Source organism: Pseudopodoces humilis, chromosome 5 (genome assembly GCF_049639895.1).
Source record: "Pseudopodoces humilis isolate 2021_Gansu_Grassland_sample_001 chromosome 5, ASM4963989v1, whole genome shotgun sequence".
Classification (NCBI taxonomy): domain Eukaryota; kingdom Metazoa; phylum Chordata; class Aves; order Passeriformes; family Paridae; genus Pseudopodoces; species Pseudopodoces humilis.
In genome coordinates, this window is record NC_142204.1 from 6,354,253 (window position 1) to 6,631,906 (window position 277,654).

At 40.6% G+C, this 277,654-nt stretch overlaps 2 protein-coding genes across 19 annotated transcripts; both read left to right on the forward strand.

Annotated features, from left to right (window-relative positions):
- Positions 1–4,714: 4,714 nt before the first annotated feature.
- C2CD5 (C2 calcium dependent domain containing 5) lies at positions 4,715–62,041 on the forward strand. 18 transcript variants are annotated; one of them, XM_088055107.1, is made up of 29 exons: positions 4,715–4,875; positions 8,180–8,266; positions 9,602–9,773; positions 11,786–11,881; positions 12,439–12,594; positions 14,770–14,968; positions 17,546–17,697; positions 20,413–20,607; positions 22,902–22,987; positions 28,427–28,535; positions 30,300–30,365; positions 40,707–40,821; positions 42,537–42,725; positions 44,395–44,586; positions 45,284–45,470; positions 46,454–46,618; positions 46,936–47,076; positions 48,731–48,794; positions 50,631–50,692; positions 51,150–51,248; positions 51,662–51,751; positions 51,982–52,069; positions 53,098–53,184; positions 54,782–54,832; positions 55,598–55,651; positions 55,844–55,945; positions 56,766–56,956; positions 59,750–59,896; positions 60,584–62,041. In XM_088055107.1, the coding sequence occupies exons 1-29, from the start codon at positions 4,786–4,788 to the stop codon at positions 60,713–60,715; spliced, it is 3,564 nt and encodes a 1,187-aa protein (XP_087911233.1). In that variant the 5' UTR covers positions 4,715–4,785; the 3' UTR covers positions 60,716–62,041. The 18 variants fall into 18 exon arrangements, with proteins under 18 accessions (XP_087911233.1, XP_087911222.1, XP_087911221.1 ...); XM_088055096.1 differs by lacking the exon at positions 55,844–55,945; XM_088055095.1 differs by lacking the exon at positions 55,598–55,651.
- Positions 62,042–91,144: 29,103 nt separating this feature from the next.
- ST8SIA1 (ST8 alpha-N-acetyl-neuraminide alpha-2,8-sialyltransferase 1) lies at positions 91,145–225,057 on the forward strand. The gene is made up of 5 exons (XM_005526989.3): positions 91,145–91,386; positions 121,840–121,984; positions 151,946–152,055; positions 155,943–156,035; positions 211,616–225,057. The coding sequence occupies exons 1-5, from the start codon at positions 91,145–91,147 to the stop codon at positions 212,100–212,102; spliced, it is 1,077 nt and encodes a 358-aa protein (XP_005527046.3). The 3' UTR covers positions 212,103–225,057.
- Positions 225,058–277,654: the final 52,597 nt, after the last annotated feature.

Consider the following 277,654-nt stretch of genomic DNA (forward strand, 5'->3'; position numbering starts at 1 on the left):
AAATATAAAGTACAGTATGACACACAAGCCCTTCCCAGATCTAGCCACGAATTCCCACTCAAAGGATAACGATCCTAGCCGGCGCCCATCAACAAAAGAATAGACAGGACGCGGCCCATCAAGCTGACAGAAAAAAAAAAACTCCTCAAACTGACAAGGACAGGCTCGGTGACCATCAACGGGGAAGAATAGGCAGGACACGAAACATCAAGCCAAAACGGAGAGGCACCGACGAGATATTCATCACCGGACCCGAACACCTCGCCTTGCGGGCTACCGTTGGGGGAAGCCATCAAGTAAACAAAAGGAAAAATCCAGCCGAAATATCCATCGGCTCCAACCCGGATCCAGCCATCCCATCCGGATGGCCTGAACCACAAGAGCCACTCAGAATTTCTTTACATATGAGGAGACTCGGTCCGGACGTCCATTCGACTCTATTCTCCAATGCCAGGAAATCAATTCATACGACAATCAAGGACTGTTGATGAATGGTGCCTGCCTGGAATTTGGCCTCAAGGCTAAAAATCCCTATAAAAACCCCGGACAGTTTACCCTCCTGCGTGGATTTGGGAACACCTATACCTTTGAGTATAGACCCCTGTCCACCCAGCGCTGCGCTGTTTGTTTTATTGTGGTTTTCCCTCATTGTTTATTTTTTTATAGAAATTGTTTTATAATAAATTGTTTTTATTTAACCCAAATCTACCTTTGTATTTATAACAGGGTTTAGGATTTTTCCTTTTGTTTCCTTTTCTCATGGAATTTTGTCCAACCTGTCGCTACGCTAAGAAACCATAACAATCGATATTTAAGAGAGACAAAAGAAGTTGCCACGGGAAGGGTGCGGCTGGCTGCTAACTGAGCTGGGGGTTTCTCTTGGAGGAGCAGGGATGCCGCTAGATTTGGGCTGGGGGAAAAGAGGTTGGGTGCAGGTCCCAGCTCTCTTCCTCCCTCGCCATTCCTGGGGGAAACAGGCTGAGGCCTCTATGGGGAGATTTCGCCACCACTGCTGGGTTCCGTGTCCTGCTGCCTTCTTCTACCGTGAGTGAAGCTTTTCTTGCGGGAGCGGCCGGTGCACTGGAACCTTATTAACACCCTGCCTCACTAAAAAAGGACCTTTTCACCTTCTGCTCGGGTACCTCAGGGAAAGCCCCGGGACCCCTTCCCCTTCCAGGGGAACCTCCCCGGCTGCGTTGGGGAACTGGGCCGCCACTGCCCAGACCCCCGCCGTTCCTTTGCCACGTATCCGTTTTTTTGCTACACTGTAACCACGCACCCCCAGCCTGCCGGGACACCCCGCGGCTCCTGCCGCAGCTGCCAAGATTCTGTCACCTCTTGCTGCCAGGGGTGAGCCGCTGCGAGGTTGGCGCCGCAGCCCTTTCCCGCTGCTCAGCCCGTTCCGCCATTGCCACAGGCGGGTGGTGCACAGCGCCCCCTGGAGCAGCCAGGGGAGCACAGCACCCGGGCCCGCCAGCGCCCCTGCCGGCTGCGGCCGGAACTGCGCCAAGGGGGAAAGAGCCTGCTTATGGGGCTTTCTGTTCTTGCTTCTTGTTGTTTCTTTGCCTCCTTACACATGAGCACACTAGGAAAAAACTGTTAATCCTTTTCTCACATCTTTTCTTGAAAGCCCCTTAATTTTAAAGTTATAATAATTCAGGGGGAAGAGGGTCATATTTTCCATTCCAAGGAAGGTTCCTGTTTTTCTTGGCAGACACCTGTCTTTCAAACCAAGATAATTGTGTTAGGAGTAATCTCAGAATCACAGAATCATTTAGGCTGAAAAAGACCCCCAAGACTGAGTCAAACCTTTGACCCACCACCTCCTTGTTAACTAGAGTACCGAGTGCCACATTATGAATGCTAAATATGAGCAAAAGCAGGGAGCACAGTGCCTGTGGAAAAGCAGGCCACATGACTTTCTCAGTCTCGCCTGAGAAAGTGGCCTGGGAAATCATAAAGAGGAATTAAAACAATCCTCAGAGACAGAAGACAGCCTTGCAAGTGCTGTTTGTCAGTTTCTTGTTTTCTTGCAAGAGAAGGTCGAGGGGTGGTGTACCCCACTGACCAATGATGGTGATGTGTTAGTTCACTAACCAATAAGAGTTTTACCTTTCTGTACTTTCGTGTATCGGTCTATAAAAGAAGATCTAAGGTAATAAACATTGCTCTCATGTTCAACTCACAAGAGAGTCTGTGTCGTGCTTCTTGCCCTTCGCAATAGTGTGACACCACATTCAGTCATTCCTTGAACACCTCCAGGGATGAGGACTCCGTCACTCCGGACAGCCCATTCCAGTGCTTGACAACACTTTCCATGAAGAAATTCTTGATGCCCAACCTGAACCTTCCTGGGCATAGTTTGAGGCCATTTCCTCTTGTCCTGTCCCTGGCTCCCTGGGAGCAGAGCCTGACCCCCACCTGGCTGCATCCTCCTGCCAGGGAATTGTGGAGAGTGACAAGGTACCCCCTGAGCCTCCTGTTCTCCAGGTTAAACACCCCCCAGCTCCCTCAGCTGCTCCTCATTGGACTTGTGCTCCAGACCCTTCCCAACCTGTTTCCTTCTCTGGAAACACTCCAGCCCCTCAATATCTTGTTCTGAGGGGCCCCAAACTGAATGCCAGGTTTATGGTGAGGCCTCACCATTGCCAGGCACAGGGGGACAATCACTGCTCTGGCCCAGCTGGCCACACTATTCCTGATCCAGATCAGTATGCCATTGGCCTTTTGCCCACATGGGAACAGCTGGCTCATGTTCAGCTGTTGTCAACGAGCACCTCCATGTTCCTTCCTGTTGTCTCATTACAGTATTCCATTTAAACATGCATGCATGAGTTAAAAACAAGCATTCAGCCTGTTTATAATTTACTTGGATATGATTAATATTAGCAAAAGTATGGATTCTTCCAAGGGTAACTTCCAAGCAAGCCCAAGAGACAAAGTGCTGTGTTGATGGGACTAACTGCACGTTAGGACAGCCAGCCAAAGATCCTCTATACCTTAATTCCCTACACCACACACTGCTGCATTTCAGTCATATGGTTTGTTTGGAGTATCACATTCCAGCCCATAATATTATTTAGTCTTTTTGTAAGATTAGAAAGAAGGGAAAATAATCCCAGCAGATCTACTATTTGGCTCAACACCTGGCAAGTACTTAACCAAAACACAAGGGTTCTTTTATTTTCCTGCTCCTGACCACACCAGCAGCACAGCCCACATCCCACAGGATCTCATACAATCCGGTTCCATAACCCCACATGTAGGATCACACCTGATCCAACTCCTGGCCCTGCTCCTTTGCTTTTTGCCAAGCTCCCACAGTGCTATTGCCTAAACAAAGACCTTTTTCAGGCATCAGAAAGTTAGAACCTGGCTGCAAGAACCATATCAAATCCTATTTCTGATAACTAAATTCCATTTAATCTATCCATAATCCTTCAAATACTGTAAATATTTGTCTTTCGACTAAGAAAACAAAGCCAAACCCACGGGGAGGGGGTGTTGGATTTAAACCCTTTACAGGACACTCCCGAGTGTCTGGGGATGCACGCGTGCTCCAGGCTCCCTGGTATTCATCGGAGCAACTCCCTCCTTGGGGAGGCAGAGCATCCTGAGGGTGCACCAGCTCTTTCCCCGGGAAAGCAGAGAATCCGGAGGCTACTCCAGCGGACACAAGCCGGGATACAGGATACGATCCCAGCCCATCCCACCGCAGCCAGGGCCGCAACTCCCGGGCATCGATGACTCGGCGCTCAGGCTGCGCTGGCAGCGCCCCATCGAGGAACCCATCGAGGAGTAGGAGCTCGACTTGTACCAGCAGCGTTCCGAGGACATGGGCGCCATCTTGCAGCCTGGCAGGGGCGCTACCGGGGAGCTTTAGTAAGGTCAGGTTTGGGGTCCGGACCTAAGGACGGACAACCCCAAATACCAGCACAGGTTGGGGGTGATCTGCTGGAGAGCAGTTCTGCGGGGAAGGACCTGAGAGTCCTGGTGGATGACGAGCTGATCATGAGAGGGTAATATGTCCTGGCAGCCAGAAGGAGCAGCGGTATCCTGGGGCGCATCGGGAAGTGTGGCCAGCAGGTCAAGGGAAATGATCCTGCCCCTCTACTCGGCCCCAGTGAGGCCAAATCTGGAGTGCTGTGTCTAGTTCCGAGCTCCTCAGGGCAATAAAAACAAGGAGATACTGGAGAGAGTCTTGCAGAGGGGAATAAAGATGATGAGAGGTCTGGAGCATCGCTGATGAGAAAGGACTGTGAGAGCTGGGCCTCTTTATTCTGGAGAAGACTGAGAGGGCATCTCATTAATAGATATAAATATCTCAAATCGGTGCCAAGAGGATGGTGCCAGACTTTTCAGTGGTGCCCAGTTTCAGGACAAGGAGCAGTGGCCATGAAGTAAAACACAAGGAGTTTAACGTCAACATGAAGAAGTACTTCTTTACACTGAAGGTGGCAGAGCCCTGGAACAGCTGCCCAGGGAGGGTGTGCAGTCTCCCTCTCTGGAGAAGGTCCAAACCCCCCTGAACACGTTCCTATGTCACCTGCTCTGGATGACCCTGTCTTGGCAGGATAATTGGACTGGGTGATCTCCAGAGATCACTTCCAGCCCAAACAATTCCCTCCTCCGGCAACTCCGTTCCCGCTCCCCGCGGGCCGAGGGCGGGGCTGCCGCCAGAGCCCCGCGCATGCGCAGCCGCCGCGCCCGCCGCTCCATGGCACAGGCGCGGTTGCGCTGTCCCTGCAGCCCGCGAGAGGAGGAGGAGGGGAGGGGAGGAAGAAGATGCCGGGCAAGCTGAAGGTCAAGATCGTGGCGGGGCGCCATTTGCCGGTGATGGACCGCGCCAGCGACCTAACCGACGCCTTCGTGGAGGTTGGTGGCGGGGGGAGCGGGATGGGCGCGCCGGGCCCGCGCGGCGGAGTCACCTGCCGGGCCCGTCCGGCGTCTCGCTGCTCCCGGGAACCGGCGGCAGGGTGAGGGGATAGCGCCCTGAGCTGCACCGGGCAGGATTAGGTGGGACATCAGCAGAAACTGTTTCACAGAAAGGGGGATCAGACACTGGAACGCCAGGGAGGCGGTGGAGTCGCCGTCCCTGGAGGTGTTTAAGACTGGATGTGTCTCTCAACCATAACAACCATGATGTGGTTGTTATGGTGGTGGTCGGTCGTAGCTTGGACTCAGTGATCTCAGAGGTAATTTTTAACCTAATTGGTTCTGTAATTAGACAGACGTAAAGAGAATGGTGAAGTAATAAAATCATCTTTAAATCAATCATTATATTGCTGAATATATGAGTGGTTGTACAGGCTTTACTTTTAAGGCTAATGTTCATCTTTCCTTTTAAAACATTTGAAGTACTAAAGTATTTTCAAAGGGGGCTTTTAGTCAACAAATAATAAATATTATTTGCGTGTTTAAATCACTTCATTGCACCCCGACTATCCAACTTCAACCTTATTTGTAGTCATGTAGTTAACAGGCAATATGTTCTTTCTCAAGAAGGGATTGTAAAATAAATTGCAGTGCAAAATCAGTGGAATTATTTAAGGTTGGTTGGGGCTTTGAGTAAAGTAATCCAATGGGTGACATCCCTGCCCATGGCAGAGGGGTTTGAATGAGATGGACTTTAAGGGCCCATCCAATCCAAGCCTTTTTATCATTTATGTTACACGATCCTTATGTTTTTTTGATTCGTTTTTTCCAGTATGGATGATTTAGAACATTTCAGAAACGCTCCATAGATTTAGGAATCATACTCTTAGAAAAATCAGAGCTATTAAAAAATAACGTGCTATGAAAATACCTGTCTTGTACCACAGATAGTGATTGAGGTGTATCACAAGTGAGTGGTTAAGGCTGGCACAATACTGGAATTAAGGTAAGAAGACAAAATGCCTTTCCAGACCTGTGCACACTGAAAAATACGATAATATTAATATAAAAGTAAATTTGGGGTGTGTAAGTCCTGATTTCATTTCGTGCTTAAAAATTTGGTGGACATTAAACTCCAAGGGCAGTGCTTAATGGGAGAGAAGCTGGTAGTAAAGGGAAGATGCTTTTCAGTGGAGCTGAAATAGTACATCATTCTATTTTATTACCTGAAACTTAGTATTTCACTGTTTTGTCAGCTGTTTCACTGGTCAGGTTTTAATTTTCAAAAGCTTCTCTTGTAGGCTGCCTGTTAATCCAGTTTAAGACTACAACAACTCTGATGCTTGCTACTAGGAGACAGGGAAAACAGGACTAGGAAATACAGTCCACTGGGTTTCATTTGGCCTGTTTTTGCTGTATTGGGAGGAACAACTCTCCTCTTCTGTGGGTTACTTGTTCCCAACCCTACTGTCAGTGTAGCAAAACAGATTTTTGAAATTCCTATAGTAAAATACTAGTGTAGCAAAAAAGGAAAATAAAAATTTTCATCAAGATCGGTTTTCTTAGCTGGGTTAACATGCAGTTCCATGAGTGTCTTGGTGCAAATAAGGGTATAGAAATACACAGATGGGGATTTTGCTTTTAGGATTGTTGCTTAGGATCAGTATGAAGTAACTTCCATTTCCATGTGCGTAGTAGGCAGTACAGCAGGTGAGATTTATTTCAAAATAAATCAAGCTTGAAACTATTGTTTTATTTTTCTCTGTGAGATTGCTGAAAAATTTTACAATATGTTTTTTCTTAAATAAAAATGAAAAGCAGATGTTGAGGTTCTACTTGTTTACTAACCTTAAATTTCCTTGTTAAATATTGCAATATAAATTTAGAACTAGGAAAGAAAATGAGAAGAGATTTAAGAGCTCTTACTTGGCTCAGGTTATGCAAAACTTGGGCTTCACTAGCATGAGCACAATGACCCTTGTCCCAGTTCAGAATATTTTGTTACAATTTATTCCATATAGTGCTTTTAACTTTGCACAGTGGACAACAGTGTGGTGTTTTATTATCTCTACAAGCTACCATGAACTAGCTGGAGCACTGGGGAAATTCAGTTACAAATGCCTGGGGCTCTGACGGAGCTGATTTACTCCCAAGATAACACGTTAGAATAAGTTGGGAGGAGCTCAGAGCTGTTGCATGCTGGCAACTTCTGGAGTCAGAACTGGTATTTAATTGGTAGCTTCCTTACAGCCAATGCTAACATCATTCTATTGTACTTAAGCAGGTGCAAAATCTCTTCAGAGTTGGGATATGCACCTGTACCAAATAACCACTCTATTATTGAAATGTACAAAGTGGTCACTTAATACTGTCTTGAGCAAGTGTTAAAATAATTACTACACAGTTTTCCAGGCCTAAATTTAGTTTCTAAAATGCATTTAGACTTTTAAAAGATAAAAGCTATCAAAATCTGCACACGTCTATCTCCAGCATTTCTTTTCTGTCAGCCTACTTATTATTTTCCTTAAGAATCTTGAATAAATTTAAAAACGTAGCTTTGAGTATTTATGAGTACTTGGTATGAGGTCAAGTGCTCATTTTTTTAAGAGACAACATTCAGAGGACTGCAAGTGTTTGCAAATGGTTTGGAATGAAAGCTGCAATGAAATAAAGGCTCTTACATGGTGCTGTGTGGCTTCCTAATGTATGGAGCATCACAGAATTTCAGTTTCACTTTAAAAAAGCAAACAAAAAACCCCCACAAAACCCAAATGGGCATCAAATAGATGCCTGTGGGGACCATATGGGTACTGCTGAACTGGGTTATTTTGTGGTTGAAGGTGCAGTAAGCAATAAAAGTATGGAAAATATTTAATTTTTAGTAGTCATCTCTCTATCTCAAATCCAGTTTGTTTTCATATTTATTTCATCAATTGTCTGTGAAGCTGACTGAGAAATTCTGGACAGAACATAAGCTACCAACATTTAGAATATCTTTCCTTATAGAAGGCAAAGAGAGTGTGCAAAGTGACTTTGAATAGCCAGTATAAGTGATATTTTTGCCTCTCAAATGATTGAGAAGGAAAATAAACAATTTTAGTAGTGTGATAGGATGAGAGAGAAATTGATTGGAAATGTCATTGATACATGGATACTGATATATGGAAATTGATTTTAAAAGCCACTCAATGAAAAGAAAATTATTTGTTGAAATATGTATTTGAAATTATTTGCATATGTCAAATGAGTTTCAAAATTTTTTTATTGATATATGTAATTGATAATTGAATGTTTGTATTTTTAGGTGAAATTTGGAAATACAACATTTAAGACAGATGTATATCCCAAATCACTTAATCCTCAGTGGAATTCTGAGTGGTTCAAATTTGAAGTAAGTATTTTTTAAGAGTTTGCCTGTAACTATATAGACACTCTGGTTTAGCTGCCCTTAATTAAATAATTGCATTTCAAGCAGAAAATGAATTTTGAGCACTGAAGTGTATTTGTGGTTAAATGCACGAAGCCTTTTCAGCAGACCCACCTTCAGTCAGACCTTGTTTGCTAAGGGCGTCTCATTGGCTTTTTAGGAGTGTTTGTGAAGATAAAAGCTTGCCAGGTTGAGTCCAACTTAAATGTTCTATTAGAAAAGAGAATACTGCAGTGAAGGTAGGGGAAATGTAGCAGGGGTGAGGCTTTTCCAGTACATTTATCCATAAAAATGTGTTATCAATAAATACATGTATATGAAAGTACAGATATTCTTTTGTTTTTTTTTAAAAATTTTGAGCTAGGAAAATTAATTGATGTTTGAAGTCCTACATTTGGTTGCAAAGATAATGCACTTGTCAAAGGAGAAAATGGAAAATTCCTATGTGAAGATTACAAAATGGAGAGCTTGGACAACAATTGTTGGACACTTTCTCTTCCCTTTTCCTTATGTAATAATGAGGGCACTCAGCATTTTCCTGTAATTGCTTGTTGCTTTCCAGGATCTAATTTGTTGATGTCTGATATTATGTCCTGAACAAGTGTTTACATGCTTCTTTTCTCTTACTACATTTCTTTACTACTTAAAAAATGAGGATTATGTTTAGATGAAATTAATTATCGAAACACTTGAATGTGTAGTTCTGGTTCATTTACCATGCTCTAAGGCAATATCACAGTTCTGCAAACTCTTGAGTCATCCCATTGCAGTTAGCAAACTTAATTCTTGGGTTGTGATATTGAACACAAAAAGTTGTGAAATGTCTGTTTTAGTCCTGAAACAAAATAGTTGTTATCTGTAGATGGATTATTGCATTTGTTTAGGAAATTGGATATGTAGAACTATTGAATTTTTACTGAAGGCTGTGTAAAATATCTTCTTTTAAGCCACTGACCAGATGAGAACACCATAATCTTAACATCAGAGTGTAATAGTCCTCTGAGGTATTTTGTCTTAAACTAACTTCCTTCCTGCTTTGTGGAATTTTAAAATTAATAATCATTGTAATCTTGCTTTTTGGTTCTTCTCCCAGTGATAGCTCTGTTTCCAGGATCTCACCAGTCTCTGAAGGATAAAATCAAATTGAGTGAATGTGTTGTTTAGCTTCAGGAAACTGAAATAACTGATTTATCTGTGTCAGGTCACTGTTCATAACTAACTCTCTTCTGCGTTTGTTTTTCAGCAGTGTTTCCCTGCACATTTAAATATTCAGATTCCGTGTTAATATTTGTTTTCCAGGTAGATGATGAAGAGCTCCAAGACGAGCCTCTCCAGATCACAGTTCTTGATCATGATACATACAGTGCCAATGATGCAATTGGCAAAGTGTACATAGATATTGATCCTCTGCTCTATAGTGAAGCAGCCACAGTTATTTCAGGATGGTTTCCAATTTATGATACCATTCATGGTAAGATTTGCTAATTTAAAACAGTCTTGTTTGAAATGTAATCTGCTTCTTATAATCTTGTAAGCTGTCTTCAGAAATTTGTAATAACTTTAGCTTTGGAGTTGGAAAACTACATTCCTGGCTTTTTTTTCTCTTATTTTCTGACATGAAAAAATTTCTGGCATAGGAGTAAAGGCCAGTGCTTGGCAGAACGCCTTCCATAGGACTTGTGACAAGTGGAAAAAAATCTTCACTACTTACTGCAAATTTCAGATTAAAAAAAAAAAAATACTCAGACATATTTGTCCAATTACCACGTGTTTGTTAAATAAGTGTAATTTTGCTGGAGTTAGTTGAAGTGTGCCTTCCTGGGATTTGGGATGAACTTTGATTGGGATGAAGGGACAGGATGTGAGATATCTTCAACAGGATGAAATTCCTTTTCAGTGCAGTAAGTGCTCTCAGTGCTAGGTGGATTTCATCAGAAAAGAAGGTCTCGAAGGTATGAGAAAATAAAGTTAATGATATTTTTGCTTTTGATTTTAATGAAACAGCTTTTGTCTCAGAGAGCCAATATCAACTTAGATAGAGCAACTGACTTGCTGCTTGAATACCTCAGAGCAGACCATCTCTGTGGCTGCCATCATCCCCCTTGTTCATTATTCAGGGTGAATTAAATGACCTAACAATGTTAAAAGCTAATTATAAATCAGTGTTATAAAATAATTGCTAGTGTTCACCTGGTGCTCATCATAACTGATGCCAAGTATTTTTTGCATTTAAACCAGTTATAGCAAACAGAAAATATTGAGAAATATTGCATATGTTTTATTAATTGCCTTTTTATCCCTATGCACATACTCCTATCACATTTTTTTCTGGAACTAAATTATGCAAACACTTGTTTCAGGTTGTGTACAACTGGTGGATTAGAGAGCATTAGATTTCTCTATATTTTCCAGATATGTTGGTATTTCACAGCTTTTTTCTATTTAAGTAAAATTTAATTTCTTATATTTTCATGCTCATAGCACTAGATTCCAATTGTCTTGACCCTTGGCAAACATTAATTGATGCTTCCTTAAAAAATAATAAATACAATGTTCAGAAGTTTGTATTAATTTTTTTTTCTTTCACCTCAACCTGATTTTTTGTGAAAATATGTTATTTGAAATGCCTGAGGCATTTTCTGTTATAATAACTGAAGGCTTCTTTCTGTTGGCATTTTGGAAGGGAGATGTGGCTGATTTTATTGCAGTAATATCTAAACTGAGCAACAAATCCAATGCTGCCATTTCATTGTCATAAACTGATGTGATAAAGGCTTCTGAAGATGCTAGAGATCAGACTCACCAAGAAGTTTAGTGCTCAATATGTCAGAACCTATAGTATGTGAAATGATTTTGTTACTGGGTGGAGAAAAAGAAGAAAAAGCTCAGAATAGGAAAGTATAGAAATCAAAAAGGAATGCTTATGTGTTAGAAAATATTCCATTTCTAGTAAGGTTTAATCATAGTTGAAAATTAAGCTTTGTCTAAAAGGTCTGTAATACCTTATTTTTTTATATATTTCTTGTCACAGTTAAAGTATTTTGGAAACACTTCCTGTGCCACTTTGTGGTTCTAGAAAGAACCATAAATCTTTCTACTTGGATTGAACTTCAGAGAGGGGCTTTACTGCAATTTTGAAATCGTTTCAGGGAGGAAATTCAGCAGAGAGAGCTCCCTGCAGCAGAGGCCACTGCAGCATCAAGAGGCTGATGGCTTCTCTTTCCTCAGTCCCATCTTTCTTATAAAGTTCCGTTTAGTGCAAATAGGCATTTGAGGAGTCATTGCTTCAGCCTCAAAGGCTTGGCAGAACTAGAAACTTCCTCTGAGTCAGTGTCTCTGCAACAGAACTGAGAGGCAAGGATATGGCTTCTTGCTCCTCTGGCATTAATAACTGATAATAGGAAATAATTTTTAGATCTGCTTTTGTATTGATACAGTTATGTTGTTAAAACTTCTGGTATTTCATGTTTTTTTTATCGATAGGTATACGTGGGGAGATCAACGTGGTGGTGAAAGTAGATCTCTTCAATGATTTAAACAGATTTAGGCAGTCATCCTGTGGAGTCAAATTTTTTTGCAGTAAGTAGAGGAAAAACGTTTACTTGAACAAAAAACTTTTTCCCTCCTTTCCTTTCTTTGCCTCTTCTGTTGGTCTCCCTTGTCTTACCAGCTCATTGCATAAAGCTAGTGGAGATAACGTTGACACAAATTGCTTTTCATTTTTGATACATTTTTACTGTTCATGTTTCAGAACAGTGTAAATAACTGATGGTATTTATAATGTCCATAAGCTGCATAGTGCATAAGTGCCTGTGCATACACATGTGGTGTTATTTTGGGTCCATATCCTTTTAAAGAGGCGCCAAATGAAAAGGTTTCATAGTGGTACGTGGTGTAACTGGTGTGCTGGACAGTTATCAGGGTTCCATGATCTCATGGGCAAAACCTCCTGGGTATTTTTTCATTTTCAATTTTTTCAATTTCATTTCAATTTCATTTTCAATTTCAATTTTCAATTTTCACTGAAAATTGTCTGGGAAACTTTCTGAAATCATTTTTATATGTAATTTTATGTTTTTATTGCTATCCTTGTATCCTAGACCTCTTACATCTTTTATGTATATATTTTTTAACAGCTACATCTATTCCTAAGTGTTACAGAGCAGTAATTATTCACGGATTTGTGGAGGAGCTTGTAGTTAATGAGGACCCAGAGTACCAGTGGATAGACAGGATCCGTACTCCCAGGGCATCGAATGAGGCTCGACAAAGACTCATTTCACTTATGTCAGGTATTACACATGTGGGCTGTAGTGGTTATTGCTACTTCTGAAAATGTTCAGGATTTAAATAAGTTCTTTAATAAGTTGCTTAAGATTGCATATGAGTTTTGTTGTTAATTATGTTGATTTTTTTCAGTTCACAGTGTCTTCTGTTTCTGAGGATTATGTATTACTAACTGATGGACAGTGTGACTGATTTTTTTTTTTCCACTTCTTGGTGAGGCCATGCTGCTGTGTAATTTTTTGGTTGCTTTTAAGGAAGGTCAAAGAAACCTCTGAAACTTTTTTGAAGATGTTCTTAACCCATTTAAGGAGTATCACTAGAATTTTGACTCAAATAATGAAAGTAATAAACTTCACCCTCTTGGAACTTTTTGAAGTATGTGAACAAATACACACAATTCCAGATACAATGTGCATAAATAATTATGTTCCTCATCCTGTTTCTTTGAAGTCAAGCTTCGTTCATTGTTTCTCAAGCATCTCCTGAGAGGAAGGAATTGGAGAATTGGGATTATTCAGCCTAGAGAAGAGAAGGCTTTGGAGTGACCTTGGTGGCCTTCCAGTGCCTGCAGTGCCTGAAAGGAGCTACAAGAAAGATGGAGAGGGACTATTTGCAAGGGCCTGGAGTGATAGGACAAGGGGAATGGCTTAAAACTGACAGAGAGTATATTTAGATTGAATATTGGGAAGAAATTCTTCCCTGTGAGGGTGGTGAGGCCCTGGCATAAGTTGCCCAGAAAAGCTGTGGTTGTCCTATCCCTAGAGGAATTCAAGGCCAGGGTGGATGGGGCTCTGAGCAACCTGGTCTAGTGGAAGGTGTCCTTGAGATTTTCAGTAAGTGAGGCAACATAAAAGACTGTGGAGATGTACATTAATTGGGAAGGCCAGCACACTGTGAGGGAAAAAGTGAAATAAACTGTTGTCATAACTAACATGAAGATTTTTTTAATGTGGTCCTCATACTAGTTTACAGAATACACATTTGCTTATTTCTTGCTGTGCATAAATAGTGCAGACAGAAAAAGTATTCTGCTGGATTTTATTCATGGCATGATAGGAGGATAAAAACCCAAAAGAACTCACAGCAATATGGTTTCATCTCATGTAATAAAATGTGTGATACTGCAATACTGTTGCAGGTGGTCACACATAAAGAATCTTGAAGAAATCTGTAACTTCTGAGAGTGAGCCAGGCTGTTTCAAAGATCCTTGTCATGTTAAAAAGAAGCTTTCATACTCTATTTCAACCTTAGAGTTTTTTCAAGACTGGTACAGACATGGTTGCAATTAAGAAGTTTGCAATAGTAACCTGTGCTGGTAATTTTAGAGTCAAACTTCAAGAAAACAGTAGAAACGAGAGCTGGGAGTTGGACTTAGATGATCCTTGTGGGTCCCTTCCAACTCAGGAAAGTCTGTGATTCTGGGACCATCTCGTTCTTCTTGATTTCTCAGCAGCATTAGGACTGTTAGGCCATCCTTGTGACAGTGAGGATTTTTCAGTTTGTTAACAGAGGATTTTGGAAATCTTTCATTTTCATAAGAAAAGAGATGATGTTTTCCACCTTAGTTATTACCAAAGCAATCCAGCTACATAGAACAATTAATTTTTTTATGATGCCCTCCTAAAAAAAGCATTGATGGCAGACCAGTTCTTACAGTCACAGTCTTTCAGTCCTTGTGTGCAGTTAATAGTAGTGTTTGGTTTGCAGTACAGGGGCAAAAAGTAGGAATGAAGTTGAAATTGGTAAATGAAGAAATTATAGATGCCTGTTCATATGGATTTCAAAGATGTTGCGTTGTTTTGAACTATATGAAGTATTTAGAAACTTAGGAGTTCCAGAACACATATTGACTTCTCTTTCTCTTTGAATAAGTAGAAAAAAGGAAAAAGAAAGCCTACTGAAAATAAAGACTGGTGGGGAAAAAACCCTCTGAAATGACATGTTTTGACAATCAGAATGGATTTGGAGAAAAAAACAAAAAGCTGTGTACGTCATTGGTCGACATCACACAATGTTATAGGAGACAGAAGTTGTGACTGGCTCCCTGGCCTAGCTTTGTAGGATTGGATTTATTACCTGTTCCTCTGGCACGGTTGGCGCTCCAAAACCAGAGGTCAAAGACCACAAAAGAGAATAGAAGTTCACAGCAACTATGAGCTCTTTCCCTTTTGTTTTGTAGGTGAATTGCAAAGGAAGATCGGCTTGAAGGTGCTTGAAATGAGAGGAAATGCTGTTGTTGGTTATTTGCAGTGTTTTGATTTGGAGGGAGAGTCTGGACTTGTAGTGAGAGCCATAGGAACAGCCTGCACGTTGGATAAATTAAGTAACACATCAGCATTTTTACCTGCATGTAACTCCCCATCCAAAGAAATGAAGGAGTAAGTATGAATTAGTAGCTTGTAGGGAAACAAGTTTCACCTCTATTCTTTTCATACTCATTCAGTTTTCCATAACTGGTGTGATTTCTTTTTTTCCCCAGAATTTGTTTTTCTTTTGTAGTTTTGTCTGCAACCCAGTTTTATATTCCACAATTCTGAAATGTTTTAGGTTGGATGACTTGTTATTTCAGTAGAAGCTGGAGTGATAATTCTTACTTAAGCTGACTTTCCTTGTATTTGTGTAGCAATAGTACTACATACCCTTGGTTTGTGACCCGCCAGTTCAACTATAATTAGTTCTGCTTTGATGCTGTGTTTGTGCAATGAACATTTTTGTGAGGACCTCCTGTGCAGGTCCTTTTGTGCTTTGATCAGATAGCTTTGGTTCAAATTTAAATTTTTATGAGCATATAAGAGAAGATTAATTTTGAATTATGATGGTTCTGTCAATGATTTAGACAATGACCCAAAAGAGGTCTCATCTTTTATTGTGTGCTTTGCTTTTTACTGTGGTAAAACAAGTAGGACCATGGCAAAACAGGTAGACAGTGAGCTTGCAGAGAAATCTTTTTACATTGAGAAGCAGAATTTTGTGATTTTTGTCATATGTACTGCAGCACCAAACAGTTTTAATGCAATATTTTTATATGCATACAAATTAATAGAAATATACTTTTAGTCTTCTTCCAACTGTTGCTACTCTTTTGTGTGGATAAATTAGTTATTTGTTGTTTGGTAGAGAAATCCAGGAAGGAAAAAACTGCACCAAGAAGTGTATTACATATCCTGTATTTCTAGATGTATTAATTGAAGTAGCCATTTTCATTAACTTCGAACTGTTGTGTCACTGCAATAGAGATGAGGCAATTTTGTTGTGTGGGCATCAATTGCTCTGCAGAATTTTGCAAAATATGAACTGACTTTTAAAAACTACTTGTGCCTATTTCATGGCATAGCTTGTTTGACTTGTCTGGGTTTTAAAAAATTGCCTTTAAAAGAATTTCTGGATACAGTGCAGCATAGGAAAAACAGCATGGTGTTTGCAAACAAAAAAGGTAGACCTAGTAAATATCAACTTAAAAAGCACCCCTAAATAAACCCGTGGCTTTCACTCTGAAGCAAAATGTGGAAATTCCACCTCCCAAATTATCCATGTTCAACTTGGTGATGGATATTGTCTCAGTTAAAAAAATGGGGATGTGTCTCTAAGGCAACAAAATCAACTAATTTGATTCTTCTTATTCTTGACTTTACTAACTTGACGGCCTTTTGCCAAAAATCAATTATGCAGTCACAAGCAAGTGCTTAAGCTGTTCCTTTCCCTCCTTTTATTTCATCTGGACTCTTGCATGCTAGGAATTGAAATTCTTAGAGTCTGCTTAGAGTAAGAGATCTCCTCTAGCTAAACTTCCCTAAAATCATTGATAACATAACTTTGCAACCTGTTTGTATATATTGTTTTCTTTTCTTCCGCCTTGGCTGCAAACTCTCTCAGGTCTCCGCTGGTTCATCCGCCAAGCCATGGATGCCGCTCGACTCACAACAGCCCAATTCACACTGCTACTGGCTCACGACTTACTCAGAACTTCTCTGTGTCTGTTCCCACTCTCATCTACACTGGTACGAGACTGCTCACACTCCAAAGTTGGGGAGAGGCAGCCCACAGGCACAGTGGTCCCAAATAGCAGGCAGGCAGGCAGTGTAGGCAGGTGCCACCCATCTCTCTTCCCTCATTTCCTCATGGACACACCTTCTGTTGTCAGGGAAGAAGCACCCAGGGTGCAACAGCTCAAACAAATGCAGAATAGTTCCTTGGAGATGCCTCGGAGTCTCTTCCACAAAGCCACGCTCTTCACTTTAACATACTCTTGCTTCCTGTGAAATTAAGTAAAAAAATAAGGTGATGTAACTGGGAAACATTGATTTGAGCTCATAATTGCTTTCAAGCGTAATTCAGATACAGTAGGTTTTAAAATGGTTCTAGGAAGGGTCTGTGCCATTTGTGGAAGAGATGGTTTTAGAGAGCAGGTAAGTCAAGCTGTGCATAAGTAAACTGTCAATAGAGTTGTTCCCATCAAGATTCTCCTCTTTGCTTTGTTTTTAGCTGTGGCATGCTGCTGATGCTATAGGATAAGGAAACATATCTTTTTTTTTTTACCTTAAAATGCATATGTGTGTATACATAAGTGTATAAATATGTATAAACACAACTATAATTTGAAATCATTTTTCTTTATTAAACTAACTCAAAGCATTGTGTATTTGACCAGATTTTTAAGCCATAAACTTTTCAATTTTTTTTTATTTTGCATATATATATATATATATATAATTTTTTTGTGACATCTCATGCCTTTCATTTGGCTTAATTGTTTCATTGTAGATGATGAGCATCTCTCTGTAGGATGCTGAGAGGGTAAAACAGCATTTCTTTGCCTCTGGCCTCATTCCCAGCCTCGTACCTAAGGAATAGCTGCTGGCCCTGCCCCAGTCCCATCCTGGTGTTTGGATCATGCTGCTGTCAGCCAGGTCCTTTGGCACAGGATTACTGAATATGTTTCCACCTTCTTCTGGCAGGATTCCTTTCAATGAAGATCCCAATCCCAATACATATTCATCAGGACCCTCCACCCCTCTGAAAAACCAAACCTATTCCTTTTCACCTTCCAAGTCCTACAGTCGACAGTCCTCTTCTTCTGACACAGATTTGAGTTTGACACCCAAAACTGGTAAGGCACTTCCACCCACTTTTTGTTTAAGTTGTGTTTCTCTTTTTGTATTTTCATTCAATCCCTTTTTGCATTTTGGCATTTAAGTTATCAAAATGATGTGAAAATTGGAGACCTCACACAGCACACCTCAAGCTCAAAAGGGTTTCTTCAAAATTTCAATCCTGCCTGTATTTCCACTGTTCTGGATAACATGAAAATTACTTTTGTACTGCAACTGTATTCAAATCAAAATAAAACATCTCAGAGCATTAAGGGAGTCCTAAGTAACTGCCTTTTTCTTATTTCCTCCATTTCATATCACAGATCATAGGAGTGTATTTCTCACCACAATATGTTAAGGATGGTGTTACTAAAACTATGTAGCCTTCAAGCCTACTGTGTTGTGCCCTAAGTTTACTGCATACATTTATCTAATTTTGAACTCCCTTTTGCAAATTCAAGACTAGAAATATAGCAACCCCTGTCTTTTTATTCTCTTCGTATATGGAAATAGCTTTACATACACAGTATATGTGTACAGTACTTTCAAAGTAACTTAAATTACATTAGAAGTAATCCAGGCATCTTCGAAAAGCATTTTTCTTTCTCCATTCAACTTGTTTTTTCCTCCCTCCTTATTTTTTAATCTGTGGTTAGAATCATGTCAGTAATAATGTCAGCACAACTTAAAGAATAATTGTATGTTTATTTTTCATTATATGACTAATGTGAATTTTGCTACCATAGGGCAAAGTATTTTGTAGAATTGTTTATCGAAGTTTGGTTAGTTTTTATGTGATGTTTTAAATTGTGGTATTTGAAGTTCAAAACATTCTTGGCTCCATCTAGTTAAACAATTTTTAAGCATATTAAAGTAGTTGATTCAGCTTTACTTAATAGCATCCCTTTCAAGAATTTTTCGTAGCAGATAAATTGAATATTGCATTCAAATGGAGTTGTATTAAATATTCCATGCAGTTTATTCCCTAGATGGCAATAATATTTTTATATATATTTTATATTTTAATATGTTAAAAATATTCCCAATTAGGAAGCTGGCTTTCTTAGTCCTGTCTTCTCTGTCCCATTTTTAAAACAAACAAACAAACAAAACCACACTTTATTTTTTTGTCCTTTTTAAAGGATGTTTGTCCTGTGGGTAACCTATGGTGGTCACTCATTTAAAGGGCCTACAGATATTACTTAGGAGCACCCCAAATTCATGTGTTTGTTATACTTAATATTTGAAAACCTGTGTCTTTTGATCAGATTTTCCATGGTAGAGATCATTTCAGGTAAAGGGTTTAAATGTAACATAGATGGCCGTCTTTATAGGTGTAAGTGTTGTGAATTTAGGCATGTGGCAACTTATATGTGTTAAGGTTTTAAAGCAGCAGCCTAATGTATTTCCTGGCAATATTAGGTAGGTGGATAAACCCTGTTGTCTTCAGTCAGTTGCTTCAGAACTGAAACAGATGATGTAATTGGTGCCTCTTATTTGTAGGAATTTTTCAAGTATGTATATTTTTTAGCTATCTTTCTACTATTAAAGCAAACTGTGGGCATAGTTTTGCTTATTAGCATTGTCTTTTTGGCATCTTTTAACTCTGCTGAAACTTGTCCAAAGAGGATTTGCTAAGTTAGATTTGAGAATTCAGTATGTTGTTCTGAACAATTACTGTATATGTTTAGACCTCTATTTTCATTTCCCAAGGCTGTTACCAAGTTCAGATATCTCAGTGTGTAAGTTAGTGATCTCAGTAGTTAAAGAAATGCAGACTTCTTATGTGACATATCAAACATCATCAAATTGGAGATGCTTATTACTCAGATTGGCTGATGTGAAAAAAAAAGTATTTTCTGCTACTTCTGCAGTATATCATATTCTCTATTTGTCAGTCAGGTAGGCAGTGTGCTGATATGTCTGAGATGGAGATTAACCTGGAGAAACAGTGCAGATAACAAAATTTCCCAGAATTAGTAACAAAACACTGGAGAGGTAGAAACTTGGATCTGCTTAAGCATCTAATTTTCAATAGCTCTAAATCTGGAGAATATTACCTTGATGTCTTCTGTGAAATGCAATTGTGCTTGTGTTATGCCTTCTGATCTATAAATACATTTGCTGAGTCTGGGTTTGAAGTTAGGATTCTGGGAGTAGGGATATATTTTATGCCACTGCAAATGAACAGAATCAGGCTGACAAAAAGCATGATGTCTTTTAATCAGATAATACATTCTGATTTGCCATAGCATATGTTTGGAGGAAATGGAGAAGGTGGGAACTCCTTTTCTTGGTGGGAACTTAAAATTCTACAAGATTTATTACTCTAGAAAATCATAAAACAGATCTATGACCTGTTTGGAAAATAACCTTTTCTACTGAGATAATGAAAGTAATCAGATTAAATGTGTGCAAAGCTTCTGTTGTTTGGGTTTTACTCCATATTATTTGCTATCAAATTTTGTTTGACATTTAAAATGTTAAATTACCATGTCTCTAAAAAATTAATTCCAAAATTACGTTAATCAAGTCATGATTTTTAAAAACATGCTTCTCATGCATGTTGTAGAGCTGTATTGTCATTCCATTTCTTTGTATGCCAAGAAATAATTTGCAGTAAGTGTTGATTCATTTAGAGAAAACAAAAATGCTTCATTTTGATTTCTTTTGTCCGTTTCTTTAGTCATCTTCTGAATCTACATCTTTGTCTCTATTACTTTCCTCCACAGCACCTTCCCCACAGGGACCTAGGATTTTCCTGTTTCCCAGCTCCCCTACACTCTCTTGTGATTCCCCACATCTTAAAAAGTCCTGTCTCCTCCTCTCGGGGTCTAGCATTAAACCTCTACACTCTAGCCATGTCAGCCCAGTTGTTCTGAGGAAAAGTGTTTCTTTCACTGAAGAGCTGCTTCTGGCTGCTTCTGGTAGGATCTATCTATTATGGCCTTCTAAACAACCTTTTAAGGAAATGTTGTTGTTTGATTAACACACAGATGCTTCTGTAACCCTGGTTTGCTCAGTTAGCCTCTGAAAACTGCTGGCTACATGACTACTCATTTCATCTCTCACCTCTGCCCCAGAAGCTTGAAACACCTTCAGAACTTCTTAGAGGATTTGAAACAATGTCATTTATGCTACAGAATTTCTTCTTTACCCTTGAAAAATATCCTTTCATAATTGGACTGAAATAATTTACTGTATTTGTAATCCCACACATTCTCTTCACTTTTCCTGCATTTTGCATGGAGCAGATGCAGATTGCACTTGCTCTTGAATTCATTCATAATTTGCTGAAATAATGGTTATCAGATGCTACCGACTCTGCTTTTTAATTTAAACTTCTAAACAAAGCCCATGTTTTTTATTTTTACTGCCCACTTTTTCATTTCACTGTCATGGATTATTTTCATAAATTTCAATTAAATAGTTGATGTAATTGTGCTTTTTTTGTAGAAACTCTTTTGGTTAGTTTGAGTTTTTTGAGTTTGTTTCATGTGTAGTACTTATGCTATGTTTGTCTGTATTTAATATTGTATAGTCCCTGACAGTGATGTGTAGAATCAATGCTAAATAGTAAAAGCAATTTAATCTTGTTTAATGGGACTATACAGATACTAATATTTTTGTTTCCTTATCCAAGAACAGCTAAAAATACTTGTTGAAAATTGTAGTGGTTTTACATCTAATTACATGGTAATGGTAGCTTAGTAACTCTTGAAAATGAATGAATGAATTTAGGAATGAATTTACATTTCTAGATCTCCTGGTCTACGGTTAAAACCAATAACTGCACTTTGATGTGTATTTACAGTCTTGTTCATCTTTATCAGATGCTTGATCAGAAGAAAAAGGAAAGTAGCAAGGAATTACTATGTTGAATTAGTTACAAATTCTGGAAAAGAAAATCTTGGCTTCATTTCTAACTGTTTGCGCTGTGGTGTTTGTACTTCATCTTGCTCCTGACACCTTTTTGTTCTGTATGCCCTGCTTTTCTCTACTACTTGGGGGGCTTATTTTTTTACTTTGTCATGTTAGCCCTGGTGGCTTTAGATGTAAGGAACAGCAATGATAATGTGCTTTTAGGCATGACATATCAAGAAAATCTGATTCGCTAGCATTGTGTTTACTTTAGGAAAAACACAATCTTGGTATGTGTTTACTTCAGTGGTTTTTAACCACAGAGCCCATCATTTACTGTCAGACACATAAACTGCATCTCAACACGCTCTATTAAGGGGACACGTCCTTGACAGCAAATAATTCAACAGCAAAGATATTAGTGAATCTGATAAACTTTCTTTGCACAAAATCTTCTGTGGTTAGGGGGTGAGGCTGGAGGTAAAAATATGAAAGAAGGAAAGAGAGAATTATCACATTACACAAAATTGGAGTTTATCTCATGTTTGTTTACAGTTAATCTGCAGTTTATGTGTGTGCAAATACAATAATCAAGTGTAGTTTTAAATGTTGAGCTGTACTAGCCCTTAGCTTATTTTAATAAATCAGATTAATATTTTTGTCATTTAAAATAATTTGTAATTTTTTTCAGAGTTTATATTTCAAATCAAAGGATATGCATTGCCTTTGTATTTTCTTGTTCCTAATCATGCATTATGTAACTGCTGCTGTAATTATGTGTAAAGTCTCCTACTAGTAGTTAGGAAGGTGGTTTAGTTACCTGAAACTCTGAAAACCAGATTTTTATTACTTTTGTTAAATAAAAATATGGAGTAATATTAGTGAGAGATACACAACTATAGTGTCATCTGACAGAGGAACTTTCAGATAAGGGCAGATAATCTGGTTATGTAAAAACTTTGTGAAAAGTAGATCTGTATTTAAATCATAGGCAAAAAGTCATAACAGGAAAATAAAAGTTATATATCATAGGAAAGAATTTTAAAGCCACATCTTTACGTTTTTATATTTTAAAGTTGATTTTAATTCAGATTGGCAGCAGGAAAAAAATCTTAGACTGGGGGGTTTGTCCAAATACTATAAAATCACAGCTAGTGAATTCACTATGTGAAAAGAAAAACCTAGAACAACTCTCAAATCAAAATTTCAATTTTTTTTTTTTTTTTAATCTTAAAAATTAAAATTATGGGGAAAATTTGGTTGTTTTCAATGACTAATTTTTATCTATTTTGAAATCACCCTTTGATTACAAATTATAATATATGTTTCTTTGGATGTCATTTGTACTGATACTCTTCAGGAATGGGCAGTGGGAGTGCTGGAAAAGAAGGGGGGCCATTTAAAACTCTTTTAAGACAACAGACTCAGTCAGCTCTGGAACAAAGGGTAAGGCATTTTATACTTCCATTTCTGGTCTACTGAAGTTTAAATTTATCTTGTAGTAAGTTAAATGTTTGCTGTTACTTTCTGTTTGAAAATGTGTAATTTTAGGTCTGAACTTACTACAAGTGTTGACTGTTTCATAGCTCTTTTATACACAAATTATTTAAATATTAATATATTACTAAAGCATTAGGAAAAGTGGAGCAATTAACTGTGCGCAGCACTAAAGTAATTCCGATGGTATTAAGAAGTTGTAGGAGAAATTACTGTTGTGTGGTCTCTGTAAGGTACTGATGCATGTTAAGTTAAATATTAAACGCATGATGATAAAGTTTTTACAGAAGCCACATTCAGAAACATTGGCAAAGCTTTAAACAAGTTGAAAATCCCCTTTGGAATGGGGAAGTTTCAGTTTTTGGGAATTGAATTCATACCTTGTACCCCATTTCATGGAGTAGAGGGTAGCATTTAATTGGGAATTTGAACCTGAACTGCTTGCCAAGCAGTAAAAGACATTTATAAATTTAAACTTTTCCTCTGTAGGACTAAAAATACCATCTTTCATTATACTGAATAGACTATATGATGAAAATAGTATTTTTAATTAATTGTTTACATTTGGAATGAGTTGCAAATAAATAAGATTGCAAATCTTTTTTATAAATTATATACTGTTTTGATCAAAATGTTGATAATGAGGTGTCTTGAAGGAAGAAATGTGAGTATATTCCTACTCAGAAATAAATTTAATTGCAATTTCTGACTACCTAAACTAGTCACATAGGAGCATATATTTCAGTCACAGGAACAAATTCACTTGCATCTGTGAAAAGTAAGTGCCCATCTGCTATTTTGAGTAAGTGGATGATTCTCTTTTCATTTCTTGTGTTATCCATGGCTAAGGGAGGATCGCCCCATAGGTTCTGTAGAAGGCGGGTATGTTGAAAAACACTGTGTGACTCTTTCTAGCCCTTTCTTCTTGTACTGGGGATTTCAAAAGCATTATCTGAAATATATATATTTTTTTGGTGAGGCTTTGCAAATTCCTTTGTAATTTTGTTCATGCAGAAATTTTTTTATTTGTTGTTTTAAGAGCATTTTTTTAGATGGGTGTATTTTGCATGTTGATATATTTCAGTTAAAATTTTAGTTTAGGTATGAATACAAAACCATGGCTTTTTGCTTTTAATTTTTTAATTTGGCTGAAGGAATGCTTTAAAACAAGCCTTTTTTCTGTTTAGCTTTGATTCTGCTAGCATTTCAGACATTCCATGGCTGATCTTTTTATTTCCTTAGGAAGCTTTTTAAAGACAGTAAAAATGTAAATTAAGAGTTCTTAATGTATTTTTAGAGCTTGAATTATTTGCACATTATTTTGATACGGTCTGTGTATTGTCTAGTAGAAAAAAAATTCTGTAAAATTGGATGGAGACACGTTGAGTCTGTTATTGATGACGATTATGATGTAGCAGCAAAGCATGTGGACAGTTAATCTATAAAAAATATGTTCTTTCTGTCCTCTAAAAATTTAATATTGGATGTATTTTTGTTCTGGTGTTACCTTTAAGTTGAGTTAACTGGAATGAATAACATCTATAAGTTATTTTGTGTGTTTTAATATTACACACATAAACAGTGCACTCATCTGGATTACTTAGGATAGCAAGTATTTGGGAAAACCAAGAATAAATTCACTATATATAATATAGTTTCACATGTATTAGATATATCTTAAAATCCCAGAATACTCTGAGTTTAAGGAACCTTAATGATCATCTTATTCCAGCCAGCCTGCCATAGGCAGGGACACATTCCACAAGAGCAGGTTGCTCAAATAGTTCTTTTGCGTCTTAGATTATTCAGGTACATGGTAATGCTAAGGTACCTTAGAATAATTTCATTTAGTTGCATGTCTCAACAGCTTTTTTTAACCAAATATGGTTTTGGTGTATAACTTAAATAGCCCTAACTACAAATTGAACAGAATTTGTTAGAAGGGAATATTCCTTAATTTCTTCCCTGAAAATAAATCTGTAGAAAGTACAGCTGTGGAAAACTCATCTACATGTTACATTGTTACATTGTACATTAATAACTGTTAGCAATTCCCTGGACATATGTAGATAGCAGGAGTAACTGTAGCACAGCTTTCTGTATATTTTTAACTAAAAAAATATGAGCTGTATTTCTATCAGTAGGAAAATTTGAGGTATCTTACTCCTAAAAAATTAGCCCGTGTTTTTGTAGAAATGGCCAAAAGCTGCTCTCAGTGGTATTTCATGTCTCTCACTTCCACTTGGACAAATTCTGTTTTCTTCCTGTTTTTGCATTCTGCAAGTGGTCAAGAGCTCTTTGCTGCTGCCTTTTTAGAATGGGGATCTGTTGGCCTTCACCTCTGAAGGGCATTGCAGGAAATCTGTTGTGTTAGAGTGCAGTTCTCTGGGAGATTTGTTTTGCTGAAATCCTCACTTAAGCATCTTTTCTTTCCAGTGACTTCTTATCCACCCATCCTCTCAGTTCAGATCAAGAAAAACTCTAAGGTTGTTTGGCTACCTCATGACATGGCACAGTAAATATGCTTAGAATAAAAATAATTAACCAGGAAATGAGCAATATCTTAATGTGGACCAGTTTCTTGCTCTGGTTTAGCCCCAAATGCTCTGTGAGCACACCTGAGCATTACCTGAGGGAGTGATTCAATGATGGGAATGAGAGAGGCTGGAAAGGAATCAGAGAACTGCTTCAGCTGGCACTTACAGGAAGGGGGTGTGTGTAGCCTTGTTCCATGTCCTGCTTCATTATTTTGTGTCTTTGAATGAAATGCACTTAAAAAAGACCACTAGCAATACATGTATGTGTATACACATTTTTAAACATTGTATTATTTGTGGATTTGATTGTAACCTTATCACACTTCCCCCAAACACCAACTATAAAATCTCAGTGTAGTGGTGAGTATTAAAGGGACAGTACTTTCATGGTCTATGCAATCAATGACTGTGAAGTGGAATTGTGAATTGGTCGAGGTAAAATGATTGACCATCTTCACTTGTAGCTTGGAAATCATCCTGGTTTGTCATGTACTGAAATATTTTGTGGTTGCACCAACTTGATGTAAAGGAGTCCTTTGCAAATTACAGTAATAGAGGGGATTAATAATAGAGGTGATTTATAATAAGGGAACTGCATCTGGTTTTCCCTGAAATTTCTGTTTTCCCTGAAATAACTGTAGATTTATAATTTTGAACTATTACAGTTGACAACATGTAATTGAGGGCTGGAAGTTGTATTTGAGTAATATAATAATAAAATTAAAAAAACCTCTAAATTAGATAAAAAAAAATAGTCCTCATATGAAATGATGGAGTTCCATCAGTGTCAGAATGAATGTCAGATTGTTAATAGAATTGTGTCAGAATGGTTCAGTGAGTCTGTTATGCAGATTTGTCTGTGGCTCTAGTTAACTGACAGAACACCTTATTTGATAATGTATCATAATACAGGCTTGGCAGTATTGATGTATTATATATATATTATACTCATAAATAATATATAATTATGTTCTATATAATCATACATTATTATATTTATTACAAGATGTTCTTATTTGAGGTTTTATTCCTGGTTTCTAGTGTAGGGAATCAGGCAAACTGGAAGTCTGAACATGTTAAAATTACTTGTAGTACACAGCCTTATGGAAAGGAACAGAAAGTAGAAAAACTTCTGAATTTCCATCTAGATTAAAAAACATTGGATTTGCTTAAGCTTTAGAGCCCAGAGTATTATTTACTTTGTTCACTCCATACTGCTTCAGCACAGTGTAAATGTGAGTGTGTGTATATATATATATATAAAATGTAAATGTAGTATAGGCTTAATGGAATTTCATATAGGTGACACATTCAAAAAACTTCTTTATTGATTTCTGCAGTCCTGGGAAAGTGAGTATTTTGACTGTTCTGATAACTTGCAAAGCACTTTGCAATCTGTTAGAACCTTCTGGGGGAATTTTTACTGTGTACCTCTCTAGAATCCATTGCTGCTCCTGAAGACTCATCAGTCAAACAGGTTTGCAGAATCCTGGGGTGAAATCTTCCTACTTTCTAATTGCATTAATGTAAAACTGGAGGGTTTGGGTTTTGGGATTGTTTTTCTTCTGGTTATTGATACTATGGTTGCTGATTTCGAAGTTTGCCTCTTAATTTTGAATGTAAAAGCCAAATGAAAATCCAGAAAACTTGAAGTTTGTAGGACCTTTTAAAAGTTTTAGGAATTCCTATAACAAGGGTGGTAAGAATCCTCAAGTATTAATTTTTAAATCTACATTGGGCTTTAGTTTAAGATGACTTTTCATGCCATGTATTGCTGGAAGAACCTGATCCTCACTGAATCTGCAGCATGTGTGCTGTTCAGGTAGAAGCTCAGTTGAATTGTGCTGTTTCCAAGTATGTGAGAAAGGAATCTATCCTGTACTTTCTCTCATATAAAAATATGGTGTTTATTTGTTCCATTTAATCAGTTACAATTATACAAAACATGATTGCATGATTTCTCTTTTTTTTTTTTTTTTTTGCTTTCTGCATTTAGAATTGCTGAACATGAGTTATTGCCTTTCCCCCATAAGTGTGTTATTATGTATATATTAGACATATTGCAGAACATCTCTGGAGAAACTAAAATCTGGTTTTGGGCTCAACTTCTTTGAATATTACTTTTATTTCATCATATGTGTCTTGAAAAATTACCATTATTACTTACTTTGCCTCTTTTATGAATTAAAAGCTGGAGTAGTTGCTGAAACTTAAACTCTTAATTTACTTACAAACTGGAAATTAATTACCTTAGTTAAAGAACTTCCAGTTGTGTTTCAAGACCTATGCTTTATTTTAAAAGATGGATATTTACTTGTCATATTTTATATAGAGCTTATGAGCAGAGCAGTCCTTTGATTTTTTTTGGTATGTTTTCCTGTATTAAGACACTCCTTATTCTTACAAGACTACAGTTTGTTTCACCCTGTGCTTCAGAATCAAACTGCAGTCTATTGTAACAAGAACACCTAAAAATGGAGAAAAACATTTGTTTTTTAATCAGCTAATGAAAGAATAATTCTGGTATTTAGCAGCCATGGTAAAAGTGGATCAGTAGGGGTTTTGTTAACCTCTAAATATGGAAAGATTTGATTATTTATCACTGTTGTGCTGAGAAAAAAACTCTGTGGGGGAAAAGTATTCTTTCACTGTGTAAAACCTCTGCTTTTCTGATACAATGGGTCCATGAGGACACGTGGTTCTGAAGTGCTCAGTGAGCCTGAAGGACACGTCTGGCCCAGTGTAACTGCTTTGCTTGTATTTCAGGGAGATGATCAGTTCATTGCATGTTAACAGGCACTCAGCAATGGTTGGTAAGCAGTCATTTAATGTTTGTTTTTAATCATAACAGGAATTCCCATTTTTTACCTTGACGACCTTCCCACCAGGCTTTCTAGTCCATGTTGGGGGTGTTGTCAGTGCTCGCTCAGTGAAGCTCCTGGATCGCATCCACAATCCTGGTATGTCATCATGGGAATGACTTCTTTGCACAAGGCCTGTCATCTAACTTTTATAACATATCAGTGCTTGAATAGATGCAGATCTAGTCTAACAATGTATGTCAAAAGCAATGTATTTCAGATAATCATTTAAGCTTGAAAAACAAGTTATGCAAAGGTTACGTTTTTAGTGAGAAACATTTCAGCTAATTAAAGTACTAATAAAAAATATTTTGAATCAGTAACTTTTACACTGAAAACTACCTTTGAATTATTGAAGGGTTAATTAATTTTTTTTACCACTTTTTGTGATTAAAACTTGATGCAAGTTTTCCATTCAAACAAAAACGAGATTAAATGCTTGGTCTTAACTCTGAATGTTTTCCCATTTTCAGCTCCTTGAAATCCTTAAGGACTAATGGCTACAGTTTAGCTCACAGCATGGTTTTTAACTTTACAGCTTTGTTTCTGTTCTTAAAAACTTCACTGAACAATACTTCAACACTTTTATATATTATTTTCCTTGGAACCCCAGTACGAGAACATGTGTGTTTTGCATGTCCTAGTTCTAATGTTAGAACTGAGTGACTTTTGACTCTGAAGACTTGGTTGGTTTAGTCACTGAGACCAGAGGAGGAATGCTTTGCAAAAAGTTGGAGTTGACAGTTCACTTAAAAATGCAGAGGAGAGTAAAAATAGCACCTGTAGTGGTTTTGCATGCACTAGTCAGGAGTAATAAAAGGAAATTTATGCAAATACATCCTTAAAAACAAGTACAAAAAACTTATCTGTTCATTTTCTTCCTATGGCCCAAGGCAAGCAATTCTCCAGGCAGGTAGATCAGATTGTTGCTGATCTAAAGATTCAGTAAACTAGCAACATAAAATTAAATCTAAGACTTAATTTGAATTAGATCCTCCTACTTTAAGGGATTTTTTTCAAGTATATTAGTACACAGTGTTAATCTTCTGTCTTCCTATTCTAAGATGTATTTACACAGTGAAGAGAATATTGAAAGAAATGCCAAAGTATAATTAATATGTGAATCTTTCTTTGCTACCAAGTTATTTTAGGATTCTGTATTTTCAGCAGATTTTTGATGCAGATCTCTTATATGCAAAATTTACTGTGTGATAATGTAAGACAGAATAGAAAAAAACCCACAATTTTTCTCTGAAGTTTTAAAAACTCATTTCTTGCATTATTTACTCCATTTTTACCAGCTGACTGGAAGCAATATAAGACATAAGGCAAGATAGAGATACATGTTTTCACAGCTGCAGTGTTTCTGTGAGACTTGCAGATTGCTCCTGACAAGTGAATGTAAAATGCATGATCCTTGGAACGCGTACTGCAAAATAGTGGGGACAAAAGGGGGAACAAGGTACATGGCTGTGGGAGGGAAGGTGGAGAAGTAGAAAAAAATTCTGATATAGTTATGATTGTGAAGCATTTGAGTCAAATAAGTCTGTAAAATATTAAAGGAAGCAAATAAACTGGTAAATTAATAAATCAGGAAAACATGGAAGAGGAGAGAACATTTGAAGGTGGATTAAGAACTTGCCAATAAGACAAAATTGCCATATACTGTCCACTTTGGTCACCGAGTGCTAGATTGCTATAGCATGCTCCTTTTTCCCTTTCTATTCCAGCCTCTTATTAACTCTGCTGTCTGTGTCTTTCCAGTTCCTGTGGAGTGGTGTTGTCAATTGTGTTCTTGTTGGTAGTTTTTTTTCACTATTCTGCTTCTATAACTGATCTACTAATTTGCTGTTTTGAACTCAGCCTTTGTCGGAATAATGGGTAACACAAGATCATACAAACTGCTAGACTGGAATAGTTTCAATTCAGGTATTTTATTAGTCATTCAGTACTACATATGCTGACAGAAATTATGGCAGCTCAGTGAAGTTATTAGAAATGCTCTAGGATATTTAGGTTAATGCTTCAAATTTAAATCTATTTAATCATCAAATGCCTAAATGTCATGCTTTCATGTTGTTAAAGACTTTCTTTAAAAATAAAACCCATTGTTTTAGTATAAAATAGTATTGCTAAGAATAATTTAATACCAATCTGGAAAGCTGAATGTTCAGACGTTTATTTAGCAGTCACTTTCAGCTCAGCATCCATGAAGGAAGTAATTTAGGGGAAGAGAATGGATTCTTCCTTACACGGTTGGGATCATGTTAGGTGTGATTTTTTTTTTTTGGTTGGTTTGGGGTTTTTTTATGTAAGGTATTTGTTGGGGTTCTTTTTGGCCTATTGGTTTGATTTTTGGGGGACTGTTAGTTTTGTTTTGCATGGGCTTGCACTTTATTCAACAAAGGCTTTCCTCCTGTTAATTTCAGGAAATGGATGAATGTGTTTGTTCTTAATAGTAGCTCTAAAATAACAGATGTATTATAGATACTAATAGATATAAATTGTCTAAGAAAAATAGAGAACTATTTGTGTAAAGAGAAGGATAGTATGTAGCCCAGGATTTGTTGGTTCATAAATCTTGTATTGTAAAAAGCAGCCAGTTTCAGGACTTAAAACAATTATTTGAACTTTTTAATCACATAATTACCTGGCTTGAAAAAAAAGCTCCAATATTCTTATTTTGTATGCAGTTTTAGTAATCAAAGTAACTTTCTTTTACAGCTGTAAAAGGAATAGATGAGTTGATGCAGTCTAGATAAAATAAAGACCTCTCTCACGTTTTCTCTCTGGAAAGATAACATGCTTAACATGGAAGAGAGGCAGGCATAACTTCTCTACATGTAACACCCAAGCCAGTAGACCATGTCAAACTTTGATATTTTTAAAGCTGGTGCAATAAAAAGGTACAAAGCTGACCTCTGAAGGCTTGTTTCCCCCAGAAGCCTTCCTTCTTGATAATTCCCTGTTGCCATGCAAGCATCTGTATGACTCTAAGAGTCAGTTTAAATGTACAGTTATTAAAAATCAGATATTTTTCATTTTTCAGATTGTTCAAAAGTAGGGAGAGCCTAAAACTCATTTTTATTGTTCCTTGTTAAAGTAAGCATCCTTTAATATTATGATTATGAATTTTTCTGATATTGTTCGTTTTCTTTGCTTGTTCTAAAATGATAATCTTTTAAAATTAACTTCCACTATGAAAAGAATATTATAAAATTCTCAGGTCTGTGACTGGTATGGCATAGTCTGATCCAAGGTGTTAAAAAATGTGTCGAAATTTTTATATATTGTGTACAACCTTGAAAAGTTGGAATTCATTGTTACTTCTTCCAGATTGTTCAGTAGGATGTTTTTATTGAAAGAATTTTATTAGAATAACAGAGTAAATGAGTTTATGTACAGACACTAAAAATGCCTTGAACTAGGCTAGAAAGTGATTCACAATGTAAGATTAGGAAGCTAAGTGGAAGTCAGGAATTCAGTTCTTGACAGAATATCCAAGACTGTTGTCTAAATTTTTTAGAGATTACAGGAAAATGAATGTGCATATATATGTATATAAAACATTTTACCCAGAGGTGCTTGTTACCTAAAATATTGGTTGCAATAGAGAGGTCTAAACCACACAGTAATTGTAAAGTTAATACCTCCCTGAGAACTGGGTGTGTTTCTGTAGCCTTGGTGTGTCAGTAGGTCTGTAGGAAGAGCTGGTTAATCATACTGGTTTGGGACTGAGCAGATTACCTTCATATTCCTGAAGTGTGGGGGTTTTGCAGTGCTAGATGTGCTGCTGGACAGAGAATGCAATCACAACCATAAGTAGGCTAAAATTATTTTCCTTTTGAAAAATGTTCAGGCTTCATTTCAGCTTGCTTAGTAACCTATGTAGTGCAGAGAGTTTTTTGGGTTTTTTTTCCTTTTTTTTTTTCTTACCAATTTAATTATGTGTAAGGTAAAACAGGAGCATCCATTGGTAGGGAAACATCAAAGATTTGAAGGTGCTTGAAAATCAAACATGGGAGTAAAAACTGACTATTTCATGAATGGAAAAGAAGCTGCTTGAATATCTGGGAATTGCATATTGTTTGATGAAGAATTGATTAAATGTTTGTAAAATACAAAAAGGTGGATATGAAGATGAGTTTGCAGAATAAAAGTAGGGCATTGAGCAAAAATTCATAGTAAAGAGGCCCATAATATAGTGGAAGATACCCTCTGGTGCACTCTCTGAGAAAGAATGAACTGTAAATGTAAAATCATGCAAGGAATCTTCAGTCCAGAAGACTGGATCTTTGTTAAAAGTTTGGCACTGAGGTTAAACACAGAGCAGAAAGATAGGCAGTGCAAGAACTTGTTCAACAGAGACTGCTTTTCCATATGGCTGTTTCATAACACCAAAATACTGTTTCTCACATAATTGAATTTTAAACTCCTCATTCAGGAAGCTACTCCAGCAGTGCATCTTCAGCTCCAGTAGTCAGAAACATGGAAAAATAAGATTGTTAAAAACTTCATAAACATCTCTTGAACTCCTTGTGCAATATCCAGTCTTGCTGTTGGAGTGTGAAATTCTCCAGTGTTAGTTTTGGATATGAGGAAATGCAAGAGGAAAACTTGGCTATGTTTTGTTTCTGTAACTGAATGTTTTTCTTCCACAGAAATACAAACAGAGAATGTGCAAATTTCATTTCAAGCTGCTTTATGGGGTGTAAGTGTGGCCCATTTGTAGGAACACAGTAGGAAATGTCAGAATGTTCCTGTTGGTGTCTGATGTGGTTATCCTTCAGAACAGGTAGTAAAAAAAACCCAAACATTTTAAGGTTGACCTCTTGCCTTTTCTTGGAGAATTTCCAGGTTGACTCACTGTCCATCAGTGTGTGTTGAATGAAAATGGGAGGTTAAGGCAGTTGTCAGAAGCTTTTTCTGAGAAGAGTGAGGGGTGTGGTGTTCTCCAGTAATAATTTACTCCAGTTTTCTGCAGCCTTTCCAAAGGAGTGAATGTTCCTAAGTCATTTCTATGGTTAATGTAAATGGTGTTTGAATATTATTTCTGGAAGCAGATACACCCTTATGTTAATGAAACAAATTTATTTGGGACTGTGCTTACTTTTTTTTTATTTTTATTTGTCTTTCTGGTTTTTTTTTTGAGAGAGAGAGTTAGTTCTAAGTAGATATTTATGTAACTGAAAAAAGGGTGGTCGCTGTCACTGAGCACAGAATATTATTCACATGTTCTGTCAGAGATTCATAAATAAACTTGGCATTTAAAATCTTTGTTTAGAATTTTTTGCCTACCTAAATAATGCTATGTAATCTGTTCATACTGTTTGAAAACCTCTCCCTAAATTCTGGGTAATGGTGTGACAGCCAGTATCAACTTTTCCTTGCACAAGTGCTCCAAAACAGCCATTGCTTATAGCACAACTACATTTCATTTTTGAACTGATAGTACACAAGAGAGAGAACCTGCAAAAATTGTATTTTTGCACATAACTCATCCTAATTTCAAAATATGGGGCTTGACTAAAACTACTTTTTTCATAAAATTTCCTTCATGGATTGCTTTGAGGTTTTTTAGCCTTCTAATACTTGCTTCTGTGGTTGCAAACATACAGCTGTAGAACTATTTGCCTGGCTCAAAATTTATCATTGTTAGAAGAAAACCAGAATGATTCTGGTTGAGTCAACACCTTCCTAATTGCTACATAATTACAGCTAAACATGGCCTTGTAAAATGTCTATAGAAGTTTTGTAGGAAAATATACAGACAGAGAACACAAGTTCTAACTGACTGTAACAGCATTATTGTAATAACTGATAAACGTCAATATGAGACACAATAATTTTTCTTTTTAAGTCTCCTTGGATGCAGAAGTTAAAAGAGGCTTCTCTGCCTAGTTTGTCTTAAACATTTGTGAGTGTATAGAAATGCTGGTTGCTGAACTTCTGCGTTCCTGAGGAGTGTAATCAAGGAATAGGAAAACGAGAGACACTGCCATTTCATACCAAATAATGTCATCCCTTTCCTGCAGCAATAAAATAGATGAAATGTGCTTTAGAAAGCCCTGTCTTGTTACAGTGTAGTGTCCCCAGCCCTGGGTAACAGCCTCTTTGTTGTAGTCATTTGAGGCTTTTCTTTGAAAATTGCTCATTTTTTTAAAATAGGTTGTATTTATTGTACTAAGGTGACAAAGCAACAGAGACACAGAATAAGTACTTTCTTTATTACCAGCTGAGTCACCATTCTAAGATGAATTAGTGTTTGAAATAATCACTGAAAGCTGGAGTAACAAAGGCACATATTTATGCATGGAACTAATTTTCCAGGGGCAAATTTATTTCCTATATTTAATGTTTTCTAACTTCTGGGCAGTATTTTTGAGCTTTTATAATTCTAAGTATTATATCTAAGTATTACAAATTTAAACATTCATTTTTAAATATTTTAAAGTGTTGTTTAATTTTTAATATATTTTTATTTTTTTTCTTCAAATGCCTTATATGTTGACATTATATTCTTCACTTTATTTTAGTTGTATCACATGGTGGTTTCTTTTCTTTTATCTCTACACTAAATTATTACTGCTGCTTTGATATTATTGCAAGATATTTCATTTTTTTAGACAATACTTTTTTCAGCTTGTAGTCTTCCTATTAGACTTTAATATACAATTAAAAGAAAAGGTTGTAGCCACTGTTGTGGCTGTATTAAGCCATAAGGGGAACAACCCTTCTGCTCCTCCGTCTTGGAGTATATTTTGGGATTAAAGCTAACACTCCTTAACAGTGAGCTGACAGTGAAAGGAATGATGTGTGGACTTTTCTATATGGTTTCTCTTGGAGTCTTGATGATCATGTAGTGATTTGGCCTGATTCACACAGCAGAAACTGCCCTGCACATGAAAGTGTTTGTATTTAATCAGCCAGCCAATATCTCATCCTGTAAATGCAATTTTAATCTGAAGTGTTCTTAAAATTGTCTTCTTAGTAATTGAAGAATTCCTTCAACTTTCAAGTCTTGTTTTACTCATTCAGCAGTTTGGGCTTAAGATGTGAGATATGTGCTGCTCTCTGACTTCATCTGGCAGAAAAACACTGGTAATCAATAACATTTTTGCAGGCTGGATATTTTATTTGGAGTTTAACTTTGTAAGAGTAAGTGTGCTTGTTCTCTTTGGGTGTGGTTGCATTGTTTCCTGCTAGTTTAGTGTATCCTGGTTTTCCTTTGATATATCCTTACAATCTTCTTCCTTCACTTTCTGTAACAAAGTTTTCATTTGTATATTTTTTAGTCTTAAAGATGAATGTAGGGAGTAGTATTTTTAAACAAGGATGGAGCGACTTGGAAACTTTTTTGAAAGTTCTAGGTTAGTTTGCTATAGGTTTAGGTATTTGCTACCCGAATTTTGTGTTAATCTTTACAGACCAGAGGATTTGTGTTTCTCTACATTTATTTAGTTGTTAAATATTTTAGGAAATTGATAATGTCAATGTTTGTGGGATAACCAGAAAGGATTAAATAAAACTTCAAGGTCCAAGGGAAGGTTCTTATAAACTTAAAGATGTCTGTTAAAAAAATGCAACCAGCCAAACCTACAGAAAAATACCACACTTCTTTCTGTATTAACTGTTACAGGTTTTTCATTAAGAAGATACAAAAATAAGGGAATATTGAATGTGTGGATAATGGCTTGGCCTAATGAAAGGTTCAAAGATTGAATCTGAAAGAATATTATTGGCCTCCATTGCCATTTTTGAAACAGAACAGTGAGTCATTTATACATCGTGAAAATTTTCCTCAGGTGATTGTCCTCCTGTCAGAGGATTGTGTTATACATGTAAATATTTACATGTAAAATTGGTTGAAATGAATCAGACAGTTCCTGCTTTGGAATCGCTTCCTCAGGATGTCTAAGGATTCAGCTTTATGGCTACAGCAGCTCTTGGGTATGACCTGTGACATCAAGAGGCCATTCTTCTTAATCTGTCTTCAGTTTTAAAAAATCTATAGGGACTAGCAAAATGCAGCTTCTGGCTAAATCTTGAAAGAACCTGTACAAGTGACCCTCTAGCAAATAACTTTGGAAAGGTGTTGCTTCTTATGAATCAGAAGGTGATAGTGTCCAGGTGAAAGATTTATGCAGGATATTTTCCCATGGATAGTACAGCTCAACCTTGTATTTTAGAGGAGATGGGTGACTTGGTGGTGGATAGAGCTAACTCGAAGAACATTCCAGGTACAGAAGTGCTGTTTGTGTCTTATAAAACAGCTGAATAAAGTCAGTTTGGAAAGTTTCAGTTGGAGGAGGTTTGAGTTGGCACAATTTTTATAGAACACTGTACTGTTAACAGCATTGTTTCTCAAGTCCTCAGCTATAGAAATAGTGTGCTTTGCTTCCAGTTGGCTATAAATATTCTGCCAATTTGGAAACATTAATAAAGTAAGTTTAATATTCAGCCTTTGATTTCCCACAAAGGAGGCATAATTAGCAGTGGAATCTCCTGCAAACTTTTCTGCTTAAAGTTGTAGAGAAACCTTGGTCCAAACTACTCGGTACATTTGCTAGAAAAGCTTGTGACTGAGTGCTCTGTATGCTTGCCTTTTTGCTTCCACCTAGAATCCAGGGCCATTACTTTCTGTAACCATTTCAGTGAGCTGCCATAGTTTTCAGTCTGTACTGTCACCTGATCCAAGCATGCGCCAAAATACCCACCGTTTCTGGCTCCTGTCTGCTGAATCTGCTTCGCAAACCCTTAGTTCTTAAGCTTTTGCCTTAGCAAAAAAACCAACAGGCACTCCTGGAGTGTGCTGGACACATGCCATCCTGCTTCCCTAACTCCTTTAATTGTTTATGTAAATCCTTAGCTTTACTAAACTTGTAAATGCTACGACAGCATCCCCATGTGAAATTGTGTGGCTCATGTGTCAAAAAAGGCTGCTTGTGAAAATATTTGTCAGAAGAATATGAATGCTACACATTGCACTGCATTTAGTGTTTTGTATCAACTTATTATTGCAATGTCATGGTGTTTGGTTTTAATTGTAGACAATTATTTTGTGTTTTAATATGCAAAGGTAAGTTCATGTAAACTGTGAATGTACAGTATTTATATATAGACATAATAGTTGTTATTTTTTGGCCTCTTTCTGGAACAAAAAATAATCAAATGTCTTAAGCAGAGGTCCCAGTCTTCTTTACAAACAGTTGTTTATGCATGACTCTTATGCAATAAGAAATTATTGGATTATTTTAAAGATATGGGGCCTGGTCCTGTTAACGCTGAAGAAAATGGCTGGAAAACACTTCTTAATTCTAATAAGAATGAAAATTATCCATACATTTCTGTAGTTAATAGTTTTGCTAGTGAGGATATTGAACAGATTCTTAGAATTAAGGGTTAAATGTTGTTTTAGCAAGACATAGTGTTGAGCAACTTCACAACAGTATGTGTTTGCCATAATGGTAGCCTGTTCTTGTAGATGTTAGGTAACAAAATTAAGTCTTTTAATAACTTCAATAGCTTAAACTATAAATTTTTGTGGAGGAAAGCTAAATGTTTGCATAGAATTTGGGACCCGTCACTATTTCTATCTTTTATGTTCACTTTAAGGATCCCTGTTTTCTTTCAACATCTCATTCCATTTCAGTTTTCACTCTGGCTACATTCCTTTTCAATGTCATTCTTGTCTTTATCAATCTTACTTTTATTTCACAGCACTTTCTGTATTCATCCTCAGTCACTTCACCTGTTGCTATCTCTCGACCTGTCATCATGACTTCACATTTTCTTGCATAGGAATGTCACTGGTGATAAGTAGAAGCAGTTTTTGCCACATGGAACCAAAAGGTGTAAAAAGTTACAGTTTGGAAAAATTGGCACCTTTTGTCTAGAAAAAAGGGCATTTCTTCTTTGCAGGTGTTTTCTGTGAAGTACAAGAATTTGTGTGGCTGTTTAGTCAAAGTTTATAACCAGCTGCCTGTGATCCAGTCTCATTGAGCAGGTGATTTTCTGCATGGTCAGAGAACCACTTGCATTGCTACTTAGACTTTTCGTCTATAAGGAGAAACACACTGCTTATCAAAACAATCTCTGGCTCATGACTGGAGGGGGAAAGAGGAATTACTCCCAAGATCCTTATCCATTTAACCAAAAAGAGAGAACTTTCACAGAATGTACTTGTGGTCTCACATCTTCCATGCACTCTGAATTTATGTCAGATGTTATAGCCTGGCCTTACAATCCATTTCCAAAGATTCTCCCTCAATTCAAGTGCCCATACTGCTGTTGCCTGATGGCAGCAGAAGCAGCCTCTGTCCAGAGGTATACATGCAAAGAGAAGACATTTCCCACTTTTTGTACCACAAATGGTTCTGAGAGCTGTGAAGCTGGGCAGCTCCAACCTTGTGTTGTGATGGATTATTTCTGTAGGAATCTCAGTTTCCAAAGCTGAGAAGAGCAGGTGCTCCAGGAATCTGAATGAGGATTGCTGAGTATCATCTTAAGCATTTATTTTCCTAGGCACTGAGAGGATTTAAACAGTGTTTTCGCACTGAGAGTGAAGTGCAGCACCTCAAGATTCTGCCAGTAATGCACTGAAACCCGCTAAAGTAAAGTTGGATATAAGAGAACATGATTGATACAGTTCATAGGAATCCCTTGTTTTGTGTCATAACACGTATATTTTTGTTGATTGCAGAGAACATTCCTAAGAACTCTCACTGTAAGGTTTTTTTTCTGTTCAGTGTTCATTTCTTAAAGCAAAGGTTGAATAAACTTCAGTCTGAACATCCAGGCTGCTGCTGGTCAGCATAATGCTGTGAGTTACACAAGCATTGTCAAATAAAGTTAGGTATAATTGAATATACAAACCTCTATGTTCTTCATTTTTAGTTAGAAAATGATCATTAGTTTAGAAAAATTAAAGCCTAGTTCTAAATGCAAAGTTGAGGTAAAGTCATGAATGAATACATCTTACTTTACAATATTTTTGTTTCAGTAACTTTTAAATTATGTGTATATTTGCATCTTGCATTTTTGTTTGTCATGTTTGTCAGAGAACCAAGTGTATGATAATGTGTTTATCATACACTGTTAATAAATATTCTTGGTAGTACAAAATTGGTTCCAAATAATGGTTTTGACCTTGGATACTTAAATTATGATTCAGCAAGGAGAACTCAGTGGCCAGAAGTTTGTATCTGGGCAAAGTTCAGTTAATTTCAGGGAGATTGTGTAAGAGTATCTCTACTCAGAATCCTTGGTAATATGATTGATTGTTACCAGTTTTCCCTTTTGTATCAACAATTTACACAGTTGCCAACTACATTCATTGAAACAGGTAAGTTTTGAGAGAAGAAACAGCTGACAACTTCTAGTTGTAAATTTAGTATTTGTTGGCTCCATGTTTAAAAAGCTTGCAAGACAGAGCTTTAGTTATGGGAACTAATTGCTGAGCAGGATTGCATGAACTTATTCTAGCAGCACACATATTTTGTAATTTTGTATCTTGTCGTTTTCAAGAAAAGCATATTTTTATATTTAACATATAACCTTGGGAACAATAAAGGTAATTCAGATCCATTCATGGGCATGGCGGGAAGGTGCAGTTTCCAGGATACTGAAGCAAAAAAGCACTGACAGCGTACATCCTATACTTCTTTGTGTTGTAAATGTAGAAGTAGTTTCAAATCCCTATGGGTTCTCACAGTTAGAAGTGCTACAGAATTGTTTGATTAGTGATACAGTTTTGAACAAATATTTTGAAATCCGGATAACAGAGAGAACTGCTTCCAGTAGGAAAAACTGTTGAGGTTATTTCAAAGATATCAAGTGTACAGCAAAGTAAAATATTAGTTTAATACTACAAATACCGTTTCATTACTGTTAGTTTTTCAACATTACAGAGTATCTGTGATGCTTTCTTGCAAGTTAAACACTGCTCTTGTGTTATTGGAAACCGAGAGTGTGGTTTGGAACTAAAAATGGGGAGAGATTGGAACATTATCTACAGTATTTTAGTGTTATGTGTCATATGGACAACAAGAATGTAGTAATTTGTGAGAATCTGCTTACATAGAGGAGAAACAAGATAATTAGTGAAAAAGTCCCATTAGTGTTTCCTTGAATTGTGATAAATAGGAAGGAAATAAAGTGTCCATATTCAAAACACTTGAATATGAAAACCTCAACTTTTCAGATTAATTGCATGAAGCTTTGTGTTGGCATAGTACAGAATAGTGAACTGATTTATACTTTGTCTTTCAGATGAACCAGAGACACGAGATGCCTGGTGGGCAGAAATCAGACAAGAAATAAAATCCCATGCCAAGGCATTGGGTTGTCATGCTGTAGTGGGCTACAGTGAATCAACCAGCATTTGGTAAATCATGATGATGATTTGATTTTCAAAATGCCACAGAAAATGTATTTCATCACCAGTGGATTAAAAATTAACTATTCCAGTATAGTTGTTGGTACTGTCTGTTCTGTAACTACTTTACAGAATTTTAGTGAGATTATGAACGTCCAGTATTAGGTGTTTTTAATATATGTTTAGGTCTGGGTTTTAAGTTTTTTCTAATGAATGTTACAATTTTTTCTTTTAAACTAAAGTCTACAATTTACTTTGTGGCAACAATATTAATTTATGCATGAAGTTTTCTAAATCTAATCTACTTAAATAATTAAGACTGTTCCTAAAAGTATATGTATTGAAGTTTCATTATTGAATAACAACTGGCAGACCAGAACTTAAATGGAAAACTTCACATTTCAGGCCCAGAAAAAGCTCGCCCTGGAGCCAGGTGTGTCTGATAATACTAAACTGAAAATTGCTCTAGTTCAATATTTTGAATAACATTTGGGAAGTAATGAGCAAATTCAATCATCTGAATTTATTTTCTTTCAGGTTGATTTTATGTAAATATTTTAAGGTAAAAGCACTAGATTTGCTTTTTTAAGGAGAGAAGTTGGGAAACTTTTGGTTTATCATATTTACCGAAATTACTCCATCACTGAGGGATGAACACACCAAAAGGAAGCATTTATTCCTTTGCTTGTCAGTCTCCTTGTAAAAAGCATGAATAGTTTGTATTATTTTTTCTGCCTTAACTATGGGGAAAGAATGTACTGTGCATAGACAGGCAATCAGTTAATGGGTTATTTGATGCTTGCCTTTCTCTAAAGGAATTTAATGTGGTAGTGTTTGATTATTGATAAAATATTTATTGGAATTCCCATACTTATGGCCAGTTCAGCTTTATTCCATGCTTAAAGCACAAGCCCATGTGTTTAAGTACTGGTCTGCCAGACATGTTATGAAAGAAAAATTTTGGAAAGAGAAACAACAAATAAAAAAAAGACATGTGTACCAGTCTAGAAAATGTGGGAAAGATTTTCTCTATTTTTTTTCAATATAGTATTTTATATTGAATACTAGAGGTGTGTTTCTTATTTAACAGCTTGAGAATTATTAAAAGCTCTGTGGTCATTCTGAGAGCTTTTAATTCTGCTAAATCCTAAGTATGGTTGGTTACTTTACATGCAACTAGTACCATTATTGTAGTTCTTCCTAATAAAATTTTTACTAGTTTGCCACTTTTTATTGTTCAAGAAGCACCCTTATCAGTGTTGGGTTTTAACTTCATTTTGAAAATTGAATCTTAATAAGATGCTGAGGCTCTCAACTTCCGTTTTACTTTGGTAAAAAAATATGGCTTGTTTTTTGTTGTTGGTTTGGTTTTTTTTAATATTTGGTTGGTTTGCTGTATTTCTTTGCATTGTTAACCATAGAACTGAAAACCATACTTAAACCTGGTTAGCCTTTCTGTTCTTACACTATTTGTAACATGAGACAAAACTCTTAAGTCTTTCTGTTCAATCCTTCTTCATCTTGTACTTGTGCAATGGTTATGGTTTAAATACCAGAAGAGGATTGTTTTTGAGTTTTAATGGATAGAATTGCACAAGTGCACAAAATTAGTGGTGATTTTGAACTTCATTGAGACTTGTACTAGCCCTTTTATCTGATAATTTTATATTAAAGCACCACTAAGTAGTAGGAATTCACTCTGTTGTTATTCTTTTCTCTTATAGTGAAGAGGTCTGTATTTTGTCTGCATCTGGCACAGCAGCTGTACTGAACCCTAGGTTCCTTCAGGATGGCACCATGGAAGGCTGTTTGGAACAAAGGTTGTCATGGCAGCCTGGCTTCTTTTCCATAGGGTCAGAGAAGGGAGAGGTTGATTTTTTTCCTCAGAGCCAAGATAGTTCTTCTCTATTAGGGTAGGTTACAGTGTTACAGTGCAGGATGCGGGACCAACCACTTTACTGCTTTTCACTAACAACAACCACCACAGGAGTAATGGAGCTCTGCACCAAATTAGATACTCTGTTTTTATTTCTAACAGTCTCAATAAGGTAACACGTTTGACTACTAACACAGATCATAACTCAGTTTTTTCCTTCGCTGCTCCTCAGGTCTCTTTTCTCAATTTTTTATCACACAATAAAAAAATGTCAGATGTTTGATAACTTACATAGGCCAAAAGTGGCTGTGTCTGTAATATGTGTATATATGTTCCATTAAATACTCTTTATATGTGGGAGATAAAATAGCTTGGTTATAGAACAGATATGATGCCAGATTTTTCCAAAATAGGTATGTGCTTATTGAAGTTGATGAACAAAATCATGAAACTGAAGGCCAAACATGAAGTTTCCCTTTGTTTCTGCTCTTGCGAATAAAATTTGAAGAATGAGTATTGCCACAAAGTTATTTTTGGAGAATATAAAGATTAATTAATACATATTGGTAATTTATTATGTATTCATCAAGATGGTAATCAAATATTTTAAGGGGTTATTATAGTTATAAACAAGGGTATTTATTACACTTTAGCAACTTTATTACACTTGCATTGCTTTTTCCATAATAAACCAATCAACATAGTATTATTTCTTATTCTTTTACTTTAGCAGAAGACTATTGTCTTCTGGGTTGGATAGCGTTTTAAAAACTGTAGCCACAAGTAAAATACTTCCTTTTGTAGTCACTATATGATGGAGAGAAAGAAATATCATGTTCATAATATAAAGAAAACAGCACTTTTATCAAAATATGTATTTTGGTGCTACTAAGAGTGTTGGCATAGATTAGAGATGCCAGAGGGAGGTAAAACAGGTAAACAGACAAAGCTCATGCTCAACACAAAATATATTTGCCATAGTGTTTTGGTAACTAATTATTCCAAATCTGTCAGATTTGCTTAATGACCCCTTCAAAATCACTGAGAAGAATTGTTTATGTGAAACAGAATAAATTTGCAGTGATGCAGTTGGCCTGTGCTTTCCCTGTTCATATTTTTATAGTGGTCATTCCTGGGTATTGCTCATGGGGGAGAGAGACTATGTGTTCTAAGCAAATAATGAGTTTTAACTGATACCTTATCTTAGGAAATAATCTTGCTCTTCTTCTCACAATGTTAATATATGTTGTGCTGCTTCTCAGAAGGCTGATTGTTTTGTTGTTTGTCTTCCACTCTTATGGGGTTTTGGACACAATGAATGTAAAAGAGATTTTTTTGGTTTGGTACAGTGAATTCTTTGTACAACTGTTGTATCATGGATATATTTAGAAGTTACACTGCTTAAAGCCAGTTCTGTAATGTTACAGCTTTATATGAATTGTTGGTCACTGAATGTCCTTTTTCTCAATCCCTGCATAAGAAATTTCAATGCAAGTTTTATTGATAGCATTTGGGCAAGTAGTGTGCAACCTTTTCTTCTTCTAATTTGTATATTGTAATACTTGTTACGTTGGTATAATGGAGCAGAGTTTAGTTGCAGTGTATGGTTTAAGTAGGTCTCTGTAGATTTTTATACACGTGCACTTTCTGATCATGGTTAACAAGATGCAGATGTTTTAAGTATTCTCTCCATAATGTATTTTTAGGATTGAAGAAGCTTCACCACCAGGTTGTGGATTTTGCCATATCCCATATGATGAATTGAACATGCCATTTCCTGCTCACCTCACTTACTGTTACAACTGCAGGAAGCAAAAAGTTCCTGATGTCCTTTTTACCACAATTGACCTTCCTGTAGAGGCAATAGTTGTTGGAAAGGGATGTCTTATTCAAGCCAGGTATCTGCCAAAATACTTCCTTAGTCTAGTAAAGTTTTGTAGATCTTTGAAATAATTCCTGTTGCTAAAATCTGATGTGTCATCAAACCTTATATTATAAAACATACAATTGGCATGTGTTTTTGAATAAAATTTCTCTCTGGAGATATCATTGCACTGGTGTGGGCTTTGAATTTCATCTTGTTGGACAAAACCCAAAGAGGGGCAGATGACTAATGTATAGTCAGAGGTGGGATTGCTATGCTCTTTGTTTTATTCTTTTCAGATAAATATGGTTAATGCTTTAGCTGCGAGGGCACTTGGGTTTGTTTTGTTTTTGGGGTTTTTTCCTTCCTTCCAATGTGTGTCTTGGATAACTGTATTAATAGGAATTTTAAAAGTTCTAGCGCTAGAAATTACAGTAGTAATTTTGTGTACTTGTACCTGAAATGTTTGAGGCTTGCAGCAAGAGGAATAGATGTTTGCATTGAGGTTCTTACTAGAAGAAAAGCTGAAAATAAAAGTTTTCAGATGACACTGTCTAAGGAGTTCTTGTGAAGAACTGGCATTTTATTTTACTGTTGCAGCAATCTAGAAGAATTGAAAAGAAGCTGTATTAGGTTATACAATGAGGAAAAAAAAAATCAAGATGCCCTGTGATCCCTTTCAAATCTTCACAAATCTGTTAAAGCTCTGTTGTGCTGATTTGTGTTGCCAGATTGTGCCGTCTGAAGAAGAAAGCTCAGGCTGAAGCAAATGCAACCTCTATCAGTAACCTCTTGCCATTCATGGAGTATGAAGTGCACACACAACTGATGAACAAACTGAAGCTGAGAGGAATGAATGCCCTCTTTGGGCTGAGAATTCAGATCACAGTGGGGGAAAATATGCTGATGGGCTTGGCAGTAAGTACAGTTGGAATCCTGAGATTCTTTTGCTTTCTTACAGTGTTTTTTCAGGAAGGCATGCAAGTGCTGTGGGATTCAGAGTGACCGGACTATTAAAACATCATTTTAAGAGCAAGGTATCTTAATTATTGTAAAATCAGGACAGACTTGTCTTTCATAACCAGCAGAAGAAGATTCAAATCTCTTGAAAATGGTAGAAGACAAAATGATTAGTAAGTGGATGAATGTAAAAGAAACTTTGAACAGTTTAATGGCACAAATTGTAGAAAAAATTATGGTATTCCTGTCAAAGAGATCCCTGCTCTTCAAATTGAATTGCAGTTCCATGAGAAATAAGGTCAGTTAAGTCTGTCAGTAAATATTTTGGTTATTTGGCAACAAGGGGAAGGTCTGTTTCCTCTTCTTTGATAGAACTGAAAAAATAAATGATGGATTTGAGAAAGTCAAGAAATGTTCATTAACAATATTTTCTAATCCCATTCTGCCATGCTAGGTTAGAATAGTGAAATATTCTGCTTCTTCCGGCATCAGAGGGTGCTTGGGTAATTCTGGTTGACATCTTCTTTTGTCTTTCATTATTTGTTTCCTGTAAATAGAAAAAGCGTTGTCACAACCTCACTGATTCTGTAAATGGTTTGTCCAAATTTTAGATCTTCTAAAACTTTAAGAAACTATTTACTTATGCAAATCATACTGCGGCAGAGTCTTCAATTTTTAGTTTGTTTGGAATTTTTAGGCAAGTTTAAGGGTTCCACCATGAAAAATGAAAAGGAGGGAGTTTTTTTAAAAGAATAATGAAGATTTTTTTATAAGTGAACAGAAGAGAGAGATCTGTTTAGTTATTTATTGCAACAGATACTGCTGTAATTTTGCTGTAATGCTACAGTGTAGTTTTACCATAAGCATTATGGAAAGCTTTATATGAAAATACTAGGAATTCATGCTTATATACTTGTCTTTTTCTTCGTGACTTTTAAAAGTCTGCAACAGGTGTGTATTTAGCAGCTTTGCCAACACCTGGAGGTATTCAGATTGCTGGGAAGACTCCAAATGATGGCACCTATGAGCAGCACATATCCCATATGCAAAAGAAAATAAATGATACGATAGCAAAAAACAAGGAACTTTATGAGATTAATCCTCCAGTAAGTAAAGCTTTAATTGAAAATAAAATATTCTGATTCAAATATGTACACTAGATATCTATTTTTTTCTTACTGAGTCATTCAAAATGTAAATTTATTTATGAATAGAGATACAGACTTTTTTCACTGTATTTTGGAGAGCTGCTGGAATTTTCAGATCTCTTTAGCCACACAGACAAATCAGTTTGGTATTATTTAGTTATATTTCTCAGTAGTGTAATGTTCAGAATTATATGATCCTTAGAATTGTTACCATATTGTGTAGAGTTGAATTATTTTTAAGCTGGGCAGAACATCTGTTCTTACATTCCTTTTAGGAGTTACCTGAAGAAAGTATTGGGTCTCCCATTCCAGAGCCAAGACAACGTTCCAGGCTATTGAGATCTCAGTCAGAAAGCTCTGATGAAGTTACAGAGCTTGACCTCTCACATGGGAAGAAAGATGCTTTTGTCTTGGAGGTGATAAACATTTTCACTACTTACGTTCATACTTTTCTTCTCCTGAAATATATATTTAAAAAAAAAAAAATCCTCCTAGTCTCCAAGAACAGTTTCTAAATTGTGTACTTTTTCCCTTTTGTATCAGTAGAAGTACTAGATTTTGCTTTGTCTCTCTATTTCTTACTCTATTTGCTTAAAGCACAGCTCTGTCTACAGACTACCTGAAGAAACATTGCCCTGCTGTTCATGGATATGTAGCCATCTCTAGAATAATAATTAAGAGCTGTTAAGAAATGTCCTTCTGTTTGCTTCAAGCAGCAGATCAGACTAATCAAAAACTTAAATTCTATTTTTATAAACACTGAGATTCTGTGTTGTCACACTTTCTATTTAGCAAATAAGATTGTATTTTCTTCCTGTTTCAAAACTCTTACCTTTGTAGTTGAACATTCAGAGTTATTAGTTTCCAGAATTCAAAGCATTCAAAAGACTGATTGTGCCAAGAGAGCACATAAAAGGAGCTTCTCTGAATTTCAGCTGTTGCTTTTCACAATTTAAGAATTCACAGCTTCTGACAATACCTTCCAGTTCTTTCTACAGCTGCAACTAGAAAGAACTACAGATAAATAAAGGACATAGATTTCTTTTACCTCTCTGTTCTCTAAAATTCAAGGATGTGATTGAACATTGTCCATTTTGAAGTCTTTAATACTCCAGCAAGTGTTAAAGGAGTTTTGATTATCCTGTAGATACAGGTAGTACAAATACCTGTCACTGACTAAAAAACACTTCAAAATACAGCCTCTAATTGCAGCCTAAGGTACATTTAAGGTTTTGTTAATCTTCACAAATCACCATCTTCAGAGAAGATAATCTGGAAGAAAGGTTGTAGATAGGAAGAATGAGGGAGCACTATTACAGCGGTTTGTTTGAAAACAGGTATGAAAGGAGAGTGAAAAAATAACAGGTTGGGAGAGTTTGGAATAATAGATTGTTTGGTGCTTTTACAAAAAAGGTTGAATACCTTTGTAAAAAACTGAGGATTTTGTAAGGCATTTATAGAAAAATATACTTTCTATCTGTGCAATCATTTATTACTGTTTTACTTGAGAAATTGGATATTTGTTGATGATTAATTGCATATCAGAAACAATATTCCAGATTTAGTTAAACTGCTGACTAAGCTTTCAAGAGTAAAATTACTAGTCACTGCAGCTATATAAGAAAAAGTAGTAAAAACTTCCTTGTGATGAGGATATGCTTAAAGAGGCTGAGAAGGCAGTTATAAGAGGTAAAGATATCTGGGTTGGTTTTGTTTAATTTTTGGGTTGTTTTTCGAAGAAAAAAATAAAGACACCCTTTAGCATGGAGAGTGAGAAGGAGGCCCATTACTTGACAAAACACTTCAATACTGGAGTTAAATTATAAACCATTTCTAAAACACTTGATAAGAAAATGCTGGGACTTAGAGGTAAATTTGGATTTCTTGCAGCTCAATAAGATAGGATGGGTGTAAAGACACAGCAGGAGTATTTATAGAAGGTAGCAGGGCTCTCAGTCTGATCTAAAATAAGAGTGTTAAAGGTTGAATGGAATAGAGGTTATTTTATTTCTTTCTGAAACTTTTTACTGGCACAGCAACGTTATTTTCTCAATTATTCCCTTTTTGCAGATTGATGACACAGATGCAATGGAAGATGTACATTCTTTACTGACAGATGTTCCACCACCTTCTGGTATAGTTACAACCATATTTTTGTAATTTATATTGTAGGCTGCAAAATGACAAAATATGACTAGATTTATTTAAAATTATTTTAAAAGTTCCAAGAGAACTGACAATATTACTGTTTCTGAAGATTTTTAGACTGAATTACCAATTTGTAGGTTCCAGGTTAATGAAAGTAGAATAGAGAACTAATTATTGCCTGGTATCAGCTGTCTTTATGCTATGTATTATTGTATATATAATATTACTTCCCCAGCAGAACCGTTGGATTTAGATTAGAGGCAAATATAGTTGTCCATTATATAGAAACTGCTCTGGACATTTGATTTGTCCTTGTCCTTCCTCTTGTCATAGTGAATTTCCCTGTGTTTATTCTGAGAAAGTCTTAGTTTCCTTCCTAATAACTGATATCAGTATTAATAATTTTGAGTCATGTCAAGCCCAGAACTATCCTTGTAGTTATCCATTCCTATTACCAAATCTTTTATTCCTCACTGATTATCCAGTTCTGCTGCAGTTGATTTTATTGCCCTAAATTAAGGCCATCAGCAATCATCTTACTTTATCCTCTTCTGCATGTAAGTTATTAATGTGTTTGAAGCACAAAATCCAAAATTACAGATGTCTTCATGGTGAAAATCAAGTATCTTTGTCTCTCTTTTCCTAGTCTTATATTTACATTTCATTTGATGATGCTTCATTCTTAGTTTGTTAAAAGAGACCTTGGTGAAAGAACTTTGTAAATGCTTCCTGATGTCCAAAGTAGATGGTATAAGTCAGGTGCTTCTTTCTGTGTGCTTGTTGAGAGCCTGTGAGCAGTGAGTGTTCCTTAGGAAATTGATATCAGCCCATCTACAGTCTTGTTTTTCCATCTGCTCCTTTCTTGCATGATCTCTCTTTTCTGGAAAAGTTGCTATGGATCAGTAATAGAGGTACCTGTACTAAGGAAATTAGTAGGACCAGCCACATTAGCACCTTAGTACTTGAAGTTTAAAGAATGTTCTTCTCTGGTAGTGGAGTAAGTTAAGAGTTCAGTGTTGATTAGCTGTTTGATCTTTTGTCCATTCTGTGGTTTATAAGAATCTTTCTTTTTCATTTGCCTTTTTGTTCCAATATCTCCTTCAGACACTTGTTCAAGACAAATAAACAAGGGACTGGTTTTCTGCTGTTGTGGAAAGCTCTACTACACTGCTGGAAAAAAAAAAGCATGTTTTCTGCTCTCATGTTACTATTTCTGCACATTCTTTCTAAATCTTATTTGATTTTCCAGCAGAATATCAGCTTTTGATGTTCTCAAAGACAGTCTTATTAATATTTATACCCTCTGCAAGCTGCTACACAATTTCTTTTCTAGCTCATTTTGTGTTTTTATATAGGCCCTACCAGATTGGCCTAATTTCTGCTTATTTAACTGTGTATTCAGGCTTTCAGAATCACTGATTTGCTGTTAATAACTTATTTTACTCTGCCATTTAGTCATTATACTTCTGTTTTTAATTTGCATTCAGTCACTATGGTAGTTCCTATACAGCCTTCTGTGCTCTCTGTTAAAGGTTGGCTTTTTAGCTTTTCATATCACACCTTTTTAAAGAAATTCCTCATTTGTGCATTGTTTATCTAATAGAAATAGGTGGAGCAGTTGTGGATTTGGGGTGTTTGCCCCTCCTACAACAATTTTGAATTTTTTTTTTGAATGTTGATCTCATTTCTGGTGTATTATTCAATATGCAAAACCACATGAGGGAAAATACTTGGAAAACCTTGTCATATATGTTTCCTTTACGAGTATTTTTATATTGCAGTGTATAAAATAGATTTTTTTCCCCAAATATTTTCTTCACAGGTTTTTACAGTTGCAACACAGAAATTATGCCTGGTATAAACAACTGGACACCAGAAATTCAAGTAAGATTATTCAAAATTGAAACTTCTTGCTAAATTGTATTGAAATGTATTGATGTAATCTAAATACATACTTTGAAAGATAAATTCAAAGGACATCCTTATGACAGAAATAGAAGTATTTTGGTAAGAGCAGTAAGGTATGAGAACCTTTTTTTTTTGTTGGTTTTTAAATGCTGTTATGTAACAAATAACCTAGTAGAGAAATATAAAAGAAATTACGGTAAATATGAGCTTCAAGGTTTTATTTTGGCTTTTTTGAAAGGTTTGGCTACGTTTGAAGCCCCTTAAAGTAAACAGATTACTGACTGTTGCTTAGCTAACATATTTTGTTATTTAGTTAACATATATGCTAACATATTTTACATTGTTTTACTTCTTTGTAAATTTGAATTTAAGACACTAGATAAAATATATTGGCATATGTTGACAAAAACCCCCATGTTTGTTTCTAATTCAGATGTTCACAGCAGTTAGAGTGTCCAGATTAAGCAACATTAACCCAACAAATCAAACACTCAATAAGAACTTTAATGATCTCTGTGAGAATCTGTTGAAGGTAAGGATCTTATTTCAAATACTTTTTTAAGTGTTCAAATGGAAGCCAAGTAAAATTCAGCTATACTGAAAATAACATGTGCCTCATAATTTTGAAAATAGACTGCAAAGTGTCCGTAATTATTTTGTGAGTTTTTGTGAAGATAGGTTCAGCCTTTTTTAGTATATTAGGGATTTCCAAAGCTTTTGGAATCTGAAGGAGTCCTTTGACTGGCAGTATACTCTAGAAATAGAAAGACAGCTCCATGGTAGATTGCATTCTGTCCTGACTTTTCACACATGTAATTCTTCAAGAAAAACTTATTATCATTAGATGACTTCTACTATTAAAAAAGTTTTGATCCTTAATTTCTCTGAAATAAATCACACTTTTTTTTTTCTGTGTAACACAAAATAATATCCTGTCTTCAACAGAGTTTGTATTTTAAACTCCGGTCTATGGTTCCCTGCTGTCTTTGCCATGTAAACTTCACAGTTGCTCTGCCAGAGGATGAATTAGTTCAGGTAAGTGAATTGCTGTTTTTAACTTTCAGCACATAGGCATGGCCCTAGTTAATATTTGCTGCTCAGGGTAAACTGGGCTAGGATTTGATTTACTGCTATGTCTGGTGAATTCTTAGAATTTTTTTTCCCCTATTATGTTTCTATGCAAAGAACTGCTTGTTTGCAAAATTATTTTTCAGATTGCGCAAGAGATCAACTTACCTTATATGCCAAATATTTCTGATTTGCAGATTGCAGTCACAGCTGTTGCCATTACATACGACAAACACCAAGCACTACAAGCCAACAAAGCACCTACAGAAAAATCACAGCAAAGAGGTAACTATTGTGAGGCATCTTTCCCTTTTTATCCCCAGTGCCTAATGAGTCTGGATTTTAATTTCAGTTACGTATACAGATGACAGACCACAGAATATTCTGAGTTGAAAGGGACCCAAAAAGATCATCAAGTTCAAATCTACATATTTTTCAGGGAGGTACTCTCAACACATAGAGGTGTTTTAGAATTTATGTACTTGACCTCCAGAAGGATGACTTACTTATCAGTTGGCCAATAAGTACTAGGTACTTATTTTACATAATCAACAAATTTATAGTACTTATTCTTTTTATGATACTACTTTGATTATTTTTCTCTAAAAGGTTGGTTTAACAGATGATGACATTTCTGTTGTATTTTGGAACACGTGGTGTAAATCATCAGAAAATACTTGTTCTTATAAGTAGAAATTTTGTCCATACTTTAAGAAGGCGGAAAGTAAATTATTCATAATACTTTTAAAAAACCCTAACCTTACGAAAATCCTTAAGCAGGTCAGTAATAGTTTTGGAACTCAGTGAAACAATGAAGGGAATGGAAGAGACTACTGTGTTCAGCATATGTCACCTTGCTAATGAAGTACCATCTTAAGCTAGAAATGTATGTGTGCAGTCTGGAAGTGAGAATTCAGAGAGAACACTGAGAATAGTCAATTCTATCATGTGTTTCTAAAACATAAGTTATATCTGACTTCTTCAGTTATAACAGTTTTCTTTCATGTGAAATGATTGCTAATTTTATTATAATAGCCGACTTGGATCCAGCTGCAGAATCAAAATAAAAATGCATGAATGGATTTCATTTTTTTCCTAAATACTTCAAATCCTTTTCAATGGAACAAAAGTTCTGTTCAATGTTGCAGCTGGATTTGTTGTCATACACCTGTTTCTGCAGAATTGCATTACTTTATGCACATGCTGAAAATACCTGTTCAAGTCAGACCTGACTAAATTGACTCTGCTTGTAATTACTGGCAAATCTTATTTTGGGGGTTAATTATCAGTTGGCCGTGTTTTCTTTCTTGAAGCATCTACAGACAATGAAGAACAGCTACAATTTCCCTTGGAACTTTGCTCTGATCCCCTTTCTTCTCAATCATTCTCTCCATCTAAAGGTCAGTTAAGGGGAAGAATGTTAAAGTGTTGTTTTTTATGGATTTTGAATTCTGCTTTTTCATAGTTGTAGAGGCTTTAAAATATCCGTACTTTCACAGGCTTTAAATGTGCTTCACTGCCTAAGCATAATGGGTATATTTACTCCTGTTGTCAGTTTTTTTGAGAGTTGCAGAAGATGGCTTGGCTGATCATTCTGTCTGTATTTCCTGTCTTTGCATTTAGAATATTGAAGGTGCTGCAAACCACTGGGTGTTGGGTGTCATTTGACATAATTAGGCTTGTCACACACTGTAAATGGCCCATATAAAGTACCTCCATGTTTTCTCAGCCTCACATAATTAATCTCATTGTTTTCATGATGTGAAGTACTCTATTTACCAAATACTGGTTGCATGCAAATTTCCTTTAAGTAAAAGGAGCCTAAACTTGTATAGTAAATAATCTGTACAGTGCAGCACATTGTAGCTGCTGTATTTTACCTGCAGTAGAGCTGCATTCCAAGAATGGTTGTCACAGTTATTCTATGACAGCATTAAAAATTCAATTCACTGAAATCAGCTGTCTTTAATTCCTTCTTCCTTGTTGGATTATCTACCCAAAATGGTTACTGAGAAGAAATTAAATATCTGGGAATTAGTGTAAATGTTTGAACTACCTTTTTTGCCATTACATCAATTGTGTGAAGACGGGTGTCTACCACATTTACTTGTATTTCCAGAGGCCAGAGAAAGATTCTTAATGATTTTTATTTTTTTTAATGCTTAACTTTTAATTTGCTACATTTTTTATTTTCAAAAAGAAGCTGTCCAGAAATTTCTGCTGATGTCTCTGTACTCATTACTGGACTGTGCTCCCTTGTATGCTGGGCAATGACAAGTGGAGGGCAACCTGTTCCTGTCTACCCCTTTTCCTGATGTTCTCCACATTCCATATCATGTTGTAGACAGAGCAGTTCAGCCAGAAAATTATTCCATCTGTCATCTCTTCACAATTTCATTGTACTTAGATATACTTAACAGGTTATTTAATATATTTTTACTTTTCTGTAGGATGGTTGTTTTAAAAATATTTAAAAATTGTACAGTAGTGACCTTTAATAAATTAACATATTAAAATTGCAAGGTAGATTCAGTAAAGTGAATTATTTGTACTAACTCTGTTATCAAAGTACACAGTATACTATATAGAGGGTGGAGCTTTTTCATACTTGACTCTGAAATCTTTTATAAGGGTCAGAGAATTGTGGAGTAATTTGGGTTGGATGGGACCTTAAAGATCATCTCATTCCAGCCCTCTGCTCTGGGCAGGGACACCTTCCACTAGATCAGGGTGCTCTGAGCCCATCTAACCTGGCCTTGAAGACTTCCATGGATGGGGCAGCCACAACTTCCCTGGGCAGCCTCCATCCTCACAGGGAAGAATTCCTTCCTAATATCTAATCTAAACATACTGTCAGTTTGAAGCCATTCCCCCTTGTCCTGTCACTCCAGGCCCTTGTAAATAGTCACTCCCATCTTTCTTGGAAGCTGTTGTCTACCTGTACTTCCTGACTCTGCTTTACAGATTATCTGAACAGAATTAATTTTGTTTTATTAGAAGTCCTGGAGGGTGCAAGTTCCCACACAGGTATTCCTGCTGCTCAGAGAGGTGAGTTTCCTTAACTTAGCCATCTGCCAGAACAGAATGAGCATTCTTGGGATATTGGTATACTCTTTTTGGATGTGCCTTAATCCAGGAAGTGTTTACTACTTAACTGAGAATGCATGCTCTGGTGTGGCTTAATGATACCCTAATATTTTGATACGATTTTTCATTATAAAAGTTAGGTTTGTTGATAATTACAGCCTTTCTGTCAGGTACATTGATACAACTTTTTATCTGACAGAAAATGAGTCCTTGGGAAGAGAGCTGTTTTGCCTGTGTTAGTTTGAAGTTAGCATGTGTTCCTCCCGTTTCTTCAGGATTATGAAGAAACGGTGTTTGCAACCCTCCCTTTTTTTTTAAAGATGTGCAAACACCCCTGCAACTAATACCGAAAGTCATAGCAGAAACAACTCTTATTTCTTATTGTAATCATAATGGGAGGGGTGTTGGAGGGAGGATGTTGGGGCAAGGAAGACTGTTCTGATGATTAATTTTTGTTTAAAACAGAGGTGTTGTTTCAGTTTGTGACTCTTACCCTCATCACCAAAGCTTTTTTTTTTTCCTGTCTGTAGGTTAGTTATTGATAAAGACAGTTGAGAAGTTTAAATCCTGATCAGCAGCTGTTTGTAAGGAAAAAAAAAATGAAAATGAAAATTAAAAAAGGCTTAAATAAAGTTTAGAAAGCCATAACTTACAACCTTAATTGAGATTTAAAAAAAAACTAATCTAGCATAAGTCCTTAATTACTGTATTTGCATGTTTTTTCAGTGCTGAAGTCCCACTCAGGCAGTTGGTTCAGAGCTGGGATATCACCAGAAATCGGTACTTTGGTTTGGACAAGTCCAGACCTATCCTGTAACTTTTCCTTTTAAACAGACCTGCAAACGGATGGTTGTTCTCTCTCAGACACAAATCATTGCTTCCTCAAAGAGGAGCATTGAGATGAGCAAGAGACATCATCCATATATTTTTTTTCTGTTTTTTTTTCTTTTGTTTTTTTGTCTGTGTTTCCAGCAACGGCAGTTGATTACAGTTCCTTTGCAGACAGATGCAACAGCTGGATAGAGCTCATTAAACTGAAAGCTCAGACCATAAGGCGCGGATCAATTAAGACAAGTAGGCGGCTGTTTCTACCACGTTCTGATAATCTGAGACATATCTCTGATTTCCCAGTGGTGACTTAGAGGAGTGCCCTGCCCAGCAGTAGCATTACAGATCACGTGTAGAATGAATTCCTGAATGTGAAAACTGCTGACATTGTTCTGTAACCTCACTTAGGGATGATGAACCAGTAGCATAAAAAGCAAAAGAAAGTCTTGATGTAATTAGTTCTCCATACATGTGTACGCCTACTAATTGTATAACATCCACTGCATGGATGTAGGTGTATGTATGATCTTGGAAAATTGGGGGTGAGAGAAAGAGGAAGCAATCACCAAGGGGACAGTCAAGGCAGTGGTCACTAAATTAGCAAGTGGTGAGTTGGTTTTCAGTAGTTCTTTGGCCGCAGGTCTGACTATCTTGCTTAAATTACCAGAGATTAATACCTGTTTTAATGGAAAATGCTGCACTGGGGAAACACAACAACTTTCACACTTCCTATAATTTGTTCTTCCAGCAGAATACATGTTTCAAAATGTTGGCACTTTTTTCTTTACCTTCACATTATAACTGATGGTTGTATGTGCAGCTGCTCGCCTCAATGTTTTCCTTTTGCAGGAATGCCACTCTTTCAAACAAAAGCCATTTCAGCTTCTTGTCTCCTTTTGCATGCTTTGCATGATGATTTCCTTTCTCACATATATGGCTGAGCATCACAGGCAGCTGAATGTTGTCACCAAGCTATTTGGAAAACCATAACGAAGAGTTTTTATGTTTTGAGGAACAGTGATGGATCTTGATAGTTATTTTCTCCTATTTTTTTTCCATTTTTCAGCTACTTCCCTTGAAAAAGCAAGTCCATTGGCTGAGGGATACTTACGGCACCGTTCTGTCCCGTCATGCACCAATTCCACTGTCTCAGTTGTTAAGATGACACCTCTTTCCTTTCTCCCTGGGGCAAAAATAACCAAATATCTTGGCATAATCAACATGTTTTTTATACGAGAAACCACTTCTTTGCGTGAGGTGAGCTGTGTGGCAGGGATTCATTTTGTGACAGGGAATAATTTTTTGTTAATTGTAAGAATCAGAGGTTTGAGTTGAGGTGTGGCACAGCCAGGGAGTAGAATTTGTGTCATTTGTGGGAAGATGCTGAGTGCAGAGCCAGTTCCATTGTACTGCTCTAGTCGTGGTGTACACAAAGCTGTTTTGTGTTTGGCACTGCTAGGAAGAGGTTAGTTAACAATTACCATTGCTACTGAATTAGACAGAACACTGAAACAGTGAGTTCTTAAACAGAAATATATGGAAAAAATGTCTTTGACCAACAGTGGTAGAAGTTTGGATAATTTGAACCCAAATTAAGTGCTAAAGAAAAAAATAAGTCATCTATTCTTCCCTGGTTTAGCAAGTTCAGTGATGAACTTTCACAGTGTATTTGGATTTTAAAATTATTTGGTTAATATAACATCGCCCATATCATAAATTATGCTAATTTTTAACATTACATTTTGTGCATTCTCTGTAACAAAGCTTTGTGTGATGAGTGTCAAAAATTAAACCATGAGTCCATGACCACACAAGGAACTTAGAGGTGATGTTCAAACCCTGATCTCCAGCCTGCATTGGGAAAACAAATAATCCTCTGAGCATGTGTCTAACCACTACAGCATGTCAAAATGCAAGCCATGTTCCTTATAATTTTCCTGTCCTTTTAGGAAGTAGCTGTATCTTTGCTTTTGGCCACAGAAATAGAGTGTACCTCTTGCCTGGTTTGTCTGAAGAGTTTGCTGTTTTCTCCTAATTACACATTGCTAAAATTACAGGGTAGATGTTAATAAAAATGATCAGGCTTCCTCAGAATGGGCTGTGAGCTCTCTAGAGAAACTTGGATCAGACAAACATTTTGTTTGGATCTTGCAAGTTAGTTTTAACTTTCCCGTTTAACTTGAGAAATCCATGTGTGAAAAGGACAGTCTTTTCAAAAGTATGTCAGCAGGGAAGTGGTTACAAGACATTCCTGTACTAAGTGCAGATTCTGTAGGTACAAATTCTCAACAGCTGATAAGCTTTGGTATCTGTGATAGCAGATCCCAACAAGGATAGGTCACTCAAGTGTTTGATTCAGTTCCTTCATGAAGCTGGAATGTTGCACAGTCCCTGGGATGCTGTGCTCTTTCCAGCACCTAGGGGAGCTAATTTATTTCAGCTACCCAGGCTGAGTCACAAACTACTCTTACTATAGGATTGCCTTGAGTTATAATGGAGTCAGAACAGAGCAGTCATTATCTCCAACTCCAGCAATGTGGTTCAGGTCCTACAAGAAAGTAATGACCAGCATTTTTGTTTATATTGCTTTATGTTTTGCTTGTGGCAGTGCTGAAGTATATACCAGAATAAAAAATTAATGATAATTTCAAGTCAGATTAATCCATTGTTCTTAGGCTTTGCTGTTTACAGTGGGGTGTTTACAATAGTTTGGTTACCTGTTGTCACCCAATGTTGTGTTAGTTTTATAATACATATTATTTTCCCCATCAGTTGCTGTACCTTTAAAAGACTTGGACAAAATCAAAATTGCATTTTGATTTCTTGCTGTAGTTGACTTCATTATGGCTTTATGCTGGATTTGATAAAATTATACCTGTCCCTTTTGTTTGTAAATTTTCATCCAAGATATGTTTTTTTAATGCCTTTATGAGTCTGTTCAGGGAACATTATAATTTTACGAATGAGCAAAACCCTTAGAAATTCAGCTTAGCTCAGTCTCTTCATCTACCTGCTTCTTCCATTTTTTCCAGTGGCGCGCACACACACACATACACACATACACACAGAGTCATGTGGAAAGTCTAGTGGTCTTGCCTTTCACTTGAATTTTGAAATTTTATATGTATTTTGAACCAACAGTGAGCTCTGTTTTGATCGGTTTCTTTTCTCAGCATTTTCTGTGGATTTTTATTTCTTTGATCGGTTGCCTGTTTTGTGTGCAGTAGATTTTTCCCCACAATGTAGTTGTTCATATTCTTTTATAAGGACTTTTTAGGAAAATCCATACTTGGTTGCTTTCCTTCTCCTTTGACATCTGTTTAAATTCTTCAGTTTTGCACCAAAGTAAAAATGCTCCATCAAGTCAAAAAAATGAATGAAATGAGATGGCTAGGAGTTCCTTTGTGCTTCAAGGGGGAAAGTAAAAAAAATTAATAGCTTGAATAGCTCAGGTCTCTTCTTTACTCTTTGCTTACTTTTTATTTTGAGGGGTCATTTGTTTAGTGAGAGAGCTAATGACAGTCATTAACATATGTGTAGTTGCAGTGATCAAAGGTAATGGTCACTCCTTACTGGGAATTTCCAAGAATTTTATGCAACCATAGAATGGTTTGGATTGGAAGGGACCTTAAAGACCCTCTTGTTCCACCTCCTTGCCATGGGCAGGGATACCTTCCACTATCCCAGGCTGCTCCAAGCCCCATCCAGCCTGGCCTTTGATGCTCCAGGGATACAGGGGCAGCCACAGTTCAGGGCAACCTGTGCCAGGGCCTCACCACTGTCACGGGGAACAATTTCTTCCCAATATCCAATCTATGCCTGTTAATCTGAAGCTATTCCGTCTTGTCCTGTCACTCCAGGCCCCTGTAAATGGTCTCTCTCTGATTTATAACTGTGACCCATTACACAGTGAATGGGTTTTAAGTTCTCCACACTTAAATGGAGATTAGGATTCAGTAAATTATTCAGCTGATAAATATGTAAGAGAAGTACTCAGCATCTTGTAGCTAGACATAATATAATTTGTAATGTATATTTTTTCCATTCTAGGAGGGTGGTGTCAGTGGTTTCCTCCATGCTTTTATTGCTGAAGTGTTTGCCATGGTGAGAGCTCATGTTGCAGCTCTGGGAGGGAATGCAGTTGTGTCATACATAATGAAGCAGTGTGTTTTCATGGAGAACCCAAACAAAAATCAGGTACATTAGTATGTGAAATAACAAGTGCTCTTGTGGTTAGTATGATACAGATATGCATTTTATGTCTTTAAAAACCACCAGTGCTGTAGAACCAAACCTGCACAACATTTCTTGATATCTTGGGATATGTTTGAAGAATCCAAGAGTGTTACTGTATTAACACAAAATTATGAGGATGCTTCATAAATACACAGATGGATAAAAGAACCAAGCTTGTTAGAATGAAGTAAATTGCAGGAAACAGTTGCACAGTAGTGCAGAACTTACTTGGTATTTATGATGTTGCAATGTAGGATTTCCATCCTAACTCCATGTAAAAATACCTGGAGTTGCTGATGTAAAATGCTACACTTTGTACATGAAAAGACAAACCTTAATTTGTAAAGACAATAACAGAATATTCAATAAATTAAATATGTTCAAAACAGTAATGAAAGCTAGTACAGATATCCAGATATTTCATCTGTGGGTGGTCTTCCAAGAATCCATCTGCATGTTTGGTAGCACATAAGTGAGCAGATAGAGAAGAAAATATAGCACAGGTTGCCTCACTAATAAATTCTAATAATTTGTCCTTCTCCCAGTCTCTGTTGATTTTTCTGTGTAGTTATATTTAGCAGATATAAGTAAACAAAAAATATATTATTGTTTAATGTTTGGTAACTGTGTATTGTCTTTTTTTTCCAGGCTCAGTGTTTGATAAATGTCAGTGGTGATGCTGTCATCTTTGTCCGTGAATCTGAGCTAGAAATGCTGCCAGTGCAGCCTTCTACAGCTGCTCCTCAGCCTGCAAGTTCTGCAGGAGATGTTACAACATGAAGGCAGAACAAGTGAAGTAGTCTCTGCAAAATGTAAAGATTATTTAAAATGTGGGACTGTTCAGGTTTGCATCTTCAAAGTCAGTATTTCTCCGTGACATTCACAGCCAAAATCCAAGACAATCACTCTTTTTTTGTTGTCATATAACTTACATAAGTCAGAGCAGTGAACTGGCAGGTGTGCTCTGGTTCTTCTATTGCTATTCCTGGCCTCTGTGAAACCAGGCAGCAGGTGAAGCACTGACAGGAGAACATGGATTACAATAGCAGGCATCACATGGAACTGTGGAAGGAAGGAAAAATTCTGTTGCTTTTTTGAGCTGTTCAGTGGGACCATCATAAGTTGTCATTCAGAACCATTTCTGAGTTTGAGTGTTGTCTGGGCTGATACTCAGCTTGGGTCAGGGTGGGAGGGAGGTGCCTGTGTGTTGGAGACCTTTGAGGAAGAAAGGAGAGATTTGTGTGCAGGCCAAGAAAACATAGGCTGGACTCTGAAATTCCTTTCCACCATAGAGTGTGAAGAGGAAAAAGCAGTACCAAAAAGTTAGGGTCTGAATTTCTGCACATTAAAAGTATTTTTTTCTTGTTTTGTTGTTGTTTTTATATTTGGGGGTGTTTTTTGTTTTTTTAATTGTTCTTTAAAAGCTGACAGACCACAATGCTGTGATCCTGAGCATCTCTGTGGTGGGACAAAAAAAAAAACCCAGAACACAACAAAAAGTTCCAGGGTGTGCCTGGTGCTATTATAAGATGTTCACTTCAGTATTCACAAAGCAGGTCTTTTTGTTATTTAAGACTTTGTGAAAGAATTGTCCTGAGGTTCATTTTCTTAAGGCAGGATCTGTTTCAAGGACAACATAAACAGTCCCTCAAAACTCAGTTGTGCAGAGGTTATTCTGCAGCCTCCTTTCTGTTTAAATGCCTGGCTAACTGGAGATTGATGTGTGTGTGTGACACTGGTTCCTGCAGGTTGCTTTTGTGTTTGGGGTTTTGTTTGGGATTTTTTTGTTCTTTTCCAGTGCTGTAGCTGGGAAATAAGGGTACTGCAAAGACAGGAAATTTGTCATTTCCAGTAAAAATCTGAAAGGTGATACTCTATTGTAAAAAAAAAAACAACCAAAAGAACACCAACTTTTATTTGAAGATGCATTCTTGCTTAATTCTGACAATATTGTACATGGAACTTGAACAAAGTTGTAAACTTGAATGTAAATATTCTGTTCAGTGTTGAAATTAAGCAATGGCATGATTATTTGTTAAAATTAATTATTTCATTGTAAATGAGCATGAAAAATCATTCTTGCACATTAAATCTCTTTATAAAATCCACTGTCTTAATATATGTGCATTAAGTAAATCTGTAAGATGGGTGTAGCAAGGATGTCCCACCCCCATTCTCCTCAGAGGAATATTTTTTTGTATAGCGTGTTACAACTTCATCTGTATCCTGGGCCGAAAATTGTATCCCAGGCTGCATCCAAAGCCCCATGGGCAGCAGGGGCAATCCTGCCCCACTCCGGTGAGACCTGGCCTGCAGAGCTGCATCCAGCCCAGGGGTTCCAGCACAGGAAGGACGTGGAGCTGTTGGAGTGAGTCCAGAGGAGGCACCTCTGCTGTGAGGAAAGGCAGGGAGAATTAGGATTGTTCAGCCTGGAGAAGAGGAGGCTGTGGGGTGACATCATGGTGGCCTTCCAGTGCCTGAAGAGAGCCTACAAGAAGGGTGGAGAGAAACTATTTACAAGGGCCTGGAGTGATAGGACAAGGGGGAATGGCTTCAAACTGACAAGAGAGTAAGTTTGGATTGGATATTAAGAAGAAATTACTCCCTGTGAGGGTAATGAGGCCCTGGCCCTGAGGTTGCCCAGGGAAATCGTAGCTGCCCCATCCCTGGAACATGAGGTTGGATAGGGCTCAAGCAACCTGGTCTAGTGGAAGGTGTCCACCCCCAGCATGCACCAAACAACCCCTGAACACCCTCCTCAACACCTCCTCTCTCCTGCCAAAAGATGAACTTTTGGAAGCTATTCCAATGCAGACCACTCTATGATCCTGTAATTCTAATATTTTGGGAGTTAATTATCCTTTATATTGTTTGAATTTGGCCCTTAACAGAACACATAACTAACACAGTTAATCATCTTACTAAATTCTGTAGCTGTTGCAACCAAAGCTGCCATGAATTAATTTGCCTGTAAATAGTCGCAGCTCTTTATTACTTGCAAGGCAAATCTTGTTTCCCTTTGAAGCTAATGGCAGAATGTGAATAACTTCAAAAGGTCTTGGATCTGGCACAAAAAGTTGTTTCCAGCAGAAGTATTCAGCATGAAATATCTGAAGTAGCACACTGAAGTAGCTGATTTTGATTATTTTTCCTTTTGAGGGGTGGTAGTTGCTTCTATGGAAGCATTAATGCCATCTTTTCATTTCTAGTTGTTTAAATGTCACAGCTTTTTCTAGTGTGTTTCTTTAGACATAGATAAGCCTTCTTATCTAGAAATTTTAATTCTTCTCCAATTATTATTCCAGAAGTGACAGGCACTGTTTGTACTGTTACTTAAATAGCGACTTAACTTTTCTTAATTGGTCCATCTGAATAAATATAACTTGTATTAGTATTAGAAAGGTATAAATTTCATTGATTGAATTTCAGTGATTGTAATTTTTTTTGCCTCCTGTATTTAAAAAATGCATTACTGTGTTGCAACTGGAGAACAAGGAAGAGCCTCTGCAGATGTTGCTGGTGCTGCTTGGTGGTTCTTTCCTCACCTTGCTCTAACCACCTCTATTTTAGGAGCTACCTGGTTTTTGCTAAGCTCAGAAGTGGGCAAGAATAAACTTGAAGGGAATTGTTGGTTTCATGTTGCAGTCCAACAAGTTCTGTGCTTTAGGAATGAATCTTCCCAAATAATCATTTACTCAACTAAAAGCTTGTTTTCACAGCTGGTTGGAAAGTCCTCTGTTGGGTTTTTTTCTATGTTAACCTTTGAGTTTGTGAATCCTGATGTGCACATGTGAAAGGTGCAAAGTGAGAGCACATCTCCCCTAGTGAATGGTGTGGGGTTGATTGTTCCCTTCTTCCCAAGTGGCATCAATTTTTTTTTCTTGATGTTCAGTTTGAATCAAAATTTCCTTGGAAATGAATCCTGAGGGTCTGGTTCACTTTTGTCAGACTGGAAGGCTGCCCTGCACCTAAAGACTTGCTGGGAGGTGGAGCCATGAAAAGAGGAGCAGGATGTATGCAGGGAATTACAAACAGTTGCAAAGAGTGAGGCATCACTGGCTGTGAGGTTTTTGGAGAGTTCTCAGTTCCCTTTAGGTGTTCATATAAGGATGGATGGAAGTTTTCATGACTGATCTGAGTAACAATTTATTTTATTTTTTTTTAATGCAAGGAACAGCTGTGCTGCTGTGGCATCTGCAGGTTCAGAGGTTTCCAGTAGCAGGAAAGGACTCTCAGGGACTTCCCAGGGCTCTCTTCCATGCACAGGCTGGCTTTCTTCCCAGGTTTTTGAGAAAGTCAGGTGCATAAACCCTGCATGGTAAGAGAGCAAGCCAGGCTCCTGCTCCTGCTTGTACAAACAACCCCACCAGCTAACACTTCCCATGAGTGACACCTCCAGTGTTCCACAGAATGGGTTAGTGGCATTTCTCCACTTTACAGCTACATTAACTGAGATAGACAGGGGAGAATCAGTGTGCCAAGGATGTTTTGACGGCTGGGGAAGAAGCTAGTCTTGCTCCATGCATCACCATCATCCTTGTGAGTAGTGTAACAAATGACAATCAGCCAAACACAGATCTGAGTGGTGCTGGGTCTGCTGTCACGAACACATCTGAAAAACAGTCTGCACCAATACAGCTGGTAATACAGAAATTATTTACTACTAATAATAATCTACTGTGTGCATCAGTCAATGGGCAAATTGCTGAGCAAAATGTGGAGTCTGATTTTTTTTGTTTAATTTTTGGAAACAGGAAAAATAATTAATTTGTACATTTTTAAGCATAAACATGCACACTCTCATAAAATGACACACATTTATTTTTATTGCAAAAACATTTCCATTAATGTGTACAGATATTTCTCCTTAAATTGTAGGAAGAGGAGCTGGAGTGATTCCAGTTTTGGCTTCATTTTCCTAAAATCAGATGTTTGTAACACTTCAATCAAGGTGAAGCTTTGCCTGGAAACCTTGTGATTTTTTGAAATGTCAGTGTGATTACAACCTTGTGAGCCGAATACTAACCCTTAAAGAGCTCTTAAATTTTGAGGGAGTGCAACAGAGAGCCTGGGAAGCTTTGCAGAGATGACATTATCTCCTGGCATGCACTGTAAAAGCCAAGGAGCAGGTGAAAGCACTTGGAGGCAGAAACCCTTCCTCTTCCTGCCTTCCCTTTCTGCCCAATCTATCCATGTCTGTCCTCTCCCTTCCAGGCACCTTCCTTTCCTGGGATTAGCCCTGGGCTGCACTTCCTCCTGTCTCTGGAGAGTTTGGGTAACCACAATTAGTCAACAACACATGCATTTACCTTCTGCTTTTGCTCAACACAGGGGAGAGGAACTTGTCACATTTCCATTGGGAAATGGTGGATTCTGTTCCAACCTCTTGTGGGATAGCAGAGTTCTCTTCATTGCCAAGCTGTAATTCAATTCCCAAAATTTTACTGAAATTGGTGATCTATTTATACTTGGGCCTCAGCTCAAGTGCAGTTCTCAGACCAGGTGCTCTTTGCATGAGGGGGAATGGCTGAGAGGAGCTAAAATTATGAGTTGCTTGTTATTAAATTGTCCTTCCTGTGTTCCCTGGTGCCCAGCTCCTGCCCTGGTGCTGTGAGCTGCTAGCCTCAGCACCAATTCACTCTGTCACTTGGAGCTCTGTGTGCAGAGTGATCAGAGCATGCTGCTCCAGAGGGATCCCTTTTTGTGTCAGAAACCTGCATAGAGTCACTAAATTGCTACTTGATGAGTGTCAGCTGTGCAACCCACTTGTGGAGTCTGGGGAGAGAGTGAAATCCTGCAATAATTGTCTGTGTCACAGTTTTGTGTGGCAATGTCAGAGCACTGTTAGTTGAAGGTGAAATGCTCTTGTGTGTCTGGTACCATGTTTGACTGGCTCTACAGCTATTAGCAGAGCACACCTGAGAGCCAGCAAACAGGTCAGAAGAGTTTGTTGTCTCCACACTATTTCCTCTGCAGAAGATAAAGAAGGGAAAGGCAGGAGATGGGCTAGATGAAAGAAGATGATATGGGCAGGAGGAACAAGAGAAGAGCACAACATGGTGCTGAGTGTCTACCAACAAAAAATGACAGGAAGGAAAATTGGTAACTGGAGACACAGATGCGTGATGGTTCCCCAACCAAAATAAGCAATACTGGAAGTAAAGTAGCAGTCCCAAGCTCCTTCTCACTCCTAGGGCTTCATCAATTTACATGGGTTTGATCAGTCTTCCCAAATACTGGGCTCTGGCCTGATCTGCTCCTCCTAACCCATGTTCTTGTGACTTCCTGGCAGGAAATAACAAACTTATATATAGGAAGACACAGTGTTTGGGTATAAAAGACAGGTGTCTTGCCAACTTGCCAAGGAAAGTGGGAACCTTCCTTGGATGGAAAATGTGACCCCCTTCTCTCCTAATTATTATAATTTTGAAATTACGGGGCTTTTAGGCAAACATATAAGAAAATTAACAACAGTTCTTTGCATACATATATAAAAAACAAGATGAAAAACAACAACAACGGCAGCAACAACACCAAAGCCACAAACCCAGTGCCAGCCCTCTCTCGGCCGCAGGCACTTTCCCTTTGGGTGCAGTTCCGGGCACGGCCGGCAGGGGCGCCGGTGGCTCCCGGCCGGGCAGGGCGGGTGCGATGATTCCCCCGCGGCTGCAGGGGGCGCTGTGGCGCGAGCTCAGCCGCCTTTCTGCACGCGGTAATGGCGGGCGGGATGGAAAAGGCGCTGCCTTTGCAAACCCACGGGGGCAGCCGGTCCCGGTGCCCCTCTGCATGGCGAGATGGGCTGTAGCAGGAACCTCGGAGCCACAGCTGGAACGGCAGCGATGACCGCACCCAGGATAGCAAACAAAGTGTAGCAAAACCCCCGGAGCGGTGGCAGGAGCCAGCGGGCATCAAGGTGGACATGGGGTATCAGGTTAAAGTGTAGCAGAAAATCTGAATCAGTGGCAGGAAACAGCAGGGCTGGGCACTGGTGGCTGGGCTCTCGCAAGCAGCCGGGAGGTGGGGGAATGGGTAGGGCTCTGGGCTTCCCTCAAGGCATCCAGGCAGATGGTGAGGGTCCTTCCCAGGGAGGTCAGATGTTGGAGAAGTCTCAGATCAGTCACCCTCGGTAAGGAGAAGCAGTGAAGAGCAGAACTCTGCAGTGGCAGTGAATCCTCTGGGCAGCAGCAGTCCGGCACCAAAACCATGAAACTGCTTCCAGTCTGATCCCAAGAGTGACAGAGGGCTGAGGCCAAGCCCTGACTCCCAGCCAAGTCTCACAGTATCTCTGCAGTTCCCAAGAGAAAACCCCTCCAGATACCAAACTCACTCCCCAGCTAAGAAACTACAGCCACAGGCACCCCTTCTCCCTCCTCCCCATCCTGGCCACATCTTTTATCTCTTAAGTGCCATCATTCCAATGTCTTAGGCAACAAATGGAGGAAAATTTCCCTGAAGGAAAAAAAAAAAAAAGGAAAAATCCTAACCTTCAACACATGGACATTGCTTTTTACAGTTACCTGTCCTACAAATAAACTGTCATTATTTTAATAATGTAATTAGAATAGCATCAAGTCCAATGGCATTGTTTACTTCCTTGGAAGAAAGGTTTATTATGATTTGTCTGAACTCATCATAGACTTTAGACTTTAAAAAAATCCAAGCAGGCCCTTCTGAAATAAAAGGGGTTTGTACTACAGCAATTAAATCACCATCTAAACTAAATGGGAATGTGAAAATAGCCTGGACAGAAATTTGCTCAGATCCCAGCACAAGCAATAACTTAAATTTAAACTGATCAATTTAATCTGATATTCTGCAACAAAACAGCTACATTGTCTCATTTAATTTAATGAACAACAAAGTTGTTTAGTTTCTGCAATTCAAAAGGTGTATGGGATAAGCAGCTGATCTCTCAATTACCCTGGATGTACTTTAGAGACAATTTGACAGGAAATGATGAGAGACTTCTCAAAGCAGTTGCCCAAGCCATTAGGAAATCTGACATGGGAGGCTGAGAGTGATTAAAGACTTCAGTGGGTTAAGCATAGATTTGTTTGAAAACAAATGGCTGCTCTGGGGAAGATGCAATTTCTTTGTGGCTCGTTCTAGCACAGAGTTGCACAGCCAACTGGTTTCAAATACCTTCTGCAAAGTGAGTAAGTGCTTGGTCCTCCCATTGTCTTGCCTGTTGGAGTTATCTTGCCTTGTACTACGAAATTCCTTTAAGCTTAAAACTTATTAGCAAGAGGAAAAGTACATACATAGCCAAAAAGTATTTAACATATAATATTCATCATAATACTTGCGATATTAGTGTAAGTGTGACCTCTTTGCTTCCTTTGAAGCCCTCAGTGAGTTTTTTGGACAGAATTTAAGAGCATGGTTCAAGCCCAGTCAATGAAACATCAACATAGAAACAATAGCACAATGTAGACCTTCTGAGGAAATGTGAGATGCCTTCCTGTGGCGGTGGAACACAAGAATGTTAAAGTTTAGGTAAAAAGGATATTGCAACTGAGCAATATCAATAACAAAAGGAAGTGTGTGGGTTTAGTGCCTTGTTTGGTTAGAAGTTTGTTCAAGATGAACAGTGTCAAATCTTCTGTAAGAGCTTTAAGGAAATCAGAGTAACTTTATGAGAAAGTTAAAAGATGATGCTTAAAAAGGAAAAGTGTTTGTGTGTTGTTCTTCCTTTGTGGAGTACTTGTCCATGGAATAACACAGGAAGCAGTTTTTTCCAGTGTCTTCCCAGGTTTCATCTGGTAAAGAGTTATCACTGGGATGGGCCCTGAGCAAGTGGCTCTGTGGTGCTCAGCTGCTGGCTGGGGTTAAACCACAACACTGTCTTGTGATGCTACTGGAGAAGGAAAAAAAAATACACTCCAATGACAACAATATCACAGATATTTTTGGCTGGCTAGACACAGATTTAATTCATATTATTTGTTTGAATGGTATAATTATGATATTAATTTTCGTCATGTTTCCTAAATACAAATGCAAGTGCAGAAAAAGAAAACTGAATTGGCAGCCAATGAACTGCAGTTAGTGCACAGGAAATACATCAGACTAAAGTAATTTGCAGATTATGAGAACAGATGGGAGTGAAACAGCAAGAGAAAAGGAAAATATGATATATGAAGATGACAAAAAATCAAATCACATACAAATTTTACTTCTATGTGTTTTACCAGCTATGCTTACTTTTCCCATAAGAATGTATTGTATTACATTAGCCTTGACTACCTTAATGACAGGAAATGAAAATATTTTTTGACTGTTCTCTGGTATCATGTCCAAAAAAATTCTTCAGTTGGTAAAATGAGGGGACTGAAGGTACCTGAAGTCTCAGAACAGTCAGAATTAGTGAAAAAGATGCAGTCAGGCAAAGAATGGAAATATGTATGGCTGGAATGAAGAGGGGAAGCACCCATGTGCTGATACAACTTCGAAGTAGTGGCATCTGAGCTCTTTAAATCTTCAAACATCTAGAACACACTGGAAAATTATGGTTTGTGGGATTAAGGAAACTTCTGAAAATTAACTCTTAGTCTTAGATGGATGAGGCAGTAAAATATTCACAAAATCTATTTTCTTCCTTAGTTTTCCAATTTATCAAGGGATAATCATGGTGCTGCTGGACCAAGTGCAGTGGAGGGACACCAAGGTGATCAGAGGGATGGAACAGCTCTGCTGTGAGAACTGGGATTACTCAGCCTGGAGAAGAGGCAGCCTTGGGATGACCCAATTGTGGCCTTCCAGTACCTGAAGGGAGCCTACAGGAAGAGAGAGACTATTCTCAAGGGCCTGGAGTGACAGGACAAGGGGGAGTGGATTCAAACTGAGAGTAGGTTTAGATTGGATATTGGGAAGAAATTTTTCATTGTGAGGGTGGTGAGGCCCTGGCACAGGTTATCCAGAGAAGCTGTGGATGTCCCATCCCTGGAAATGTTCAGAGCCAGGTTGGATGGAGCTTGGAGCAATTGGGATAGTGGAAGGTGTCCCTGCCCATGGCAGGGGTGGTGGAACCAGGTAATGTTAAAGGTCCCTTCCAGCCCAAGCCATTCTTTGATTCTATCAAATGTATTTGTGCTATTTCTGGATGTATATAATCACGAGCATAAATGTGCAGTGCAAACATATTTGTGCTGTGGGAATTCCTACCTAAACATGCAAACATGTGCATCTGATTTCATGGAGTTTTAACTGTTGAAAAATTTTAGTTAATGCTTGGATATTCCAGCAAAAAGCCAGAGGCACAACTGGGTGCCTTGCAGAGAAACAAGGACAAAACCTGCTGCTCCTGAAGACCAGGTTACAGAATTGAAGACATTGGAAATCAAACTCTGATCTGACAGAGGTAACACAGAAACCAATAAAACAGCAGGTAATCATGTTATTTTTGAAATATTTAAACTTATGCTTGGGTTAATTCCTATCCTATGTTAAGTGAATTGGTTAGGACACTGCTGTACAGTGCTCAAGTGCTCCTAAGTTAACTATCAGAGGAAAGAAAATCTTAACAGACACAATAAAAATCAACTTAAACTCTAAAAGTACCCTATTTTTTTCCACATTGTGACAAATGTTTCAGTTCCCTGTTAAATTAGATAATGCACTTGGTAGAAGTTGGTCTAAAAGATCCTTTATTTACTAGAAGGGATGATGGGTAGTTAGCTCAGAAATGTGTTGCTGAATTCCTCTAGGTTTAATATGATCTTCCTATGGTTTTATAGCAGTATTTTAGAGCTACTGGATCATTTAATTTGTGAGTATTTAATCCCTCTGGAAATCTGACACCTGAGGGCATTTCATGTTGAATAATCACAAAATGAATCACTGGCATTAGGCATGAGATTATCTTGAACTCATCACCCAAAAATGTGGAGGCACTGTTTTGACATACACTGACTGAAAACCCAAGGGAATCTGCTCCTGTAATCTGTGTCATGCAGGACAAAAAACAGGTTTTGAATTAATCTAAATGACACCCAAGGCAGAACAGCAAAGGCTATAGCTAATTCCTAGGGCTGAACTTTTGCCTGACTGTAGCTCTTATCCATGCTCCAAACCTAGCAATCACAAATCCTCTGACCCAGTGACAGAATACCCTTTGTTACATCAGTTCTGTGCTGATGAAAAGCATCACTTGCAGATTTAGCCAGCTGTCCTTCCACATTCATTTCCTCTTCAGCCTCCATTAACGAACTTATCCTTGTTAAATTACAAACAGATGCCAACAAATCTCCCAAATTTCCATCCGAGGAGTTATCTGCTTATTCAACATTTACAGCTTGGAAAATCTGTGGAAAGAAAAGAAATGCAAGTTGTTTGAAAGATGTTTGATGCTTGTAATTATTGTAACTGCAAAACATGGCACATTATTTGTTCCAGTAATAGGTCTCGGCAGCAACAGAGTGTTTTCCTTCTTCCAGGTCTCAGCTGTGGGAAGTATTTTGACAGCTCAATCCACAGTGTAGAACTACAGGTAGGCAGAGTTGTGTTTTCTTTTTGCTGCTGAAGAGAGACTTTCAAGTTTGCCACAAATCCTGGCCATGTGAGCACATTGCCTCCTTACACCCTCCCTTGCTTCCAAGGGAGGAAAGTTGATATCCACATTCTGTAGGATAGTATCACCCTCTGGAAATGCTTTCTCTGCTCCTGGTGGGACACCACAATGTCAATTATAACTTCCTGTCACAAAGCTGTGACAGCTGGGACTGTAAGATAAAGTTGGCTCTGAACCTGGAGCCTGTGAGCCTCCCTCACACCCTCCCATTGCTCAGGCCCCTTTGGATGCAGACACTGAGCTTGCCTTAGGCTTTTCCAGGGGCACATCCCACCCATTTCTGGCACCTAGCTGCTATAAATCATGACCCCTGGAATGGGGAGAGCACCCTAGCAGCCCATCATGTTGCAAAAAACTTCCCTGACAGACTTCTCCCCTCTTGTTTGGGAAGAGAAAGTAGGTGATGATGTAGGCTGACATCCCACACACCCAACCGTCACTGCAGGATGTGTGAGACCTCCTGTTTACACTCATGATCTAGAAACAGAAGCCAAATTTAAACACAGTTCAAACCTAGAAGAAGTTGAAGGCAAGCATCTGGAGAATCCGGGGTCAGCTTAGAGAAATCCACCCTCCACCTTGCAAATCATGGGCTCTCTGTTCACTTGGAGTGACAGGCTCCTTTTCTTTTATACTCTGCAGAGTCCAGGCAACTTCAGCTTGACTTCACAGATAAGATTTTAATTTCCATTTCCCTCTCTGAAGACAGCTCTAGAAAGAGATGTCTTTCTTTTTTTCTCAATTTTTGATTACAGTGACTAAAATAATAGCTTTTACCACAATTTAGAGCTTCCTCATGTTCTGACATGAAGGACCTTGGTAGTTTCATGTAATTTGGTTAAAAGCCTACATTTCAAAGCACTGCATGGCATTTCACTATGCATTTTTTCCCCAACATTTTTCAGGAATATCATGTCTGTTTGAATCTTCAAGTCTGCAAAAGTCATCATACTATGCAAGTAAGGACTTTATTTTAATAACTGGTTTCTGAATGGTGCTCAATAATGTGTTATCTCAATTCAGGCTGTACATTTTACACAGCAACTTATATTTTGACCCTTCCAGTTCAGCAGAAATCATGTTAATGATGGTAGAATTACACCTGCTACCAGGTGACTGATTATTTGTGCATCAAAGATTTTGTTCTTTGCTCCATTTGTGATACACTGGCAATTTTCTGTTACACGCTCAAAAAATTATTCTTTGTGCAGCAATGTAAAAATGTAATAAACTTATGATGTCATATTTCCCACAAAGTGAATAGGCAGGTTGAAAAATGTGTTGAGTCTCCAAATAAAAGGGCTTTGTTGATATTTATCTTCCCAGCCAGTTTATGTTATGTATTAGACTCTCTCCCACCAGCTGACTGAATTAATGACTTGTGAAACTTCCCTTCCAACATGACAGGCATCACAGTGTGTCTTTTGTAAGATAAAGCCATCCATCTCCTGTGTCTCTTCTCAACAGGGAAAACTGTTATTTCCTTGCCTTTCAAATGGTTTATAGGACTAATCTCAAAACAGAGTGAAAGCACAGCACCTCAAATCTTTTCAAAGGGATTCACATTTGGATAAGTAACTTGAGAAAAATAAGAATGATGAAGCTCCAGAACTGTGAAGTCCATGGTGAGATCACATTATTTGACAACTGTGAAGGAGCTGTTGTGGTCTGGGATGCAAAGTATGGCTGAAGTTCAGCAGAGGAATGTGCAGGTAGGTCCTGCATTTCTTGAGTTGTTAGTCATGGTGTTGATGTCATCTTTATGCAAATCCCTGTGGGATGTTTCCTTGTTTTTCCTGGGAAATCACACTCAGTCACAGGATATTTCCCTCTTCCTTCACTAGCAATTTGTATTGTCACCCAGCATGAAAAATAATGCTCCAGTTGTTTTCAATTTCATCTCTGACCTTTGGTGGACAATTTCTGTGCCGAGCCTTGCATTCATTTTAATTATATCTGTGAAGAGACAGAATAAATTTTCGCTCTTTTTTGCCCATTAAACAAAGTTTAAATTTTTGCCTGGGTCCCAATGAAGTGTTGCTGCTTAAATTTGGAGGCCATAAAAAAAAAAAAAATCATGATAATATTGAAGCACTTCACTAATATTAGCTGTTGGTGCAGTTTGAATCACAGCTGAATTTCTTTAGAATGTGTGTCCCACAGCACTGCACTGGGCTGGAAGAAGTCTCTGTTACAAATCTACCTCAGTCATCAGTTAAATATTTACAAGTCTCTGTCTCTGTTTTCTCTGTTAAATAGAGGTAAGTGTAATATTTTTTTTTTCCCAGAAAAATTTTGAATCACTTCTGAGGCCTACTTAAAAATGCAAGGAGATTCTTGTTCTGGTTCCAGTATACCAATGTTACTGTATGCATATTGCTGCTGCACACAAATCTATGTCAATCAATATATTTGGAAAGACTGTTATGAGGCCAATATGTAAATTTTGCCTTTGATGTATGGGTTAATGGAAAATCTGGCTAATGCAAACCTGACAATCAACCGGAGCTCTGCACAGAGCTCAATGCTCTTCACTGGTTCTGTGCCTGAAGTCTCCATCTGGCCAGGCTGTTTCATTTCCCATCACTGAAGCCTTGGCTTTTTGCTCAATTTTAAGTTAGATTTCCATTTTCACTGTGGATGCTGGAACTGGTTTTGCCCACGATCCTGCACCCTTCAGAGCAGTAGCTTATGCTCAGGGTCTGAGTGTTTGCCAGAGGGGGCCACCAACACCCAGAATGTTTTAAGGTTTCTTTTTAGACACTTGTCTGCCCAGGCTTTGAGGGTTTCAGCCACCCTTGGTGAAAGTTGTCTTTAAACAGATTTCTGCATCCTCTTTTTTTGCTTCATCCTTTTCTCTATCACCTTTTCCAGGATGGACAGTTGAACAAATCACATCATGTTAATTCTCAGCAGTGGAGAAGTCTCCTGATGCCTCACACAAATTCAAGTTTCTCCCTAGTCAGAACTAAGGATCATTTGTAATAAGAAGAAAAGATACAGCAACAACATTAACAAGCTTTTTCTTCTGTTCTGCTTTTCTTCTATCCACTTCCTTCTGGCCTAGAGGGATTACTTCTTGTGAAACCAAATTTATTATGTCCTCCTCTATATCAGACACAACCTTCTAATGAACAGGATTCTTAACCAACACTAAATTATGAATGATAGTTTCCTGACAGCAACTGCTCAAATTTAAACTTCAGCATGTCAGACATGAGGTCAGAATCTGTTTGAGTCCCCAGGGAAAAGGAATTGTGCTTACAAGGGAAGCCTGTTTGCTTCAGAGATGTGCTTGTAGTCTCTGTGCATGTGGGTTTGCATGTTATATTCTGTCTTTTATATGCATTTTATTTCCTCCATAAATTGTGCATTATACAATAGGAGCTTCCAGCCATAATATCTCTGTCATGTCAGTTCTAATACATAAAGTCATAGAGTAGTTTGGGTTGGAAAAGCCTAAAAGGTCATCCAGTTCCAACCCCCTGCTCTGGGCAGGGACACCTTCCACTAGACCAGGCTGCTGAGAGCCCCATCCAACCTGGCCTTGCAGTTCCAGGGATGGGGCATCCACAACTTCTCTGGGAAACCTGTGCCAGGGCCTCACCACCCACTTAGAAGAGAATTTCTTCTGTAAATCTAACTTTATTTCCCCCCTCTTTCAGACTGAACCCATTCCTTCTTTTCCCATCACTACAGTTCCTGATGAAGGGTCCCTCTTCAGCTTCCTTTTAGGCCTGCTAAGATATAGGAAGGCTGCCATGAGGTTCTTCATGCAACCTTCTCTTCTCTAAGCTGAGCAGAACTTCATTGTTACCAATCCAGCAAGACCCTTACCCTTCTGAGTAGCTGTTTTTGTAAACAAACTGATTAACTTCAGCACAGCTTGCTCCTGTTAACAGTGAGGACAAATTCACAGAGCTGCACAGGTAGGAATTTCACCCAGAATTTCAGTGTACTTGCTTATCTTCACCTTACTGGTGCTCCTGCCCATCTGTCCTGCCCATCCATGTCTTACATGAGCATTTTTACATGCACTAAAACACGCTGAAGAGGCATCTTGAAACCAGTGCTGTACAACAGAAGTCTAGAGTTTATGGCTTCCCTAGAGATACTGTAATAATGTACAGCAGCGATGACTGAGTCTTTGTTTGAAAAGACAGGTGTCTGCTAAGGAAGGTAGAAAATTCCCTTGAAATGAAAAAAAAAAAAAAGTAAACCACCTTGCCCCTCTGAATTATTATAATCTTGAAATCAAGGTGTTCTCAGGCAAAGATATGGGAATAGGAATAACAGCTCTTTACTAAAGAAATTAAAATAAAAATGCAGTAGTACAAAAAAACCCCCGAAAATCAAACTTAAAAAACAATGCACTGACAGAGTCAGAATACAACCTGACACCCTGTTGGTCAGGGTGTTGGTAGCAGTCTGGTGGCTGCAGTCCTGCTGGACTGACGGATGTGGTTCTGTTGAAGCAATGATCCCATAGAAAGGTGTAGTTTCCTGTTGGAGTCTGAGATACAGAGTGTGTGCCCTTGCTTTTAATACTTAGTTCTAGGATCCAGAAAAACACTGAATTTCATATAGCATGAAATTCATGAGCATGTTTTCATGGTGATACATGAAAACAAATGTTAAAGTTAGATAGAAAAAGTGTAAGTGTGTAGATTAGAAAGTTTCGTAAATCACTGGGTGAAAAAGTAGTTTAGAGAACAGGAGACAAGATGGAGGGTTTAGGGTGTTGTCTCTTGTCCTTCTTCTTTCTTCTTCATCTTCTTCTCCTAGAGGTTTTTGAGTGGTAGTAAGTGATTGGATAAAGAATGCCGCAGTGCAGCACACAGGTGTTGGGTCATTGGGTCACTAAGAAAAATAATTTAGTTGGCATCTGTTAATTGGGTAAATGGACATATAAAATACCTTGAAATGAATCTGTTAGCCATTTTACCCCTTTCTATCATAGTGCACATAGCTCCTTGTACCCTGTAATGCTGATAAGAAAAGAATAAACAACTGAGACCAAACAAGAGAAAATTGCCTCCCTCTCATCAATCTTCAGTTCAAAGGGAAAAAGAACCTAACCCAAAAGTCCTTAACAAGACAGTTTCCCACTGAAGGTCTGGTGGTGTAGAAGGGTCTGGTCTCTCCTCTGGGAATCCAATGGAGAAATCCACTGCCTGTGGTGTTCCAAGTCTCAGATTATATCCAGGTAGGAATGCTTGGCTCCTCTCCCTGGGTGCAGCATCTCCCAATGGGATGATGTAATTTTATCAGTCATGCAGTGAGACTTAGTGGCCCATTAATAGAAAATATCCCCCCCCCCCCAACCCTTATGAGGAATGAGTCATGAAAGAAATAAAGAACACTGCCCTAGATGGTAATAGAATGCATGTTTTTGGTTACATCTTGCATTGCAACCTAAGACAGGTTGCCAAAAATTGCTTGTGTTCCTCCATTTTATGAGAAAACCTTCTTTTCATTCAAAACCAAAAAGCAAAGTGCCTGTGGCTAATGCCTTGATACATTCCTTGTCACTTACTCCTGCATGTTTTCACTCATTCTTGTTCCACCTTTTTACCAGCCAACATCACTGTTTGCATTAAAAAATGTTTTGAAAGTCTATTCAACACTGCTTATAAAAGAGGTTCTCTGTTTTAGAGAATGAGCTTTGTCTTCCATCAGTAAATAATTTTCCCCCATTTTATGCTTCTTTCTAACTCCTCTCTGCAGCTGGAAGGATGACTGTAGGTGTTGTCACAGTAATGATACTATTACAGCATGACAGCTGAAGGGAAAAACAAGTGGCAAAACTGGTAATATTTTTTCAGAGGATAACTGGTACAAGCCAGGTAAAAACTGATTAGCTTTTGGACACCATGACTTTGCAGGAATTAATTTGACACTGTAGTTACAATTCTCTCCTTTAATAAGATTATACAAAACTGTCTGTCAAATTAGGGGCTTAAAATGCTTTATCAGTGAGAATATACATTTGTGGGTGGTTTTGACAGAGCTGTACAGTAAATTCTGATAGGGGGAGGCATTCTGGGAATTTGCCAACGGGGCAACTGTGCATCCATTCATACAGTTCACAGTGTTTGTGATGCTCTTACAGCGGGTGATTCAGATGCCAGTTTTTAGCTCTGTGTGAACAGAAGGAATTCAGAGAAATCAACTGTTCATAGGTGACACCTGAGTCATAAATTTTAAAAGAATTAAGAATTTTAGAAAAATTAAAGCTTTTAGCTAGAGATAGACTTTGCTGGAACTGATTAGAGTTAATGATTAGGATAGAAGCAGGATTTGAGATAATGAATCCCAGATTTAGATAACAAATTACTTGTCATTGCATGTTTGTTTAGCTCTGCTTATAATGAGAAACGGAGGAACTGATAAATAGGCCCAGGAAGAACACAGACCTCATAGCTAGAAACTTATTTAAAAGTCACAAAGGGAGGAAATGGTAATGTCATTTGTAATGTCAACCATTGTAAAAGTAGAAAGGTCAGAGTGAGGAAGAGTGGTTTTCCTTCATCTTTTACAACCACTCCTCACTAAAAATGATCACCCCCCCAATTCAGGGAACTGATCATGCAGGTGTAATGGCCTTTTAAACTCATTACCATGTATTTTAATATGAAGCAGGGAATGGGAGGTGTTAGTGCTCTGAATATGCATTAGTATTTTGGGTACTCAAGACTTTTGTAAATAAATGGACACTGGAATCTTTTGTGAGTTTGCAGTGCACCTTAGGGGACTACCCCACGCAATTGCCCGGTGCCGATTAAACATACACTTTCTAACTTTAAATTGTTAGAGAGTCTTTTATCTGTCAATGGACTGATATTGATACTAGATTAATATCAATATTTGGTAAATCATTTGGTGAGCCAGCCAGGAGATCTGCTGTTTGTAGCCAAGGGGCCGTCGGGGTCATGGACCCCTCCAGGGTGGTCCCCCAGAATTTTCCTGGGGAGAGGGCTCCGCTGCCCCTGATTGACCACCTGGGGATAGACCAGGACCTGCCGAAACTACAGACAAAAAGATATGTTTAAAATTGAAAACAAGGACCCCCGAAGGAGCTGTAAGGTGTATGCAGGATCAGGAGGCGGTTGGTAAGCCACGAGAGGCGTTTTACGCACAGCGAATGCCTGCGTGGTTTGGTTTGTAAGTTTCCATGGAAATCTGGTATCGGGAATTTGCTCTCCAAGCCGGGAGCAGTGGGAAGCGGCCACCAGCGGTGTCAGCCACCAGTGTCAGTCTGTGTTCCGAGCTGAGAGGTGGGCTGGGGCGCTGGGGCCGGGTTTTGTTTGCGGTCCGGCTGCGCAGTGTCAGCTGTGGATGCTGTTCGTGGTTTAGCAGCATCCCAAGCTGCAGAGGAAGTTTAATCAGTGCACACTTGGGATGTGTCTGTTTGATGGTGGACAGATCTGGTTTTGTGTGCTTGGGCTGTGTGAATTAGCGACACATTGTGTGTATTTTGGTTTGCAAGCCCTTGAGCTGTGTGTTGGTGATGCCCATGTGCACCTTGGGTTGCGTGTTTTTGGAGCATGTTGGCGGTGCACTGAGCGTGTTTTGATTTGTGTATGTTTAGGCTGTGGGGGAGAATTTTAAAGTACGCTTTTGGACCGGAGGAGGAATTTGCACTGTACCCCAGATACAGCCCGCCAGATTCCCGGCGCGACTTTGGAAAACCCTTGACTGGGTGCTTGTTTTGAATCGCAGGGGGCTCGCAGCCTTTTTCTTTTGTGTGGTTCTAAAATCGCTAGCGTTTGGAGCTGCGTTTGGTGGAAAGGGAGGTCGACCTGGCAGCCTCTGGCTGCACGAAGGGAGCAAGAGAGCCCGGGGGCTCATGTCCGGGCCGGTGGAGGGATCCGATCCGTGGTCCTGGGATGTGCCGCAGATATTGTCCACATGGTCCTCCACACAATTCCAGACCGGGTAGTGGCATCGGTTCGTGCAGTTTGGGGAAAAAACTTTTGCTTTGTTATTTTGTGTGAGTGTCCCGAGTGTGGAAGTGTGAATTTGAGACGTGCTGTTAGCACGGAGTGAGTGTGGTAGTTCAGGTTCCACATTTCCACCCCGGGTGACCCTGGGTGGCTGGAGAAGGACAAAGTGTCTGGGTGTGCTTGGCACATTGCGCGGACCCCTTTTAGATTTGAACAAAAAAAAAAAAAGGTGGGTTCCCCTCCTAGTGGTGTGGTGAGCATGTCTAAGGGAACACTCCCATCTTGTGTCAAACGCTGTAATTGCACAGGCCTCCTTGGTTTAACTTCAGAAAATTTGGGGACTAATGGGGTGAAATTTAGACTTTGTTAGATGAGGCATGGAGAATCTTTAGCAATCGGGAAGAGGGATATAAACAGGGGATGAGAAGATTGGTAGCCGTGGTAAGGGAGGAAGAAAAGGGAAAATGTGGGCAAGGCCCACTAAAACACTAAAACAAGGACCACCCCAAGTGGGAAAAGACCAATGTGCCCTCTGTAAGAAATTTGGATACTGGCAAAAACAGTGCCCAGACTGGAAAAGGGGTGATGAACAGAGAAGAGGTGATTGAAAAGGGGAAGGGGTGGTTGCTCGTGTAAAGGGCTGAGGAGGACCAGAGGGCCCTACCTTGGGGGACCCTCTGGTTATAATTAAACTAGGGAACAAAGAGAAAAAGAATTTTTAATAGACACAGGAGTGACTTATCCAGTGTTGAATAAGGCCTTGATATTATAACAAATGATTATGTTGTGGTAACAGGGGCAACTGGTCAATCTGAAAGAGCATACTTTTGTAAACCACTGAAATTTAAGTTGGGGAAACAGTGGGGAACTCATCGATTTTTGTACATGCCTAATGCTCCATGTGCACTTTTGGGCAGGGATCTGCTGGAGCAGTTGGAAGCAAAAAAAAAAATTTCCCCATATTTTAAAATGGGGAAATTAGTTTGGAGGTGAAAGACCAACAATATGTGGGATTATTAAGCTTAATGCTAATAACTAAAGAAATAGAAGCTGAAAATGAAGAGGAAAATAACAATAAAAAAATGGATCAGGTATTCCCTGGAGTGTGGGTTTCTAACACAGCAGGGAGAGCACAGAATGCACTGCCCATGCAAATCAGACTCAAAGAGGGAAAACAACCAGTCAGGGTTAAACAATAACCTTTGAAAAGAGAAGATAGAGAAGGGATCAGCCCAATTATGGAAAACTTTTTGCAGATAGGACTATTAAAAGAATGTCAATCTGATTTTAATACTCCTATTCTGCCCATAAAGAAGCTTGATGAGTCATGCAGGTACAAGATTTAAGGGGTGTTAATAAAATAACTGAGGACTTGTACGCAGTTGTTACCAACCCCTACACCTTGTTAACTGATTTAACACCTGAGATAACCTGGTTTACTGTCTTAGATTTAAAGGACACTTTCTTTTGCCTTCCTCTCCATGAGGCCAGCCAGAAAATTTTTGCATTTACATGGGAAAGTCCCAAAACTGGGCTCAAACTCAGCTCACCTGGTATGTCCATCCACAAGGCTACAAGAACTCGCCCACGATATTTGGGGAACAGCTTGAGTCCTGGGAACCCCCACCAGGTTTTTTTTTGTCCAATGGACAGAAGAATCAACATGAGCCTTTGACCAGCTGAAAAAGGCCCTCATGTCAGCTCCAGCCCTGGGACTCCCAGATGTGAGTAAATAATTTTTTGGTTTTCTCACAAAAAACAAGGGATTGCCCTGGGAATACTAGCACAGAACCCGGGCCCGTACTGGAGGGCAGTCACCTACCTCTCCAAGCAGCTGGACATAGCAGCTGAGGGGTGGCCAGGGTGTCTCAGAGTCACTGCAGCAGTAGCAGTGAATATCCAGGAGACCCATAAATTCACCCTAGGCCAGAAGATGGCAGTACTAATATCTGACACAGTGTCTGCAGTCCTGGAAGCAAAAGGTGGACGCTGGCTTTCCCCACAGAGATTCCTGAAGTATCAGGCCATACTGGTAGAACAAGATGATGTTGAGATTGTGGTAACTAACATTGAGAACCCAGCTTTTTTCCTCAGTGTGAGTATGGGAGAACTGGTGATCCACAATTGCCTGGAGACCATCGGAACCACCTACTCCAGTCACCTGGACCCGAAGGACACCCTGTGGCTGTTGGACACGAAGTAGAAGTGTGTATTCTATGCAGCACACACCAGAACGAGATGCTAAGGAAAGCTTTATTATCTGAACTTTTCAGCTTTTTATAGGGTAATACGCTACAGGTTTAACATGATTAGTAAAGGGAACATCACCTCTTGTCCCATTGGTGGGACAAGAGAAAACATACTAACTACAGCTGTACAGAACTGTTTTGAGAAAATGAGATTATTTACAATAATAGTCCTTGAGCGAGAGATCCTATCAAGAGACTTTCCCTTGGGAACAGATCAGCCACTGACAGGCTGTAATTCTCTCAGACTCAGAAAAATCAGGTCCACAGACACCCCTCTCGAGGATGCTGAGACCTGGTCCACTGATGGGAGCAGTTACGTCATCAGTGGAAAAAAACACACTGGGTATGTGGTTACCACAAGCAGAGAGGTAATAGAGTCTGGAGCATTGCCAACAAACACCTCTGCACAGAAGGCTGAAGTAATTGCCTTAACCCAGGCTTTAGAGCTGGCAAAAGGAAAAAAATAAATCAACATCTATATGGACTCAAGGTATGCATTTGAGGTGGTTCATGCACATGAAGCCATTTGGAAAGAAAGAGGACTGTCAAATTCACAAGGGAAGGATATCAAACGTGCACAAGAGATACTGAAACTGTTAGATGCAGTCCAGTTGCCTGAAAAAGTAGCCATTATGCACATCAAGGCACACCAAAAGGTGAGCTCTGAATTGGAAGAGGGAAACATGCTGGCAAACAGAGAGGCAAAAGACACAGCCAAAGGTGAGGTACCCAATGAGGCAGTTGAGGCAGCATTAATTCCATATGGAAAAATTTCTACTGAAAGTAAGCCAATATATAACAAAAAGGACAGGAAGCTTATTGTCCTGGTTTAAGGCAAATTTGGGAGAAAACCTCAGAATGGGGTCCCTCCAGAAAACAAATTCAAGTGGCCCCTCCCCCAGCTGGTTTGGGAAAAAGATTTCCTTGGAGAAAAGTGGAAAAAAACCTGTTTATTTAACAGAAATTGAATAATATTAAACAATAAAACCTCTTGCTGTTCAAAGAGATGGCAAATCCAGAAAAGTCCTTTCCATGGGTGTAGCTCAGCTCGCTCAGTCTCTTATCAGTCCCTCCAGCACTGGAAAGTGCCGAGGCCCAGGCCCCGGTGGGCCACAGGCGTGAGCTCCCGGGGCTTGTCTGGGTTTTCAGTCCAGAGCAGGTTTGGACAGATCCAAGGAAAAGGGAAAAAACCAGTCTGGGGAACTTCTCTGCCTCAGCAAGCTAAAAACTAACTGAAAGCAAAGGAGAGCTCTGTCCCGGCTGTCTGTCCGTGCTGCAGACAGCACAGTCCAGGAGCAGGATGGGGGACAGTGAGGGCTCTTTCTGAACACAAACTGTGCGCTGCTTCTTCTTCCCCCTCTTCGCTCTCAGAGCCAGTCTTACAGGTGCAGAACTTAATATGTAACATAAACAAGGTGCCTGGGGATACAAACATCATAAAGTCACCCCAGGACACTTATTAAAATGGAGAATAGAAGTTATATTCAGGAGGGGTGAGCTACAACAGGAGAAGGGAAACTTGTGGTACCCTCTTACTTATTGTGGTCATTAGTGAAGGAAGAACATGAGAAAAAAAATATTGGGGAACAGATGCCCTGTATGATCATCTGAAAGATAGGATCATGGCCAGAAAATTGCAGGGCACAGTAATGCAAGCAACTTGCCAGTGTGATCTATGTCCCCCAACTAATCCTAAAAATACTCAAAAGCCTAAAGTTGGACAAATTGGGAAAGGTTGTGGACCTGAGCCGCAATGGCAAATTGATTTTACAGAATTACCCAGGAAAGGGAGGGGTATCGATATCAGATCAGGATGGCCAGAAGCCTTCCCTACCAGGACAGGTAAGGCACAAGAGGTAACCAAAGCACTGCTACAAGAAATAATATTGTGCTTTGGGGTCCCAGCCACCATATCTTCAGACAGAGGGCCACACTTTATTTCCAAAATTGTGCAGCAAATTAGCCAGCACCTGGGTATAGACTGGGAATTGCATACTCCATATCATCCTCAGTCAAGTGGCCAGGTGGAAAAGATGAGCCATTTGATCAAACAACAAATTATAAGATTGGGACAAGAAGCAAATTTGCCTTGGCCCCAGGCTCTCCCACTGGCATTAGTGCAAATTCGGACAAAACCAAGGGCAAAAGAGAAATTAAGCCCTATTGAAATACTGTATGGGAGGCCATATGCAGTCCAAGAGGGAACAACACCCATTCAGGTAGGGGACGAAACCATACACAGATATATGGCGGCCCTGAATAAACAACTCAGAGAAATTGAAAAATATGTGGCTGGGGCTCAAAACAGGGAGTTAGATGGGCCAGTACATGATGTACAACCTGGGGATAATGTATATGTTAAATCTTTTGCAGAGAAGACTCTGGAACCGCAGCGGGAAGGACCATTCCATGTGCTCCTCATTACCTTCACTGCAATCTAGATTAAAGAACAGAAGGCTTGGATCTGTCACTCCTGAGTGAAGAAGGCTCCTGAAGGAGTTTGGAGAATCACGCCGGGTGACGAGGGACTGAAACTTACCTGGAAGGGTGAATAATGAACTTAGAGTTATCATGGGCAATCAAGTAGGCATGATGTGGAAGATCATGACTTCTGTAATCACTGCTACAGCTATAACAGGAGTTAAAGCAACATCACACATATATAGTGAAATTGGGATATACAGATGCCAAGGGAAAGCTTATGATCCCTACTCTTGTAGGGCTTTGAGCACTATGTTAAGGGTTACAAATGTGAGTATGTGGGAAAGGAAAAATGTGTGGGGATGTGAGCATCAAGAAAGGCTGTGATGACCCAGGTCCCAATGATTTCAGAAAAAGAGGAAGAGTTTATGACTCCCACCATCACTAAAACTGGGCCATATGCTGATGAGAAAACAGGGATTCAGAGGCTATTGATTAATCTGGAATGGTCTCTGAAATGAGTTGAAATGGGAATGCAGGTAAATGCCTCTGCCATTCGTCCAGAATGCACTCCATTTCTCAGAACTTCTTTTATGGATTGGACCACTTGGCTTCAAAAACATATGCCCTCTAATTTTAGGAAAAAGAGAGATTTTACTGGGTTATTAGTAACAGGATTGGGAGTCCTGAATATGATGGAATCAGAAGTGTTAATGAACAAATTACCACAATCAGGAGTGATTTGGTTATATTACAGAAACCTTGTCGGCATTGGGTAACAATCACTGGAAATTATCCAAAATATTACCAGAATGGGAAAGCACAGAAGAGGGAGATCATGATGTGATGGTTAATGAGTTAAGTACAGCTAGTGAAAACATTTTTTGGCTCTTGGGTGTACTTGAGCAGAGCTGTGGATGCAGTCAGTGGCTGCCTCAGTCACTACGGAGGGTGAAGAAGGAACATTCCCTGCTGAGATTTGCGAAATTGTGCTGGGGTTAATGTCTCTGATATGGAAAGAGAGCTTTAGTGTTGGTGGGTTTTAGTCAGTTTCACCTATGACCTGTGGCAAGTATGGCGACAGCCTTTGTTTTAACCATACACAATGCAGCAGTGAGCCTGATACATCCAGTAGTTGCTTTAGGAGTAAATCATGAGGGGACCTTATTGTATCCATCTGAACACAGAATGTGGGCATGGGAAATTGAAGGAAAATGGCAAACTATTAAACTAGAACCCTGTTCTATGAAGAAACAATTGGGATACATATGCGAAGGAAATTTAGAAGGCAATAAGGATATTTATTTGGACCAAAGCATTTGTTACTTTGAAATGCATTCAGTCAACCAGACAACCTCACTTGTGTATACAGGACAAGTTTGTGTTTGTCTCAGGACAGCATGCCCGATCGTAATGATAGACAACATGATTGTGAATGAAACACAATTTAATTTGTGCATTTGTAATTTTGTCAAAATTGAAGGATGCAACTTGTCCTATCAAGCACCTGTAATATCACATCAGCACATAAAGGCAAACTTAATTACTGTGCAGAAAATATTGCCTGTACCTATAGGGGTGAATCTGACCTTAGTCGCCCAGTTATTGAAACATCATGAATTAAGAGAAATTTTAAAAGAAATTAAAGATGCAGGGAAAAAAGACTTTGATCACAGTACATCATGAGACAGAAACCATCAAAAGGGTTTTTAAATGATTTGAGGAATCTTTGTCTCATCATTGGTGGGATGTGCTTTTCAGGTGGTCACCAATGGCAAGTGGTACACTTAATGCCTTGATCCACCCTATTACTCATTTTAGTAGGCATAAGTTTGATTTTGTCTATTGTAATAACTGTTTTGAATTGGAGAATGCTATGATGAGTGGCAACTTTAGCATCACTATCAAAGGTGTATGGCTTGATCTTGAGAGATACCAGTTTATGGCCTGGATATATGAGGAATAATCTGTATACTGAATAAAAGAATTTACTAATCTTAAAGAAGAACTGGGGAATGAGTCATAAATTTTAAAAGAATTAAGAATTTTAGAAAAATTAAAGCTTCCAGCTAGAGATAGACTGCTGGAACTGATTAGAGTTAATGATTAGGATAGAAGCAGGATTTGAGATAATGAATCCCAGATTTAGATAACAAATTACTTGTCATTGCATGTTTGTTTAGCTCTGCTTATAATGAGAAACGGAGGAACTGATAAATAGGCCCAGGAAGAACACAGACCTCATAGCTAGAAACTTATTTAAAAGTCACAAAGGGAGGAAATGGTAATGTCATTTGTAATGTCAACCATTGTAAAAGTAGAAAGGTCAGAGTGAGGAAGAGTGGTTTTCCTTCATCTTTTACGATCACTCCTCACTAAAAATGATCACCCCCCAATTCAGGGAACTGATCATGCAGGTGTAATGGCCTTTTAAACTCATTACCATGTATTTTAATATGAAGCAGGGAATGGGAGGTGTTAGCATTATGAATATATATTAGTATTTTGTGTATTCAAGGCTTGTAAATAAATAGACACTGGAATCTTTTGTGAGTTTGCAGTGCACCTTAGGGGACTACCCCACGCAATTGCCCAGTGCCAATAAAACATACACTTTCTAACTTTAAATTGTTATAAGGTCTTTTTTCAGTCAACAGATTGATACTAGATTAATATCAATATTTGGTAAATCAACACCACACAAAAGCTGATCTACAATAATAGTTCAGACAGGGGGTGATTTTTGAATATTTTTGTGCTGTACATTGGGTCAAAAAAAATGTATCAAAGGAGCATCGGTTATTTATGGCAGTGGGGAATTAGTGCTGGTGTTCCACACAGAATGCTTACTTTTATTTCAGCTTCATTTTCCCTTGAAAAATGAAATAAAATTTTCATATAGACTCTACTAATGTAGTGTTAAATACTTGCAGAACAGAGGGCACAGCACAGAGCAAGGAATTTTGGTCAAGTGGCAACTGAGTGCATTGGGAAGGTAATGGATTTGCCGGTATATTGCATGGTAACATTTTCATCAACTAAAAGGATGCCATACCCTGAAAACTGATTCCAGTGCAACTCCTCTGATAAATTCTGCAGAACAGAAAGTGTGTGGGATGCTGAAGTGGAGGGAAATTCCCTGTTATTTTGGAAGTGAGAGAGCTGAAAGAGTGCAAAGACGAGGTACAAGGGGATGCCTGTAGGAGTACACGATACTTCAAATGAAAGGAGGCAAAAGCTGGATATTTTGAAGGATGTAGTTTTAATCCTTGCAAGTGTTTTGAGCTGGGAGCAAGGGAAAGAAGAAAATCTGGATTCTATTCCTGGGGAAAGGTGTTTGCTGAGCAAAGAATCAGCTCCATCCACAGGGGCAGCGGGGGAATGCAACAAGGAACATAGGGGATCCTTCTGGTGCATTTTGGAGGGGAACCAGGAAAATCACAGCATGACGTTTTCCTTCTGCTCTATGAATAGTCACATTGTCTCACCTGAGAGTTTAAAAGGCATTTTATTCCATGCTGTCACTCGTTGCTTTTCTCTGTGCTGCTTTTTAAAGGCACCTCTCAGGAACAATTGTTGGGGTTTTTTTTGCTGTAGTGGACAGATCCTGCCCAGGATACCCGGTCCTTCAGGCTGAGATCTTACTTGGAACTAAGTAATGGAGGTAAATCATCACCATCAATTCTCACTAAAATGGAATTCAACAGAGTAAAATTATGCCTGAATATCAATTTTGTACTTGGATTTAAAGATATGGATTGCTGATCATGACATCTCTACATCTCAAAAATTGCTAAGTGTCACTGAAGTACTTCAGGCTATTTGCTTGTAAGCAAGATTCATTTTTGGCAATTTATTCTTACCTCATGTTTATTCTCCAACTGCAGCTGTTATTCCCAGTAGAAAGTAGGGATGTGCTGTTCTTCAGGGCTCACTGGCAGAGGAAAAGGATAGCAACTGATAATGCTGCACAGAAGCATTTGACTCCAGAGAAACACGCTTGGCTTTGAGCTTGTCCTGGTGTGTCTGTAATTCCCACCTGTGCAAGAGCAGAGCCATGCATTTTCAGTTCCCTGTGGCAAGTCAGTGACAACATGAAGCTCCACCTCATATCTGTCTTGATCCATGTGGCTCCTTGAGGGTGGCAGGCAGGATAAGGTGATGGAGTTACTGCCATGGTGCCAAACAGACAATGGATTGCTATGAAATCAATGAACAGCCTGGGGGCTTCAAGCTGAAGTAGATTTGGAAAACAAGGGAGGAAATGCTAAGGAATATATCACAGGATCACAAATAAAAGATATCTCAAAATCTTGTGTATATTGAGTGTACTTTAACTTAATTCATTGAAAGCAGTTTGCTTTCAATATTGAAAGAATAAGTAATTCCTACTTTCTCTTGTTCTTTTCCACTTTCTCATTTCCAAAGCAATACAGAGCCTCTAGTTTGTCTCTCTTCTCACCCAAAGGTGAGCAAAGAGTCAGGATCTGATTTGGGATACAGTTCTGTACATCCTTTTTTCAATCACCTTTTTTTTTTATTTTATTTTTAATGGCTCTAGCTATGTTTTGAATTTGTCTCCAGAGACTGAATGGTTCTGTTTCTTTTTAATAGATGTGGCTGAACAGATTCTGGTTTATTCTGCTGTTGGTAAATAGCTTCCTCACCAAAACAAAAATATTTATCCGGCTCCAAATATTTTTTTTTCTAGAGGTTAACCAAAATGCCTTGCTCAGTTTCTTTCCCCATTTTTGTCCCGGGAAAACAGCTGTAACACTCCAGACAACTCTAGCATATCAAATATGACTGAAAATTATATTTTTTATGCAATTACATGTTCCTGGCATTTTTATGTTCATTTGACAAAGTAAATGTTCCATTTGTCAGTGTATATTTCTAGATAGCAACACATTGTGAATGAGAATGTTATTCCTTCTCTCAAGCACTGAAAATACATTGAGATTTCCAGGTTTATTTTTTCACTGAAAACTAACTATGTTGGGATCTCTAGCTGAAAGCACTGTTGAAACACCCAGCTAGTATTTATGGTTATTTTATTGCTGCCTTAGGGCCAGGAGATACTAAACTAACTGTATCAAACTTTCTTCCTGATCTCCTTCCTTCACCCAATTATCCCGTAATTCCCTTAATCACTACTCAGCCCTGAAAGCTGCCCCAAACCAGCCAAGTCTCCATGTGCTTTTAGTCTGGAAAGCAGCTGGCTGCCAACTCATACGAAACTCTAAGGTTAAGTGGGTCTGGAAGGTGTGTCTGGAGATAATGAACACAAATGGATGGTATCAGCCTGGGCTGAATCTGCCTTTTATGCCAGGGACTAGAGACTGGGTTCTGAAACTAGGATCTGCCACAGAGATACTGAGAGGAGCTGAACGTTGTCTCCCACGTTTCAGCCTACCTGGTTATCACAGAGAGGTGCTTTCTACTGCTGGAGTCACTCTGTTGGCATGAAATGATGACACTGGTGATTTAGGAGGGCTGAGGGCTGTGCATGTGGCACCCTCATCCTAGTGCACAGATGAATTCCCAGTGGGAAGCCTGAGCTGGGCACTGCCGTAGGTGTGCAAGGTTCGCGCTGCTGCTCCTTGGTTTGTGGGTGGTTTCTCTACCACCTCTCCCTCACTCTGAGCACTGCAGCAACAGTCCCAGAGGGCTGGAACACCCATCAACCACTCACACTCCAACCGGGGGTGTAACCCTTACTATGTTCTCTGCAAAGATCCAACCACACTAGTGGGCACAGAAAATAATAGAATATCCCGAAGTGGAAGAAACCCAAAAGGATCATCAAAATCCAACTCCTGCTCCTGCACAGGACAATCCCAAGAATCCACCGTGTGCCTGAGAGTGTTGTCCAAATGCTTCTTGAACTTTGTCATGGTTGACACCTGATACCTAAGCACTTCCCTGGGGAGCCTGTTACAGTGTCCACCGCCATCGGGGTGAAGAACCCTTTCCTAATATCCAACCCAAGCGTCCCCTGACACAGCTACATGTCATTCCCTTAGGTCTTTTCAGGAGTCACCACAGAGATCGGATCAGTGTTTGCCCCTCTGCTTCCCCTCACAAGGAAGCTGCTGCAGAACGGCTGCGAGGTGTCCCCTCAATCTCGAGGCTGAAGAGAGCAAGTGCTGCTCCTTGTAAGAGCTTCGGCATCGCTGCTGCAGGCAGGGGCACGCTCTGGTTTTGGGTTTGCCGTGCCCCCGGTTTGCTACATTCTCCCAGAATGATCTTAGCCCACAGATTTTTCTGTGTACTTTTTGTAGGATGTACTTTGTGAGGGATACCCTTTTACTGGGCGGACGCGGTGATCCCGGCTCCGGGACTCTTGGCTCGAAGCCGGGGAGATCCGGAGCGTTCGGGGCGGCCCGCGGAGGGAGGATGGGACGGAGCGGGTCGGTGTCGCCGACACCATCGGCAAGGGGTCGGTCCCGCTGGGGCGAGTTGGAGACCGGTGCGGCCTCTGCCGGGGAAGAGAGCCAGGCGGCGGGAGAGAAGGAGAAAGAGAGGGAGGGTGGGTGCCGGAGGCGACACCCGGAGCGGGATCTCCCTCCCTCTCTTCAGCCGTGCGCTGCGCTGTGCTCGGTGCCCGCGGTGAGGCGGGAGCGGGCGTGGCGCCGGAGCCGAGCTCCGCAGCAGCGAGGGCTCCGCTCTCTCCCTCCCGCGGCGGCCGCGGGCCAGGAAGCGAGGCCGGAGCACCCCGCGGCCGGGGTGGGTTGGAAATTTACCGGGTCGGTCCTCAGCGAGGCTGCAAGCGAGGGCCTCGGCAGGAGGCGGAGGGAGGGCGGGGAGCGGCGGAGCATCATCTGGCGGGGAACGCGAGGGACCAAATGACTGTGAGGAAGGGCGGTAGCCGCCACCGCCGCCGAGAGAGGAGGGAGCCGCGGCGCAGCGGCAGCAGCAACCCCGCTCCCCCCGGCGGCGATGGCAGCGGGCGGCGGCGGGGCTGAGCTGAGCTGAGCCGGGCCGGCCCCCCCGCCCGTGGGCGCCGCATGGCGCGGGCCTGATGTCGGAGCGCGGCCCGGTGCCGCGGCGGCGCTGCGGGAGCAGGAGGATGGCGGGGCTGGCGTGGAAGTGGCCGCGTACCCGCCTGCCCGTGGGCGCCAGCGCCCTGGGCGTCTTCGTCCTGTGCTGGCTCTACGTGTTCCCCGTGTACCGGCTGCCCGACGAGAAGGAAATCGTTCAGGGGGTGCTGCTGCAGCAGGGCAAGGCGTGGAGGAGGAACCAGACTGCGGTCGCCCTGTTCAGGTACCGCCGTGCGCAGCCCAAGGGCAGCGGGGACGGGCGGCCGCGCGAATCCGCGGCCCAGAACCCACCCGGGCATCCTTCCTACCCCGCCGAGCCCCAAACTTTATTCTTTCTTCCTCGACCCTTTGTTTTTTCACAGCGGGCGGGAGGCAGGCAGGGCCCCTTCTGCCCAGCAAAACTTTTTTCGGGGTGGCTCCGTTCGCTGCGGCGAGGAGAAGGGGCTCGGCGCGGGGGATGGAGGCTCGTCTTCGCAGGTACACCTTTGCAAAGGGGGATGAGGTTTCCGAAGATTACGGCGCTCGCCTGCACAATGGGATGCTTCTCGCTTCCCGGATATCAGTGGCACTGGCAGCCCCTGTGGCTGCTAACAAAGCCCAGAGCCGCTAGCCCGGCTTCCCTCGGTGCTGGGGACTGCCAGCTTGCTGCCAGGAGAAAGCCCGGCTTGTGGAGCTCCCCAGGATGCGCAGGGGAAGGTTTGCGTGGATGTGCATTCGTGTCAGCACGCCCGCTCCGAGCAGCACTTGGGAAGCTCCGCTCCTTGACTCTATGTGGTTTATTATAGAAGCCACGTGTAAAGGCACCTTTTTTGATTTTGACGTGGCTGGGAAATGGCGATAATCCTTGGGGCCCATTTCACCTTGCCCAGCTGCACAGGAGAGGAGGAATGTTGCAACCGAGCTACCGCAGCTGAGAGCGGTGGAGAACCGACCGCGTCCCTGCGGTGGGGAGGATTTTTTTTTAATCACTCTGCTTTGAAAGCGTGTGCAGTGGCGATTTGCATTTCCTCAAAAATTTCTCACATGTTTGGGTAAAATACAGGCAATTGGAAGAGAGGCAGATTTCCCTCCCTTTACTGGAGGGAAGCTGTTTTTTTTCTCCCTGTCCTCCAAGCAGCAAATTAAAGATCAGAGTGTGTGGTAATCAAACTGCCTCCGGAAAAACCCTCTTTAGTAAAATGAATCAGATCCAAAATTCAAGGGACTTATTTTCCCTTTTAAAAAATTTTCTTTTGTTTTTAAGTGACATACAGTTTTATTTTAAGTTCTTCAGTGTTTTCTGAATCTATTTGCCTTTGTCATGAACTGGAGCTGATGTGGTGGCTTAATATCTTGTCTGCTGGGATAACAGAAACTTCACATTTGTCTGTTAGCCCCCAAAGCCTGCAGGAAATCTGAGCAATGATGGGTTATAAGCAGATATGTGTTAATACTGTCTCATTAAGCAGGCCTGGAAGAAGTCTTCCCTTTAATACAGAACTAGCAATAAGGTAGAGATACAGAATCCCTCTCCTAAAACACTTAACTAACAGTAGAAGCTGTGTTGGCCTCGAATATTAATTAATCTTGATCCTGTGCACCAAAGACCCCCATTTTTGGAGGGAGATGAATCCAGTTTTTTTTTAAAAAGTACCCCATAGGTTATGTAGGAAAGAGTTTGGTCTATTAGTTGTTACGTTAGTAAAGCAAATGTTTGAAGGTTGGTAGTGCTGCTGCAGTTTCAGTTTACAAAACAGTTTTAGACCATTTCTACCACATGGTTTAGTAACAAAACTTCTGTATGGCTTATCAGCTATTCCACTTGCCCATAAGTTTTTCTACTCACTAAGCACAGTGATTATCTCAGAGATGGTACTGAAGAGAGTCTCATGCAATAAAAGGAGCTGTTGTTTCTTGTCTGAGTCTCTTGATGAGTTGGTGCAGCACTAAATACAATGAGCTTTAAATCAATCTGCTTTAAAAGCAGCTTTTAAGAGAAATTGTATGCTGGAGATATGTAGTGTGTATAGTAAAACTGTATTAATCCAAAAGTCGTGAAGTAGAACTGTATTTTTGCTGCTTAAATTTACTTCACAACAGAAGATTTTGAAGTTGAAGCCCATGTCAGGCAAGCTGCTGTATATTTGAGGTTAACAGAAACTCTTTGCTCTGGTCCTGCTGTCCCTAAGCAAGCCAGCTGTAAAACCTCCAGATTTAACTTTCTGCTGGAAAATTCCACAGAGAATGTCAGTCTCTGAATGGGAAAGGAGGGATAGAGCTTCACAGAAATTTCCTGCATGTGAACTTTGAGGTAATATGGCTTTCCATAACAGTCTAAGATTGTGCTCTTTAATGTATTATTAATAAAATATTATTTAAGAACAGTGTTAATTGCTGTTCTCCCTAACCCTCCTGACACATTCTACTTAACAAACAATTTTGATTTCACTCAGTTTGGAGCAGAAATTGGAGTTAATCTGGGCTAAAAATCCATACACAAATATTCATAGTACTGCTTTGTGTAATACAGTAACATTTGTGATATTGTATAGCCAGGTTCTTGCTACACAGATCAAACACCTGATAGGTTTGGAACGTTCTCCTCCTATAAACTCACAGGACTGCTGTTGCTGAAGTAGATGTTGGGTAGTTAACTTGATGAAATCACACTTTTCAAACCTCAGAAAGACTATTCCCCCTTTGCCTTCTGTACCTGGATCAAGTGACTAAGTGACTAAGTGACTTAGCAAGTTCAACAAAACCATCTGGGTAATCTGGGGTAGTTTGAGTTGAACCCTGGCAACTAAGTGCTGGTAGCTCCTCAATCTCCACTGCTGCTTCCTTCTCCTCTCTGAACAGCCAAAAACCTTATGGAAAGATCTGAGCCCTGCAAACCCTTGCTTATGCAAGAACCCAGGCTGACCTGGTTCTTCTGGAAGGATTCAATGGGGGTTTTGTGTTTGAATGAATTTCCAGAACTGGTTTTCAAATATAAATACCTGTAAAATTAGCCATAGATACCTTTAAATTTCAAGATACTAGAGCTTCAGGGTAGTTATCCTGTGAAAGCACCTCCTGTCAGACAAATGCTGACTATTCTGTCAGTCAGATGGTAAAATTCAATTTTGAACTGCAAAGTGGTCAAAATACAAGTAAGACCATCATTACAGCCACTAATAGCTAATGTGTCTAATTTGCCTACAATATAATGGCTTGTCATCCTCTGAGGTGGTTAATGTTATTGAGCCCTAACTGTTTCTACAGATTCCTTAGGGAGTATTTTAGGGCCTAGTGCTCCTGAGATTATTTAGGCAAAAATGTTTCTTCTTGTTGTCTGTTATTTGCTAAAGTAAATTACAGACAGTAATACCTTTAGGATTTATTTAAAATACTGCAATTCATTAAAGGCAGAACTGGATCTTTTTATCTGCCTTACAAGCTCCAAACAACCACAAATCCCAAGCACTGTGTGTTTATATGACACTTCTCATTTGTTTGTTAGAGGGTGTGCCTCTAGGGAGTGAGTGTGCTTGTGGGGGGGCAGTGGGTTTTGGACTGTCAGGAGTCCCACTGAACAGCTTGGATGGTGATTAGTGTCTTTAAGGTTCTTCAGAAAGAGATGGGACAGTCCCTGCAAGACAACAGAAAGGCTTCCTTTGAGATTTAGCTTGTGTTCTTGCTTCTGCGGCTTCAGTTTTGTGTGATGCTGGAAGGTCACCAGGGATTATTCTGGGAGTGACTTGATTAAACTGGTGGCAGATGTGCCCTGTGAACTCCCTGTCCATGACCTGACTGTGGTCCAGAGCATCTGCTACAGCTTCTCTTTTTAGTGATGTCCCCTGTGTCATGGCCAAACTGGCTGTGCTCACCTTGGCTGGTGGCTTCTCCACTCTTTTCCACAGATTTATCCTCTTGTCCATTTTCCATGGACAGAGCAGAGAAGCCACTGCCCTGAAATCACACAGCAGGGCCAGTGGCTGAATTGCAGACAATATTCAGGCTCTGGTGTTTGCAGTGTGAATGTGAACAGACTGTGGATCCTCTCCTACTGTTGGCTTTGTGTGCCTTGAAAAATACTGCTCTGTTCCCAGTGTGCCAGAGGGGCTTTTCCCACTGTAACTTGTCTTGTCAGCTGCTCTCTGCTGGGTGTTCCTGTCTCTACCTGGAGTGCAATCACATGAGGAGCATCCCCTTGTGCACATCACTGTTCATTTTGGACTGCACTAACACAGAACTAGAATTCCAGGTCGCTTCCCCAGCTGGGTATGACAGATTCTGTTGCCGAGTCAGCAAGGTTTTCCTTAGTTCAGATGGCTTTCTTTTCCTTCTCCTTTTATGTCAGCACTGCAAATTACATGAGTGTTGGGATCCTCATTGGGCTATCTCAAGGCAAATCTGAGATTAAATTTATGTTGCTCAGGCTGACTTTATATAAGAGTTTGGCCCTTCTTAAACAGTTTCATCAGATACAGAATTATTCCTGCTTTCACTAGATGCATATGAAGGACAGAGTTAGGAGTAGCTGGATTAGGGGAGATGCAGGATTAGGTTAGTTCTGCTTCTATGGCCTGAGAAGCCCTGCCCTGAAACTAATGGATATTAGTTATCCATAATGGATATACCCACATGTTGAGCCAAATCCAGTTCATTTTTCTGTCAAGAGTAGGTGTTGCTACTGCCTGGCTGTGTTTTCATCAAGTTGATTTTGTTGTTGTTGCTGTTGTATTTGCTTCATTGGTGATAAATGGAGTATTTGTAATTTGTGGTTTCCAGCTGAGATGAGTTGTTTTGGTGAAAAGGTACAATTTTGAAGAGCGGGTTAAAGGTGAAAGAAATGTTCTTACTGCATGCTATTATTTGGAGGCTGTGATGAAGAAAGCAAGCTGTAGAGAGTCTTGGCTCCATATCTTCAAGGTAGATACCTGAATAACATGAAAAGAATGAGAAATAGTTATCTGAGTTAGCTCACACTGTCTTTGCAGATGAGAATTGTACTGGCAAGATAGGAATGGATTTAAATTCATCAGTTCTAGCTCCTGCTTTTCTCCTTCCTTGACCCTAAGCAGCATTTTCTTACAGGCTTTGATTTGCAATCCCGATGAAACAGACTGTTGAGGTCCCTAGTATCCCGCAAAGTGTTGGATCGCTGCTTTCCTTTGGATTTGTAAAAACCCTGGTCTGCCAGTATATATGGGAAGATGTAGCCAGCTCCTTGAGGCTCTTTTCCTGTTAGCTGGAAGCAGCTGAAGGCCCACAGCCAGGCACTGGGGATCAGGAGGAACAGAAACTTTGTTGGAATTTAGGTTACCCAGCTGGGGCCCCAAAAATCTGGTATGTACATACCCAGACTCTGCTGGATGTACGTATTTTTCCATTTATGTTTTCCCTTTCTTTGCTGCATAGTGGGTGGAATGGGCACTGAATAATCCATACAATGTAGTAATGAGTGATTTATTCCTCTAGTTGTAATTTTCATCTTCAGAGCAGCCAAGAGTGTTGGTCCCATTTGACATGTATTCAATGACATATATGAAAATTCCTATTTTTGAGGCTAGTTCCTAGTAGGTAAATGCATGGAAAATGAATTGTCTTTCACCCTTTAAAATTTGTCTTTCCCCAGTGTGGATGAACCTCACTGAAATGAGGAAGCTGTTTGGACTGCAGTTTTCTGTTCCAGTTTTCTGAGCACCAAAAAGTACTTAAATTTTAAATCCCTGGATATACCTTAATCTTTTTCTGTATGCTGCATGGGGTTCTCAAAATGCAAGGAAATTGCTCCTAATGCACTATCATTTTAACATAGTTGCATACAGTTAAATTCAGACTGAATCACATTAATCCAAGCTAAGTAGTGTTTGCAAACCTCAGTTTAGACTCAGGTTTTGTCATGTCATGATTTTTACATACAGAAAACCAGATATTCTTCTTCTGGGTCTTGGAATTTAGCCTGATCAGATAAACAGTGGGTGGGATGGGAAAAGGCACTGAAAAGCCCCTTGACCCTGGCAAAGCAAATTTTTCTGTAAAGTGTTTGCTGCAGAAGCTCTGAGCTTCATGAAGAAGCTGTCCTTTATGCCTTGACCTTTGAAATTCTTAACAAGGTGAATTATATTGTGGATAACTAAATCCCAGCTTTCACCAGGATTCTGGAGGTCACTTTCCCACTGCTCCATTTGGGATAAAAGTGAAAGTTGTGAAATTAGATTGTTATACAATATTTTATGGCCAGCAGAATGGTGTGGAGTTTTTGTTGTTATTGCATAAAATCAACAGACTTTTATTTTGACTTCTGTTCCATTTGCTAGAAAATGCCCTTGATGTCTTGAGAAAGCTGACCTAGAACAGAGGCTAGACAGAGTTAAGAATAAAGTAGGTATTTACTGAAAGGCCTTAAAGGATACACCTTGGGCAGTACAAGAGCCTGGCCAGGGCTACACCCAAGATAGACCTAAAAATGGTCACACAATGGATGACTGGTCACAAGGTCTCACTATTTTATAAGTTTTGGTCCATCTGCATATTTGGGTTCATTGTCCAATTACAGCTTCAGATGATGAAGTCCCATCTTTCTTGTTTTCTCTCTTCAGTCCACCCTTGTTTTTGCTTTTCAGCCTGGAACTTGTAACAATTGTCCTTGTATCAAGCTAGAAAAGGAATTGTTTTGTCTACCTGCTCTGTGAAGAGAGCTCACTAACACTTAATATGAAGCTCAAAACTACACACCTAGGCAGCACAGAGTCTGAAAAATAAGAAAGCTAAAACTTAAGACATCACCCTCCTTAATTTCTTGGTTTAGAGATGCTCTTTTCAAATGGAGATGTGTCTACAAGTGAGGCTTTTAAAGCCTGGGAGCAGCTGAATAGAATTGGTAAACATTTTTTATGTCTTTTGTGTTTGCTGAGAGCATCCTGAACATTTTCTGAACAAGCATGATGCATTTTTTCCTTCATTTTCCCCTCTACCTTTTCTTCAGCCTATTCCTATTCTTAAGATGCTTGAGGTCCTCCTCTGCTTCAAGGGGAACCCCAGACTATTGGAGTGGCTCTTTTTATAAGAACTTGTTGTGAAATTATTTACTCCTTTATCTCCTTCCCCATCTGAACTAACAACACCCTTCTCCAGAGTCTTGCAACTCCTGCTGATGATCAGGGCATCTGTTGTTTTGCATCCTTGATTTTCCAGTTGCTGGCTATTCCAGGTAAATTGCAGACTTTGCCTTCATGTATTAGCAAGGTAAAGGCCTTACCACCTTGCCTCCCTCTGAGGAAACACCACCAGCTTTAATTTAAAAGTTGCTATGTAGATATCCTATATTTTGAGAAGTGATGGGAAAACTGATCATCAGCTATTTTCCTTACTTTCTTGTGGGAAAAACTTGCTCTGCATATTTCTGGAATGCTGGGAGCGGCTGTTGCTGTAATGGAGAAGTAACAGCTTTGTATTTCCTGTCAGAGATGGAAGACAAACAAACAAAACATTTATTTTTTTTTTCCCCCAGTGAATAGATTTTAATATTTTCCTATATGGTCTCTCTGGCCAAATGTCAGTTCTGGGAATTCTATTTCATCTGCCTCAGTGTTTGGAGGTTCCCTCGTTCTACTGATGCTGTTGGTTCTGTGCTCCAGGGCAGGGTGATGAGGAACCTACTGCTGTAGGTAGTACTCAGAAATGCCAAAACAGTTGAGGAAACCAGTCCAAAAAGCTGGAAATGTGCAGTGAATTGAACCCAAAACTCTTTGATTGATGCCTGCCTTTTTCAGTGAGTCAGTAAAATTTAGGCCTAATGGCAAATGAGATGAAAACGATCAGGTTACTCATCTGGGCTTCAGTCCTCCTACTTTTAACTGCCAGAGGACACTGGATTTTGGTTCCCTGTGTACTTCTATGCAGCCAAGGAAGCAGAGTTATAAAGGGAATTGGGGAAACTATGTACATGACATGGTTATCTCTTGTAACTGAACTTCAGGTCTAGCTCACCACTGGCGTCAGCTGGGAATTCTGTGACTATCATTGTCCAGAAATGATTATTTTTACAGTGCCAGAAGCTTGCAGAGAGTCATTCTGTACTCTGAAGGATTTTCCTTCCAGGAATGTTTGTAGTGAGATCCTGGCTTTGCAGATTTGGAATTTTGATTAATGGGGTGGGTTTTTCATCCGTTAGTGCAGTTTTTAATGTGAAGGAATACCTGGGCAAGTGACAGGCTGTGGGATTGTTCCCACTGGAGGAGTGATCCAATACTTGTGCTGAAGGTTTGGTGGGTACTGGCTCTTCCTGCTGCTAGAACCTGGGGTACCAGCTTGCTACTTGAGAAGTGTGCAATGCATTTGTTTTAGTTTTTTCTTTCTTTCCGTGACTTCCATTGAAGCACTTACCTATTTCAAAGAGAATAGAAGAGCCCCTTATTCCATATGCAGCGTTCACTAGGGATATAAATCCCTGTTCCTGGATAGTAACTCACAGTTACTTACAGTATAAAGAATGAATCGTCAGCTACGGGTGAAATTCAGATTCTCTACTTCTGCTCCATCTGTGAGGTCTGTCACTAGGCAACAGTAGCGAGTGCTGCAGCAGACATTTCTAATTGGAATGTAGTCTTTAAATTATCCTTGCTCATTGTGGATGATTTACTGCCATCCACTTGGGCAATGTTACCTTATTAAGGATTTGTTATTTGTCTGAGTGCGGTTCAGACTCTTTGCAGTCTCCTGTGTTTTCCCGTTTAATGGCAATGTAAAAAGCATGAGAATAAATCCATAATAGGGTGTGGCTGTAATATGGGATAGAAAGGAGATGCAATATTCATGAGGCAGAAGTAGAGGAATGCTGTTGGATCAGATGAGAATGGGAATGATGAAGTGAACACTCTGTCTACAGCTTGCTTGAAGATTGATTTGAAAAATAATTTTGAGATAAGTACATGCTGCATTTAATTTTTATTTGCTTTTTCGACCTCTGTAATTTTTATGATATAATTAAGTGGGTTGAGAAACTTCAGTCTGTAAAGCAGATACATCACCTGTAAGTTCTCAGAAAGTCTATATATCTACCACTATTCCTCAGTTACATGGAGAAGAGTTTAAGATTTATCACTGTGATGGTCTTAATTTAGGAGTATGAGGAGGACACCTTTTGCCAAGGACCAGGATTCCAGCTGTTTTCAGGCTCTGGATTTCTGAGGCTCAGCAGGCCTGGGGATGCCCACCTGCAAAATTTCACCTGGCTTGGAGATGCTTACTCCTCTCTCAGAGCAAAAGCAGGAGAGGATGCTGATCTATGTATCTTGAGGCTAGGGGCACTTCATATGACTTGGAGAATGCCCACCCTTGTAATAGCTGTGCCAGCTCCTGCAATCAAGTGAATTTGTGACAGTCTTGCTTTCATGGGATAGAAATGAAATGGAATGTTTCAGTCCTCATAACCACAGGGAAGTGCCTGTAAATGTGAATGGTGGCTTGGCCCCCAAAAGACAAGTAAAAATCCAGTGTGGGTTGTTGTAATTCAGATGCCTAATTTCTGTGCTTAGTCAGAATTTTGGGGGCCTGACTCACAGTTTTAAGTGCTAGGGATTGCTATAGTGAAAATTGCATATCAGCCTATAATTAGATGCATTTTTTAATTAAGGAAACTGTAACAGTGAAGGGAATAGGAGAAACAAAACCAATCTGGGCATTCCTTCATAGGTCATATTATTGAGCATTTTGTCTTGGCAGCCAGCAAGCATCTAGTACACAATCACACTTGCTGAGCTGTATGGACAAATGCTGAACCTCTCCAGGTTTATGTGTGCCCAGCTGGATGAAGCAGTAAAAATGCATCATCCACAGTACAATGCAGCATATGAGATATTTATTCTTTCTATCCTTTTTAAGCCATTGCTTTTAAGTGTATCCAGAAGGGAATGGCAGAGTGTGCTGTTTGAGCTTTCTGATCCACAAATGATAACAACAACAAAGAAGCTAACCTATCAAAAGAGAAATCATGCATTTTGATAGATCTGTTTAGACAACAGAACAAGTGGAAAACACTTATTTAGTGTAATTCAGTAAGTGCTAATGAGTCCAGATCTGAGAACATGTTTATTTTTGCCTTGGGTCTTTGATGCTTTCTCTCATTTTAAAAAACCACACAAACTGTTTTGTGCTTTACTTGTCTAACAGGCCATTGGTACTGAAAGTCTTGTACTGAGAGGATTGAGTTTGTTGTCTTTCCCCACCTAATCTGTGGGAAAATGTGGAGTTGGTTTTACAAATCTAGTACAAATTCTGTTTTCTTGTCTGCTGCAGAACAGCAGATCTGCATCATGGAGAAAAGCAAAGTTCACTCTGTGGGTGTGGAGGGAAGTGGGCTGCTGGGGTTCCAGTGGGGTGTGGGCTCTCTTCTCTGTGGCGTAACCAGGAGAACATGTGCAGTGTGCTGTCACTTGAAATCAGGGGTCAACCTAGATGAATATGAGCTTGCTCAGCACTTTAGAGCTTAATCAGTTTTTTCCCAAAGAACTTGTAGCTTAATCATTTGGTTTCAGGTGGTGTCTCGTGGCTCTTCAGTCTGTCTGGTGAGAATCTTACTCCTTTCCATTTAAGATCAATAACTTGTTTTGCCTTAGAGAAATTAAAAAGAAACTCCAGAGTCCTGAGAAGTAAGTTGTTTCCACTCATGAATTGCTGCCAGTGTACAGATATTTCTCAAAAACCTGAATAACTGAATAATAAGAACAGATTAGCTTTAAACAAGTTTAAGGAAGAAGTAGCCAGGCATTGTCATTTCAGCATCAGCTTTTTGGGTCTAAAGTGAATGGGCTGAATGTATTGCAGAGGAAGACCTCCCAAAACACACTGGACAAGTGACTGAACACATAAACATGATTTTAAAAGTATAAACCAACTTTCAGGCAGTATTCCTGTCTTAAGATGCCTCGTTGCAGGACTAAGTAGGTTGAGTGATTAATTTAGTGAATGTTTACTTTTATCCTCATATTGAGTAGATATCTTTGATAAATTTCTTGAAGGATATTTAGGATTTTTGCTTGCTCTTTTTAGCAGCAGCTTTTAAATGTTGATTCTGTAAAAGCACATAACCCTTCAGGAAGTTAATTCACAGTGAAGAGCACTCTAGGTCCTCTGGGCTTATGCTTTCCCTGAGCAAGCTGATACACCTCCTCTGAAAAGAGGAGTGGGGAGGCACCCTTGGGATTTCTTCCCTCCTTTCCCTGGTCCTGCCCTTGCATCCCTCCCTGCCTGGAGGTGGTGGCTGTGCCTGCTGTCCCTTGGGAATTTACAGGTGACATCATAGCATGCCAGCTCCAGAATAACTTGTGCCCTGGTGTTTTGGGAAAGGATTGCCTTAATGCTTTGGATCATTTCCAGAACTACCTCAGCTGTCACCAGCAACTCTTCCCACTTCAAAGAATAATATGTTCTATAAATAGAGGTGCAAATTAGGTCTGGTTGGGTCCCAGATCCCTCAGTGTCTTTCGTCCCCAGTGACAGGACTGTGGAGTGAGAGGCAGCAGGTGCTGCCCCAGGGTCCAGCTTGGGCAGGGCAGGGGACACAGCTCTGTCAGCATTTAGTCTTGTCCTGGTTGCTAGTCACCCTCAGGAGCAGGGTGCCTTCCTTCTTATGTTCTTATTCTTACTTAAAAGCTGAGTTTTCCCTTGGGAAGAGGGTCAGAACTCTCTTGTTGGCTGAAAGGAAAGGATTGCAGAATGGAGTGCTCCAGAATGAAAGAAAATGCTCTTGGAGGGCAGGAGGGAAGGTGGTGTGATGGAGAAGCCTTAGGAGGTTGGAAGGGAGGTGGAAGATTATTGCTAGGGCTTGATACAAAGAGACAAGGAGTTTGTAGCAGCAAGGGCTATGTGAAGCAGAATAGCTGAGAAAGACCATAGTTAGGAAATTTGAGAGCAAGTATGCGGCTAAATCAGAAAAACAATCAATTAAGGGTAAAATATTCAGTGAAGTGGACAACTTTAGGACTGCTCAGTTGGTTAAGCAAGATAACTCAAGGAAGTAACAAGTAATTAAAAAATGTGAGATAAATTATAATTTCAGTGAAGAAGCACAAGTGTCGGATGGAAGCAGATCACTTGAGTAAATGGAGGGTCCAGTTTCAATGGCCAGAGATATAAGAGAGGCTATGAAACCATAATAGGAGAGGGCATTTTCATGCAACAAGATAGGAGGATCATTTTCCTCTAGAGATGACTGTTGAAGTGGTGAGATTTGGAAATGGAGCGATGAAATATGTGGAGTACAGCCCACTCACTGCAGCTATCTCTGGTACCTGTCCTACTTAAGAGCTGTGGTAGGAAAAATGTCCATATGGTTAGCAAAAATACTGGAAAACAACTTTCGTTGCTCTGTTTTTTCATTCTCTTGATTGTATTTTGCCAACTAGACAGTCCACAGACTTGACATCTAGTGAACTTTATATTTGCTGAGGGTTAGATTGCCCTTTGGGGCAGCCACTCAGGCTGAGGGATGATGAATTACAGGAGGCAATTCTTTGACTTCTCATATCTCAGACTGTGGCTGGTTATTATGGTTTTGGGGTGAGACTTTAAAACAGAGGCATGCTTTGTTCTGTCTGGATGCCATCCATAGGATTTCTCAAGAGATGACTTCTCATTGTATGTTCTAGTAGGATCATACATATTGTTGGCATTAAATGGATGCACACATAATGTGTATTTAAAAAGAACTCCAGGCTTCACTCTTCACTGTTCTGGGGATATTCAGCTACTTCAGAACTCCTTGGCCACATGCACTTGGCCAGTTTTGGTTCTGTTTGGTTTGGAAGACAGGTGTCTGCTAGGGAGGGCAGGAGCCTCTCTCGAAATGAAAAACACAAACCCCCCTCTCTCTGAATTATTATAATTTTGACATCAAGGGGCTCTCAGGCAGAGATCTGGGGATAGGAATAACAGTTCTTTACTAGTATGTATAACAAGGCACATAAATAACAATAACTACAGTGTTAATAATAAAACAGAACCAGGGACCCCGTGACAGCTTTCTCGGCTGAGACGGGAAGGGATGGAGGAGAGGCTTTGTTTCACAAACCCCTCGGGCAGTCAGTCCCGGTGCTCCTGCAGGGCTCTGAGGAACACTCAGCTGGAACAGCAGGGATGAGCTGAGATCCCGGGCTGGTGGCTGAGGTGTATTAGCAGCTCCACGGTGGTGCCTGGCACTGCAGGACAGGGGGTGTGGGGGCTCACAGAAGAAGAAGAAAAGGAAGGAGCAGCTCCGTCTCGGTCATGGTGAATTCCTTTCCTCAAGCAACAATAGCTCCAAGTGTGTGCTGCTCTGAAGCCAAAGAACAGAGCCAGCCAGCAGCTGCCCCTGCCCTCCCTTTTACCTGCCTCCCTTTCCCCTGGGCCCAGCCAAACCCGTTGTCTTCTCAAGCACCCTGTACGTCCCAGCAATCAGGTTTCACCACAACTAATGGGGAAAATTCTGTATGTGAGAAGAAACCAAAGGAAGGACACCTAACCCCTAACAGGTTCCAAGCTTTGGAGCAGCTCTGGGAAGGTGAAGGATTTGTGGGGGTGGAAATGGAGCTTCTACACTTCTGGTTGTCAAATGGCAGCATCTTCTCCAGAGTGATCTTGCAGTGCGGGAGGCAGAGTGCAGAGCAGTGAAATTCTGGGTCTTGGGTGTTGGCTCTTTCCCTCTTCTGCAGCATTTCCATCATGTAGCTTCTGCCCCAAATATGCCTACTTCCCAATGGTTGTAAGAATCCTGTGGGGATCTGCAGGAGATTTGTGAGAGGTGTGCAGCATAAATCAACTGATAACGGACTTTTATTGCATAAAGACAGAGAAATGTCTTTAGCACTACTAATTACTACATTAGGTCCTTTCAGTTTACTTTCCTTTCTCTGTTAAGGCCTGGCACCAAATGCTGCAGAGAAAGTCATGCAATAAATGTAGTAGTACGATCTCCCAAATAAATCAATGTCTCAGGTTCTTTGCATTTTGAGACTTCCTTTAGCCTTCACTAACTTAGTTTAACACGTCATTCCAAATTACTGTTGTTACTTACAAAAACCTTTCGTGTTCTTGGTGCTTACATAAACAATCAATTTCTTCTTAACCTTCATTATGCTTAATTAAGGAAGTGCAGGTGTTCTTGAAATAGTTAGTTCTTAAATATATTTGCCTTATTCTTAGATTGCTGCTTAATCACTTAAAAAAAATGTATTTCCTCTTTGGCTTATACACCCTTTTTGTACTTATTTGCTTTTTTATCTGGTTGATTTTTAGATTATGACATTGTACCAAAAAACAAAATGTCACCATGCTGTTGAAAACTAAATAGCTCATCTTCAACTCTGTAGTAAACAGTTTAATTACTGTGAAAACTGAATTACTGCTCTCTAAAATTGTTCAGTTGTTGCTTCTGAACTGGTCCTTTTTTTCCCTAAATAATCCAGTGTTTAAGTTTCTTAAAATGAGTAGCACAGACCAACTGGCTATGATTCAGCAGAGTTCTGTAACTTGTCATGCATTCTTGAGCTGAAAGGTGAATTTTCAAGATTAATTTGAGACCTAAAAAGATGGCAGTTGGACTGCCTGGTTGGTGGGTGCTCTCAAATCAGCTGTATCACTCCTGGGAGCTGAGGCTAGGTCAAAGAAAAAAGTATGTTAACTTTTGAGTAGTACATACCCTGTAGGTATGAACCTACATGTACTCATAGTACCTACATGTACTTGCACTTGTGTAGGTGGGAGTCTTCTCATGCAGGTCAAGAGAATTTATTTTCCTGATAGGACACATTTTTTATTTTTCCTCAGTAGCAGGAAGGAAAATCACAGATTCAGTCAGTTCATTGTGGAATAAGTCCAGTGCTGCCCCAAGAAGCTGGGGACAAAGGGGTCAGAAAGAGAATGGGTGGCTGTCTCTTGGGGCCCCGGACTGTGGGATTTTTGTTTCTAACACGTAGTTTCCACAATGCACCTAAAGGATTATGAACTACTTCCAGTCCAAACTGATAAGTTCAAGATCAAACAATAATTTAGGGAATCCTTCCTTCCTTCCTTCCTTCCTTCCTTCCGCCACTTCCTTCCGCCACTTCCTTCCGCCACTTCCTTCCTTCCGCCACTTCCTTCCGCCACTTCCTTCCTTCCGCCACTTCCTTCCTTCCTTCCGCCACTTCCTTCCTTCCTTCCGCCACTTCCTTCCTTCCTTCCTCCCTCCCTCCCTCCCTCCCTCCCTCCTTCCTCCCTCCTTCCTTCCTCCCTCCCTCCCCTCCTCCCTCCATCCCATCCTCCCTCCCTCCCTCCCTCCCTCCCATCCTCCCTCCCTCCCTCCCTCCCATCCTCCCTCCCTCCCTCCCTCCCTCCCTCCCTCCCTCCCATCCTCCCTCCCTCCCATCCTCCCTCCCTTCCTCCCTATCAGCCACTGGTTTTATTGATTATATATCCCTAATCAGGGCTTTCTTGTTAGTGAATAGTAGACTCAGCTGTAAGCTGACCCATCAATACCTGCACCAGAAATTATCCCTGACACACTCCAGAAATCTCCCAGGTTGCTTGCATCACTCTGTGCTGCCCTTCCTATGGGTGTCAGGAAGATAGATGCAAGTGGACTCAGCGCTTGTGATCCAGGGATTTCCCTGAGTCTTTTAAAGGAGGTCTCCTTTCCTAGAACTATACCTAATTCTTCAGGAATTGAGGGTGAGGATTCCTGGGTAAGAGTAAACTCAGGTTGGATACACTAGACTGAGAGACTTCATGGCTGTGAGTTTTATGTCTTGTTTGAAAGAACTGGCTTATAAATTCCTCCCTCAGATCTTTTCAGAACCTAGCTCAAGTATTTTTAATATTTAGATTTCTTTGAATTATGGGTAGTCTGTGAAAACTGGAGCATGGCAGCTAATAAACTTAGGAATTCGACAGTACTTCAACCCAAAATAGTTTCCTGTGATATTGTGTATATCAAACTCTTCAGGCTTGGCTTTTATTTAGAATTTCACAATGTTGCAGGCATTTCAAGGTGGCATGTTTTGCTTTGTTGTAGTATGCTAGGCAGCTCCCTAAACAGCAACAGGTCTCCTTGTCTACTACTTTTACTATAATGGATCCTGTAACTGGGTTCTCTCAGAATGAAGAAGTCTAAAGGATGGGAAGCTCAGTCAGAAAGAGGAGGGGAAAGTAAAACTCATAATTTCCTGTGGCTTTTCTGCAGCACTTGGAAGCCCAGAGTTTCCCAGACCCACTCACTCATGCCTGTGCAGGGGAGATGTGATTGTATAGCTGGGGGCAGGTCTGACAGATGGCAGAGGCAGGAGAGGTGGATGGAAAAGAAAACATTTTGGTGAGATGGGTAGGAGTCATAGCATGTAGTAATCTCTGTGGTTTGTGTTTGACAGGCTTTTAGGAATTCTAATCTCACATGGAGTGTTAACTTGTTAAAGGCCACCATATTGGGCAGAGGGGGAAGTTGGATAAATTACATTTTCTGCCAGGACTTCAGGCCTATAAGAGCTTAGTACATAAATCACATTTATCTCCTAGAAAGCTGTTTTTTGATTGCTCTGGATAATGGGGCTTGTGCATTCCCGATTTATTCTCAGCAGCACAGAGCACAGCAAACTGCTTAGATTAGGATAGACTCAGACATTTCCTATCTTGTGCTCACCTCTCTTTCACTGCCAGCTTCCTGTTTTCTGCTTCTGCTTTTTCCTTGTCTGCACAGGAAACCTCCCCACCCCAGAACCACTAAACATTGTGGTGTGTTGTGAAACTCCCTGTTCGTAGTGAGTGCTGCCAAATATCATTTGATAAATGATAATGGCAAAACAGTATGCAGTGGGTTGAAAATTGTGAATATATGATGACCTTGATGACTGAAGCTGTTTGGATTATGTAATATGTAATGTATAATATATAAGGACTGTTTCAGAGCCCTGACAAGCTGCAGTGGTGCCTGTGAACTTCTGGGAGCTTTGGAAGTGTGAGTTTCGGAAACTCTTCTTTCAGTGCCACGTGAATATTTGTGATGAAAGCCAGGTTTATGTTCCTTGATTACACTGGAAAATTTTTTCTTGTGGGTTGGGGGAAGTTCTGTCAGCTCTTTTTAGAGTCTGGAATAGCTCAGATGATAAACCTCCTCATGTCCTTTGGAAGCAGCTGTTAATAGAAATGCGGATTACATGTTTAGATGAAACAAGGAGTGTTTAGATCCCCACTGCTTAAGTCTGACCCAGGAAATTCCCAGTGTTTTATACATCGTGGAATCCAAGTGGATGTTTGTGGTGAGCAGTGGATTGGTGCTGTGACTGTCCAGAGGGACTTGGCTTACGTTAGGTTGCCAGTGAAGGAGTGGAGTGACTCAGAAATAAGATGATGTGGGACGAAACTCAGAAATTATCTCCTCCTGGACTATTCCCCACCTCCTCTTAGAGACTCAGACTGAAAGAACCTGAAGTTTCTTTGCCATAGTGAGCATTGGACAGGAGGTTTGAGAATGTTTTAAGTAATCACAAGAGGCATTTTACAGAGAGGTGTTAGCAAGTTGGCAGCACTGTTGAGACCAAATGGCAATAGATTACTTCTGCATCAGCATTTTGTCCTTTCTAATGTGGAGCTAGCAGGAGTAAGGCAGTATTACTTTATTTATTATTCATAATTTATTATTAATCTTAGTATCTTGTTACTGAGATACATTCAGAAAAAAAATAAAAAAATCACTTTCCTGAGTGCAAAATGGAGCTTTGACTATCTCAAATCAATTAATACAACACACAGCTGTCACTCAGCCACTGGGAATGGAAGTAGGAGAGTAGCAAAAAGACATCCCTGTGATCCAGCATTTGCTTCTGCTTTTGTTTCATCGTAACAGTCTTTCATGATCACCAAAAAACTTGATTTTTGGGTTTCACTGGGCCTATAGGAGAGAAAGATGTGAAGAGAGACAGGGTATATGGCCTCTTGTTCTCGTAACAGTTGTCTGGAGATGATTTGTGAAAGCATCTCAGCTGATCTTCCCTGTAAGAACAGACTCATTTCAACCCAGAGCTGGTAAGATCTTATTTCAGTAAGTCTGTAAAGAGGCAAAAAAATTCAACTATGACGGAGTTCAATATGAGTGCAAGATGACTACCATTTAACCTTTTTCTGTGGCTTCACTAAAAGAGACTTGAAAAGACTTGGAATTGGGAGTTTCTAATAAAAAGAGGTTCCAATTTGGATAGGTCTTTATTTTAATCTACTTAGTGCCTTTAGTAAAGTGTTTGCATCAATAAAGCTGACTTTATAGCACCTAGCACTCGGGCAAGATTTGAAACACATGAGCAAAATTTCAAAAATTAAGCTTTTAACTGCAGAGGAATTGCAAGTTCAAGTTGTGTTTCAGATAAATGGTTCTTTTAATCTGTGATAATTTTACTGTTCTTGTTTATCTGTTAGAAGCCATCTGAAGGACCACTGAATTCAGAAATATCTCTGGATCCTCAGCGAACTGATGATCAGCTGTTTACAGAAGTGATGGTGGTTGCAGCAACTAGGGTTGTAAGTGAAGACCAGTGTCAGTGCTTGGTGATGCATTAAATGCTGGCTTTCATCCAAAATCAGACTATTACAGCTTAACTAGTGTATAATTCTGGGTGTACAGAAGCAACAAAGAGAACACTGTTTTGTCAGTGTCCATTTCAAGGAAGCTAAAGCAAGGCACTTTTTGGCATTTATGGATTATTTTCCCCTTTTCAGTTAGTAAGAAATGTGATATAACTGGAATCTCAAATCATAATCTCTCATGGTCAGACCTCTTTTCTGGTTTGGCCGGGTCGGCTGTGGCAGAACAAATCGGGACAAGTACAGTGGAATGCCCAAAGACAGATTTTAATGTTCACAGAGAGACCACATGGTCTGAGGGGCTGCATCCAAAGGACCTGGTGGTGTGGGTAACCTCACAATGTAAAGGGGTATCTGAGGGCCAAGGTCCAATTGCAAACACAGACCAGGGATATGACCTATTATGGAATTACTCCATTAGCATCCCCCCAGCACCCTGCCTCCCAAGGCCTCAGGTTTATTTTCTCTGTGTTAGGAACCAGGTCCAAGGTTTTATCTATGCCAGCTAATTTGGTTCCCACACCTGCCTCAGTCTTTGAATTGAAAGACCTTCAGTAAAGATTTCTGAAAAACCATTAACAGACAACTTAAAAAACAGGGTAGCAACATAAACATAACAATAACAACTACAAAAATCAGTAAACCCGTCTTGACTAGAGTCCAACTAGGCAAGTTCCATTTTTCTCAATAGTCCACTGAACCACTCACTGTCATCTATTTGCAATTTCTTGACTTCTTCCCTGAGAATTTGGATACTTTTGTGTATGGACTCACTTTGATCTGAAAGATTCATGCAGCACATGCCTCTGAAATCCTTGCAACCATGTCCTTGGGCTAATAGCAGGAAGTCTGTTGCAGCTCCTTTTTGCAGGGTGGCATGCTTGATGCTATCAACATCTGTCAATAGCTCAGTCAGCATTGGTTTGCCTACTCGGCCAACACCCTAGATTGCCCAACATTTTTAAAGATTTTGCTGCAGCAACCCTAGGCGCCAATATTGAGGCTGCTATTCTCTGTCCTTTGCTCCAAAAGTTAAACTCATCTTTGCAATCAGATTTGAATTGATGGACAAATCTCTTATGCCTAATTTTTTTTGTCATGAATTATGGCAATCTCAGCTGCTAGCACAGTAAGCCTCCCCAAGCTACATGCTCCACCCTTTAATGTGTGATGGTATGCCAGGCCATGCTCTGTCCCTGCAAATAAGAAATGTCCCAGATGGTAACCGTAACAGGGAATCACTGGACTAGGATGGGTACAGCAAGCAGGGATCCTTCAGGAGTCATGTCTGGTGGAATAACCAGTGGATAGGACTTAAAAATTAATGCTTAGAGAGCTAAGAAACTGGTGGTATTAATCAGCAACAGGTAGGAGGTAACAATATCCACAAGCTTCAAGGTGTCTTTTCAGCAGGTTCTTCACGGGGTTTCTCCGTTGAGCTTCTTGGTGTTCCTGTAGAGGTGACACAAACTTGTAAACTTAAATGCTTTTATCTAACTGCACAAACACTTTCTCTGCTAAACCTAATCAGTATCTCTGTGTTTGCTTTCTTTTCAGGACTTTTTCATGTTTCAGTGAAGTTGCCCTGGGCTTTACTCTGCATGTTTAATAGGTTTCTTGTTAATGTTGTTTCAATATCTTTCTAAGCTTTTAGAGCATTATTTGTACCCTTGACTGGTTTGCCTAGATTTGTTATTTTGCCAGATAAACTGGAAATAGCCAACAACTCCCATCCTTGAATAGTATGTTCACAAAATTTTTAAATGACTGAGAACAAACCTTAATTTTAGATATGGAAATCCCATAAATAAAATGATGAAATTTGTGGAAGAGGAAAATAAGACCTTAATATTTCTTTTTCTTTTGAGGGTAAAAACAACCCGGAAAGTTGCTGTGAATTTTATACAGGAAAAATTATTAAGTTAAATCAAGATCCTTAAATATTACACAGTATTACACAATCAAGGCAAGGACAATGTTTTAGCACTGCTAATTACAACAGAAACCAATGCCAGAACCTTTTGTCGTGACCGAGTTTTGAAAGGTTTACTAAAGGGGGTTTTTTAAATGTTTTTCAGCTCCGTGGCAGTCACCCTGGGCTCCCGCAGTGCTGGCAAGCGAGTGGCCACGGTGGGCTAGGGCAGCTGGAGCCCCCCTTCCCACCGCGCCCTAGAGCTTCCCCGCCGACCCACAGCTGGCCGTAGCGCAGGGCCGGCTCTCGGCCGGGCGGTGACCCCCGCGCCGGCCTGCCCCCCACCCCATCTCACAGAAACAGTGCCCTTGTTTCTGGATGCGTAGTGACAGCGCTTGGTATCCGACCCCGGCATCGGCCGTGCGGGCGCGGGCATGGCCGGGGCCATGTTGGAGAGCGGGGCTTCTGGGATGGGGGTGGGCGTTGATCCGCTCCCTCCAGGAGGGCGCAGCTCGGGGCTGAAGGGGCGGCCGGGAGCGGAGCGGGCCCTGCGCAGCGTGCTCTGAGGGGGACAAGCAGGGCCGGCGGGAGAAGAGCGGGGACAGAACTCAGGGAGGGAAGAGGGGATCCTGAGGTGCGGCTGGCTGAGGAAATCTGAGATAGTGTAATTGGGGTGCCCTGCAGAGCAGGAGCAGCGTCGTTAGCCGGCTTTGTTTCAAGTGAATTGGGGGGCGATAGGTTATCAGGGGTGCTGGGGGAGAGAAGGGGGACGGGAGCCGAGAGTCCCAGATTGCGTGGCCAGAGCCATCTTGAACTTTCGGTATAGAAGGCAGAAGGGAATACGAAGTAGCGGAGTAACAGGGCGAACCGGTGTTTCCTCCGAGCGTAATGGCCCTTTCGGCCCCGTGTTCCACTCCAGGGCAGTCCGAGGGGCGAGAAGGAGGGGAGCACAGAATGGCAGGAGTTGGGGTTTGCATGGGCTCCTGCGTTTCTAACAAGCTCCGACCTCGTGTCCCGCTCCCAGGGTTAGAGGGGTAAGAAGCAGACCGGGCTTGGGAGGTGGAGTTGGAATTTCACCGCTTTATCTCCTTGGCTCCAAAGGTTTCGAGAATCGCACGGAAGACAGGCAGCAAGCGAGGGTCTTGGAGGTTCCTCCTCGTTGTTAAGTCACACAGCCTGTTTCCCACTGTGTCCCAAAAGCCTGCAGGAAAGATGCCACAGTCTGAGCGGTCTCCCGCAGCACCATAAAGTATTAAGGGTAGTGAGTTCCTACCAGTTTAATGAAAAAGTGGATAAAAGAAAAAGGTCAAGCACAAGATTTCGTATTTTGTTTGGCCTCCTATTTGGCCGATTAGCTCATCCTGCTGGCTGGTTGGCATCAGATGGATGCTTCCCAACCAGGCAAAACTCATTCCACCTCCTAAACAATTGATAGTTATGAGGTGTAGGAAGCAGTTTCTGAGAAACAGAAACAAGTTTCTCTTCAAAACTGGGCTTCCTTCAGTCTATTCCTTCAGATCTATTCATAGATCTTTGATGGGTTAAAACTTTTCTCTAGATGTGCAGCTTCATATGCCTTTGAAAATATATTGGCTTTTCATGCCTTTTCCTGTGATACTTTTACATATTCTTGTCTCTGTCACATGTATAGGCAATGTCTGCTGGGTCATCTATTTTTTTTTGCATCAAAAACCGCTTGGAGTGACAAGTGCAAGAGAATTCCTTTCCTCTTCATTTCTGTTGTCTCAGCTTTTAGGAAATCAGTGTAATGAAGGAATTTTTTTCTTTCTGTCTAGTTCACCTTCTATCAAGGGGCATGACTGAATTGATGAAATTCAGTGAAATTATGTGAAAAGCACTCTGGACTTTTTTGGATTGGAGCATAGGGGCCCTTTTGCAAGGAGCTTTACTTACAGGGCTTTTCTGTGGGTTGCAGAAGCAGGTGGAAAAGTCACTGTGGTGTGATAATTGACTACTTAGATTCAGGCGGGACCTATCAACTCTTTAGATAGTGCAAGCTCAAATATAAGATTAGAGCTACTCAATTAATTTTTAGTGAATCTTCTTCTCCTGGAAGAGAACAGCCACCCTGTGCCCTTGTTGAGGCCAAATATTCCCTGTGCTTGTGGTGGCACAAAGCAAGCAGCAATTTCGTTGGAAGGAGGGAGGAAAGTGGTGAGAACAACTAATTTTTCCCTCCTGCAGCAGCACCTCATGTAGTGTAACTGTCTCAGTTGATGGTTCTGCTGTTTTGTAAGACAGCATTCATTAATTTCACCTCATATCTGTAAAAACTGCTCTCCTCCTGCCAGTTTCATAAGATTGAAAAAAAAAGGATAGCACATGTAGCAATTAATCTCCTCCCCTGCCCCATTCCCCTTTGCCTCTGAATTCTCTGTAACAAAATCACCTGTCAGTACAGCTGTTCCAGTTCATCTTTCTGACACTGTGAGGGATATGTAAGCAGAGATGAAAAATCATCAGATGGGGCTGCTGGCAAACAGGATCCTTCCATGGGATGTTGTAGACAAGCAGAAGAGTTACTGTCCCTTTCTCATAGCTCACCTTTGCTGCAGAAGCCTCCACTGACTTCCCAGGATCTGGAGCAGCACGCCTGGCTTCATGGGTTGGAATAAAGTTATCAAATGTAGATGTGTTTATCTAAGGCAGTCGTTCTTTTATGGTCATTACAGAGGAGGTAGGGGTTTAGTCAGAGATGAAGCCCACCCTAAAAGGTGTGGTCTCTATGAGGAAGGCTTGGAGTGACCTCAATTTGTATTTCAGATACTGTAAATGAGATGAATCCTTTGTCTTCTCTGACAGTTGTATTTAGGGGCTGGTGGTTACCAGAGCAAAGGCGCAGTGCCACTGGATTTCAGCATTGTGTGAGATTTCTGTCTGCCACCCAGAAACCATCATTGGATCTCATGCTCGAGGTCCTCACTTCTCCAGGGAATGTGGCTGTGCATTGCAGTTCCCAGGTGAGATGTCAAGTCATTGCTGCTGTCTCTCCTGGATGTGGTTGCGAATGTGGTTAGGAACAATACAGACAGCTCAGAGACATCCTGCATTCCAGTAGATTTTACTGCATGAGTAATTTGGATATCTTAGCTATTGGCTAGCCACAATTTGTGATGGTTTCCTTTTAATACAACTCTTTTATACATCTGATATGAGAGCCTTAGAAAAACTTCATCTGACCAAGCCCTAGAATTCATACTCTATAATTCATACCTTGTAATTTGTATTTCAAAGCTTGCAATCAGGCTTTGTACATAGGAATTTGAGACAAGTTTGCACTAATCAAAATGTGTTTCTCTGAAAGAAAGTGAACAATTCTGTGTTGCAGTAGCTTTTCAGATCAAAGCTGCTCCATATTTAAGTAAAAGAATTGGCAGGAGGAAAGGTAAGCTAAAAGTTTGTCAGGTGATGTGCTAGACTTTTATTCACTCAGTTACATAATCACAGAATGGCCTGGGTTGGAACAAACCTCAAAGATCATCTCTTTCTACTCTCCTGCCATAAGCAGGATCACTTTCCTGTAGACCAGGTTGCTCAGAGCTCCATCCAGCCTGGGTTTGCACACTTCCAGGGGTGGAGCAGCCACAGCTTTTCTGGGTAACCTGGGCCAGGACCTCATGCCCCTCACAGGGAAGAATTCCTTCCTAATATCTAATCTAAATCTGTCAGTTTGAAACCATTCCCCCTTGTCTTGTCGCTCCTGGCCCTTGGTAATAGTCTCTCTTCATCTTTCCTGTAGTTCCTCTTCAGGCACCAGAAGGCCGTGATTAGGTCACATCAAAACCTTCTCTTCATGCTGAAAAATTACAATTCTCACAATTTTATATCCTGGTTTCTTCTATTTCACAAACATTGTTCAACAAAAAGGTAGTCCCTGGCAAATTTTTGGCCTCATCTGTATTTCTCCAATCTAAATGTGCCTAAATGTACAATCAAAATCAAATCCCCCATTTTCTATGACACTTTGAATGTGTCTGGAAAAAAAATGTATCACTTGTATATTAAAAAAAAAATAGAGTTAAAGAAAATCAGTCAGAGATTAGGATGAGGTGCTGCAGTGACTGACAGTTCAGATTTTACCTTCTAGAAGGCAGCAGGGTTTGTTTGTTCAAGGCCAAGGCAACAAGAATAACCATATCATCCCACAGGATGAAAAAACAGCCTGTTTCTTTTCATTTTGCAGTCTGGGAAACAGAACTGTGAACTCTACTGCGTGGGTGGCACCAGATTGGTGATTTTAAAGTAGGTAATGAAAACCCAAATATTCTCTGGATAAATCAAAGTAGGTAGTGAAAATTATATTCTTTGGTTAAATAAAATACTCTGTTTCCCTTTTGGGTGCCTCAAAAAGCCTGGAAAAAAATTCTAAAAAGATATAGATGATGCAGAAAAGGCACAAGTTCTAGATTTCATAGTTTCCTCCCCAACTATTAATTGAGCAATTTGTAACAAATTATCATTAATTTCTAGTTTAATTTCTTGCTTTAAAAAGTCACAGCAGCTCTGTTGCTAAGCTAATGAAGATGCTTTTCATGAATTGTCCTTATTCTGTAGTCTCTGCAATGCAACATCTTTCCTGTCATGCAGGTTGCAGTGCCAGGCATGATTTACTGTCTGCAACCTTTTTATTGTCCTGATAACTTTCCTCTCTTGAGGAAGTTGGAGAAAAATTACATGATCTCCTTAAAAAAATATATTTTTTTTATTTATGCAACAGAAATTGCTGCAGGTGGCATTGAAATAGGCTGAAAGTTTCACATCGAGAAACAATATAATAAAAAAAAATGTGAGGAGGAAAATGGTCATGACTTTAGTCTTTGTAAAATCTTACCATATTGCAGAGTCCTTGACTGGAGAGTAAATCAGATTCTCTTTGTTCTGTTGTATGGTATCCGCTCTTTTCATATTTATGTTTCATTGCATTTAGACCTATTCTTCAAGCTTTGGTAACTGGGTGTTTTCAGAAGTGAACCTATGCACAGCAATGTGTTCTTGACTTAGATGTTGTATTTGGCAAAGGTCTTAATTTTAGCTAGAGCTTCAACTATGACTATTGTCCCAAAAACCCAATCTGGTATGCCTTTGTGGGTATCAAGAGCATTTGCACTGTCCATTCTCTTTCTCATTTGTTACTTGTCCAAGTGATCTTTCTTAGGAGGGAGGTTTTAAGATAATATTCCTGAACAGTTGTGCTGAGGATAATTTTCAATTTAATCTTGAGTGGAGTGGTACGCCTGGACTAGCGAGGTGCTTTAAACACCATGAAAATCTCAAAGTCTCAGTGAATTCTTCAAGCTAATTCCCAGTTACAAATATTAGATTGAGCTTTTTAGGAAAAGAGAATTTTAGGAAAGAGAAATTCAATGTGTGTGACCAAACCCAAAAATGTTTTCACAGAATATTCAGAAGCCAAATGCCAGCTGCATGTCCAAGCTCACTGATTGTAGTAGAACCAGTGATACAATGGATTTGTAGAATTCTGTAGGGCCATAAAATTCCCAGATTGACAGCTTGGATCAAAAAGTGGCCACAAGTAGAGCCATGATGTGGTGTTTGAGAGGGCTCTCTTACAGCTTCAGGGACTGGCTGTTGCCTACTCTGGGAGATGTGATATATGAGCCTAGATTTTTTTTGTCTGTTCTTGGATGGCATGGGATGCATGAGTAATGAGAGGTCAGTTGGCAGGGGGGTAGCTACCCTAGAATAATATTTCCAGGTTTTATTTAGAAAAAATAAATACTTAGGGGTGGATCTTGAAAAAGAGAGAATAGCCACAGGCATTATGGAAAGAGTAAAAAGCTTAGTTCATAGCAAGAAATTCCAACCTTTTTGCTCATCAGAGGGGAGGCTGAAATTTCAGCAGCCTTCTTTAAGGATCTCTTAAATGAGGGAAGAAAAATAATTGAAAAATCACCCAAAACCTGAAGTGCCAAAAAATCAGACTCTGAACAGGGTTACTAAAGACAATGTATTATTAAGCAGTGATCTTGGTTTCTCTCCTGCCACCAAAACTTCTTGCAAAAACACGGGGAATTTGTTATTTATGGAAATGTTACATGAAAGACATAATGAGAATTTCAGGATTAGATTTTGAGACTGTTAGAGGTGGTCAAGCCAGATGTGTTTCAGAGCCAGTATTGATATAATTCCTCAAGTATTTCCAGTAGGGGATGCACATGCTGGGAAATGGTGTTGATTTAGTTGATGACTCCACGAGGCTCTTAGTAGATCTTCCTGCCTCTGCTGGGAGGTATGTAGATGGAACCAGTTAATAAATTGCAGGGAGATGGATCTGTTCAAGTCTTCCCTAGTGATCCCAAGCAAACACCTGTGCTCTGGATTCTAGCAGCTCCACAAAACCCAGTTTGTGAGTGAAGTTCTGATGGTTTTGTCTTGACACCAACCAAAACTCCAAAGCCTGATGCTTTTTTTTTTTTTTTTCTGGGCCTCAGATTCATTTGATCCCAAAGCAAAACAAGAGAAGTTGAGGCAAATAGGAACTGCCATGTAAAGGGAAGGTTTATATCAGGCTGTGCTGTCAGATGCTGGCTCCTTTTTGCAGCCACCAGATCAAGGTTAGCATGATGCCACCTAAATCCAGGCAGCTGACCAGAGCCTGACTAAAGTAATTCATTTCATGAATTATTTTTATCTCAGACTTGGATGTGAGCCTCAGTTATTATTTTAATGCTCCATTAAAGCCGTACTGTAGTGAAATAATAAGTCTCACGTTAACATTTTTGTGCAGTGATTGAATCAATGCCCTTGTTCCGTGAGGTGACTGCTGGCATTTGCTGGGACCTGCAGAAGCAGCATCAAGCTGTAGTCTCTTCTGTCCTTTCCCCATCCATGTGCTCTGGATCATCCTTGTTTCTTGAACACTTCCCTGTAGAACCTTTGTGAAGGTGCCTTCCTCTTGCTGCTGCTGCCCGACAAGTGGCTCCCCATCAATGTGATCTTTTTCACATAAATGCAGTGCATCTCACTTAGATGTATCTAAAAGGAAAAAGCTGAGAGGAGTAATTTTGCTCCCTCTGCCTCGCACAGTGCTGGTGGTGCTTACATGCTCCCTGTAGGAAAGCATCCTAAGGCAGCCGGAGAAATGGTGCTGTGCTGGGGAGGCAGCACCCCCTCCCCCCTTCCCCCCAGACCTGCGGAGATGAGACAGCTAAAGAGCTGTGACCCCCTGGCTGACAACCCATGCCATGGAATTGTTCATTTTTTCTTTTAGATACTACGTTTGCAGCATTTGGGATGTTCAGAATAGCTTCTGTGTCATTACTGACTGGGACTTGAGTCAAGCCAGTCAAAATGATTAAGCATTAACTGTCTGCAAACTGAAGTCAGACTGCAAAGTTTGTTAACTTAAGGTGAAGAATAAGTGCTTTGGGAGTTTCATTAAAGTTTTTAGGGTGAATTCAGGTCAAGACCTCAGTGCTGAGGCTGCCTTTTGCTTAATGACCTGCCTGGTGTCCAATTACAGCTGAAATCTGAGGGGCTTGAAGTGAGATTCTCCTGCTTCTTTCACAAGAAGGGATTTTTCCCCTAAGTACTCTTGGATATGGGGGCCTCCAGTGCCTTTTCAATCCCACTATTAAGTCCTCTCACATACAGGTCTTCTCTGAATTGGAGAGAACTTTGAATCAAAAGCAAATTTTTTATGTTGTTTGAGTGAAGGGATGCTTGTAGTGAACTGAGATTCCTGGCTAAAAGCTGCTGCAGTTCTGCAAATTCTATCATAACATTTATGCTGTACATTTTAATTAAACTCAGCAAACAGTTCAGTCTCCCTGATCCTGCAAAGTATCCTGCTATAGGTTTGTATTTGAATCCATTCTGCTTTTAAATGGTTTTCCTATTAAGCTTTTTGTGCTTTGTAACTTTGGGATTTGGATCAGAAAGGCTTTTAATAATTATTCTTTTCTGACAGAGAACACACATGAGTGCACAAGATTTTTGTGTTCATACACACAGCTTCATTCTTGAATGAATGGCCTTGCCTATTTGTGGCCCTTTCAGGAGACCTCTGCTGCTTTTCATAATCGGTTTATTAGTGAAGGATTCAGTGGGAACTGAAAGAAGGTATTTTAGGGGATGAGAAAGAGTAGGAATATGTATCTTATCTAATAAATAGGGCAGGAGTTGTATGAAGAGATGTTCCTTAGCTCTTTAGTCTACCCTGGCTAAGAAAAGATTCATTAATAAATAAATACAACACTCCCTAGATAATTTTCCACTGAGTTATTTGGGGATTTCTTTGTGCTTTTTGCTCAGATCAGACTTCCAGGGGAGGTGTGAGTTGCAGAATTTCACAAGAAAATTTTAATTTTGTTATACAGTTTTGTAACAAATGGCTCCAGTTGATCTTGGATTAACTTAGTTTTTTGAAAGCGTTGCTGTGGGGATAGAAAAATATGCAGAATTATTTTCTTTCCACTTGAGAAATAATTTTCTAAAATCTACAAACTGGTTTAAGGACAGCCAGAAAAATCTCCACTGTCAAATCTTGTATTTGGGACAATATTCCATGCCTGTTCTACACTGTTTTGCAAAGGTTATTCAATGAGAGATTTCAAATTTCCTGTAATTTGTTTTTCACAGTTCTGTGATGAAGGCTTTATTTGGGCTTTAGCAGGAGAGTGATGTGAAGCCTTTCCTTGATGGTTGTAGATAAAGCCATTGGTGTTCTTGGAATGGGAATCTCTGCTCTGGCTGACACATTGCTGTGTCCTGCTCAGAGGGAGACAAACCAGCTCTGCAACCACCAGTTCCAGAATTACAGACCTACCAAGGTGGGAAGGGCCCTCAGATGATCACCTATTCCAACCTTTTGTGGGAATCAAACCTAGATGAGAATATGCAGCAGCTTGTCCTGTTGTGTCTTGAAAATCTCCAGCCTTGTGGACTCTACCACGTTCTTAGGGAAGTTGTTGCAGGGAACTTATTGTTACTTAAGTTGAAGTGTGTCTAAAAAATAATACATATTTGCAGAGAATTATGAGTTTATGGCAAAATCAATTTTTGATAGGGAAAAATAATATGTTTCTTCAAATAGCAATTTTTAGAGAAGAAAAGTGGCAGTAAAACTTAAAAAAATTCTAAATTTTAAATTTCTGTGAATAATTTTATGGTTTTTGAATAAAATCTCCTCCTTTGCAGAGGAGAACAGCTATATCAAGCATTTTAGTAGTCACAAATAATTGATGTTTTTCTGCTTACAGCTCCTGTGCAGCCACTGGAAATGGTTCCAGTCTCTTTGGGATTACTTTCAAATATATGAGGAGCATATATGATAATGTAATATTGCACTGTAATGGTAGAATTCTTCAGTGTGTGTTTTACATATATCCATGAGCATCACCTTTCCTAGTGCCATTTAGACTTTGGAAAGAGGATATTCTGGACCTTTAGGACTTTTCATCATTCTGTATTTTAGGATATTAATTGCTGAGTTTGCTGTGGTACAGAATTTTCAGGACAACCTTCAACCACCTCACCAGCTCTCCAATTTCTACTCATGCTGAGTAGTATTTTTGGGAAATGAAGGAGTAAGAGGATATGGAATTTCAGTGGGGACACTAACAAGTACAGCCTCTCTCTCTCTATATATAATCTCCATCATACTGGAATGATTCAAGCTGGCCTTCCGTTAGGAAGCAGGCTCTTAATACTGCTGAAAATGTAGCACAAGGACATTCAGTAACTAAAGAGAGGCACCAAAATTTCCATACCTAAGTATGGTTGTATATATGTAAGCATGTATGTAACTGTGGGGTTTTAGGAGGCCTGCTCTTCATAAATAATGTTTATAAATAACTGAATATTTACGTATCTTGGATCAAATTTTCAAAGGAGCTTATCTTATTTCTGTATGTGCTGGAGACCAGTTTTTTATCTATTAAAATGGGCTATATAGGATGGAGTTACTTTTGCTGAATCTTGGTTTTGCTTCTGCGTCAGTCTGAATGAAAATTTAGATTTTTTTTTTCTGTCTATTTCTAAGTTATTCTGAAATAAAAGCAGGTTTTCTGGCTCTTCTGTAAGTAAAAAAGAGTCCCATGGTTCATGTGCTGGCTGGGAAGTGTGGCTTTGGAGCACTGAGAGTAGCAGGAACACGGATGTAAGGGGTGATGATTAACAAAGGTGTGACAAGACTCCAATTAATACTGCTTACTCTTTTGTTCCCTTCTCCAGGAAGCTGCTGGAAGAATGCTGTGACCCTGGGCAGCTCTTTGCTATGACAAAGATGAATTCCCCCATGGGAAAGAACCTCTGGTTTGACGGGGAATTTTTATATTCTGTCACAATTGACAATGCAACTTACTCTCTCTTCCCACAGGTTAGTAACCATGTTTAATTTCCATTTTAAGTATTAAAATACTAAATGGTAACATGATATAAATGAGTATAAATAGACTGAAGGGTCATCAAGAAATTTTATCTTCTCAGTACCAAACAGCATCTGCTTTTTTCCTCATTTGGAAAAATTTGGTTGTATGAATGTTAATACTTCCCTGGCTGTTTTTTTGGGATGTACACAAGGGATGAAATTGGGTCACCTGTCTTGATTTTTAAAATGTTTAGTTCTGGATATTTTAAGAGGGTGATTTCTGCATTTCAGTCAGGGATCACAGTCACAGTGAGCCTGATCCCTCACCTACAATTGTTTCAGTTCAGAGCTGTGTAGCCAAGATGGGACAGTGTTCTGTGTGAAAGTGTCCCAAGTTACTTCCAGATTAATGAAGTCCATTGATGGCAAACAACGTAAGTCCAGCTTGACTTTGTTGATTCTTGCTGTATTTTTGCATGTTGGAAGTGGCTGGTTATTAATGTCTGTCAAAGGTGCTTTCAGTTAAGTACAGGGTTTTTGAGAGCTAGAAATCTGTAATACTGGTCTAGGCTGCTTCTTGTATTTTTAAATAATACAGGAACTGATACTAAATAGTGAGTTTGTTATATTGAGTTTTGTATGTTGAGTACAAATATTTTATGTGGCTACACACTTAAAGCCAAACTTCTGGCTTTATTAATTGATTTACATGCTACTTTTATCAGTCAAATTCAAGATAATAGGGATTTATTCAGCCTCCCAGTGTTGAGTCATTCATGACTCATTGAGCATGGCTTCTCATTTGTTGCTGTTTCAGTTAAATGTGTAGCAGAGTTCTTACTTGATAACTTCATCCTGCAAATAAAACATCAAAGTAGTTTTAAGGTTTGTTTTTGGGTTTTTTTTAATAGTTTTTATATCTCAAAAACAAAATTATCACTTTGAATGAGTTTCTTTTAATGGAGAATTAGTGAGGGGAAGCTGCAGTGTGGAGCAGAGGAGATGGGAGCAGCCCCTGTGTTGACATAATCCAGAGGAGCTCTGTTACAGCTGTGTGTTGTTCAGGATGCCAGGTCCTCTATCTTGTGACTTGTGCCTGTTGCCATGAACTGGATGATGGGCCTCTGCCTCCCCCAGCCTGCTCCTAGCTTTTGTGTCCCAGCAAGCTCAGCAAACAAGTAGATGCTGAAGCCTGCCCGGCAAGTGGATTTTTCCTGCAGTACAGCTGGAAAGGGGTTTCCCAGCTGGACTGAACTCTTCTGGAGGCTGATAGGAAATTTATGGTGTGTTGCAGAGCAGTAGCTGTAAGTTTTGTTCATGATGATTAGTGTGATTTGCTGCTACTATATTGCACTGTTTATTGGAGAAAACCAGAATCCTTTGCAGAGCTGTGAACTTTGTACCACAAAGACACTGACAACAGGTGCTCAAAGTGTGCTTGTCCTTTCCAAGATTCAGGAAAGCCCCACCTGGGCTGGCAGAAGGAGGTCACTGTTTTGTGATAGACTTGGGATTTCAGATTTGGATTTTTTTTTTTAATTAAAACCTAGCACTCTGCTTGGCTGATGTGATGTCCTACGTCCTTGCACAGCAAAGAGCAGCATGCTGGATGGGCTCCTTCATAGAGGTTAGAGAGAAATCAGTCTTTACAACTCCACTGGTTCCCAGGATCCTAAGACCTGTTCTAAAAGTTTATCAGTTGGCCAGATCAAGAGTAAAGATCTGGTAAGTCCTGAAGAAAGGAACTCCTGGTGGACAACATGAGCTAACCAGCTGGGACTTCAGTGTCCTCAGACGTGTCAAGCATGCTGCAAAGGGGGTGGGTAGATGCTGCTCTAGGTTTGGTGGTGGAAAAAGGGAATTTTCATCATGTTCCAGCCCTAGAATGCTATCCCTTTAATGAGGTGATGGGCAGTTTGTTTCTGACAAATGCTACTCACTACTGCTCCTTCTTTCCTTGCAAGTACCACTGCCTCTAATTTTATCTGTTATATATGCATTTTGCCCAGAGGAATTCTGTAGGCATTTATCATACAAAATCCTGATAGGCTTAAAAGCTAAGGGGGATTTATTTGCAGTCAATTTTGAAACACGTTTTTCTACTTCTTTCTTTGTTTCAAGCCTGAATTTTAGGCTTTTAAATATTACTAGCCTAAATTTTTCAGGCTCTGGCTTTGAAGAATGGTGTCTGTTATTAGCTTGCTTGCAAGCTATTTTTCTGAAGATGAATATTCCTTTCAAAAGTATCCAGAAGCTTAAAATAACTCAAAAAATATGGTTAATACTCTGAAATGCCATGGGGATGTAACAGGAATGTAAAGGACCACAGCTATGTCAACATAATCAAATATTTCCTGTGGAATAAATAAAAATGGCTCTATCCATATTGCTGGGCTTGAGCAGTTTGGTGATTTCAGAAGATTCCTCAGTCCTGAACCAGGGACTAAAGTATAGGATAATGTAACTCAAAACTAAATAGGGAACTTGTATTTCATGTTATACAAAAATATGTCCAAAATTACCATGTAAAATGTCACTTTTTTCTGAATGTGAGCAATACAAAATAGAATAGTTTTTCTTCTGAGCAGTCTGTAGATAAAATTCTTACAGCTGGGTCAGCATTTTCTGACAGAGTGCTTTTCCACTAAAAATGCTTTATCATGGAAATATAAATTTAGTATCAGTTCATTAGTTTTCCAATTTTTCTTTGAAGTAAAGAGGTTAAAGGGTTTTGGTGGTGTTATGACATTTCATTTTAACTTTTTTTTTTTTTTAATGTAATACTTCAGCTGTTGGTGTTTCTTTTTATCAGCTCTGTTGCTGCCTCTATTTTCCTTAGACTTTGAGTGATTATATTGCTCCTTTTATTTTTTCAAGTTTTTGACCCACTGAGGGAGAAATTTGCAAAAGAGAAAAGCTTTTATGTGGAAATAGTAATTCAGGGCTCCATTTCAGTTTATGAGGACAGAATTTGATGTTGCAGAGTTTTGAATGTACCAGTAATTCTACATGCTGGAAGCAGTTCCTCTTAGTGTCTATCCCTCTGTGTCATTTTACCCCTTGATTCTGAGAATTAAAATTTTTGGAAGCAGAAATGAGATATTGCACTGAGTGCACCATCTTTCCCCTCCTGCAGAGAAACAGGTCAATACTCAGCAGTCAAGAGAAGCCAGGCTCCCCACTAAAGGTCATGGGTAACCTGTAAATGTATCTTGTCATCACTGTGGACCTTCATTAAACAGGACACAGAACTGTGTGTGTTGGTGAGTGTCCAGGACTGCTGGACACAGTAGTCACACAGTGTGTCTCTCTGACACACTTCCCACCGTGTGCAATCTCAGCCATCAGCTCTGGTCCTGCAGCATTGCACTGAGGCATAACGTAAGGCATGACTAGCATTTCCCACCCTTCACCATCTGACTGGAATGGGAGAAACCAGGCTTCCATATATTCCTGCAGTCATTTTTAGCTGCTCTGAGTAAGCAGGATGTAACCTCATGAATAGCTAGGATGTAACTTGAAACCATATGAGAGGAACATGAACTAGCACTCATCTGCTTTGGAGTTGAAATGCATCAAGCCCCAGTTTCAGATGTTTTTTTGAAATAATTTTTCACTCCTTACTATCTTTTTCTTCTCAGAGTTTCAAAAACAAATTTCAGACTATCTTTAGCACTAGGGAGGAAAAAGCTGCTCACCACAACAGTTAGGGTTTTTTGTGCAAATATCTGATTTTCCCTATAGCAAGGAAGAACTGAAGTAAATTTCTGAGGTCACCTTTCTCCATCCCCTAAGAGGTTAAAAATCCCAGTTAAATCTAATGTAACTTTTCACTCTGCCATATATTGTTTTGGAGGGTAAAGGAGTGAATACATTTCAAAAGACATTCCAAATATTAAACTTCAGGTTTTTAATCTGGCAAAATAAAACAATTAATTGAAAAAAAATCTCTGGTTTAATTGTGTTTCACTTGAAGCAGTTTTGGTACCAGTACATTATTTTAAATTACTAAAATATGATTCCTCAGCTGCTCAAATCCATTGTAAAGTTTCACTTGCAGAAGCTGTCAGTTACAAGAGTGGCTGAGCTTCTCACGAATAGTCATCACAAATGGTGTTGGAGAAACCCAAAAGAAGTAACTATCAACCACAAAAAAACTTGGGAAATGTGGCATCTGTTTCTGAGTACTTTGTGATCAGGAGAAAGATTATATTTTCCTAATCACACATATCACATAAATATTTATTTAAAGTTTAAATTCCCACCATTAATACAAAGGCAGAGAAAATGTTGCTCTAATTGTAAATATAAAATGGGGACATTTTCTGACATTTTCTGGATTTTCTGAATGCTGTATTGGGTAACAGTGTATTATTTGATGATTTTGCTGTGTGATTTGTGCTTTTCATTCAGGGTACCTATTAAATTTTGGGAGCTAATTTGGTTTTTCTTGATTGCTCACAACAACTTTTGTTTAGCCAGAGATTTTGTATCATCCTGCTGGTGCTGTTTCAAAGCACATTCCCTGCTCTTACAGTTACAGCCTGCAGCAAGTAGAATAATTTGTAATTATTTCAGGAAAAGAAAAAATTCAGGTTGGGAAGGGGAGTTTGGTGTAGAGTCTGCAGGCTTTTTCCCTTATAGCATGCTAAGAATAACAGGAAAAACATCCAGAGGAAGGAAGTGACGCTTTGGTTCTAGCAAAGGCTGAGGTGTAGGAGCAGCAGGTTCTGGGAAGGGTTAGGTGGGAGCCAGCTGCTGTGCAGATCCAGGGTGGAAAGTGAAGCTAGAGCTGTGTAAAAAAGTCAACACCTTTAGGAAGACAATGTTTCCTACCTTAGGGAAAGCGCTCTGCTCTGTTGGACTGATTTTAGAGTAGGCAATCCAAAAATTGTGTGTAAAATGGGAAACAACCTGAAACAATGTGGGCTAGGATCTGATGGGCTGCAATGTTGCCAGGAGGCAGGAATTACTGCCCTTCCTGTTTATTTTTGATGTGCTCTGTTAATTTTTTGGTAGCAGTATACTGTTCTCAGTAATGCTCTATAATTAATAGCTGCTTGGAGAAATGCAGTGAAATATTGGCTATCATTTGTTACATTTTTTTCTTGATGTCTTGGATATGGACATAAATTTTAGGTCTACAGACATTCTATTAATCAGCTTTTATTTCTATTTCAAATAATTTTGTTATCTAAACAGTACTTCCTTGTCTGCCTTTGTATTTAGTTAGGGTTTAGGGAAATTTCTTGATGCTTTCCCTTTTGGTCCTTTCGGTTTTTTTCCTTCCTTCATTTTTTTTCCTGCTCCTTACACCTACTTTAATATGCAAACTGTTCTTGATTTGGGCTACATATATTGACTCAAAATGAAAATGTGATGAACATTAGTTATTGGACATGTGGAAAACATTGTATACTAAAAGGTGAAGAGGTATTTAAATATTGTGAAATAAAAGTTACATTTTGGGAAAGCAACTAATATATCTGTTATTATTCAAGCAGTTGTATTTTACAGTGCCTTTCATAAACTGGGAGATGAAATATTCTCTGTAGAGACCTGATAAATTGTGCTCTTTTGGAGCATGAGTCTTCCCTTTGATGCCTTGAGAGGCTACCTAGAACAGAGGCTAGACAGTGTTAAAGGAATTAAGTAGGTATTTATTAAAAAGGCCTTCAAAAATACACCTTGGGCAGTGCAAGAGCCTGGCTGAGGCTACACCCAAGATGGACAATGGGTCACACTCAAAAGTTTTCTCACTTTTATAAATTTTGGTCCATTTCCATATTGGGGTTAATTGAACAATTTCAGCTTCAGGTTATGAAGTCCCATCCTCTCATTTTGCTCTCCTCAATACGCTGTTGTTTATATTTTTTGGGCCTGAAGCTGCAACGGTGTCCTTGGTTCTCAGGCTGGAGAAAGATTGTTTTGTCTAACTAATCTGTGAGGAGAACTTGCTAACACTTTATATGAAGTTTGGAGTTATATACTAACACAATACAGAATCTGGATAATATGAAAGCTAAAACTTAAGGCAGCACCTTCAGTCCTGGGTAATCTCTAGCCATTGGCATCAGGGTGATCAAAATAAAAAAATGTGGCTTAATATTTAGCTAAGAGAAACCCCTACCTTCACTATGATTCCATCCTTACTAATTAAAGGCTCCTTAATTGGACCAGTTTGTGTGGCACATTAGGAAAGCTATAATAGAGCATCCTCTCCTCTGGCTGGTCAGTTAAGCAAGAGCCACAGTGTTTCTGAAACTGCTCATTAGAGACAAGATGCAAACACACCTGATGGTGAAAATCAAATTCATGCTAAAAAACTTGGGCTGGAATGTGTTTAGTTTGAAGTAATTAAATGAAGGATGCGAAACATGCCCTTGTTGAAGTGGGCTGAGTCAGACCAAGGAGTTGCTTTCTGTCCCCTGTTGATGTGGGTTTTGGTCAGCCTTGGCTTGCTCAATGTCTCCAGCCAAGCAGCTCAGCCAGACTGCCTTGGGTGAGCCTGATTTTTGTGGATTTTATCTGCTATAATGCGTTACATTGGGGTCTCAGTTTTGGAGACTGGCACACGCCAAGGATCATGCAACACAGCCACAGTTTATTGATAGACACACCCTTTATAGGGGGTTCAAAATTCCCATGCTTGAACACCTGATTGGTTGAGGTCTCAACACCACCCAACTCATTGGCCAATGATATGTCTGCATTCAGGATTGAATGGGATTGGCTGGGATCCCCTGTTTGAATTTGAGTCCAACCAATCATTGCCTGACCCAGGGACTTGTTTACTTCTAGGCTGGTCGAGTTTGGGAGTGTGTTACGGCCAAATTTATGTGTGCGGCTTCGGACCAGCTGCAGCTCTCACAATAATGCACATGCCAAATGGGCTTTGTCTCAGTCTGTGTAAACACATAAATAGATGCTGACCTTTCCAGTTGTAACAGAGAGAAAGGGAAAGACTGGATGTGGCTGCAAAGTCTCATTTTCAGTTGAGTTCAGTTGAGTTGTCAGTTTCGCAGGCAGAGAATCAGCTGCTCTGACTCAGCCTTTGTGTTTCAAATCCAAAGTGACTGAGCATCCATCACTCTCTTTCCTAAGTAATACGAGAGCTCATGTTTCTACTCATTGGCTGCACAACTGAAATGTTCCCCCTGAAGTATCATTTTTACAGTACCTACAGGTCAGAACTACAAATGTTATGCTGTGGGATTGCAAAGTACAGAGCAAAAAGGCTCAACTCGAAGAGGAAATGAGAAACACAAGCAGAGGGACAGAGAGGCCCTGGGAATTTTATGAGCTTTTTTCATCAATCTTCATTAGCTTTATGACAACATAAACTTGCTACTTCGGAAGCAGGAACTGTTGCAAGCAAAAGAATAATTAAAGGCAGTGGGCACAGATGAGAAGCTATAGGGACACCAGACTTGTGATGGCTTTAAGTGACTTCAGGGTATATGAGCTGTCTGGCTGGGGATGTAAAAATAGAAATAAGGGTGGGTCTTAATCTGCCCAAAGGCAACACAGTTTGGTTTGCTTTGTTTGTTTTATGGTAGCTTTATATAAATGATAAGATACTAATAGGATATTGTTCCTTCATGCAGAGGTTTTACTGGCAGTGAACTTGTTTATATACCAAGACTTCCACCTACAGGTGCAGTGAAAGAAAGGTGCTTTTCGTTCTTGAAAAAGCTTTATCCTTTATATGCTGTCCACGTGTTGGCCTTTCATTTTATTTATTTATTTTTTTACTAAAATTCATGTTACACAGTTTAAAGATGTTTTACTGTATACATGACTATATATTTGAATTATTCAGTGATCAGCACATAATATTAATTTTCTCTCTGCAGTAGTTGGCTTTTTTGGTAAGATACTTATTAAAATAGGCTTAATACCTGTACTGTCTTATTTGAGGCTTAAGTTTGGGTCCATTTCATACCCTGCTCTTACCACCTGGTAAGAGAATGAGTAGGAATTTATGGAATGCTACGTACTTCTATTTTTTTGTGTTGTTACTTGGTTTCTTGATATGGGTCATGTAAATTTTACTGGAATATAGCAGGATACCGGATTATGTTTGGAAGGTATTGTGTAGCAGAGATGCAGACGCCTGTTCTTCTCCCACATATTCCTAAACACAGATGGAAGTGTGGCTTAGTGGAGTGTGCAGGCTTGAACAAAGTCAGGGAAGGTTATGCCCCTGCTGAAGCTATTAAGAAGGGGTAGCAAAGTTACAAATCTTGTAGGAAGATTGTATAGTGACTTTCAAGAGTTCCTTTATGTCTTCTTGCTTAGAGGGGAGTGTGAGCCCAGCTTTACACGTAATGAGAGCTCTGCTGCATTACATCTTTCTGCACAGTTCAGAAATTGACTTAATGTAGGCAGGCATTATTGATTTAGAGACCTTATAACCTGATATGATATGGAGGGGAGGGGCTGGTGGTTCTCTCCTGGAAGTACTTTTATCACCTGAATGATTCCCATGTGGCAGGCACTGGCTTCCATGTGACATTTTGGCTGTAGGGAAAATAGCACAGTAGTGGTTTTCTTCCCTCAGGATGCACTGGATAAATCCTACATATGGAGGTTGCTCAGACCAAGAATCCAGGCTGCTTTCTCCTTCTTGATCTACAGAGCTTATACTTTTGGAGTCTTTAAGGAGAAATTTGGCAATTAAATCTGTGTTACAGATTGTCTACTGGCCAGTAACTACCAACCAGTCATTCAGACTTTGGAATGTGGTGGCCAAAAAGTTAGTCTGTAATGGCAGGCAGAGGTAAGGAAATGGAAAGTACTGGTGTGAACTGAGCCAACATATGATATTTAATGGCCTAGTGAATTTGGACTTTTGTAATATAACTGTGAATCCCAAGTGCAGAAGGAAATAGTTCTTTTCACTGCAGAAATGTTATCTTTTTTCTTCTATAATTTCTTTTTCAAAAACTGTCCTAGAGATTTCTGCCAATTATGGGTATTTGGGGCTGGGGGCAGTTGGCAGTGCCAATCTGGGTAGGTTGTGGAGAAGAGCAGTTTTCATGAAAACATACCTGGCTTAACAGATGGTTTGAAGGAGGAATACTTGAGTCCAAGACTGTGGCTTAAGCTCACTGATTGTAGTCCAGTCCATCAGTCCCAGAGAGACTGCTGGAGGCATTCACAGGATATTTTCCTATAGAGTACATTATTGCCTGCACACTTCCACACACTGAGCCCTTGATCTATAAGCTGAAAATTAGTTATAAAATCCTGAGAGTGGGGTTAGGGCAGAAGTTTGAGATTCTGAATGCCAGTTTGGTGGCTGCAATAGAGCTGTTTTAATATTGCCTCATGGAAGCAGTCTCCATTGGCTGTATTTTCTTCAGTGTAAAATGTACTTGACTAATAGTCTCTAGTTTCAGAAGGTCTGGATGAAAACCACTGGATCCAGATGATCATTTTTTCCGGAGGAAATGACCCAAATTCTATCCAAAGCGTTAACTCTGAGACCTGAAATAGTTTTTTTGAGCTCCCAAGTTGTGCAGATGTATTTGGGTGCCTTCATTCTCTGCCATGGCAGGAGCTTTATTTTAGGACAAGATCTAGGTTCACAGAACAGTTTAAGCACAGGTATATTGCTGTAATAGAAGGGTGCTGCTGCTTTGTGCTGATGGGACATTTAGTAAGCCAGTCAGATAAGGATAAATATACTATGGAAGGCTGATAGACCAATTTTTTTTCATGTACCTATCACCTCCTTACTTGCAGTTGTAAGGGATGTGACCAAAGTGTTTGCAGCCTGTTAAGTCCAATGGTAATGAGAGATTGCTGAGTGGCCAAAGGGAAGATGTCATTGTGGTGAAGGTGATGCCATTTCCTCTTGTCCTGTTGGCTTGTTGTCTTCTGGGACAAGAGGCAAACCCTCACCTGGTTACAGCCTCTGTCAGGTATTTTTGTTATCTCCATCCTCTTACCTGCTGGACTTGCACAAGAAGCACCAGCTACAAGAACAAAAGGGCGTCTGTTGTAGCAAAGCCAGATCAGCCCCCAATTTCACACTGTTCCCTTTGCACTCATAAGGGTGCATGAAGAAGTGCATTCAATCACACATCATAATCCAGAGGTATAGCACTATTTATGATTTAGTTCCACAAAGTCAGGCTTGCATCTTCACAGGGCGATTCACAGGTGTGTTGGTTTTGCACTGCCTGGTTTTTGGTAGTGGGGGGTGGGCCACAGAGGTGGTTTCTGTGAGAAGCTGCTAGAAGGTTCCACCATGTCTGGAAGAGCCAATCCCTAATGGCTCTGAAGATGGACATCCTGCTGGCCAAGGCTGGGCCAAGTAGAGATGATGGCAATGCCTCTGTGATAACACATATAAGAAGAAAATAAAAAACAAAGATAGTGGGGCAGTTTTAATTCCAGATAGAGAGGAGGTGAGAACATGTGAGGGAAACAACATGGAGACACCAAGGTCAGTGCAGAAGGAGGGGGAGGAGGTGCTCCAGGCACTGGAGCTGAAATTCCTCTGCAGGCCATGGTGGTGACCATGATGAAGCAGCTGTGCCCCTGCAGCCCCTGGAGATCCATGGGGAATGCAGAGATCCACCCACAGCCCACAGGAGAGGTGCCCACACTGGAGTGGGTGGATGTGGAGGCAGGTCAGCCTGCCAAGGCTTTCCCCTGGAGGAATGTGCCCTCAGGGAGCTGCGATAAGCTTATCTCAACCCTCTCCTGGAGAGATACCCCTTAGATGGGACCATCCTCACTTGTCATGGTGAGCTATCCCACCATGCTAGATGACTATGCTGATCCTTTGTAACCCATTGGTTTTCCCCCCTGTACAACCCTGGCCTTCCCCCATAAAAACCCCAGCTTCTGCCCAGTTCAGCAGGGAGCTGCCATCCCTGGCTACCCTTTGCAGAGCTGCTGGACAATAAAGGCTGTCTCTGTGGAATCACCACACGACGCTCCTGTCTCTCCATCTCTGAGTCGACCCAGGATAACCTTGAAAGCAGAGCTGGAATCGCTGAGCTGAAATCACTGAGCTGAAATCACTTGCAGCCACAGGCTGCCCCTTGCTGAGGTTACCCAGTGGCCAGGGATTGCCAGAGACCTCCTGAAGGCTGTCTTCTGTGGGACCACTCTCTCTGGGAAAGTTGTGGCATCCTGGGTCAGACCAGAGGTGGATGCCTAGAGGAGGCTGTGATCCAGTGGGAGACCTGGTGGAGAGAGGGCTGGAGCAGCCTGTCCTTGGAGGATGCACCCCATGGGAAGAGAGACCCATGCTGCAGCAGTTTTGGGAGGATTGTTTGCCCATGGGAGGAACTCATTGCAGCAGTTTTGGGAGCACTGCTGCTCATGAGATTGGAACCACGCTGGAGAAGTTCATGGAGAACTGTCTCCTGTGGGAAGGGACCCCATGGTCTCACAGAGGAAGGACTCCTCTCCCTGAGCAGCAGAAGAAGAACTTGGGTGACAAACTGACCAAAACCCCCATATCCTGTCCCATGTGCTGTCAGTGGGAAGGAGGGAGAAGCTGGGGGAAGAAAAGTTGGTTTTAAGGGCTTATTTTACTTCTTTTTACTTTTTACTGTTTTACTTGAGATGCTATACCCACTATTCCTTTTCCTGCACGCAAAGAGAAAAAAAAACCAAAAGGAAGAGACCTAGAGAGCCACTGTGATACTCAGGCCAGTATAGGAATACAGAAGGAACTACAGTGGTGAAATGATGAACAAAGTATGTGGTGAAATAGAGGAAATGAAGCCTGGTTACTTCTGAGTCAACAGAAGTATTCCAGCTGATTTCAGCATGGCCAGGATTTAGCTGACAGTACCCTTTTGCTGAGTGCAATTCTGCTAAGGACTCATAATTTTGGTATTGTGGTTTCTTGGATAACAATTACTTCTCTTTTTCTTTTCCCCAGTTTCTCATCCTTTATTAGCCATCGTTTTTATACAGTGAATGAGTCCTATTTGTCTCGTCTGACTGAAGGAGGATTCCTTCATGACAAGGACATGGACCTGTTGGACTGAGTCCAGAGGAGAAACAGCAAAGTTGATTACAGGGATGGAGCAGCTCTGCTCTGAGGAAAGTTGGGAGATTTGGGATTGCTCAGCCTGGAGAAGAGAAGGCTTTGAGGTGACCGAATTGTGGCCTTCCTGTTCCTGAAGGGAGCCTACAGGAATGATGTGGAGAGACTATTTACAAGGGACTGGAGTGACAGAACAAGGGGGAATGGCTTCATACTGACAGAGGCTAAGTTTAGGTTGGATATTAGGAAAAAATTCTTTACCATGAGGGTGATGAGGTACTGAAGCAGGGAAGTTCTGCATATCCCATCCCTGGAACTATTTAAGGATGGGGCTCTGAGCAACCTGGTCTAGTGGACAGTGTCCCTGCCCATGGCAGTGGGGTTGGAACTCGATAATCTTTAAGGTCCTTTCCAACCCAAACTATTCTCTGATGCTATGTTATTTTCTACAACATTTTCTTTAGATATGATCAGATACTACCATGTTCAGGCATGCATTTACACCAGATTGTTATGGTGCCAAGGTAATCCCTGTGTTTTGCGAATTTCATATTAAATATCTGTTTGTTTGAGAATAGACCATCTGAGAGATAAGGAAGTTGTAAAGAAAACCTGTATAGTGATAATTAGCAATGTTGGTTTCTCTCTAAAGTTTGATATCTGCTCCCACTGAGCAAGTAAGGCTGAGTACTTTTCTGAAACCAGCTGTTACAGGGAGCCTACAAAATAAATAATGTTTCCAAGTAGGCCAGAAGCTTGCTTTTTGTGCTTTCAAAAGATCTTTGTTCATCAGAGATAAAAAACATAGAGGTAAAGTTAGAAAATGTTTGGCATGGTTCTACTCCAATGTAAATTAGATCCTTCCTGCTTGCTTTATTGTTAGCATTTGGATCCTGCCAGGAACTCCTCATTCCGAATAATCAGCTATGCAAGATACAATTCTGGGTTTTACTCTTATAAGTACAAGCTTTTGGCCCTTCTTTCCATTTTTCCTGTACTATGAAGTTTGATATGCCTCTTACCTCCATGCAGTATTACTCTTGCTAACCATCTAAACTTGATTTTCACACTCATTTAGTTTGTAAAATGCATGTTAATAACTATGTCCCAGCTATATTTTCTCTTTTCTTTCCCCTTGTGAGTACTGCTGGCTCTCTGCTTTATGGAACACTGCACTTGGTTCTCTCTGCCAGCTCTAGTTAAGGGTAATATTTGCCCAGGGTAAGGTGACCTGGAAGACAAACTTGACCTGGCAGGGACCTTAATGTGATGGCTGGTACCCACTCTGGATTGGTACTTCTGAGGGGAGCTGCAGTGAAGGGGATCTAGAGTAACAGCTCTGTCAAGTGATTTAATGACCAGATATTTACAGATATGTGAGCTTGCAAAAATGCTGCCTTTTTTATTCAGCAGAGCTGCTTCTTTCATATCCCACTTAGTTTTATCTTCCCACTGGTGAACTGCATTCTCATTCCTTCAAGAGCATCTCCAGCTACAGAAAAGCAGTTTGGGTTGTAAGTTGCCCTGCTCCTAAGTAGTGTCACCAGCTTAATTGGGTTTTTGTCATACATTTGTCAAGGGCTAATGTTCTACATGACTCTGCTACCCTTACTTCTCCATGGAGATGACAGTGTACAAGACAGATCAAAACCAAACCTGATTTGCCAAGAGACCTCACAGAGGTCTTGATTTCAGAAGTTCTCAGACACTTTGTCTTTAGATCTGTTAAGAGAAAAGCTCTATCCTGTCAGTTGGGACAGGATCCTTCTATGCCTGAGCTGAACTTTGATAGCAACAAAAGGTATTTTGGTAATATAAAAGTAAGGTGAACTAGCACGTACATTCTACTGAAATTGTATTCATGGTTAATTCTGTTACAGGTAAGAGGGTGAGAAGAAATCAGTATTTTTTCAAAACTCTCTCATTCCAGTATGCTTTCGTGCTGGCTTTCATCAAAGACATCTGCTACCCACAGTATCCCTTTGGATCAGTGTCCCCTTCTCTGATGGAGAATGATGACAGCTTCCTGGTCTGCTGCTTCAGTTCTTGATCCTTCTTTTCTTTTCACGTTTTTGTCTCTGCGTTCTTCCCTCCTAGGTAGCCCCCAGGCCTCCCCACCTACTGCTGCCATTCTTCAATCTTTGTTAGTATCTCTTTCTAGTTGGCCTTTTAAACACAGTTAGGGGATCAACTGACTCCCCACCAATGCTTTCTGGGCTGCTGGCACGCTCTGTGGAGTCCATGCAGCTTAGCACAGACCTCAGAGACACAAAGTCATTGGGATGCAGGCAAGGAGCATGAATCCCATTTTGCACCTGTTTCCCACAGAGTAACGCTTCTGGCATTTTTGCTTTGTCCTGCTGTGGGTATATGAATCCTGCATAAAGATGAGACATCTCCTTCCATGAAAGTACTACTCCATTAGTCCAATACCAGAGTAATCTGCACACCTGGAGTGAAATTCAAAGTGTTCTAGAAAAGAACACGTTTTCATGGTCATTTTTTGAACTGTAAAATGATTTGCTCATCATTGGTGTCAGGTAGGAGCTGTAGTTGCTTTGCTGCTGCCTATTCTTTTGTTGTCTAGATGGCTTTTTTTCTTCCTGTAGTACCACTGTGTAATAATGTTCTCATATTATTCTGATAGCTTTGTTGTGGCTTTGAAGGTATAGGAACACAGATAAAACAAGCCTTGTCAGGAGAGGTAGTATTCTTTTATAAAAGCAAGGTATGCTTGGCTCTTGCAGGGCACTCCTTCTCTGCAGATCCCACAAGGCAGTTTTCAGTTCTGTGGTTGGGGTAGCAAGCAGCTCCTGAGGGATTAGCAGAATCTGAGTTTGCTTACTCAGCAGGTTTGCTGGTGACACAAAGCTGGGAGCAGTGGCCAGTCCTGAGCCCTTCAGAAGGACCTCGACAAGCTGGAAGGATGGGCAGAGAACAACTGTTTAAAATTCAGTGAAGGCAAATGCAGGGTCATGCACCTGGGGAGGAGCAGCCACAACAGCAACACAGGCCGAGGGCCGACCTGCTGGAAAGCAGCTCTGCAGAGAAGAACCTTGGGGTCCTGCTGGACAGCAGGCTGTCCATGAGCCAGGGGTGCCCTGGAGGACAAGGAAGCCAGTGGTGTCCTGGGGTGCACTGGGAAGAGCAGTGCCAGGAGATCAGGGAAATGATGCTGCTGCCCCTCTGGTCAGCCCTGGTCAGGATCACCTGGAGTGCTGTGTCCAGTTCTGGGCTTCTCTGGACGGGAGAGACATGGAGCTTCTGGAGGGCAACAAAGACGATTTAGGGACTGGAGCATTTCTCTGATGAGGAAAGGCTGAGGGAGCTGGGGCTGTTGAGCCTTGAGAGGAGACACTGAGAGGGGATCATATCCCTGTCTGTCAGTGTCTGCAGGGAGGGCTCAGAGCATGGACCAGGCTCTGTTCCATGGGGTCCAGCAATGGGAAGAGGAATGGGCAGGAACTGATGCCCAGGAAGTTCTACCTGAATATAAGGAGTTGGCTAGAGAGAGCATGGAGTCTCCCTCACCAGTGAGATCCCAGAACCATTGGGACACAGTTCTCACATGCCATGAACCCTAGCATGGTCCTCCTTGAGCATGGAGGTGGAACCAGATGGCCCACTGTGGGCCATTCTTACTTCAGCCAGGATGTGAATCTGCAACCTAGAGCAGAACTTCAGTGGAATTAAGTTATATGAAACACATTTTATGTTTGGTTTGCCATATCTGAAGGATAGGTTTTAAATGCCTATGTGAGGTTTTGGTACATTCTGTATTTGCATGATCAAAGTCACTGTACTTTTAGTCTTACCCAGTAAAATTTAGTGGTAAAAGAGGACCTCACATGGTAAAGAGTGTGGTGGAGTCACTACCCCTGGAGGTGTTCGAGAAACAACTGGATGTGGCACTCCGTGCCCTGGGTTAGTTGACAAGCTGGTGATGGCTCACAGGTTGCACTTGATGACCTTGGAGGTCTTTTCCATCCTAAATGATTCTGTGATTATGTTTTTCCTTTGCTCTCTCCATTTGTTACTGTGTGTTATTTTGGTCTTTTCAGATCACAGAAATTCCCTGATTCCATTCTCAATTAGCATGTTGTGATGACATTTGTCTGTGGAATTTTCAAGTTAATTTGATGTTATTTTAATGTTCTACAGATCAGGGTTTTGGAAGCCATATAAATTTTTTTTTTTTAAATATCTCATTAGCAGGTCAGGTATGGTTCATTTCTGAAGTCCCCTTAAAAACTTGAGTAAATATGGAAAACATAAATTGTGCAGGATTCCTGATTTGGCAGCAGTCTAAGTCAGTCACTTCATAGCCCTGTTCCCTGTAAATTTAGAAAGTTTCTTCCATCTTCTGGCAAATATGTTAATATCCTATTGTACTTTCAAAGAAGTCAAATACAGTACAACTTGCAGAAATATGAAAGGTGTGCATTTGGCTTTGATGAGTAGCCTTTCCACCAGAATTCATGGTCTTTCAAAAAGTACTTTGTCTGAAATTATGCTTTCAGAGACTTTTTCCTTTCACTAACATATGCCTAACTACCACTTACTGGCAGTGCACTCCAAATTCCTGTCAGAAAGAGTAAATTTTAAAACTACAGGTTTTACTTTGAAAGTTGTCTTTTGATTGCCATGTCTTTATGTTTTGCCTTCAGTGGATGTCTAGCTACTTACTTGAGGGATAAAACAGCTGTCTCTGCAAAAATGAGCTGAGTGAAAATGATTTTTTACTTTGCTGGTGTGTTAAGAGCAATTTACGCTGTACTTTGATATTATTCCCACTTTTTTGGGACTTGCAGTAGTTTCATTTGAGGGAAGGAACAGAAATAAAGTAGAGGCTGTGTTGCAGCCTGTAGGTTCTCTGGGGTTTGGAATTCTGTGCTTAGAGTGCCATGGAAAGGCTGCTGGAGATAGATCCCAAGCCAAATCCTGGAAATCCGTGAACAATCAAAACGGGTATTAAACATACCACACATCCTAATTGCAGACAGAATGCTGAGAAATGCTAGCCTAAATTACCCTCCATTTAAAATTCATACATGGAATATAAAATTTAAAACTTACTATAGAAATTACAGATTTTTATGGAGAAAATAATTCTATTTTCTATCCTCACAGCTGCTTGGGTTGTTAATTGAATGATTGAGCTTTACTTTTGTGCTTTAGGTTCTTTAAGGCACCGCTGTGGCTGTGAAAATGGATATAAATTACAACAGTGTTTAGAGAAAATGAATTCAGGGCTGTCCATTCAGCTGTGTAGACTATTACCTCATCTGCTGGGTCAGCACTGAGCACTTTCTCTTCTCATATATTTATTACAAAACCATGGCAGTATTTTTTTCATTAATTTATGGAGTTTGTTGTTTTCTCTGTTTATTGCTTATTCCCACATATTATGGTCTCTAATTCCGTTTTTGTTGCTCTAGTCTCTCTTTGTAGATGTGTGTGAGTGATGCATAAGAATATACAATCACATCATTCAGCACTTTGGAAGTAACTGAAAACATTCTATCTACCAAGGAAATCTCTGTTGTAAACTCTCCATGTTAGGGCTTGATATTTCTTCATATGTACACATGCTACATGTTAGGAATTACAGGACGGGTTTTATTTGGCTACAGTGTGAGCTTTTGCCTTAGAGGTCTGTCCTTCATAACAACCTGTTCTGTCAAAGGCAGACAGACAAAAAAAACAAACCAACAACCTTTTCTTTTGTCTGTCTGCCTGTGTGCCTTCATTTTTGGAATATGTCGTTGTGTCTGGCAGCTGGGAGAATGGGAGAAGTGCTGAGTACTGCGTGCCTGGAATCTTGCATCCTCCTATGCAATGCTCTTGGAAAGGGGATTTTTTCACCTTTTGCTCACCCAATATATGAAACTGTGTGGAGTTACTCCCTGGAGCACTCCCTGGGATGAGTGGCATTCATTGTATCTGTGGTTTGAGAGGCCTGAGGGAATGTTTAATCTCTACCCCTGGCTGACCTGACAGAGTAGAGCTCCTGCTCTGAAACAGGAGTGGTTTGTGCTTGTTCTGTAGTGGAACCAGCTCTGTATGGAGTCCTGTTACATATGAATTACTGCAAGTTCCATGGAGCTCTTGCATTTCTTTGATGTATTGAATTTGGATGTCTGAATTTTAAGTAGGAGTGGGAGAAGTGATTTAAACAAAACAGTGTAGCCTGTGACCCACCACTTTGCCAAACTCACTGTGAAAGACTTGCCGGTTTTGAATTCTGATACAGAATTTATCTTTAGCAAAGTGTTCTAAAACAACCTCCTCTTCACTGGAATATTTGGAGTGCAGAGTCTGCCAGTCAGTTGTATCTGCAAGTGTCCTCTTCAGGCTTAATGAAACCTTAGTGAAAATTCTCACTGCTTCAGTGGAAGCTTTGCCACTAAACTATTTAATGAATGAAAAATGCAGGCCATTAATTTATTAATATCCATAAACTTTTCAGTTGAATCTTGATTTGATTTATGACAGATTACAAACTTCACAGGCCTCCAAGATTTTCATACAAAAGCTCAATGAAACTCAACCGTTCTGGTAAGGTTTTTCTTTGGGATTTAACTCTGAAATTAAACACCCAAATGTGCCTTTGCTTTGCTGACAGAAAGGAGAAGCTGAATGAAAAAGAGGATATGTAGGCTCTGGCAGTCCAAGACAGAGTCATGTTTGTTTTTTGTGAAAAGAGTACAGATCTATGTTGAAAGGTATGAAAATGTAAGTGAGACTACATTAGGCATGCTGTTAAAAGGAATCTGTTTAATCTGCTGGTCCTGTGCATATTCTAGAGTCACAAAAAATCTTATTTAGTGGGAAAAAAACGGGCATGATATTGTTGCTAACTTTGTTGTTAGCAGTGGGATGATCTAATATCTACTGTTTTTAGGTGTCACAAATGGCATTGTCAGAAGACCAAGAAAAAAATGGAAGGTCTAGGTGGTCCACTTGTGTAGAATCTTTTCTAGTAATACAAAAAAGAGAAAATAATCTAATCTGGTTTTCTAATTTCAGGACATATTATAAAAGATTATATGCTTAGGGGAAAAAGCATTTTCTCCAAGTGTGACTTTCTTTGGCTGGACACAATTGAGAAAGACTGTATGTAGCCAGCTGGGGTGGTGGTGGAGTGCTGAGACCCTGCACCTCTCAGCTGCTATAGTGAATTCAGCTTTAGCCTTCAAAAAGGCTGAGTGAAATTCAGCTCTCAGCAACACAGAACAAAGAAAGACGGAGCTTCATAGCTGACCTCTTTGGAGGCTTTCATTCAGCTTTCTGCCCTAAGAAATCTCTGTATGAATGCTACTGGGCTTACAGACCTTTTATCTCCTGCAGTTCAGGGCGTGGTAAAGGGAACAATCAATAAGAAACGCAGAATTAACGTGCACTGAAAAGGATGCTGGACAGGTGGCTTTTTGCTTCACCATGCCTGTGAAGGTGGCAAGCTAAAGCTTCTCCCCTAAAGAGAGTGGCAGACTGTATCCTAAGTAGTTTAGGCTGGGTCACTGTCCCCCACCACTGTATTGTTCAACATTCAAAAAGTCATTTTGCAGTCATTTTTGTCTGCCCTTTAAAGACTATCTAGACATGCCTGGAAAGCAACAACACTTGAATATCTCTCCTTAATTGACTTAGCTCTAAAAAAAATTAGAGATACTGTGGGAAGATGAAACCAGAGGGCACAGTTATATGTAGTGACAGGGCAGGAGGGAAACTAACAGAGAGTAGGTTTACTTAGGATAGTAGGAAGAAAGTCTTCACTCTGAGGGTGAAAAGGCACTGACACAGGTTGCCCAGAGACACTGTGAATGCCCCATCCCTGGAAGTGTTGAAAGCCAAGTTGGTTGGGACTCTGAGCAACCTGGTCTAGTGAAAGGTGTTAAAACAAGATGATCTTTAGGGTCTCTTCCAGCCCAGGCTATTCTATGGTTTTATATATCTCTTACCAAAAGCCAACAACCAGCTTGTGCTGTCTTCCATAAGATTCATCATGTGAATAAAGAAAGATAAAGGAAAATTTAGGAGCTTAGTTTTGGGGAGTATCAAAATCAGATAAATCAGTTTCCAAAAGGTGAAAGATCGTAACAATTCTTGTATGACATATCTCGGTGAAAGGATGAAAACTAAAGCAGCAGAGTGAGTGAGTATAAGAGGCAGAATGGAGTAATTTTCTCAGCCAGAGAAATGAGTCTGGCCCAGGGATATGTCTTTCAAAATGCTGCATGGAAACTTCAGTCATTATGTTTGAGAGTTATTGTTATATGTTAGCAAGTATTGAGAGTGGGTTCAGCGTGAGCCTAATTAATAACCTCTCATCTCTACTGGGGACTCAGATATTCCCTGCTGGTACATTCCAAGTTGTTTGCTCTTTTACCCTGTCCTCTTCCAGGTCACAAAGCTGAAATATTTGCTGATAGGAAACTGTCCCTCCTCAGCCTAGCCATTAAACTGGGGCTGAAGTAGGCCCCAAAAACAAAGTGGAGGGAAAGGCTCTAGACTGAAACAGCTTGCTGTGTACTGCTTATTACTCAGGGAGTATTCAATCCAGTGCATTCCCATTGTGTTAAGAGCTTTCTTCTGCTCTGGGCATTCATGTTTGCCCTGGATTTGCATTAGGTTTGGGAATTGCTTTAAGTGAAAAATAAAATTTGTTTTAGCTTGATAGGAAACTCAAAACCTACTTGCTGAGTCTGACAATATCTTAAAAATAGTAAAATAATATGATGTCCTACTACTCCAGCTACTGTGATTTCATAGAATGGTAGAAACATTAAGATTGGAAAAAACTTTGAAGGGCATCAAATCCAGTCTTGGACCAATCACCACCTTGTCAATTAAAGCATAGCACTGAGTGCTAATTAGTCCAGTCATTTCTTGAACGCCTCCAGGGATGGTGATTCTACCACCTCCCTGGGCAGTCCATTCCAATGCTTAACCACCTTTCTGTGAGAAATTCTTTCTGAAACTTTATTTCCATGGTTGTTTCATCAACTGGCAGAAGAGAGTTGCAGTTTATTGCAACATGTCATTGTCTTCTCCAAATTGCAACCTCGAACAGAGGGTGGCACATCATTTGTTTTAGCCTCAGAGCTGTCTAGGGTCCTGACATGTTAAGAAACAACAGGTGGCCCTGGCTGGAGCAGGAGGTGGTCTGGATTATGTGAATTCTCTGATGTTAAAAGCAAGGGAAGCACTGAGTCAGTAAGGAAAGGCCTTTGTGTGAAATTAGTTTTGAGATTCTAATGCATAATTGTGCTATCTTGGTCTTAGGTTGGGCTGGGTCTCTGAGGCCTCCCTGTTTGGCTGCACTCTCAGTAGAGGAGTGAGCCCCAAAATTACTTTCACAGACTCACAGAATCATTTAGGTTGGAAAAGACCTACTGGAGCATTGATTCCAATCTTTGAATGATTTCCACCATGACAACTAGACCAGAGTAGTGAGTGCCACATTCTGGTGTTTCTTGAACACTTTTTAAGGATGGTGATTCCACCACCTGCCTGGGCAGCCCATTCTAGTGCCTGACAAACACTTCAGTGAAGAAATTAATTTTAATGTCCAGCCTGAACCTTCCCAGGCACAGCTTGAGGTCACTTCCTCTTGTCCTTTTGCTTATTTCCTGGGAGCAGAGCCTGGCCCTCACCTGGGGTCTTGTTTTCAGGTACTTGTAGAGAGTGAAAAGGTCTCCCCTGAGCCTCCTTTTCTCCAGGCTAAACACCCCCAGCTCCCTCCACTGTTCCTCACAGGACTTGTGCTCCAGACCCTTCCCCAACTCTGCTGCACTTCTCTGGACAAAGTTTCATGTAAGCTTGCAACAAATTACATTTTCTTACTACTTTTTAGGGAAGCTGTACCCTTATATAATGAAATGGCACTTTTCCCCATTTTAATCTTATGTTGCTAAGTGTTTCATTATTGATGTAGAAGTGACTATTCATTAATTATTACCATGCCTCTATGTGAAAATACATCTCAAGAAGTTCTATTTTCATTACCAGAAAAAAAAAAAGGTAATGGGAACTTCATTGGTTCTGTAATTACAGTCATTATTCCCCTTTACCTCCTTAGCCTTCTAAACTTCTGTTTTCATAACCTTTAGACATGACATTACATGGCATTGCACTTCCCTCTAATTGCTTCCTTATTTGGCAAACATGACTTTTTAAACACATTGGTAGTCACTCATTATATGTAAATCCTTTGACGCTGCTGACCTGCTTTCTGTCTTTCAAGCAAGGGCTTTTAACCTTGGCTCTACTTTGCAGAAAGTGAAACTGCAGGGCAGTTTCTACTTTGCAGAAACTGCCCTGAAGAAAGTGTTCTAAATGTACAGCTGTGTCATTGTTTAATGTGCAGTCCTTAAAATTCTTTGTGTTGTTTTCTTTGTGTGCTGTTATTTGCTTTTCAAGTCTTACATGACAGCTTTTCAGGTTTTGTTAGTTACATGGGCCAGATCATGTGCCATGTAGTTTTCTGTGTGAAGGATAGACTAAATGTGTAAGATGCAGATTGATATAATGGTAAATAATCTCCATATGTGTTGTAAAATTCGGAATTTTCAAAGTCTGAAATTTGTCTTACAAGTTATGTTTTGCTTCCTTATCTACAAGGTAAGTGAAACTTTCTTAAGAGGCTTAATTTTTCTCATTAATAGAGGAGGAAAAAATGGAAGTGTGCAAATACTAACATAAGCAGACTTTCCATGCTGCTGAAAAACCAGTCTTGGTATTTAAGCTCCGTTCAAACTCTAATTGCAAATTTCCTGGATGGCTCAATCCTTGCTACTTGTCTTTGATGTCTTTTTAAACAGTGAATCTCAAAAGATGTCAGAGATTCATCTGAACTATTCTGAGGTAACAGAAAGACAAGGATCACTTGTTGATGAGAGGATCTTCTCCTTGTAGAGGTTCATTGTCTGAGGTACTGTCAAAATGGAAGTGTGTTACTACTTTGGTACCTCTAATGATAACTAAATCCATATTTTGATGACTATATAAAGTTGATTAATTAGTTTTGCTGTAGCTGCTTATTCATATCAATGGGATCAGGAATTTAGAGATACATTCCTTTCTATAAGTGTTACTGTCCTTTCTACAAGTAGGATTGGAAGCTCTTTTTATTTTTTATGAGCTGAAACTAGCCTTATTTATTGCATATACTCTGTCTTGCTAATAAGATTTTGAAGAGCATAAAATTGTTGATAAACCCTTTGTCAAACTGGGAAAAGCAAACAGTACCCCTTACTGAGCAGTAGTTGGGCTTGCAAGATTTCCAGATATCTTCCTTGCTGGCTATGTGTTGGCCCACCCTGCTACAAGAGAACAATTCAACATTCTTTACTTATTCCTACACCAGACATAGGTGAGCAGATGCCCTGCAGTTCTCCCTGTTCTCTTTGGTTTCTGCTTGCTACTCAGACTCTGCATCTCAAAATCACTGAGGGACAAAGTACAGGCAGAGTTGGAGGACTTTGTCACTTGACAGTCATATTGTTTGTATTTGTCTTCGTTTCTGTACCTGGAATGTAATGGTTATTTACTTTAATGAAGGCTTTTGTGCATGAGAGCTAGTGTGTGCCTACAGGGAGTAACTTCCTCAGCCAGGATATTGTGCAGTGCAAGGCAGGAGATAAACATCCTTGAAATTTATACTGCATGACATTAAAAAAGTAGTTTCCCCCCCCTGAAATTATGATTTGTGTTCATCCTTGTTTCCATGAAACACACAATCAAAACTTAAAAAGGTATGTTTTTTTGGCTTAAACTTAGTGCATTTTATTAATGCAACCCTGGTGTTTACAGGTTGATACACAGCTTTTTCTCTTCTGCTCAGACTTAGAGCAGACTAAGAAAACAGCGAAGTAAGTGCTGGAATACCTGCTGTTCCTATGTCTTTCTGCCACCTAGTGCCTGTGATCTGGCAGGTTCTGTAAATACTGGACAGTGCCCACATTTAACCTGAGTTGGCTGAAATGTAAGAGGGAGGCTGTTGTGTATCTGCCTCCAAAGGTGCTGGTGAAGCAGAGCAGGTCTGACAATCCCATACGGAGGATGATGGTGTCCCCCAGGCCTCATGTCATCTGGTGTTGTCAGGAGATCAGGGAAGAGGGAGGATTTGCTGAGTGTTCCTGTGGATGTTGGAAGAGTTTAGTGCTTTGTCCTATGACTCAAGGTTTAGCCTGATCACACAGGATTTAAAAAGAAATCAAAGGAGTCACTCAAGACTATGAGAAGGTGGTAAGGGAAGCCAACAGAGGCAGTTGTTTATGGATTCTGATCATGCTGTTCCTCAAGGAATTTGTACACTATTTTTCCATTTTCTACCATTTAATGGGACTGGATGACTCCACAGAACATTTAAATGCAGCTCTTTAGAAGGCAACGTAAGTTCATCATGAGGCTTCCCAATTGTGGAAATGGAAACATTTCCTGGAATAAGAGACACCCTCCCCCACCCCCACAATATCACCAAATGATATTTTATTTTTATAACTTTTAATCCAAAATTTGGGGTCCTAACGCATTGCAGGTCGTAAAGTTTGGATTCAGAAACCTTGCAGATCTTTGGAATTTCTCACCTATTTATTCTGTCTTGTCAGGGAGAATACCCTTGACATTGTCAGAGCATTCATTGTTTAAAATACTGTCTATGATATACAGTCTGTTCCAATCTACAAATGTGCTTTTTTTTCCCTTATTTTTTCCATAATCCCCACACTGTGCTATCCTGGCTGTATGGAGGCTGACTATTGAATTAAACACCGCATCAGCAATTTGAAATGTTCTTTTAATTCTGAGGAAGTGCTCCCTTGCAGTGACATCATGCTGGGTAGAAAGCTGTAAAGATCACACTATTTTGAAGTTCCTACTTAAAGTACAGCTGGAACTAAAAGTGACTGCCAGCTTAGTCACTGCTGCTGCACAGTTTATGTGAATAATGCTGCAAAGTGTTCTCTTTTTAGTGTGTGGCTGCTCTACAGATCATGGATCTTTTTGGATAGCAGAGCTTTTCCTACAGCAGCACAGCAATGTATTCAGTCTTCCAAGTGGTCTTTTGTAGCCCTGTGTCCCTGTGTAAGTAGTTCCTGAGGTTCTAACCTCATGAACAACAATACTGCCTAAAGTACATAATTTGAAGAGCACAAAGTTTGCATAAGCTCAAATGCTGAATTCCGCTTCAGGGCTGAATAAACCCTGTCATGACTGAGACATGTGGACCTACAGAGGAGCTTGTCTCACCTAGACAACTTCTCTTTTGTTCAGTGAGCTTCAGGTTTCAACATGTACTAGCTGGCAGTGCCAAAATAAACTGAAGAAGGTAGCTGGAGATCCAGTGTAGGATCTCTTCCTTATTTAATTTCACAGTCACTGCCACTGTTTCTTCTTGTAATAATCACATTTTATTCAGATTCCCACCTGTCCCAGTGAGAGAGAGCAGGTTTAGACTAGATATGTGGAATCAGAGATTTATTTCTGTGAGGGTGGTGAGGCAGTGGAACAGGTTGCCCAGAGAAGTTGTGGGTGCCCCATCCCTGGAAATGTTCAAGGCCAGGTAGGTTTGGATGGGGCCGTGAACAACCTGGTCTAGTGGAAGGTGTCCCTGCCCAGAGGTGTTGAACAAGATGATCTCCCAACCCAAACCATCCTCTAATTCTGTGTCTGTTTCCTTGCTGTCACTGGGTCACTTCTTGCTCTGCTGGGCTCCTGCACCTGGTTAGGATATAATTGGTGAGTGGCTGGAGAGGAGTGAATAAAATTGAAAGATCCACAGCCCCCACACATATTTCCCTATTGGGAATACGCCTTCCCTGACATTGATGAGTTTTTATCGTTAAGCTGTCACGTCCTGACAGCTCTGTAGGCGGAACAAAGGGGCGCATCAGACCGAACATGATTTGTAAACAATGAAGAAGGAGCTTGTGCTACCCTGCAGCATCTGGCAGTGTGAAAAACCACCATGAACTCTCAGGGTTTTGTTGGCTCCTTAGGAAATTCAGTAGAACTTCACCCTTCTCATCAGGATGCTGCCTTCTCAAAAGGAACAGCAAAATCACGGCATCTCTTTCAAATTCAAAATGCTTATTTAAAAGATAAATTATTCTAATTTATGTTTGCTATGTTTTCAATGATTTTTGTATCGTCAGCATTAAATCAGAGGCTGAATACTGTAATTTTTCCTGTTTTTCCAGTAAGAATTTGGTTTCTGATTAAAGTCTTTGGCAGTGAGTGGGCAAAAAATTAGTGCATTAACAACCTAACAATGAAATCAAAATGATTTTGAGTAACATTATCTAAAATTATTTTTGTTAGTATGTGTAATGTTCTTTTAACTGATGAGAGTGATTTACTTCTGCTTAGATGAGTGATGAAACTAATCAGTGAATTGCTTGAATGATGCATTGTTAAATTAGTCCCATATTCAGTTGGGAGTCTTTTATCTATTGCTCTGTGTGCTTCTTTGTCATTGAATTTGCAGGGGGATGTGCAGATTCTTCTTTTGTTTACATGAATATTAACTAGACCTGATTGTCAGTAGAGTTTCATTGTTTAAAAAAGGAAAAATGAGACAATGGACCTTCCTGTCTTTGGTTTTGTTGGGAGATACCTTTTTAAAAAAATGCCTTATGCAATTCATTTAATAAATCACTTGACTTATGTTTACAAGGGAATTCATCCTGCTAATTTCCAATACGCAAATTGCTACTATTTAAAAGTATTTGTAAATTCTATGGTAATTATTGCTTAATAATGAGGATAAGTTGGTGGTTTTCTGGTACATTTCCTCTATCAGACTAAATAAATGGAGGCAGGTTTTATCCAGTCCACCCACAAGACTGGCCATTCATAAAAATTTTATGAATGAAGAAAACAACATGTGTTGACAATGAAAATAACAGAGTTTCAGAAAGCTAATATTAGTGGAAATGCTTTTGTTACAACTATGATGCCTAAAGCCAGCATTTGTTAGGCTAGCTTAGAATTCTAAGGAGAAAAACAGCTGAGCTTTTAGTGACCATTTAGCATAAATGGCAGCTGGGTCCCTTTAATGTGAGAATTTACACACTGTCAATTATGAACTGATAATTTGCCTGGAAGTGTTGTGATGTGGAAGGTAAAGAAGGAAAGCATTAGAAGGTTTTATAGAGAGAGGAAAAAAAGCCGTATTTTTCACAGTTGCTTATAGGCAACACTTGAATCTAGGACTTGTATAAGTTTTGTGTGGCCAGACAGTTTTGTGTTTGTTTGGACAAAGAGTTCCTAGAATGTCCCTGCAATCTCAGCAATAACACAGATCTGTGATTTGAATGTCTGAAAAAAAGTCATGTGCTAGATAATAAATGCAGGTTTGTCCCAGGTCATCCTAAGTAATTGCTCTTCATTAAGCTCAAAGCACCTGAAATGCCACCAGGCAACAGAGACAGTTAATCTTTTGGACTTTGCAACCCCCTACACGCTGGTAATGGCACTGGAATGATGTCTTTTCCTTAATGTGATCCCAACTTGGGAATTATTTTGTTGTTAATCAGTAGCTATAGCTTGGCAGGTGTGATTAAGTAATTTAATTGTGAAGCTTGTGAAAATTTATAGGCTTGGCTTAACCTTTGTTTTAAGGGAAAGGGTGTGCTACTCTGAAATTAATAGGCTGTATGGACAGGAGCCACCAGGAGTGAAGTCAACAGGACTAAGAAGTAAATGGGGGGAAGAAGAATTAGAATGATAAGCAACAGATATAGGTAGCAAATAAGGGTTTGATTAATGAAAAATGAGTGTTCATTTGGAACCAATGTGTGTTGATACTGTTGTTTGTTAAAATGTAGAAATTGTGTATATTTACACAAATTGTGGGTTCCCACCATGCTCCCTACTTTGCACAAACTAAAATAAAAACCAGATCTACCTCACCTTGGTGTGGGAATTTTCTGTACACACCAGGCAGCAAGCCTGTATTCAGGATAATAGAAGAAGAATAAGAGTTTCAATACTTCATCAGCTTTTGGAAATGAAAGTACATATAGCAAGAACTGATATTATCATCTCTGAGCAGAACAGGAAATAAGCCTCCCTTGAAAGATAGCAAGCCATCTCAAGCAATATTAAAGGCTATTTGCAACTCACAGAATTTTGAAGCATTTTGTAACTGCTAAATGTCTGTTTGGGGGGGTCTAAAGGCACAGAATTTATGTGACAGGGCCCACTACTCTTAGAAGCAGGAGTTAATGTCTGCTATCTTGGTGGCTTGGCACAATGTTTTGTAAAACCAGCTGTCTTGAAAGGAGCTTTGATGTATCTTTAAGAAAGGTGCTGTTATTTATAGAACGTATCTAATCTATATTTCCCCTGCTTCCCACCCCTTTACAGAGAATGTGAGTTCTCATTTGATCAGGGTCACCTCAGAGATGAGATTATATTGAATCCCTATATGTGCTTCTGGTTCAATAACTGTAAGTTTAAAAGTGTTCTTAAGAAGGCAAATGTAGGACAAGAATGCAGCTGCATATTCAGTGTTGCTCTGCTGTGCTATCACTACATTCCTAACCATGGCTGGGTCTCAGGACACTAAAATTTACTTTCTTGCTTAAGCATATCTTAATCAGGGGTTAGTTTTCTCATTAAAAAGCAGGTTGTGATTTTATACAAGCTGAACAGAGTCTAGTTTGCAGAGAAAGGTAGACAAAGCCAGTAAATCTAGGAAGAAGAGAAATAAGACAGCAGGAATAAGTTCTAAGAAATGCAGTCTGTGCTGTAATACTGGGTCTGTTTTCTGGGCTGTGTCCTGTACTGCAGTGCCTGATGAATATATGATGCAGTGTCAGATGTTGATCTGTACGTGCAAGTGAGGCCACCCAGAGAGAATTGCTCTGTGATGCTGTATCCTCTCTCCCTGGCATCTGTATTCTTTGAGGCCTGTGCAGTAACTCCTGTCTCTGCTCCAAAGTCAGGCTTTGACAGGTTTGATAAATAAAAAATCCCTGCATAATTTTTTTGCTTGAGGAGAATATTAACTCTTGTATTGTAGAAAAATCAATAATCAGTAGCTATAACTTCTGTAACTAAATCACACTGCTTTAAATTCACATGTCTCTTCATCACTTTTTTTTTTCGTATGCTGGGCTGCTCTGAAGTGCTGTGTGCTGCTTACATGACTGCTCCAAGCTCACAAAAGGCTTGGGGCTAACAGGAACGTATCCTGTCCATAGTTTAGAGATCCTTTGGAATGAGGGCTGTACAGATCTAATGTATTACTGTGTTGATGCATGGGATCCCATGACCATTTGACTTTGCATTTTCATGCCCTGTTAAGCAGCTACAAGAGCTCCTCATCTAAAATGGTCCCATTCTAATTTTAATTTATGCTAATACTGGTTTGTAATGTGTCTGGGCAACTGGCTATTTAAGGAGCTGCTGTCAAGCTCCAAATATCTTTGCCTACGGCTCTGGCTTGACCTCTCTCAGCAACACAAACATGGAGAGAGCCAGGCTGACTCCAGATTGCCAGTACACTTCTGTCATCACAACATTCCCGGTTCCTTCCTTTCTTCCCTAGAGATGTCTTTTGTGTATCAGCTCAGGAAGATCACTCTCATGGATTTTTTCCTGTTTTCCTGGTTGTCTAGTTTCCTGTGTGTGCTTGCAGCTTGCCTGGAAGGCTTGTGAACTGCCTGACTTTGGTCAGTGTCTGTGTCAGGACTTCAGGCAGTTTTGGTTTTGCAGAAAATCATCTGTATCACGTTTGTTGCATCCTGGTTTGGGGAGTGGGGATAAGACTGGTTCTACATGTACTTACCAGCTAATTTCTGTACTTTTTTTTTTCTTCACTCCTAACTCTTTTTCTTTCTGTCACTTTGAGCCCTAACATCTCCTTGGGTTCTCCAGGAGTGGCTGCTACAAAGATGTTTGTGTTCTCCCCTGTTAAAACTGGTCTTGTTTTGTGTTGCTAGGCTACTCCGTTCCAGCTGCCTCTGAAGAAATGTTCTGTGGTGGGAAACGGTGGGATCCTGAAAAAGAGTGGCTGTGGCAAACAAATAGATGAAGCAGATTTTGTCATGCGGTAAGACAAAAAACTTAATGACACATTGTCCCTCCTTCCACCTGCTAAGCCTCAGACTTTCCAAAGCTGTTCAGTTAGGATTAATCAATGATAATTTGCCTTGTTGCCCTGCCTTTGCAGGATGCTTTACACAAGCAGTTTGGGTCAAAGTAGGAGGAGAGGCAAAAAAGGAGCTCTGGCTTGGTTCTGCAAAGGGATACGGGTTGTGGGGACAATCTGCTGGTCAGTAAAGTTGTGAGGACTTGTGCAGTGTCTCAGGGAGGTACTGAGGAGCTGCTTTTCTCATCACTTATGCACTGATAGCCAGGATGCTTCACCTGCTCTATGATTTGTCCTCTGAAACTAAATACTATCTATGCAACCCGTGGAACTCAGAATGAGTAGGGCTGATTTATGGGGCAAGACTTGAGTTGGTACAAGCTAAAATCTTTCTTTGTTTTTCTTCCCTAAAAAGTTAACTGTGGCTGACTGTCTGAGGAAAAGCCAAACATCTTCCCTTGATGTGAGGTTTTTGTGATTCTTCACATTTCCTTTCCCTCCAGCCTTCCTTAATTTATAAGAACCTGTCAGGAGGGATGTTGAACCAGCTTCTGCTTTTGTGATTAAATCTGGCACTTTCTAGGTCTGCAATCTTTAAGGAAGAAAGACAGAAATTAGTTCCTCCCTGATAAACATGAACAAGAGAAAGATTGTGCAGGAGAAACTGGAGGAATGCTCCAAAACAGATAAGAATTGGAGTTTCTTTTGGTTTCTGATGGATACATAATGAACTCCCACTACAAATCTAACCGTTAGATACTGATGGCTTACTATAAAACCATACAAATTTGCTCTAAATCATTACTGTAATTTCTGGTTTGCACCTCAAAGACCAAAAATGCCTTCATTATTAAATGCCTGTTAACACAAAGAAATAGAACAAATTAAAGGCAAAGGGAAGTATATACTTAGAGCATTTACAGAAGAGAAGATGTAAAGCACAGGGGGAGAGAGCAGCGCTCTGATTGCCATTACTGCAAAACTCCTTAGGTGTTCCAAAACTGCAGTGTATGTGCAGTGGTTATATTTTCTAGAAATTAAAATGCTGTAGGAGCAATCAGTTACAAAAACAACAGAATTAAAAAAAACCCAAAAAAACAGCAGTTATTTTAGCTTGATCATAAAAACTCATTTCTCTGCAGGGAGGCTAAAGCAACCATTATATGTACAGAGCTCGTTTTGATTTAGAAGTAAGTGATAGGGAGAATCCTGCAAAAATCCCTGTCACTCTCTGCAGGCTCTGTTGTATTAGTGATATGAAATCATATTTATGGAAAATTTAGTTGATCTTTTCTAAATCTCATTTATATAATCTGAGAGCTGAGAGAGAAAGAGCACAATGGTGACTTCCATAACACTTTTCATTTTTTTGAAAATAAATTTGTGTAGTATCTTCAAAGTATTTCTGCAGTGTGAAATGTCCTGCCAGGTTTTACCCTTGTTTATTAATTCTCTTCACATGAGTTTTGATTTCACTTATGTATATTTCCATAAGCTTTGTCATGTGAGAGAAGATGGCTGCAGTCATATGTTGTAATTGCTAAGGTTATTTAATGAGTTTAAATTCATTTGGCTGCTGAGCATCTTCTGCAAACACAGTTGTTCCAACACAGAGATGAGAAGAGCAGCAGTTTTCAGCCCTGAGGCACAGCAAGCTGTATATGCAATGAGAAAGGTGCATATGGTCTGCATGTTTAGGTATTGTGGTTATAATGGGCTCTTCTGATTTTCAAGTTTGTAATTCTTATTTCTAAGAAAAAAAATATTATTTCCCCCTTCCCTACGTGCTAATGTTTATTTTAAGAGAGAAGTGTTGGGTACTAGTCCTAAGTCATGTTTTAAACTCCTGTTTTTCATGTACTTAGTTCTCAGTATGAGATTACCAGTAAGAGAATTAAAAATGAAGTTTTTTTAGTATGAGTCTTGTGCTTCAGTGTGTTCCTCACCTGCAGAACACTGAGCACTCTACTGACCTATCCAAGAAAATAATTGGGAAAGCCAAGCAACAGATTTCCTGCAGTTTCCTGTAGATACTCAGGCCATTTCTTAGTGTTTCCTGCACAGTAAGGTGATGACAGGAATTAGATGTGTTTAAATAATGCATCTGTGACTGGCTTATGAAAGAATTGTCATTATTTAGATGCTGAGATGATAAAAACTAGGATGAGGTCTTAGTCCTTCATAATGCTTTTAAATTAACATTAACCAAAAATTTTTTTTTAAAGTGTGCCTTTTATATTAAACTGTGATCTGCCAGAGGTATTTATGCAATGTCTCTACCCTAAGGCAAATCAGCTGTAAATCTTACTTCACAAGTATTTGTTTGACTTTTATTTTATTTTACTTTATTTTAAGGAACTCTTTCTTGTTAAGATGTTATCATTTGTTATGTCCAAGAATTAAAATTTCCCTATGCTTCTAGCCTAGCTCTTCCTTGCCCTTGCCCTTCCTTTTCCCCCTTCCCCCAATGATTGCAGTTTCTGAAACCTCTTATTTTGATTATTTTTTTCTGTTTTCTTTTGAAATTGTCTACCTTCTCTTAATTTGTGGTAGAGTGAACTCTATTGCAGAATTGTGAGAAGCTGTTTCTTGACTGAAATCTCAATACATTGTACGCATCTTAACAAATATAGTCATGAAAAGGACGAAAAGTTCCTGGAAATTTTGTATTTCTTGATGAGTATGATTTAATTCATCTATGTTTCATGTAGGTAGGACATTGCTGTCCTTTTCCTTGGCATTTCTTGATGACAAGAATTTAAGGTTTTGAGAGCTTGTATTTATATGTAGATAGAGGCTGATATAGCACAACTGTGGTTTTGGTTGGGGTTTTTTTGTTGTTTTGTTGTTGTTTGGTTGGTTGAGGTATTTTTGTGAGTTAACAAAAACTGCGGAGAGCCCCAAACCCCAACAACATAAACATCTAAAAGCCTTTCTCTGAAAAAAAAAAATCCAAATTCTGCTTGTCTCTGAGAATCAGGGTTTCATTTTTGCCTTTTAAGCATTCCAGATACTGTTCATGTCTTTGTTTTAAAGGAGAAATTTGAAATGAAAAATATTTGGAAACCAGTTTTTAGTGTAAATTTTATGTGTTGAGTAGATTTCTCCTGACTACTTTTTGGGGCAGTGCTTAGGCTTGGATACTGTTTGAATGTATCTTCATCTTTATCTGCTGCAGCTTCCTCCTCCTTGGTCTTTACAAGGGAACTTTTAGGACTATTCACTGTGTGGATGTTTCCCTTGACTTCTGGTTTTTTTTTGAGTCTTGACTCTCTGCTTCCCAAAGTAAATTTGCTCAATTGCTTTGGCTTTATTCCATTATCACCCTGCCCACCAGAACAAGATTGTGAGCAGAAATAAGACACACATATTTAAAAAGCCATGCAATTTTTTTCTCTGTGTTTTCTCAGTGAATTTTATAAAATAATGATACCCTACAGTGTGATATTAAAAATGCCAGTTATAATGCCTGTAATAGTGCAGAGTGACATTATCACTCTGGAGCCTGATATGGTAAACAAGACAAAACAGAGTGAAAACCAGAACTTTTAAGGAGTTTGGATTTTAAAAAAAAGTTCTTCTATAGATAGTAACAGCCTTTTCCACAGCCTTTCAGCTTGTCAGAAATGTCAAATGTATGTCCTTGGTTTTGCTTAGCAGCCTCCCAGATCTCATCTCTGCAAAAGGTTTTATTTCTCTATTTCTCCACAATCTGGTACAAAAAATGCTTATAGATGTGGGACGGTAGGGAACAATTGTAGCCTGGTCCAGTAATACAGCATTTTTACATTTTCTGAAGCTTATCAGTCCTGAATGTCATTTAAAATCTTGACTGTCTGTGTGTGCAGGTGCAACCTTCCTCCTCTATCCAGTGAATACAGCAAGGATGTTGGATCCAAAACCCAACTGGTGACTGCAAATCCCAGTATAATTCAGAAAAGGTAGAGAACAGATTTTTCCTTTATTGGTTGGGGGTAAACAAAAAGAAAAATGCTTCATTTGTGTTATAGAAATTAGTGCATCAGAGTTGCATTCTTAATAATCTGATTCTGGAAGGGGATCTGGAAAATGTGAAATAAGCAATGGTTTGGTGTTAGGTGAAATAATTGAAGGCTAAACCTGTGATCCTTTCAGCTTAAGCAGGGAAGCTAAGGGAGGTACATATTGATGGGTACCCCAAACTACTGTGCTGGTCAGGCCAGCTGGCTGCTGCTTCCCACCGTTAAGGAAGATGCTAATTTGGGTTTCTCTTTGTTTCAGCAGAGATAACCTCTGAGTCCTCATTGCCTTTGCATTATTTGTTTGATACTTACAGAGTGTAAAAGGGGCTAGGATGGAACTGCTTGGCAGGATGTGATCATACAAGCTTTGTTTTCTTAGGAAACTGGGACAAATTTGTGTTATTTATTAGAGTTGGTTGAAATTTTTGAAATGACAGTCACTGATGAGAGTGGGGAAGAGGGAGCAGGGGAAAAAACAGGTCAGTGCTTTCTGATTTTGTCTTCCTGAATTTTAATTGCCATGTTCATTGTTTATCATCTGGAATGAGGTAGGTTGTTCTCAGGCATAACAAGATCTGGTAGTACCCTGCCATGCTCACTGAAAACCACAAGAGAAAAAATATGAACCAAGGGGATGAGCAAGAAATTATTAGGCATAAAGAAATGTATAATGTGAGTACTGGGAGGTGAAGGATTGTGAAAGGAAGCAAAGCAGGGAAATTAAATACATAGTAGAAAGCCAGTTTTTTTAAAAAGAAAGTCACTGGCTTGGAAATGGATGCTTGATGGTATTTAAATGAAATATTTTTTCTCTCTTTCAGGAATTGAAAGGTTCTCTAGTTTTGTGTGCAGACGAGATGACAGTCTTTGCAGAGCAGAACAGAGAGGGTGAGCAAGAGGGAAATGGAGCGATAATGAGCTTCAAGAGCCAATTGCAATCAGAGTGCTTGAGTAGGAGAAGGCACAGAAATGCTTGTGGGATGAGATCAAAACAAACCAATCAGAATAGGCAGGGGATGGCACCAGGTGCCAGGCAAAATCAGGGAGTTACTCAGGGCGGTGTATCTAAAGACAGGGAATCTGAAAATCCTTTGGTATGTAGATGGCTAATTGATTTATGAAGTGGAATGAAATGGCCGGAACATCCCATCAAGGAAAGATAAGTTCTATGGCATTTGGGATGAAATGAAGAGGAGCAGTGTGAAACACAACCTTACAGAGGGTTTTATAGTTTTCAAGATGGAGAATTTATTTAACTCGGGCATATTTGTTTTGCAGTCTCCCCTCCACCAAGGTCTGGAGTAGAAAGCTGACTGTAGTTACTATTTTTGAACAGAATAGGAAAAGAATTTTAGTGATGCTTTGAGGAGACTGTGGAGCCACACTGGAGAAACCGTGGAGTTTTCCAGCAAGAGGGGAAGGATGGAATGAGGAGGTGGTTGAAGAAGCAGATGGAGAGAGCAAGATGCTACTTTGTGAGGGGTGGATATCACAAGGAGGAGTGGAGGGGGGTGGGAAATGGGAAAAGAAAGAAGAAGGAAAGAAGATTGTGGTTAATGTCAGTTTTCAAAGGGAGTGGACAGTAACTGTGTTGCAAGACCGTGGATGAGAGAGTATTGCGAAATGTACGTGCATTTGTATTGATTAGGAGGAGATACACAACCAAGAACTGAGAATGACACACAGAACAAATTCATAGCACTGCAAATTGGAAACTTCCTTTGGGGCTTTGCTTCCTCTGGTGAGGAAGAAATGTTTTAATTTTAAAATTTTTTAAATAATTGACTGATGTTTCCAGTGTGCTGTCCAAAGTAATTATTTTATCTCCTGTGTGTTAAGTTAGAGTGGGTAAAAAAGGTTATCTCTTGAAAGTTAAAATAGAAAAAATGACTACAACTCTGTCATCATTCCTATGGAATGAAGCTTTTTCGGGAATTAAGGTTGCATATACATCCACACTTTCATGAAATTCAAAGACATTCAGATTTGTGTCTGATGGATCTGTTTCTAAGCTGTGAGTTAGCTAGCATCACATAATGGGATTATTCATTGTCATTCTTCCCCTGTCCTCTTGTCCTTACTTGAAGTATGTTGATATTGATGACGCTTGACATCTCAATTATCTCTCAAATGTCTTATGGCAGGTTTAGTGAACTGGTCCTGCAACACCATTTATGGTTTCTAAAAGATTTATCTATACCAGATAATTTATGGTGACGCATGTTGAGTAGGGCAAAGTTTTCACCAGGGATGTGAAAGCAATTTTCTGTGTGGTTCTAAAAACAGAATTAGTGCCTTTAGAAAATGAAATTGTTGGCAGTAGTTACGGAAGAAATACCATCATTTTCCTCTCAATTTAGTGCCTTAGGATGGAAGAGTCACAATTTTAATCTAGGAGTACCTTGATTTTAAAAATAATTTCTAAACACTGTGTTTTGCAAAACTTAGAGATCAAGTTCCTACTCTGTTTTCAGCAAGAAATGTGACTGCGCAGGTAGTACAGTTTTCACTTCTGAAATATTTTACTCTTTTCTCATTTGGGTTTGAATGTCCTACCCTTCAAATGTCCTACTCGTTTGGGTTTTGGGAATGTCCTACCCTAACTTCAATTAGTATAATGCAGGAGAACTGACAATAGATGTACTGTGGTAGAAATTTTCTAGTCTAAGAGGATGTGTGTTGACTGTCCCAGTTTCTTTTTTTGTCTAAAATTTTTCACAGGCGTCTCTCTTCAGTTAATATTGGAACTCACAGTCCTTACACGCTCCTGTGTGAAGCTCCTTTTTCCACTTTGCATTCAAAATTTAACTTTCCTGTCAAAGCCTGTGTTAAAGTTGCAGTTGGGATTGAAATGTTGCGTAAAGCTGCTCCTGGGGCCAAGGTGACTTCTCCCACCCTCTACCCCCAAGTGTTGTTGAGGGACTGCAATCCCATATCTTTGATGTTTCCAGTTCATTTTGCTCAGCTTGGCTTCATCTGCAGGGAACCGCTTTGTAGGCAGAAGATTATTTTATATTTGTCCCGGTTTTTATTTTCTTTCCAAGAGTAGCTGCTGTAAGTCCCTCCTAGGAAAGAAGAAGTGCAGTAGTGAGACCTGTGATGTGCCTACAGCCATTCTTAAGGCTCTGAAAAAATTCAGCCAAGGTTATATCACTTACAGAGGTTGTTTCCATATTCTGAACCCTTGCCTACAGCTGTGGAGAGGGATGAGTCAGTGAACAAAAAAATGTTTTAAGAGGCAGTGATGATTTTTGACCAATGGAATAAGATTTTTAACTAAGAAATACAGAGAGTTTGTGGATATGGATTATTATTATTATCTGTTTCTAAACAGATCCCTGGATCTGGGCTGTTTAGGAGAAGCAAATTTTATGTATTTCTTATAATCTTCAACAACTCTTGCAAATGTCATACAATAATTTGTCTAAACTTCTAATTAAATCTGCAAACAGATGCTGTTTGCAGCAGTATCCCTTTCTAGTGCCATGTCTAACCTGTGCACACTTACATCATCAATAACATGGATATAATACTTCCAGCACTCAGGGTCTTCTCAACCAGCTGATGTTTTTTGGTATTTTATCCATGAGCTGTGTGTTTATGGCATTTTATCCATGAGCTGTGTGTTTATGGCCTGTGTGGAAGTATGAACTTCCATCACTGAATGGGAACATTTTCCTTTCAGTAAATTAATTCACCTTTTTGATCTCTGTGATATTTGACAAGTTTTTGCTGCATCCAGTGTCTTGCTCTAAATAATGATGAAGGAATGAGACTAAAGACTAACAGATGCAATGATTCTGCCTCTCAGTTTGGAAATGCCAGTTAAATATCATTGCTGTTTATTAAGTTCCCATGGATTTTGAGTGGGCTTAAATTTGCTTTCCAGTGTCCCCTACATTTTAGAAGCAACTAATAGTCTTTCCTGGATTCAGTCCTGAAGGCATCTGTGAATCTGACTGACTTAGACTATTAGGAATAAAAAGATGGAATTGAAATAATTTAATTTGATAAAAGCTTCCTTCATCTTTGATTTAACAAATGTACAGTATTGTGCCTGTTGCTTACACTCATGAAAAAGTTTCATGAGAATTCTTCTTCACTGTGTCTCCATGTAAAAACTACATATTCTGTTCTTAAGTAGTTACATTATTATTTGGTAATTGCAAAAGATCAGAAAAAAGAGGTAGAAACCATCCATAAAATACGTTCTTGAAGGAAAACCCTTTGTGCTTATCTTGTCCTTTCTGTACAAGTTAAGTGATGGGAAGATCTTTCCCTGTAAAGTCAATTAGTCACCAGATTTTAAATACTTCATATAGATGTTCTTTTTTCATTCTTGGTGTCTAAATATATCTCAGATTACTTAACTGATAAGAAGTCCAAAGTGATAAGAATAATTCTTTTAATTCACATTTTATGCTCTTCTTCAAGAGTCTCTGAACATCTGTGCCAACAGCAAGGGGATAGTATTTCTAGGAAGTACTTCTTAAGAGGCAAGACTCTAATAAACTCTTCTGTATATGGAGGTTGCTTGAAGCCCCATTTGTTGGTAATCAATTTTTTCCCTCCTCTAATACAAAGTTTCTTTATAAACCTTTGCATTTATAAATGATGCCTTTCTTTCTCTTCTTGTGGAACATCTGTTTTTGTCCTTGTTTGAACAGAAAAGGAAGCAAAACTGTTTGAATGGAGGAGACTGGCCCAATGCTACCACCAGGACAAGGGCAGAGCCAGCAAAGAAAAATTCCCAAATTTCTGATTTGCTTTTGTGTTTTCTTAGCTGATGAACAGAAATACATGGAGTTGGAAAAAATTCCTGCTGTGATTGGAACAGTTTATTGCTATTTTAGCCATGCTTTGACCCCATTTAAATAAGTGATTTTTACTCTCCTATCCACCTCCTCTTAACCACAAGACGCAGCAATGAGCAGGAAGAAGTGATTTCAAGAATCAGGACTTGAAAATCAGAATTGTAGAGAGATACATTTTATTCCATCAGTTGACTGCATCAGGGATGATGGGGGGGATATCTCTTCCATGCCATACATACCTGGTCAAGACAGGTTCCAGGTATAAATACACACTGATCCCACAAGCCCACACCTCCCTGCCTGCCCATCTCCACCTTCTCTCACTTCCTATTATAGTCAGCTGCCTCACCTCCTGGTGGTCACATTCGGTGGTCTTTTGGGATGAAGGTTGAATGTCTTCCTCAGTGTTTGCTGATTGACCCCCGTCTCTGGGCAGGCCCAGTGGAGGTTTGGTTCTCCCTTAGGTCAGCTTGCCCCATTTAAAACCACCCATCTGGTCCTGGCTGGTTTCTGGAGCCACAGGTTTCTGCTCTGTCAGGTTTTTACAATACCTAGGTCCTGTTGTGCTGAGTTTTCGCAATATATCTTAATGTTTTTTTTCTGGCAATTAAGTTTCTATATGGTCTGTTACAAACTGTTTCTGCTACGTGTTCTATTTCCCCTCCACCTGTTTAAGCGTATTATAGGTTTCTAAAATTCTGAATTGTCATATGTCCCCCATCTCAGAAGGAGATCCGGGAACCCTCAGCCTTAAAGAAAGGACTGTTGGGTTTAGAGGTGTCTCAAAATGCACCATTGGCTCCAAAGAGAAAGGTCAGGTTGTATTGCTGAGATGAAAAACAATGAAATTCTGGGTTAGGGAAATGGAAACTTGGAGGATAAGTTATTTAATCTGGTAGGAGAAAAGAAGGGAGAAGGAAAGACTGAGGAGAACAGTAAAAGTTTTCTGAGGGTACACATCTTAGGGATGATACCTCATCAGCAAAAGAAAATGTGAGGTGTTAAGAAGAACTTCCCAGAAAACCTACAGAAGTCTTAATCTTACAGTAATTTAAAGGGCAAATTGATGTGGGGATGAAATGGGAAATTATAAATGAGATCTCATGAAATTATGGTTTGATGCTTTTTCTTAAAAATATATGTTTTATTAGTAGTTGTTATAAAATAGAGATAGAAGATACCAGGATTAAAATAACCTATTTGGATTTGTGATTGAAATATCCTCAAATTTCACTTCTACTGTGTGATAATTGTAGGATTGGAGAGGAATAGAGGATGCATTACTTTACACACACATTTGTAAGTTTCTTGCCTGGGATTTTGATAATAATCATAATTTTCTCCATTATGAATGACATTTTAATTGCAAAATCTTTGCTTTACCAAAATCACCATCTTCCTTATCTGTGGGGATATTCATTAACACATTGTCTCACACATTTTCATTTTCTTGGCAAGCTATGGCAGGAAGACTGTTCCTTTTCATTCCTCCCCCCTTTCCCACCTCCTGGTGTCTTCTTCAGACCACTGTATCCAAGAGTCTGCCAGCACTACCAAACAGAGAGACAGCCAGCTGTCTGATTTTCCATTATTAGGTCTGTGAAATGGGAAAGCTATATATGTCCTTGAGCAAATAATGCTTTTAATTAAAGTGAGGTTTTATTCATCCTCATATTCCTGCAGTAGGAGTTGATATGAGAGCTTCTAAATCCTACTACCAATATGTGGAATAGTTAATCCAAGTGCTTTATATTTAAGTATGTGACTAGTATCTTCAAAGTCATTGGAAAACCTCAGTGTCATGTATGGACAACCCAGTTTTTTTCAGGAGTATCTCCAAAGATTTTTAAGTGCCTAATCCATGTTTAGGTATCCAGTCTTTCTTTACAGTCTTTAATGTTAAGCAGTATTGCATCTCTTGAATATTTTCAGATACTGATTAGAAAGCAAATGTGTGTGTGTGTGTGTGTGTATATGTATATATATATATATATATATATATGCATTTATTTATTTACTTAATTATTTTAAATGAAGATAGAAGGCATCCTGCAATCTGAATGCAGATAATGAGAACACAGTAAATGGCTACTTCTCTGTAGTCTGCCATTTTGTGAATTCCCGGTTTTTATTTTGCTCCTGTGTCTAAATAACTTTCACAGTGTGCAGTATCTGTATCAGGATTTTAAGAGACAGGACCACTGGGAGATGTCTTTAAAGCATGATTTATTATTCTTCTTCTACAATCTTATGAAGGTGTGAGAACGTCTTACCATGTTCACCAGATGTTCGTGGTCAGTGATCACAAGATCACAGGTTACAAGGTCTTTTAAAGGTTAATTAGCCTATAAACTTCTGCCACAAAAGAACATTTTTACTTTTACACCAATAGTTAATTATTTTGTCTTACATGTTTTCGCCACAGCGCAGATTTTCTTAGCCAATCATATAAAAACACACAAAACTATTTGCTGCACTTTAAAACTTCTTATTGCCTTTATAATTACTTCTATATCTTAACTTTAAAACCTTAAAACTTTCTACTACTTAGCTTAATGCGTTTTCTATCTAAACTACAAACCCATGTTCTTGCCTGTGGTTTCTGAATCCTTTTGGATTTAACAGCGGAAGCCTTTTCCAAGGTCTCAGGTCGAACCCTGTATTAATTTTTGTGTTTGACCCTGCATGGACAAGATTTTGAGAATTTTCTGTGTTTGGTATTCCCAGATCTTACCCTTCTCTTTGAATATTCCCTTGATAGCTTTGTCTTCCACACTGGAGCAGGCAAGGTACTACTTACAGTATAATTATGTTAAAAACATGCCTATGTTCAGAAGATCTTTCCACCACGATGTAAAGCTCCATTTATTGAATATGTTATCTAACCATGTCTCATCATCAACCTTGATCTTAGACACACTTTCCTTTAACTTCTGTATACTCTTATGAATGGATTCTGAATGATCAGACAGATTCATACAGCACATCCCATTGAAATCTTCACACCTGTGTCCATGAACTAACATAAGAAAATTTATTGCTGCTCTGTTTCGTAGAGTTGTATGTCTTACACCTTGAACATCTGCTAACAAACCCTAAGGTCACTTAAATCAGAGATCATGTTTATATATTTTTATTTTTTTCCCCCAGCAGTGCAGCCTTATCCATTAATAAACCAAAGACCAATGTTCATCTCCATGCTTTTCTTTGATTATTTAATTATTTAAGGCAGTTTCTTTCTCGTTCCTAATTTCCAAGCAAATCTTTTAGCACATTTTTATTGTTTTTTCCTAAATTTGTTCTGAGACAGGCCAAATGTAAGGCACCAAGTTATTTTGTTTGCACTCAACTCTGCAAATTTGAATCTCTTGATTCTCTCAAAAATTCCTTTCTACATTCCTCCATAAGAATTGGAAGGCGAGGGCTGTTTTCTTCTTTGTGACCTACTGCAGCTAAATATTTGATGGCTTTGTACTTCGTTTGGGATTCTAGATCATAACATGATGCACACCACGCTTCTGCCAGTGGAGCTCTACAATACCAACGATTCCCTCACTTTTTACACTGACACAAAACCCAAGGTTCACAGTTCTTGCATGTGGGACAAAAGATGTTTGTCATCAACTGTAGTCTCTGTGCAGTTCATGTCACTGCTCACTTCTCTGTTCTCGGAGTTATCAGCCTGTATCTGTGCTTGATATGGCTTCACGATTTTCACTGCAATACACTTTAGTCTTGAAGCCATGGAAAGACAAGCATACCCTTTGTCCCATGTTATTAGTGAAATTGGACCTTCAATTTGCCCTGTTTCTGTGTTTCTAATCAGAACTAAAGGATTTTCTTTCAATTTTGCCTGTGTGCTATTGGAAAAATGCCTAATAATTTGTGGATTCGGTTCTGCAAAAGAGCTGTTTTTATAATTTATAAGGCTTTATTTAAACACATTTGAGGCATTGCCTCTACCTCCCCCTTTTTTGTTGTTTTTAAAGATGAGATGCATGCCTTTTGTTATAAGCATGGAGAAACGTCAAAGCAAAACAATACACGTAGTGAAAAAGAAACTTACAGTAATTAGGAATTAGTCAGATAATACACACAATAACACATGTGAAATTAGAAGATTATCAATTACTAAAATACTGGCCCATCATCCCAGATCCTGTGGCAGCTGACAAACCTCAAATTTCCAGATAATGACTTCCAAGCTCATTTTAAAAATAGTTCCAGTTATCATATTGATAGGGTTAAAATGCCAAGTCAAAGTGACTTGTGTATTGTTTTGATGCAGAAACATCTGGGTCTGTTGGCGAATTTCCCATGCAGGTAGAGCAAGGGTGTGGCCAGAGCCCAGGCTCTAACTGGGGAGGTGTCCCTTAACACATTTTAAAAACAAGACTCTTTACAATAGCCATTATGAGATGCCTAAAGCCCAGCAAACCATTGGAGTGCATCTGTGTAAGGCGAATTATTAGAGGTCTTGGGCAAAAGACTAATTTAAACATCCAGTAGTTGGTTCCCTCTGAAGTTTAACTCTGGAAATACTGAAGAAACATGAAGCTGCACTGGATCAAACCATAGCAAACATATTCAAGCAAGAGAAGAGACTAAAGAATGAGGGAAACCAGTACAGGGCTAAGCTAGACAGCCTGTTCAGAGAGATGCATTTTGCAGCTAGGGAACAAAAAGAAGCATCCTGAGAATGACACATGTTCTGATCACACAATGAGGTGTTAAAGTATATGAGAAGCCAGCTATAAATACAGTAATGATACTTTATAAATAATGCTCATCATAAAAATATCAGTAAATTCACATTATGCAATGAATATATCAGCAACAAGTAAATATAAATGTATCTTCTGAGGAAGTTAATATTTTCAAAACATTCATATATCAATGGCAAGAAACGAAACAAGGTAAAAAAATTTAAACAGCTTAGTGTTAATAAATCACTATTCTTCCATGTTATCTATAGAAAACAAAACCAGCAGAGATTGTGACAAATAATAGAACCTTCGATGAAATCAAGGGTGCAACAAACTGCATCTTCTTCCATCCACAAGCAGGTGTTTATCAGTGTTTCATCACAGCTGTTCCAGCTGGAGTTGTCTTATCTCTCTAAGAAAACAACTATATATCTTACAACTTGGACAAGTAATTCTTTAGCAAAATCTAAAATAACTCCAACAACACTCAGACCTGGTAGAAATTAATTTCAACAGAAGGAAATATTAAAACTTACCTAACTTAAGAGCTCACTCAGACCTAAACATAGTGAAACTTAACTTTGCTTAATCTTACCAACACTAAATTTACATGAAATTAAATATTAAAAAAAATAAAATTCAATATCCATAAATGTTCTTACCAATTTTGATACTATTAACATAAAAGGCACTTCACTCAACATGGGCTTTTCTCTGAAGCTCAATTTTGCTTGCAACAGCTTATGACTTGGAAAGTAGATGGAACAAACATCTGAATAATTCAATAATGCAATTTGTAATTCTTCTGATTTTTGCAATGCCCAATCAAAATATCCTTTTTTCAATGGTAGGTAAATCACTACAAAATCTTTGCCTGCCATGGTCAGCAATCTCGCTCTGGCTCTGATTATGATTTAAGCTGTCATTTCTGATGTTGTAAAGGTTGTTTTTGGGGAGCTATAAGGTAAAAAAATTCAGTCTATTATTAGCAAAGTATCTTTTTTCAAAGTGTGCTATTGAAATATGAGACCATACAACTGCATTTTTTTCTTCTAGCACTGCAAGAAAAAAATGGTTGTGATATTTCACAATGATATGCTTGTCTTTATTCTGTTGAGAATCTACATTGAGACCAGTGAGGGCTCTTTCAATTCTCTCTCCTAATACATCTGTTTGTATCATTGCTCAATGCTGTGGGGTACCTATTTTCCTGCAAGCCTCTAAGGCAAGGTTGCTGCGGGTCGGGTAAAGCTCTAAGTGTTCATTGGCATTAGCAAAAACAAGGCTTTGAAGCAAATGAGGACATGTGACGTCATCCTCACAACTGACTTTCTATCACTTGTGTAAGGTGGTCTACGAATGTGGTAAATCTCTCTGATATTCCTTGCTTTACTTCTGTGTACAAGCCTTCTGGGCTTCCTGCTGGTTGAATTTGCAGTGTTGTTTGTCGAGCTGCATCTTCTATGTCTATGAGCACAGCTCGAGGCAAGTCCGCCATCTGATCCTCAGGTCTATCATGAGGTGCGTCTCCTGCCAAGTGGGCAATGCTGAGGGGCCTCCTGCATAATTCTCTATTAATCTGTTAAGAAATCTTTGCCACTTTACATACCACAGACTATACTGTTAAAATCTATTAAAATCATGGAGGCAATACATCTGCAGCATTGCCTCCATGATTTTATGGCACTAAATCATGGTTATTGAATGTTCCCTTCAATAGTTGTTTGAAATACGGAGAACCTAAGCAGATGTCTTTGATTGCTCCTCTTAAGTCTTTAATTTCATCATGTGTCATAGGCTCCCATTTAGTATTTGCATTCTGTCTGCCATATCTGACTGACATGGCTAAAATCTTTTCTTCTGCCATGTCAAAATATTCCTTTAAGGCTTTTCTTCTCACTTCATCCCAATCAATTGATTTTAAACTCCTTCCTGAAAATTCTCTTGACTTAAAATTTGATGGGCCTGTTTCTGCATCCAGTGAACCTGCATCTTCCCTTCTCCTGGGATAAAATCTTTTCCTCGCTGTTGTATTCTTGCTTTTTGTTCATAAATTTCCATTCCTTTCTTCTCTCCCCCCTCTCCTTGCAATAATAGAAGTAGCCAGAGGTGGTGAGTCTCGGTTACAAAATGGTGACGGTGGCAATGTGCATGCTCCCTATAGGGTGCCACCATCTTGTTGTATGGAAGAGGATGGGGGCAGCCATTTTGTTGTACAAAAGAGAACAGCAGGCAGCCATTTTGTTGTGTGGAAGTGGGCGTGCATGTGCAGTGAGGGCTGTACAGTTTTTGCAAGGAGCCGCCATTGTGTTGTACAGATGACTGTGCTGCACATGTGCAGTAACACTGAGGGAACTGCCCAAATCTGCACCATTTTCAAACTCTGATAGATTGGGGGTCTGATCTCTTGGGCGGGGGGTTCGCTTGAAGTGCTGACAGGGACCCCCACAGGGCTGGGCAAGGCACATGTGGGATTGAGGGAGTCACCCACGGGTTCGTGGGACTGGGGCTGGCGTTGGGGACCTGTGCGGGCTCAGCAGTGGTGGCTGCAGGTTCTGCGGGGCTATCCATGGTGGGGTGAGTCATGCAACTGCTTGTGGGTACTTCTAACTTTATCATAGCTTTATTAACTTCACGGCACACAGGAAGAAATTTAGCTTCTGAAAAATCTCTAAGAGTCACTGCGTGGCATAATCTTACACTTACTGAGTCCCAGAAAGATGCAGTAAAAGACTTTTCAGGGTCAGTTTCTGGGAAATTCTTCTGCACCCGGGATAATAAATCTATCCGTTTAGTTCTGGGTATGGCACTATGGTGTGATACATTAACAACACTTGTAAGCGTTTGAGTATGTCCCCCTGTGTCTGTTTCCACGGCATCCTTATCCAGCATTCCCCAGAGCTCACCTGATCTCCTCAATCATCAGGGATTGATACTGGAGCTCCCTCTGTACTCAAACTTGAGGCACGGGTGGTCTGATTCCTTCCACCAGCTGCTGGAGTTCCCCTTCACCTTTCATTTCAAGGTCCATATCTCCCGCGATCCAGCTCCCTCTAGCTGCCTTTAATTCAGTTCTCTGGAGCATCCCAAGGTGTGGCAAACGCGGGACACCATTTTATCGGGATTCTAAGAGAGATGGGACCACTGGGAGATGTCTTAAAGCATGATTTATTATTCTTCTACAGTCTCATGAAGGTGTGAGAACATCTTCACCATGTTCACCAGATGTGGTCAGTGGTCACAAGACCATAGGTTACAAGGTCTTTTCAAGGTTAATTAACCAAACTTCTGCCACAAAAGAACGTTTTTACTTTTACACTAATAGTTAATTATTTTGACTTACACATTTTTGCCACAGTGCAGATTTTTCTTAACCAATCATATAAAAACACACAAAACTATTTGCTACACTTTAAAACTTCTTATTGCCTTTATAACTACTTCTATATCTTAACTTTAAAACCTTAAAACTTTCTACTAGCTAAATGTCTTTTCTATCAAATCTACAAACCCATATTCTTACCTATGGTTTCTGAATCCTTCTGGATTTAAAGGCGGAAGACTTTTCCAAGGTCTCAGGTCGAACCCTGTATTAATTTTTGTGTTTGAGCCTGCATGCACAAGATTTTGAGAATTTTTTGTTTGGTATTCCCACACATCTGCAGCCATGTGGTCCCATAAATTTCAAAGAAAAACTGCAAATTCAGGAGATGGACACAAGAGTGTAGAAATTATCCTTATGGATAGCAGGCCAGAAGCTTTAGGTTAAAGCATAGATGCCAGAGGCAGAGGGATTAATTAGGGTCTGTTTTCTCGTTAAACAGCTGGGGATTGCTGAGGATGATGTAACCACCTGAGAAGGCTGAATCAGTAGCACATGGAATAGATGCTGAAGTAAAGGATGAATGGAGAGAGAAACGCTCGTGTGGAGATCTTTAGGGGAATAGATTCTCCTGTGTAAATCACTGTAGTGCTTCACAAACTTAAGGGATTTTTAGGTAAACCAGAAGGTAGGTGGATCTTGAGAAATGTTTTTGCAGGAGTTTATAAATAAATAGCCAGAGCAATATCAGAACCACAAAGGAAGAAAATTTTTTCAATATGTTCTTAGGAGATGGCAAAAAAAGCAAAGTAGTGCCTTAGGAGAGGATAAGATTAGATTCTAGGAAAGATTTTTTTCACTGAAAGGGTTTTAAAACATAGCCATGGGGAGTCACCATCCCTGAAAGTGTTAAAAAAATGTATGGATATGACACTTGAGGACATGGTTTAATGGTGAAAATGGTGGTGATTGATGGCTGGACTTATCTGAGAGGTCTTTTCAAACCTTATTCATTCTATGATTCTGTCAGGGTGTGGGGTGGGGGAAATCAAGGGCAGAATAAAATAGTTATTCTGACTTTGTTTAGTCCACAGAAAGAAAGTGGAAATGGCTAAACACGGAAGAAATAGCTCCATAGTCAGAAGGCCCTTCCTAGGAGGTAATGAAGAAGTTAAATGGCATCATCATTGAGGGAGAAGTATTCTCAGGGATTAAAGCCTATTTTCAAAGGCAAGGTGTGCAAGATAAGAAAGCCAAATTTCCAAGCCTGTCTCAGAAAGTTGTGAATTGCTGATCCTGATTGATTTATGTTCCATAGGAATCCTTGTGAACTTCTTAGCTCTGACCACTCTAGAATATGTTTTTAAACTTAGAGGCAGGCAAGTGGGAGAAGAAGGTGTTGAGCAGCTCTACCCACAGGCTCATTACTGTTCATTAACACGTCTCTGGAGGAAATGTTCTGATTTTATTGTATAGATGTCTCTGTTTCACTTGTATGCAAGCTGACAGAATGAACAATTAGATAGCTGTATAAATGCAAAATGGGTAGAATATTTATGGAAGCCAGCATTTCAAAATGACACAACAAAGGAAAAGAAGACAGACAAATTCTGGAAGTTTTTTTACCCCAAATGTTTGTTTTTCTCTTCTGGGTTAGCTGAATTTCTGAAGGTGGTCTCCGAGCAGCCAAGACAGTGAGTTGTGATTACAGGTTGTTCTTCTAATGGTTTCCCTGGGCCTCAGGTGGGATTTTGTGGTGTAGAGTGATTCAGATGAATGTGTAATGTGTGGCCTAAAGGGGCATCAGTTCATCTACATCTTCCACTAGAGATATTTACAGCATGGATTTCTCTGCAAGAAGGCAAGAAGACCTCAAAAGGCAGATGGTGGTGTCAGGGGAGACAGTTTAGTGAAGAAGGAAGTCCTGCTATCTGTGGCTCCTGGTGTGTTTCAGTTCTTCCAAATGTAAATGCAGAGAACACACAGCAAAGACATCTGCATTTTAAGATGGGATGTGAGAGGCTGTTATGATTTTTTGTGAACAAGGAAGACTGTTATTTCAGTTTCTGGTTCTGTTTTCTGACTAAGAGGAAACACAAACACTTTTCATGAGTTCCATCAGCACACAGGACATACAAAGAGACGGTGTGTTGATTTGATCTTTACCTCCTGTCAGTTTTGTTATCCCTGTGAGACTGAAAGTTTCAGTGCATTTACTTGCATTAATTAAAGCCTGAATATCTGGAGAATAATCATAAAATAAGCACAGATTTCCATGAGTTTAAATTCAAAAAATTAGAATACAAAGCCAGATCAGTATGTAGATAGCTTGTAATGTTGAACTGTGTTATTAAAAGCTAATAAAAGACGGAGCTGTAAAGTGGGACTATAAAAGATCTCCAACAGACTAATTTTAACACTCTCCCTTGAGTATATGAACATACAGTTTTAAGATTTGGCATTGCTGATTTTGGCAGCTGTCTATGCATTTGGATAGTGCATTTGCACTTCTCGCTGAGGCGGGACAGGTGCTAAAATCAGACCCTTATGCTTCTGACACTTTAAGTCAAACTGCACACTAAAATTAAGCGTCTATTTCACATGAGTTTTGAAACAATACACAAGAGGTTTCTCAAGTGTTAAAACAAGAAATTTTAGCTACTATATGAAATTTTTGTACAGAAAATCTTACTGTTGTTTTTAACTTCTTTTGTGCCAGCCCTTATTACTGCTTTGCCTAAGGGGGTATGGACTCTTTGTATTTAGAAGGAAAAAAAAATAATTCATTTTTCTGACTAGAATGTTCGACTGTGACATTTTACCTTTTCTGTTTTTTCTACAAGGATAGCAAACAATGTGCAGAATGACAGCCTTGTCCAGTGGAAGGTGTCCCTGCCCATTGCAATGGGGTTGGAAACAGATGATGTTTAAGGTCCTTTCCAATGATTCTCTAAAAATACATGTATTATTACATTTCTAATAAATTTATTATACTGTGGGAGGGTGTTGATTCTTGTGTGGTAATTATTACTTCTGCTACTATTGGCAGGCCTTACTTACAAACAAGAGAGTGTTTCTGCCTGGGTTTATGCCCAGAGCAGCATTTCTAATTAGTAGCAGTGGTGAATTTGTACTGAGAATACTCTTAGCTGAATTTTTCAGTGCCCTGTCTGTTTCATACAGCAGGTTGGCATTGAATAACACTGATATGAGGCATAGTATAGAATAGAGAGCTGAGCCTGGCAAAAGTTCATCCTGTGGTTTATAAGATTGAATTTAATTTAAAACTTCAGTCAAGATGTCCTTTCTCATTCTGATCTCTTATCAGCTTTAGTCTCTGCTCTCTTGTACTATCCAGTAATGAAGTACTGTAAATAAGTAGTGCACACTTACACCAGGTGGTTGTATTTACTATCCAAATAAGAGGCAGTCATCTAATGTTACCTTTTCCAACCCCATTCCAGGCAGAGACTGGCTAAACACTGTAGGCAGACTTTTAAATCCCCACATCTAAGCATGTAATTTGTAAAATTCTTCTTACTCTCTGGAGATTTGCATTGCTGAGAAGACTTATCCAAGTCTTGGCAGTGCTGCAAATACACAACGAAAGCAGCTGTCATCTTGGCAGGTTTGGGTTGAAATCTTTTTTTAAAGCTAAGTTTGAGGTGAATTCACAAAATCATGGAGTGGCATAAATTGTGAGGGACTCCTGGAGATCAGCCTCTGCTCTGACAAGGCCACCTAGTCCTGGCAGCCCGTGTTTTCCTTTAGAGATTTTTAGGAAAAAATTTGAAATCTGGTCTGTAGACATAGCACCTTCCTACTCACTCCTAATGACAATAGTAAAGACTTTCAAAAATAAAAAAGACAAAATAGAGTAATATGATTAAATGATGAAACATGACTCAGTTATCTTTTCTTTTTGTAAAGATCAGCTCAGAAACTGAAAGATCTGCTTACTCTCTACACGAGGTAAAAGGGTGTGATTCTTAGATGCATTAGACTAATTAAACTTGCTCTTGATATGGTAAAGAGTTGCTTTTCAGATATTTATGGCCAATCTGTCCTACCTTCCGTTATGGTTTTGCCAGACTAATGTTTGGGGAAGAAGGCAATCCAAGTAGCCGGATATGTATCCTGACAGTGGGCTTATTGAGCAGTAGTAATGTGAAGAAAACAATGAGTTAAGCTTCATTTTTTAAGAAAACAACTGACTTACAAAACAAATAATAAAAAAAAAAGCCCTACAACCAAACATACCATTCTTTCATAGCAGTTGCAGTCATCAATTTTGTGAGACCTGGGCTTTGTAACACAAGATAGAATTTACTCATATATATATCAGAGGTTGCCAGTTAAATACAGTGAAGACCTGGCAACAGTGTCAGGTCTGTTGTAAGCTCACATTATTTGTGGAAGATAAGAAGGATGAATAGCCAGGGGAAAGCCTTGTAAATCTGAGTCAAAGGTGGAGCTTCTGTGCTGATCAGAATATGATCATCCTGCATGTTCAGATCCAAGTGCTTTCATGGATGTAAAGCACAGCTGTGTTAGCCAGCAAAGAACATTGTTCTCTAAATGGTTCATTCCAGGAGATGGACAGCTTATCATCTGCTCAGGCTATTCCCATCACCCCTAAAAGGGTCAGATGAATATCCCAGGAGTCCTAGTTGTGTTCTATTCTCAGGTCATCCATCTGTTGGATGAAGGATGAAGTGGACTGCAGGCATGGACCAGCAAATGCTTGAAAGTAGAACAGCACTAAATCCAGGTGTTCTTATTGACACAAAGGGGCCTGGATACTGCTAAGAAAAACTAGAGGCAGTTCAGAAATGCAGCTCCTTCACAGGTTGTCTCCTGTCTGGAGTCCACTCCCATTTTGTCCCAGTCAGCCTCCCAGGGAATGAGAAATGAATCTCATCTTTCTGTGTCAGGCAGGAAGGAATCTTCAGAAAAGCTTCAGAAAAGCTGTGGAGCTTTTGGGATGAAGGCACACTTGACAACAAGCAGCAAGGTTTAAGTTTGAGCCCTTTGGGAAGGACTTCTGACTGCTGGTTCTGTAATGGAGAGCAGGGACCAAAAGGTTTGTTTGTGGGGCGTGATTTAAAAGATTTGATTGCACTCCCACTTTAGAATGTGCATTTTTTGTAAGTTTCAAGTCAAGCTGCTGTTTACAGACTGGTGCAGAGATGCATTTAGGAAGGCGGACAAAATAACTCTCTCATTTTCAGACAGGATAACAGAAACATAAGGGAGCTATCACAGTCCAGCAGTGAGTCAGTGAAGCCCAAAGCAACATATCCCTGGTTCTTTGCCCAGTCTTTGATCATAGGTGTTTTCTGAGGTACCTCCTGTGAAGAAGACTTAATGTTCTTGGCCACTCACACGGTTTCTTTCATGAGTATTAAATCTGCATAAAGAGATTAATGAGACCTGCCAGAAAATCTGTTTCTATCCACAGAGTTGCTAATTGCTGTGCACACACTCAGGGTATTGCAGTGTTTGTCTCTCGTCTCTGATGCTTCCTCCTCAGATGCAGAAGTGCACATCAAGAGACAAATTGACCAAGGAATTTTCCTCTAGCATGGAGTGGCAGGACCATGAGCATCCTACTTCCTAGGAGCCAGTGATGCCCATCAGGGATGTGTCTCTTTCTGTTCGTTTTCCACAATCACTGAGGAACCACAGCAGAGAAGGATGTTCAACATCCTCCTTTTGTTTTTGTCAGTGTTCCTGGATGTTGCTGGGTCAGCTAAGTTCCACAGTAGTTTGCCCTTCCTGTCATTTTGCCCTTTGCAACCTTGCATAAAAATACATATTTGTGACATGAAGCCTTAAATAACCACCATTAGCAACAGTGCTGCAATCTCAAGGAAAAAAAAAAATCATAAAATAACAGTGGTGGTGATTATTACTTAAAATTATTTACTTGGAATAAAGTGGGTGTGAGATATCAATTGGGTTTTTTTGCCTGTGTGGGATTAGCAGTTGCAAAGGAAAATTTTGTCCTATAGAGTGAACTGCCTTTTAAGGGATGGATTCCTTCTTCACATGAAGGAAATACATGCTTGACAGCTTCCAAATTGTGTTGTGTTGTGTTCTACTGAGTCTCTGCTGGCAGTGTTAGATCACAGAGGTATGAGAGCTGAAGCCCTGAACCAGAATTTTCTGTATTAATTTTACTCATCTTGCACTGTTCAGAAAGGCTTCTCATACCCTGAAGGACACTAGGTGCTCATAGTGGCAGCAACATTCCAGTGGTCAGGACAGAAACTGGGAAGCAAGGTTTCTGTTGTGTGCTAACTTTCAGATGTCAGGAAAGATCTTTTACTTTAGATCATTTGTTTGAGAAAATGTCTGTAATGTTACTGGCAAAGAAGGGGGTTGTTTTTAGAGTAGGTGTGGAGTTCCTGATGACCTTGGTTAGAACTCAAATAACTTCTGCCTAGAGCTGAAGTGAGACTGTTTTTGCCTTTGGAAACAGGGTGAAGTTCCTAAATTGAGCTGGAATATTAGGTAATCCCCATTTTCTGGTTTGTGATTTATTCAACCATTTATTCTGGCTTTCAATGTAAAGTAACATTGTATCTAAATGAGGGTGTGCATGGGGGCTGAATCTGGCCTTCGGAAACCTTCCGTCCAGTCTCACCTTCTGTGGAGGAAATGGGGAATAGCTGGTCCATCAGCAAAGTCTTGAGTAGCCAAGTGACTCCTTCCCAGCCAAAGAGAATGAAAATTGCTGTTGCTGAAAACCGGGGAGGAATGGGGTAGACTAGCAAGCACAGACAAGGTGCAGGAAGAGCTTGGGAGCGGAGGGGTGGTGGGGGGTGTTGGTAGATAACTAAGATGTAAACCCTACATCTGCTTCTCCTCTTTCTTGCATTGTATTTCCTCTTTCCTCACTGAAGATGTAAAACCAGATCTATGTGGAGGGAAGCAAAACTATGTCAGTGCTGCAGGATAGTTGGCCAGGATAATGTATGGGACTGATGTGGGGGTAATGTGTGCCCTTAAGGCACATGTTCCCTCTGTATTGCAGACAGACCAGCCATGAATATCCTTCTGCAGCCTCCTGGCAAGGACTCATCTGTGAATTGCTCATTAGATATTTTGCCATTTCTTTTAGTGCGGTTTGCCAGAAGTTTTGAGCCATGCAAGTGACAGAGGGGTTGCATGCAGAGACTGATCAGTGAGTGCAAGCTGTTCAGGCAGCTCTGACAGCAGCAGCCTCAAGGAAGAGGACATGCTAGGACATGATGAAGGGACGGCTTTCAGAAGGGTGGCTCACTTACAGAGCCAGGCATGTTTTGCCACTGGTTTTCTGTGCGTATCATTTCACTTGGTGAGAAAAATTCGAACCTAGATTTTCCCTCCTTTTGTACACTTGCTTACAAGAGAGATGAGAAGAATTATTTTTAAAATTTTTGCTGTAAATTTGCCCTGAATGCTAGGGCAAATTAAGGAGACGGGGAAAAAAAGGGTGGCTGAATAAAGAATTTTAAGTATAAACTGTTTATAAGGTAGGAATTCATGCACTACCTCCCATCTTGCAGCAGCTGTGGACTTTGAATGATAACAGCTTGGATATGGAGCGTTCACTGCTCATAACAAATTGCTTAAAAATTGCACAACACGGGTGAGCTGGTTTTGCATTAATTGATATTTAGTAAGGAGGAAAGACACCACCCACAGAAATTATTTTCCTGAAAGAAGCTGCTAAGAGCTTCCTCTGTGCCTAGAAGATACCAATAGCTGGCTAGCTCTGAGAATTGACATCCTGTTAAACCATTTAGAAGCTGGGTCTGCCTCGGTGAATTCCATATTTTAAAAACGGGCAAGCCTGGGAAATTTCTCTCCTGCTTCTGGCCTCCAGAGGTAACTGAGCTCTGGTGGGGCCAGCCCCACTCCACCGCGGCCTGCGCGGCCTGGCGGGGCTGGGCCGGACCCCAGTGGTGGGGATGGGAGGCTGCAGGGCCCCAGCTGAAGCTGGGCCAGTTCACAGCTGCTAACATCTTGCTGACACCAAGCCCTGTCACCGCTGTCACTCTGTGCTGAGCCGGGGTCCGCCGGGCCCCAGGAGCGGCTCCGGGCCGGGCCAGGCCCCCTCTGCCGCAGCCCCACCACCCCCAGTGGCTGCTGGGCAGAGGGAGGGGACCAGCATGGCTTGCAATCCATCAGCCACTGCCCAGCAGAAACCACCACAACCATCTGCAGGCCTGGGCAAGATTTCACCCTTTCAGTGCACAGATGAGACCTGCAGACCATGATTTGCCCCTTGGGTGAGAGAAAAAGATAGAATGAGGACACGTAGAAGACAACATGAAGACACCAAGGTCAGTAAAGAAGGAGTCAATTCCCAGATGGAAGAAGAATGAGGAAATGCCCTCATATTGCAGCTGAAAGTTCTTTTTGGTAAGGCCGCAGAGATGGACTATGATACACTAAAATATTCCCTTTAATTCATTAAAAAGTATGGGGGGATGTAGATGTGAGGAGAGGCATCCACTAATGAAGCAAAGCAGATGTTGAAGTTGCTGTGGTCTCATGAGAAGCTTGAACAGACAGAGAGAGATGAGAGTGAAGAAGACCTTTTGCCCCCAGGGAAAGAAAAAGAAGACCTCTGCTCCCAGAGATGAAGATGATCTCAGAGATAGATATAGAGAACACCTTTGCTTTTGAACAGCTCATCCTTAAAATAATACCCCATAAGTTGACATGGCCCATGAATGCAGATGTAGGAGGCTGTGAAAATGAGATTGCAGATATTTTCCTGGGCAGCTGCTATTCGTGGAAATGAGAAGCCACAAGAGAATTGTTTCATGTGGAGAAGTCTCCATGGCATGGCAAGAGAAAGCTCCTCTCCCTACAAGTAATGATGGAAGACTACTGTATAGTTGGTAACTTATTTAAAATCCCAGGTTTTGTTTCTACATTGTCAGTTGGGAAAGAAAAGAAGAAGTCAGATGGTGGGAGGAAAGGTATTCTGAAGGCTTTATTCTGGTTCTTGGTATTATTTTAGTTCTGTTAATAAATTTTCTTCATACCTTTTAAGTTTTGAGCCTGTTTTACCCTCCTAATCCATATCACACAGCAAGAAATGAATAAGTGCACTGCTGATTTTAGCCAGTGCTAAACGCACCACATTATTTGATGCATTGGCCGGGAAACTCAAAATTGGTGAACCTAAACCACTACAACAGGTCATTTCAACAATCATATAATTTCAATAATTTTTTGATGTGCACATGGATCATTCAGTGGGCTTTAGATCACTTAGCAGCCCTCCTAATAACTGATCTTGACTTATTTGCTCTGCCATGTTCACTTAGCTCTGAGTCATGAGTTGATGCAGAAATTATGAGTCTCTACTTGATATATTATATTAAGCAGCATGCTTCATGCCATATAAGCCTTGACTCAAAGATCTGGTTAGATTAGCCATGCAAGCACAGCTGGAGTTACAGATAATAGATAACATCCTCAGCTGGTGTATTATATCTCTATAATTCTAGGGAATCCAAGGGAGCTACACTAATTCTCACCATCTGAGCAGCTACAGTTCCTGCAATTGCTCTCTCTCTCTCAACTGCCAAAGTTTATGCTTGTGCCTTTGTGCTTCTCCAACAGAACTTAATGATATCCATCCCTTGTGCCTGAAAGGGGCAGAGTGCCCTATAAACAACAGACTTTGTTTTGAATCAGTAGGTGTTAGTGTTGGAGCTGCCTTTGCCTTTCCTCAAATTGAGGTGTGTGCAGCACTTCTGGAGGACCAGATTTAAGTCACTTGTAAGGTACTTGTATTTTTTAATATACCCTTCATTTGTGATGGCAGTAACACTGAACTTAGGCTGGTTATTTAAATTAGCAATTCATAAGCCCATTTCATAACATAGCCCTTAATTAGAGACAGATTCTCCATTTCCTTCACCATTGAATTATTTGCACTTGTGTCTGCTTTCCAGCTGTCCACAGTCAAACATAGCCAAATACTAATTATTACAGAAATCTATTACATAAACAAGCCTGAACTTCTTAAAAATGCAGGTCAATAATTTCTGAGTATTTTCAGAAAAATAGGTGTCTTTCCCTAGTCCTTAGGAAAATTTTTATTACAAAAACCCTACACTCCAGCATTATTTGTGGTTTTGGCCAAATGAATTAAAAGGAGTAGTTTGAACTATCTTAGCTGTCCTGAAAAACCAATTCTCTACAGTCTCTCAGACAGGAGAAACTGCTTTACCTGGTGAACAATGTTTGCAGCTGCTGTATGGCACTTCAGAAAGCAATTTTGCTAACTATATATGCATCTCAACATTTTGAATGGAAGGGCCTATGAAAAATGTTGCCTAATTCCCATCAGTTAAGGTCAGCAAGCAGAAAAACTCTGAATCAAACTTTTAGTAGCCTTTTGTTGCATTCAGCTGGCTGGAACTCTGGTACTGGTCCAGCCAAGCAGCATGATAAAATAGAGGGGAGGGTACGGTGGAATGCCCAAAGATAGATTTTAATGTTCACAGAGACTGCATGGTCTGAGGGGCTGCATCCAAAGACCTGGGGACGTGGGTAACCTCACAATGTAAAGGGGTATCTGAGGGCAAAGGTCCAAGTGCAAACACGGACCAGGGACATGACCCATTATGGAATTACTCCATTAGCATCCCCCCAGCACTCTGCCTCTCGAGGCTTCAGTTTTATTCCCTCTGTGGCAGGAACCTGGTCTAAAGCATCATCCATCTCAGTTAAATTGGTTCCCACAGCCTTCTCATTGTGGTGTTCTATCTCCCAAATCACTTACTCTGGATTGGCAATTATGTAATTAAAAGCAGAAATTGGTTGTTTGTTTTTTTTTTTCAGGAAAACTCAACTCATTAGGAACCACAAGCTACTGGTTATTAGCTGAAATTTTAATTTCTTGGTTTTATTCAATAATGAACTACAGAATGACTAAGACAGCCCTTCTGGCAATGATTAACATTGGTAGAAACCTTAGTGTTTCCTAAAGCAACCCACTCTCAGTTGCTATATATTTTCCAATGCCTATGCCTTTAAATTCATGTGATTTCTTTAGAGAGTATGATTAGTTATTTTTATGGTGGATAGGAGGGAAGGCTGCCTCATATTTTGCAACCTGACATTATGATGACTACCCATAAACCAGCAATGTGCTTTTGGGCACCAAAACACTAACATTCCTTTCTCTAGGAAGCAGCCAGTCAGTAATGTGTGTGGCAGCAGCAGTGTATGATAAAAGAAGGACTCTGTTATCCCATTTTTAATTTCTTGCTGCTTCATTTTGCTTTTGCCAGGGGACACTTGGAGCAGTTTGAATATGAGGAAAAGGTCCTTTACCTTTCCTTGGATGTAAATGTCCAGCATGGGTGTAGTTTCACAGCTTCACTGTTACTGAGAACAGTTTTACCTGGTCAAAATGTGAGGGAAAAAGTACAAACCTTTTAACTGAGTAGTGAGAACTGAAAGTCGCACCTGGCAATCATGGGCTCAGACAGAGCAAACATGTGAAGCCCAAGAGCTTGTGGCTGAGCTGGACAGACTAGACAGCTCATGTGTGGCAGTGGTGCCTACCTACTCTTTTCCCCTTTTCTAGCCGAAGTGAAATAAGAATTTATATCCTCCCTGTAGGACATTAGGGGATCCTAATCTCCACCAGCTGGTTATTCAGTAATGCTCTGAAATAAGAAAATACTTTTTCCTGTTTATTTCCTGTTTTAACAACTTAAAATTGAGCTAATGAGTAAAGTTTTACATCTTTAACTTTTGATGTTTAAAAAAATTGTGATTAAAAGATAGTCAACTCATTTAGAGGTGGTTAATACTTTCTCAGAAAAAGTATTTTTACACTAGTTGGTGAAAACTCAGAATGATTATTCTTCAGGTAAACTTGGAATTTCTGGCCCCTTTCCATAAACATACTAGGGCCTTATGCTTTATGTGTGTATTTATTTACCCAGTGCTGTACATGGATTTAAGTGCCTCATTCCTAGCTGCTTGCTACTTATTTCAGATAAAATTTGTGGAGTTTGGTGCATGTTCCATAGCTCAATTAATTTCCAAGCATGACTTTAGCCAAGTTGCAGATCTTTGCAGCCTTCACAAATTTAATTTTGCTGATTTTCCTTGGAGTTAGTAACCCCTAACAGGAGGTGAGAACAAGCACTTGGGAGAACAGGTCATTACATTTTAAATCATTTTACAATGAATTTGAGTCAGAGGTCAGAGCCTCTAGCAATTCTGAAAATCCCTCCAACTGTTTCTGTTTAGCTTTCCACTGTGAATTGTATCCCCTTTTAAAGAGACATCCTTTCGTCTTGTCCTTGCAGTCACACATCAGATCTGGGAGGGTTGTTCTTGTGGAGCTGTGAGTCTGTCACATCTGCCAGCATCAGTGTCTCTTCATATCATAACCCCTGGATTTTAAAAGGAATCACCCCTGAAGTGCATTTAGAAGTGAGAAATCAATGGTGATTTGTGGAAAAAACCCCACAGGTGCAGGGAATTTGAAGTTGTTCAGAGAGTGCTAGAAGGACAGATGGATTAGGCCACTCTGTGATATCGGGAGGGAACATTATAATCCACAATTCTGAATGCTCCACAGAGAGGATAAGTTTTTCAGTAAAGTGGCATCAGCCTCTTTGCCTCAGCACTGCAAAAGCTTAGATGATCGTTCTAACAGTTCCCTGGCATGGAACGAGAGGGTAGAGCTTACAGGAAAGCTTTTTTAAATCAGCAAAAGGGGGAAGTTGATCCTTGAATTACACAACAGCCACACCAGCTAAAAACAGATTGGAAAAAGCTGTTTTCAGTATCAAGAGCTTTCTCTCCAGATAACCAAAAGTGTTCTCTCATTCACAAAAAAGAAAATCTAATTTTTTTTTATTGACCTGATAACCTGGGACAAGCACATGATTCGGGTCCTTGTTTATCTCCTCTGTTACAAGCAGCCCCTTCTTTCCCCAGCCCTAGGCCAGAGTAAGAAGTGTGGCACATTTAGCAGAGTCACAAAGAAAGGGATGGTGTGTCTGCCTTGATTCTGGTGTAGATCTACTTCCAGGAAAGAAATATTTTATGTGACATTTCAGTGATGAAGGAAAAAGCATTAGAACTGCTTGGCCTTTACATGCTGTTCTGCACTTGCTTCTCCTTGGTCTCAGTACAAATTTAATGAAAGAAGTTCTATAAATGAGTGCTCAAGAGATCTGAGAGTGAAAGCTGTGTTTTGAAATCCCAAAGATGATAAAAGCTTATTTCCTCACTGAATTTGGACTCAGTTACAACAGTAGATTTTAATTCCTGTCAGGTATTGCTTCCTGGAAAGCAAAGGTAGAAATACCCTTGGCTCCACACGGAATAAGGAAGTTCTTTGTCTTGAGGTCTTGTTTCCAGCCAGGCAGCAAAATCACTTGGTGTGTGATCACTATTTGTGATATCACAAATAGTGTGCATGTTGCTGTGCATTACTTTTTGTGGTAAAAGCCACCTGTACATTACTGTGGAGGATGTCAAAATAAAAAAGGAAGTCTTGGAAAATGGTTTTGTGATGACATCTGAGAGTTCAAGAACATAGCTGGGAAATGAGGAGGAAAGGCAATAGGAGATTAAGAGGGAGGGAGCTATGGAGAAATGCTGTGGTTAGACACTGGCCAAACACCAGGCACCCAGGAAAGTTGCTCGCTCACCCTCCCCTGCCACAGCTGGGCAGAGGAGAGAAAAATGTAATGAAGGACTCATGAGTTAAGACTGGGAGAAAACACTCCAAGGGCAGAACATGCTCAACTTAGAGGTACAAAGTGAATTTATTACTAACAAAATCAGAGGAGGATAATGAGAAATAAAATAAGCCCTTAAAAACACCTTTTCTTCCCCCAGACCCTCCCTCCTTCCCACCAGTGATGCAGTGAGACAGGGGAGTGGGGTTTGGTCAGTGCATCACCACTGCTCAGGGAGAGGAGTCCTTCCCCTGTGAGACCGTGGGGTCCCTTCCCACAGGAGACAGTTCTCCATGAACTTCTCCAGCGTGGTTCCAATCTCATGAGCAGCAGTGCTCCCCATGTTCCTCCCATGGGCAAACAATCCTCCCAAAACTGCTGCAGCGTGGGTCTCTCTTCCCATGGGGTGCATCCTCCAAGGACAGGCTGCTCCAGCCTGGAAGCAGGGCCCCCTCTCTGCACTGGGTCTCCCACTGGATCACAGCCTCCTCCAGGCATCCACCTGCTCCAGTGTGGGCACCTCCCCCAGGGGCTGTGGGTGGATCTCTGCACCCCCCATGGATCCCCAGGGGCTGTGGGTGGATCTCTGCACCCCCCATGGATCCCCAGGGGCTGTGGGTGGATCTCTGCATTCCCCATGGATCCCCAGGGGCTGTGGGTGGATCTCTGCATTCCCCATGGATCCCCAGGGGCTGTGGGTGGATCTCTGCATCCCCTGTGGATCTCCTTGGGCTGCAGGGACACAGCTGCTTCATCACCACAGCCTGTGGAGGAATCTGAGCTCTGGTGCCTGGAGCACCTCCTCATTCTCCTTCTCCACTGACCTTGGTGTGTCCATGTTGTTTCCCTCACGTGTTCTCACCCCCTCCTCTTCTCTGGCTAGAAAAAACTGTACCCCACTTTGTTTTGATTTTCTTCTTAAATATGTTGTCACAGAGGCGTTACCAATCATCTCTCACTGGCCCAGCCTTGACCAGCAGCATGACCATCTTCAGAGCCATCAGGAATTGGCTCTGCTGGATGTGATGGAAGCTTCCAGCAGCTTCTCACGGCAGCCACCTCCATGGCCTCCCTGCTACCAAAAACCAGGCTATGCAAAACCAACACAATTTGCTATAAAATAATTTATCAGAAAACATTATGAGATTTTATTTTATGTTGTAAGTCAATTGACAAGGGTCCTTTGGAGAGGTTTGTGGGGAAGGAAGATTGTTACTGAGCTGCCTCAGTTTAATTACTACTTTGCTGGTGTTCCCATAAACAAAATAAATGCTCTTGCTGTCACAGTTGCAACTTCTATTTACCACTGAATGAAATGTGAGAAATTAAATCAGAGTATTCATTTATGTATTTAGAAATCCAAGTCTTGCGGAATTAGGCATCTGAGGTAATGGCCAGGTTTGATTTTTCTTCCCCAGAGTTTTCCTCTGCAATGGATGTTCCAAAATTTTAAACCTCCACAAGTCACATCATCTGTTTGAACATGGATGAATTTCAGCACTCTGCAGATTAATCCAAAAGATTTGAAATGGGAAACAGGAGCAGCCCATGCGGATTTACTGCTGTTCACTCATCAAAACCTGAAACTTCTAGCAAACCACCAAAAATCAGTGTGTCCTCATCAACCCAGCTACAAAGATGTCCTCATCAGCCTAATGATAAAGGATGTCCTGAGCCTGCCTGGCTATGGGTGAGGGGAAGCCCTTGTAGTCAGTCACAGTGAAGGTATTGAGAGGTTTTTTGGTGTGGAGAGATAGTGGCTGGATCAAAGGGGTGGTCATTTATGCCATTAAAACTATTCAGGAAAGCTCTGCAGGACTGATCAGATGGGAGATTCTCTTACAAGTTTTGGGTTGCTTGGTTTCCCTCCAGTGTGAGGGAGGCAGGTCAGGCAGATACTCTCTGCACTTGGAGCTGTAGCTGCTCTCACTGATGTGGCAAAGGGACTTCAGGGTCCTCCAAAGGATGTTTTTACTCCTTGCTAAACTCTGCTCTTAGTAGGAACCACATGCTTCCATGGAGAACAGCGTGGATGTTGAATGACGAAGTGCGTTTCAATGGCAGTGAGTCCCACTCATTGCCTATTAGAAACAGTCTGGGCTTTTTTCCCTTGTTTCTGCCTTTTAAATCATTTTACAACAATGCAATGAGCCTGCAAGCTCTGCTGCTCCTTTTGTTTGCTATTTCAGTTGCCTTGTCCTTGTCTTTGGTGGTGACCTGTCAGTCACTCATTACTTCTTCCTGGTTAATCTTTTCTTTTTCCACATGCAGTGTTTAGACACAGTGCCCTTCTTCAAGAGGCTTCACTCCCTGCGTGCATTTCCTTTGGCGTATCTTTCTATATGAGCCCCTCCTGTGGGGACTCGAGCACATCCCATAACAAGTCATACATTTCCTTCCTCCTCATCTGTCTTTTTTCTTCTGGCCATCCATGCAGCAATTTCCAAGAGATTAATGGGAGCAGAGAATGTGTAAAATCACAGGCTGGGCCAGGTCCCCATCTGTAATCATTAAACCACATTATCACAGCACATACACAAACACAGCAGACCCACACCTGGGCTAAAACTCTCCTGCTATATACCTGACCTGTTGGAGAAGCTCTGGTATGAAAAGTTATTCCTAAAGTCTCCTAAAAATGTGTTTTATCACATGTCTCTGTAGTTGCAAGTATTTTAGAGGGTTAAGAGTATAGCCACTCCTTTGGCTTTTATTTTTGCTGGGTCATAAAAGACCATAAAAATACCTGAGCCGCCTCATATTCTGTGAGGCTTTAGTTATAGTTGTTATAGTGTGAGGTATGTTTTTTGATATTATTTGGTGTTTCAACAGTGTTTTATCAGTTTGCTTTGTTTTCCTTCCTTGAACTGTAACCTTTCCCTTGTAAAGCCTGTATTGGGGCCATACCATACCAACCATTTGAAACACCTTTATTGAGCATGGGCAATAGTGATAAAACTGGAAATCAAGGAATGTCATAATTCGCCATAAACAATTGTATAGAAATATAGGCACCAGCATATATTTTTCTTAATTAAACTCTCAGCTGAGTGGCCCTGGAATCCTGGAAATAAGATGCAGATGGATGATGGAGCTGATAGTGCCATGTTGGGTCAGCAGGTGACTGGTAGGGACAGTGATGATCTCTGGAGTTTAGATTAATGTTTGTTAAGTAGAGAGAGAAAAGATTTTGCTAACAGATGTTAGCAAAGCATGAAAACCATGTTCCTTTGGACAGGAGTCATAGTCTGGAAAGGTAATGGAGAGATTTTTGAAAGGTGTTTATTTTCTGTATAAATGTGTGTCACTTTAGGTCACCTTTGTCTTTCTCACTCTCTCATAAACTGAACTCAATCTGTGACTCCCTTGTGGTTTACTCATTGCTAGCTTTAAACATTTATGTCCACATAATTGTCTTTAAACGTTTTATTGGGAATTTTCTCCCTCTGGTTTTAGGCTACACCTCTCAAAGCATCCTTCCATGGCTTTGACCTCAGAGTGTTCCTGGGTGATGTATATAGCCTTTGCATCATTTTTGTCTCTGCCTTTTGTTTGTCTTATTATCTTGCAACCCCAGCTTTGCAATGAAGACATGATGAACAGTGTGAATAGTTAACAACTGCTGGCTGATGTAAGTCCATGCAGCCACCTAATTTCAAAACTCTTTCAAAATACTCCAAGGTAAAGATGATTTTGCATAGTGCAATTTTTTTTTTTTTTTCTCCAGAGTGAGGGGAGTTAAACAGCTCAAGAAATGTGTTAACTATGAAAAGGCAAAAGGCTGAGCCATCTGCTAGGCAGGACATAAGACATTGCCTTGGGGAGTTAAAAAATGGTCAGACACTCTTATACCTGGTCTTTGGCCACCTGCACTTGTGCTGTACAAGCAAACTTTCAGGCTGTGCTGATGAGACTTTGTTTTTATCCACAATTGCAGCTGCAGTGCTTTCCCTGAACTGTAGAGAAATTGTTTTCATCATTCCAGTTTCTTCTTGCATGATAGACATCTCCACACATGTCCTTTCATTATTTATTTGCAGGCCTCAGCATTTTAAGGACAAGGAAGTTTTTTGAGTATTCATCTTTCAGGGATTGAGGCTTGTTTCTTGCACAGGGTTTAGCTGAAGCTGGTGGACTGTTTTTGACTCCAAAAGGCTTGAAAAAAGTCCCTTTCCTTTACTCCTTCCCTGAGAGAGCATGTTTCAAAATGCTGCTGCTGGGGTAATTGTGCCCTAATTGAGGAAAGTCCTGGAGTGATTCCACTGGAGTCAGACATGACATCAGCAGCGTTGCCTGGGCAGCAAGTTCCATCCGTTGTCCTTGTGCCACACACACTTCCCTAGACCCAAATCAGGTGTGTAACTACATCCAATAATCACTATCTTTCAACAGGACATGCAGCCTCAGCACTTCAGGCACAGCACAGGATTTGGATGTGGTCAGTGTTTGCACTTGCAGAAACAAAGCAGACTTCTTTGCTATCAATGATTTTGTTGTCTAAGCAGCACGTTCAGTGTTAGATCCCTAGCATTAGAGAAGGGATTACTCCTTGCTTGCAAGCAGATTACTTGTCATAACATGTTCAGGGTGCACTGCTGGTGCCTAATATACCTATCTGTCATCCCTTGAATTTACAAGGATAAATGCAGTCCCTCAGGCTAAGGTGATATATATCATCTGAAAAATGCATCTGGGAGCTATATCAGGGTGATACTGAATTAATCTTTGTTAGATTTAGATAACTTCATCCTGATGAGTTTCTTGCTAATGATAATGATGCAGCTGGATTTTAAGTCCTCTTTCATCAAATAATAGCTTCCCTTCCAGAAAATTCTTATCCTATTTGATTTGTGCTGTGTGTTCTCGTATGCTGAAGTCAACAGGAGTTTCTTTGGGGGCTCTGTTGGAGTGGGATCACACCCTTTTGTTTGAAAAAAATCTCTTCTCTTTGATGGCATCTGTTTTCTAGACTACATTGGCATTTTCCATGTTTCACCATCTCTAAGCTGTTTATTTCTACTTGCATTTTAATGACTGCTTCTGACTGTTTCCCCGTGCTCTCATTAGAGCCTTTTTGGACCTCCAGTTGAGCTGATCTGACGAGACATGGAGTTTATGCAGTGTTTTTTCACTTGGTCTCATTGAAGATACAACACACTTGGGAGGATGTATCTGCTGCGTTCCACAGCTGCAGGATCAAGTCCAGGGAGGCTACAGTGAGTGGTGACATGGCATGGGACTCCAACGAGACCAGCTTCTGCTTGGTTAATCTCAGGAAACCATTTACTCAACGCAGGAGCAAACTCAGCTTAAATCCAGAGACAGAGAGCCCAGAACAGAGGCAGGGTGGTGGGTTTTAAGGGACAGAACCAGGGTGGAGTGTAAGGTCTGGGTCTAATAGGAACACAGCAAGGGGGAAGCCACAGGAGCACAGAACCAGTGGGGCAACTCTTCCCAGGCTCACAGGGCACATCCCTGAGACAGAGGGATGGAATTCCCTCTTCCCAGGCTTTAAAGCCACACCTCTCACTTTAACAATGCATATCTGAAACTAAGTCTTTGCCTCCCTGGGCAGAGGTGCCTCAGATGTATCCAGCTGTGTGTGCCCTGTCACAGAGTCAGCATGGGTGGGCTTCCATCTGGGTTCAGCATTTCAAGGGTTACCAGGACTGTTTGCTCATTAACATTCCCTGTTTAACATAAACTGATCATCACCGATTTGCATGTGATTTGCCCCAGCCACAGTATTAATACAGCAAAATCCACTTTTAAAGGTATTTTGAGTTTTGGGGGTACATTTTTTAGAAGAATAATTTATTCATTGAAAAATAAAATTACAATTTTTGTATTTTCAAAAGCAGTTTACAAGTTCTTCTCAGGATAGTATTTTTTTCAATTGAAAAACTTAGTTGATTTTTACTTTTTCTAAATGGTCTGCAATGGTGATAACTGGAAGTCCATAAGCAAATGTAAAATAGATCCAAGTATAAACACAAAGTGTCAGCCAGATCCTAGATCAGCAAGTTCTTTGTTTTTTTTTTTATTGCAGAACATGATGAGAGCCCTCTCTGGGTTGTAGTTTTTGGTGAAAAGTTGAATGACTGAAATTAGTTCTGGCTCCTTTATTTGGGTATCATACTAAATGACACAGACCACTTTCCTATTAAGTTCAGCCACTCTATGAGGAAGTTTGTTTTAATCAGTTTTTCATGGCAGTTTTCTGTCATCAGGTCTGGATATTACTACAGGCAAGAACTTCTACAGAATTAGTTAACTAAATTATAAGTATGCCACCTTAATTTCTACTCCCTCTCTCCTTTTCTTTTTTTGGGGGTGGGGGGAGTGGTTTGCCTCTGGCAATGATGTGTTTTCAGTTCCTGATTTGAAAGAGAAAATGGTGAAAGGACTGTGGTTTTCAAGGTATGAGGAGCAATTTGGTACATTAAAGCTGGTCCACTGGAATTCTTCATCTTGGTTTCATTGTTTTTCCACAATAGCTTGTTTGTTGGAAGAGGAAACAGAAACCTGCCCAAAAGCTGTCATTGTGCTAAAAGAGAACCAAATGGTACTGCTGAAAAATAAAGCAGGATGGGGCAAATCAAGCGGTCAGGATGTACAGTGCTATTCCAAAGAATAAAGTGGCTTTCATGGCAGAAAAAGTGCCCCAGAATGAACAAAAAGTAGTACCTGATTCTCTGCATCTTGTTTTAGTAGCAATTAAAAAATTATAAACGTTTCAAAGAACTTTGAGAATAGATGAAGATGGAAAAATAGATTGGAGTGATTTTTTTTTTTACTTCTGTAGCCAATTCCTGACATGTGGGTTGCATGGAGAATTTTCCTCAGCAAAATTCTCTCTTCAGCTTTCATTGGTTTTTTAGCTTTCATCAAACATGCAAACAGCAGTGCAGATGCTAGAAAGTTTTATGGCACTGAAATATGAAGATTTGTGGAAGGAAAGTGAGGAAATCATTCCATTATGGCTGTAATAAGCTATTCTTACATATTGGATTTCTTAAGTTAGGGCTTAGTTGTGAATGCTCAGGGATAATGTTAAAGAAATGTAAATAGGGAACTTTTTATTGCAAATTGGTTTAAAAGTTATTTGGGAGCTTTATTTAAAATATTGCAGTATATTTAGAAATGCTGAACTAGTAACATAAGTTTTTTAAATGTAGGTGGCTGGGTGTAGCAATCAGGTGCTGCGACTTTCCGAGGGTTGCATCCTGAGAAGAGGATGTCCTGCAAGCCCAGGAGCCTCTGCAGCCACATCTGTGATTGCAGCTCTGAGCCCTTAGAAGGGCTTTTGAGTGAAATTTCAGCTCTCTGAGGTGACACAGAAGAAAGAGATGGAGCTTTGGCAATAGATCTCTCAGGAGGTTTTTTATCAGCTCTTTCCTCCAAGAAATCCTGTAACAAATAGCTAGAGATTCAGAGAAAACAGGTTTTTATCCCTGAGGGCTGGGGGCAGGGAAAAGGGGAAGAATCAATGAGATACCTAGAATCTACATGGCCTGCAAGCCTGCCTGGAGGTGACTTCTTTTGCCCACCACAACTGTGAGGGCTATTAGTCAGGGTTTCTCCCTCAGGGGGAGGGTGGCAAGCTGAATCCTAAGGGCTTCCCCTCCAGGGGAGAGCAGCCACACCGCTGGTCAGCTCACCACTCTACACAGATTTGTACATTGTGATTATAGAATTTTATTATTTTTCATCATTGGTTTTGAATGATGGCAATGATGTTTTCTAATGAGGTTTTTATGTGGAGGGAATGGGCTCCTAATTTATCACATATACGTCTGAAAATATAACATGCACTCAGGTGGCAGAATGTTTCAGAAGAAAGTTGAAGGCTTTTTTCCCAGTTCAGTACACTAAATCAGAAGGTGGCTGCTTAAATCTTGTGGGAGCTTTCCCAAGGAAATAAAATTCGGGAGGATGACAAGCAAGATATTTTAAGTGGGAACTTGTGTGCATATGGAAGTTGAAAGCTTGTGAAGGCCTATAGCACTATAGTCAGCATAAATATAAAAATAAAGTAAAAAACTGTGGACAGTGCACAGATTGTGCTGTAGAAAGTATTACATAATACTTCATCCCCTCCTATGAGCGTGAGGACTACATGACTGTGATCCTTCAAAGGGAGGCACTAAGTTACTGTCCTTCTTTGGGTCATTTCTCCCTGAGCTGACAGCTGGTTACAGCCATGCTCTGCCCCATCCCCAGCCTGGGGTGGCCTCACCCTGGCTTTTTTTCCTGCAGGAAGTATCTGGAGCAATTGGGAATCCAGCTCTTCTGTTGCCTTTGAGGTCCCTTTGAATAGAAAGGGGACAGTCAGTTTCTCAGCAGTATCACAGCACTGTGTCCCTAGCTGTTATATGGGAAGGCAGTACAAAACCATTGTCCTGTAAATGGAACAACTTGCACAAGTTCTTGCTGTTCTCTCAGGAAGAATTTTTAGAACAAGATTTAGAGTGAAGATAGGGTGGCTGTACTCAGTTGTCTGGACACCTGACTTTGAAAGTAAAATGCTCTCTGCATCTGGGCTGAGCAAGAAGTTTTTCTCTATGTCGGGTGTGAATTGTAAATCTACTAATAGGTTTTGCAGTATAGCCACAGCTGCTTAAGATAATTTGTGAGCTTTTTATATAGCAGATATCATCATACTTTAGAGGCAAGAGGACACTGGTGATATCCCCGATTTCTTCCACCAATTTTATTTTTTTTCAGCATCTGACAGTCTAGCATTTGATTTTTTATCCCAGATTCTGTGGTAGTTACAGGACATTACAAAGCGTTTCAGGGCTGCTGGAAGCTCATAAATAGCCTTCTGAAGTCAGCATCTCTTATAGTACTGACACTGCAGGATTTCCAAGGGGCTATTTGCATCCTCTCTGTTTCTCCTTGGGTTCCCTTGTGGCACCTCAGCTCTGGCAGAGTATGTGTCCCTGACCCAGCCCTAGCAGAAACTCTAAACCCAGGTAATCCTTTGTTCCCTGACTGTTGAGGAAATTTGTACATGTTGCTACATACAAACGAGCTGTTCCTGAACAATTGGAGTTAGATTGTGCTGAAAAAGATTCAGCTGCTGGGCTTACCCAGGGGACCTGGGGAGGCTGGTTTATGCATCTGAACTAGGTCATCATATGCCCTGTGTGTACCTGGTGCTTCAGCACTTAGGAATGCAGAGGCAGCATTGGGAAAAACAAGCCAGGAATGAGATGGTGTGTATTGGTTGCAGTGCTTTTGCAGACTGGCTTTGGGAAAGGAAATTCTTTAGGCACACTACCATGCTCTCATCCAAATTGTTTTGCTTTTCACTGCATGCTCCTAGGCCCATTAAGCTGGAAGTAGAACTGGGAATGGCTTCTGGAACACAACATGCAGAACTGTTTTTGCCGGAGCATTGGTGCTCTGTTTATTTTTCTCACTTCATGCTTCAGCAAAGTTGCTGCCAACCCTCATTTTTCCTGGTACATTAAACCTGGTTCAGGATGCAAATGATTATGCTGAATGAATCATCTCCATAGCCTTGTGCATCCAGATGATTTCATTGTCTTTACTTGTATGTTCACAGTGTGCTTCTTGAATAATGCAGTGTGCTGGTGGTCCCTGAAACTTTAAGTATCTGGCATATGATTTCATCAAGACTGAACTATATCCAAATCTGATGAAAGCTGGTGTATAAATCCACTGATACCAGGGGAATTGTGTCAATTTAAAGACTCCAGACAGGATCTTTATGACTGTATTTTTACTCCATGTCAAAGTATATTCAAAATAAAGATTTGTCATATTTGACAGCACTCCTTAGGTTGGTAATTTCTAACATAAAAATGCAGATGTGGGGAAAAGTAGAAAAAATAGTCTGATTTTTAGAACAAGTAAGACCAGTGTAAAGAGGACTTGGTATTCCAAGCAAAGTGCTGGATTTACTGGAGCATGTTAAGGTTACTGCCTAGCTTGGGAAAGCAGAGCAGCACTGTGTGCTGTGGCTTGCTGGAGTAGCAGATTAATGAAGAGAAATTCTGGCCCTGACAGAAATTCAGATAAAAATATGTCACTTGTTAAAAACTATATTTGTTTTCCAAATCATTATCTGGGTAAACCCTGTGCACAAAAACCTCAGCAAGAGCTTCTCAGTGTTGTACATCACCAAATTATTCTGGTCCTGGTCTGTGAAAACATGGAGCTGGATTTCACCACTTGTGCTGTTTGAGTTGCTGCTTTAGGAATATATGTGCTGAGCTGCTGGGGATATAAAGATCTGTCAGGGATCATCCCTGAATGATCATTCCAGTATCTGGAAGTCTTCTGGGAGTGTGACTTATTCCTCAAGGGGGAGTTTATGGCTGTGACTCTTCCACTGATTCATGGCCAATCTCAGGTTCTTTGGAGCTGCTGACAGCTGCTGACATTTATAGCCTATAATTTGGACTCCTCTGAAAAATACTTCGGCCTTCTCTAACGGGTGCCTTTAAGGTATCTGTGTCTGAGTTGTGCTGTAGACCCCAGACAGTACCTTCCTCCTTCCTCAAAAATACCCTTAGCCTGGCTTTTAGGTCCACACCTACTTTTTTTTAGTAATATGGTACTGCTGCTTCAAGGGAGCCAAGGTACTAATGGTAGCTTTTGTTGCTATTTAATTAGTCAATAGTACTTCAAAATAGTGGCTTAATTTGTGTCTTTGGTGTTTATCGTAATCATGTACAGCATGTGGAACTTATTTAGTATTAATGTGATTGTCAGAAGTCCTTTGATAGAATTCCTGCTGTAATTCAGGATTAAATTAAAGAGCATTAAAGAAAATGAGCTTGTTTTTGTGCTGCTTAAATCTGAAGAAGCGCCAGTGCTGTCTTCTGGAGTCAAGCTCCATGTAGTTCTGACAATTCATTGGGATTGACCACTTCCTGAAGTAAAGAGTGAAAGGGAAAAGGGTATTTTTGCATGGGATTTCAGATTGTGAGGAGCTGGGGCCACACCTGAGTTATGGCACTATATAAAAAAAGAGCCATAGTATTTTTAGATGTGTGATAGGGAAGACCACCAACCACAATTATCAAGTGCTATAAACGAGGCTCGAGACTTTCTGAGGTAAATTAAGCCTGGCTCATTTAAGACTGAGCTGCCACCGAAGGAGGACACAGGCTAATCCTGTGTGCCCCACAGTACAAACCAGGAGAGCAACAAAGCCCCACCAACCGTGCAACACCCTCATTTATACCCTCCCTTAGTCCTGGATTGGTCTGTTTTGGATCTTCTTCGGGATTGGTCGTTTTCTTGGGCTCTGATTGGTCCATAGCCAAGTTCATCCTGGTCCAATCATTTTCCCAGGGCGTTGAATGATTGGTGGATGTTTCTTCCAATCATTACTCATGGTGCTGAGGGCATCTTCATGTTCTTGAATGTTCTATTCCATTCCCCATAAGCCCCCTACTATTTTTTACCAATCCCCCATTCTATCCCCCCAACCCCAATCCAGTATCAACCCTGAACACTCCAAAATCCTTAACAGTCCTAATAACCATCATCTTAACAACTTTACAACATAATTAAACATAGTTAACTTTTATCCCTTATAACTTGGTAATTCATAACATCAGTTAACTCTCCAATAATAACAACTTTAATTAACCACCCAAGTTCAATGAAAAGATCGCTTATAACATCAAGTTGATCCTAAATAATATAAATATCTTTGCTACTGAATCTTCAGTGGCAGTTGGAAACTAATAGGGAATTGAATGTTCTGCTGCACTTTCTTCAGGCAGTGTGTAGAGGGCTCTAAAGTACTCAGTGGCTTTCAAAAGTATCATTTTGTCCTAGCAAATAGCACTTCTTTCCTGCTACCTTAGATAAAAAGTTTGCTTTTTACTTCTTTTGCACTCTGTCTCCTTTAAATGAAGTTAGTGAAGGGTAAAAAGGTGTAGAAACTAGAACTTTCACAGATATCAAAATAATAAGATATTTGAAAAAGCTCCAGCACATTTCAGTTATCTGTACTTTGATTCTATTATATTATTTTGGTCAAGTTGTAGCTATAGCAATTTAGATTGAGTACAGGCTGTACCAAGAGTTGATGTGAAACCTTGGCAGTTTGATTGCGTTGAAAAGAAGTGGCATTCTCAGCCTTAAACACTAAGAAGCTTCTTAGAAAATTCATCTGGATGGTCTACCCAAAATAATGGACTCTCCTAAGCATTTCATACTGGACGAAGTGCCAAGAGCATCTGTCAAGCCTTAAGAAATGGTAACAGGAAGTTGACATCAACTAAAGGACAGAGAAAAAGGAGGTTAATTGGAACAGAAACATCCTGCCAAAAGCTGGAGCTATTTCCAAAGGAAATTGGATCTATAATAAACTCTGGCTGATTAAATATTTTATCTATGTGGCAGGTAGAAAAAGTTTCCAAGGACAGCTGATCAGAGGGATGAAAGCCTGGTGCTACAACCTCTTTCCAGCAACCACATAAGCCAAAAAGAAGCAGAAAACATCTTCACCTGCTGTGTGTGTGTCTTGGTTTGGAAGACAGGTGTCTGCTAGGGAAGGCAGGGGCCTCCCTTGGAATGAAAATGTAAACCCCCTCCCTCTGAATTATTATAATTTTGACATCAAGGGGCTCTCAGGCAGAGATCTGGGGATAGGAATAACAGTTCTTTACTAGTATGTATAACAAGGCACACAAACAACAATAACTACAGCGTTAACAACAAAACAGAACCAGGGACCCCGTGACAGCTTTCTCGGCTGAGATGGGAAGGAATGGAGGAGAGGCTTTGTTTCACAAACCCCTCGGGCAGTCAGTCCTGGTGCTCCTGCAGGGCTCTGAGGAACACTCAGCTGGAACAGCAGGGATGACCTGAGATCCCGGGCTGGTGGCTGAGGTGGATCAGCAGCTCCGCGAAGATGCCTGGCACTGGCATGTCCCAGCAGGACAGGGGGTGCAGGAGGAGGGTGGGCCACAGACAAACAAGAATAAGAAGCAGCAGAAGCAGCTCTGTCTGGGTTATGGCGATTTCTTTTTTCCAAGCAACGACAGCTCCGAGTGTGTCCTGCTCTGAAGCCGAAGAAAACCAACTCCCTGCAGCTACACCCCCCCTCTCTTTTACCTCCCGGGCCCAACCAAACTCTTTGTGTTCTCAAGCACCCAATAAGTACCAGCAGCCAGGTTTCCCTGCAACTAATGGGGAAAAAAATTCTATAGGTGAGGAGGAACAAAAAAAAGGACACATAACTCCCAACAGTGTGTATGGTTAGTTGATGGCCAGCTATAAAAAACAGGTATAAAAGGGAGGCTATATGAATTACTTGCATCTCTGTTCACTGTGGAAGACACTGAGATCATCAGGCTGAGACTGAGATAATCTTAAGTGGATTTATGGTATAGATACAAGATGGATGTGAATTTATAGGCAGAACTGGGCTCACCTATGCAAGAAGAGTAGTGTATGTACTTCCTCACTGAAAACTGCCTTGGTGCTTGAAGACTGGAGGGTGTTAGAAATGGGATCAGTGTTTAAAACCAGTCCAAATTAAAAATAGCTCAAATGTATCTGTAAGCCTGACATCTCTTCCAGCTGATTTGGTGGAGATTATAGTAGCAGATAATATTAGTGAACACCTGGATAAATGTATGTGCTCTTGTAAAACTTAGGAGGGTCTTTGAATAGGTGCATGTGGATATCCAGGAGATAGAGTATATTTGAATTTTTAAAAGGCTTTGGACAATGGGATTGAGGCAATCATGAAGAGGGAAAGTATTGCTAAGGATAACAGATGAGGCAAATATTTGGAAGTAAGATTCACTGGGGTTACTGCATTGACAAACTACACCAGTATCAGGAAATCTGAGCTGAAAATACTTGGATGTGCAGTTGAAAATATACTGGTTTTGGTTTTAGTCTTCCTTAAGGGTCTCCTTCAAAAAAGACCCAGCGTGAAGCAATCAACTCACCTTGGACCCTGCTGGAAGCCTTGGAGACTGTTTAGTGCTTCCAAGCATGACTGAACAGCACCAAGATTTCTGTAAATTGATATTAGATGGAAGGAGAGTTTTTTTGTTCTGAAGGTCTACAGCTGCAGTCCTTGGGCTGGTTTGAATTCTCCTGGCTTATTTCTAGGAATTTTACTAGTGGCCTGAGCTTTTGTGTGCCAAGGATTGGAAGGGACTTCCTTGTCTGTTAAACAGCTGTTTGTTTCTCTCTTTTTTCTGTAATTTCAGCCTCATGTTTGGATCCAGAGCAATTTGTCACCTCCTTTGTTTATACTCAGGTGGCCACTAGTTCATTGTTCAGTTGCAATGCTTGTCCCCTTAGGAGTGCAGGTGAGGTTGCCCAGTGGGAGCAGCTAACAGAAATAATAGAGATCTTTTTAAATGTATTTTAGAGTTGTGTGAATTTATTTTACCCCATTTTAAATATTTTAGATTCCCCACATGTTCTTATGGGCTCTGAACTTCTGGTTTCCTTACCAAGCTTCTAGTTGACAGTGTTTAAGAGGGATTTGTGCTGCAGCTGTGGCATGATCTCAGATAACACCAGTGATTCATGTACTAAAGTTTAAAAAGGGTGCTTATATACTCAAAAGAGAGGCCATCCTAGTTTGAGGTCTTGCCATAATCATAATAATCATAATAATTGAAGCATTTACTGTTTTAAATTATTTCCTTCAGTCTATAATGTAGCAGAGAACACCTTTAAAAAGAATACATGTTCAAACATGGCTGTCTTCCTCTCCCTTTCCAGTTTTTTTTGGCAAGAACTCCAAGAGTCTGAAGAGAAGATGTAGTTGAATGTCACCTTCACTGATATTTGCAAATTAATAATGTGTGAAGGATGTAATGTCATTAAAGGGAGAACTCAACGACTCAGCAAAAGTGTTCTGAGCTATTAATAGGTCTTTCATAACTACAATCATTTGCTAGATTTTATGTTTGTTTTACAAAGCACAGGAGGCCAGCACAATCAGGAAGGTGTAATGTTATTAGCCTTGTATTTCAGCAGTGCTCCTGTGGGCACTGATCCACAGAGACCTGTGTCTGGAACCTATTTGAGAGAAAGATCCAGGAGATGATTCTCTGTTCTGTTGCTGTTTTGTTGTTGTCCCAAAGACACAACAGACAATCTTAGGGACACTGTCTTAATCCAAAGTAAATCTCCTAAAGTCTCTGTCTGGGTTTTATTGTGATTTTTCCATTAAAACCTGAGGAAATGTGTGATCTGGTTGTTTCTTAGCTCTCTCTGGAATGCTGTCCAGTGAAATTCAATGCCAAAGATATAAGACTTAGTTCTGTGTTGTTTGGCATTTTTCTTAGCTGATTTCATTGCTTCTCCTACTTTCCCATCTTCCTGACTTCCAGCTGTAAGAGTTTGGAAGTATTCAGAAGACCTAGAAATACCAGGCAGCAATTTTAACAATACAAGTAATTTACATGCATGCTGTTCTGCCTGTCCTTTTTCATTATTTCATATGTGACTACAGCAGCCACAATTTTCAAGGAGTCAGACTAAGATGAGCAGCTCATCTTCTGAAAGCTAAGATCCAAGCTGTCAGATAATAGAAAGGATTAATGTTAGGACCAACTTCTGCTGGTTTTAGAAAGAGTAGCTATTAAAAGCACATTTTAATTTGAGTTGGCAGAATAGGGATCACACACAGTCCCAAAATACCAGTGAACACTGATTTTAATGTTTCATTGTTTTGCTGTACAGAATAGCTGTGTGTTCCATTGAAAAGTGGAATATAGTGCCAGTCCCTTGGCACTATATATATTATTTCCAGGACCATAGAGCAGTAATGAGTGGAGGTTTTAAAAAAGCTGTAGTTAATGCTTAATTCAGTCAGAAAAGGAGCCTGCATCTTCATGGGGATTAAAACACACCTCTGCCATGTCTTTTTGGACTTTCTGAATGCATCAAATTGTTCTTAAGGTCATGAACTAAGGACAGTCCATCATTAAGAAAGAGATTGGCCCAGAAAGTCACTGCAAAGAGTGTTTTTCCCTGCTTTTGGGTATTTAAAATCGATGGTGGAAATACCCAGAATCCCTGCATTGGAAAGCACCATTCAAAAAAAAAATTATAAAAAGGAGAATGAGGCAAATTTGTCTTTAATTACTGGTATCAGAGAGGACAGAGAAGAACAGGCTCCTTGAGGTTGGAAGCCCCTGTCCATATTAAGAAGCAATGTGGGGTCTCAGCAGGCTGGAGGATGCATGGAAGGGATGAGCTGGAGTGAGTTTGGGAGTCAGTCACCCCCTGAGAGGAGCAAGCATCCGGTCCATAAACAGCCAGGAGGGAGAAAGGGCAAGGGGGAAGGAAAATATTGGAATAGCATCACCCCACTCATGCCATGAGCTCTCAGCTCCCAGACCATGGTGCCTGTGGAGGGACCCACAGAGAGAACAGGAGAGAATCCCTGCTGCTGAAGGTGTTTGAAATGAGGTTAGACAGAGTACTGGGGATCAGAGGTGGTTTTGCCATTGACTTTAATGGGATTATAATTAATTCTTAAATCAGGTAGCCAGACTTAAGGTGAGTGAACAGTGGCTTGTGTAGTTGGGAAAGCTGGGATAAAATAAGGGGGTCCTTTTATAGTGCTTTAAGTCGTCAATTTTGGCTCCCTGTGTGGACAAATAGAAAGTCTACCGTGCACCTAAAGTATGCCAGAAGTGCCCACGTGTGGAATGAGCACATGAAAACTACTTATTAATTGAGACACAGTATGTGTGTCTGTTGCCTTAAGTTTTACCTTTCATATTTTCAGATTCTGTGCTGCTTTAGTGCATAACTCTGAGCTTCATATTAAGTGTTAGTAGGTTTTCTTCACAGGGTAGGTAGACAAAACGATCTTTTTCCAGCATGAGACCAAAGAGAACCATTACAAGCTCCAGGCCCAAAAAGTATAAACAACAGTGAATTGAAGAAAGAAAACAAGGATGATGGAACTTCAAAACCTAAAGCTATAATTGGACAATTACCTCCAATATGCAAATGAACCAAAACTTATAAAAGTGTGAGACCTTGTGACCGATCAACCATTTTGTGACCAGTTTGTGTTCATTTTGGGTGTAGCCCTGGCCAGGATCTTGAACTGCTCAAGGTGTATGCATTAAGGCCTTTTAATAAATACCTACTTTATTCCTTAACTCTGTCTAGGTCAGCCTTCTCAAGGCATCATGTCAGTAAGATTGTCTGCACAAGCCCAAGAGGGGCACATCATCCAGGAGACCTGGGTATGAGTGAGAGCACGGCATTAAGGAGAATATTGCTGTTTGAACAGTGCTCTGAGAAATTACTGCAGTACAACCCCTCTGTCACAGCAGAGGAGGCTCAGATGTGTGTTTGCAAGCTGACTTCTTGTGACCCCAGCTGTAAGCAGAGTCCAACAGCTGCAGCAAATTCCTAAATCATTCTTGGCTAATGCTGACATCAAATTATCTAAATAGTTTTTGTGAAGTTATTGTTTTTCATGGGGACATGACAAGCATAAGTCTTTACTTAGAGCCTTCTGCTCTATTTCCTTGAGCTCTATCTGTCATAATTTTAAAATAATACACTATTTCTTTGGTGTCTGAGCTGTTCTCCTCATTACATAATTTTATTTTTTCTGCTCTGATAATTCCACTCCCAATTAATCCAGAATGCTGAACTTGTGACTTTGCAGATGCCAACAGAGTCAGTGCCTGGGAAATCGTCACAGGCATGAGATAGTGACTCTCTGGGGACATCAAAAAGAAACCAAGATGCAGGAGAATGCTGCCATAATTATCCACAAGAAGGTTAGCTCAATGTCACTGCAAATTCCTTATGGCTACTGAGAACTGTCTGTCCATACCAGAGAGCAGCCCTGTCCCTGAATATCTGCTAAAGAACATCAATAAAAACATTAAAACCAGATTAAAAACAAAACCTGAAACACTTATTGCTCTTAAGTCTTTGATTGTTCTGACAATGTGCTGTTGCAGTTTTCTCCTGGATGAATATTTCTCTGGAAAAGCAGAGCAGAGCATTTGAGGGAATTCTCCAGCTGGTATCAAGGAAATGATTTCTCAGATATCTGTGCAACTCTGCCTCCACATGCTGCTGAAAGTTCCTAGTTTTAAGTTGATCTTTCCTAGGAACCTGACAGAAAAATGTGGTGCTGATGATTTGAGTTGCTCACTGTCCACTGATGGGTGCAGTGGAAATAGAAGTGTCTGGGCTGGACCTGCTGTATGTAATCTGTTTTCACCAGGGTTAGTCACTTGTGCCTCTCTGGGCTGTGGAGCTGCTGGAACACATCATTGCAAATTCCCAAGCTGCTTGTGGAATTTCCAGGTACTACTCAAGGCTTGGAAAATTTCAGCTCCAGTTTTATCCAAATGCAAACAACCCCACCACATGTTTGTGTGAGCTTGACTGCAGAAGGTCAGGGGAGGACCCTGAAAGTCATTCAGTTGTTTCTTGCTCCAAGCTGCGCTGGGGAGATAACATTGCCTGAGATGCACTCTTGTGCAAAGCATTTGATCATTTGATGCATTTCTTTGGGGAAGCTGTGTCTGTGTGGTGGAGCTGCACAGCTTCTGGACTGTGCCACTCAGAGGACTGAATGCTCAGTAGAGGCCAGCACTAACCAGGAACCAGCAGCTTCTCATTCTGGGTGAGGATTGGCACAAGGGAAGGCATTTGTGCTCGTGTGGGTGCAAGGGCTGCACCAGTCTGGTGACGTCTATGCCAGGACATGAAGGAGACAAACACTGCTGTGCTCCTGTGGGCACTACAAAGCTTCCAGGGGAAAGCCTTCCTGGTCTCTCTGTTGAGCATGGAGTGGCCATCTCACTGCCTGCTGGGATGGGTGTGCTATGGTACCTTCAAAGTCTGCAGGACTCCGTGTCTGGATTGGGAGTTAAAGGAAAACACCCTTGAGCTTCCAGCACTATCTCTAGAAACTTGCCTATGCACAGCATTTGTCCCCATATTTCTCAAGCTTCTATCCAGCCTGTGAAGTGTCAGAATGCTGGAGAGCACTCCCATTTTTACAAATAGGGAACAGAAATTTTCATTTGTTTCTGTATGTCCCCTTCATGAGGTGCTCAAGATGGGCAGCAGCTTTTTAGCTGTTAGACCATCAGCCCAGCCATAATCAGCATGTTTTATGTTTCTCCATGGGCTTCTGGCCACCTGTGTAATGTCCATCTGCTGAACTGGGTGGGAAACTACCAGCACTGCCATCCAAATCATTGGAATGAGGCATGGGTTTCCAGGAGATGATTATGTTCCTGAAGGATCGTTTGCAGTACAGTGACAAAAGCTGCTGTCCCTTCTGCATGGAGTCCCTCCCCATGAACCGGTCTCATGGCACTGCTGTTTACTTCTTGATACTTTAAGGTATTTGGGGAGATTTATCCAGAAGAATTGCAAACATTGTGGCAATGATATCAAATTAATATTCAGAGACAGTCTCTGACACTCTGAGACTGAGGAATTTTAATGTGTTCATCCTGAGCTGTGGGGGGCTTTTCTAATGGTAAATTTGCCAGAAAATGCAGGTTTAGAATGACCACAGCTATTTACCCTCTGAAGTAAAATCTGTGGACTAGTTCCAAGTGGGAAAGGACATGGTGCTTCAGGAGTGACAGTGAATGTGCCTCTGGCCTCTCCTTAGCCAAGGTGCAAGGACCCCACAACATCATGCTGTTTGCTCAACACCCCTTTACTGTGGAAGGAAGTTTGAGCCTGCAATTCCCAGTTGTCACTTTGATGTTGGAGACAGGAATACGATAAAACACACCAAGGTTCGTGTGCAACAGCCAACTTTTATGGAGTACAGCTCTGCTTACATAGCATTGAGGTCTGCACTGTTAATTCTGATTGGCTGAACCAGTTGTCCCCCAGCCAACCAGCCAATAGCCACTCGCGTCCCCAGCGGTCTCACCTGCTCCCCAACGGTCCACACTGGTCCAGTTACATAATCAAGGTACTTTGTATAATTAGTTATGTTTCAGTTACAAAATTGGGATTATTATAACTGTGAGGCCTTCAGGCCAGCTGTTGGCCACGACCGTTCCCCCTTTTTGGTTTTAGATACAAAAAGCAGTATCATCCTCTGCAGGCACCTTGCAGACAGGATGACAAACACTGCACTATGTATGAAACATTCACAATGACACAAATAAAAAACCTCAACCTTTCCACCCAACTCAACAAGTCCAGCCTGTGATAATAGTTTCAGCCCGTGATATATCCCTGGTATATACAAGGATATATCCTGATATATCCCCCCTGACATACACAATGATATTGTATCATTGGAGATGTAACAATCATACCCAATTGTCAAATGGGATTACCAGCCATACAAACTCTCAAAGTGGCATGCCCCATACTTACTAAATTAAAAGTTAAAATTTCACAACTTTACAATTCAACCTTAGAATCACAAGAAAATAAACAATTTGTCTTAGTTTGGTTTTGTGGTTAATGTCCTTAAATAGACAAGAATCCTTAAATAAGTTGTCCCAGATCTCCACATAGCAGGTACACAAGTTGTTTAAATCACTACACCACAATGTCTGCTAGAGTGTCATCAGAAAGGTGCTGTTCAGGTTCCGAGCAGGGCGAACACACCTGGCTGGTACCCATCACATTCTGGTGTCCATGGAAACACAAGCTACCCTCACCCCCAAGTAAGATGATCCCATGAACCTATCCAAGAGATCTTAGTGATCGTATCTCTTACCATTACTTTGGGTTTAGGTGATTTGGTATCACAAAGTGATTTAATATTATTGGATTCTGGGAATTTTCTAGTATTATTAAGTGGTTCAGGGTATAAACAGCACTTGCCATTCTGCTCTCTGGGGATTCGCCACACATTCCCCTTTTCTGTTTATCAAGTATTCATTTTAAAGTGCCATGTGCATGTTCCACGATGGCTTGTCCTGTTGGTGAGTGGGGAATACCAGTGTGGCGTGATGTCGCTCTAATTAGGAACGGCTGGGTAGAGACGACACAGACTCTCAAGGAGTCAGATCAGGAGAATTCCTTAGTTTATTGCTTTAGCTTTGTTTTATAGATTAGTTCGTGGAAAATACAGAAAAGAAACTCTTATTGGTTAGTTAACTGCTACATCACCATCATTGGTCAGTGGTGTACACCACCTCCTGACTTTCTCCTGCAAGGAAAACAAGAGGACAGACAAACAGCACCTGGCAGTTGTTTTCTGTCTCTGAGGATTGTTTTGAAATCCTCCTATGAATTTCTCAGGCTAGCTCTCAGGCAGGATCGAGCTCTGTGTAGCCTGTAATACCTACAACAGGCACTCTGGTTCAGATTTAGCATCCATAGTGCGACACTCCCCAAAGTTGTAGGAATTGTCTCATGTTTTCTGAAATGTACGCAGGGCCATTGTCTGTTTTAATGGTATGAGGGATACCTAAAGCAGCCAAGGTTGATTTCCAGTGTGCGATGGTATCCCAACTGTAGCCTGTGTGGCTGATGAGAAGGTGTCATTTGAGACATGCATATATTTTAATCTGCCAGATGCAGGGATGTGTGTAACATCAGTTTGCCAAATTTGCAGAGCTCTCAGGTCACGGGGATTAAGTCCCATTTGCAGTGATGCAGTGTGGCCTTGGCAGTCAGCACAAGTATTGACTGTATTATGAGCCTCTGTGTTTCACAATAGAAATTACCTCTGTAGGGCTCAAACTCCTTGATGGAAGAAGGCATGTGATGCTTTTTGCACATGTAGGAATACGTGGTTGAGATGCTGTCCAGGCAGGGCTAGCCAGGTAATCTGAACAAACACTGCCCTCTGAGATGAAACCTGGCAAATTTTTTATTTGTGTGACTTCTAATACATAAGAGGTAATAAGGGCAAGTTCTGGCTTGGATGGAATGGCACAAAGCCCCTTAGGTCAAATAATTGTGCACTGTCTTTCTGTAATGCTTAGTAATATTCAGTAATATTTAAGGAAGTGTGAGAAAATCGTTGGAAAGCCATTTCATGGCTAGGAGACTGTGTTTAATACTTCCTTCTCATCACCACCAAAATGCTTTACAGCCCTGAGCCTCCACTTTCAGCAGTGACAAACCAATACCGTGCCAGAGAGGAGGAGGTGGTTCTGGTAAACAGTTTCTCCAGTTGGTCATACTTCCTTTACTGCTCAGCAAGCCCAGAGGTTGAAAATATATAGATGCATTAATAAAACCTAAGATTTTTCCAAACAGCACATGAGGGAGAAAAGAAAAAGTACACTTATTCTAGAAATACAAACCTTTTATATGGATTTTTAATTTCAATATTTGTTCTGTGATAAAAAGAAAATGTAGGCCAACAAAGGCCAGGATTATCAAAGAGCTCCCCTTTTCCTTCAGCTCTTTAAGGGCTTGTCAGTTTTTTATTGTACACTTACTCCTCTTTAGACTTCTACTGGTATTACTTAATTTTTTCTGCTGGCCTGTAGATAAATCTGTTGTCAGCCTGTCTGCATATGTCCATCAGATATGCACAGGGAATAAAATGGTTAGAACAGGAGACAAAGGGCTATTCCTTTACACTTGCCTGACAAAAATCAGATTCGCTGTACCGCTTACAGTGCCAGCAGGTTGAAGAATGCTTTCTATTTACAAATATTATTTGATCAAAGTATTAAGCTTGAAGAGGAACATGTGTTGTATGATGGATCTCTCTAAAGTGGGTAAAATAAGCTGTTGCACTTAGAAAAACATAATTTGCCAAATCTGATATTTTAAATATTCACAAGAAGGAAAATAAAAATTATGTAGAGAAAAAAAAATATGAAATTAAAACCACCCTTGAATATTTTGCATTTTTAAAGAGCCTTTCAATGACTGCTTTGTAAGGCCTACAACATGGAGACACCTGGAAGCTCTGCTTTATGAAGATCAACACATTGAAATTCACTGGACCTCCAGTGACTAAAACACCAATGTATTCTTTAAGTATAACTTTACAGGTGGAAGCTCCTCTCACTTCACCTGCAGCACTTAGTGGGTAAGATTCTATCAAAAGGTCACATAAATATGTTACAGTGGCATTCAGCTTTGTGCTTTCCTATTACTTTGTTTCCCTGCTTAATCAGCATTTGTAATGCACTTCTGCCACTTGGATAAACACAACACCCTGCAATAACACTGACCGTGATTGATATTTCCTCATATGGACTTGCTATTATGCAATTATTTATTTACAACATACTTATAAGAAATCATTATTTCATGCATGAACATCCCTAAATGGTCCCCATATGCAGCAGTAATTACTTATGATATTTTGAGGATTTAATATCTGCACTCAGCCAAGATGTGAGACAAAACTCAATTCAAGATACAAAAAATGACATCCTGAATTTGTCAGCTACTCTTAACTGATTGCAAACTACAATAACAAAAATACTAGCTAACAAAGTCAGACTATTCAAAGCTGTTGAATCTGAGGAAAATCGTGCATATCCATATACACTCCCACTGACAGACATTTAGAAAATAATTAACAGGGGTAAGTAAATGGTATAAATTAAGGGCCACTAACAAAGACACCAACAGGTTATCTACCCAGGAAAAGAAATCCATCATAAGGCTAATAATTTTGAGATTCTGAAAGTTTCTGATAAACTCTGAAGTTTTGAAATTTCAAGTTATCCTTACTTCCTTAGAACCGTATGATCTAGAATACATCTTCACCATTCTTAAGAGAGTAAACAAGGATACGTTTCTTTTTCAATAAATAGGTGGAAAATCCATTATCCTCAGAATAACCTAAGTCAGCAGTATTTAAGAAACCATAAGTACCTAATTCCATCATCTTGTTTTATATCCCCTTCCCCCAGCTTCTGGGGAGACAAGTGCTCATATCACATGCTACTTCTGGCCTTGTGAGTAGTTCAGTGCTCCACAGCCAAACCCTGCAACACCACAGATCTGAATGAAGAAAGCAGCCTCTTCCCAAGTATCTTCAGTGGGTGACAAGCCATTTGATTAATGCAGCTGTGTTTTCCCTTTCTTGAACCTCATATGTGACCCTGTCTGTAGTGGGACGTTACTGATTTTTACAGCTTCACGCGCATCCAGCAAAACATTCTGTCACATCCTGAACTGTAGTTTCACTTGTATTACCAATGGCACCATGAAGCATGCTGAGGGGAGCTAAGCACATGTTTGGGAATATGTCACAACCTTATGGGCTACCTCATGGGTGAGTAGGGATCTTGACCTTGGTTTCTAGGACTCCATAATGAACAAAAATATGGAGACTTTTATCCTCTAAATTTCTCTACCTTATTACAGGTTAGTACTACTAGCAAAAAAACAATAGCAAGTGGATGTGATTAATAAAATTGAGATGTACATATATCAAGCAATGACAATGATGTTAAGCAATCACGAACAGTATCAATCATTAGTATGGCAGAGAATAGCAGCAGCCAATTGTGTAGTAGCAAAGGAAGTTTATTTTATTGCAGATTACTACAAACATTAATAAATAACTTACAATAGATTATTTCTATGGGTATATAATACTAGCAAGTATCAAGTGAATTAGACAGATTTCAGAAGGGGCCAGACCATCCTAAGGGAGAGGACAAACTGACCCCGGAGGGCTACCCAGAGGTGGGAGAATAATCCCAAAACTGCTCCCAAAGGAAATAGAGTAAAATAATTATGCGATGTTCTCGCTTAGGAGATGATCTACATCACTGAGCCTGGAGTCAGCCAGACACCCCTGGTGTCCAAATGCTTGCTGAAAGTTTCCGTGGGATTTAACCTGTCGGGTGTGGTCCTGTCGCCCCTCAGCACCGGGAATGCTTTCACCTTCCATCCGCAGGCTGCTGGCCAGCCGATGATAACGTAGGCACGGGCACGGAAATCCTTTCAGCGTTGTTAAGATCTGCAATAGCTGCTAATTTTATCCGCTTCCAAAAGCTGATGGGATCACACGTAGAGATGTTAATCAATACCAAACTGCCAATGGCCGCGTCTTATCGTGGGACAGCAAGGGCGCTGTAACGCGACTCTCCCCACTGGGATACTGTGAGTCTGTTAATGAAAAAAACCCCTCGGGCTTCTCGAGCCCTAGCTGTGGATGCGACACGGTGTGGTGTCTCGTAGTGCACAGTGCCTGCAACCTTCCCCTCAATATTTCGGGTTCGAGCGCTGGCGACTCCGCACCAGAGCTCCCGGTGCCGAGCGCCGCTTCACTTCTGGGTTCCGCTCGCGCGCCGCCCAATCAACTGCGAGCAGGGGCGGGCCGAGCGGCGACTACCCAATCAACTGCGGGCAGGGGCGGGCCGGGCGGCAGTTGCCCAATCAACTGCGGGCAGGGGCGGAGCGAGCGGCGATACAAGGCGCGGCGTACAGAGATGGCTGCAGCAGCCGCAGGGTCAGTGTGCTCGGGCACTGCGCTTGCGCACCCGATGCTGAGGGCGGCGGCTCGGGTGGTAGCATGCATGGATAAAGCCATACATGATACAGGCGCTACCGATAGTGGCGGCTGGGGAGCTCTGCCGGCAATGCGGCAGGAGGAAGCCGCAGGAGTTCCGGATAATGGCCGTCCCTCCCTCAGCTTCTTGCCTGTCGTCCCAGCCCGTGCGCCTGAGGATGAACTCCGTCTCAGCTGCTTCCACGGCGGGCGGTGCCCGCGGCGTCTCCGCTGCGGCTTTCGCAGCAGTCCAGTCCATGATTCACAGTTATTTCTTTTTCCTCCGTGAAAACGCGCGTCCCCTTGTCTCCAGGGTCTGCCCACAAATCACAGCGGCGAATGGGCATGCCGAGGGAGGCTGTGTCGTAAACGCCGTCTCGCAGCCGAGCCACTCACCTCCGGGAGGCGGCGGTCCAAGCCCATCCATGCGGACGCGGGATGTGTGCGGCTGCAGCACACGCTGTTCAAATGGCCGTGCAGGAGCTGTCGGTGCAGGAGCAGGGCGCTCTGCTCCGGCACGAGCCGCGTGCCACTGAGGAGCGGTTTCGGGGCCAGCGCCATCCGGAGCAGTCCCGAGCACTTGTCCGACACAACGGCGCGGCAGCAGCCAGGTACGTCCGCGCAGGGTGCAGGCACGGCTTCAGCGCGATCGGCGTGCTCCGCTGGCCGTGCATCCCAGCACAGACCAGCAGCGTGGCTCTCTGCAGCCGCATGACGATCCCCGGGCGAGACGGCACGGGCCGGCAGCGCAACTCGGCCCGGTTGCTTCTTCCGACCTTCTCTTTCGGCGCCAGCTGCGGCGCCCATGCCTCCCGCTGCTGCTCCCGGTGCCCTGTCCTCGCTGCCAGCGCCGCCCCCACCGCCGTCCTCGCGTCATGCTCAGTTTTGTAACTGCCTTAATACGTCCACAAGTTTCTTTAAAAGAAGAGTCCATACCTTAATAAGCAGGTCTTCCTGCACCGAAGCCCACACTCAGATGTTTTTCCCAACAGCGTCTTCTACTCCAAAAACGAGGGGTCCAGACCCACGCAGCTTTCTCCACCGCCTTCTGCAGCTCTCTCCGCTGCTCCGCCGGGATTCCGCGGCTTTCCCCGCCGCTCTCCGCAGCCCTACAGGCTGCCGGCAGCAATCCCTGCTGCCCTCTGTCTCCCCACAATATCCGCGGCAGCTTGTTGCATCGCTTCGGTGGTCGCTCATTGTCGCTTTGGTGTTGGAGACAGGAATGTAACAAAACTCACCCCACTTCGTGCCAACAGGCGCCTTTGATTGAGTACAGTTCTGCTTAAATAGCTTTGAGGTCTGCGCGGTTAACTCTGATTGGCTGAACCAGTTGTTTCCCCCCCCCCCCCGGCCAACCAGCCAATAGCCGCTCGCGTCTCACCTGCTCCCCAATTGGTCGAGTTACATGATCAAGGCACTGGTTTAATTAGTTTTGTTTCAGTTATAAAATTGGGTTTAATTATAACTCTGAGACCTTCGGGCCAGCTGTTGGCCGCCACTGTTACAGAGTTTCCCACTAAGTGGGAAAGGACGTGGTGCTTCAGGAGTGACTGTGAATGTGCCTCTGGCCTCTCCTCAGCCAAGGTGCAAGGACCCCACAACATCATGCTGTTTGCTCAACACCCCTTTACTGTGGAAGGAAGTTTGAGCCTGCAATTCCCAGTGACTGAATGGGGACTGAAAGCTTGTTCTTGGCCTTAGGACCTTTCCAAAGTGCTTAGGGATATTGGAACAATATTTGGGTACCGGGGGTCTGAGCACTTAGGTGAATATTGAAGGTATTAAGCTTGAAGTTTCTTTTTAAATTTGTTTTTTCCCCCTCAGTGACAGTGTCCTGATGGAAACAAAATAAACTTGGTAGGATGGAGCCAATTCGTGTACCTGGTAATCTGCAGGTTGCCCTGCTGCTCCTTGGTAAAGCTTATTTTGGGGAACAGTCATAGGTCTGAAAGTAATGGAGGGATAGGCCCATGTGGAGAGGTACAGGCAGACAATGAATTTCTGCCATGGCACCTTGGTCTTGGCTGGCTTTCTACACTAAGCTCTGTCTTGGCTGGTTCTACAGAAAAGAATGCCAAATACAGTAAGTTATGAAATTACTGGCTTTTGGTTTGTAGGTTGGGATTGAATTGATATCTTGCTTGGAAGTGAGTGGCTCTGTCTCCATAGGCAAACAGCACCATGCAGTAGGAGCAGATATGCAGAGCAAAGAAGCAGTGAAGACCCAGACAGACTTCAGATTTCAAACCAGAAATACATCTGGTTCATTCTAATACCACGTGCAGGAAGTTTTTCAAGAAACTTCTTGTAGCAAATCAAGAGACCAAATATTTCATATTAAAAATGTCAACCTTTCAATTTATCAAGACTATTTCAAGGGGTTTTTTTGCCAAAACAAAGACTACAAAAAAACCTGGCATATGAGACATTTCAATGCTATTGGAGGTGTTTGGGTTTTTTGTTTCCAATCATTGCAGCTGAAATTTTGTTCAACGCTTATTGAGGTAATTGGGCACTCTATTTAAACCTGCTTGTGTCGTTCTTGTTATAGTTTCAAAGAGGTTTATACATGAAATTGATCTCTGTATAACCATTTAAAAACATACTATTATACCTATTGCTGCCTGCACAACAGAAAGGAAAAAAAATCCAGTGCTGATTCAACTTTCTTGTCCCAGCTCTTCTAGTGTATGACTAGAGAATTAGTCATGACATATCTGTCTTGGCTGCAGGAAACTGGGAGAGGAGGCAGCAACACAGACATCTGGGAGCTGAGTTAAAAATTAGGGATCGCACTCAGGGGACCAGCCTAGCTGCAATGAAAGGAGTGTGTGAGGCTTGTGCAAAAGTGGTTTTTAGTGTAGTAAGCTTCAGACTCTGAGGGCTTTGGATATTTTAAGTGATGAAGGTGGGGAGGAAACATATGACAAGGAAAGTTTATAGTCCATGATACTAATTGTGGAGTAGTTTGTCAGTCAAGCATCAGGAATAAAGCAGCCATCAGCAAATAGCTACTGGCAATTAAACAAATTGTAATATGCTGTTTTCATATAAAAAAAAATAATCTGTACATACACCTTGCCTTCCTATTCTAACCTGGGTTCCTGGGAATCTTCCTGGGTTCTTATTTTAGTCTGCCTTTAGGAAACAAGAACAACACAGATTTGAAGATTTCTTTTATAGATTCCCGTACCTGAAAAATCTAAGCTGATTTTTGGGCAGATGAAAAATATTGCTAAAAAGAATTGAGTCTTATGGAACGTTGTCAGTGTTCATTTGGGTTTTTTTAAAAATATGAAATCAGAAAGGTTTCGGAGTTAGCAGGATACCAGATAGTTTTCAGCTGTCTATTCAGGTGTCTCTTTTCAGAAGAGAGGCAGTGTCAGACAGCCAGAAGTTTGTCTGGACTTTCTCTGGGCTTGGAAGAGGTGTGCAGTGATTTGTAAATATGGGTATGGAGAGCAGCCCTTAGGATTATGAAACATCTGGGAAAACCTATGTGTGACCAACTCATTTTCCCTTGTGATTTTCCAGGTTCCAGAATCTGCTGTGGTCCCGAAAAGCCTTTGTGGACAGCGTGAAGGTCTATAACCACAGCTACATCTACATGCCAGCCTTCTCCATGAAAACAGGGACAGGACCCTCCCTCCGCGTCTACTACACCCTGGAGGATTTCGGTGCCAAGCAGGCAGTCCTTTTTGCCAACCCCAACTTCCTGCGGGACATCAGCAAGTTCTGGAAGAGCAAAGGTATTCACGCCAAGCGCCTTTCCACGGGACTTTTCCTGGTCAGCGCTGCCCTTGGTCTGTGTGAGGAAGTAACAATTTACGGCTTCTGGCCGTTCTCAGTGGACCTGCACGGCAAGTTTATCAGCCATCATTACTATGACAATGTCCTGCCTGACTCCGGATTCCATGCCATGCCGGAGGAATTTCTACAGCTTTGGTTTCTTCATAAAAGTGGGGTACTGAGAATGCAGCTAGAACCATGTGAGGACCCTCTAATCCAGCCTTCAGCCTGAGAATCATAGGAATCAATTTGGGAGATGCAGTAGTTTTTACTTTCCATGCTCTCCAGCAGAGAGTTCTGTTTTATGTCGGTTGTTTTTAAAGGGATCTGCATGGACCATAAAAATGCTACTTGAAGGCCAAATGGAATATGTCCTTATTTAGTGCTTTATGGAACTGGGAGGGGATGAAATGTATCTCTCCATCAAGTCCATTCAGCAGCAGTGGGAAAACAATGTCAGAAGCAGCACAGCTGAACTTTCCAGGGACGTTTTTAAGTGACAAGTGTAAAAAGGGCATTAAGGCTCAGAGAGTCACCAGGCCACTCATAAGCTTTTGCTAACAGTGCCAAATATGACTATCTGTTCCAAATTCCATTTCATTCCAGATCAGCACCCTGTAGAACTTTCCTTTCTCCTTGCTTATTTCCTCTGTTTGTGTGTGTGTAGGACAGCATGTGTGTGTCATTGAATCTTTGTTTATTTTCCTTTTATTCTTTTTTTTTTTTTTTAAATGTGTCACTCCCCCTCCCCCCAAGAGGAAGGGGAAGGAAGGGCTTAAAAGCCCAAGGAGCTGAGTACCATCAGCTCTCTGAAGACTCTTGGGACAGTGCTAAGGTGCTAAGAATCTGGTTAGAATGTCATAGGAATGCCTTGCTACTGGGGATGGATAGACCTATGTGTTGTAGGTTTTATCAGGATAGTTCAGGTCATTGCACTCACAGCTATGCCAGTGCTGTACTGTGGGCAAGAGCTGGTTAAGCAAACTGGTCTGAAAAGAAAACATGTTATAAAACCAGCAGTGAAGTGCAGCCTGATTTCAGTGACCTGCTGCAAGATTTCCACAGTGACTTTCATAGCAGGGATGGTTCCTGACCTGTTTTGCTGTCCAGCCTTAGGGATTAATTCTGTATTCATTTGGACTCCAGATGTTCATGGACTGTTGAGGGTATTTGAAGGGTTCAGTGGAATGCAGAATGAGGTTCTTCATGTGCTTATAGGAAAATTACAGAAATGAATGTGTCATTTAAAATTAGTCAAAGCTTCAAAAATTGTTTCTCTGTGTGTGACTTGCTCTTCTGCTTGGATTGTAACGTTAGCCTTAAAGACTTGTACTTCTCACATGAGATTGTCTCTGCTTAAAGAGAGTCTGGGAAATAAAACAGCCTTTGGGAGCACTGAAAAGCTGCAGAGCCAGCATGAAAAAGGAAAAAATAGAAGGGCATGCCTGATGTAAGGCAGCCCTGCTCATAGTGGTGAATTCTGTCAGTGTGCACAGTGCCTGAAGGACTGTTTTATTTTGGGTTATTACTTGGGCAGCAGATGGTCCTCTCACCATGGTAATGACAAATTGTTTTGTTTGTTTGCTTTGGTTTAGTGCTGAAGGACAAGAGGAGAATCCCAGCTCAGTCTGCAGTGTAATTTAATCTGCAAGATGTTACCACCATTAACTTGAAAAATCCATATCACTGTTCTCTTTCTTATTACTGAAAATCTAGTCAAGGTGTTGGAACAACAAAACTGTCATCAACTTTCCACAAGAATTTCCTGTGCTGTTCTATCTCCGAAGTTCTATTATTTGGGGGGATGTGTTTTCTCAAGTGTTAAGGTCTCTCCTTGTACACTACCAGCTGCAAATTCTGTAGATATAAACAATTTTTTAAAAAAGCTAAATCCATGGCTCTTCCTTAAATATGAATAGTTCAATTCTTTGTGTAGGAAACTGGGGGAAAAATAGTCATGTTTTTCTTTTTAAACCTATGTTTCATAATAAAAATTTTCTTTTGGAATATGGATATTCCAAGCATAAAGTGGGCACTGTTTCATAGGATTACAGGGCAATGCTAAAGGGTAATGTGGGGATTTTTGAGTTTTAGTTAGTGTTCTGATAGAATCTGAATGTACCTCATAGCCCATGTTGTCTTTTTCCATGCTTTAATTGAAAGTACAGTCAGCACACTGATGGAACATCACTTGATAAATAATTTAATTTCATTAGTGCATTATCTATGATGGGGGGACTCGGTGAGGAAGGATTTAAAAGTAAAATATTTTCCTTACTGCTTGTTGTGGCAGGATTTGACTGAGCTGCCTTTCTTGGAGACAAAGAGGTGCCTGATTGGTTTTTATTGAGTGCATCAAGTTTGCGCTTTTTAGTGCTTTATAGATTTCATTATCTGTGGAAACAACAATTGGAATATGATGTACTAAAAAAGGCACTTCAGCAGGATGCCAGCATTTCCTTGTGAGGGAACCAGGAGAGTAGGGGGAACTGCCTCTTTGCTGGTCATTTTTTGGTATCTTTACCAGTACTTAGAAATTTACTTCTGAACCTCTCTTACAGCTCTCCAACCCCTTTGTAATTATGTGTTCCATGTGTTGGGAAAATAATGGGATAAGAAGAAAAAGCATTTTTATACGAAAACTCTGTCCAGTGTTTCATAAGATCTGGCTTGTTCATGTTAAACCAGTGCCCTGGATATCTGGAGGTGTTGTATTCCCCACCTCTGTAAGACTCAGCCTGAGGCCTTCTGGTGTCTGCAGTCCTGATGTTTGCTAGGAGATAACTACCAAGGAATTACAGGAGCAGGAGAGACCCAGTCTGTGTGTGATGTGTGGTTGATACTGGAGAAATCTATAATTCTGGCTCTGTTCACATTTATATATAGTGAGTAAAACTGGCATACACAGTACAAAGGCAACCACATTCGATGAGCAAGTAATGGCTTCAAGAGTAAACAATTTTCTTTAACTTCCAGAAAACTGGAAATTGATAAAAGGAGAGAAACAAAAATAAATGCCACTTTTGGGAGGCAAAATCTGGTTTAGCTGACTTGCCAGTCCATGGAAACACAAACCAAGAATCAGCCTTTTGCCCAGCAGGTAAAAAGGGATGCAGGAGAGCACTGCAAGTCTTTCATGGCCAGAACAGTCAGAAAGACAAAACCAAGCAGCTGGGAGCATAAGAGTGGCTGTTACCTGACAGAAATGTTGGGAGTGAAGGCTCTCCATCCATGTGGGTTGTGGATCTCGCCTTGTGGATGTCTCAGAAGAGGGCAATTCATGTGTAGGATCACTCATATGAAATACAGCATTGCATGGAAGGGCCTGAGAGTTTATCCACTTTTGGGAGAGAGGTCTTTTCTAGTGTTGCTATATTTTTAGTGAAGTCTTTTGAAATCTTTATTAGTGAAATTCCCTCCTGCAGCACTTCTATTTTCACTGCCAGTCCCTGAATTTCCCTGATAGTGTAGCTAAAGCTGCACAAATCTGCCAGGTTGAAAGCTACTGCAGTTCATCTTCAAAAAAAATACTGGTTCAGACTGGCCAAATGATTTGTTAATATTCATAGTTACTGATTTTATCATAGAGCTGACAAGGGACAGAAATGCTGGAATATTGCTCTACCTGCATAGGAATCATTGTCCCATGTTTGTAAGGAGAATAAATTAAATACCTTTACAAGAAAGGTATGCACTGAAATCCCTCTTGATACAATCTTTTTGGGGCTGTTTATGTTCTTGAGGAAATCAAGACCAATTTTTGAGCTTCTGACAAAACTATAAAACTTTCCCTCTTTGTTGATTAGGAAGCCTATTGGAGCTCTTTCTAGATCAGACAAGCAAAACAGCAACCAGCAAAGCAAAATCCTAGAGAAGGGATTGAGAGGTGTGCTCATGAGAATAAAAACATCTCTAATTTTGGCACAGACTTTGTTACAGTGCTAAGAACTCTTGCTTATGAATTTTGTATTTTTATATTTTTGGTGGAATGAAGATAACAAGTTTGGTGTGAGGCAGCTAGTAAAGTCAAAGGTCTAAGCCTTTGGAAATACGGAAATATTTGGGGTTTTTTTGACTACTTTCATCTTTTTGTTATTTTTCTCAAAATTCATGTTGTTATCTAGGCAGCTGAGTTAGCACCTCTGTGAGAGCTGAAACTAAGCAAAGCATCTTCTTTTTGGAACTCAGTGTCCTGAAATGTGGTACTTATGGAAAACCATTCCTGGAAACAGCTTCCTGAATACTAACTTAATATCGAGCTCACCCTTGCCCTTAAGGCCTAAGGGAACTTTTGATCTAGAAGTGAGGAAAATGAAGGAGGTGACAGCAATCTCACCATTTGCTGCCTCTCTGATTCTTCTTCAGCTTAATAGATTAGTAAGTGTTGGAAGAAGTCCAGGTAATAGGAAGGACAAGCTGTTCTTTCCTGTCACTCACATCATAACACAGATATAAAATGAATTAACCAGCCACCATCTTGAACCATGGCCTCCTTCAAAAACTCATATGGTGGAGTTTGCATTAGCTGATACTTCCAAGTAAGCAAAATTCATCAGGCTTTGTCCAGAAATGCTTATTCCCCACCTCCATGACTGTTTCAGGGGTATTCTGGGTACTGTAGCTGTCCTAGTGTGCAGTGACCTCCTCTTAACATGGACTTCTGTTTCTGCCCCTAGCCATCGTCCTAAAGGATCTGTCTTCGCTGTCCTTCCAGATCACCATTCCCTTTGGGGATAGAAGTGTGATTTTTAAAAATCCAGCCATAAGGCAGCTAGTATGTTTTGTTGTTTGAACAAGCTTTTCTTTTAAACTGCTGACATATCCACTAAGAGTTCAAAATAACTCCAAGTAAAAAAAACCAAATCAGTTTCAGCCAGGTGTTGGTAATTCCCTCACTGGAGAAGAGAAAGAGGATAGAAGAAGGATATGTTTTTCAGTGCAATCGTTGTAAAATAATATCTGTGTCCTTGAATTTCCATGTTTTAGCTTTTGGAATCTATCATATGTTTGACTTTTTTGTAGTTTCTGAACAGAACAATTAGTAAAAGACTTGGAGTTCTTTCTATTAAATATTAACAAATTTGTTTCCGTAAGTGGAATGCAAAGAGCCAACATGAGGCTTAACCTCCTATGCTCTCTGGCTGATAATTTTTTGGCAGCAGTGAGAATTTAAACAGCTACTCATTCTTCCCTGATTATTCATTTCCATCAGTTTTTATTGCAGCAGGCTGAGCCCTCGTGTATTCAGGCTCTTCAGCTTAATGCATGTGCTTTAGAATGAATTCCACTCTGCTTTTCAACTGTTATGGTGGGGGTAAAAAGAGTGTTGCTAATTGAAAATGCTTGGTTGAGTGCAGCCAGGAGAGAGGCACTGCCAGATTCAGGCTTCTTCTGACCATTCTGAATTCTCTGCAAGACTGTGAAAACACTCCAGCTGTGGCTGTGAGGCTCAGCTGTGCAAGACAGAGCAGGAGCTGGAGCTTTTTCCCTGGTGGAAAAGGCTGATTGCTCCTTGTGGCCACTGCTGTGGCTTTGCCCAGTGCCCACCTGACTGGGCTCAGGACCAGGGGATGCAGTTCCATGACCAGCTTGTGATCCCAGATAATTACCCATGGCACGTTAAACCCTGTCCTGCTTCACAGTCAGGAGTTCTGGGCTTACTGGAAATGATGGTAGCTCATCCCTTTGGAGACAAGCTGCTTCTAGCAGCACTTGAAATCCCTGGCAAGTCTCAGGAAGGCCTATTAAAGCTGCATTTTTAATTATTGACTGTGTACTCCCTCTGCTGTGGAGGGGGTCAGCTTTCTGCTGAGATGAATATTTATCCTGTCTGGGACCCTCTAAGGCAAGGGAACCTTTAGCACTCCAACCATGTGGAATTTACTGTGTTATTTGATATCTTCACCTACCAAGTTAAACCCTTTTTCCCTCCCCCTTTGTCCTGGATTTAACTCCTGTGAGTGAATCCAGAGTGAGTTAAAAAAAGCAGCGCCACTAGGAATTGTTCTCTGGGTTTATGAATTAGATGGTGTTCAGTAAAACACTGGAGTGCCTTTTGGACAGTTCCTTCTGATTTCTAATTGTATATTCAATTAATTGTTTCAGTCAGATGGGACCCATAGCAGAGATGAGTTGCATCATTTTCTGTTTACTGGAAGAAAACAATTACAGAATTACATTTCAAGCTGAATTCTTACCAACAACTTAAGGGATCTTCCTTCTGCAGGCAGCTTTGTTATTGTGTGATTATCTTGATATTAAATGAAAATTCTTCACTGAAAATAAATGTATAATCTGGAGTACCGAGACACCAATTTGTCTCTACTCAGATATCTCCAACAAAGAATTTGGTGTTCTGCAAAAGTGCCATAATCACAACTTTTTTTTCTTCTGTGCATATGGTTTTTTAGGAAATGCTTGATTTTTTATTTTTATTTTTTTTATAAACCCTCCATGTGCTGAAAATAAACACTCCTTCTTCAGGAACACAAGTTTCTTTTTGGGTAGCCATCGTACGCAGAGTAAAACTTCCAGAAGATAATCCAGTTTTCAGGAAAATGCTCGTTTGGAGTAGTCTGGCAGGACTCCTTTGAGCATGTGACTCCTGCCTCTTGAGCTGTGAAGTTTGGGCAGATGATACAGAGTGTGCTGCACTGACAGGAAAAAAAAAAAAAAAAAGATATTTTAGCCACAGCCTCTGCCTGTTTGATGTCTCCCACTGCTGAATGATATTTCTTCGTTCTGTGAAGGCCCTGCAAGGACTCTGATCGTACATATCAATCATGTTGACTGGTTTTAAAGGCCTGGACTTTGTATTGAAAACTAAATGAGCATGGAGATGCCTGGAAATTATGTCCTTCAGTGTATTATCATTTGGACACTGCATGGTTTGGCCTGTTACAAAACATATACATAAAAATAATTTTATCTGAGTATTCAAAAGCCATCTTGAGTATGAGACTTGCATATCACTGGAAGGTGACTTCCTGATGCTGCAGAGTGCAAAAACCACTGTGGTTTTATTTCTATCAATAATGAAATGCCCATTGAAGTAATACTGGATTAAGTCAGCTTTCAGTGCTCTTGAAACTACCACTCCATAAGCATTTCCAATAAATGTTCCATGCAAAGGCAGAAACAGGAGATTTTTTTTCTTGTTCATACATGTCACCTTGCATTGAAAATGGAGCAGAAAGTCAGTCAGAGCTCTCAGCCTTTTCAGAGGTCTCTAGAGACTCCCTAAATAATACATAGGCACACAGTTACACAAATATAAGAAAAATAGCCTGAAGTTTATACTCAGATGCTGGTTAGTATCTTGAAGAATTACTTTAAAATCATTTAGAGGAAAAAAACTGCAAAAATTTTTCATGTGAAAAATATCCCCTATTTTTTTTTTCTCCTAAAATGCACTAAAAACTAAAGAAACCATGCTAAAAGATATGTGAATTTCTCCTGGTTTCCAGCTTATTCTGACTTCTAGCTTTGTATTCAAGTCCATACTTCTGCAAAGCTTCCAATTCTAGATTGTCCCATAGACCTAAAAAAACACCCGTTATACTCCAGATGTAGTCCAAAAAAAAGGGAAAAAAACAAGCTCAGGACAGAGGTTCAGCTCTTCTGAAATCTGTGACTGTTTATGTGCTGCCATTAGTGGTGGTGGCCAAAGAAGTAGACGAAGATCAGAAAGGAGATAAAAGCACAAAAGGACACAGTATTTCTGGTAAAGGGATGGAAACATAGGTTTAAATGCTTTGAACCCCAAGTTGTTAGTGTTAGGTCTTTATTCTTTTGCTTCTCTTTCCCTCGGTACTTCTTGTATGGGGTGAGACTTGCTGTGTTCACAAGCTGCTTAAAATTTTCTCTGCACTACATTGAACTTTCCTCTGGCTTTAAACCTAAAAAATTAATAGAGGGACAAAAACCACTTCAGGTTTATCAATATTTGTATGCAACATGTTACATCTTCCTAGTACTAGTTACTCTATTAACTCATAATTAAATGAAGTAGTGGAAACTACTGCTTATCCCAGAGTTTTGAAGTCTTTCTTCCTGTAGTGATTTCTCTGTCAGGTGAATGGAGATTACTTTTAGCTCAGATGTTGTGAGAATTAATTAACTCATGCTTGGGAATTAAAGTGAAAAAAACTTCAGAAATTTTATTAAGGTTATCTGTTTTGAACAGTGAAAACAAGCAAATGAGCTATCCTTTTTATCTGAGTGAAATTATGCTTTTGTGTTAAAATTCTCCCCCATTGTTAGGAAGTACAATAGGAACATTACATCCAGGGAGCACCTGGATTGCAAGAAAGGGAAAAGCTGTGGATTTTTAATGAGAAAATAAGGTTTTCTCCTCTCTGCCTTCAATTTATAAACCGGATTCTCTGCTCTCTTTCACTGTTCTGACTCTATCAAATCAATAGAATTGCCTGGATTTTAACCAGTTGACTGTTCTCAAACCTGAGGGAATTCATCCTGCGAAAATTCTAAGTTATTTTAAAGCACTGCCAGATTATGATATTTAGTTAAAGTATCATAATTCTGTAATTTATTATGTAATCTACCAATCTATTTTTCCCAATGAGTACAGACCTTGAGCTGTTTATGCTGTTTGTTGGTTCCTTTTGTAAGGCAAATATCTCATTGCATTTCAAACTTCTGCTGCATGAAAGTGTCCCAGATTGGAATGAAATCATGATCTGTGTCACCTCCTTGTTTCATGGAAGTGATCCATGAGCTCTTCAATTTGTCAAGTGTATTGGATGAGCCAAGTGAAAATGAAAAAAGGATTTTTCTACACTGGGAAGCTTCACCATTCACTGGCTGTAACTAGGAATTAGATGTCCTCAAGTAATTTATTATTCTTGATGGATCTGATGTCTGCAAATAATTTTGTTATCAATAGCAAATCACATAATTTTGTTAGATTTTATTGATGGAATGGGATGATCTTTTCCCCCTGCTTTTCAACTGCAATTCTTTTCTGATAGTATTTGCAAGGAAGAAGTTCCTATTTCTTCTCTCTTGTTTTGTAAATGACAATTTATATCAAAGGCATTACTCTAATCTCAAATGCTGGTTTTCTTAAAAAAGTTGGTCTTATGCTTTTTTCTGTTTTGTACACAATATTTTTTTTCATAACAGTACCTATGTTTTCAGTGATAAAATCTCAACAAGTTATTTTTCTCTTTAAAAACTGATTTTCTGGCTTTCATAAACCCCAGTTTATGAAACTGTCAGGTGTCTTTGGGTTTTATCCTAAACTGAACATAATCACATTTTGAATCTTTGGTATATCTGAGTACACTCATACTCAATGAGCTGTTTCAATAAAATAGAAATTTATTTCCAATATAGCTTTCAACTTCAGTTAAGAACAAGGAGTTTTCTCCTTAATAAAGGCCTGTAACTGCCATACTGATGGCTTAAAGAACCTAGAAAGAAAACAACACATTTTTGAGATAATATTAGTATAGGAGGTAATAAAAAAGGCTGGTCCTTATTGGAGGCCTGCAGGGGCAGTCATGGAAAATATTCACAAAATGCCCATGCCCCCACACAGGGTGAATACAGTTTTATAAGTTTAGCAAATTAGCATAATTGACAAAAATCACCAAATTGCCATAAGGCAATTTCCCCCAGTTCAACCCTCTGAATCTTGTCCCCTCCACCCTTAGAAGGAAACTGAACTTTGTTTATAAAAATACATCTTGAAGAGCTGGTCTCAACCTTGGTTTTAGGGAGAACCAAGATAGGATAGGGGCCTTGGAATGTGTTTTGTGTTTCTGCCTATCAGGGCAGGGAAAAGTACTGGGGAAGCTAGCTAAAATACAATATTAGGCTGCAGAACTACAAATAGATGTGTAAAGACTACAGAGAATATATATAAAAGGAAAAAGGCAAAAATCGATTAGGCATAATTTCCCCCCATTTTTAGAGACTAACAAGACTCTACCTTGTCTAGTCTCTACTCCATATTTAACCACACCACATCATACAGCAGCTATTATTTAAATAATAACTACAGATATAAGTAATATAAACAATTCCTTTTATCCAGACCCAATTCTGTAACCATGAGGTGAGAGTGTCAAATATATATTCAAAGTTCAGTGGGCCTTTTGAAAGCTACCTGATGTAGAATTTGAGTTTGCTTTCAAATTTCAACCAAATCCTTAATAATTCTTTCCCGCTGATCTACATGAGAACAACAACTAGTGTTAATGATTTTGCAGCTAGTAGGAAATTGAGAGTCATTCCAGACAAATCATGGACTTCTTGTAAGGCTGAAATTGCATCTGAAATTTGCTTTTTAATATGTTCAAGAATCCTTGCTGTGATCAAATACTATGTTTGGAATTACAGCTCCACAGGCCCAATCTTTATCTAGGGGCAAAACTTAGCAGACCTCGTTTTCACATATTCAATACCACCCTGACAAGTTGTTCTTATGAAGAAATTTTGGATAAATTTTGGACTAAAACCACATGCAAATTTTGGGACCAAATCTGAGCCATGGTTACCAACTGTTCATGTAACAGGCACAAAAGAACCATATAAATATAATCCTCTGTTTTCCAGTTGTTTTGGGAGAGAGGTCTCTTAACTTTTGAGCAGTGAATTCAGGGTTCCCTGTCAGCAACCCTGGCATGAGTGAGAGTAGTCAGGACTTTGAATGTTCCTCTCCACTTAATTTGCAAAGGTAACTGTCCCACCATTTAGCATAGACCCACTCTCCAGACTGGAGTGCGTGCACAGATGCGTCCAGTCCTGTTGGTCAGGGTAAAATGAATAATCTCTGGACCTTCTGCAAAGTGGATCTTAAAATTAACCCATAACCACTAACCTTTACCTCAAATAATAAAAAAAAATCTGCATCAATACAAGTATTTTTTATTTTCATTTTATGTCTTATGGAAGTTACAAGGACTACTAAACCTTTTTGTTTCTTACACATACCAGACACCTGGTTTTAACCTGTGTTTATGCTGTTTCCATCTGGCTGTTTCCAAAAGCTCCAGAGAAAAACAAGCAAACAAAGACACCAAGGAAATGAAAGGTGCCTTGCTGTGATGTTTATCTAGAGTGGTACATTGCTCTTTTAATGAACTGTGAAATGTAGCATGTGGATGATGATGAATGGAAAAACATGCATGTGTTTTTATTTGAATGTTGTGTCCCTGAGATGGATTATTAGTATGAGCTCTGTAGTGTAAAAATACTGAAAAGAGAAGGGAAGAGAAATGGAAAGATACTTTTAGCAGGTTTTGCAGTGAACCACGTTCCCTTCTGACTGTTTTTCCTTCTGAGACTCAGATCTGGTAACGTGGCCCTTACCATTAGGATGGTAATAGAAAAACTGCTCTGTTCCTAAAGTTAAATCTGGTTCTTTCCAGCACTGTAAGGGACAATCTGTTTGTATTTCCAGCATATCTCATTTATTCCCAGGCATGGGCTCACGGGGCTGCACTGGCTGGGAGATCAGTCAGGCTCACTAGTGAAGCCATGCTGCATGTTTCCTGCCCACATCCCACATCCCACATCCCACATCCTGCATCCAATAGTCTGTGCCTGTGCCAGGAGATAAGTGACTGTGGTTTGTTACATTTTGCTGCTTATGGCTAGAAGATGAAGTGAAAACTAAAACTGTGAATTCCCTTCCATCTCTTGCAGACACAGCCACAGCTTGGGCAAGTTTTGTGCTTGACCAGAACAGAAATGGGCTGTGCAAAGGTTTTTCAAAATTGTCAATTTTGCATTTACCTCACTGAGGTATTTACAAGAAGTCGGTGATTTCACAAGGCATCAATATTTGTTGTTGGAGTTGCAGTCATCTTAAACATCCGCTCAGCCAGGGGACCAGTGAATATCACTGGGGTTATCCCAACTCCCTGGTTTTACTTTGGGAACAAACTATGTTATCTGAAGGCAAGCAGCCCAGGAAGCACTACTTGAAAGCTTCTGTTTGCTTCTCCCTGTAGTTGCAAGGTCCCAGCTGTCACCTTCCGTGACCTATCATCTGTAGAGTGCTCAAGAAAGCAGTGCTTGGATCAGTGGTGCTACCAAAACTTGAACAGGTGTTGGGAAGGAGCTCAGTGTTTGGATAAAACAAGCTGATTTGGGATCAGTGGTTTACAGGAATGCTGGTATGCAAAGCCCTGGCAGGACAGACAGTTTCTCCTGGCTCTTTACAGACTGGGCACAGTTGCCATTTTTGCTCTCTCACACCATATTCCCAAAGGAGCCATGTGATGTGGGATGTCAGTGTTAGCTGTTAAATTCTAGTACTTTCATTTGCATTCCTTCTTCTCTTGCCCAATTAATTGAAAAAATGTGATGGTAATGTGGTAGTTTGATGTCTTGAGGTGATTTTAAAGTAGATATGCAAACCATTATGCCTTGAGATTGCATAATTCCATGAATTTGTTTTACCTCCAGTGCCCAGCATGTAATACTCATTGTCTCATTTCTGATGTGTGTAAGCTTTACAGGCTGGATATCGTGTCCAAATGACAGGAGCACTTGGGTGAACATCTCAAATCATTGGTTTTTTGGCATGTTCAGGGGCAAAGATACTAGTGTGGAGTGTGTTAAACATCCCAAAGCGTGGTATTGTTCTGAGTCTTGTGATTAGGGCTTCAATCTAATTCCCTCTCCAATGTAGCAAATGTTTGCTGTCAGCCAACACTATTCCAAGGACTAAAGGAATCTCTTTCTTTGCCCTGCAATAATGTATTTTCTATGATTATGTCAGTAGAATTTGTTCATTTTTCAAGTACTGTGCAGTGCTTCTTTGAAGAATGTCCCTTTTTCAGGTGGTTTCATGGTGACCGTACCCCAAAATGTCTAGATGTCTCTCAATAGCAAAAATTGCTTTGTTATTGAATGTATTATTTATTAACAGTATCTTGTCTTTTTCTAGTTGCATTTTACAAAATGTGCCACAAGCATCTTACGTGATTTTTATAAGGAAAGTCTTATTTATAATGTTGTGCAAGTGGATGGAAACAAATAATGATTTTATAGTAGCCCATGCCTTTTTTCATAGCTGCAAAGTTTTAATGAGCATGATCAGAAGGGACAGGCTCATTGTTTAATTTAATTTTGATGAAGCTTTTCAAAACTATTATGTTATTCATTATTTGAAATTAATTATCTTAACAAATAAATATTACCATTTTAAGAAATTAAGAGTATTTGCGGGGCTTCTTTTTCTTCTCTGTTCCTTGCTCTCTAACCCAGTATGTCCAAACAATCAAGGTAATTTCCTGTTCTCATTTACCTTTTAAACCTCCCCACCTTAGCCCCCTTTAAAAACAATGAGGATAAAGGGTCAGATAATCCTGGCCACTGCAGGGACAGTTGGAGCAGGATTCCTCAGCCTGGTAGGTACCAAAAAGCATTTCTTTGCCATTTCTGATCATTCCTTTACTTTGCCTTGCTTCTCCATGCCTTGCATTGCCTTGCTGCCCCCTCTGTAGCCTTCCCTTGGCCTTCCTTCCCTCCATTATCTTGCATTGACTTGCTCATCCAACCCCTGCCATGACTTCCCAACTCATTTGTCCAAGTCCAGCCTTGACTTTCCTCATCCTTCTAGGACTTACTCCCTTTCCTAGCTCTCACTTGCCTTGCCTTGCCCTTGAATGCATTCCTTGCCTTGCATTACCTTGCTCACCCCTCCTCACCTAGCATGTAATACCCTTTTTCTCCTGGCATTTCCTTGATTTTCCTTGACCTTGCTACTCCTCTTACAACTCTGAAACCCTTCTCTGTACCCTCAGTTTTCAGGAGCATGAGAGCCAGCCCAGGACAGCTCACATGCAGCCAGGCCCATCGGTGCAGACAGCTTTTATCTGGTACCAGGACTGGCATGTCTTGGATTTTGGGCAGGCAACTCACATTTCACCCTTGGGCTCTGGGACCAGAATGACGGTTCTGCTTAGAAGGAAAGCACGTAGTCCCAGTGTTGTAGGTGCACATTAGAGACGGTCCATGCAAGATCAAGGCTGCACAGATCACTCAGTCCTGGCCACTTTCACCTGCAAGCAGTCCTTGAATGTACTTCTCACTTGCCTTGCCTTGGCAACTCAACCATTTCCTTGCCTAGCCCTGCTAAACTCTCCTTTGTCTTGCATTCCTTCGCATGACTAAGACCCATCCTTGACCTGCTTACTGCTTTCCTCCAGGGCCTGCCTTGCCCTTCCTGCCCCTGCCTGGCCTACCCATCACTGGACTTAACTTCCCATGCCCAGTCTTGCCCACAACTTCTTGGCCTCCTCTTGCCTAACCACTCTTTGATTTCCCCTCACTGGTCTTGCCCACCTCTCCAGCTGACCTGCCTGGAATTGCCTACACTTGGATTGCACTGCCTTGCCTGCAGAGAAGCCAAGGTAACAAGTGGTAGGCAAGGCAAGGCAAGGCAAGGCAAGGCAAGGCAAGGAAGTTGTAGGCAGAGAAAGGCAAGGGAAGCAAAGCAAGGGATAGGCCAGGAAAAACCAGGCAAGGTACTGAAGGCAAGGCAAGGCCAAGTGATTCAGAGCGCTTTTCCTTGGGAAGCAAAGGACATTGTCCCAGTGTCAGTGGAGCAAGTACCACATGGAGGTAAAATCCAGAAAGACATTTCTGTACTGACAACTTTGGTAGGGGAGCAATTTTTTGGTGTATTTGTTATGGGGGGTGGTATGCATCTTTTACTTGGTAAGTTGCTGAAGAAGAATGGCAGTGCTTTTTCATGGGAAGGAAAGCACGTAGCCCCATTGTTGGAGGCACAGATAGGGTCAAGGGCAGCAGCAACTTTCTGCCCTGGCATATTTGGTGTGGAAGCACCACCTCAGTTTAGACAGTTAGGGAGTTGGTATCCATTTTGGAAGGTGGTCTCCTGAGAAATTCAATTTGGCATGTGGTTTCCACTTCTCAGAGGTGATTGTCTGAAATTCTGGCAGTAGATTTCTTCTGGAAAAGGTAAGCAGCTATGCTCAGTCTTGGTGTGCATCTGACCTAGTGCCCTGGGCACATAATGGCCAGTAACACTGTTCCAGCACCTTTGTATGGGGAATAAAACAGAGAGCACAATGGAACTGATAAAGGAGCCTAGTGTCTTAGGCTTAATCAAACAGAAAGCATGGGAGAGACAGACACAGATAAATACTCCCTGGGGAAGAAGTGACCAAGAGATATGTTGTGAAACTTTGTCATGATTACCAGGTAACTGAAGTCATAAAGAATTTATAACTAATGGGAAATTGTAACCAAAAATAGAACCCTATATAAGTGCCATACAAGTACAACCCTATATAAACACCTTGTATACTCAATAAAATTGGTTTCTGATCTCGACTCGGATGTCCCCGTCTCTCAATTACCAACAATTAGTGCCCTGTATGAGGAGCAAGAACCAGCCTATCTGCGTGGCAATCGGTGAGCTCCCTGGAACTGGAAGTGCTGGTGTGAGAACCAGGAGTGGGCCCTAAATAATCTCTCCACAAAGGAGGTGAGCCAGAGGGAACATGCGACAAAGTATGTCTAAAGAAGAGAGACATGTTTTTGAACTAATGCTTGCTTTGCTTGCAAAATGGCAAAACCTTTCCAAAGCTGGACTTAAAACTCATTCTTAGATGGGTGGCTGTTAAGTGTCCTGACATCACTGCCTCCTCTATTTTTACAAGTGCTGTTTGGGATGATGTGGGGATTAAGCTTGACGATTTAGCTACTACAGACATGAGCCAGAAATGCACATGCTCCAGTCTTGGAGGGTGAGTTCTGAGACATTAAAAAAGCAAGAGCAGTCTCAGGCTGTATCCTCTGCAGATCCTACTGCCCCCCTATCCCACTCTGACTCTCTCTGCCCACCTGAAACTGGTGTCTCTGATACTGAAGAGCAGCCCCAGCCATCAACACCCCCTCTGCCCAGTCAAAGGAGGGGAAGGCATCCTGTGTCGCTGTCCTTAGCAGCCAATACCGTGGCTCTAGCAGTGAGGAGGAGGGGGATCCCTTTGACCCAGGACCAATAGATCCAGATGCTGAGCCTGACTTATTCCCTCCTGACTCTCATGATAACTGTGAGTGATCAATGAAAAAGGCTCTTAAGGAGGGGGATTTTGATATCGCAGTGAAAATAGTCATGCCAGTCATGTTTTGTGCCACCAGGGGAAACAGCCCACAGTGGGAACCCCTCCCTTATTCAGAAATTAAAGAACTACACTGCACAGCTACAGAACAAGGACTAGAGTCTCTCTATTTTTCTAATCTTTTACATTCCATGTTGTCAACTCATTCTTATGACCCCTCATGATTTCAAGGGACTGGCAGACATTATTAACCCCAACTCAGTATGCTATTTTTGATGCTCAGTGGAAAAAGGAAGAGGCAGGATCCAGAGCTCCCAGTATTTGCCCTCAGTGCCGTAAGGGAAGGCGCTATGCTAATCTGTGTCATTCCCAGTATGATTCTGATATTAGGAAACTGAAACTGGAGCATGGGGGTGGCACCATCCATGGACACAAATGCCCCAGCCAATGCTTCAAAGCAGACCACAGCAAGCCTCAGCCCAGCCACCACAAGCAGCCTTTGCTGGACCATCACAGATCTACAACCTACTTCAGCAGGGACCACTGGACTGGACCTGGCCACCTCCATCACAGCAATGTTACTTGATTAATCTGGTCATTTGCTTCCCAAAGGAGTTTTTGGGCCACCAGGGCAGCCTATGCATGCATTGCTTTTAGGTTGTTCATCCACCTCTTTGATGGGACTGTTTGTTCTCCCTGGGGTTATAGACTCTGACAATGGGATAATGATCATGGCTTGGACACCTCGACCACCTTGCACCATTTCCCAAGGAACTCAAACAACAAAATTGATTTTACTTCCCCAAACCATGAACACACCTTTCACAGATGTAACACAAACAGGGAGATTTGGGACCACTGGGACACCCCAAGTATGCTGGGTACAACCTATATGAGAACAACGCCGCATGCCAATGTACCCTGACCCTAAAAGGACTAAAGTTAACACCTGTCAGTCTCATAGACACAGGGGCTGAAGTTACAGTTCTCTCTTAAGCTAAATAGCCCCCACAATGGTCCCTGGCTGCAGTTCCCCCACAATGGTCCCTTACTGAAGTGCCCCAGGTGCTTTCAGGCACTGGGGGAAGCAGCCATAGTTATCAAAGCTGCCACTTGATACAGATCAAAGGTCCAGAGGGACACCTCTCCTCAGTCAAACCATTTGTGTTACCAGTGCTGATGGTACTATGGGGGACGGATGTTCTCTCTCAGTGGTGTTTTAGGATTCAATCAGATTTTTACTGGGGGCCATTGAAGCGTGCAACACTTTAAAGATAACCTGGAAAACAGAAAAACCAGTTTGGGTAGATCAGTGGCCCCTACCTTTGCAAAAACTGTGCACATTAATGGAGTTGGTCCAACAGCAACTCCAGAAAGGGCATATTGTCCCCTCTACCAGTCCTCAGAATTCTCCTGTGTTTGTTATCAATAAACAAACTAGCAAGTGGTGTTTATTCCACGATCTTCAAAAAAATAATACAGCTATGGAGGACATGGGTGCATTACAGATTGGTCTCCCATCTCCTACCATGATCTCCCAAAATTGGCACTTGACTGTTATTGATTAAAAGATTGTTATTTTGATACTTGTTTGCACCCTGAGGATGCACCTAAATTTGCTTTTTCAGTTCCAAGCACAAACATGCAAGCGCCCTTACAGCAGTATCACTGGATCGTTTTACCTCAGGGCATAAAAAACTCTCCTACTATTTTCCAGTGGTATGTTGCTAATCCTGTTCATCAACAGATGCCTAATGTTCTTTTGTACCGTTATATGAATGACATTCTTGTAGCAGCTGAACAACAGGAAGTCACAGATAAAGCCTTAGCCTTGTCACTGAAGCTGTAAACCAGGCAGGAATTTGCATAGCTCCTGAAAAGGTACAGAAACACTCTCCCTAGAGGTATTTCGGGTGGAGCATTAGAGTCCATTCAATTTCTCCCCAAGCTCTGCAAATTCAGACAAACATTCGCACCTTACATGATGTGCGAAAACTTCTGGGGAAAATCAATTGGGTGCGCTCCTTGTTAAGGATTTCAAATGCAGAGCTAAGTCCTTTGTTTGAACTGCTAAAAAGAGACTCAGACCTTTTATCACCTAGACAACTTATTTTACAAGCTCAGCAGGTGCTGCAATGCATAACTAATGCCTTAGTAAACAGACAAGCTTCATGCTAAGCACCTGATCTGCCTTTCTTTTTAATAATTTTGTGTCCAGCAGAACCGCCCCATGCTTTGATATTTCAATGGGACTCCAAGGCACCAGACCCTTTGCTTATTATTAAATAATTTTATCTTTTTTACCACTCCCTCTCAATCTCTGCTAGCATTCCATATGCATGGTACCTTTAGAGTGTGAGCAGCCCCAGGTGCTGTTCAGTTTAGATCCTCACTCTGTGAGACTAAAGGATTATGATGAGATACATAGGGCTGAGAAGGAAAGTGCAGGTGCCAGGGGCTGTGCTGCCAGCTCTTCAGCTGCAGCTCAAGTTGTAAGCAGTTGTAAGAGCTTTCTCAGCTGGCACTTTTGTGAGCTCTCTTTGTGCCAGATGTTTTCAAGTTTGTAGCCAGACTCTGAGCAAAAGGATTTCCTAGGGCAAAGCAGTTTGTGTTGCTATTTGAGTGTGTTGCAAATGTGAGTTAGTCAGTGGAAGGGGAAAATCAGTGAAATCTTTTTATCCTGACGCAGTAGATTGGAGAGCAGTGACATTTTCAGCTTGCCTCTGCACTTGGGGTGGTTGAGGGTGAGGTGAGGTGTGTTTCTTTCGTTTGCAAGCCGACAGAGCCATCGTGTGGTTATTTTGATGAGCACTGACAGTGCCCAGGCAAAAGCCAAGTGCTTTTCTGGCCTAGTCCTATTCATGTGGGAGCAATTCATGGAAGAGCTCCACTGTAGATCCTGGCTCTTGGAGACTGAAAGAATGTGATCCTTCAGCTGGCTGGGAAGGAAGGCTGTGCAGTTAATAGGTTGCAAAAGAAAAGGCAATTTCCAGCATGGCCTTTTTCTTTTAGAACCTTTTCTGTGTGATCAGCTGCTCGATGGGTAACTCATACCTACTGAGCTACATCCTACTCCCTGGAGATATGCACTTTCCTGCAAGCTCTATGTTCCACCATACACCCTCACACTCAGCTGATCCCAAACCCCTTCAAAATATCCAGCAGTAAAGTCCAACAACAGAAAGCCAGTGCTGGTGTTCATTCTCCCATTGCAGGCTGTAAACTAGGCCAAACACACTTAGCGAGCTGCACTTTCCTTCTCAACTATAGAGCTAGCATCCCTTTCTCTCAAGCTGGCAGAGTCCACTGCTTAAGTAATGCATTTCCAGATGTAGTTCAGACTGGGAGATGTGCTGGGGCAAGAAAGCATTTGCTGACCTTCCCTCTTCCCTGTGAAAACTGATAGTCACAGAGCAATCACTTTCTCACACCTTCAGTGTCGCCGAGTCCCAGCAGCTAGATTTCATAGAGAAGGAAGTGTCAGGACAGAAGACATTCCTAAATTACCCCCTTCTTCTAGCAACCCCAAAACCACACACAACGTACTGGACTATGCACCTCTCACAAATACATGCTGTCACATTGTTCCACTCCCTCAGGTCTTTTCCCAGCTTCTGGCATTCTCCCATGGAAAAAGGCTGTAGAAGAAAAAACACAGGTAGCTGTAGCAGACATTCGGTCTTACAAGTGCTAATGTGAATTTGGCAGGCAAGTGAGTGGCAGCCATGCTCCTCTTGCAGCCTGTACACTGAACACACAAGCATGGTGCTGCACAGGTTCATTCTCAGCCTTATGAAGCATCACACCTTTTCATTCTCCCAGAGTTCCAAGTGTCAGCCTATTTCTCGCGCAGAACATATTTGTGTACGAAAAGACATGGAAACGTTGGTCTCTGCAAGTCTGAAGGTGTGTGACCTTACCTGAAGCCAAGCAGAAAATTGCAGAGCAGCAGAGTGAAACTGTACAGTGCATATGACGCAATGGAAAAGAGCATTCCATGCCTAAGGTGCATGGTTTGATTAAGATCCTTGTCTTGGCGCATTTGTCTGTGCGACATGTAGCTGAAAAGCTTTCTGTTTAGAGTCAGACTGCAAGAGAGGTAGAATTTAATGGTACATAAAACTAAGAAATAAACAACCATTAAAATAACCACACGATGGCTCTGTTGGCTTGCAAATTAAGGAAATGCACCTCACCTCAACCACCCGAAGTGCAGAGGCAAGCTGAAAATGTCACTGCTCTCCAATCCACTGTGTCAGGATAAAAAGATTTCACTGATTTTCCTCTTCCACGGACTAACTCAGATTTGCACCACACTCAAATGGCAACACAAACTGCTTTGCCCTAGGAAATCCTTTTGCTCATGCAGAGTCTGGCTACAAACTTGAAAACATCCGGCACAAAGAGAGCTCACAAAAGTGCCAGCTGAGAAAGCTCTTACAACTGCTTACAACTTGAGTTGCAGCTGAAGAGCTGACAGCACAGCCCCTGGCACCTGCACTTTCCTTCTCAGCCCTATGTATCCCATCATAATCCTTTAGTCTCACAGAGTGAGGATCTAAACTGAACAGCACCTGGGGCTGCTCACACTCTAAAGGTACCAGGATGAAAAGCTCAACAGCTTGGCTTTTGCCTTGCCACTGCAACAGTTCAACAGCTCTAGCCCATAGAACTGCCTGTTAGGAAAATCCATGAAACCCACTAAGACCACATAATGTGCAGAACTAAATTTGGTTTCTTTGTCAAAGAGAGGAGCTATAAGAAATCTCTTGCTAGAGTTTACCTCCCCGTGGTACCTCATCATCAAATGACCCTGAGTCATTTGATGTCTCCTCGCCCTCAGTACAATTGCCTAGTTTTTCCTGGCTACCTTTGCTTTGCCTTCCCTTGCCTACCTCTCCCTTGCCCAGCCCCATCCACAGCTTCTTTGCTTTGCTTTGCTCTGCCTACTGCCCCTTCCCTTGCCTTACATGCAGGCAAAGAAATGCAATTGAAGTGTGGGAAATTCCAGACAAGTCAAGGGAGAGGTAGGGTAGATGCAATCAGTGAGGGGAAAGCAAGTGGGGTGATAGGTGAGGGAAGGCCCAGGCAAAGTAAGGCCAGGCAAAAAAGGGGCAGACAAGTCAAGGCAGGGAATGGGTGTACAAGGTAATGCAAGGCAAGGGAGGAGTAGGAAAGACAAGGCATGTCAAAGGGAAGGAAGGCAAAGCATGGCAAAGCCTGGGAAGAAAGGAGGAGGCAGATCAAGACACGGGATGTGTATGAAAGGCAATGCAAGGGAAGGAAGGGCTAAGTGGGGCTAGGCAAGACAAGGGGTGGGTTTGCAAGGTGAGGCAAGTCCGAAATAAGCAAGTCAATGGGAGTCATAGGAGGGGCAGGCAAGAGAAGGCAAGGCCAGGGAAAAAGGGACATCAAGGTAGGGGCTGGGTGAGCAAGGCAATACAAGGCAATGAAGTGGTAGGAAGGGCAAGGAAAGAACACAGAGGAGTCAGTAAGGCAATTAAGGTTGGAATCAGAGAGGTAAAGCAAGGCAAGGGAGGGGATGGCTATGCAAGGTGATGCAAAGCAAGACACAGCTAGGCAGGGCAGAGCAAGGGAAGGAATGGAGTGCTAGGCAATAAATGGCAGGGCACAGAAAAGGAGTTGTAGCCAATTCAAATCAAGACAAAGAAAGGGTAGGAAAGAAAAGTGAGTGGTATGCAAGGAAGGCAGGTCAAAGGAAGAGCAGGACAGGAAGGCATGGACAGAAAAGAAAGGGGAAGGGAAGTCAAGGCAAGAGATGGATATGCAACACTATTCAAGGAAAGTGAGAAGTAGGAAGGGAAAGGCAAGGTGGGAAGCAGTCAGTAAGGCAATGCTAAGTTGGGGTATGCAAAGGAAGGTAGGGGTAGGCAAGGCAAATAAAGGAAATTAAGGTAAAGGCAAAGCAAAACAATGGCAGAGCAGGAGGAATGGTAAGGCAAGGCAAGAGAAGGATTGGAAAGGCAAGGCTAGTCAAAGGAGAAGGAGAGAAGGGGAAGCAAGATGTGGGAAGAGAGACCTAAGCAGTTAAAAGTGGGGGATAGGTATGAATAGCAGTGTAAAGCATGACATGGGTAGGCAAGGCATGACAAGGTAGAGGATGGAGAGAAATGGCAAAGAAAGGCAATAGAGTAGGCAAGAGAAGGCCCAGAAACTGTAGGCAAGGCAGGGTAGAGGAAGGAAAGTAATGGGTCGGCAAGACAAATCAATCTCAGAAAGAAGAAAAACAAAGCAAGGACAGGGAAGAAAGGGTTAGGCAAGATATAGTGGAGATTGGTCATGCAGGGTAATAGAAAACATTTGCCTTTCCTTGGCCTGCTCTTTTTATCCTTCCCTTCCCCTTCCCTTCTCAAAACTCGCATTGCAATACTGATCCCTTGCTCTTCCCTACTCTCTATTGCCTTGTATTGACTTGCTCACTCATCCCCTACCTTAACTTCCCTACTGCTTTTTCCTGGCACTGCTGTGCATTACTTGTTCCTCTTATGACACTCATTGCCTTGCCTATCTAGCACATCCTTACCTTGCCTTGTGCTGCCTAACACTCCCCTAGCTTTTATTGCCTTGCATGCTCATACTTCACTGTGATGTGTCTAATGATTTCTTCCTTGGCCTGGCATTGCCTTGCCTGCCTTTCTTTCAATTTTGTTTGCCTTGCCTACCTGCACCTTCCATTGCAATACTGATCCCTCTGCATCCTTCCCTTGCCCTTCCTTCCCATCCATTGCCTTGCATTGCCTGGCTAACCTACCCCCCACTGTGACTTCCCTAATGCTTTTTGCCTACGCCTCTCATTGCCTTGCCAAACCCTCCCTTACCTTCCCTTGCCTTTTCTCCTGAACCTTGCATTTCCTTGTCATTCCTGACAATCTCATGCCTTTCCTTCCATACCCCACCCTTTAATTGCTTTCCTCAAGCTCCATGTCATTCCCCTGCACTTGCCATGGCATTGCCTGGCATTGTCTTGCTGGCTCCTCCAAACACTCTCATTGCTTTATCTATTCCTCACTTGCCTTGTCTTGCCATTCCTACCCAACCTTGAATTTTCATGTTATTTCTGACCATTGCTTGCTTTGCCTCTCTGACCCCTCCATATCCTTTCTATTCCCTTACATTGACTTGCTCACCAATCCACCACCTAAACTTCCCTAGACCATTTTTCCAGTTCTTGCTTTGTTTCCTGCTCCTCACATTGCCTTCATAGAGTCTCAGGGTTTCAGGAATAGATTAGAGCCCATGCAAGGTCAAGGCCAGCCAGACCTGTCTGTCCTGCCAGGTTTTCTCTACCAGAAATACTATAATGTAACACTCACTTACCTTGCCTTGTTAGACCAACAGTTTCTTTGCTTTGCCTTACTAACCCTCCCTTGCCTTGTATTACCTTGCATGCCCATCCCCTACCCTTGGCCTGCCACTGCTTTCCTCCTGGGCCTTGCCTTGCCAGGCCTACACTTCATTTGCATTTCCTTGCCATTCCTACCTAACTTTGCATTTCCTTGCCATTCCCGACTGTTGGAATCCAAAGTAAAAGTCTCTCTGAGTCCGTCAGAGAGAGAAAATAATTAAAATATATTAAACAATAGACATGAAGTAAGAGTGTAGGTTTTAGATTTAAGGAAGTTCTAGTATAGCTTAAATGCCTTAAGAGTCTGTGTTAGTTAGTGAAAAGCCTTATTACCCAGCTTAAAGTTCAGTGGTACCCTTCACAGATTTAACTGAGCCCCAGACACAATGTAAACATAGTAAGAACATAGCTTACATTTCTAGATAGAACAGATAGAATTATATCTGTAAACAGATAAAACTCTATATGTAGGATTTAGGTAAGGACTGACACTGCTTTTGTATGTTAGAATTAAGCTTGGATTAGTGTAGGTTTGTTTTAGAACTGTGTTTTTAGCTGATTGGGTGAATTTAATCCCCTGTATTGGGGATCACTCACACAGACACACAGACACAGACACAGACACACACACATACATGAAGAAGAAGAACAGCAGCACCATCAACTGCTTCTGCAGCCTGGGACAACAGGACTCCATGCCGAGAAGCTGCTGCCCAGAACATCAGGACTTTATACCAGAATGCTGCTGCTCAGAATTCGGGACTTTATGCCAAAAGGTTTTAGCAAGGATGTTAACTCTCTGAACTCTTTGCCTTTGAGACTGATGCTTTTATACAATAAATATTTTTCTAGCAACCAACAACCACAACTGCTCATGTCTCCTTGAGACCTGGAAAACCCCTTAAATCCCTATTGAAGCATCGACACCTGACTATTCCATCCTTTGTCTCCCTCACTCATCCATGTACATCTTTTGCCCTTCCTGCTACTCCATTGCCCTGCATTGATTTGCTCACACATCCCCCACCTTGACTACCCTATCACTTTTTTCTTGGCCTTGCCATGCATTGCCTGTTCCACTTCAGAGACTCATTGCCTTGCTTATCCCTCCCTTGTCTTGCCTGGCCTTTCCTACCAAAACTTGCATTTCCTTGTCATTCCTGAACATTCCTTTGCTTGCCCTGCTTTCCCATATCTAGCATTGCCTCTCTGCCTTCCCTTGCTCTTTCTTTCCTCCACTGCCTTGCATTGATGTGCTCACCCATCCCCCTACTTGACTTCCCTACCCATTTTTTCAGGTCCAGTCTTGCCTTTCCTTCTCCTAGGACTTTCACTGCTTTGCCTACCTCTCACTTGCCTTGCCCTGCATTGTCTCACAAAGCCACCACTTTACTTGCCTTGCCTTTCAACTCCTCCCTTGCCTTGTTCACCCCTCCCCCAACTTGAATTCAAGACCCCTTTCCTCCTGGCACTTCCCGGCCTTGCCTTGCCTTGCCTTCTACTCCTAGGACTCTTGAGGCCTTTCCATGTCCCCAGTGTGTCAAGAGCAGATGAGAGGCAGCCCAGGGGAGGCCACGTCCAGCCAGACCCATCTGTTTGGGCAGATTTTGTCTGGGACCAATTCCTACAGGTCTTGAATTTTGGATGTACAACTCACATTTTCCCATAGGCTCTGGGACAATAAAGACAGCTCTTTTCCAGAGGAAGGAAAGCACATAGTCCCAGTTGTTGCATATAGGTAAAACCTTACAAAGGGAAGGCCTTGTAAAATCATGGTTCAGGCCTGCTACTTCAGCTAAGCAGAAAAGGACTATGGGAAAGTGAGTCATCTGAATTAGAGGTAGAAAAACAAATTATGAAACCATAGCACATTCACATTGTGGTGTATGGTGGTTGGTTGAATCGTGTTTCTTATGATTTAAAAGTATGTAACTGATAAAGGCCTAACTGCTTAAAAAGGCCTGGTTTTTACAATAAAGTGGCTCTCCTTTGCACCTGCTTGGGGACCCTGCGTCCCTTTGGACCATCACCTCACACCCAGTGGTTCAGGTGCAGATTAAATGTGGCCCATGTGACCAAGGCTGGGCAGACCAGTCTGTCCTGGCCTCTTTCATCTGGGAGAGTTTGTACAGAATTTCAAATGAGCAATCTGAATTTTGGCCTTGCCAGCTCCAGCAGGGCCCTTGGAAAGCCATGGAGCAAGGAATCCAATCCATGGGAGACCTGGCTGTGCTAGAGATTGTTTTCTCAAATAACAGCCAAGGCACCTAAAGTCCAGACCTTGTAACTTTTACACCTCCAGTGTGATTGAAACTCGCATGACTGGGGCCACAAGCATACTTCCACTTCCTATTGGTGCTGCAATGGGATGAGGAAAATGAGACAGGTGCTGTGACAAGAAGGCTCCAGACATATGAAGATACTGTTCACACCCTGACAGGAGCCCAAGTCTCAGCCATGAAAACAGACCTCGCTGAGTGTATGCAGAATTTGGAAGAGAGGATTGAAGAGAGCCTTCAGAAACTCAGAAAGGCACTTTTGAGCGAGGACATTTTGCATGCCTTGCCAGTGCTGAGCAGGGTCTCTGCTGTTTGGTGAGTTGTGGAAGCTGCTGAGGGACAAGGTGGATCAACTCAGGTTGCAGAGCTGAAAGCCATCCAGCTTCTATGATAGTGCTAAGCAAGAGAAGTGGCCAACACTCTACCTCTACACTGGCTCTTGGATGATAGTGAACACTCTGGGGGAATGGCTGGCATGGTGGAAGAAGACCAGTTGGCAGAGCAGAGGGAAACCCATCTGGTCTGTACAATTATGGCAAGACATTTCTGTCCAGGTAGAGAAGCTGAATGTGAAAGTCCATCATGTGCCTAATAGTTGGGCTAATGAGGAGCATCACACCAAGGAGCAGGTAGATTGGGCTGGCAATATTAAAGTGTCACAGGTAGGTCTGGACTGGCAACACAAGGGAGAGTTATTTCTGTCTTGGGGGGCTCATGATGCCTCGGGTCATTGGGGAAGAGATGTGACATACTGCTGGGCTCATGACTGAGGGGTGGACTTAACCATGGATACTATATCCTAGGTAATCCATGACTGTGAAACATCATGGCTCAAGAAGTCCAAGTGGATAAAGCCCCTGTGGTATGGGGGGTGGTGGTCCAAACATAAGTATGGGGCGGCCTGGGAGATTAATTGCATCACACTGCCACAAATATCAAGTGTTACATGCTCACAATGCTCACAGCTCTCCGCTGGATGGCTGGAGCAATACTGTGCCTCATGCCACTGCCTGGAATACCATTTTGGGCCTTGAAAAACAAGTCCTGTGGTGACATGGGAACGCTGAAAGAATTGAGTTGGACAATGGGACTCATTTCAAAAACAGACTTATAAACACCAGGGCTAGAGAACAAGACAAAGCAAGGGATGCTCAGGAATGGCAAGGATATACGGGCTTGGGTAGGAAAGGCGAGGCAAGGCCAGGAAAAAAGTGAGGAATGGGTGACCAAGGCAATGCAACACAATGGAAGGTAGGAAGGGTACTGAGAGTCATTAAGGGAAGCAATGGTCAGGAATGGCAAAGAAGAGCAAGGCTGGGTTGAAAGGCAAAACAAGGGAAGGGAAGGAAAGGCAAAGTCATAGGAGAAGCAGGCAAGACACGGCAAAAACAGTAAAAAAGAGGTAGGGAAGTCAAGGTGGGGGATGGGTGAACAAAGTAAAGCAAAGGAGTGGTAGGAAGGGTGAGGGGAGAGCACTGAGACAGCTGTAAGGCAAAGGAAAGTGTGGGAAGCAAGGCAAAACGAGGGAAGGTCACAAATAGCAGTGAAACGTGAGGTTAGGTAGGAATGGCAAGGGGAAGGAGGAATAGGCAAGGCAATGTGAGTCATAGGAGGAGCAGGTAAGGCAAGGCCAAGAAAATTGGCTACAGATGTCACGGTGGGGGATGGGTGAGCAATGCAAAGCAATGGAGTGGTAAGAAGGGCAAGGGAAGGACATGAAGGGGACCGCAAGGCAAGGGAAGGTGTGACGAAGAAAGCTGCTTCCCTTTTAACAGAGTGGGTTTCAGTAATTAAACTACTGCTGTTCAGAGCAGGAAAATTACAAGAGAGGAGAAATCTGGAGTGTGATTTTGAAACTGGAATTCATTTGAGAACTAGTCATCTTTTGACTGTTGTTACCATCTGTGTGTTGTTAAATAGAATTATTAATAGGATTATTTAACATTTTTTATATACTGCTGTCAAAATACTGTGTCAGAATCTATTATCACAAACTAGTCACGGGGCCACAAAGTGTTATTTCATTTATCTTAATTATCTGTTCTCTGATTATTTAATTTTTAATTTAGTATTTGGATTTTATACCACTCTGCATATGATGTAGATATATTATTGTATTTTATATATAGTTATATGCAGTTAATGCAGTATATGCAGTATATTCTAGACAAAATATAGAATCTAAAAAGATACTAACAAAGTTTCCAAATTACTCTGATTTTACTGCTTAAAAACTAACATCCCCTCCTCTGAATCTGGCTCCTGACTAAGTACTGACTGACTTACCCTAGTTTCTACAGGAATAAGAATTTGTTGTTAGATCAAATTCTCATACTTGCTTTAAATTTAAAAAGCCACATTTGGCAGACTTGTATGATTATTTCCCCAGTAGTGTTTCTAGAAGTATCATTCCCTTGATGGAATATCCAGGGCTGGCCTATGTGATAGCTTTGAGGGAAAAGCAGGACTTTTCAGTACAGCTTTGACACAAAAAGTTATTATTATGGGTGCATGATTTTACAGCTTTGAGTCAGAATTGGATGTCAAACAGTGTTTCATACCATCTGCTCAGTGATACTGTTATGGAAGGTCAGGCTTGTTTAGGCTATACAATAACAGAAGTTTTCTGAAAAACATAAATCTTCAAGTAGAGAAAACGGGATACTCTTTCCTTGTACAACATTCAAAATATTCATTAGAGAATGTATATGCTACCTGTTATACTTAGTAATAACCGTATTTATTTAAGATCCTCAGGCCAGCACTCTCATGAATACACAAATAATCAGTGAGAACAAGCCCAGGGGGGATGTTTTCACAGAACTGAGAGAGCAAGATGAGGCTTTTCCAACCTAGATGGTTCTATGATTCTGTGACCCTTTGCAGGACATAGGTATCTTCAAATATTATTTTATCCATCTTGAAAAGGTATTTCCTTATTGTACTTGAAGGTTTGCTTTTGTGGGTTTAGTTAAAATTGTAACTTGTGCTGAGTATATTGTCAGGACACTTGGCTTTGAGAAACAAGGTCTGTGCTAAGCAATGGCTGCTGTACAGAGCTTATTTTGGAAGGGAATACCCCCTTCAACCCACTGGCTTAGCAGATCAGAAGCACATGCCACAATGAAATATAGGGAGTGTTAGAGCTAGGTTTGTTCTTACCCCTTCTTTTGCAGTACAAAGGTAGCAAGAGGTTGGATAAGGGTAAGAGTAGCTCTACTTATTCTATTAGTTGGACATTGTTTATGTTCCTGCCTTAGCCACTGAGGTGCTGCATGGCCCTGGCTCCTCTCTTATTTCATTGTAACTTGTAAAATTGTTATTTGGGCACTGAGCCATGGCAAGCGCAAGCAAACCTGGTTTTACCTGACAAAGAAGTGGGCTGAATGTGAGCAGCCTTTGAATTGAAAATGCAAAAGAAATAGGTTAATATTAATTAGAAGCAGAAATTATTTTATTTAGTCTGGCCCATGCTTTAACAATTTTTAAAATTATTGTTACTACAGTGTGTAGTTTAATGATTTTCACTTGAAAGGGTAAATTTCTTTTTCCCCTCAGACTTTTTGCACATGTTTCTTGAACTGTGACTAAAATCTTTTTGGGAGAAATAATGAAGAGGAACAAGCAGAGCTGAGGAAGCTGGAAATGCAAATATACAGATGGAATTCTCTGGAAAACATCTCCTGATTTTTAAGGGGTGTGGTTTTGCCTCAGCATTAATAACATTTCTCCAATGGCATTTGCCTAAAGAGAAGTTACAGTCTTATTATTGTTGAAGTAGTGATTTTATTTACAAAACATGTTCCTAAAAATACTTTTGGCAGAGTGCAGATGAAACCCCTCATGAGAATGCATGTTTTGGAGAAGATATGGAATTCTTCTTCTGTTTTTCTGTTTAATTTTCTTTTGTTAAACCATTGATTTAAAATCTTTTTTTTTTTGATCTGTGAAATCCTATAAAGTACAATAGTGGGGGAAAATGTACTGTGAAGAATAAACCACTTTTACAGTTGCACTTTGCAGGTCCCTTTAAATTTCTGTTATTTCCAGATTTATCTGTGGACCCCAATTTGAAAGTCGCAATTGCAAATAATACAGCCCCTTTCAAAAGCAAGGATTTTAAATACTGTGCTTTCTTCACAAGACAGATTCTTGCCCTCCTTTGTGTCTGCATGAACTTGTCTTGTCAAATATTAACTTTAGGAGCCAAGATCTTGCTTGAAATCCTGTAAGCATTTCATCTTCATTTAAAGAGCTGAGCTGAGTTGTACAATAATTTATAACAAATTATCTACAAAATACCTTGGATTACTCTCTAAAGCCCTAATACTCAAACCATACACTCATAAATTTCAGCTTTTAGGTGTATTCCCCCAACAAACTTTATGTAAATAAAGGGATTTTAGAAGCTTTACATGAATATTCATAATAAAAAAATAAATATACAATATAGCAGTCCAAATGCCATTTCAGTGACTTCTTCCTGAAACGTAAGACTGTACCAATTCAGACCTTCTATTTTTTGATAAGGTAGGATGGGGAGCACAGCTTCTGGGAGATGTTGCTTTGTAGTTACTTGTTTATTTATAGTTTGGTTTTCTTCTCTATCAGATCTCATCTGCTATGAGAATCCAGGTAAATTTGGAGTTGAAACCAACACTAAATCCTTCACTTGAGCCTCCAGCCTTCCAGAAAAATATTTGGGACACATATTAATATATATTAATGTCTGATGCACAAGGGGTCATTTTCTCTCCTGCATTTGTTTGGTCCCACAAATGGTGTCTATAGAGTACTTTGGTAATGTAATTAAACAGAAATATTTTCCAAAATAACAAAACCTCAAAGCAACATATTATTTTGTAATTCACAGGGTGGAATTCCTCAATTTCCATTGATGAATATTCCCCAATAGATCAAATAAGAATATATTAATATCAATTATGATATAACATACTTCTCAACAATATTAAATTCTTAACTGTAGTCATTGCAAATATTTTTTGTCTCTTCTCTGTGACCTTTCAAGTGAAACAAACTTGCTTCTGCTTTCCCTGCTGTCTGCCAACTTGCTCCCCATTTTCTCCATCAAGTTATTGATAAATAAATACTAAGTGCCCTGATGTCTGAACTCTCCATTAACTTGTCCCCAGTCTAATCTGTTTTCTAATCCTTTGTTTCCTATTACTTTATCAGTCACTTTTAAATCTATGAAAGCATCTAATAACCCTCCATCAGATTTTCCAGAACAGAAATGGAGAGGTTTTTTTCTTATTAAAAGTGTAAGGATCAGTTTGGACATTCCCTCGTTTAGCCTGTGCAAGCAGGCACCACATGGGTGATTTCTTGTTGTGATAAAGCAAAATACCTGCAGGACATCTGAATTTTGCCTAGGAATATCTGGGTTTTGTACTAGCTCTTCTCTCTCACCTCTTCTCCAAGGTGGCTGCTGATTTTTGAAAGGCAACTTTGAAAAAAAGAAAATTCAGAAAGTTCTGCTGATATGAAAAAGCTGCTTGGAGGGCAGCTGTTCATAGCAGCCACAGCAATTTGGAGTGGGAATGGGTTTTTCACAGCATCCTGTTGTACTCTGCCACAGCAGAAGTGATTTCAGAGGGGGCAAAAAGCAGTGACTGAGGGAGAGGGACCTCCTTGGGGGCAGGCAGAAGCTGGGCTGGGCCATGGCTGAACATGAGCCCAGGTGTGCCCAGGTGGGCAAAAGGTACCTGGGCTGTCCCAGCCATGGGTTACCAGCAGGACCAAAGCAGTGGCTGACCCCTCTGCTGGGCATTGGTGAGGCCACACCTTGAATCCTGTGTACACTTCTGGCCCACTCACTTCAGAAAGGACACTGAGGTGAAGCTTGACCAGAAAAGCGAAACAAGCCTTGTGAAGGGTCTAGAAAATGTCTGGTGAGGGGCAGCTGAAGGAGCTGGACATTTTTAGACTGAAGAAGAGGAGCCTCATTGCTGTCCACACCTCCCTTAAAAGAGGGTGAAGTGAGGTGGAATCATTCTCTGCCTTGCCTGCCATGACAGGACCAGAGGAAATAGCTTTAAGCAGAGATAGGGAAGATTCAGATTAGTTACAAGCAATTTTTGTTTTAACTATTCAGGGATTCAGGCACAGTAAGGGGCTGCCCAGAGATGTGTTGGAGTCACCATCCCTGGTGGTGTCTGGACCTGGCAATGGGTGATGTGGTTTAGGGATTTAGAAGTTACAGTGGCAATACTGGGTGGACAGTTGGACTGCATGGTCTCTTCCATCCCTGATTATTCTGTGTCTCCATGATTCTGTGGGACAGCAGGTTCTCTTGTGACCAGCACAGCCCAAATCCATGTAAGAGTGACAGGAGAGCCATCCCCAGTTTGAGGCAGATGGCATAGTTTGGAACAGCAGGGGGTCACATGTGGCTGTGCCACCCTGCAGCCAGGACAGCCTGGACAGGATCTCCAGGGACATGCTGAACCAGAAACCTTTAGTGAGGCCTTGTGCAGGGCTGAGCCACTTCTAAGAAAACACCCTAGCTGCTCAGTGGTATGTCCTTCCTTCTGATTATTTTCTGCCATAAAATATGTACTACTATTTCTACATCTTGTAATAAGTTAAGGAGATCAGAAAATAAGAATATTTTCTAGTAGATATTTACAGTATACCAGTAAAACTGCTTCTACCCTGTGCATCGCATTTTTACAGGGAAAGCTTGCACTGATATTATCAAAATTTTTACACCAAAAGAGGAGTCACAGCTGTGTGCCAGGATAACCAAAGAACTGACCTGACCTGTCACAATACTTCTGTCAAATCTGCCAGCAGACCCACGTCTCCCTGTTGCAACACAGATGGATTCACTGTATCTGTGTCTGTACTGGTCAAACACCCTTCTTCTAATGAAGATCTTTCTGTTCTTCTATTTTCCTTTTTTTTAGAGTACAAATGCCTGCCCTGTCTTTGCTTCACCAGCCCTTCAGGGTTTACAGAGTCCCACTTCCCACTGTGTACCCTGGAAAATGTTGTGTCTGCCAAAGAAAATACCTGAGAGAAAAAGCTGGAGCAGGATAAAGATGCTCAGGATTTGTTAACATGAAATATCTTTTTTCCATTACAAATGGATTATTATGAAACTAAGAACACCATTTCCCCCTATATAAGTTGTCCTCAAGACAGGATATAGGAGAATGAAAACCTCCTTTAGGAGGTGACAGAATGAGTGGATTTTTTCTTTTTTAAATCTTTTGACACACTGTCATAGTGCTAACACCAAAGCAAATGGTGACCAGAAGTCACCATAGTAACAAAACCTTGGTCAGTGAAAGACTTTTCAAGAGGTGGTGGTTATGTTCTTCATGTAGCAGAGAATAAGACCCTCATTATAGTTAACCTTTGAATACTTTAATTTGCACTTTGCTTTAAGGGAAAAGACAAAATTAAGAGGGAAAACAATGGGTAGAACTGCATTTGTTGTCTGGATTGGATGGTGGAGTACAATAACCTTGTCACCATACTTCCACCTCAGAAAAAGAGAATTCTTAAGGTTATAAAATATGAATTACTGATGGTGATTTAGCCATCAATAGCCACATTTTAGCCCTCTAATCCCACATTTAATCCTTCTGAAAGCAGCAAAACATAGAAAAGTCTTTTAACTAAGAGGTGGCTAAGCTTTCTCCACAGCACATGTGCCAAAGGACAAGAGAACCCTTTTCCAAGGAGTTTCCAACCCCAGGGATGGGAGGGTGTTCCTCTGTCAGCACATGTCAGAAGGTCTAGGTAAGAGTCTGAAGGACCTTGAGGCTTTGAGAAACTCACTGGGAAGCTGAGGGTATGCTGGGTGTTGGGATAACAACATCTCAGGCTGATGGTGCCCCTGAGAAGCTGATCCATTTTCCAAAACTGCTGGACTTGCATGCTCCCAAAAATGTGAAAAATGAATCAATAACACACACTTCTGTTGCTGCCTGATGAGTGAAAATTTTGGTAACAAGCTGTTGGCAATGAGATTTTTAGGATCTGGAGGATCTCTATGTCCCGATGGGACACTGGTGGCTGGGTTCTTTTCCCCCATGGATTGACGAGAGAGAGGCAGTTTTCTCTTGTTCAGACTTTGTTGTTTATTCTTCTCTTATCTATATTACGTATATACAGGGTACAAGGACCCTGTATATATGTAATATATACCCTAAGACAGAGAGGTGCAAAATGGCTAACAAAGAACTTCTTCAAGGTCTTTTATATGTCTATTTATCCAATTAACAAATGCCAAGTAAATTATTTTTTGTAGTGACCCAATGACCTGATAACTGTGTGCTGCACTGCGGCACTTTTTAACCAATCACTTATTACTATCCAAAAGTCCCAAGAAGAAGAAAAAGGAAGAAGAAGGAAGAAGAGACAACACCCTAAATCCTCCATCTTGTCTTTTGTTTTTTAAAAGAGCTAAAACCTTTAACTTTTTCACCTAGTGACTTAAGAAAACTCTCTAACTTACACACTCACACTCCCAGTTTTTCTATTCAACTTAAACAGTTGTCTCAATGGTGTTATGTGAAATCCAGTGCTTTCTTGGATGTCAGAGCCAGATATCATAGATAAGGGCACATATCCTGTGCTTCTGACTCCGACATCTGTATACATTCTTGTTCTGCAGCAGGATGAAAGTTTGTTTGAATGGGTTCTCAGAGAAGATGAGAAGGTCTAATAATAGTCAGATTTAATATCAATGAAGCTAAATTACTTTAAATTTCCCCTTGAAATTATTTTTTGTGAACATTTGAGTTTTTGAGAAGAAAATGAATTTGTTTTTTAAAATTTTTACTTTAAGCAACTTGAAAAAATATTTTTGGGCCTAAGTACCAGCCACCAACTAGCATTGTCACAGTAGAGACAGACAATGACACCTGTTTCTTCTTCCATCATAGCCCCATCTTTATTGCACACAGCTTATATTTATATGGTTATCAGAAGGCACCGTGTTTAATCACAGTTGGTTAGGAACTCAGTTCACTGGGTGGTAATGGTGAGTGTACATGTCAATCAGAACTTTTCTCTCCAATAATGTTTACATACTTTTTCCACTGATTCTCATGGAACAGATCCCTCGTTACTACAGGTGCACTTGTTTTTCTCCCCAAGAATAATTTTTTATGCTAACAAACTTTTCATTCTCAAGATGTTTTTGCATGGGAATTTATCAGGCTAGCTGCTAGTTATACTTAGCCAAAGTAACAAGGCCTGAACCATGATTTTACAAGGCCTTTCTTTTGTAAGGTTTTACCTATATGTGACAATTGTCCCTTTTTTTTTTGTTTTTATGCAAAGGGTTCATGTATCCTGATGTTGAAACGGTTTTCACCTGTAAGGTCATTATCTTATTAGGATTATTACTGGTTATCTATTAGATGTGGGATGAGACACATAAAAAACAGATTACAATTAAAAAAACTTATCAAATTCCATCATGTCATTGACACAGGGTTTTGCAGAATGAGAAAACAAAAGAATAATGTCCAAAGTCTCTTAAGGAAATGGAAATAATTGACCATTGTTCTAAAGTCCAAATAGCTGAGACTCAGGAATTGTGCTGTTTAGGCAGGACAAAGTCCATTAGCTGGAAATGTTGACTTTGACATCACTGAATGTCTTTTGGAGCCTGAATCAGGGATAACACATTTGTAGCTAAAGAACAAAAAAGAAGGAATCCTGAAAATGACATGTGTCTTGTAGATAATTACACAAAGAAATGGTAAACCATATGAAAAGCTGGCTATAAAGACAGTAATAGTAACTTATGAATAATGCCTATTATAAAATCAGTAAATTCACAGTATGTAATCATTATTCTTGCAGCAGACCTTGCGTTTGAGACAGAAATGGGTCAAGACAGACTCTTGTTCAGTAACATGAAAAGGTCCTGGTTCATTCTTCCTCACAACTCAGCCATCCTGACTCTAACTAGTCACTGACTTTAACTGCAGCAAACTCCCACTGTAGGTTTCCTTTGCAGACTCTGACTGCTGGTTATTTCCTGCTAGACTATAACTGCAAGCATTTCCTTGCAGCCTCTGACCACAGGCTTTCACCTAGCTCGACTCTGACTGCAAACACCAACTGCAGGGACCCAGACTGCAGACCCAGACTGACCTTACAGCAGATTCCTCACAGCAGCAAATCTCTTTCCAATTTGGTCAGCCCTTCAGTCCTTCTGAATCGTTCCTTCAGTATCTTCCATTCCTTCTCCCTCAGGACCCTCCCCTGACTAGTCAACCCATGCTTTTATCACACTTAAAACATAGCTGTGACTTATCAGGGGGGAGATCATCTGTAATCCTTTCTCTTAAAAATGTTATCTGAAGAAGTTGAGATATTTTCCAAACATTCATGTATCTATGACAGTAAAATGAAACAAAAGAAAATACTGAGCAGTTTACAATCGAAAACAGCCATAATGTAAAACCATCACTCACTCTTCTGTGACATGTCCAAACCCAGTAACACACAAACTTTACAGAAATTAAACTCAGCAAAATTAACTCAGTACATTTTTGCCTTATCAGGGCTTCAAATTAACAAAACGTAACTTAACATCACTCAGATTTAACAACAGTGAAGCTTAACTGCGCTTAAATCTTATCAGCACTGAATTCGTATTAAATTAAAACAGAACTGAAAATTATTATCAGTTAGGTTTAACAAAAGTAAAATTAGAACCAAAAGTATTTCTTTAAAAGTTCCAGATACAATAGAATTCTACTCATTCTGATAATATCACTAAAAAAAGACACTAAAAATCTATCATATAACAGTTAAACATCAATAAATAATATAGCAGCAACATGGATTTACTGTAGAGACTATTAAGGTGTGATAGGTATATTGTATTTGTATGTAATTTAGATTTGTGCATAGATCATGGTAATTGTCAACAGTAAGTATAGCTCTTACTAGGTTTTTTCAAAGTGCAGCTTTACTCAGAAAACTGTCAACAGTGTAGATTTTGACAAATTGTCCATGCAGTGGAATTCCATGTACCAATTATAGCTAAGCTTCAAATAACTGTGGTAGATAAAATCCAAGATTATAGAACCTAGGTAATTATTCTTCAGTCCAGGCTTGAAGATTAATTGCCATTCTACTAGTGTTGAATTAAAACATTTGCGAGGAAGGGTCCCCCAAATTAAGGGGGCATAAACATTATACACCTGTAAATATTTTTAGGTATAAAAGTTTCTAGATCATAACCTAGCAAAGAACCAGTGCCAATTTAGTCTAATTCCATTTTAATTTTATCACTTTTTATATATTTTATAAATTTTATCAGCATTTCTGTTTAAGATGGTAGATCTTGCCATGTTATATTCACATAGACAACTTTAAATCTCTCCAGTAACTCCTGTTAAAAATCACAGTTGATTAAAATCACAAGGGTAACTTTAACAAATGTATTTCGGTGCTTCTTTTAGACATTTTGATAACGGATGAAGCTGGTCAGCTGCTCTCTGGCAGGTTCTGGGGGTCTGAGCTGCGCAGGGGGAGCTGAGACTTGCAGGGCTTGGGAGGAGGCAAGAGAGCTCTGATGAGCCAGGAGGGCCTCCCAGCCTGGGGGACCAATACAATTCTGTGGCTTTTTCATCCAGCAAACACCGACAACCTTACATTTTTAGCTGTGTCAGCATTTTGCTTTCTGTTGGATGGTGGGGAGTCCTCTTCATTATAGTCTTATCTCTCACTGTTTGCAAACTAAAGCAATCTCCAGGTAGCAGCCAAATCTGCAGCCATTCCAACCCCTTTTGATACCACATCCCACAGTCTTTCCCCAACTTCTTTCCATGCTCTAATGCTAAAAGCAGTATTTGCATCAGTCTCAAAATCTTGTAACTTTTCCCACAACAACATACTACAAAGGGCATAGTCTGGAGTCTTAACACCTTTTCTTTTCAACAGAACTTTCCACATAGATAAACAGTCTGTTCTTCGCTTGATAAGTTAGTTCCCATTATGTCCCCGGTGGCTCACCTGGATCACCGTCCCTCCAAGGTGTCAAAATCAGGTCTGGACCAGCAGCTTCTCCCGCTGCTCTTAAGCTTCACCGGGCTCCGTCGCCACTGCACCTCCTCCTGCAGCACATCAACATCACATTGGAGTTCACCAGATGTTGTAGTAGAGATGGACAATGACACCTGTTTCTTCTTCCATCATAGCCCCATCTTTATTGCACACAGCTTATATTTATATGGTTATCAGAAGGCACCGTGTTTAATCCCAGTTGGATAGGAACTCCGTTCACTGGGTGGTAATGGTGAGTGTACATGTCAATCAGAACTTTTCTCTATAACACTCTTTACATACTTTTTCCACTGATTCTCATGGAACATATCCCTCGTTACTACAGGTGCACTTGTTTTTCTCCCCAAGAATAATTTTTTATGCTAACAAACTTTTCATTCTCAAGATGTTTTTGCATGGGAACTTGTCAGGCTAGCTGCTAGTTATACTTAGCCAAAGTAACAAGGCCTGAACCATGATTTTACAAGGCCTTTCTTTTGTAAGGTTTTACCTATATGTGACATAACATACCAAAAGGAAAGAGCTTTGAGAAGTGCTTCAGTCCCCAAAACAGAATAGGGCTAACTTTCTGGTGGAGTTGAAATTCTCTAACATGTTGAATTAAAACTATAAGTTTTGGTATTTGTTGCAAAATTACAGTAATTTGTGGGTTTCCTGTCCTTTTTTCAGCTGTATGAATGATGTCCAGACACAAGTATGAATTCAAAACAAAGAAAGGTTTAGTCTTTTAGAAAAGTAGACAAATGCATAGGAAGAACATTGGCTTAATTGATTTTTTGTGACAGCTACAGCTGGTCTGTACTGCACAGGTAAAAGCAGCCATAAGTGACATAAACTTGATCAGCCTAGCTGAACATAGCAGAATTAAGACCCTTAACCAATCACGTTTGTAAACATGGGCAATTTGAAGCCCCTATAAAAAGGGGTGCCCAACAATAAACCTCGGCTATTACTGCATGAACTCGGTGTCTTCCTTTGCAATATCAGTGACAACTGGTGTCTGTCGATGTGATCCAACAGCTGCTGCGGATAGAGCGGGGAGACAGAGGGGCAGAAGGGAATAGCTGCCTGCAGCCGAGAGAGCTGCAAAGAGCGGCGTGGAGAGCCCCGTAGTCCCGGCAGAGCAGCGTGGAGAGCTGCGGGCAGCTGGACAGTTGTAGAAGACTGGCGTGGAGAGCCACGTTTAGTCCGGACTTCCCCTTTTTTCTTTTTTTTTTGTAAGTAGAAGATGCCGCCGGGATGGGTGCGAGGGCTTCGGTACGTGAAGACCCAGTCACCAAGGTACGGAATTTCCTTTTTAACTTAAGGGATAAGTTATGATGAGCGGGCTCTACCAGACCTGCTGGCGGGGTGCGAGAGCCACGAACTGAACGTGTCTGAAGGGGTCGCCCTGGACTTAAAAGCTTGTATATATTCACAGCAGCCTACATTGACAACAAGACAGCCATCAATGTTATAAAGCCATTGTTGTGGACCTGCTAAATCAACTAAAAGCTGAGCAGGACTCAAGGACGGCGGAGGGGATGCCGCGGGCGTCGCCCACCGAAAACAGGGCAGCGGGCGAGGGGCGGGAAGCGCGGACACCGCACCGGGCGTGCGGGGAGGAGGCCGGGCGGAGCAGCCACATCGCTCCGCGAAACCGCGCGGAGCCGCGAAGCTTCCCCGCGTGGGGACGACCTGCCCGCGGAGCGCCCTGCTGCCGTCCGGAGCCGTGCCGCCGCCCCGGGCAGGGACGGCATGCGAGAGGAACGGCCTGCCCGAGACCGCGCCGCTGGCCCGGGCCGGGACGCGCTGCTGGCGGAGCGCACTGCAGCCGAATCGAGTTGCTGCCGCGCCACGCTAAATGGGCGTCCTGCCATTCCGTCATGCCTTGCCGCTCCATGCCCTGCCGTGTCGGCCGAGACCCCTGAAACCTGTCTGCACTGCCGCTTCGTGCCCTGCCATGCTGACCGAAACTCCTGCACCCATCCCTAGCTGCTGCGGAGCTACGCCTGGCCGATATGGAGCTGCCCCTGGCTGCTGCCAAGCGCTGCCTGGCGCTGAGCTGGACCGAGCCGCAGTGACAGGCTCGATGACCGCGCCTGTGTTAGCTCTGCCACCGCACCCTACGGGCTCCCGGCTCCCGCAGAAACGGAGCCATCTGCAGCTGTCCCAGCCACGCCTGCGTGGCCATTTAATCGGTGCGCGCTGCGGCTACCGGAGCTGGAGCTGCCCTTGGAATATACACCAGGAAAGGACACGACATATACTGGAGAAGACACCTTCGCTGCTACCGAGGCGCTGCAGTGTCCAGTTTGACCCTGGTGGGTCCAGCCGCGCCGAGCCGCCACCTTGGGGAGCCCTAAACAGTCGCCGCGCTGGGACCGGGAGAGACAGCGCCCTTCTCCCGCCTTTAACGCAACGCAGCTGCGGTGCTGCCGCCGCTCAGGGGAGAGACGGCGCGGCCCCGATCCGCACCGCTCCCGTTGCCTCCCCGCTGGTGAGCTGATGCCGCGGGTCCCCGGGGCCAGGGGGGTTCTCCAGCTGCTGCCGCAGTACCCATTTCTGCTTCCTGCAGCGGCCAAAGGAGGCAACAGCTCAGCCGAGCCCCTTTGAACAGGGCAGGCAGAGCAGCAGAGCAGAGCGCTCCCACCGCGACTCAAACCCGGCGCCTCCTCCGACGAGTCACGTTGCCTAGCAACCGGTGTCTGCCGCCGGGCCCTAACGCCGGGCCCTAACGCTGGAGCCCTAACGCTGGAGCCCTAACGCCGGGCCCTAACACTGGAGCCCTAACGCCGGGCCCTAACACTGGAGCCCTAACGCCGGGGCCCTAACGCCGGGGCCCTAACGCCGGGGCCCTAACGCCGGAGCCCTAACGCCGGGCCCTAACGCCGGGGCCCTAAAGCAGCATCCAGGCCGCTGGCACACTTACCCTGCTCTGCATCGATAACAAGACAAGTACACCACAGGCAGGGCGGAAAATCGATACAGCTGGACAATCTCCCTAAAGAAAAATCTATCTGTTTTTAAAACCAGGAAGAAAGGTATACTGTTACACTCTTGATATTACCATAAGCTTTAAGTTATGTTTAGGTTAAGTTATGTTTTAAGTTAACAGAGAATTCCCTAGACTTGACTATGACCTACACAACTATAATGAAGGTTTGCTTTGTGGAATTGATGGCATCTCTCTTGGACTTTTCACTTGTCTTTATGTGGCTACACTGCGTGAAAATGACCTGTTGTTTTCCAATATCAAGAAGAATTTCATTCAGAACTGTGTGTGGACTTTATTATTCCTACTGCAAACAGATGATTCAGGCTGCTTCCATGCAGCAAGGTTTACATGGTTTAGACCCGTGAGAACAATTAACATACTTAAAAGAATAAATGTTTATCAGAAGGTGTTTTTCAGCATTCTATATAAGATTCTTTCAATTCAGTAATACCTAGTGCCTGTTCATTTTTATATCTACACTTTATTTGGACTTCAAACAGTTTATGTCATTGCGCAATATGATTAGCAATGCTGGATCCTTTTCAAATATGCATTAAATTTCAGTATAATATTGTGTAATATTTAAGGATTATAGTCTAACTTTATAATTTTCTTCTGTATAAAACTTACAGTAATTTTACAGGTTGATATTTCCTCCAAAGAAAAATAAACATTAAGGTATTGTTTTCCTCTTCCAAAAATCTTAGTTTCAGTTATGAGGCTTCCAAATCTAAATTAAGGTTCTGTTCTCGGTCATTTAAAATTGTGCAAACATATTATTCAAGGATGGGAGCTGTTGACTATTTTTGGTGTATCTGACAATTAACAAACCTGTAGCAAACCTGCTAGACTTACAATATAAAGCTTCCAAAGTGATTAAGACGACACCAAAAGGATACCTATTAAATATGCATGTAAAAGGAGAGCCGTACATACATCATACTCATACAGCGTTCCAAATAATATTACCTGAACTCTACCCCCTCATAGCTGACTGGACACACTTTGTAATAACTCTGAATAAGGGCAATGTGACACTCAGCTTTGTCACCTTCAATTCGATGATTATGCATAAATCCTTCAAAGAAAAAATGTGCTATGCAGGGTAAAACCCAAGGCATAGACTTCTAGATCCCTTTGCTGTGCCATGTATCCCCTTAAATTAATGACAGCTTGTAAAGATAGCCTTATTTGGAGTCCCAAAACTAAAAATTGTGGAACCTACACATAGCACTTTAAAATGTACTCTTTTTAAACAGAAAAGGGGAAATGTCAGGTGAGACCCCACAGTGGAGTGTCTGAGGCTATCTATACCCTAAATCACTTGACACTATTGGAAAATTCCCAGCATCCAGTAGTTTTAAGTCACTTTTCATCATTGCAATCATCATGGAAAGCTGGGACTCTTGAGGTGACAATTTATTTAAGGATTATATATATTTAAATATATGAGGACCTAAGATTTTATCTATTTAAGGATATGAATCACAAACCCAAACTGTTGGTTGGTTTTCCCATGGTTCTGAAGCTTAAATGTTTTGTGTTTGTAGAGTTAAGTTGTAAAGTTGTAACTTCCGAGTAATGAGGCTGCAGCATGCCATTTTGGAAGCTTGTACTGTTGGTAATCCAGTTTGACAGCTCCTGGGTATGAATGTTACATTACATCTTCACCAATATATGCATCACTGGCTGGGAGGGGCTAGGCTTGCTGAGTTGGGTGAAAAGTCTTATTTGAACTAGGTTTATCATCTGTGCCCTTGTGCTATCTTTGTCATTCTTTCTGTAAGAGGCCTCACACAAGATGACAAAGAACACTTTGCATTTTTTAAATAGGAAACGGGGAACTGCACAGATAAAAGCAACCGTAACTGACACCAACTGGACCAGCCTAGCTTGTTAGAGAGTAGAAGTAAACGAGTCCCTGGGTATGTTAATGATAAGTTGGATTCAAACTCAAACAGAGGACTCTGGCCAATCCCTTTGAACCATGAATGCACCCATATCATTGTACAGTGAGCTGGGCAAAGTTAAGACCCTTAACCAATCACATTTGTAAGCACAGGAAATTGGAAACCCCTATAAAAGGGGGCACCCAACGAGAAACCTCAGCTGTTGCTGCATGAACTCCGTGTGTTCTTGTTGCTTGCCTGTCTCCAAAACTGCAACAGTTTTCCTTTTACTAAACACATTTCAAATTCTCCTTTTTTGTGATGTGACATCACAATGCTTTTTGTATTAGGCAATCTAATACAAAAGTATTTATAGGTAGTATTTTTATCTTCCTACAATTCAAAATCAAGATTTTCCTACTGAGACTACACAGATAAATTTTTTATTGTGGAAACACCATGTTCTTAAAAGAAGTCACAAAACTGGTATCTCTCACCTCCACAGAACAATTGCCATTCTTTTTTTTCTGATTTATCAGTTGACTTTTGCACTGTTTTTGTTTAATTCTGTTGGACCAATATGGCTAATATTGAGTGTAGTTCCCAGATTATACGGCTTCATTTATATGTATAAAGTAATTTGGGTTATACATCTAAAAAAAAATGGTTTATCTAGTTGTTTTCACCCACAGCTCACTGAGCTCAAATAGGTCATCTAAAGCCATGTAGGTCATCTATCACTCCTCTGTACTGCAGATGTGATATATAAAAATGTATATATTTTTCCATAGATGGAAAGCAGAGCATCTGTGGAACCAGCTGTAATGAAGTTTCTTTCTTTGTTGGTAAAAAATAGTATGATTTTGACAGAAATCAGGGAAGTCCTATGCAGTCAGTACTTTGATGTCTTTTCCTTTAAGTTTTTATGCCATTCTGGGGGAAGGGACTAGAAATAGCACTGTTTGTACAGGGAGCCCAAAGAGCTCTGCAAACCTTTTTATTTTACCAACAAATAGAAAAAGCTGTATTATCCCATGGCATTTAAAAGAGTGAGCAGGAAGAAGTCAGCTGAGGTGCCATAGTTACGACTGTGAAAATAGGTATTATCATCATCACCAGCAGCAGCATTTTTATTGTTCTGTATTCATACTCATATTTTGACCTGATTTTAGCCATGCACAACAAAATCAGAATCTTCAGGTGCACAGTAAGTCCATAGCAGGAGGAAAGCTGGGTAATGTGGTTTGACCTGTTTCCTTACCTGCCCATCAACCCTTTTGCCCTACATTTGCATAGCAGACCACAGCTGCCTATACATCAAATAAAGAATAGATACGTATCAGAAATACTTGGGGAAATTGTTTGGCTGACATCTTTGAGATGTGAAGGAAACTGGCACAGCTGTTGTGGATGCCAAAAACATGCAGAAGTGAGAATCTGACTTATCTCCCATTTCTTAGAAATTACTACCAAAAAGCCGTCTCTCTGTCTGTGCTGTAGAACTGTTCTGGTTGGTGGTGGCATCAGCCAGGATGTCATTCCTGTGTTCACAATGACTGGCCAATAGTCAAACTCAACTCAAACTCATGGTTCACTGATGAACACTGTCAGATGAACATTGACAGAAACTGTCCAAGTGTTTTCATTATTTTACTTATCTTCATCTGAGAAGAAAAAGTAAATTAATGAAAACACTTGCACAGTTTCAAGGGGAAAACTGTTTCTCCTTCCCAAAAGTTGGAGGAGTATTGTAACTTGGCCTAACCTAGGTATATTGACAGGAGAACCAAAGAGTTCCAAAGAGATGCCAAAGAGTTAATACAGAAAAAATACAGTTATATCATCAGATTTGGACACTGCTTAGGAGACAGATGGTTGAGAGTGTTGTTTGGTGATCAGTTGTCAGCAGAAGGCTAGCAGGGCTGCCAGGAAGATATGATACTAAGTCTCAGAGGGATCAGCATCACTATTTATCACATTCTTGTATAAAAACATGGGGAAAAAGAGGATCAGAAACTACAGAAGATTCTCATTCAGACCAGTACTTCTCCCACAAAAGTTCCTGGGGAATTAATCAGAACTGAAGAAAAAATGTGACACTAAGTGCCATGGTCCAATTGTTGATCAGTCAAAGGTTGGACTTGATCTCAGAGGTTTATTTCCAACCTTTCAACGCACAGACTTTTTTTTTTTTTTTTTTTATTGTGGATTTCCTTTCTCTGATTGCTGGTGTGACTTTCGAGCACCAAAGCAACGGTAAAGAGAATGAAGTGGACAATACCTGCTTATGCCAGCACTTATAGCCTCTTGAGGGAAAAAAACACACTTTTCATGTGTTTATAGAAACTCATTTCTAAAATAGCATCAGCTAATGATTTTACTTGGTAAATGTGCATGTGCTTCTGAGTTGCTGAATTTTGTCATTCTTCCATTAATTTCCTGGTAGAGTCATCAACGACCATTTCTTCAGGACGGTATTTAAAGGCTGTTTACTGAGTGGCCCAGAACAGGGGGTTTCTCACATGTTTTTTGAATAGGAAATAGAAGGTATCTCCAAACTAGCTGTTTCATAATTTCAGCAGTACTGTTTTTAGATGTTCTCAACTAGATCCATTATACAGATCTGTTATATCCAACTGCATTGTGCATTTACTTAAAAAGCTATGATTAGGTAAATGAAAAATCAATTCATCAATTGAAATAGGAGTAGTGAAGTCAATATTTTGTATGAAATAAATGTTGATTTTACTGCCCTGAAAAAATACTTTTAAATTTAGGGAAAGCAAAAAGTAAAAGGGCCTTGAGGTATATTGAGGTATCCAATTTAACTAAGAAACATTTGATTTTGGGCTTTCCAAAAGCACACTGCAGGGGTGAGGGCATGGCACAGCCTATGCTGGGCTCAGCCCCCCACCAGGCTGCTTACTGACCCTGAGGGGTCAGTCCTCAGCCCTTGGCTCTTGGACCAGGGACCATTAGTGTCTTTGGTCATGAACTTAAAGGTGATAGGGAATGACCCTAAGCAAGATCCCCCAACCCCCTCACTTTTCTGCAGGAACAACCTTTCTGGAATGTGCCGTGGCCCAGGAGAAGGGTCCCCAGGAGAGCAGATGTCAGCCCCCACTCCCAGTGAAGGGCACCTGTTGGCCTTGAGCATGCTCCCATGAGTCAGAGTTCAGGATGATCTCCCTGGAGCAGGGGAACCAAGCCAGGCATGACACACCCACGGCCTCCCTGTATCACTGCTTTTCCAGAGTTTTTACCAGGGCATGCAGTGAGAGAGGGCTACAAGTGTGCATTATTCTTAACTTGAAATTACTTACTGTGTTCTGAGAGCCTGTTTGCCTCAGTGCCAGCAAGCCAAAATGTGTCCTGGAATTTGCTGTGCACAATATGCATCTGACTTCAATGCTATGCCAGGACAGATCTCCCCCTGAGGAAGAGTTAAGAACATTAGAATTAAAGGAAAATGAAAAGAAAATTTATGGAACAAATAAGGCTGCAAGTATAGTTGTATTCTTTTTGGAATCAGAATGACTGAACTGTGAAACTGTGTGTGAAATTATTTGTCCAGATCACAAGGCACATGCAAAAGTGGAGAAAAAAGAGTGAGACTGCATGCACTGTAAGCAATTTTGGGTTTTCAGAAGAGTTGTTCAGATGTTTGCAAACACAAGAATAGGTTTTATTGTGTATTGCTCTGTTACTAAAAGTGAATAAGTGAAAAATAATATCTTGTTTTTGTATTAACAGTGACAAAGGCTCAATTTATTTCCATTAGAGCTATGATCTCTTTTTTCCCAAATCTTTAATATGATTCCAGTCTGAATAACACAAATGTGCATTTACTTCCAGTGTTCAATAAATAAAAATGCAGCGAATGTCACTGGGCTAATTTGAATTGAGATTAAGTGCCCTCATAATGTGTCACCTAGTCTGAATTAACACCATGTAAAAATAAGGCTGCAGAAATGAGAGGGCTTCCCCAGACAATCATGTGAGGTCATTTCATTGCATCATTTCAGAATGAGAGATATTGGGAAAAGGACTTGAGCAATGAGTGATTTTTTACTGTCTTTACTGGATAAAGATAGCTACACCCTGGTGAGAAAGGTGACCCAGAGTGGCAGCTGTCCAACACTGAGCTGTTCCAGCTCCTGTCTCTTGTTCCAGCAGTCAAAGGGACAGGAAAGCAAGAGGGTCCTGCTAACCTGCATCTCCTTTGCCTCTCTCTGACTGCTAGAAAAGCAGCTGTGTTTGCCAAAGGCAGCCCAAATGCAGAAGACAGGCTGCCTTTGTCTCTGCATATGCTGAGAAATAAACCTGGGGCAGTAGGAGGGAGAAGGAGTAAGATTCAAATCATGGTCATAAATGACAAAATGAAATGGCCTGGAGTAACATGGTGCTTTACACTGGAACTGAGCATCAGGGGAGGTAAGAAACATTCCCCTCAGCATTTGCTGCAGTGGTGTTCATGAGCAAGGACATAGCACTGTTCTCAACCAAGTGACATGGCCCAAGGACTCATCTGAAAGAAGATCTCCTTGTACCACCTCAGTGGGACTTAGAGGGACTGGAGCTCCTGGGTCTTTATGCAGGTCTGGTAAAGCAAAGAGCATCAATATCTCCATCAGGCTGTGTGTGCAATGACATATTGTCAATATGTCAATAATTGCAATAATAACAGTGCCATTTTGTCTACCCTAATGCTGAGACAAATGTTTGGCATTCAGAGCATTTCCTTGCCTGGTTCTCATATAATTCTATCACACTCTCCTCTTTTCTTCCAAACATTTTCACTGCTCCTGGATGCAGATGCAGCAAGTGAGGCTTGTACCTGACATACTTGCAGTTCTTTTGCTTTGCAGGACAAAGCCTGTTCTTTGTTGGCATTGTGGGTGGATATGGCCCAGGAGGAACCTGAAAGTAACCCAGCCAGTCATGTCATGTGCTAAATAGATGCAGCCACCTCCTTGTGTAAACATCAGGGCTTAAACCTGACGTCTCAGGGTTGGTATGGCCACAAGGCCAGGTGGCTACATGAGGATAGATGGGCTTGCTGTGGCCATGGCTGACGAATATATTTCAAGCCCCAGAGCTTGGTAGTGCCAGAGGTCCCACAGGCAGTGCCAGCAGTGCATGTTGGGCCAAGGGAATGTTGATCTCCAACCAAAGACAAGGGCTGAGGTGATCAAGGCAGTAACAACAAAGAGTTCCTTAGAAGAGCCTGGAGAACCCCGATCATAAGCGTCCATGATGGCATTCACCTTTCAACAGCAACTGATACAAGATACTGCCTTGGCTTTCTCCAGAGCGCAGCAACTGCCTCACAGTATGGCAGATGGTGCCTCATGTTCCCTTAGAGGTGAAAATTCAAAGCTGAGTGCTGGCGTGATTTGGAGATAACAGAGGCCTGACTGTGGGCTTAGTAAAAGAACATAAGTATTTGGCACAGATGAAGAAACTCACTGACACCACTTTTTGTTTAAAAAACAATTTAAAAAAAATTAATCAATTTGATTAACTGATTTTGATTTGAAGCTTGGTGGTAGTGCAGATAATAGGACTTACAACATTATCAATCCCTGGAGAAAATGGGATGGGAATGTGTAATTTTGCTCTCTTTGTTAGTGTCTGGTAGTGACCAGTTCCTTTTGGCTGCTCTTGGATAGGCTGTCATTTGCTCAACTATGGCAGCCTGCAGCTTTCATGCCTCTTTTTCTTCCTCTGCAGCAAGCAGTAACGCTTGTTTTTCTTATGTATACATTGTAATAGGTTGTGCAGGTGACTTATCCCAAGGCAAATACAGGTAAAACAATCCTGAGCTATTCAGGAGTGCTTCCAGAAAAGGAGAACCCAGGAAGATATGCAGACCGATATCAAATACTTGTCCTACAGCAGTGAGGCAATGGAAGTACTTTTTTTGTGATCACAATTATTTCTGAACCCTCTAAGCCATCACATCAAGTGACAAAAGGAGCCATGGCAAAAGCCAAACTGCTCTCCACATTTATGCTCAACTTTCTGGCCATTTCAATTTGGTATGGTGTGAGAACATAATAAGACTGATCACATTTAAAAGCATATACATGACTTGGACACTTGTTTGGGGTTTAAGGAAAATACAGAAAGAATTTAACATTCCTGTGTGCTTTTTAAAGCCACAATGACTCTCACTTCCTAAATCTTTGTTTTAATATTTTCACTTCTGAATGAAAAGCATTTCTATGCCCATGGCTAGATTACCCATCTTTCCCTGGAAATCATCTTCTTTTCAGCAGAGTGGTACCTTCAGCCATATGTTGCTGAGTTTGTTTAATACATGGCTTGAGCTCTATGACATTATCTTTCTGGTATCCTTTTCCAAGCATGGTTAATGTTCTTAGGATTAAAGCTATACCTTATCTTCAACATCTTTCTCATATATTTGCTTTGTCCCTGTTTGCCAAAACACTTCCATTTGGACCAAAGACTGACTTTCTTATTTCAATGCCCTATTTTTACATTCAAGAGTGACTGTGCCTGTTTTGATCAAATACAGACCGTACAAAATCTGGAAAAATAACTTAACAACTATGATGTCTTTTTCCTTCCCTTTTCTCACTTTCAGCAATCCTTTCACTTTTTCTGAAAGGACAGGCATCCACTTGTGCTTCCACTGATTCACTCTCCCCAGAAGGAGAGCCAGCTGAGAAACTTAGATCTCAGCAACTAAGATGAGGTAGATCATAGCTCCTCAAGACAGGAAAAATGTGTTGTTTAGGACAGAACCATGAAGCCAGGATCACAGAAGAAAATACCAGAGTATATCAATTGAATGCACCAAAATCACTTCTGATGACTGAAGATGAGCAGACCTAGATCTTGAATGAAAGATCTTCCTTAATCTTTGGGACCCAGGGCAGTAGTTAAAAAGTTACACACAAACATGGCAAATGCCACTCCACGCAACTCAAACCAAGGATTGACAATTAGGGTAGGAGGGTACAACTTGGGTTAAACTAGCAACAAAAACAAAGGGGAGAGGGGAACAAACCATTAACATAACAACATGGGAAGCAAAATTAACAACATAATACAACACTTGAACCACTCTTGTATTAATGATGCTTTACAACTTGATCTACAGCTGTTGTCTCTAATGAAGTCCTGGCAAAAACTTGTGTTAAGTGTGTTAAAAGTACAGCTTACAAAGCTTATTCTACAACTGACCTTCCTTCAGGGAAAGCTTTTCAACAGTGACTGTGGCAAGCTTTTAAACAATTTATCTAGAAAGGAATGGTCAGAGGTGTTAAGGGTGGTTAGGTGCCAAGCACCTCAACAGCAATGAAGCAAGTGCAAACCCTTTATGAAGATCATTATCAGCTCCTACTTTTCACCTGTAAACTCTCCAGGTCAGTCATGTTTAGTACTGTGGCCTAAATGGCCTGAATTCACTCTCTGCAACCAATTCCTACTCACAGAAAAGCTCTGGAGAATCAGTCCTCATGCGATACTAATGATCTTTATTTGAAGATCGTATGTCGTGGTGAGGCTTGGCTTCTGTAAATGTTAATTTGTGGCCTGATGAAACTTCAAAGCATCCTACACTTCCTATCATGCTAGAAAAAATATGATTGCCTGAGTGATGGACTTGTCAGCTGTTGTCACTGTGATAGCAATCTTCCCACACTTACTTCTACTCAAGCCAGCTCTGCTGAGTTTTGCTGACTAACTCTTACATAGGTGACTCAGAAGAACTCATCCTGCTTTAATATTTTAGGGTATCACTGTTGTTATTAATGTTGATGCAATGCAAAAATATTCTCTCCACTCTCCATATATTCAGTTACAACAAATATTGTTGCTACAAATGACATTTCTGTGCCGAGTCACAAAACTAGTTTTTTCTCATGCCACTGCTGTTCATTTTTGCCTTCCAAGTAACTGTTTACACTTTAGAAGATGAAGCGAATCCATCTGTGTGTTGCAATTAGCAGGTCCATGTATGTGTTGGAGGTCTGCTGTAGGCATGATGTGAGACCATGGGAGTCAAGATGAGCAGTGAAAGCAGCAGCCATTGTGCTGTCTCAGTGACAGCAGACATTAAATTTGATGTATAGCCAAATGCTTTTCCAGACATTTTTTGCGAGGAAGTGCCAATGACTGTTGGAGACATTGTCAGAAAGGCAGAATGCTCCATTCAACTTAATGCTGGGAATATTTCGCTACTTGCTGTAAGTATAGGAATAAAGGGAGTGTTAGAGAAGGGAAGTGTGCTGATGTACTGAAATGAGCAAAAGGGTGATGCAGAGCCACACTTGTGCTAGCTTGCAGGATTCTAAATTTCATACCAACCACATCCACAGGTTTTCTTCTCCTGTATGTAGACTGAAGCCTACTTTCACTCAGTAGGGCTGTAACTGAAATATTTTTTTACCTTTCTTAACTTCTGTATTCCTCACTTCCTCCACTGAGTTGAGTCAAGCAGTGTGGTCATCACTTACAGTCCTTTTGTCACCCAAGTGTTGCGTTTGATTTGGCTTTTGCCTTGGGGAGCTAACTATGGCCAGACTTGCTGTTCTGACACCTTTGTTTTTGCCATTGAAGAGGTGGACCAAATGATTTCTTGTCCACTGTTCCTCTACGCAGTATAAAGTAACATTCACAAATTCAGCAGAGGGCTGTGTCCCACCAGCCAACTCTAAAACTTTAATCCACAGCCTGATCACCCTCATAGAGCACCCAAAAATTGGAAAATGTTTGAGGGGAAGATGAGAATTTGAAAACTCACAGATACTTATCACCAGCCAAAATGCAATGAAATAGATTTACCCTTGGAGTATATATATTTTTAGATAATCTACAGGCCTTGTGTATTGGCTCAGAGGTTCTCACAGTGCTAGTGTTCACTCCTTCTCATGGGTACAGATACAGGAAAATACAGGAAAGAAATATGATGTAGCTGGTGCAACCACAGCCAAACTAGCCTGCCATTCATACCTTTCTATGTCCTGGGAATACTTTTATTTTGATGAAGTGTCATCATTCTGTGGGATGGAGGCAGGCTGCCCATTCAGAAATCGTCTGAATTTCAGCTAAGGCAGTAAACTTGAATTATTCATGGATGCCTGTTACCAGCCTTGCTTTTTCACTTGTTTTTTTTCTTTCTTTTTATTTTTTTAAGAGGAATGGATAAAATATCTTTGCTTTCTTCAGCACTCTAACTTTGGACAGTTGGAAATCTCCAGTGCAAATTAGCAATAATTAATACAAGTCACAGACTAGATAATCATGTAGAATTTTCAGGTACATATGAGTGTCTATTGTCAGGGTGCCTTTGTACTTTGTATAGGAGTTTTCAGAATGTGCTTGGTCAGCAATAATGAACAGAAAAATAAGTCTGAAAAGAAAAAAGGCATTTCTAGGAAGTTGGGTTCTATATAATAAAAGAAAAAACTGCATATGTTGCATGCAGGTCACTCATAAAACAGATGCTGCAACTTACTTTTAATGCAACTCTTCTGAAATGCACTGGACCCATAATTATATCATTCAATTTATAAATTAATGACATGGGAATTTATCATCAATAATACATGTTTGTTATAACCATTATTTCTGTGACCCAAACCAAGGTATTTAATATTTTTACTATAATTCACAGTCTTTATTAGTGTGTTTTCTAGGTGTCTTGTAGCTCATAGTGGCAACCAAATGAATACAGGTTTGGATCACAGACTGCAATTCAAAAACCTTCAGAATAGGTGTATTGGTAAGTATATGCATAAAGGCATCCCTATTCACCCTGCCAAATTAAGGCCTATCAGAGTTGCTATTCCTCAGAAGTTACATATTGTTGTGAATATTTAATCTGTTTGTTTCAATTTCATAGTGTGTTAAAGCTCCTCCCTTTTAAAACATGTTGGTATTTTACATGGGAGACACGCCTGTCACTGAGTTGTCCCTGACAACTTATCTGCAGTTATTTCTTTGTGATTACAGTTGTTATTCCAGTTTTTACTCATTGCTTTAATTTCACGCTCATCATTTAGTTATTGTTGATACCTAATAGCATGATCACTGCTCTCTTGTAAACAGGACAAGAAATATGAGATGTCTTAAGGAATTTATAATTGAAAATAGGTTGGCAATCATAGTCACTGTATTGCATTCCAAAGTAATCCTCCCTGGCTCTGGCTTTTTTTTTTTTTCCTTCTGGCTTCCAAGTATTTCACAAACTGAATTCAATTTAGAGCACTGGCTCTGTGGTTCATAACTGCTCACTGAATCCCTTCTGCAGCTTTTGCAGCCTTGTCTTTACGGTGTGTTGATTTGTACCTGGGTTTTACATTGCTGCTTTCATGGAGACAAAAAAGAGTGGTACCCAGGCCACATAATTTCCATTCCCTCCCTGGGTATCCACCTTTGGATTTGATGTGCTGAGGAGAAGGGCAGCCTTGTCCTCTGTCCTCCTTGGCCTCTCTACATCCCATGTGCTGGTCAGCAACCTCACTGGCAGGGACATCACCCCACTTATCTCAAAGACAATGAGTTTTTTTTCTCTTGTTTCTGTAGACTGATCTGATTCAGCCCATGGCTGCAAAATCTGTATTAGATCCAATGAAAATAGTGGGAGGATACAGCCAAGAGCAGAAAAATAGGTGAGGAATACTATTAACTACACCACTGAGTTGCACTGTAATCATTAATATAGGTTTAAAGGCAGTTGTTCTCGTGAGTTGCTCCTAAATCCTTGAATAGGAGACTAGAATATGGAAAAAGAATTAATAACAAGTGACCAATGTAATTATTTACTTACTTGTAATAAAGTTTTCCAGAATGCAAGTTCAAGTAAAAGATACAAGTAGACAACATAAGGAAAGATTTGTGTAAAGTGTATGCCATTTCTTTTGGAGAGCTCATGGTACAAAACATGTATCTTTTACAATATTAATTTCAAACAGGGAACATAAGACTTTCTTCATTTTTAAAAAAGCAATCCTTTCTTTTGGAATTTTTGAAGGTTTTGTATCAGCCAGTATTTTTATTACTATGTAGATTTCATTTATCTCACACTTGCCTCTCTTCAGGTAAGGAGGCATGTCTTCAGGTCATGTCTGCATCCCAAGACATGAACAGTTCAACTCTGCAAGCAGATCAATATCGGTATTTCCATTCATGATCATATTTATTCTTTGCTTTTCTCAGGTTTTTTGGTTTGTTTTTTTTTTCATGATCTAATGATAAACATCTTAGACAAAAAATGCATTGATTTAGGAGAGTTTGGAGGACCCCTGCATGAAGTGATGTAGGTCTCTTAATATATATCCTGTTTCTTTCATCTGCAAATCTGTCTGAAAGAGGGCTGCCTCAGAGAATGTCTGTGAGAAGAGCGAAAAGCAAAACCTGGCACATGTAAAGAACTAGTAAGTGTGGCAAAAATGTAGGATTGTCACTTGCCATATGGGCATGCCAAGTAAAGAAATACAGGAGTGTTTCTGCCTTCTTTGGTGTGGAGGAGGCTTAGGACAAGTACTTTAATTGGTTTCTCTTCTGTTGCGTTTGAGTTCTCAAGCATGGAGATTTATTTATGTATTTATTTATTTGTGTTAAACATTATTTCTGAAGCCTCTCACTGTTTATTTGTCTCCTTCTTTAAGAGATAGAGAAGCAAGTAAATATGGAGCCAATGATTATTTCATTGTGATATCATTAAAATTTCCACCCTGGTTGCAGATGGTTTAAGGTCTTGTAGCCTATTTTTTTGGCTGCAAGAGAATGGATCAGAAGGCCTCTTTTTTTTTCACATCCATAGCTAATATTTCAATAATCTAAGCAGCTTCTCCCACTTAATTTTTTTTTTTTTATTTGTGATGAGCACATCATATCCTCAGACAAGCAGAAGGGAAAAAACTAGCAAACTATCCTGTACATTCTACACAAATCTTTCTGAGGCCGAAGAGATGTAAAGATTAGACATATGTTCGGAATCCCAATCAGGAATCTGTCTTCATTTGTGCCCAGAATTGCCTGAAAAGAAATTAAATAGAACACCATAGCTGCTCTCCTCAACTTCTTTTTTCCTTGGAATTGTAAATGCAAGCAAATATTTTGCATTTCTAGTAGTTTTGTAAGGACTTGTGTAGATTCCTGAAGAGGGAGAGGGTTTGATGAAGTAAGAGAAAAAGCCCTGCAGAATTTGAGGTGAGGGTTAAGGAGTTGCAAGTGATGGGACAAGGTGAGATCTCAGTTTATGCTATAGTACATGGAGGAAACTCCAAGACAGCCGCACCCCTCTGTGCATCATTTTACTCCCCAAAAGAGGAAAGGCTTATGCTTATCAAATGAACAGTGTTTACCATCCCTTTGGGCAGTGGGCATAGCCGTATTGGGCTTACAGACATATTAGAAATTCTTGCAGTTACACAAATCTTGGAACAAAGTTTGTATTTTTTATGCTGAGATTTAATGAGTAGTCTGTATTGGTATGATGTTCTTGCTTATGTGTTTTACAGGACTGTCTTGGGTTGCAGTGCAAGATGTAACCAAAAGTATGTATTCTATTACCATCTGTTAAAACCAGGTGGGGCAGTGTTCTTTATCTCTTCCCTGACCCATCCCACATAACTGGGGGATATCTTCTGTTAATGGGCCATTGAGTCTCACTGCAGGACTGATACAATTGCATCATTCCATTGTGAGATGCTCCACCCAGGGGGAGGAGCCAAGCATTCCTACCTGGATATAATCTGAGACTTGGAACACCACAGCAGCCTTTCTCCATTGGATTCCCAGAGGCAGGCTGGACCCATCTACACCAGCACTGGACTTTCAGAGGAAAACTACACCCTTCTACAGCATCATTGTTTCAACAGAACCACATCTGTCACTCCAGCAGGACTGCAGCCACCATTTAATCAGACTGCTACCAACACCCTGACCAACACGGTGTCAGGCTGTATTCTGACTCTGTCAGTGTTTTGGTTTTTTTTGTACGACATTTTTATTTTAATTTCCTTAGTAAAGAACTGTTACTCCTATTCCCATATCTTTGCCTGAGAGCCCCTTGATTTCAAGATTATAACAATTTGGAGGGCAGGGAGAGTTTACATTTTTCCATTTCAAGGGAGGTTTCTGCCTTCCTTAGCAGACACCTGTCTTTTCAAACCAAGACAAAGGCCAAGGTTCAAAGTCTGCAGCAGGTATTATAACATTAAGTGAACCAGTTGACAGGAGCAGGGTGTGGAATGTGTAATGGATTTATGTTCAGATTGCTACAACGCCCACCCTTAGAAAGATGAAAAGGTCTCTAGTATTTGTACACTTTCTCAAATTATTGGCGTCAATTAATGATAAGAAGCTTGTGTCAATAGACAATAAACTGAACAAAATAGAAATTCCAAGGGTTGAGACTTTTGCCACTGATCTTGCTGGAGGACCTGAATACTCAGGTGAAAAAGAACAAAGGGTCAAAAGAAAATGTTTGAATAGGAGATCCTGGGTCCCAACTAAAGAACAGGAGAGAGCAAGGAAATGAGGCACAGATGGTTATGGAGTTGATTACTTTGTGTAGACCATGTATTCCTTAGCTACAGCCAGGAAAGCAGTACTCTTGCAAGGTTCACATGGCATTTTTGGGTATGTACCTGTGTGACTCCACACACATGTTTACACCTATAATGCATCCAAAAAGGTAACTCAGCCAAATGTAACAGTTGTGTGTCTGGGGTTGGAGTGTGTTTAGGTCACTGCAGCACTGGACCTGGGAAGTGATGCTTGTGTAGTAGGTTCCTCATTGGTCACCATTTAAATGGTGTGATACCTCAAAAAAAGAGATGTCTTTCATCTAGCTATGAATTTTTTCAACTTCCAATCAATGCATTTTGTAGAACTATTTGCTACTAGGTTAATTATGCATTTATTATCACAGGTTTCCTCTGTTGTAAATTGTTGGATCACTCTCAGGTCTGCTCAAGTGCTTATCTTTTGTGACGGAATGAGGACAGACTTTCCAGTCCTCAAGTCACACATTTCATTCTTATACCTGATTTTGGCCTCTTTGAAATGTGGTCACGAGCAGATAAACTGCTGGCTTGTAAATGGGAAAGGGTAAAGTAGAGAAACCAAGACCTTTGAGTCTTTTAATTTTTGCTATTGAATTTGTCTTCTCCTGTGGTCTGTGTATTTGGAAAATACCAGACTTAGACTAGAAATATCCATGGTTCTTAGACTTGTGCCATACAATGCAGGTATGTTTTTCTAAGAAGATTTTTAGAAATGGATAGGTTTTTCCTACAAGAACGAGGAACTGTCTGGATCTATTTAGTGCCTTAAAATTTCCTGGTCCTTCACAGCACTTTAGCTGGATGTTTTTAGGAAAGTTTTGTCTGCTTTTGGCATGAAAAGTCAGTTTTTTGAGTCATCCCTTCCCAACCAGGAAATGCAGCCTCTGTTACTCACTAGCTACACAGGCAGCATAAGCATTGCTCCAAATAGGGAAGCAGCTTATGCTGAATGCTTGAGGAAGCTGGTGTGAATTTTCCTTTCTGGATACAGCGGTATGGAATGGTGCAGTGTTGTGTAAAGACACTCTTATTTCAATGCAGAGTCCCACTGAAGTCAGTGAGTTTGTATTTACAGACTGTTTGAAACATCAGGTCCACAGCTTTGACTGTTAACACGGATATTCACTGTAGCCTAGGTTGAAGCAAGATTAATATATTTTATATGTGCACAATAATGCAGCTGGACTTCATTATTCTGAATTCTTCTACATGAACACATTTCTCTGTCAATATGAACTACAACAGAAACCCACTGGAGCAATTACAGAACATGAAAATATTAGAAATATGTCAAACAATAGATTTCTATCCTAAAGCTTTAATACATTATGTGGTGTGTATTTGGAAAATGAGGTATTGTGATTTAAGGCCTATCCTACTTAAGTTAAATTTCTGTGACAAAGAAGAAAAGAACTGAGAATGAAGAATTAAAATTGGCTTTTCTGAAGCTCTTCTGAGCTGGAATGAGTATCAGGAATATGATACCTGGAGTAGGGAACTGCCAGGGTCTGCCTTATTTGAGTAGAAGAACTTCACAAAAAATCTCTCATGAATGTCACGAAAGTTGTATTTACTATTCTGATATATTGTCATGATTGTGTCTTAGATGCAAAAATCTTATTTGTTCTCTCCATTTCTTCTGCAGAGTCACTATGGTAGGATCAGGCATTCGTAAATATTTTGTTCTGTGTTGTCTGTCTGCACTCCCTCTCTCATGCTCCCTTTAATCTTTCAAAACAATTTTCTCTTTTCTTGCAGGGGTGACTGAAATGATCCTTTGAAGCAAGCAGCTTTGACGTTTGGAAAAAAGAATTAAAAAACAAAAGAATGCTCTAATTAAGGAAAACATCAGTTAAAGCTCAAGAAGAAATCTGATTTTGATCAGTTCTTTCATGTATGCCTGACAACTGCACAGCATTAGCAGAGGGGCTCATTAGAGGATGCTTACCCAAAGTCCAGATCAAGAAGCAGAAACACCAGTGAGTGATATGCAAGACTGTTATGTGGAGGAAAATTAAACATTTGCTAACCTTCACATAACACAGGTTGTGATCTACTGCCCAAGTAGTTCAGGAAAAGAGAACTTTTGTTTACAGTGGGGCTATTTAACACTGTTTCAGAAGTGAAAATGGGTTCAAAAGGGTGTGTATGTTCTCCAGTGCTGGTGTCACAGACAATCAAATTGTCTGAGTCCTCATGCTTGCCCATAGGTCTGCTTAATTGTAGCTGTGTGACTTAATGAATATATGGCAAGAGAAAGGTTTTTCAAGGCCATTTTCTTCTTACTTCAAGTGTTTTGTTCTTCCCCAGTGTTATCCCTGTTGTAGCAGCCAATACTGATACCTTGATGCTCACAGTTTGGTAGGTTGAGGAAGTTCTGAGAATACAAACTTCACCTTGTGTCTCCATGTTTTGTGGCCACCTGCTACAAAATGATGAATTTGGATGTAGTGAGAGCTGAGTCAGCGCTTCTGCACGCAGGATTCCCCCAGCTCATTTTTCCAGTTGTAATGCCACTGTGGATAAGCAATTTCTTTTATTATGAAAATTATACACATTGTAATGAGATTTTGTGAAGGGTCTGCAGGGCTGGGGAGGATATCAGGGGCCAGAAGTGCCTTAGTGTAGTGGTTTAGATTCACCAATTTGAGTTTCCCAACCAATGCACCATATGGGGTGGGTTTAGCACTGGCTAAAATCACCAGTGCACTTACTCACTTCTTGCTGTGAGATATGGATTAGGAGAAAGGCAAAACAGGCTCAGAACCTAAAGGGTATAAAGAAAACTTTATTAACAGAACTAAAAGAATAAGAAGCATCAGAATAAAACCTTCAGAACCATTTTCCTCCCCCTGCCTTACCACTTTTCTTTCCCCACTGACAATGTAGAGACAAAACCTTTGATTTTAAATCAGTTACCCCAGTTGCCTGTTCAAGGCCAGAAGCCAAGAGAGAGCTTTCCTGGGCTTGTCTGTTTTTAAAATGTGGATCTCACAGAGGCGGATCCAACTTCTAAATGGTTCAATCAGTTGCCTGTTCTCAGAACCAGACAGGTATTGGGTTTTTCCAGGCAAAGAGGAAGCTCTCAGCAGCTTCTCTCAGAAAAATAATTTCTGTGGGTGGTTTCTTCCTTCTTACTAAATATCAATTAATGTGAAACCAGCACACTCAGCCAGACAGTTCAAGGATCTGTAATGGTTGTGAGATACAGTTAAAAAATGAATAATTGTAGCATGCCCAAACAGCCCTTTGAAAAGCTGTTGAAATGGAATGATATAAAGCACTTGCATTATTTTACTCACTTTCCTTTTCTTGCTGAGTGAGGAATAATTTTCTGCAGTGAAGTTGTGTGCAGCTGAGGCTTTTTGCAGGTACTTTCTTAATTAATTTAGTGGTTTTGGGTGAAAATGCTAGCAAGATGGGTGGGAACTGACAGAAGCCCCTGGTTTCAGCCAATTTTGGGTGTGTACACTTCCTGAAATGTCTTCATTTAGTTATAGGGTTTCTTGCTCTGGGCCTAACTAACTGGGTAGACAGTTAGTTAACTGCATCTTTAAAAATAAAACCACAAGCCCTCCTACTGGAAAGCTGCACACCCACAGGAGGCACAGTGGGTTAAATGAGTACAGAGACAGAAGGTGACAGTACTTTGGTAGTCTCAGGAGTTTACTGACTGCATTAATAATGTGCCTGTGCAGGAGAAATAAATTTTGAGATGTGCTGGCTTGTGGAGGTAGTACTGTGTTATGAAGACTTTTCCTGCAAGAATCCATAGGCTTTGTCCTTCATTGTCTGTCATCAAACTCCATCCCGTAGAACTGAGCAGCTTTTGCCTGGCTGCTTCAGGTGCTTCTCTTCAAATGTTGCTGACCTTGCCTGTCTTAAACATGGTTGTATCACACTCTTTCCATGGACTGCAGAAAGAGCCTCCTCAGTTGTGGAAAGACTCTTGATTATTGGAGGGGCATTGATGGGTTCTGGCGTCTTCCTGCTCCTTCAAGGGCACCTTGCAGAAATTGCACTGCTGGGACTGAGCAAGAACCTTTTCCCCTGGGCAGAACGATCTTTTTATGGACAATAGTTTTTTCTGAGGACAACAGATAGACAATTCCTGACTATTCTGGTCATGAGACAACACAGTGCTTGTGCAAGTGGAACAGCTTCTACCAACTTTGCAGTTGTCATGGTAGTGCTCCAGAGATCTCCATAATATAATTGAGATATGGATGCTTGTGTGGCAATTATTTTCTCATGCACAAGTACAGCACAAGTTAAATAAAGGAGCTTTCTGGAAAAAAATGTTCTCTGAAGTACTGAAATCCTGAACTGCTAGCAGAACAAAGAAGAGACTGTTCTTTACCTCAGTCATCAGGCTTTTTTGACAATTATTTTGGCATGCATAGCACACACACACACACACACACAGTGACTGACCATACATTTATGCAGCCTTCTGAAAAAATTAGGATTGTGCTGGTGTGATTCTGCAGCCCTATCTGATGCCCACTGTGACAGAAAGTAAGATCTAATAGAGTAAGTCTAGTTTTAGTTTTATAGCACACTCCCAGAACATTTACTGTCAGCAAATATGGTGATACCATTTTAAAGTTGACTTCTTTGATATCTTCCATCAGATCTGAAAAAAAAGTCTGTTCCCAACAGATATTTGTTGGGGCTTTTTTGCTGAAGCATCTTCCCAATCTTTTGACAAATTCAGTGTCTCAACACTGAATCTAACACCCACCACCCCTAAAATACTGTCAAACCAAGACTCTTTCTTTAGAAATGCCCTTTTTCCAAGTTTGGGATGCTGCAAATTCCTCTTCAGATGAATTAAGTCTAGCTTGTGGGAGGATCTGATGATGTCCTCTCTTTTTATCTTCATCTGTTGCATATCAATTGTTCCTGCATTGTAGCCTTGATGGCTGATCCCCTCTGCACACACCCCTCTGGCCACCTTTGGGTATTAATGAGGCTAGAAAGTAAGTTTCTTGGTGCTGATGCTGGTCTTGGAAGCTGCCACAGGCAAAGGGTGGAAAGTCAAGTCATGTCACTGGATCATATGGTGATCAGAGAGTTACAATGATTATTGCCATCTGCTGACTAAGAGTGACAGTTCTGTGTGACAGTATGCATTTTGATCTTGCTTTGTAGATTATTTCCCTGTAAGAGGAGAATAGGTGGGTAAAGAGGTCTCTGAAAAAAGCAAGGATATTCCTTCCTTTAGGGAGCAATTGAATCTGGCCAAGGGGAAAGGATATTTGGATCTTGGGGTAAACCAAGAGGAAGCAGCAGCAAAGCAGCAATTTGCAGCACAGTGGGGAAATGAGAAGCTGCTGAGCAAAGCTGTGAGCACATTCCAAGCTCTCCTTATGTAAGAGAAAATGCCTTAGAGAGCTGAGTTTGCGTAGCTGCAACCCACCAAAAAATCCTAAAAGACAGATTGAGAGCAATGGTCTGCTTTTCTAGGACATAATGGACAGGGAGAGATTTGTTTATAAACCTCTTAAATTATTCTTCTGTCCAAGTGACTCCTAGACACTTGTCATCATCTGATCTAAAAAGTCAAGAAGTCAGGTTTTTGGTGCAGGGAAGACTAAATTTGAACACCTTCTGGCTTGTCTTTGAGGAACTCCCTATGAAAGAAAAGGTCAACAGATTTGTATGAAAGCTAGGTCTAGTCTGGAATTCCATCACACAAACTCGCAATTTTCATAAAATGAATTAGCAATCTGACCGAATTGACAATAATTTTTAATTGTAAATGACACTTTGTTCTCATGTTACCGAAAGTTTTGAAAAATCATGGGACTGACTCATCAGCTCTCCATAAAGATAAGGTGCTTTTCCATCCTCTGTGCCTGATCTCTGCATATCTCCTCTGAGGGCCTCGATCTTTGCACAGCAGTTGACACCTCCATCACGGTATTGTATACCTCAAACACTGAGAACCGGCCTCCCCAGAATGTTTCTTCTCATTTTGCAATATTTTGGGGTGGGTTATGCTTTTCTCTGTCCTGAGGGGTAGAGGGCACTGGCAAGGATCTGGCTAAGTGGTCACATTAAGTGTGTGAACCTTTCCTTGTGTGGCTTTTCTCCTCTCCATCTCTGTTCCACTGGCATCTCTTGTGGCATGAACTCTCTTGCACTGTGAGAAAGAACCACAATAAAGGGAAAATAGGTACTTCCCACAGAAAAAAAATAAAAAATTGTTTGTTTTCTGGACACAGCTGAACTTGAAAAATGTTATACAAATCACTTTGTAACTCTTTAGTGGATTTGTAGCTGTTCTAACCAGTCTTCTGCATCATAGAATCATCCCCTACATATTATTCATTAAACAAAGGTATTTATTAGAGCAGCATGTGGCATAGATAACATCTCTAGTGCAGAGAAAAGAAGCTGTAAGGAGTCTTTAGGACACACCTTGCTTTTGTGTGAATGGCAGGTACAACATATGCCTGAAGTGTAGGTGCAGGATTCCCACCACAAGAGCAGGTAGGATCCAGGAAATGTCCTACATTTGCTCCCACCCACCTCATTCATCTTTGGCTGTTGCTTTTGGGATGCTTTTCTACCTCATTTTACTTGGATGCTCCAGCAAACTTCCAGCTGCTCCTCGAGGGCAGCTTTTAAAATCAGAACCTTTCACTTCTTTCCTTGGGGGCTCCCAAGTGTCTCTGATTTTCAGGGGTCACCTGAAAGGTACAAATACAAAAGCCATCCTCCTGGCAGGTGGATTTACATTCAGCATGTAGGAGGCTGCAGAGTCACTTAGAAGATGTTTCAATTGCAAATCTAAAAGGAGGTTGAAAAACCCAGTTTAGATAAGAGCAGGAAGGTTATACTTGTAATCTTGTATGTTTTGGCTGCTGGATAATGGTCATATTGGAGCAAAGGCCTTCTACAAAGAAATCACATTACACAGGCAGCATTTCTGATGACACACAGGCCTTTCCTTCAGTTATTTGGATAGGTTGTTATTTTTTCTGTACTGATAAACATTTTTCTCTTTTAAATTTCTTTGAACTATCTATCCTCAGGATATCAGCCTTAAAAAAAGGCCTTAATAACTGTACCTTGTTCCACAATCAAGGATGTTTCTCTCACACAGAGCTGTTCTTTGCAGATGTCCTGATGTTTTGACCAGGAAGCTGAGTTGCTCATGATGGCAAAGTTGTCCTTTAGGCAAGAATGCTACATTCCTATCTATATATGTACTTATCTGCATGGATATGACATGGTCTTTTGAAAATATAAAACCTACACACTTTGGATCTTGGTGGAGCATTAAGCTACCTACTGACATTCTGTTTTGTACATCTTCCAAAGTCTTCAGCTGCTTCTTGAAGGAAGTAATAGTCATGAACAGCTGGAATTTTCTCGATCTACCATTATTACCCCTCCCCCTCACAGAGAGCTGTTCAAAGGTGTCTGTGATGATGCCTCACTGCTTTATGGAGCCACTAGAGGCCAGCAGCTTAAGCTCAAAAAACTTTTAACCTTCAAATATATAAGATTTGTATTTGCTGTTGGAGAAAGGTCAGCTACAGGTGCTGCTGCAAACAAGTGTTAGCCAAAGGATGAGTGAGGTAAAATGTCACATGTGGGTCATGGGTTGGAGACAGAAACCACAACACGAGTCCTCTCTTGACCATCAGACAAAACAGCCTGTTTTATTGTTCAGAACTTACTTACACAGTTGGTTCAAAACTCCCAGGCTTAGATAGCTCATTGCTGGGATCTCTCTCCACCCAGATCTCTGGCCAGTGGTGTGCTTGCAGCTAAGCTCAAATGGGGTTGGCTGAGGTCCCCTGTAACTTATCCGAGGACTTGTTCTGGCATGAGCCAAGGCCAGCCAAATTGGGTTTGTGTTATGGCCAGATTTACCTTGTCCAGTACAGACCAGTGACAATACTATGACAGTAGAACAGATCTGAAAAGTTCTGGGCAGCCAGTAATTCTAGGAGCAATATATCTGGATACATGGAGAGATCAAACACTATGTTTTTCTTTTTAATTTGGAAAAAGTAATGGCTGTTCAAAGACAAATAGGATATGCTGTTGAACTCTTACAGAAATTTTAGATCTTTTATGGTAATTTTTTAAAAGAATTGTTTCAATAAACAGCATATATGTAAGCATTTATCATTTCATTGCTTTTATTCTAGCATCGGAGACATAATGTAATTTCTTATGGTCATTTTGGTGAATGGATTTTAAAGAAGTTATTATTCCCTACACCATTAATAGTGAGCTGCTATTAATATTTAAAATCTATTATATAGGGCTACTCTAAGTTTTTTCTTCAGGGTATTAAAAACATTACTTTAAAAAGAAAACAGACTCCCTTAAGGAAGCAATAAACAAATTGTTCAAAAAACAAATAAAAAATATTAAAGAAAAGTTATTAAAATTGGAGTATTTTTGTAGAAAGTTGAACTCCCTGCAAATGATACATGTGGGCTCTTTAGCTGAAGAGACTACTAGCACTTGACTTTTAATGTTATGAGAAGTAAGAATCCCTCCTGTAATCAGGGAAATGCACCCAACACTGGCATGGAATGTGGAAACCCCTTAGCAGCAAGTCCAACAGCAGCCCAAATTTATTAATCACCTAAAATCTTAGAAAGATATCCAGAGAAATCCTATAACCAATTCCCAGGACCTGAGTAAGTGACTGATTTGGAAGGGCAAGAGCATGAGAGCAAGAAACTACCTGCATCAGTATGTGCAGCAGAGCACTGCAGAAACAGCTTTATCTCCTGCAACACTTCAAATTGTTATATTTTGTTTGTTTTGGTTTGGTTTCTTTTGTTGGTTTTTGTTTGTTTGTTTGCTTGTTTGTTTGGTTTGGTTAGAGCTGCTCTGCTTTTGAGCAGGACTTTGGGTCCCTGGCATTCTGTACAAGCATTACAGGTGCATTGCATATTCTCAAGGCAGACTCACTGACTGGGATCAAAAATTTCAGATCTTCCTAATGAATTCTTCACTCAAAAATTACCCAATACCAGTTAAAGACAAGATCAAACACAAGAGGATCTCTCTCTCCACTGTGGTTCATAGTCAACTCCTGTTTGGGATGGTGGGCTTGTGGCTGTGGGCCCCTGCCAGCTTGACTGCTTGCCAGCTTGACAGAGTGGGTGAAGCAGCGCTATGTGCCAAAAAGAGCAGAGATCCCAACCAGCATCTCTGAAGAGTAACAGTGCTGTTACAAGGAGTTTTGCTTAGGCTGACACTGCACTGAATTGCATTATCAAAGATGCTGGGTTTTGAAATGCCAGCTGAACCGCAGTTTCTTCTCCTTTTCTGCTGACTGTCAAGTTGAAACTTCTGGCTTATTTCATATATTCTCCAATGTTAGCCAAAAGAACTCTAAAATAAAAAGTGGTTCTAATGCTCAAAACCTGTTTGCATTGAACCCCTGGTGGCAGCCATCCACTGCCGTACTTATGCTTAATTTACAAGGACACCTGGAGTTACCTTGATGCTGGAAAGTTCTTGGACCTCTGAGAAGCAATAGGAGATGCGATATAGGATGCTTTAGACACATCACTGTTTTGCTACACACCCTGCAGCAACTCATACTTCCTATT

What these genes read in the sequence shown, in the direction of transcription:
- C2CD5 (XM_088055107.1), top strand. Translation starts at nt 4,786, where the DNA reads ATGCCGGGCAAGCTGAAGGTCAAGATCGTGGCGGGGCGCCATTTGCCG. An exon ending in ACTGGACACCAGAAATTCAA is followed by an intron (nt 50,693 to 51,149) that starts GTAAGATTATTC and finishes TTTCTAATTCAG; the next exon opens with ATGTTCACAGCAGTTAGAGT. An exon ending in AAACCACTTCTTTGCGTGAG is followed by an intron (nt 56,957 to 59,749) that starts GTGAGCTGTGTG and finishes TTTCCATTCTAG; the next exon opens with GAGGGTGGTGTCAGTGGTTT.
- ST8SIA1 (XM_005526989.3), top strand. Translation starts at nt 91,145, where the DNA reads ATGTCGGAGCGCGGCCCGGTGCCGCGGCGGCGCTGCGGGAGCAGGAGG. An exon ending in CTTACTCTCTCTTCCCACAG is followed by an intron (nt 121,985 to 151,945) that starts GTTAGTAACCAT and finishes TTGTGTTGCTAG; the next exon opens with GCTACTCCGTTCCAGCTGCC. An exon ending in CCCAGTATAATTCAGAAAAG is followed by an intron (nt 156,036 to 211,615) that starts GTAGAGAACAGA and finishes GTGATTTTCCAG; the next exon opens with GTTCCAGAATCTGCTGTGGT.